The sequence below is a fragment of the Emys orbicularis genome, chromosome 1, assembly GCF_028017835.1.
Source record: "Emys orbicularis isolate rEmyOrb1 chromosome 1, rEmyOrb1.hap1, whole genome shotgun sequence".
In the NCBI taxonomy this organism is placed as follows: Eukaryota; Metazoa; Chordata; order Testudines; family Emydidae; genus Emys; species Emys orbicularis.
Window position 1 is genome coordinate 151,308,454 of NC_088683.1, and position 263,212 is coordinate 151,571,665.

General features: G+C 47.7%; 3 protein-coding genes across 4 annotated transcripts; 1 reads left to right on the forward strand and 2 right to left on the reverse strand.

Moving 5' to 3' along the window:
• The first annotated feature begins 51,415 nt into the window (after nucleotides 1-51,415).
• On the forward strand, nucleotides 51,416-66,339 carry FAM131B (family with sequence similarity 131 member B). 2 transcript variants are annotated; one of them, XM_065423611.1, is made up of 7 exons: nucleotides 51,416-51,517; nucleotides 52,836-52,871; nucleotides 63,617-63,710; nucleotides 64,529-64,726; nucleotides 65,016-65,159; nucleotides 65,795-65,966; nucleotides 66,057-66,339. In XM_065423611.1, the coding sequence occupies exons 1-7, from the start codon at nucleotides 51,464-51,466 to the stop codon at nucleotides 66,337-66,339; spliced, it is 981 nt and encodes a 326-aa protein (XP_065279683.1). In that variant the 5' UTR covers nucleotides 51,416-51,463. The 2 variants fall into 2 exon arrangements, with proteins under 2 accessions (XP_065279683.1, XP_065279682.1); XM_065423610.1 differs by having other exon boundaries at nucleotides 65,795-66,339.
• An 18,947-nt stretch (nucleotides 66,340-85,286) lies between these two features.
• Nucleotides 85,287-192,669, reverse strand: CLCN1 (chloride voltage-gated channel 1). Its single transcript, XM_065417202.1, has 25 exons — nucleotides 191,655-192,669; nucleotides 190,795-191,192; nucleotides 175,852-176,015; nucleotides 175,257-175,551; nucleotides 159,203-159,322; nucleotides 136,074-136,227; nucleotides 134,192-134,323; nucleotides 132,375-132,503; nucleotides 132,131-132,264; nucleotides 126,163-126,240; nucleotides 121,520-121,598; nucleotides 121,078-121,203; nucleotides 116,766-116,850; nucleotides 111,984-112,085; nucleotides 108,712-108,796; nucleotides 108,064-108,213; nucleotides 105,894-105,963; nucleotides 104,270-104,380; nucleotides 103,961-104,174; nucleotides 103,418-103,551; nucleotides 102,178-102,404; nucleotides 88,682-88,720; nucleotides 87,481-87,585; nucleotides 86,239-86,325; nucleotides 85,287-85,679 (listed from the first exon to the last, which is right to left on the reverse strand). Exons 1-25 carry the CDS (start codon nucleotides 192,667-192,669, stop codon nucleotides 85,287-85,289), a joined length of 4,626 nt encoding a protein of 1,541 aa, XP_065273274.1.
• Nucleotides 192,670-236,522: 43,853 nt separating this feature from the next.
• On the reverse strand, nucleotides 236,523-262,055 carry CASP2 (caspase 2). The gene is made up of 11 exons (XM_065401787.1): nucleotides 262,017-262,055; nucleotides 261,185-261,335; nucleotides 257,780-257,947; nucleotides 256,727-256,808; nucleotides 252,527-252,621; nucleotides 251,634-251,810; nucleotides 249,321-249,449; nucleotides 248,961-249,051; nucleotides 237,630-237,779; nucleotides 237,336-237,445; nucleotides 236,523-236,657 (listed from the first exon to the last, which is right to left on the reverse strand). Exons 2-11 carry the CDS (start codon nucleotides 261,332-261,334, stop codon nucleotides 236,523-236,525), a joined length of 1,287 nt encoding a protein of 428 aa, XP_065257859.1. The 5' UTR covers nucleotide 261,335; nucleotides 262,017-262,055.
• Nucleotides 262,056-263,212: the final 1,157 nt, after the last annotated feature.

Here is a 263,212-nt window from a genome sequence, read left to right on the forward strand (position 1 = left end):
GCCTCTTAGCCCCAGGTGAACTGAGCTTGTCAGGATGTTCTCAGTGTAACGGCTCGCTCCACATTTACTCCTGATGGGTGACGGCTTGGCCTCTCCGGCCAGCTGCCCTGCTCCCAGACGCACCTGTCCCCTCTCCCTCTTTCCCCCCTCCCTCGCTGCCTCGGTCCGTCTGTCTCTCTCAGCCTCAAAATGGCCCCGTCCCTGGGAGCTCTCCATTGCTCCCTTTGTCTTCTGTTGGGAACGCGAATTGCTCCTTCCAGCGCTCATCACCTCCTCGCCTGCTTCCCGCCCTCCCCGCGGTCCCAGGGCCAGGCAGCCTCTCCAGCCCGGCTGCCAGCGGGTGGGTGTGTGCGGACGGCGCGTTCAGCATCGTGCGGGCTCCTTGCTCTCTCTTCCCTGCCTCCTGCAGCCGCGGCGCGGGCTCAGCCAATGGCAGCCCCGCGCTCGGGACCTGAGCTGTTTACCCAATCTCAGCCCTCCTCCTCCTCCTCCTCCTCCTCCTCTGAAGATCCTTGTAGCATCCAAGCCTGGAATAGCGAGCGAGGGGGGAGAGCGGAGCGAGGGAAAGAGACAGGAACGCAGAGGGAGCAGAGGGAGAGGAGGCAGCCCTGTGGCAGGCGAGGTGTGGCTGGTTAGAGCATCTTGGCCGGAGGGCCTGGACCGGAGCATCTCCTGCCGCCCGCCCTGCCTCTCCTCCGGGCTGTCTCTCCGGGGCGGGTAAGGCGCGCTCACCCCGGACCATGCCCCTCCGCCGGCACAGGCTGGGCCACACTGGACATTCACCATAACTGGAGCTCCCCCACCCCACCCCCTCCTCCGACACCTTCTCCCACTTCCCTCCTCCTCACTGCTGCGGCTGCTGCCTCCTCCGCGGGGACCTGCTAGAGTGATGGGCTGCATAGGATCCAGGACTGTAGGTAAGGAGCCGGGGAGGGTGGGGGGAAGTAGGCTCCAGGGAGCTGCTGCTGCTGCTGCTCAGCTCTCCGGCTGCCTTTCCCTTTACATGTAGCCCCCCTTCAGGGGGCTGAAGGGGGGTGGACAGGTAAAGGACTTTTCTGCCCCGGTCTCTCTCTCCCTCTCTCCCTGCCCCCAGTGTCTCAACGCCATTGGGTGCGAACGGTGCTTTACAGCTCCCTGTTCTTTGCTGGGCACCGTGCTCTCCCTGCTGCGGGGCGAGCCCCCGCGGTGCGGCTCAGGGGATCCCGAGGTGCGGGCATGCTCCTGAGAGGGGGGAGGGCTCTGAGACCTGAATCAGGGGCCAGCCGCACCTTCTCCTCCTCCTAATGGGAGGGTTATTGTTATGATCGGACTATCCATATCACTGCAGTGAGAGCTGCACATCTCCCCCCACCCCGCCTCATCGGAGAATAACAACACCCAGAGAGTCCCTCCCACTGCACAGAGACATACCAAGGAAACCCCCTTCTGTTGTGCACCCACTTCGCAGCCTCTGTGACAAACCCCATCCTGCCAAGGGAGCCCCTCACTAAACGCACGCTTAGGCACATCGCCTCAGAATAACACATCTCACATGACCTGAAGAAAAGCTCTGTGTAGCTCAAACGCTGGTCTCTTTCACCAACAGAAGGGGGTCTATTAACAGATAGGATCTCACCCACCTTGTCTCTCACACATCCCCTGGGACACTGTCCACCCATCCACCTCTGCAGCCCACACTCTCACACACCACCCCCAAGGATATATGTCACACACACCTCATCCAGCTCACCAGTACCTCCCACCCTAAAACCTTTCCCAAACTACACAAACCCTGTACAACCCCCTGAGAGCAGAACCAATCACCACGGCTGTGGGAGGCATTGAACCACTTCCCCCAAAAAGCACACTGAGGGAAGACTTTTCAAAAGATGTGTTCCTCTCCCTGTGACACCTGTGCCTGATCGGAGGATAAGAAACCCAGCTTTCCCCTGCTGCTGAGCACCTCCCCCTCCCTCTACACATCAAGAGAACACTCCTGGGAACATCTTCTCACTATGTCACCAATGTACCCTCAGAGTAACAAGCATACACCCTTACCTAAAGATTTCTACCCCACATCCACCCTTCATCTCCCACCACATCCAGCAAGAAGGTACTGTCCTCTCTAATACCTCACTCCATCAGAGAACACCAAACACTTCCTCTAGGATACTTCTTTCCCAGCATGATGGCACCTGGACCCTTTCCCTGTAGCAAGTCAGCCACACTGCCCTCCCTCACACCTCATTCCCCCAGGCTGAGTGAGCACTGTGCCGAGGACATTATTTATCTATCCTGCCATGTTGCCTTATCAGTGTGGTCTCTGAACTAAACGTATCTGATCCCCTTCCCCCATCACACACACCCATCAGAAAATAACAAACAACTTCAGTGACACCCACTCCCAGTTGGCTAGAACTGTCTTGAGCTGCTCATCTTTACCCACACAGATTTTTTTTTTAAACATAGGACTACATTTTTATGACTGGAGGCCTGAATTCTGCATTGCAAAAAGTCTGTGTAACTGGTCACCTGCATTTGCAGGTAACAATGTGTGGACATGGTCGTTTAGGTGACTAAATGTCCATCTGTCCACCTGATGATGGTAACTAATTGCAACTGGCATGTGCAAGTGCACCTATACCATAACTTTTAAAAATAGGGTCCATAATATCCCAAGGTGTTGTTGGACCTGTTGTAATATATTGGCTTTGTATATGTATAAGGGGCATTGTCCTATAGTTGTTGGGCCCACAAAGAAAATAAGAGATCTACTAATAGTGTTAGCTGAAGGAATTTGCCTTTAGCTCATATGATAGAGACCTGTGTTTTGGGAGCTGTAGAACCAGGGTTCTAATGTGTATGTGTGTGTGAGAGAGAGAGAGAGAGATTTGCCTAGTAATTGTGTCTGATGCCTACCACCTGTGCCCACTGTTCCCAGCTCTGGCTCATCAGTGACCATAGCTCTCTGGAGTGCTGGGTCAGGGAGCTAGAGACTGCGCAGAGGTGGTGGGAAAAGTGGGGAAGTTTGTCTGGAGGAATTGTGCTGGGAGTGGAGAATCTGTGCTATACAATCTTATAGGCTCCCATTATGAGGCTTCCTCAGGACTGTGAATATGGCCTGTGTAGGAAATTAATGCGGTTAAATACCAGGTCAGAGAGGTATAGGCCTCTGAGCTGCAAGACATGGTTGTGATCTTAGCCCCTGACATGATGTGTCACTGAGACACTTTGATTAAAACACTAGAACTATATAAAATGAACATGGTATACATTAAATGGATTAAAAGCTGGCTAACTGATAGGACTCAAATGTGAACAAGGAATCATCATCAAGTGTGTGTGTGTGTGTGTGTTTCTAGTGAGGTCCCGCTGGGATTAGTTCTTAGTTCTACACTATTTAACATTTTTATCAATGACCTGGAAGAAAACATAAAAAACCGTCACAGAAAAAGTTTGCAGATGACACAAAAATTGGGGAAGTGGTAAATAATGAAGGGAAGAGGTCACTGGCTCACTTGGTACACTGCCTGCAAGCAAACAATATGCATTTTGATATGGCTAAATGTAAATGTATACATTGAGGAACAAAATATGTAGACCATAATTTCAGGACTCTAATTTGGGAAGCATTGACTCTGAAAATGATTTGTGGGTCCTGGTTGATAATCAGCTGAACATGCACTCTCAGTGCTACTCTATGGTCAAAAGGGCTAATGCAATCCTGGAGTGCATAAACAGGGGAATCTCGAGTAAGAGTAGAGAGGTTATATTTCCTCTGTATTTGGCATTGAAGTGACTGTTGCTGGACAACTGTGTCCAGTTCTGGTGTCCACAATTCAAGAAGAATGTTGATAAATTGTAGAGTGTTCAGAGAAGAGCCACAAGAATGATTAAAGGATTGGACAACATCCCTTCAAGTGACAGACTCAAGGAGCTCAATCTATTTAGCTTAACAAAGAGACGGTTAAGGGGTGAGTTGATTACCATCTATAAGTATGTATATGGGGAATAAATATTTGATAATGGGCTCTTCAATCTAGCATAGAAAGATATAACATTATCCAATGGTTGGAAGTTGAAACTAGAAATATTCAGACTAGAAATAAGGTGTACATTTTTAACAGTGAGAGCAATTATCCAGTGGAACAATTTAACAAGAGTTATGGTGGGTTCTCCATCACTTACAATTTTTAAATCAGGAGTGGATGTTCGTCTAAAAGATCTGCTCTAGGAATTTTTTCAGGGAAGTTCTATGGCCTGTGTTATACCAGAGGTCAGACTAGATGATCACAATGGTCCCTTCTGGCCTTGGAATCTATGAATCTTGCTGGCCTGTTTCTTGCAGAATTGATTTAATATGGGGTCTACATGTTCCATCACTCAAATCAAGTGGTTGTGGGGCTAGAAGAGAGGGCAATGATACTGTACTGGTTGTATCTCTGAATTTGAATGGTTTTCAACTCAGGACTTTGGATTATGGAAGTTAGTGATAGAAAAGACCTAGTAAATCACATTTAGTCCCTCATACACCACTGCTGGATTTTTCCCTAGGATTGCTCCAGGGCTTTGTCCATTCCATTTTTAAGCAATCCAAGTGGTTTCTCCCACATAATTATTTCTTATTTGTATTACCATAACACCTAGGAGCCTTAGTCATGGATCAGGAGCCCCATTGTACTAGGTGCTATACAAACCCCAAATTTAAAAAAAACAGTAGTTCCTGTCAGGGTGGAGTTGATTTAAATGGAATTGATTTAAATCATGATTTAAATCACTAGTCAGGAAGACTTGATTTAATCATGGATTTCTACATAAAAGTACAGTCTTGTTGGTTGTTATAACCTTAATACCTATTCTTCACAACTCAGAGATAGATGTAGGTTTCATTTTTAGAAGGTACACACTATACATTTTTAAGTGATTTATTTTGAAAAAAATTCAGATTAGTTTTACAGCTATATCAGAAAATGAATGATTGTTTGGTTATTTCATTTACCAAAGGTAATTGAAGCAGATATTTATGAAGTCATTGGGAGGTGAACTATCTCCAATTCAACAGGCTAATCATTAATATTTGGAGGATTTTCTTGCCATGCTGTATTAGGAGGAGAACATCACCAGACAGACATTTAAATTGTTTAATTTAACTAAAACAACAACGTTATGTATTCTGGATTTTTTTCTTCAACAGCAAACATAATATTTTAACAAAACAAGCATATGAATTTTTGAATTTAGTTATACATTCAAGTTTTTTAAAAGCAGGTTTGTTTTTGTTAAACTTGTTTTTAACTAAAATAGTTAAATGAAATATTTAAAAAACAAAACAAAAATTAAATCTACTATGTCAGCCAGGTCAACATGAGAAACTTAAACTATTGGCTTCTGAAGCTAACTCAGTGGTCTTCACCTTCATTTTCTTGATTGTTCATAATCTGGACAAGAAAAACAAGCTTTCCTGCTTTTTCAGGTCCCAAACGATTTCTCAATTTGAATGAATTAATCCAAAGGAAGAAAATATTCTTTCTACACTGGCAGAAGAAGTGAGATCATCACTTCAACAGTCTCTGAATCCAAATGCTTAAGTGACTTCCACCAATTCACTGGTGTGACTTTCTTTAAAACATCATCAGCAAACATGTATTTCTTGAATGGTACACCATTAGCTCTGAGTTTATTATAGTTGGCATTATGGAGGGATGATGGCTATGACATGGACATCTAGCAAACTCCTCTTCTTCAGCAGTTTAAGGTTTGACCCTGGGACTGAGTATTGAGAATATCTGCAAGAAAATGAGCTGGAGATAGTGCTTGTCCCATTTGTTTTTGTAATGCTTGTAATTTAACTCTGTCATTGCATATTTCTCTTTTTAAGATCTCTCAGTTCCTTTCAAATTTCAACAGTGTCAGCAATAAAACAGTTATTTCCCTGCATTTTGTTCAAGGCTGCAGAAATAGGCTTCAGGGTACTCGGCATGTGTTCAATATTTCTCTTAAGCCCAATGTTGAGAACTTTGGCTGTGACAGTGCCATCTATTTTTTCCACGATTTTGTTCACAAACTGTCATCAGATTAGGCCAGTTCTTGATATAGTGTTCAAAACAGTCCACTACTGAGTTCCATCGCACATCTTGTGGGAGAGTTAGCTTGGTTCCTCCCACTTTTTTTTTCAGAGCAGCTGCTGCAAAGTGGTTGTTACGGAAGTATTTTGCAATTTCAACAACATTAGCCTTTATTTCTGGAACACTGAAGTCTTTGGCTAGGAGGTGCATCAAATGAGCACTGCAACCATATGTTATTAGCTTGGGTCTCTCTTCACTCTCTTCTAAATTTCTTCTCATCTTGGATACATTTGCAGCATTGTCTGTGACCAAGCTGCGTACTAGACATTTGAATTTTTTTTCACAGTTTGTTATAGCTTTTACTGCTACTTCTTGTAAGTATTCTGCTGTGTGTGCATTTTCTGATGTATCAATTGTTTCTGTAAGGAAGACATTCCCTTCTTCTGTTGTCACACAAGCACATACAACAGGATCATTGTGGACTTTGCTCCACACATCAAGACTCAGGTTAACAATTTTACCCTCTAGACCTTTTGCACACTGCTCAATTTCTCTTTCATACACTTTATCCAGCAATTTGCCTGTGACATCTGCTCTGTTGGGTAGACTGTATCCTGGTCTTAATGACTTGTTAATGAAGTGTGGGTTCTTAATCATAGGGAAAGGAGAGTTTGTTGCATAAATAAACTGGGCAAATTTTTCATCAATTACCTCTTTTTGTAATCTGCTGGTTCTTATAACAAACTTATCTATGGTTGTTTCTGGATGATGGATTTTTTTTTCTTTTTGCTAACAGGTGATATATTGTGGCTATGTGACATACATGATGTGACTGAAACACTATCATTGGCAGATAACTCTGAAACTATAGAAAATGATGGTGATCTTGAAGGTGGATAGTCTTCAGAATCCTGTATGTTGAGGATGGATTCTCCTAAACAAAATAAGTCAACGCAGTTATTTAATTATTATTACCATACTGCTCATTTAGTATTACTCATTGCATTCACTGACACTCAGTACTACTTTAAAGGTGAAATTGTAAAAAGAAGATCTGCCTATTTCAGCTATTTATTTTTTATGACAACTGCATCTAAAATGATAGTACCATAGAGCAGGGGTTCCCAAACTTGGTTCGTGGCTTGTTCAGGGTAAGCCCTAGGCAGGCCAGGAGACATTTTGTTTACCTGAGCGTCCGCAGGCACAGCTGCTCACAGCTCCCTCCCATTGGCAACTATATTTTTTGCTCAAACATGAGAATTCAAGAATAGTCCAGAAGGAAGACAGGCAGTCCTTAAGAAAGAAGTATGAAATTAAAAAGTTTACTAACCTGAAGATCGTGCATGTTCAGACATGTTCCTTTCATCATCTTCAATGCAGCTTCTTCCTGAGAAGTGTTCCTTCTCAGGATGTTGTTTCATTCTTGCATTTCTTTGTTGCACTGTTTGCATTTTGCACACATGCCTGTCTTACCCAGAGGTAGAGGAACTTCATTAAAATATTCCCAAACTGGCTCTCTTTTACAGCCTGCTGCCATTATAAATTTTCCCTTCTAGTGAGAGAATGGTATGGTAGATTTCAAATCAATGAAAGCTACACTCAGAAAGACCTCAAGACTTCTGGAATATGCTGCTCAAACAGTTTCACTTTTGTTTCTACTGCCTGTCCCTCCCCTCTCACATTTATCTCCAGACCTCTTCTCCTTGTCCAGATCTATTCCACCCCCAACAATCTTCTATTCATTGAATTTTTTGAAACTTTGCACTTTTAGAGAAAGGTAAGGGATTGACACTGTGTACACAAATTTGCAGAGGGACAATGGGGTTGAGGTTTGTTATTTCTCACCTCTATATATTATTTATTTAAAAACATTTTTGCTGTTAACAAGCATGTTATCTCTGGAGACACAAATCCACAGTTTGAGTCTGCAAAACTAAGCATCTCTGATGGTATCTTCTAGACTGAGCACTGAGTCCCAGTGGGTAGATAGAAAGATTAACCTAAATAATCTATACAGAAGCCCCTGGAACCCCACAAGATTGTGTCCCTAATCCATGAACTTTTAGAACTCATTTACAAAACTTTTCTTAAACATTAGATGAATATATTGTCTCATACTATAGAACTAGAATTTATAATCCCTATTCCATGATGAGATATCTTTGAGCTATAATGTATCTTAATTAAAACTATCTTTAGATATTTTTTCCCCCCCAAAAAGCGTTTTATCATAAAAAATCCAATTTAAATTAAAAAAATCAGATTTTTTTTTTAAATCATTGATTTTTATCCACTCTGGTTCCTGTCCTAGGAGGTTTGCAATCTCCCTTGTGGAGACTATTCCACAGTCTATTAGATCCCAATTAGAAAATATTTGCTGATATGCAGCCTGAAATATTCCTTTCTTGAATTTCATTTCACGACTCCCCTTGCCCTAATTTATTACTCTCAGGAAAAACCTTCTTTGAAAATCCCCTTGGTGGGCCATCTGCCTCAGTATCCAGATGTCTCTGAGCTGACTAAGCTACCTCTCTTCACTGCTTTTTGAATTCCTTGGTGCTGTGAGGGTATCGGCCACCTACTGAGGACAACTTCTGTTTGTTTGTCAGAGATTTTGTAGATATAATGGCATCCACTATTTGGCCACTTAGAGTCTCTCTCTCTCTCTCTCTCACCCCCCTTCAGGCACGGTAGCCAAGTTGGCATAACGGTGGTAATATTTATTATGTGTACTGTGGTAGTGCCTAGGAGCCCCAGTCATGGAGCAAGTTCCCATTGTGCTAGGCACTGTATAGACACAGAACAAAAAGATTGTCCTATTGGAGCTCTTGCTTTTTATAATGAATCTGAATTTCGGCATCAGAGTGTCTTTGTCCAGACCATCTTAGTGCATTAGGATTTGTCTACATGGGGAAAAAGCTAACAGGAGCTGGTGCACAGCAGCTCCTCTACACTAACTGGACACACTTACTGCACATGGAGAGTAACCCTTGTGCACATTAGCTTAATACTCTTTGGAAGTTTAATCATAGAGGGTTTTAATCATAGATTATCAGGGTTGGAAGGGACCTCAAGTCCAACCCCCTGCTCAAAGCAGGACCAATCCCCAGACAGATTTTTGCCCCAGATCCCTAAATGGCCCCCTCAAGGATTGAATTTACAATCCTGGGTTTAGCAGGCCCATGCTCAAACCACTGAGCTACCCCACCCCCCAAATTGCCTGATGGCACACTTAGGGTACGTGTACACAGGGATAAAAAAGCCTTGGCTGGCCTGGGTCAGCTGACTCGAGCTCATGGGACTCATGCTTTGGGGCTGAAAATGCTTTGTAGACATTCGGGCCTGGGCTGGAGTCCAAGCTCTGGGCCCCTGTGAGGGAGAAGGTCCTAGAGCCTGGGCAATTTTTAGCCCCACACCCCAAGGCCCGCAAGCCCAAGTCAGCTGACCTGAGCCAGCTGCGGCCACGCTGCAGGTCTTTTATCCCTGTGTAGACACACCCTTAGTGCTCAGCAAGAATGTCCACATGGGGAGTTAGTGCGGAGTAGCTAGTGCACTTTAAATTCACACCCTAGCTTACTGCACACTAACTTGCTGTATGGAAAAGCCCTTAGTCTGGTAACACTGGCACATTGTTTTTAAACTTTGAACAAAAGATTAAATTGACTTATTGGCAGTGAAAGCTGCCACATTTACAGCATTGGGAACTGAAGATCTGTACTGATCTGGTACCTCATGGACAGTGGCTGTGCCGGTGTGACGGCCTCTATCGTGGCTGGCATCAGGGACCCAGAACAGAAAGCCAGCTTAAGCTAAAGTGCCGGGTTCCATAGGAGGGGCTGTAACAGACTCACATGCTGTATGGATTGGTTTTAATGGTAGGACACAACACACACAGACCACGGAGTGTCTCCCAGATTGCTGCCAGCCAGCTGTAAGAGCAAGAGATTTTGGTTTTGTAAATGAAAACATGGAGTCTGGAGCAGTTATGTGCCAACTTCCAGAAAAAAAGGTTATTATGCAGCTGCATAATCACATTGTACAAGGAACCCTATATTGAATTTATAGTACAGACAATAAAAGAAGTTAGTTGCCTTGATTATAGATGTGGCAGAGCATTACCCTGCAGAGCTGGTCAGTGTGGTGAAGAGCCAGGTTCATCCAGGCTCCCTGTCCTGTGACGCAGACTTGTTGGTGATCAGTTTTTACAGCATGTGGGTGGTCAGGTTTGCTGGTTGGAGTAGGAGTCAGTCACCAGGAATAGGAGCCCAAGGTCAGAGCAGAAGTCGGAAGCCAGGAATCAGAACCATGGGTCAGAACTGGGTTACCTGGAATAAGCCAAAGTGGAGCAGGGCTGGGAAGAAGGCAGGAGCTATCACAGCTGTGGGTGAATGCTTTGAGCAGCCACCAAACTTCAGCTGCTGGGCTTAACAGCTGGCCTGATGACTCTTCCCACCAATCTTGCAGTGTAGCCAATCAGGCAGCAAACAGGCCAGCTCTGCCCAGAGATTGGGTCTGCGGCAGGCCCGGACAGTTCACTAGGAAGTAAATTCAGTCATGTTAAATCCAATCTCTCTTGAGCCAGTTGGACCACTCTCCTTGTTGAAGGTGAAAATTTCTCAATAAGATCTTGGAAGTAGTTAATTACTCTGCATGATGTGTTTTGTAAAAACTAATGGCAATGCAATCTCCCATTGACTGAGGTGTATAACCAATCTCTTCTGGGTGGAAGGTGAGGTGCCATCCTGGGTGAAGCATGCTGAGTGGTTCTTTCCAGTTATTACACAGAGTGACACATTCCCTTTCCCTGGGGAGAGTGATTGAGCAGCTTCATGACTGAGCAGCTCAGTAGGCATATAAATGAAATGGGATTTTATGACACCTTGCAACCTTATATGAGGACATGGAATGGCTCAGAGATGACAGTGGCATGTACAATGATGGAAGGAAGACAGTTCTGTATATTACTAGGACTAGAGCTGGGCAAATAATGAACTTTTTGGTTTGCTGTCAATTCCTAACAATAAAATGTGTGTGTGTGTGTGGGGGGGGGGGGGGGTTGGTTTCAGGTTGAACTGAAAATGATTTTTAACCTTTTTTTAGGAAATTAAAGAATACAAGAAATTTCATTTTCAAAATAAAAAAAAAGACTAAAAAATTTCCAAAATAACTGAAATGTTTCATTTTGATTTCAAGCATAACACCTTTTAATTATGTTTTGATAAAATAAAAAAAAATCACATTTATTTTGAATAAAAAATTGGATTGTTTTGTTTCAAAAATGTCTAAACACCACATTTTGATTTTTTGATTGAAACAATTCAGTGAAATTGAAAGGAATTCATGATTTTTTTGGTGTTGCCTGAACTATAATTTTAACAGAAAAAAGTTTCAGTTGAAAAATTTTGTCTACCTCTGAGTAGGACTATAATTTCCTGAAAGATATGTAGTGCCCCCCATGATATAGAAGAGGCGGGACTCAGGTCTAGTCTACATTTAATATTTAAGTTGACATAGCTACAGTGCTTAGGGATGTAAAAACTCCAGATATGCTGACCTAACCTCCAGTGTAGACACAGCTAGGTCAACAGAAGAATGCTTCTGTTATTGTCACTCAGAGAGATGGAGTTCCTACAGTGATAGAAAACCCCCTTCCCATCACTGTAGGCAGCATCTGCATTATGGGGTTATCCTGGCAGAGCTGCAGTGATGTAGCTATGCTGCTATAGTCCCTATAGTGTAGACTGGCCTCAGTTGTAATGAGTATAAAGGGGAGTCTTAACTAATGACTTGTCTTCACTGGAACAGTTAACTCAAGTTACTGAACTCACACTAGCTTTGCTAGGGTGAGAGTGACCACACTGCAAAACAACACTGGAGTTATATGCAGTGTATTTATAGCCATGTTGGTCCCAGGATATTAGAGAGACAAGGTGGGTGAAATAATATATTTTATTAGACCCACTTCTGTTGGTGAGAGACACACGCTTTTGAGCTAGACAGAGTTCTTCTGAAGAAGAAGAGCTCTGTGTGGCTCAAAAGTTTGTACAGACTGATTCGATTAGCAGCATGGAATGACTGGATTAGCAGAGTGGTTGGATTAGCTACTGATGAATTATATCTCAAGCTGTTGCATTTCTACTGCATCACTAGCTTGAGCATCAGCATCTCTCAAGCTTCAGCTCACCACCATGATAGGCCAACTAGCTTGAGTTAAAAGCACTACTTAACTCAAGCTAGAGATTTTTTTGTGTGGACAAAGTTAGGGGTAACACTCAAGTTATCTGTGTTGTTGTAACCCTTCTGCCATTCAGAGTTGGCAGCAACAAGGGCCAGGTTCAGTATCTCGGGGTTCCTTTTCAACAATACAACACAAAACCAGCTAGAGCCCCCACCCAGTGACCTGGAACAATTACATACCACTCACTGGGTGCCTCGAAGAGGCAATACTTCCCCTCTTGCAAGCACAGAGTCTGAGTGCAGCAAAGAAACTTTTAATAAAAGGAGGGAAGTAACCTGGCATTAATTTGGGAAAATGCCACAAACAGGGTTCATAAACCATGAGAAAAAGACCTACCCTACCCCGCCTAAATAAGTTGGGCAGTATCCTTTTCCCTCAGGTTCTTAAGTCCAGCAACCAAAAGTCCCTTTAACATGCCCATCCCTTCTCCACCCCCCACTCACAGTTGTTGTCCTGTATCAGTGCATGCCCTGAGTTCAGAAGTACATCTGCAGAGTTCACCTTCTATCCTGGGTGGAGAGAGGTGGAGGAGAAGGCACCATGCTCGCTCCACTGTCCTGGTATTCACTCACCACTCATCGCCTGCCACCTTGCCGGCCACTTGCCAGGATATCTTCAGCTGCTACGACTTAACACAGCTCTCAGTGATCACAGCTCTCAGTGTTTTCAGCTGTTAGTGGGGGATCTTCACTGCTGGTGCACACTGGGTAGTCCCTTGCATCAGAGACACTGTCCCAAAGCAGGTCTAATGCTGAGACCTACGTATCAATGATTTCAGCTCTGCAGTGTGTAAGAAGACTCTCAATTGAGCCTAAATTAGCCCTTTTATTACACAGTGGAGACAGGAAGGGTCAAATGGTGCCTAAAGCCCTTAAGCAGCAGCACCCACCCCACCCCACCCCACCCTCTCTCTCCTTTCTGGCCTTTGGAACCCATGTCCCCTGCCTAGTGAATGCTGTTTAGTTGAGGGTGAGTCCCTCAATCAGGGTATGCCAAGCATAGTTCTGCTGCCTTTGATGCACATACCAAGGACAACAACCCCTTATTACTCCTGCCTCAATAACAAGGAGCCTGGGGATCCAACACCAGCCAAAAGTGATCATTTGGGCAAGCAATCCCATCCTGCTGAGCACCTAGGCGGAGTGGGTGTGTCCATGCAAACGAGGTCAGCTCCTAAAGTGTTCTTCCACAGCTCATCACTACTTGTCAGGGGAGAGCTCATTCAGATCCTGCTTACACGGTTTTCAGCCAGCCAGGATGACGGCAATTTAGTCTAGTGGTTGGAGCAGACATCAGGCCTAGCCATTGGAGAAGGCATCAGGAACCAAGGACTAGGATCAAGGCTGGAGTCAGTAGTCAGAAGCCAAAGTCAAGAGTCAAACCAGAGGTCAGGAACTGGATACCAGAGCCGAGGGTCAAGCCGGAGGCCAGGAACTGGAGCGCGCAGGGTAGCACGCAAGGAGAAGACAATACAGAGGCAAGGCTGGGTGCAAGGCAGGGGCAGCAGAAACAAGGTAACGCAGGAGCATGCACAGTGGTGAGCATGAGCATTGAGAATCCAGCAGGCTGCTTCTGCTGGCTTATGAGCCGGCCTGCTGCCCCTGCAGCCAATCAGGTGGCATGGTGAATCAGGCAACTTGCTGCAGGCCAGCTGTCCTGATGAGACTGCTTGGAGATTAGGTCTGCTGCAGGTCCTGATTCCAGACAATACTCTCTAGGCTCTGGGGCCTGGTTTCTAAGGGTAAGCATGGTGAAAGGCACGCAGGAGAGCCGGGGCATGGAAGTGTTCTGTACATTCCCATGAACATTGACTGGAATGGGTACACCCCAGACAAATTACATATTGTAGTTTCCCTTGGACCCAATGAGAGTCTAGAATCTGCTGAAGCACACGTTCTTCTTGGCTCTCTACCCCAAAGCCAGGTGTCAGCTGGCGGGATAGGTCAACATGCCATTTGTAAGTTGCCCTGGTGACTTCTAATTGCTTCTGGGGTTCTTGGAGTGCCTGCTGGATGTGGGTTGTGACTTTGGTAGCAGCGGGCATTGATGATTCAGAGGGGATCTCTGGATGAGCACAAAGATAGAAACCATAATTAGTGAGCAAAGAAGGGAGTCTGCTTGGTGGAGACCTCTATAGCATTGCTGTAAGCAAACTCAGCATGAGGGATCAGGGATAGTCAGTAATATTGATAAGTTTAGGAAGCCATGTAGTTCAAGGGCTTGACTGACTTGCTCTGCCTGCTCATTGGTCCTTGGGTGATAGGCCACTGAGGTTAGGGCATTGATATTCAGACGGCATAGAAATTCTCATCAGAAGTAGGAAATAAATTGGGATCCTCAGTCAGATATTATCCTGCAGGCATGCAGTGGAGACGAAAGATGTTGATCACAAACAAGCAGGCTGTCTCCTGAGCAGAGGGAGGAGGCACCTGCAATGGAACAAAATACACTATCTTGGTTATGTACCACTAGAAAGCGTGGCTTTGGGAGGGTAGTAATTCCATGATAATGTCCATGGAAATGATGGTCCACAGCCGAGGTGGAGTGGGTAAGGGCTGGAGGAGATCCAGTGGTCTTGAACGAATGGGGGTCTTGGTCTGGGTGCAAAGGTCACAGGACTCTACATAGGATGCCACAGAGGTACATACAGCAGGTCATCAAGTTCCTGTTAAGGTCTGGTCCTGGTCTAGGACTTGATAGGTTTGGATGGCAAGGTGATTGCTAGGTAACAGAGTGGACGGAGAATAACAGGTCAGAGGCTACAGTGCCAGAAATGATCTTGGAGGGCTTGAGAATCATGGACATTGTTTCCTCACCCAGTTTGTAGTACTCATCCTTTTGTGACAATGCATCCGCCTTCCCATTCCTTGTCCCCAGCTCGTAGGTGACCACAAACTTGAATCACATCAAGTAGAGGGACCAGGGTGCCTGTTGCTGGTTCAGGTGCCTGGCTGTTTTAATCATAGAGTCATAATCATAGAATATTAGGGTTGGAAGGGACCTCAGGGGGTCATCTAGTCCAACCCCCTGCTCAAAGCAGGACCAATCCCCAGACAGATTTTTACCCCAGTTCCCTAAATGGCCCCCTCAAGGATTGAGCTCACAACCCTGGGTTTAGCAGACCAATGCTCAAACCACTGAGCTATCCCTCCCCCCAGGTACTGCAAGTTTGTATGATCCATCAGAACTTGGACCAGGAACCTAGCACCATCTAGAAGATGCCAGTCCTTGAGGTAAGATGATATATACAAGAAATTCAAGGGTGTCCCAGTCAAACTCTCATTTCTCCAGCTTTGCATATAGATGATTCTGGTATAGCCTTTCAAGAACACTATGCAAATTCTGGTCACGAAGAGCTGGGTCTTTGGAGAAAATCAGAATGTCATCAATGTATATAATGACAAAGTGGTCCAGCATATCTTGGAATATATCATTCATAAAGTGTTGAAACGTTACTGAAGCACTGCATAGGCCAAATAGGAAGACTAGATATTCATAGTGGCTGTATTGAGCATTAAAGGTGGTCTTCCACTCATCCCCCGTCATGCATGCACACCAGATTATAGGCACCAAACATTTCTATCTTCATCAAAATACTGGCCACACATAGCCAATTTAAGATCTTGTTGATAAATGGGAGCAGGGACCAGTTTCATATGGTCACCTTGCTCAGGGCCCAGTGGTCAAAACACTCCTGCAAAGAGCTGTCCAAAAAGACTGGAGAACCCACTGGGGACGTGGATGGGCAGATGAAACTCTTCCGAGCTTTCTTCTGCAAGTTTGGGTTCAGAGAGAGCATATGTCTACCAAATGGGATCTTGGTTTTGGGCTAGAGATTGATCAGCCAGTTGTAAGTCCAATACGGAGGCAGGATGTCTGCCTTCACCTTGTCAAAAACATTGACAGAGTCACAGTATTTGTGGGAGATCTTGGCTGTGGCAGGTGGAGCTGCAGGGGCACTAAGGGTCCCGGTGGTTTTGCTGCCTGAGGGTCAGGGTCTTCCAGCACATGACATGAACCACAGAACATACCAGTCTGGTTCTCAGATCCTGGGAGGCAGGATAGCCAGAAATATCTGGAGTTAATGTGTAGGATCCCCTTCCGCCAGTGAATGTGGGGGTCATGGGTGGTAAGCCAGGGTATACCTAGGGTGATGGAGCATAAGGGGCCTGGATTAATCCAAATTGTAGGATTTCCTAGTGCCCCAGGAGGGTGATAACCATTACTGGCAAGGTCTGGTGGGTTACTGGTCCCAAGGAGAGAAGAGACCCAGCAACAGTCTCAACCAGATCTGGATAGTCCTTGCATATGGTGGGAACTGTATGGGTCTTAACAAAGTTCAAGACCATAAAGTTACCTGAGGCCCCCCGAGACAACTAGGACCTCTAAGTGAATCTTGGAGCTTACTGGTAGTAAAATCAATAGAAGTATTTGGATCTGCATCAGAAACTGGATTGGGGGTCCTGAAGTGCAATTGTGGCCCCATGGGTGCTGGGAATTACCAGAGGGGGGAGAAGACCATCTCTGTCTGGACCCACTCTTCCTGGCTGGGGACCTGGCATTTCCCAGCCCTGGTTCCATCTGAGTCTTCACTGGATATGTCAAGGCAAGATGGCCAGGTTCCCCACAATATAAGCACCAATGCCAGGCATTAGGCTTGTGCTTCTTGGAGTCAGAGAGGTGCGGGCGAACCTGGTTAGCTTTCAAGGACTCTAGTGCCAGGGAAGCTCTGCGTGCTTGGGGTGTCATGGGTGGGGTGAATGGCAGCCTCTGGAAAATGGAGGTACACTCACGCCGCAGCTCTGTGAGGCGATCATCGATTCTGATGCACAAGTCAAACAGATTATTCAAACTGGATGGAGGCTCCACCCACATAAACTCGTCCTTGATATCCTCGTTTAACCCCAGATGGAAGTGGTGGCTCCATGCTGTCTCATTCCACACAGTGCCAGAAGCCAAATGATGAAATTCAGCAGCGTACTTGGCAATGAGCCGGCATCCCTGACATAAGGCCTGAAGGGTTGGCTCAGTGGTCCGCACCTGGTTGCGGTCATCCACGATAAGGGACATGGTTTGAATGAATTCCTCTAATTGTCGCAAGAGGGGGGCTGGACTGTTCCAGAAAGTGGGAAGCCCAGGCAAGGACTCCCAGTCAACCACACGGGCCTGGTCCATGGGGAATGATCGGGAGTGTAGGAGGAACAGGAGCCAACACTGGTTCAGGAACCCACAAAACTTGTCCCAATCTCTGTCAAATTTGTCAGGCAGCAGAATCTTTGGCTCCAGGGAGGGTGGAGTAGGAGGAGCCTGCAGAGCAATCTGCTTCTGTAGGGCAGCATTCTCTGCTTGCAGGGCAGTCACTTGTACCTGAAAGTTCTGGACAGTGTCCACCAGTTCCACTAGGACCTAATAGGGTTCATGCTTGCGCTGAGGATCCCTGGCCCTAATTTTAGGGGCTGCTCAATCTGTCATCCAACTGGTATGAGAGTGACCTAGCCTAGTGGTTAGAGCGGGCATCAGAAACCAGGGACTAGGGTCAGACCTGGAGTCAGTAGTCAGAAGCTGGAGCCAACGGTCAAGCTGGAGTCTGTAATCAGGAGCCAAAGACAAGACGGAGGGCAGGAACTGGAGCGAGCAGGGCAGCACCATAAGGAGGGGTGCAAGGCAGGGGCAGCAGGAACAAGTTAACCCAGGAGCAGGCACAGTGGTGGGCATGAGCACAGAGTAGCCAAGGAGCTGCTGCAACTGCTGGCTGAAGAGCCGGCCTGCTGGCCCCTGCAGCTAATCAGGTTGCATGACCAATCAAGCAGCCTGCTGCTGGCCAGTTGTACTCATGAGACTGCCTGGAGACTAGCTCTGCTGCAGGCCCTGATTCCAGACAGCTGTGAAGACATTTCCTGAGACTGCTGGACAAGGACAGACCCTGTGTGTCTCTGCATTTGTCCAGCTCCCAGATTGACTAACACGTTTGTGCTGGCTAGTGTCACTTCACACAGTCTCCTTAAATCCTGGTTTGGATTGAAACAGAATAGACTGCTGATGACACTAGAGCATCATCTCCATTTCTCCAACAGCCACTCTGATTTCTATGGTGCCTCCATACTGAAATCTGCAGCAAACTTAAATTTTCCACAGCAACCTGAACTGGTTGGAAAAATATTCCCAAAAAATTAAAAACAAAGGAAATTTTCAATACAGAAGAAAAACCCAGGAAAACACAGGTGCTATAGAAACTGATGTTCGTGGCTTAGTATGTAAGTCTCTTCTATCAGTGAGAGGCAGTACTGACCCAGTGCCCCAGCATGGTGGGACAAGGTGGTGAGCTGCTGGAATGGCCACTTTTTGTATGAAATGTAAAACTGAGGTTCTGACAACTTGGGCCATTATTAAATTGGCATTTTGTTGTAAGAGTAGGATGATAACCCCAGAGACATGGCTAAATTCTAATTTGAGTAACTACATTTCACCTGCTTAAAATTTTCCCAGCAGCTTTAATTGCATATGGTATTAATCACTTTCTGTCCAAACTTATGTATGGTGTCCTGTTAAATGGCTGTTTTCTTTCACCCCAGAGATGGCTGTGTTTCAAAGATAGAGGAAGTGAGCCCTACATATTGTGACAAAGTTCCTCCTCTATCTTGGTGGGTCCTGCACTTATTGGCAGATTTTCTTGCCTCAGAGATTCACCATGTGGGTTGGGGAACAGCCCAGAGACCTTCCCCTCTGGAAGAACCCACAGTCCAGGTCAATTGGGAGGTTTGGGGGGAACCCGGGCCCACCCTCTACTCCGGGTTCCAGCCCAGGGCCCTGTGGACTGCAGCTGTCTATAGTGCCTCCTGTAACAGCTGCATGACAGCTACAACTCCCTGGGCTACTTCCCCATGGCCTCCTCCAAACACCTTCCTTATTCTCACCACAGGACCTTCCTCCTGGTGTCTGATAACGCTTGTGCTCCTCAGTCCTCCAGCAGCACACCCTCTCACTCTCAGCTCCTTGCGCCTCTTGCTCCCAGCCCCTCACACTCGCACCACAAACTGAAGTGAGCTCCTTTTAAAACCCAGGTGCCCTGATTAGCCTGCCTTAATTGATTCTAGCAGCTTCTTCTTAATTGGCTCCAGGTGTCCTAATTAGCCTGCCTGCCTTAACTGGTTCTAGCAGGTTCCTGATTACTCTAGTGCAGCCCCTGCTCTGGTCACTCAGGGAACAGAAAACTACTCATCCAGTGACCAGTATATTTGCCCTCTACCAGACTCCTGTACCCCACTGGTCTGGGTCTGTCACAATATAGAGTCTCCATTCCAGTGCTCTGGGAATCCTTTAGGCTGAAAAGGTGTTATAGAAATGTGAAATATTATAATGTTAGATCTGTTTGCTTTTGACACAGCTTACCATGATGTGGAGTGTATGAAATGATATCTTCATCAAAGATCATCTCCACGTCTGGCACAAATGGGCCACGTAGGGTGCGATTCCACTTCTATTGTAATCATTATTATTGTTTATTATTTGTATTGCAGCCCTAGTCAGGAAAGTAGACACCATTGTTCTAGGCCCTGTATATACATCATACAGATAGACCCTGTCCCCATGTGCTTATGATCTTAGCGTATAACAAACCAACAAAGGGAGGAGACAGGTAACAGTGGGAACGGTCATATTCAATATAGTAAGCAGTGGTCATTAGCCCACTAACTGCCTGGCCATTGTCAAGAGTTTTGTAGGCATCACACAGGAGGTGAATTTGAAGGTGAAATTTGAAGGGGCACCATGGACAAAGGAGGCTTTGTGGATGTTTATGGGCATGCCTCCCATGCATAAGGGGCAGAATGGGAGAACGTACAAAGGGGCCTGATAGAAAACTGGCATTATTGGCAGGGTGGAGGTGGGAGTCAATGGCTCAATAACATATTAAAGTTATGTGGGACTAAACCATGAAGGGCCTTAAAGGGAAAGTCAAATTGTGTCTGATACAGGGGAAAGGTAGGATCAGTGGTGGGATGCAAACAAAGATGATCTTAGCAGCAGTGTTTTGGATAGACTTGAGGGGTGAATTTGTTGAAGGCAAAAAGGAGAAAGTTGCAGTAGTCAAGATGGAAGATGATGAGGGCCTGAACTGGAGTTTAGCTGTGTGGACTGAAAGAAAAGGTCAGATATTAGCGATGTTGTGTAGAAAGTAGTGGCAAGATTTAGACACAGCCTGGATGACTGGTCTAGTCTACAGAGAGGGCTGAGTCAAAGGTAACACCTAGATTGTGGCCTGAATGTCTGGGAAGGAGGTGGTATTGGGGAGGCAGGATGGCTTCTGGGGAAAGATTAAATGGCAAAACTCCTACTAATTTAAGTGGAGAAGGATGAAGTCTGTAGTTGTAGTCTCATCAAAGTGTATGTCTACACTCCAGCTGGGATGGTGCCTCTCAGCACAGATGAACAGAAACATGCTAGCTCTGCTCAAGCTAACACACTAAAAATAGCAGTTTGGCCACTCTGGCCCAGGGATGGCTTGGACTAGCTGCCCGAATTTAAGACCGCCTGATTCTGTGGGTACACATTCAAGCGATTAGCCCGAGCCACTGAGGGGACAGCATGAGGATTAGCTCACTGCTGCTGTCTATGCTGAGCCTGTGGCCAATGGAGGACTTTAGTGTCTCGAACGGTCACCCTGGCACCTTTCATCCACATCAGATTAAAAGATTAAATTAAAAAAGTAATTGTGTCCACTAGACGTGTTTTGCTTTCCAATAAAGTGTGTGTCTGCACTCTGCTCTTGGGCTCTGACTGTGTTTATCCTCTCTTAGCGACAGCACATCAAATGTGCTCAGTTTTACAGCTGGTTGGAAGAATTTATTTTGGAGAAGTGTTATAGCCAGTGTTATGCAGCAAAGGTGGCGGAAGCTCGCTTTGAATGGGGAGCGGGTGGAGTCAGGCCAGCAGAGTTGAGGTGAGCAATCAGGATCTCAGAGATAGGAGAGGGAGCAGGGTGGGTGCTCTGCAAGGGGAGTGATGGGAGCTAGTGAGACCTGGCAGCAGGGAGTGTGTTTCTTACCTGCTCCTCAGCTAGGGTTGCCAACTTTCTAATTCCAGAAAACCGAACACCCTTGCCCTGCCCACTGCCCCACCCCTTCCCAAGACCCTGCCTCCATTCTCCTCTCCCTCCATCGCTTGCTCTTCCCGTCCTCTCTCACATACTCATTTTCACTGCAAGGCCCTAACAGGCATATTTATAGTTTTGACAGATGTATTATGCTAAGTTCAGGTTTTATTTGTTACAAGACACTAGAGCTGGCAGAAAAATAGTTTAAAAGGGTAATTTAAAAAAAAATAATTTCACAAAGGTTTTCATGATTCTTTCCCTCCCCTCTTCCCATTTTTTGTGACCAGCTCCATCTTTTTTGTTCACTAAAGTTATTGTAATTTTATGTGTGGAATTAGGACCACACATTATCACAGCTACAATGGGTCCATTAAAGGCCCACTCTTGAGCCCAAATACAAATCCATAGAGCACAACCACAGAAATGCATACCTGTCCAGATACCTATATAAATAAATCTGTAGAAACTGACTCCCACACCTACATGCAGATACACATGTGTATTCATGTGTACACATCTAGCATGCATTAACACATATATTTCCACATTATTAAATATTACAATTGTTGTTTAGTGTTTAGAGACCCCAACTAAGATCAGGGCTCCAGGTTGGTAAGTGCTGGACATACACATAAAAAGAGAGAGTCTGCAACAAAGAGTTCATAATGTAGCTAAACAAAGGTGGGGAGAAATGAACGATACATTGGCTCTTCTTCACTTACTAGTCAACAACATTCACTTTTTAAGAAATAATACATTTCTTTTAGAGTTCCCGTCTCTTTTTAAAACTTGTTATGAAATAAATACACACATATTTTATGCCATCAATTTTTTTGTGCGCAAGCCAGCAAAACAAATAGAAGTCAAAGAGTTAGGCTGCAAATTTTATTCACACAGGTATACACACATGCGGCAATACACACACCTCCCTACACAAAGACACACAGTCTCTTACACACATACAATGCATGCATGCACACACTTGCCTACACAGAGACACTTTTTCATACACTTTTTCAGGTCCTGCCTAAATCACCCAGCTGGAAAGGGAGGAGGGTGGGCTGGAGGGAAAAAGATGGGTGGGGTTGGGGGTGGGAGGAGAGAGGATGGGGAGGGAAAGAGGCCAAGGATGAGAGCAGGGTGGGGGTGAGAGGGGGCAGTTAAGGAGAGAGAAGGGGGTGTGGGGGGTATGTGGAGTGGATGGGGAGGCAGAAGGCTACAGGTGTTTGAGGATGTGGGGGGCACAGGGGTGTATAGGGACATAATGGGAGTGCAGCAGTGTATGGAAGTGAATGGGGTGCAGGGCTGTGGGGGGTGAGGGACATGGGGGTGGTGGCTCTGGGAGGTGGAGAGGATGGGTAGGAGAGCGCTGTAAGGGGTACAGGGCTGGGATGGGAAGGTGTGGGGTCAGGACAGGATGGGATGGGAAGGGATGGAGTGAGGGGGATGGGGGCCGGGGGGGGACAGGGAAGGATGCAGTGAGGGGGATGGGGGCTCAGCCCCATTCCCAGCACTCGGAGATGGGGATACACATACCTCGAACTCCTGGGTGCTGGCAATGGGGTGACAGACAGACCGCGGTTCGCCACAGGGCACACGCCACAGCTCAAGCCCAGCCACATGAAGAGCGTGAGGAGAAGAGGGCCAGGCAGCAGCGGGAGAGGCGTGCACCATGCGACCCTCAACAGCTGCCTGCTGAACACTTGCGAGTCTCGCTCACGCTGTGCGGTGCAGTGCCGCCGCAAACCGGACAGTCAACGGCCCGGTCAGCAGTGCTGACCAGAGCTGCCAGGATCCCATTTTGACAGGGTGTTCTGGTTCAAAACCAGACACCTGGTCACTGTATCCTCAGCCTGATCCTGAGCACTGCAGTGGCCTCTCCAGCCCCTGTGGATCCCACTCTTGCCTCCACTTCCTCCTCTGGCCCCTCCTCACAAATGCACAGTTTACACAGAATGATGTGCTGGGGACAAATACCTAGATCAGCCCCCCCACAATATTTCCATTGCATGGGCGCTAGCCCCCACTGCTCCCAGTTCCACTGCCCCTGTTATACAGGAGATCAGGTTAAATGATCTAACGGTCCCTTCTGGCCTTAGAATCTATTAACAGAATCTAGAATCTGTGAACAGAAAATGGTAAATTTTGTTGTTGGAATGGAAATGTATTGTTACTGTTAATTAATTATATTTTCCAACAAGCCCTATTCAGTTTACACAGATATACTCTCTAACCACCAGCCCAACAGACTCAGCCTGGGCTCTGAGTGGCAAGCTGGGCTCTTTCCTCCTCCCACATCATCACAAGTAAACAAGGTTATGCAGGCCAAATTAGGCCTGTGTTGACTCTTATGCAACCTCATTGCCTTCACTTGGTGCCTCTGTAGCTCCTGTTCAGTCTCTTTTCTTCTCAGGGGGTTTGCACAGGGGTCACTGATTGGCATTTGGTAAACAATTCTGTTGATGAGGCCCAAAATGGAAAAGTACCCAGCTTGCACTCTCAGAGCTGTGCTATCTCTGCAGGGCTAAAATGTAGAAAAGAGCAGTAAAAACTTATTTTTGTCATTAAAGACATGAGTTAGGACTCTAAATAGACACGGAGGTTGAAATTCATCTCTGTTAGGAACGTAAGCACAGTAGGCTGACCAGATAGCAAGTGTCAAAAATCAGGACAGGATGTGGGGGGTAATAGGTGCCTATGTGAGAAAAAGACCCCAAAATCGGGACTGTCCCTATAAAATCAGGACATCTGGTCACCCTAAGCACAAGGTGTTTATGTACTACTTCAGTTCCATTAAATCCCTCTTTTGAGGACAATAGTGCCTATGCTGATCCTCTGCAGAGGAGTGAATTACTACCAGGGAACAAACCTTTGGAGTCAAAAGGTGACATTTTTACACTCACAGGATTATAAGTGAATAGATAATGTCATTCAATCAATTTTATTTTATATATGTTTGAAATATCCAGGGCCCAAAACTAACCAAAGATTATAACATATGGGACCAAACCCCAGTAAACCTGCACCTGAAGATCTGCAAATAAATGCTATGGACCTGATATTTGATCAGGAATATTACCACTGAAATAAATGCAGTTCTACCAATATAAGTGAGAGGAAAATCAGGCCCATTTTTAATACACGAATGTTTCCAACAATGGCTGAAATGTAGCCCTGAGATGATTGTCTCCACTAGTTACTCTTCAAAAGAGAATATTCTGTTTCTGGTACCATTGCAGCCAAAGCAACATACATTTCCTCAGTCACTGAAAGAGTATCTCATCTTATACATTTAACTTTTTTCTATTCATGAATCACTCAAAGACTGATCTGAACTTCCACAACTGTATTTATTGTTTGCCTAGTAGTTTATGAGGAGAAATGAATGAATTTCATTATTCAGGGGGTGTGATTGGTCAGCTAAGTTACGTTATAGTGTTTTTGCTCCCTGATGGGATGATGGACACTTTAGAAACAGGAGATTATTTGTAAAAAATTAATAATATGATCCTACCAGTAGCAGTGGAGAGAAATCACTATGTTTATTTACAAATCACTTCTTGTATTATTTGACCAGCTTTAATCACAAAACACCTAAAAATGTGATAGGTACACACTCCATACCTGTATATAGTAGCATCACTTCCAGCTCCCAATGACATTTACAACCAGGACCAAGAGACAAAACAACATTTAAAAATTGTACTTTACCCTAAACCAAATAAGAAAAAAGACAGCAGCAGGCCTAATGTATGAGCAGGTGAAAGATTACAACAAACTAGATTGTTAGCGGGCCTGGTACAGAGTCAAATGAACAAAACACAGGCAGACTTACCAAATATAGTATCAGTGATTACAGACTGGAAATAGGAACTGAGAAAACATACGGCCCATTGGAAACCCAAGGAGAATGGACTTGTAAACATTATGACAGAAGAGAAATTTAAAACAAGGCACTCTTTGTATAAAATACAAAAGGTACAAGAAAGAGACAGAAATAGAAGAAAGTCACTAGAAAAATAAAAAAATGACCCACTAAGAAAATCCCTGTATGTGTCTGGGAGAACTGAAAGACATGGCAGGACATATGGGACAGAATGTGACAGCCTGAGCCACTGAAATAGAAATGGGCAGTAATATAAAATGACCACAGTGAGATAGATTCATCCAGCCTAGCCCTTGGATGTTCCATGATATTTGTCACAACGTGGGTGAGTTCACATTGCTTTGGGAACTTTAACTTTTACTTTAAAAGTGGGCTGAAAAGGGAAACAAGTGTTTGTGATGCCCAACCTCCATTTTTATTTTGTTTTATGTTTTGCTTTTTTATGGTGTCTGATTTTTTTTTTTAAATCTCTTTGATCTTTCCCTTAGAAATACTAGGATAACCACTTTGGCTTTTCCTGATTTGATGGAGGACCAGAGGACTTGAATTGAAGCTTTCCTGTCCTTTACTTGTTGAAGGGATGGTAGTGTTAAATTGTTAACAAAGAGATCTTTTTACCAAACTGTTTGTCAGATGTTTGAGTTAAATTTGTGTTAAACAGAAACAGAACCCACCCTTCCCTCCAAAAAAGAGCTTTAAATAAACATTCTGACTAAAATACTTTCCTATCTCAGTTGCTCAGGTTTCCTTTCCTTTCCTATGATGCTACATCCTACTAGTTTGCCAGTCATCTGTAGGGTCTTCCAGGAGAACATTGGAATTTCTAATGTAAAAAACTGCTGTAAAAAAAATCCCCAAAAGACTCTAGAAAGAACAACAGCTACAACAAAAAACAAATAACCCCAAAACCAAAAAGACAACCCCTTTCAGCTCTTCCTTATACATTATACAGAAACAAAAAAGGTCATAAACTCAATTTTCTTTTCATTTTCTGGTTGCTCATCATTTTAACAGGGCAATCAACTTCCTCACATTTGGAAAGTGATACCCTCAAATTAGCTATGTGACCCATTCACCCTTTAAAACGCACTCATCAACTTTATATGTAGTTTGAGCAAGACCTGTGCTCTGGGAGAGGATAGAAGACCAGTTATGGAAGTAGCAATGGGTGATAATGATTAGTAGAGATTGGGATAAAGGTGAGTAAGGAGGGCAGAGAGAGAACATCTGAAGGGGAAAAAAGGTAAAATCAGAAAAGAAAAACATCTTGAAGGAGAAGAATGTTTTAGAAGGAAAAGTTAAATCTTATACACTTAAAAAATTAACATTGAGGGTGGAAGAGATGAAAGAAAAGATACATGAAAATATAGAAGGAAATGTGAAGACTGAGGGGGAAAGGGAAAGAAGCTAGAAAAACACAACCATAAGGCAAACACTAATTTCTTTTTATAGAAAATTCGCTTTATCCAACATCATGTGATAAATGCACCTCCCATTTACCTTGGTGCAACCCCATTAAGTTCAATGATTGAGAGCAGAAGTTGGCTCTTTAAGTCTATGATTTAATGCTGTTTTGGCTGTTTCTCACAAAAGCAAATCTGAAACTATTCCTGACTTTGGACAGGAGGGGTACCCCCAGGCCTGACCCTATTTAGATGCAAAAGTTACCATCTCTTCTGCCTTAGCATTAACAGTTTAACACAGATTTTAGGGTTGCCAAGTCTCCAGGATTGTCCTGGAGTCTCCAGGAATTAAAGATTAAGCGTTAATTAAACGATTATATCATGTGATGAAACCTCCAGGAATGCGTCCAACCCAAATTGGCAACCCTATTTTTTGCATTTAATTTCTGTGCTTTAAATGTTCACAAACTGATTCTGATTTCCTTCCAATGTGTTCATTTTCCCCAAATGTTCATTGAATAATTTGGACAGATAATTTTCAGCTTGTGGGTCATTCATGAACTTTTCACTTTGACTATTCACTATTTCTAGTCTGCAATTGGTCACATATTATTGTTTCTGTTCCATCATTGGGTGACTGAAATATTTCATCAGGAGAATGATGAATGATAAATAAGGCACTTTTTAGTGTGAATTTGTAGATAAATAATTATGTTAAAATGCATGAAGCTTTTGGGATTTCCAAGGATTTTTGCAGATACCTAGCAATCTAACGTTAATAGTTTGTACAAATTGTTTGCGAAACAAAATTTTAATTCCTTGTAACTTGTGTGGTTTTTAAGGCAACAAGTTTTAAAGGAGCCTAAAGTAGGTAGGAGCCCAACTGTGATTGAAATTCAATTATTCACGATTATATATATATAAACTGATTTTAATGTGCCATTATCCTCCCCAAGGAGGACGACTCACCATCTTATGGTTTATCACTTATGAGTTTTTCTGCATGCAAAGTCATTTTTTTCCTAGTGAGGAAAGTTTGCTTGTTTCCTACATGTCTGGTCTGAAAATGAATTAAGCTCAAACCTAAAAAACCCCTCAATTAAAATGAACCTTTGGACTGAGACAAAACATAGGATGTTTCAGCCTTAGAGGAGCAGGGGGTTGGACTAGATGACCTCCTGAGGTCCCTTCCAACCCTAATATTCTATAATTTGAAGCCATCATGATGAAGTGAGAGCAGAGGCTTTACCTAGACTGATTGCACTCTTTCCCATTCACAGCTGCTGCCATCACAGGACCAGATTGTTCATGGCCATTGTATGAATGGAGGAAGGTCCATGGAGTAACAGACTTTCTAGATAAAGGAAATGCGGTGGATCTAATATAGCTCGATTTTAGTAAAGCGTTTGATACGGTACCGCATGAGGAATTATTGGTTAAATTGGAAAAGATGGGGATCGATATGAAAATCCAGAGGTGGATAAAGAACTGGTTAAAGAGTAGACTGCAGTGAGTAGTACTGAAAGGTGAACTGTCAGGTTGGAGGGAGGTCACCAGTGGGGTTCCTCAAGGTTCGGTTTTGGGTCCAATTTTATTTAATCTATTTATTACTGACCTCGGAACCGAATGTAGGAGTGGGCTGATAAAGTTTGCAGATGACACAAAGTTGAGAGGTATTGCCAATTCGGAGAAGGATCGGGATATCCTGCAGGGAGACTTGGATGACCTTGTAAATTGGAGTAATAGTAATAGGATGAAATTTAATAGTGAGAAGTGTAAGGTGATGCATTTAGGGATGACTAACAAGAATTTTAGTTATAAGCTGGGGACGCATCGGTTGGAAGTAACGGAGGAGGAGAAGGACCTCGGAGTCCTGGTTGACCACAGGATGACTATGAGTCGGCAATGTGACGTGGCCGTGAAAAAAGCTAATGCGATCTTGGGATGCATTAGGCGAGGTATTTCTAGTAGGGACAAGGAGGTGCTGCTTCCGTTATACAAGGCGCTGGTGAGACCTCATTTGGAGTACTGTGTGCAGTTCTGGTCTCCTATGTTTAAAAAGGATGAACTCAAACTGGAACGGGTACAGAGAAGGGCCACTAGGATGATCCGAGGAATGGAAAACCTTTCCTATGAAAGGAGACTCGAGGAGCTCGGTTTGTTTAGCCTAACCAAAAGAAGGCTGAGGGGAGATATGATTGCTCTCTTTAAATATATCAGAGGGATAAATACCAGGGAGGGAGAGGAATTATTTCAGCTCAGTACCAATGTGGACATGAGAACAAATGGATATAAACTGGCCGTGGGGAAGTTTAGGCTTGAGATTAGACGAAGGTTTCTAACCGTCAGAGGGGTGAAATTTTGGAACAGCCTTCTGTCAAGGCTGTATCCCCACTTTGAACTTTAGGGTACAAATGTAGGGGCCTGCATGAAAACTTCTAAGCTTATCTACCAGCTTAGCTCTGGTCCGCTGCCACCATCTTAAGAATTCCCTCCCTGGGAAGCCTTGAGAAACCCTTCACCAATTCCCTGGTGAATACAGATCCAAACTCCTTGGATCTTAAATAAGGAGAAATTGACCCTTCCCCCCTCCTTCCTTTCACCAACTCCTGGTGAATACAGATCCAAACCCCTTTTGGATCTTAAAACAAGGAGAAATTGACCCTTCCCCCCTCTTTCCTTTCACCAACTCCTGGTGAATACAGATCCAAACCCCCTTTGGATCTTAAAACAAGGAGAAATCAATCAGGTTCTTAAAAAGAAGGCTTTTAATTAAAGAAAAAGGTAAAAATCATTTCTGTAAAATCAGTATGGAAAATAACTTTACAGGGTAATCAAACTTAAAGAGCTCAGAGGACCCCCCTCTTCTGTCTTAGGTTCAAAGTACAGCAAACAAAAATAAACACTCTGGTAAAAGGTACATTTACAAGTTGAGAAAACAAAGTAAATCTAAGACGCCTTGCCTGGCTTTTACTTACAATTTTGAAATAAGAGAGACTTGTTTAGAAAGATGGGGAGAACCTGGATTGATGTCTGGTCCCTCTCAGTCCCAAGAGCGAACAACCCCTTAAACAAAGGACACACACAAAAGCCTTTCCCCCCCCCAAGATTTGAAAGTATCTTGTCCCCTTATTGGTCCTTGGGGTCAGGTGTCAGCCAGGTTACCCGAGCTTCTTAACCCTTTACAGGTAAAAGGATTTGGAGTCTCTGGCTAGGAGGGATTCCATAGCACTGTACACAGGAGAGCTGTCACCCTTCCCTTTATAGTTATGACACGCCCCCCAAATCACAGATAGTGTTGGACGTCCGGTTCCACACTGGCTGTGATTTCTTCCTGGAGCTCTAGGAGAAAACAGAGTTAATAAAACACATGTACCTTTAGACATCTACTGATTATACAAAAACGAACAATATGTTTTATTTCAAGAACAATTGTTAACCAGTTAACTCTGGGAAACTTTCCCGGGAGAGTGCATCAGCCACTTTGTTAGAAGCTCCCGAAATGTGTTGTATTTCAAAATCAAAATCTTGGAGAGCTAAACTCCACCGAAGAAGTTTTTTGTTATTTCCCTTGGCGGTATGAAGCCACTGTAGCGCAGCATGGTCTGTTTGTAGTTGGAAACGCCGTCCCCAAACATATGGGCGTAACTTTTCCAGCGCGTACACAATGGCGTAGCATTCCTTTTCGCTGATTGACCAGTGGCTTTCCCTCTCAGACAGTTTCTTGCTGAGAAACACGACAGGATGGAATTCTTGATTCGGTCCTTCCTGCATTAAAACTGCTCCCACGCCTCGCTCGGACGCATCTGTGGTTACTAGGAACGGTTTGTCAAAGTCTGGGGCCCTTAGCACAGGGTCAGACATGAGTGTTGCCTTAAGCTGGTTAAAGGCCTTTTGACACTTATCAGTTCACTGAACTGCATTTGGCTGTTTCTTTCTGGTTAGGTTTGTCAGCGGGGCGGCGATTTGGCTGTAGTGTGGTACAAATCGCCTATAATATTCGGCCAAGCTTAAGAAGGATTGGACCTGTTTCTTTGACTTTGGAACCGGCCTCTTTTGGATAGCATCCACTTTGGCCTGTAGGGGATTTATAGTTCCTTGACCCACCTGGTGTCCCAGGTACGCCACTCTGTTTTGGCCTATTTGACACTTTTTAGCCTTAACAGTTAGTCCTGCCTGCCGGATGCGCTTGAAGACTTTTTTCAGGTGCTCCAGGTGTTCTGTCCATGAATCAGAAAAAATGGCCACATCATCGAGATAGGCAACGGCAGATTCTCCCAATCCCGCTAAGAGACCATCTACAAGTCTTTGGAAGGTGGCGGGTGCATTTTGCAACCCGAAAGGGAGTACATTGAATTCATACACCCCTGCCTGGGTGACGAAGGCGGACCTTTCCTTAGCGGGTTCATCTAGTGGTACTTGCCAGTACCCCTTGGTTAAGTCTAAAGTAGAGATGAATTGGGCATGTCCCAATTTCTCCAATAGCTCATCTGTGCGTGGCATTGGATAGTTGTCAGGACGAGTTACAGCATTTAGCTTACGGTAGTCCACGCAAAAGCGTATTTCCCCATCTGGTTTGGGAACTAGAACCACTGGAGATGCCCATGCACTGGTAGAGGGGCGGATTATACCCATCTGTAGCATGTCCTGGATCTCCCTTTGTATAGCCGCTTGGGCATGAGGTGACTCCCGGTAGGGTGGGGTTTTAATTGGGTGAGCATTACCTGTGTCAATGGAGTGGTATGCCCATTCAGTCCGTCCTGGAGTGGCTGAGAAAATCGGTGCAAAGCTTGTGCACAGCTCCTTTATCTGCTGTCGCTGCAGACGTCCCAGGGTCGTGGAGAGGTTCACCTCTTCCACGCCACCATTCCTTTTTCCTTCATAGTAGACACCTGCAGGCCACTCCGCGTCATCAGTTTCCTGGGCTGTAAACTGGCAAACGTTTAATTCTCTAGAATAAAAGGGCTTAAGAGAATTAACATGGTATACCTTAGGCTTTATGTTGGAGGTGGGGGAGGCTATGAGATAGTTAACAGCTCCTAGGCGCTCCTGGACCGTGAATGGTCCTTCCCACGACGCTTCCATTTTATAGGCCTGGAGCGCCTTTAAGACCATGACTTGGTCTCCTACTTTGAAGGACCGTTCTCTGGAATGTTTATCATACCAGGCCTTTTGCTCTTCCTGAGCATCCTTTAGGTTTTCTTTAGCAAGGGCTAAAGAGTGTCGGAGGGTGTTTTGTAGGTTGCTTACAAAGTCTAGAATGTTAGTTCCTGGAGAAGGCGTAAACCCCTCCCATTGCTGCTTCACCAACTGTAATGGCCCCTTAACCTCGCGGCCATACACAAGTTCAAATGGTGAAAACCCTAAACTGGGATGTGGTACAGCCCTGTAGGCAAAAAGCAACTGCTGCAACACTAGGTCCCAATCATTGGAGTGTTCATTTACGAATTTACGTATCATGGCCCCCAAAGTTCCATTAAACCTCTCCACCAGACCATTGGTTTGATGGTGATGAGGGGTGGCAACCAAGTGATTCACCCCATGAGCTTCCCACAGGTTTTTCATGTTCCCTGCCAGGAAGTTAGTTTCCGAATCTGTAAGGATGTCGGAGGGCCAACCTACCCTGGCAAAAATGTCTGCTAATGCCTGGCACACACTTTTAGCCTTGGTGTTGCTTAAGGGTACAGCTTCCGGCCATCGGGTAGCAAAATCCATGAAAGTCAGTACGTACTGCTTTCCTCTGGGTGTCTTCTTTGGGAAAGGACCCAGAATATCCACAGCTACTCGCTGAAATGGGACCTCAATTATGGGTAGTGGCTGGAGAGGGGCTTTAACCTGGTCTTGGGGCTTTCCCACTCGTTGGCACACCTCACAAGACCGGACATAATTAGCAACATCCTTGCCCATTCCCTCCCAGTGGAAGGACTTCCCCAACCGGTCTTTGGTTCTGTTCACCCCAGAATGGCCACTGGGATGATCATGGGCTAAGCTCAAGAGTTTTACCCGATACTTAGTGGGAACTACCAGCTGTCTTTGAGGATGCCAGTCTTCCTGGTGCCCACCAGAAAGAGTCTCCTTTTATAAAAGTCCTTTTTCTACAACAAACCGGGATCGGTTAGAAGAGCTGAGAGGCGGTGGGGTGCTCCGTGCCGCCGCCCAAGCTTTCTGAAGGCTGTCATCTGCTTCCTGCTCGGCCTGGAACTGTTCCCTTGATGCTGGAGACATCAGTTCCTCCTTGGACTGTGGACTGGGGCTTGGTCCCTCTGGAAGCGATGCAGGTGCTGGGCCTGTTTCCATTGACTGTGAACCGCTGTCCGCTGGTGCACTATGTGGTATTTCAGGCTCTGGCTGAGCCTTTTGGGTAGGGTTATTTGCTGCTTCCACCAGTTCAGACTCGCTGGTGCCCTCTGGCATTGGAGTTGTAGACGGGTTTGCAAGCGCTGGACTCAGTGCTGACAATGGTTCTGGTGCTGGTTGCGTTGCCAGTTCCGGTTCTGGGACTGGCTTTGGCTGGGTCTTTGGGATTGGATCCACTACGGCTGTTGCAGTCGTTGGCAGGGGATCCGGTTCCACCACCTTTGTTTGGGTCTCTGGTAACACAGACGGGGTCCTGGTGGACGGCTCAGGAACAGGGATGGGGGTGGAAGCTTGCTTAGCCTGGCTGCGGGTGACTATTCCCACCCTCTTGGCTAGCTTCACATGGTTGGCCAAGTCTTCCCCCAGTAGCATGGGAATGGGATAATTGTCATAGACTGCAAAAGTCCACATTCCTGACCAGCCCTTGTACTGGACATGCAACTTGGCTGTAGGCAAGGTTACAGACTGTGACACGAAGGGTTGAATTGTCACTGTAGCCTCCGGGTTGATGAGTTTGGGGTCCACTAGGGATTGGTGAATAGTTGACACTTGTGCCCCAGTGTCCCTCCAAGCGATAACCTTCTTTCCGCCCACTCTCAAGGTTTCCCTTCGCTCCGAGGGTATGAGAGAGGCATCTGGGTCTGGGGTTCTTTGGTGTGATTGTGGTGTAATGAACTGTAATCGGTTGGGGTTCTTGGGGCAGTGAGCCTTTATATGCCCCAGTTCATTACATTTAAAACATCGCCCTGCTAAGGTATCACCGGGGCGATGTTGGTTGCTGGAGACTGGTGTGGTGGGGTGAGAAGGCGTCTGGGGTTTCCCTTGGGATGTGGGTGGGGCCTTGGGTTGTCCCCGGTGATAAGGTTTTGTTTCGGCTTGCCCCTTCTGATATTCGCTCCAACTGCTACTAGCTTTTTTCTTTTCTGTCACCTCCACCCATTTGGCTCCAATCTCCCCCGCCTCGGTTACAGTTTTGGGCTTCCCATCTAGGATGTACCTTTCTATTTCCTCAGGAACACCCTCTAAAAACTGCTCCATTTTTACTAGGGAAAGCAGATCTTCCAGAGATTTAACATTTGCTCCTGATACCCAGGCATCACAATTTTTGTCAATGTGGTAGGCATGCCGGGTAAATTACACATCAGGTTTCCACCTTAGGGCTCTGAACCGCCGACAGGCATGCTCGGGTGTTAGCCCCATTCTGAGTCTGGCCTTGTTTTTAAAAAGTTCATAACTGTTCATGTGTTCCTTAGGCATTTCAGCCGCCACTTCTGCTAAGGGTCCACTGAGCTGCGGCCTCAGCTCTACCATGTACTGGGTTGGAGGGATGTTGTATCCAAGGCAGGCCCTTTCAAAATTTTCTAAGAAGGCCTCAGTATCATCGCCTGCCTTGTAGGTGGGGAATTTCCTGGTACCTGGTAGTGGTACCTGGAGAGGAGTTGTTAGGATGGTCTGATGCACCCTGCCTAGTCCTTGCTGCTTCCAGTTCCATCTCTTTTTCTTTCAGCTCCATCTCTCTTTTATGGGCCTCCTGTTTGGCTTTTTCTTCTCTTTCATGGGCCTCCTGTTTGGCTTTTTCCTCGAGTTTTTTAATTTCAAGCAGTCTCTGATGTTTTCTCTCATTTTCTTCTGCTTCTAGTTTGGCCAGTTCTATTTTGTTAGCTGCGTCTTTGGTAGTCATTTTCCTGTTTTCTTGTGCTGGGTCACACCCTCTGCAGTTGACTGAAACTGGGATGTATTTAGCTTAGGCTCCTGCTGAGTGCTGCTGAGTTAACAGAGACTTTCTAACTAGCTACTTCCGAGGATGTAAAAAGAAAAAAAAACAATTCAGCTTGTAAATTACCTTTACCAGATCAAAGTTTGCTCACTTATTTGAACACTTCTCTTAACAAAGGACCTTGTTAAAAAAACTTAACACCTCTGCCTTCAGGCAAGGAGAGATAAGATATGCATCTACCTTCAGCTCTGCTCTCCAAGCAGCTAGAAGGAAAAAAAAATCTCTTACTGGCTTTTGGGTTTAAAACGATCCCACCGCTGTGCCACCATGTCAAGGCTGTATCCCCACTTTGAACTTTAGGGTACAAATGTAGGGGCCTGCATGAAAACTTCTAAGCTTATCTACCAGCTTAGCTCTAGTCCGCTGCCACCATTTTAAGAATTCCCTCCCTGGGAAGCCTTGAGAAACCTTTCACCAATTCCCTGGTGAATACAGATCCAAACTCCTTGGATCTTAAATAAGGAGAAATTGACCCTTCCCCCCTCCTTCCTTTCACCAACTCCTGGTGAATACAGATCCAAACCCCTTTTGGATCTTAAAACAAGGAGAAATTGACCCTTCCCCCCTCTTTCCTTTCACCAACTCCTGGTGAATACAGATCCAAACCCCCTTTGGATCTTAAAACAAGGAGAAATCAATCAGGTTCTTAAAAAGAAGGCTTTTAATTAAAGAAAAAGGTAAAAATCATTTCTGTAAAATCAGTATGGAAAATAACTTTACAGGGTAATCAAACTTAAAGAGCTCAGAGGACCCCCCTCTTCTGTCTTAGGTTCAAAGTACAGCAAACAAAAATAAACACTCTGGTAAAAGGTACATTTACAAGTTGAGAAAACAAAGTAAATCTAAGACGCCTTGCCTGGCTTTTACTTACAATTTTGAAATAAGAGAGACTTGTTTAGAAAGATGGGGAGAACCTGGATTGATGTCTGGTCCCTCTCAGTCCCAAGAGCGAACAACCCCTTAAACAAAGGACACACACAAAAGCCTTTCCCCCCCCCAAGATTTGAAAGTATCTTGTCCCCTTATTGGTCCTTGGGGTCAGGTGTCAGCCAGGTTACCCGAGCTTCTTAACCCTTTACAGGTAAAAGGATTTGGAGTCTCTGGCTAGGAGGGATTCCATAGCACTGTACACAGGAGAGCTGTCACCCTTCCCTTTATAGTTATGACACCTTCCGAGGGAAACGGTGGGGGCGAAAGACCTCTCTGGCTTCAAGATTAGGCTAGATAAGTTTATGGAGGGAATGGTTTGATGAGATAACGTGATTTTAGTCAATTAGGCAATAACGTGCCATCGCTGGTAAAATGAGGGTCCGGCTGCAGAATCTTGCCTGTATGCTCGGGGTTCTACTGATCGCCATATTTGGGGTCGGGAAGGAATTTTCCTCCAGGGTAGATTGGCAGAGGCCCTGGAGGTTTTTCGCCTTCCTCCGCAGCATGGGGCAGGGGTCGCAAGCTGGAGGATTCTCTGCGACTTGAAGTCTTTAAATCAAGATCTGGAGACTTCAACAGCTGAGTTAAGGGAAAGTGGGTGGGTCAGCTTTTGTGGCCTGCATCATGCGGGAGGTCAGACTAGATGACCATAATGGTCCCTTCTGACCTTAAACTCTATGAGTCTATGAGTCTTTCCCTCTTTTGCCCCCTTATGCAGGTGCCATGCATGTTTGCAGTTATTGCACTCTCTTGAGTTCAGCAACTGCTCCCTGATATTGCCCCCTAATGGAGAAAACAAGGCAACCACTGAAAAGGAGCACACCATTGCATCCAAAGAACTTTACAACAGGCATGTTTCCCCTGTGCTACACAACTGACCTCTGAGAGACATTGTGCCTCCTAGAGTTTCCTTTGAGCGTGGTAGAGTCTGTACCACCTTCAAAGAGAGCCAGAGCCTAATAGCAGTATTGTCAAATAAAGCATAAGTTAGGCTCCCAAGTGGCTTAAAAAATCATGAGGTTTAATAAATAAGAAATTTATTCTGATTCTTCGGGTGTTTGAGCCTTTCAGGTTCACATTTTCAAGCCCTTCTCTGCAACTATGAGAAATGAAAACTATTTTTTAAATGAAAGCTGAAATTTTTATGTGTTCTCAGGGCTCCAGGAGCTAAAGCTTTAAGGAAAACACCAAATTCATGAGACTTAAAATATAATTGCAAGAGATGGCAACACTTTAATGGACACAATCTACTCTGTAGTAAGCTGCAGCTTTCCCCACTCATAGGGAGATTTCCAACAGAACTCAAACTGCTCTGTTGCCCTGGTTAAATAATAGTGTCCTCAACCATAAAACTAGCCAGCTGGCAGTGTCTGGAGCATCCTTTTACAGATGTCCCAGAGCAGCTACCTCAAGATCCTGGGAAATCCTGGACAGGTCGCTGCCCTACTCCACACAGGGCTATAATAAAAGTACTTGCTTCAATTGATATGGGAGAAGCAAAGAATGGGAGGAAGCTGGAAAGGGGCCTAGGGTGACATGGCAGACTTTACATAGCAATAAAACAGTGGTTCTCAAACTTTTGTATTGGTGACCCTTTTCACACAGCAAGCCTCTGAGTGTGACAACCCCTCATAAATTGAAAACACATTTTTTATATTTAACACTATTATAAATACTGGAGGCAAAGTGGGGCTTGGCGGTGGCGACTGACAGCTCACGACCCCCACATACACCTCTACCCTGATATAACGCTGTCCTCGGGAGCCAAAAAAGCTTACCGCGTTACAGGTGAAACCGCGTTATATCGAACTCGCTTTGATCCGCTGGAGTGTGCAGCCCCGCCCACCCGGAGCGCTGCTTTACTGCGTTGTATCTGAATTCGTGTTATATTGGGTCGCGTTATATCGGGGTAGAGGTGTAATAAGCTTATGACCAGGGGCAGCTCTATGTTTTTTGCTGCCCCAAGCATGGCTGTCAGGCGGCTTTCGGCAGTGCGCCTGCGGGCAGTCCGCTGGTCACACGGATTCGGCGGCATGCCTGCGGGAGGTCCGCCAGTGCCACACCATCGGCGTCCCCACCACCGAATTGCCGCCGAAGCTGCGGCATGCCGCCGAAAGCCGCCTGCCTGCCGCCCTCACAGCGACCGGCAGGCCGCCCCCCGCGGCTTCCCACCCCAGGCATGCGCTTGCTGCGCTGGTGCCTGGAGCCGCCCCTGCTTATGACCCCCTGAGGGCTCACGACGCCCAGTTGGAGAACCCCTGCAATAAAGGGTTGTGTTTGCTTGGGGAGGTGCATTCTTGTTAGAGAATAACCCAGAGGAGTAGAGGGAGGGAGGGGAATCTGGGGTGTGGAGGGTTTGAATCTTTTCTTTGTGTATCTGTGATTTATCTCCTTCGGAACTGTGATTTTTGTTTTTTTGTTTTTTTGTTTTTATTTAATCAATATGTGCACTGAGAGATGTAGTGTAGTCAGCAGTCCCTTCCATGAACTGCGGTTTCCAGGCCAGGATTTAGGGAGACCCTGTGTTAACACTAAGCAATTCCCAGGTTCTGTTAGCAATTCTGGGCCAGAGAGGGCCACTGCTTCAAGAGAGACTCCTCCTTATGCTCATCATACTCTAGTCCTGACTCTTCTCTATTGAAATGTGTCTGTGTCTAAGCTCTAACGTGCCTGTCAGTGTTATCATACAATACTGAAACCTCACTTGTCTTTTAATCATGTCCCCCAATCTGCTTCTGCTCTATTCTATCCAAGGCAATAGCATGGTTTGGGGACACTGTTAAAATACTGGGTCCCAATTACGCTATTGGATGGAAGCATGTTTTGAATGTGAGATGGACTATCTGCAGGGTTAGTGGGTCTCTACCTCCCGCCCCCACATGGCTCTTATTGCATTACAGAGGGGCAGAGAGAGAGGGAGCACTGGTTTGCTGGATGACATGTGCCCTGCATCAGATGGCATTTGATTCCTTTTAGTTTTAGCTTAAGTAAAGTTTAGCTTTCTAAAAGGACTGAATTATTTTTCTCTACTATGAATGTCAACTGGTGAGTGCCCCCCGGTTCCCTTCATTGTCACGTATCTCCTCCTGGAGGCATAGGCGCCAACTTCCCCTCTTCCCGGTGGGTGCTTGGCCCCCGCACCCTGCCCCTGGCTCCACCCCCTTCCTATTCCCATTCCACCCCCTTTCCCCAAGTCTCCGCCCCTGCCCTGCCTCTTCTCCGCTTCCTCCCCTAAGCGCGCCGTGTCCCCGCTCCTCCCCCTCCCTCCCGGAAAGTCCTAAGCACCGCCAAACATCTGTTAGGTGGCAGAAAGCGCTGGGAGGGAGGGTGAGGAGCGGGGACGCGGTGCGCTGGGGGGGGCAGAAGGAGGCGAGGAGGGGGGAGCTTGGCTGCTGGTGGGTGCAGAGCACCCACTAATTTTCCCCTGTGGGTGCTCCAGACCCAGAGCACCCACGGGGTCGGCGCCTATGCCTGGAGGAGCTTCCTCAGGCTCCTCTATGTGTCACAGCCAGCCACTCCAGGCTCCCCACCAGTGCTAAGAGTCTGGGTAACAGGCCAGAGGAAATGCAAATTCTCATTGATTAGAAGAAATTTGATATAATTGGCATAGCTGAAACTGCTGGGATAATTCATGTGATTAAAGTATTAAAATCACTGCTTACAACTAGGGTTGCCAACTTTCTAATCGCACAAAACCAAACACCATAGCCCCGCCCCTTCCCCAAGGCCACGCCCCCTGCACCACCCCTTCCCCAAGGCCCTGCCCCCCACTCACTACATTCCCCCTCCCTCCGTGGCTCGCTCTCCCCCACCCTCACTCACTTTCACTGGCCTGGGGCAGGGGGTTAGGGTGCGTGAGGGCTCTAACTGGGGATGCGGCCTCCACGGTGGAGCCAGAAATGAGGGGTTCAGAGTGCGGGAGGGGACTCCAGGCTGGGGCAGGGAGTTCGGGTGCGGGAGGGCTCCATCTGGGGGTGCAGGCTCGGGGTGGGGCCGGAGATGAGGGGTTTGGGGTACAGGAGAGGGCTCCAGGCTGTGGGGTGGGGCAAAGGGGTTCAGGGTGTGGGAGGTGGCTCTGGACTGTGGCAAGGGGTTGGGGTGAAGCAGGGTGAGGGCTCTGTCTGGGGGTGCAGGCTCTGGGGTGAGGCCGGGGATGAGGGGTTTGGAGTGCAGGAGGGGGCCCTGGGTTTGGGGGGGGGGCTCAGGGCTGGGGCAGGGGGTTGGGGGCTCGGGATTGGGGTGCAGGCTTACCTCCGGCAGCTCCCGGTCAGCACACAGTGGGGGGACTAAGGCAGGCTTCCTGATTGTCCTGGCTCCGCGCTGCACCCCGGAAGTGGCCAGCAGGTCTGGCTCCTAGGCAGAGGCGCAGCAGGCTCTCGCCTGCAGGTTCCCAGCCAATGGGAGTGCAGAGCCAGTGCTCGGGTGGCCCCCCCACCTAGGAGCCGGACCTGCTGGCCCCTTCCGTGGCACAGCGTGGAGCCAGGACAGGTAGGGACTAGCCTGCCTTAGCTCCACAGCACTGCCAACCAGACTTTTAACAGCCTAGTCGGCGGTGCTGACCAGAGCCGCCAGGGTCCCTTTTCCACCAGGTGTTCTGGTCGAAAACTGGATACCTGGTCACCCTGGTTACAACTGTAGGGCACTGAAAACTGAATTGAAATTGTAAGCTATCACTTTAAATACTCAGGGTTTTTCCTGGTTCTGCTTGTGGGCTAGGGGGCCTGTAGGGAAGTGTGTTGCCAATTTAGCTACTTTGTCACTCGGTTTAGTGACTTTTTGGTTTCCCTAGTGAAAAAATAAGTGTCAAAGTGACCAGTGACAAATCTAGCGACTTTCACTGCCAATTACAGTGACATTCAGAGAAAGAAGTCACCAATATGTAGAATCACAAAATCATTCAGAAGCAGCTCAATAGTGTTAATAAAATCCATTCCATGCTCTTCTTACTACACCTCTACCCCGATATAACGCGACCCGATTTAACACGAATTTGGATATAACAGTAAAGCAGCACTCTGGGAGGCGGGGCTGCGCGCTCCGGCAGATCAGCGCATCAGCGTGTCTGGCTCCGACACGCTGCTCTGAGCGGCGTGTTAAGGGTGCCGGGCCGGGGCTGAGGGGTTGGATAAGGGGCCGAGGATCTCGGGGGTGGTCAGGGGACAGGGAGCGGGGGGGTTAGATGGTTTGGAGGTTCTGGGGGTAGGGCGGTCAGGGGACAGAGAACTGGGGCATTGGATAGGGCGTGGGAGTCCTGGGGGTGATTAGGGACGGGGGCATCTCTGGCTTTGGAGGGAGCGGTCAGGGGACAAGGAGCAGGGGGGCTTAGATGGGGGTGGGGTCTTGGGAGGGGTGGTTAGGGGCAGGGGGTCCCTGGAGGGGATAGTTAGGGGACAAGGAGCGGGGGGGTTGGATGGGTCGGGGGTTCTGAGGGGTTAGTTGGGGGAGGGAAGTATGTGGGGGTCGGATAGGGGGAGGGGCCAGGCATGTTTGCTGACTATTAATAACAGAAATGCTAGAGGCCAAAGCAAGTTCGATATAACGCGGTTTCACCTATGATGTGGTAAGATTTTTTGGCTCCTGAGGACAGCGTTATATCGGGGTAGAGATGTACATTCTTTTGCACACCAAGTCAATGTCATTACGTCTCAACTGAGCATGTCCTCGGAAGGAATCACATTCCAGGGCTTCTTGGGCTAGGATCACTATAATCTGCAGGTAAGGAAAAGTAGTTTGTGGAGGCTAATTAAATACTTTGCTAAAGCCAGACGCACTTTGGAGAGAGCAGCACATTAGCCAGGGCTTGTTTTTATCCAGATGTGTTCTTTGTGATGCAGGGAAAGATGGCTAATGAAGCAGGCAGGGCAGGAGAGGCAAGTTAGCCAGTGAGGAGAGCTGCACAGATGGAAGGTGGGTTGGGATGATACAGGGCCATGTGCCCTAATGGGGCAGGGGCACTGTGCCTCCAGGGATGAAGCCCTTACTACAGAATCAAAGGTGGAGCTAGCTTGATTTTGTCTCCCCTTTACTCCTTCCCCTGGCTTGGCCTGGGGTTAGCTGCTCACCTGTTTTCAGAAATCAATCCCTGGGGAGAAAGGGGTACTTTCTTGACTCTCTGCAGCACCAAGCTCAGGTGAGGCAAATGCCCTCTTCCCTCTGGCTCTGGGCTCTCCCTTTCACTAACCCGTTGGCTCAAATCCAGGCTGGCAAGAGCTGCAGTGTACAGAGCACCCTTCCCAATAAGCAGAGGGCTGCAGTTTCCTTCTCAATGAGCAGAGGGCATCCTCCTGATGATGACAGCGTACTGTTGTACACCTCTACCCCAATATAACGCAACCCGATATAAACACGAATTCTGATATAACGCGGTAACGCAGTGCTCCGGGGAGGGGGGAGGGCTGCGCACTGCGGCGGATCAAAGCAAGTTTGATATAACACAGTTCCACCTATAACCCGGTAAGATTTTTTGGCTCCCGAGGACAGCATTATATCGAGGTAGAGGTGTAGTTGCTTCTGGTGTGCAACAGAATGTAGTAAGAAAAGCATGGAATGGATTTTATTAACACTATTGAGCTGCTTGTGAGTAATTCTGTGACTATACTTGCCTGGGTACACGTGTGTGTGTGTGTGTGTGTGTATTAGGACTGCAGATTAATCGCAGTTAACTCACGTGATTAACTCAAAAAATTAATCGTGATTAATGAATCGCATTGTTAAACAATAGAATACCAATTGAAATTTATTAAATATTTTTGGATGTTTTCTTACATTTTCAAATATATCGATTTCAATTACAACACAGAATACAAAGTGTACAGTGCTCACTTTATATTATTATTTTTATTACAAATATTTGCACTGTAAAAAATGATAAACAAAAGAAATAGTATTTTTCAGTTCACCTCATACAAGGACAGTAGTGCAATCTCTTTGTTGTGAAAGGTTTCAGAGTGGTAGCCATGTTAGTCTGTATCAGCAAAAAGAACGAGGAGTACTCTGCATGCATCCGATGAAGTGGGTTTTAGCCCATGAAAGCTTATGTCCAAATAAATTTGTTAGTCTCTAAGGTGCCACAAGTACTCCTGTTCTTTTTGTCGTGAAAGTGCAACTTAAAAATGTAGATTTTTTTGTTATATAACTGCACTCAAAAACAAAACAATGTAAAACTTTAGAGCCTACAAGTTCACTCAGTCCTACTTCTTCTTTAGCCAATCGTTAAGACAAACAAGTTTGTTTACATTTATAGGAGATAATTCTGCCTGCTTCTTATGCCGACTACCAAAGTGCCATGCGAATGGCTGTTCTTGCTTTCAGGTGACATTGTAAACAAAAAGCGGGCAGCATTATCTCCTGCAAATGTAAACAAACTTGTTTGTCTGAGCAATTGGATGAACAAGAAGTAGGACTGAATGGACTTGTAGGCTTTAAAGTTTTACATTGTTTCATTTTTGAGTGCAAATATTTGCAATAAAATATAAGCATAAAGTGAACACTGTATGCTTTGTATTGTGCGCTGTAATTGAAATCAATATATTTGAAAATGTAGAAAACATCCAAAAATATGCAAATAAATGGTATTCTATTATTGTTTAACAGCATGATTAATCGCAATTAATTTTTTTAATCATTTGACAGCCCTAATATATATATAATTCTCTGTTGAATTCTCTGGAAATTTTTTAGTGACATTTTTGACTCCTTTTGAGTGCTTAAATAGCTACATCTAGTGACTTTTCAGGGTTTGTCTGGTGACTTCTTGGTATGTGAAGTTGGCAAAATGCGAAGAGCCAGTAAGGTGGGGTGAGTTGTGCCTCCCTGCCTTAGGGAGCAGCCTGCTTTGTCTCTCTCAGTTATGTGGTTCTTTTGTGTTATTGTTCTGAATGTTAAGCAATAAAGTAGTATTACTTTGCAACCCTCTGGCAAGAGTATTTTATGTTTCTATTTAACTTTGCTGTGTGCACGCCATGAACATAACAACAACCTGTTCAGGAAAGACAGAGTAGGTGAAAAAGGTGAAGAGACTCTACATTAAAGACACCGTTACCTGTTTTAGAGATACTGATAAGTCAGAGGCACAGTATCTCGAATGTACAGGGATCAATATGCTAACAAGCAGGGGGTACTTTTATAAATTATAGATAATTGTCTAACACAAAAGGTATTGCACCCAACATGAGGTAACTATTTTGGGCCTCATTATGATGGATAAAGATGAATTACTCACTGGACTGGAAGTTTTGTGGTTGCCATGGGGACCAGTGATCATGACCTGATTACATTCAAACTGGGCACTGGTGCAATCACTGCTGGAATACTGTGTCCAGTTCTGGTGTCCACAATTCAAAAAGAATGTTGGTAAATTGGAGAGGGTTCAGAGAAGAGCCACAAGAATGATTAAAGGAATAGAAAATCTGCCTTATAGTGATAGAGTCAAGGAACTCAATCTTTTTAGCTTAACAAAGAGAGACTGTCAAGGGGTGACTTGATTACAATCTATAACCTACGTGGGGAACAAATATTTAATAAAGGACTCTTCAATCAAACAGAGAAAGGTATAACCAGAGCCAATGGCTGGAAGTTGAAGCTAGACAAATTAAGACTGGAAATAAGATGTAAATTTTTAACAGTGAGTGTAATTAACCATTGAACAATTTACCAAGGGTTGTGGTGGATTCTCCATCACTGACAGTTTTTAAATCAGGATTAGATTTTTTTTAAAAGATCTGCTCTAGGAATTATTTTGGGGAAGTGTAAAGGAGTTCACTCACTGCAGGTGCACCTCCTTTCGGAGAGGTCTGGGAATGAGCACTCGCCCTGTCCGGCACCCACTTTTGCTGGTTGCTTGGGCTGTGGCCCTTCATGGTCTTGTAGTCATAGTCTATCAGGGTTGGAAGGGACCTCAGAAGGTCATCTAGTCCAACCCCCTGCTCAAAGCAGGACAAATCCCCAGACAGATATTTGCCCCAGATCCCTAAATGGCCCCCTCAAGGATTGAACTGACAACCCTGGGTTTAGCAGGCCAATGCTCAAACCACTGAACTATCCCTCCCCCCTGCCCTGTCTCTCTTTGTGATTCAGAATGCACCATCATCGTGACTCAGCCATCTGTCCAGGTCACTATATAGTCCTCCTCTTCTGGAGTAAAAAAGTCCACCATACACTGTCTTAGACAGTCTTCCATTCCAAATCTCTAGGTCCTGTGCCACTTTCCCAGTGGCTGACTGGGGAACCCAGGCCCTCCCTCTACACTGGGTTCCCACCCTGGAACCAGCAGCCTAGCTCTGCCAGTTCCATTCCATGCTGCTGTTTCCTTGGGCTTCTTTCTTCCCCGCAACTTCTCTGGGTTGACCCTTCTTTCAGGGCTAGGATCCCAGGACTTATCCTCTCCCCTGGGTATCCTCCTCACCACCTCTTTGTTCCCAGAGTTACTGCGGACTCCCCTCTCTGTAGCCCTCTGCTTCTGTCAACTTCCTGCCTTTATACTAACCAGGGCCGGCTCTAACTTTTTTGCCGCCCCAAGCAGCAAAAAAAAGCGCCACCCCGCCGTAACACCCCCCCACCGAGTGCCGCGCCACCGAAACCCCCCCCCCGCTGAGCGCCGCCGAACAACCGCCGCCCCCCGCCGCGCTGCTGAACTCCCCCGCACAGAGCGCCGCCGAACACCCCCTGCTGAGCGCTGCGCCGCAGAAACCCCCGCGAGCGCCGCGCCGCTGAACAGCCCCCGCCCCCGTGGAGCGCCGCGCCGCCGAAACCCCCGCCAAGCGCCGCGCTGCCGAACACCTCCGCCCCCCGCGGAGCGCTGCACTGCTGAAGCCCCCCCACCCCGCGCGGAGCACCGCCAAAAACCCCCCACTGAGCGCCGTGCCGCCGAACACCCCCCGCCCCCTGCGGAGCACCGCACCGCCAACCCCCCCCCCCGCTGAGCGCCGCGCTGCCGGAACCCCTCCCCCTGCTGAGCGCCGCGCTGCCCCCTGCCACCCCAAGATTGGCCGCCCCTTACCAGGTGCCGCCCCAAGCACGTGCTTGGTTGCCTGGTGCCTGGAGCCAGCCCTGATACTAACCAGCCTGCTCCGGCTTAGTTGGGCTCCATTAAGCCTGGCTCCCCTTCCAGGTGCACCCAGGTACCATTACTGGCCTCTTAGGCCCACATTAACCCTGTCAGCACCTGTGTGGGCTACACACCTCATCACAGGAAGTCCTATGACCTGTGTAACACAGGAGGTCAGACTAAATGATCACAATGATCCCTTCCAGCCTTAGAATCTATGAATCTATGAAAAATAGAGGACAGTCCCAACCAGTATATATATCTTTCTTGATTGTGATATATATAATTACATATATAATTACACTTGCTGCCTTCATGAACAAAACTGATTGTGAGGAAAAATTTAGACAGAAAAATATGACTGAAAATTGGGAACTTTTAAGAAGAGTTTTTTTAGCTGGCCAAAAAGACATGATTCCACAATCAAGGAAGAGGACAACTTTGGCTAAAAGCCTAGATGGGTTCAGTGGTGAAGTGATAGCAGCATTTAGAAATAAAAGAACAATATATAACAAATGGAAAAAAGGGGAATTAGAAAGCAATCAGTATAAATTAGAAGCTATAAAGTGGAGAAAATGTGTAAGGAAAGATAAAGACATCAGGGAAAAATCCATGGCTGGCAGGGCTAAGGATAACAAGAAGGAGTTTTTAAAGTACATTAGGAACCAAAGAACTCCTAGAAACCTTAGAAATCAATCCATTACTATACGGAGATGGTAAAAATGTTAATAAAGATGCAGAAATGGCAGAAGTGTTCAATAAATATTTCTATTTTGTATTTGAAAAGAAGCAAGTTGATGAACTCGTATCACATGGGAATGATGAAGTACTTTCCAGGCCATTATTAATTAAGGAGGATGTTAAACATTTTTAAATCAACAGGCCCAGATAACTTGCACCCAAAAATCCAAAAAGAGTTGGCTGACGAGACCTCTGGCCTACTAATGTTCATTTTTAATACAGTTTGGAATATGGGGGAAATTTCAGAAGACTGGTTATGCCAATATTCAAAGAGGGCAAGCAAGATGACCCAAATAACTGCAGGTTGGGGAAAATAGTGGGAAAAACGGATACAAAATTCAACTGATAAAGAATTAAAGGACAGGAATATAATTAAGGCCAGTCAACATGGTATGATGGAAAATAAGTATTGTCAAACAAACCTCATTTCATTTTTTGATGAGATTGCAAGTTGCATTGATAAAGGTAACTGCACAGTAACTGCAAGGTAACTGTAATATACTTAGGGCTTGTCTACACAGGGAAAAACCCAGAATAGATATTGCACAATAGGTATTGCTGAATAGCTATTCCTCAATAGTTTGCTGTGTGAACACTCTTACTCTGCCTTTGTGTGGTTTAGCTTAATCCACTTTGGCAGTGGATAAACCTAAACCATAAATAGACACTCTTAGTGTGTAATAAGAAGGTCCACACAGGAACTTACTGTGGAATAGCTATTGCACTTCAAATTCACACCTTTCTTTATTCTGCACTTAGACAAGCCCTTAGACTTTTGTAAGGCATTTGATTTAATACCACAGTACATTTTGATTAAAAAATCAGCACTATACAATATCAACAAAGCACACGTTAAATGGATTAAGAACTGGCTAACTGACAGATCTCAAAAAGTAGTAGTCAATGGGGAATCATCATCAAATTGGCATGTGTTTTTAGTGGGGTTTCACAGACATTGGTACTAGGCCCGATACTTTTCAAAATTTTCATCGATGATCTGGAAGTAAATATAAAATCATTGCTGATAAAATTTGCAGATGACACAATGATTAGCAGAGTGGTAAATAATGATGAGGGCAGGGCAGTTATACAGAGCAATCTGGATCACTTGGTAAACTGGGCCAATTCAAGCAATATGTGTTTTAATACAGCCAAATGCAAAATTATGCATCTAGGAACAAGGAATGCTGGCCATACCTGCAGAATGGGAGACCATATCCTCAAAAGCAGTGACTCTGAAAGGATTTAGGGATCACAGTGGACAAGCAACTGAACATGAACTCTCAGTAATGCTGTGGGGAAAAAAGACTAATGCAATTCTTGGATGTATAAACAGGGAAGTAGTGAGTAGGAGTAGGGAGCAGAGATGGCATGGTATTTACCAGAAGTGGGTTTTACCTGGTAAAATCATGGGGGAAACTAGTTAGTCCCAGTTTAAGGCATTTTCTATTTTAAAAACAGTTTCATTAATGCACACTACATTCCACTTAGTTTTAGTTACATATTCAAGTTATGGTGACATAAGGCAGTAGATTTGTAGATTTAGAGTTGTACAAATAAAATGTAAACCTGCAGTGAGTGTAATACTAATATAAATAATTGTAATACTGAACATTGGAATGTCTGTATACATTCTGGTTCGGTATTTTCTCAAGAAAGTTGTACATGTCATGACTCATTTCAGTTTTCAATATTATATAAACAGAAGTCAAAAACATTTGATTATATGAAAATGACAATAATGCAGAGTTGCAGGCTTGAAGCATTAAGCAATCAGAAGCATGCAGAGTTGCAAACTACTAGTCCAGGTCCACTTGGCCATGCAGCATCCTATAGCAGAAGACCAACTTTGTAGTGGATAGACGCACCTATTCCTCAGTTTTGAATGGATGTATTCAAAGTTTGAAAAGATTCATTCTACGCTTGCTGAACTTGCTGGCCACTGATGCCATTATTTTTCGCAGTTTAACCTAGGTTTAAGCTAATATTTACCCTGTCCTAAACTAGTTTTTCCCTGGAAATTGTCAACCCTGGTAGAGAAGTGGTTTTACTTCTGTCCATGGCATTGGTGAGATAAGTACTGGAATACCATATCCAGTTCTGGTGGCCACATTTTTTTAAATGATGTTGGAAAATTGGAGAGGCTGCAGAGAAGAGCCACAAATTTGAGAGCTGGAGAAAATGCCTCACAGTGATAGATTTAGCAGTGAGAGAGCTTATAAAAAAGAAGACTGAGTGGTGACTTGATTATGGTTGATAACTACCTTCACATGGAAAAAATGCTGGGTACTGAAGGGCTCTTTAATCTAGAGACAGACAGAACAAGAACCAATGGCTGGAAGTTGAAGCCAGACAAACTCAAATTAGAAATAAGGCACAAAATTGTAATAGTGAGGGTGATTAACCACTGGAATAAACTACCAGTCGTGGATTCTCCATCCCATATCAGTGCTGGATACCTGTCTAAAAGATATGCTTTAACCAAACACAAGTTATTGGGCTCAATATAGGGATCAGTGGATGAAACTGAATGGTCTGTTATATACAGAGGTCAGTCTAGATAGGGGTCGGCAACCTTACAGAAGTGGTGTGCCGAGTTTTCATTTATTCACTCTAATTTAAGGTTTCGCGTACCGGTAATAAATTTTAACGTTTTTAGAAGGTGTCTCTCTATAAGTCTATAAACTATTGTTGTATGTAAAGTAAACAAGTTTTTTAAAATGTTTAAGAAGTTTCATTTAAAATTAAATTAAAATGCAGATCTTATCAGTTTAGTGCAGTGGTTCTTAACCTGGGGTGTACGCACCCCCTGGGGCAGGGCCGGTGCAAGGATATTTTGCGCCCTAGGTGAAACTTCCACCTTGCTCCCCTCCCCCCCTTGCACATCGGTTCATTGAGGGGCAAATCCCAACAAGCCTTTATAGACCCCGGGGCCAGCATGCCCAGGGGCCAGCCGTGCCCAGGGGCTATTCCCCAGACCAGGTTCCCCCCTCCCCACCCCCTGAACTCCCCTGGAGGGTGCACAGCCCCCCCGCGAGCCCTCCCCACCCCAGTGGCCCCCGCCCCCGAGTCCACTCACTGGCTTTGCCGGGCTTGGGCCGCTGCAGCAGCTCGGCAGGGAGGAGCCGCCTTCCGGAGGCACCGGAGAGCCAGAGCGTCCCGCTTATGGCGGCAGCAAGCCCCAGCCATGGAGGAGCCGGCGCGGTGCAGGGGGGCAGCAGCCCTGCAAAGGCGGCGGTGACGCTAGTGGGGAGCAGCCATGCCCCTCCGCCCCTCCTGCCCAGGCTGCGGCCCGGTGCCCCCCTCTCTGGGGGGCTCCTGTAGGCTGCAGCAGATGCATGCAGGCGCCAGCCCCCATGCGCCCCCGGCTCCCCCCTCGCCTAGGGTTACCATATTTCAACAATCAAAAAAGAGGACGGGGGAGAGCCCCACCCCCATCCACTCCCTCCCACTTCCCACCCCCTGACTGCCCCCTTCACAACCCCCAACCCCCCCCGCTCCTTGTCCCCTGACTGCCCCCTCCTGGGACCCTGCTCCTAACTGCCCCCCAGAACCCCACCCCCTACCTAAGCCTCCCTGTTCCTTGTCCCCTGACTGCCCCCTCCTGAGACCCCCCCCACCCTAGCACCCTACCCCCTACCTGTCCCCTGACTGCCCCAACCCTTATCCACACCCCCGCCCCCAGACACACCCCCAGGACTCCCACGCCCCATCCAACCACTCCCTGCCCCCTGACAGGACCCCCAGAACTCCCGACCCATCCAACCCTCCCCCTGCTCCCTGACTGCCCCCCCGGGACTCCCCTTACCATGCCCATGCCGGTCAGACGCTGGCTCCACGTGGAGGCAAAACATGGTGCTGGGCTGCTGCGGGCACAGCCAGGGGCGGCTCTAGCTTTTTTGCCGCCACAAGCACGGCAGGCAGGCTGCCTTCGGCGGCATGCCTGCGGGAGGTCCCCGATCCCGCGGATTCAGCGGCATGCCTGCGGGAGGTCCGCCGGTCCCGCGGATTCGGCGTACCCACCACCGAATTGCCGCCAAATCCGCGGGACCGGCGGACCTCCCACAGGCATGCCACCAAAGGCTGCCTGACTGCCGACCTGACAGGGACCGGCAGGACGCCCCCTGTGGCTTGCTGCCCCAGGCACGCGCTTGGAGCGCTGGTGCCTGGAGCTGCCGCTGGGCACAGCCCCTGTCCTGCAGAGTGCTGAGGCAGCGGGGCGGGGGGGGAGGGGGAGGGAGCTCAAGAAGGGGCAGCGGCAGCTCACACTCCCAGGAGCCGCAGAACCCGAGAGCGGTGAGGGGGAGCCAGGGGGCGTGCCTGCCCGGGCTGCAGCCCGGTGCCCCCCCCGGGGGGCTCCTGCAGCGGATGCATGCGGGCGGCAGTCCCCATGTGCCCCCCGGCTCCTCCCTCGCCGCGCTCGGGCTCTGCGGCTCCCGGGAGTGTGAGCCGCTGCCGCCCTTCCCGGAGCAGGCTCAGGGCCCTGCGCCCCGGCGGCTCACACTTCCGGGAGCCGCAGAACCCGAGTGCGGTGAGGGGGGAGCCGGGGGGCGCGCCTGCCGCCGATCTGGGGTCCCGGCCGCCAGCCCCGCTCAGCCTCCTTCCAGCCTGGGGTTCAGTTCACTCAGCCGGCAGCGGGCCGAGCGGGGCTGGCGGCCGGAACCCTGGCTGGCAGCTGCGTGCTAGGCAAAATCGGCTCGCGTGCCACCTTTGGCACGCGTGCCATAGGTTGCTGACCCCTGGTCTAGATGATCTAATGGCCTGTTATGGCTTTAAGCTTTATGAATCTATGACACACACTCCTGCCTTTGCTGAACTCTGAAGTAAAACCCCTTATAGCATTTTTTAAAGCGATGGAAACAAGAAATCCTGACTGGATGTTTTGTCCCTTGCAGGGAATGAGGTGATTGCAGTGGACTGGAAGGGACTGAAAGATGTGGACCAGATCAATATGGACAGCACCAGCTCATTGCATGGCAGTAGCATCCACCGACCCTCCACTGAGGTGAGTGCCCATCCTATGCCCAAGGGGAGAAGACTGGAAAGTCTCAACCCCACTGAATACATATAAAGGGTCTGGGGTCACCAACCTCAGCTGGGAAAGGCACAAAAGTCTTACTTGCACTAGAGACTTTGGGGCATCGATTTTCAGAAATGAAAGCTTTGATTTTCAGTTCCTAGAGTAGAACATGAAAAGTAGCTCAGGGTGAGTCTGAAAACCATTTCAGTCTGAATTGCTTGAGTGCTGGCTTAGATGGAAGGCCCTGGCATAAAACAGATCTACACTGTTGTGGGGAAACAAAGAGCATTTTAGTCTCTCATTACATTTTTTTAGGGGGTATTCACGGTTAAATGCTGTTAAATTATTGGGCAGTATCTCCTGTGCTGATTCATTTCTTGTTTTGAATGATGCAGCTTCTGTAATTTAACACATATGAATTTTCTGTTTTGTAATGTCCAGTGCATGCAATCACAAGACCTTTCACATTAAACAAAAAGATCAAGGTTCTTTTTATTCAATAGCCATGCCACGTTAATTTACAAAGCACATACAATTTTACACATTACAAAATAACAATATATAAGAATTGCATCTTGATTCAGCATTTCTTCAACTGTGGAGTGTAAGTGCCAGAAACTCCTGTTTTAGGGAGTTGTCCTACAAACAGGAGATAAGTAACTCAAGGAGATCCTCAATGAACTAGCACTATAGTGGCAGAAGGGGACACTTGGAACTCGTTTGCAGAAGGAAGATTGGCTTTGTGTGGATGCATTTAACCATTTCAAGAGTGAATGGCTTTGTAGCCTGTTATAGAACCATTTTCGTCTGAAATATTCCAGTTTTCTAGCTCGCCTCTGAGTGAGTCCAAGGGCGGTGTGGCTCCCACAGAGGGTTATGCACTTGTTACTGCCCTGAAATAAGGACCTGACAAATTAATCTTCTTTGAAAATATCTGACATTGCCAGTGTACAATGTTCAGCGAAAGAAGGCAGTGTGAATGCAGGGGGTTCCTATCAGAGGGTTATATATTGTCTGTCTCTCTCTCTTTTTCCCTCTCTTTTTTTTGTATATTCCCAATCCCTTATGTCATTAACCATGGCCGCATACATACAGACACCACAGTGATCAGGAGGGAATGAAGCTGGGACCTTCAGAACCAAAAGCACAAGACCATACCACTTGAGCTAAAGGAGTAACTCTTTTATCTGTGAGTAAGTAGCAGGCTGTTATAATCATTAGGACCAGCCACTAGAGAAATACATGGTCGCACACACTACACCCATGTGTTATATTAACATGTTCTCTTTCTTCTCTTCCATAGCAAACCCGGACAGATTTCTCCTGGGATGGTATTAATGTGAGTATAAACCCTGAAGCCCTCCTCCTTTCATGAGAGGCAGCAAAGGAGCATTTGCACAGCTGATGAGGATGTTCAAGTTTCCACCTAGTGGAAGCCCAGGATTAACAGAATGTGTCTAACTCTGTCACTGTGAATAGTGAACACAATTATGGAGATATCTCTGGGGGCCCAGAGTGCCACTGGAATTCTGGGCATCATTATGGGGTGTCTGGCTGTTGATAGACCTTGCAGTAATATTTGGGGGAGTATCTGTGTGCTGGTGGATTTGGGTTGTCTTCAGGTCCCCTGTTGTTTTGCTAGTGAAGATAGCTGTGGGATCTGTAGGTGCCATTGGATCTTGAGCTGTCTCTAGCCATTTTTGGGTGCCTATGTGTGATCTCTGAGGCTGCTAGATTATTCTGGGTGCTTTCCTGGGGTTTCTGGGTATGGCTGGATTATTGAGGTATATCTGTAGCATATCTGGCTATTAATACTCTTGGTCAGGGCATAATATCACCTTCAGAGGTTAGGAAGAAATTTATCCTTACAGGACAGTGTTATACAAGGAGGTGTTTAGGGGTTTTATGCTTCTTTCTGGAGTATCCAGCACTGACCACTGTTGTCAACAGGGAGGGAAAAAAACAACAAGCAAAGGCATAGATTAAAAACAAGGGTTTTTCCATACACTGTAAGAAAAGAGAAAGGATACAAACCATTGCTCCCACTTCTCCCCCTTTTTGCAGGTCATCTTTAAGCTGCAGTGACCATATTTGTGTTCGTTTTCTCTGCTCGCTAGTGCAATATCAGTGCAGGGGAAAGTTTCCTGGTGCTGAAGCCATTTGTATTGGTTCCCCCAAAAGTATTTCTAGCACTTGCAGCTCCCGAGATGTGGGCTCTGAAGTTCATGTCATGTGATTATTGGGACTGCTCAGGAATGGAGCAACCCACACCCCAAAAGTGCAAGCAGTGCAGTAGGGTTGCCAACTTTCTAATGGCACAAAACCAAACACTCTTGCCCCGTCCCCTACCCCACCCCTTCCCCAAGGCTCCGTCCCTTCTCCAAGGCCCCACCCCCATTCACTCCATCCCCCCTCCCTCTGTTGCTCGTTTGCCCCTACCATCACTCACTTTCACTGGGCTGGGGCATGGGATTGGGGTGCAGGGGGGGTTACGACTCTGGCTGGGGGTGCAGATGAGGGGCTTGGGGTGCGGAAGGGGGCTCTGGGCTGGAGCCAAGGGGTTCTGAGTGCGGGAGTGGGCTCAGGACTGGGGCAGGGGATTGGGGTGCAAGGGGGAGTGCGGGCTTCAGGAGGGAGTTTGCATGCGGGAGGGGGCTCAGGGCTGGGACAGGGGGTTGGGGTGCGGGAAGAGGTGTGGGGTGTGGGATCTGGGAGGGGGCTCAGGGCTGGGGCAGGGGGTTGGGATGCAGGCTCTGGGAGGGAGTTAGGGTGTGGGAGGGGGTTCCGACCTGAGGGAGGGGGCAGGAGTTTGGGGTGTGGTATCTGGGAGGGGGTTAGGGTGTGGGAGGGGGTTCTGACCTGGGGCAGAGGGTTCGGGGTACGGGCTCCAGCCAGGTAGTGCTTACCTCAGTTAGCTCCCAGGCAGCAGCGCAGCGTGGCTAATGCAGGCTCCCTGCCTGCCCTGGCTCCGCGCTGCTCCCAGAAGCAGCTGGCATGTCCGGCCCAGCTCCTAGGTGAAGGGGCAGCCAGGTAGCTCCATGCCAGCAGGTGCCACCCCCCGGGATCCCATTGGTTGCAGTTCCTGGCCAATGGGAGATGCGGAGGCAGAGCTCAGGGCAGGGGCAGTGCGCAGAGCTTCCCTAATTGCCCCTGAGCCTAGGAGCCGCAGGTTCATGCCGCATGGAGCCAGAGCAGGCAGGGAGCCGGCAAGGGCCATCCTTAGGATTTATGGGGTCCTATGCAGTATAATTAAACTGGTGCACCTATGCCCAATGGCAGCCTGGGCTCACATGTGTATTTTAGATAAGGGTGGTCTTTTGAAAGATTTATTTAAAAAACTCTGTTTGAAGATCCAAGCATTTAAAGCTAAAGATGAATACTTAGATTGTGCATCTAAAAATCTATGCAAGGATTTTTTAGAGATGTGATTTTATCATCTTCAGCAACACACTAATGAAATATTTTTAAAGCAAATTTTAAACTAAGGTCCTGTAGACTAACATGTTCTGAGTAAATATACAGTAATGCACAACTGTTTTTGTCAGTTAATTCAGAAACTGACAGTATATACATGGAGGTTGGCAAATGCCTGTTAAATGGCTTCATTACCACTTGAATGGCTCTTTAACAGTTTCAATGTTGTGCTAATAGGTCTGGCAGGCTGGAGGCTTTTTCACTTTTAAGTACTAGATCCCCTCTAAGGTCTTGGCTACACTCGGGACTTCACAGCGCTGCCGCAGCAGTGCTGTGAAGCACGAGTGTAGTCGCGCCGCCAGCGCTGCGAGAGAGCTCTCATAGCGCTGTATGTACTCCACCTCTCCGAGGGGAATAGCTTGCAGCGCTGCGAGCGAGCGTGCAGTGCTGCAGGCACTGATAACACTGATGCTTTACAGCGCTGTACTCGCTGCGCTCAGGGGGGTGTTTTTTCACACCCCTGAGCGCAGCAAGTTGCAGTGCTGTACAGCGTCAGTGTAGCCAAGGCCTGAAGGAAGACTCACCAGGCTGCAGCAGCCAGCTGTGGTGGGAGCCTGCAGAAAGGGTCAGAACGGGGATAGGAAGAGGCAGGAGGGTGGACACTAAGCCCCAAATTTTCGGGTGCCCTACACAGCCACGTATGCTGCTATTGCCTAAGGACAGCCCTGGAGCCTGCCTTAGCCCCACTGCACCACCGACTGGACTTTTAATGGCCCAGTCAGTGGTGGTGACCGGAGCTGCAAGAGTCCCTTTTCGACTGGGCGTTCCAGTTGAAAACTGGATGCCTGGCAATCCTAGCGCCAGGTACACTGTGACTCCAAGGCAAGCACTAGAAGTACTTCAGCAACTAGGCCTTGTAGGCTTAGCCCTGATGGGTCCCACTAACCGCTCAGACACATGGCTAAGGGAAAAGATATTTTCCTAGGGCTGGCAGGAAGGGGAAAGATTACAGATACCCTAGTTACAGAAGATTAAACAGTTACAGTTCAAAGGAAGCAACAATAGTTCCTGTTTGGGTCCACGGGGCAGTCCTATAGAGAGTCAGGACTCTTCAGGCCTAGTGCCTGGGATGTCCTCTCCAGCCCAGTCTCTATTCACGCAAATAGGAGTTTGCATGTTTCCAGGACAGGCTCAGTTAGTGTCTCACTGGGGCCCCTCGGTACTGGCTCCCTGTCCAGCCGCTGCTGCTCCCCCATAAACTCTGCACAGCCCTGCCCCCAGCTGTGATGCCTGGCAGTCACAGCCCTATCCACACACAGCTCTGCAACTGTTCCTGCCTCCAGCTTCTCTCCAGCTCCCCGCTGCCGCCATGTGGCCACTGCTTCAGCTCCCCTTCCCACAACCTCCACTCCTCCTCAACTGAGCCCAGCCTCTTCCTGGTTCAGGGCCTTTCCCCATACATGGCCACTAGCCAGGGAAAAGGGAATGTACAATGTGGAGAGAGCTGATGGGAGTTGTAGTTTCCTGCTTTGCAGATCCATCACATAATTTTATTCTCTGCCCTTCACAGGTCTGTTCATACTTATATGATTGTCCACAGCTGGGGTGGGGGAGGGGAAGGGGGAGGGTTATGCAAAAGAAAGTACATGTTTTCTTGTTGGTCAGCTGAAATAAATCGATACCCAAGGGGGAAAATATACAAGTGAAGCCAGGTACTAGATGTAGGTTTTGCCACAACTGTCAGGGGATAAGGAACACTCTCCCTCTCTCTCTCTTATACACACACACACACCTTGAATCCCTACATTGGCTTTTCATTGTCCACCACACTTTTTATCAACACCCTACACAGCTCTACTCTGGCCTAAATCTTTGACCTTGAGTCTTATCACATTGCCCTCTATTCCACCAGTGACAATCAGCCTTGAAATCATATTCACCTCCTTTGTCCACTTCCATCTTTGCCCTTTCCCACTCCACCCCATGCGTGGAATGCTTTCCTTGACCTTATCCCTGTTCTTCAGGCCACCTCCTCTACACATTCAGGTCCTTAATGAAGACTCATCTCTATCACAAGCCCCAAAAGAACTGTACCAACAATAACTCTGTGTGTCTCACCATGTACAGTACATGGAGCTGGTCTCCAGGGAATAAATACATGTATCAGATGGCTCATACTTTTTTGTGCTTCCCTATCTTTCAGCCCTCATTGTGCCCACTCACTTGGGACTCCTTCCAGCACTCTGTACTCACTCAATCACCATTTTTCAAAATCAGCCAGCCACAGAGATGTTTCCTTCCCACAAGTATGAATTTCTCCCCCTAATTGCACCTGCCTGAGATCCAGGATAGATGAGACTCAATCCCATGCCACTGACAGATTTACAGTTCAAATCTCGTGACACTGCTATGTTAGAAATAGGGACTTCATATCACTTGAAAGGGAATTCCCAGCTTCCAATGGGACAACTGGAAGTGCCTGAATTATCAGATCTTAAAATCATTATTTGTTCATATATCAAAATGCTATTTAATAAAGACATAATTTGGGGTTTCCATGGCTTCATATGAGCCTTGTACAGTAGGTAACTCGAGCAACTGGATACAAGGATAGAAATATACTAGTTAGAGTCCCAATACAATTTGTAAAAATTCTTTAAAATGTTCCTAAAATAGTATTCCTGTAAAATCTGCGGCATGTACAGAATCCATGGTGGTGTGGTAGAGGAAAAGGTTTTATTGGCACTTGGATGATTTGTGGCTTTGTCACTAGTGAGTATTGGAACCATCCCAAATTCATGCTGATAAAATCCTTGCACTAAACAATACCTGCATGCATTCCCTGTATATACAATTATTTACACTCCAAGGACCATTGTTTCAAAAATTCCTGTTGACCGCTTTCTTGAGCGGTTAGCCAATATTTGGGGCCTTGCTGGATTATTTCTGTTAGATGGAGAAATTGATGATACAGTCAGGTATTTCTTTGGTGCAAACCTGTTTATTTACAAAGAATGTACAAAGTCCTGTTTCCCTGATTGCAGTAGAAACAAATAGCAACAGTCAGTTTCCTTGCTCACAGTTCCAAAGCCTGCCTTTTCCGCCAATCCTGTGTCCCAAGGAGCTCTGTCCCTCTGCTTCCTTTCATGGCCATGCTCATAACTGCTCTCTGGCTTTCTTGTTGCTTTCTCCCTTTGACACAGGCAGACACATATAGAACTCCAACTAATCAGTGGCCCAGATCAATCTCCAGGGAAATACCTTGGCCATAGTACTTAGCTTCTGATTGGCCTTCCATGTGGCTTAGTGCCCTGGATGGTGGCTTCCACTGTCTCCAGAAATCTTATTCCATAGAGGCACTTAATTGCTTCTTCCATTTAGCCTGAATGAAGGGTAGCTGGCATACTCATCAGCCTTAGCAAGTTCTGTGATTGCCCCTAGATCAAACAGTTGCTTGATAGCAGCTATTAACACCTTCCAGCAAAACAGTGCCATTAATTTTGAGTGCCTTCATTTTTGGGTGCCCAGCTTGAAACACTGTGGGCCTGATTATAGGATGTATTAGAAATGGAAACAAAAGGGCAACAAAAAATATCAGGGATATGGAACAGATTCCATATGAGGAGGGATTAAAAAAGACTGGAACTTTTCAGCTTGGAGAAGAGATGATAAAATCATGAATGCTGTGGAGAAAGAGTATAAGGAAGTGTTATTTACCCCTTCACATAACACAAGAATGAGGGGTCACCCAATGAAATTAATAGGCATCAGGCTTAAGAAAAACAAAAAGGAAGTACTTCACACAACGCAGTCAACCTGTGGAACTCATTGCCAGGGGGTGTTGTGAAGGCAAAAACTATAACTCTAAGCCTCTGACTGTCAAATGTTGGAAGTGGACGACAGAGATCACTTGATGATTGTCCTGTTCTGTTCATTCCCTCTGAAACATCTGGCATCAGCCACTGTCAGAGCCAGGATACTGTGCTAGATGGACTATTAGTCTGACCCAGTATCATTCTTATGCTCTTATGATTTTCAGAAGGGCTGTTCACCTATATCTTCACCTGTAATTGGTGGGAGTGGGTAGGGCTACCATATGTCCGGCTTTCTCCGGACATGTCCGGCTTTTCGGTCTATAAATAGCCGTCTGGGGGGGATTTTTAAAAATCTAAAAATGTCCGGGATTTCCCCCGGGTCGGCTATTTATAGACAGAAAAGCGGCGGCCAAGCGCCACTGGGCACCCAAAGCCCCTTCCCGGCTCCCCCCATCCCCTGCAGCCTTACCACGCTGTCTGGCCCCACAGCTGTCTTCCCCCTCCTCCACTCCCCTGAACGCTCCGCCCACCTGCTCCTCCCCCTCCCCTGCTTCCCGCGAATCAGATCTTCGCGGGAAGTCTGAAAAGAAGCAGGGGCAAGCGGAAGGCAGCAGCAGGTAAGCTGGGGCGGGGGGGCGCGAGGAGGAGAGCTCCGGGGAGGCACGGCCCTGGCCGAGCGGCTCCCTCTGGCCTGGGCCGAGCGGCGCCCGGCGGCCCCAGCGTCTCCGGCCCAGCTCGGGCCCCAGCGGCTCCAGCCCCGGTTCCGGCCCCGGTTCCGGCCCCAGGGCGGCGGCCCCGGATCCGGCCGAGCGTGCCAGCCCAGCGCCGGCCGAGCACCCCCAGCCCGGCCCGGCTCGGGCCCCAGCAGCGCCGGCCCCGGCTCCGGCGGCTCCGGCCCGGCTCGGGCCCCAGCAGCACCAGCCCTGGCTCCGGCGGCTCCGGCCCGGTTCAGGCCCCAGCAGCACTGGCCCTGGTTCCGGCCGAGCGCGCCGGCACAGCCCCGGCCGAGCACCTCCGTCCCGGCCCCAAGCCCCGCAACCCCGGCTGGAGCTCCGGCCGGAGTGCAGCCCGATTCCTGGGCTCTTTAAAGCCGGCCCTGGTCAGGGGACAGGGAGGGGGGGATTGGATGGGTCAGGAGTTTGGGGGGTGCTGTCAGGGGAGCAGGGGTGTGGAGAGGGGTTGGGACAGTCAGGGACAGGGAGCAGGGGGGGTTAGATGGGTCTGGGGTTCTGGGGGCGCTGTCAGGGGGGCAGGGGTGTGGAGAGGGGTTGGGACAGTCAGGGACAGGGAGCAGGGGGGGTTAGATGGGTCTGGGGTTCTGGGGGGGCTGTCAGGGGGCAGGGGTGTGGAGAGGAGTCGAGGCAGGCAGGTAGCAGAGGGGGTTGGATGGGTCAGGAGTTCTGGGGGTCCTGTCAGGGGGCGGGGAGCAGTTGGATAGGGCATGGGAGTCCCCGAGGGTCTGTCTGGGGGCAGGGGTGTGAATATGGGGTGGGGGTGTGGATAAGGGTCAGGGCAGTCAGGGGACAGGTAGGGTCGTAGGGGGTTCTCAGGAGGGGGCAGTCAGGGAACAAGGAGCGGGGGGGGTTGGGGGTTCTGAGGGGGGCAATCAGGGGGTGGGAAGTGGGAGGGAGTGGATGGGGTGGGCAGGGGCGGGGCTAGAGCGGGGCTCCTCCCCCCCCCCCAGTGTCCTCTTTTTTGCTTGTGGAAATATGGTAACCCTAGGAGTGGGAGCAGTGGTTGCTCAGCCCCTGTGAAAATCAGCCCATAGGTGCTCAATTTTATAAGCAACCCCAAAGTCTGATGATTTTGGCTGGAATGTATGAGGGAACCTGATGGATTTAGCTGGAACAACTAGCTCTTGTGGCGGAGCATGTGGAGTTCAAAACCCTGTCATTCTCAAGGAAGAAGGATTAATCAAGGATTAATGCACTCCTAGGAGAAGCAAACACCAATTAACCCCTGGCTCATGTGGTGGTTTTGTGTCCCCCTCTCTCTAGAGCTGAGGCTGAGCATAGGCAGGGGAATGGCTGGGAGTCACAAGGATGAGGCCATTATTATTGTTTGTTTGTGTGTTTATATATATATATATATATATATATATATATATATATATATATTTTTGTAGCTGTGAATGGACAGAATAAAGAGGGAATCATCGCTGACACATGCTTCTTCATTCTGTTTTTTTCAATACAGATTATTTAAAATGTGAGAGAAAACAATGGTCAAAAGCATATTCTTCTCCTGTTATTACTGCTTCTTGCTTCCTGACCTGTTGTGCTGTGTCACCTCCTGTAACGATGAGGCCTCTGGCAGGACACAACTGAGAGTATCAATTCAGGACAAATTGCTTAGAGCAGGGCAGTCACAGCCCCCAGGCTGGTTGTTCTCCACCTCTAAGGCAAACCAAACCAGCCAAACAGAGAAGACTTCGGTCTCACCACACTGACTTATAAATCATATAAGCAATTCCATTAGACACTCCAGTTTCCCAGTATCACCACCAGTGCCACTCATTATGGGGACGAATGGTTAAGAAAACCAATGCCCCACTAAAAGAAAAAAGGTCCTCCCAATCCCAAAGGACCAAGCCCCAGACCCAGGTTAATATACAAGTCATATCTAACCAACAAATCACGCTGTTGCTAATCCTTTAGAATCTAAAATCTAAAGGTTTATTCATAAAAAGAAAGAAATATAGATGAGAGTTAAAACTGGTTAAATTACATAGAGTAATGGCAAAGTTCTTGGTTCCGGCTTGTAGCAGTGATGGAATAAACTGCAGGCTCAAATCAAGTCTCTGGAGTACATCTACAGCTGGGATGGGTCGTTCAGTCCTTGGTTCAGAGCTTCAGTTTCAAGCACAGTTCCTCCAGAGGTCAGAAGCAGGATTGAAGACAAAATGGAGATGATGATGATGATGCCTTTTATAGTCCTTTTGCCATGTGGCTTGTGCTTTCTTTGTTCTAAGCACAAGCCACCCCGCACATGGCATGGAAAAACCTTAGAGTTCTGTCCATAGGCATATCCCTGCATGCCTTGCTGAGTCACAAGGTGTATCTGCCTTCTCTCAATGGGTCAGTTGTATAGCTGATGGACCTTAATGGGCCATCAAGCAGGCTAGGCAGTGCTAATGCCAAATTGTCTGGGGTGTCACCCAGAAGCATAACATAAATTTGAATTACAGACAGTATAGAGCCAATACACCTCTACCCTGATATAACGCAGTCCTCGGGAGACAAAAAATCTCACCGTGTTATAGGTGAGACCACGTTATATCGAACTTGCTTTGGCCTTCCTTGTTCCCTGACTGCCCCCTTCAGAGACCCCTGTCCCTAATCACTCCCAGGACCCCACCCCCTACCCAACCCCCCTGCTCCCTGACCCCTATCCACCCCCACCCCCTGACAGGCATTCAGCAGCGGCCAGCCCCAGCCCGCTCCACTCTGCCACCACCCAGCCGCGGCGTTCCGCTTCCCACCGTCGGTGAGTGCGGGGAGGTTGGGGAAAGGACGCCCCCCGCACTCACCTGCGGCAGGAAGCGGAGTGACGCGGCCCCAGCCTGCTCCATTTTCCTTGCCCCGGCCCCAGCCGTGTCGCGGTGGGAGGGGGGCTGGGGAAAGGTCCTGCACTCACCTGCAGCGGGAAGTGGAGCGCCGTGGCTGGGAGCTGGCAGAGTGGAGCTGGCTGGGGCCGGGCTGCTCTGCTTCCCGCCGCTGGTGAGTGCGGGGAAAGGACGCCCCCCCACACTCACCTGCAGCAGGAAGCGGAGTGATGCAGTCCCAGCCTATTCCACTCTGCCAGCTCCCAGCCACGGCGCTCCGCTTCCCACCGCAGGTGAGCGTAGGGAGGTTGGGGAAAGGACTCACCTGCGGTGGGAAGCAGAGCGCCGTGGCTGGGAGGTGGCAGAGTGGAGCGGGCTGGGGCCGGGCTGCTCTGCTTCCGCTGCTGCCAGTGAGTGTGGGGGGGATCCCTTCCCCCAAACCCCCTCCCTCGAGCGACACGGCTGGGGCTGGGGTGAGGGAAATGGAGCGGGCTGCTCCCGGCCCCCCGCTAATCCCCAGGGCCACTCTGGGACTGCGGGCCCCCCAAAAGTGTCCCCCCACAGCTCCTACCTCCCAGACACTGGGGGGGGAGATCCTGACCACCCCCGAGACCCTCTGCCCCTTATCCAACCCCTCGGCCCCGGCCTGGCCCAGCACCCTTAACACACTGCTCAGAGCAGCGTGTCAGAGCTTTACCACCTTGTATGCGAACCCGTGTTATATCGGGTCATGTTATATTGGGGTAGTGGTGTACCTATAACTCTAAATACAAAAATGAATCATGCATACAGATAGCATAATCATAACTAGCAAATCATAACCTTTTCATGGACACCTTATATGACCTCCTTTGTACAAGATTTGGTGCCACTATAGGACCTTGGTTGCAATAATGGTCTATATGGTCACAATTCATGTCAATAACGTCACACCTCCTCACCCTCAACCCCCACTCCTTGCACCCCAAACCCGCAGTCACTATACAGAAAAACTCACCACAGTCATCAAAAGAGAGATGGGGGGAGGGCAACATGCCCACAGAGAGGGGCCTCCCCCCCAACCGTGCTCTTACCTCATGCGGCCCTGCAAAGGGAGTCATGCAGATTCTTTGTCCAGATTATATTGCATCCCCTTTTTCCCTTCCCTTTGTATTCCTTCTCTTGTCATTTTCTTCTGCTTCCCATCTTTCCTCTGCCTTCCTGAACTCTTCAACTGATCTCTCATTTCCATCCCCTTCTTCTCCTTCTCTCGTTTTCTTTTTCCTTCATCTTTCCCTCTCTTTCACACCTTCATGCTCTCTCTCTTTTCAGCTGTCCATGGAAGACACAACCTCCATTCTCCCCAAGCTGAAGCGGAACTCCAATGCTTATGGAATTGGGGCTCTGGCTAAGTCATCTTTCTCTGGTGAGAACCTCAAACCTGGGTTTATTTGCCACTGCTCCTCTCCCTTTGACCTTGGGCCTCTCCCCATTGTTTTCCCTGCTGCTGCCTCACAAACCCAGGTGTCTCCCCACTCTCTGTTCAACCTGAGACCTCTCCTTACCATTGCCCCATAACCCGAGGCCTCTTCTACTTGCTGCTCTCCCAACTGCTGCCCCCTAATCTGAGGCCTCTCCTCACTGTTCTTCTAATTGCTGCCCCTTAACCCTTGTCCTCTCCTCACTGCTCTGCCCAACTCGAGACCTCTCTGATCCGCAACTGCCTAGCCTCAGGCCTATCTCAGTTGTTGCCTCTTAAAACTTCAAGTTTGTCTCATACCCCTCCGGCTCTTCTCACTGTGCCCCCATGCTCAGACCGCTTCAATTTCTTTCCCTCAAGACTGCCCTGGGAGGAGACCCTTTTTCAGTCTCCTAGATCATCCAGTTCTGGGATTTGCCCCTTGTACCCACTGTTCCCCTAACACCGAACTCTGTGCTGGGCAAAAAAGAGAATTCTTTCTCTGGGCTCTTTCACTTCTGGGTTTCTCTTCCTTTCCTTACTGCGCCCCCAATGGGACCCCATCCATGAAATATCAGGGAGGGGTATGGAAAGCAATTACAACTCCTGGAGTTGCTTAATAGGCCTTTTGAGCCCCACAGCAAGGGAGGGAGGGGGCACCATCTAAGGGAAGGAGTCCAGGGGACGATGGGGGAGCCCCTTTCCAGGGAAGGGTGAATAGAGTGACAAATAACCTTGGAGCTGTGTAATAGCCCCTCCTTGTTTTCTGATGTCTGGCCCCTTAGGGATATCCCGCAGCATGAAGGATCACGTCACGAAGCCAACGGCTATGGGACAGGGTCGTGTAGCTCACATGATTGAGTGGCAAGGGTGGGACAAAGGTAACAGCCAGCAACAGCAGCATACACATGAAGCGGTGCGCAAGGATGCTGATGCCTACTCAGACCTGAGTGACGGCGAGAAGGAGGCCCGATTCCTTGCAGGTAGTCCTGACTTCCCCCACACTGGGGTGCCTGAGAGCAGAGAGAGAAAGGGGAGCCTGAGAGAGCCGGAGAAGGGAATTGCTGGGGAATGCACACAGATGGAGGGGGGAGGTGCAGCTCAGATGAAGGCAGGGGGGACTCACTGGGGGATATGCATGGCGAGGAGGGGCAGGTCAGAGCAGGGGATATAATTGAGGCAGGAATAGGTAGAATCAGTGTTTCAGGGGTGTCAGTGAGGTGGGGGTACGTGGGGAGCTCCTCATGTCTCCACTGTCTCTCTTTGGCGCAGGGGTGATGGAGCAGTTTGCCATCTCTGAGGCCACTCTCATGGCCTGGTCCTCCATGGATGGTGAGGATGTGAGTGTCAACTCCAACCAGGAGAACCCAGCAAGCAACTACAGTGAGAACTACCAGGAGCTGATGGAGAACCAGGGTGAGCCCTACCCCCTCCCGCTGGTCCTGGGACATCCCTGCCTTCCCCCATCCTTGCTGCCAGGTTCCTTTCCATCCCTACTAGTTTCTTTATCCTCTGTGGGGGTCACCATTGCCCTTTCTCATGAGTTGAGATCTGGCAGAGAGAGGAATATTCCCCACTCATGGAGCTTCCTATAGAGTCAGGGCCCAGCAGACAAGCTCCAGACCCCATTCTCCTGGGCCTCTGGGCACAGCAGGGGAGGCCAGCATCTTAGATTCATAGATTCTAGGACTGGAAGGGACCTCGAGAGGTCATCGAGTCCAGTCCCCTGCCCGCATGGCTGGACCAAATACTGTCTAGACCATCCCTGATAGACATTTATCTAACCTTGATTTTGCTGGAATCAATCACCTGTTATACACAGGTTCTGCAGATTTGTCTGTCTGCCATTTCCAATGGCTCCCATCTTGCCCTCCCTCTCTTTTCCTGTCCTCCCCGACACCTCTCTCTGTTCTCCACTGCCCCCTCTGTCTCTCCCTGTTTCTGTTGTCCTGTCTCACTCTCTTTCTCATTCTCTCTCTCCAATTCCTCCCTTTGCACTCTTTCTTTTCTCCCTTCACTCTCCCCCTTTCTCTCCCCTTCTCTTTCTGCAGATCACATGGCCCAGACACAGTATGACAGCTGGCCTCACTCCTATGTCTCTCAGGGCATGTATTGCCTGGGCTCCTCTGATGCGTGGGAGACCAGCGACCAGTCCCTCATTGCTTCCCCGGCTACCGGCTCCTACCTAGGCCAGAACTTTGAGGAGACCCAGTCCAACCTGCAGGAGAGCACATTGATTCAGAGTAGCCTCATCCAGCAGCATCAGATGCAGCAGCAGCAACCACAGGCCCTGCTCCAGAACCCAGGGCTCGTTGACATGTGGCCCCCTCAGACTACCGCAGGGGGTGGCGGTGGGGCTGAATCCAGCACATACATGGGGGTGCATACAGAGGAGGAAGGGAACCCACTACTGGAGAAGGCCCCGCTGCTAAACAAGAAGACCTCTCCAGAGGAGGACGATGCTGTATGCCGGGACCTGGAGTCACTGTCACCTCGGGAGGAGCTGGAACATGCCGCACTCAGCCGCAAGGTCTCGGATGTCACCTCGTCCGGGGTGCAGTCCTTTGATGAGGAGGAGGGGGAAGCAAACAATTGATGCTGCCAGTGAGGAATCCGTCACTACTACCAAATGGGAGAGGGGAGGGGAGAATGAAATGACAGGAAAACCTCTCCCCAGGTTTCCAGGCGGACACACCTGTCATTCTGACATTTAATTTTTAACAAAAGGGAAGTAAAGGACTGGAGGTGTTTGACAGGGGCAGAGCCCTCCTTGCCCACCATCATGGACTGATCCCGTGGCCCCCTGTTCTGGACAGCATGCTGGGGACTCAGGGAACTCTGGACTTTAAATCTTTTTGATACAAGGGTTTGGCTCTGGTTTCAAACTGCTCAGATGCTGGGATGTGGCTCCCAAGATACAAACAATGGCTTGATACAGGGATATGGCTGTATGGATAGGATCTATCTTGGCAGAATGGGTGTTGTTTTGGGGCTACAATCTGCTTTGATCCATGGGATATGTGGATACAGAGTTTGTTTTGAACAGGGCACAAGACTGTGCGGATATAGGTTGCACTGATACAGGGATTATGGCTGATATACAGGATAAGGCTTATGGATATAGCCACTGCACTAATAGGATGGATGAGCTATATGGATAAATACTGTACAGTTCTTTGATATGAGAACCAAGGCTCTGTGGATACAGACTGTACTGTGGTACGGATGGTGAGGCTCTGTGGACACGGGATGTGCTCTGGTACAGATGGCATACCTCTGTGGACAAGGGCTGTGCTCTAGTACGGATGGTGTAGCTCTGTGGACACGGGCTGGGCTCTGGTATGCATGGCATAGCTCTGTGGACATGGGCTGTGCTCTGGTATGGATGGTGTGGCTCTGTGGACACGGGCTGTGCTGTGGTACAGATGGTGAGGCTCTGTGGATACAGACCTAAACCCATATGGCAACAGCTGTGCTTCAGTCTCTTTGAAACATTTTTCTTTTGCTCCCTCTGACATGTCTGTCTGCCTGGGAGCTGCAGGGGGAGGGGGAGGAAAGATATTTCCACATGGTGTTGGGCACTACATGCATGGGGAGGGGTCACCTGCCATTTTCTACTATATAGACACGGTAACATAAAGCTGACTTTCCTGGAGGATTTGGGAGTTTGTCCACCTCTTTGCTGCTGCCTGAATCCTTCCCTCTTTTCCTCTTCATGGAGGCCAGGAACAGCAGGAACAAACAGTATCACCATTTTCCAGTTTATATTGGAGTTTTGTTGCTGTTTCTTTTTCTACAGTTTTATATTGCCGGGTAATGGTTCTAAACACAGTGGTTAACAGAGGGAAAGGCCTGTGGGCTGGCCACCACTGACCATAACTACCATACCATTCTCAGTGTCCCCGGTCCCTCTGTGGTGCCAAATGTGGATGGAGGAAAGGGGGTGGGAGGGGAATTTTTCTCCTCCCTCCTGTTCATTTCTCTTTCCTGCTTTACATTTTCTGTTTTTTCTTGACAATGTAAATATTCCTTGGAACTGTTTTCTTTTTTTCTCATTCCTCCCATCTCTCTTTCAGGGGTGGGGAAGGCTGGGTTTTGGGGGGTTTTCCCCATTTGTACGGGTTCTATATTTTTGTTAACAAAATTTATGATTCATGGACTGAAGGGGTTTTGATCCCATGTGATTCCCCTTCTTGTTGCTGCAGACATACTGCAGGAGAAGGGACTTTAAATAAGTATTTAACCAATTGTTTCCTCTCTGCTCTTGCTAGGGAATAAACAGGAGACAAAAATTGTGTGGGGGCAATCATTGTTCAGACAGCAGAACATGACCAGCAGGGGATAGTAGAAGTGTTGGGTGTTCACTGAAATATGGGCAGTGTATGAGCAAAGAAATGCCCACAAAGGGCAAGTTAAGGGTGGGGGACTGGATAAATGAACCAAGCTGGAGATTGCCCTCTTTCTGCACTACCCCGGAGGCATCTCTGCCCCACTTGCTCCAAGCCAGAGCCACTCTGTTCAACTGGAATACAGATGTTTGTCTCCTCTCTGTCTTCTCCTCCCTGATGGTAGAATTGGTATTGCTGCTTGCAGGATGGGAGAGTGAGGTATGTTCCTCTTCTGATCCAGGTTTGGAACCCAACCCATGTAGCAGGGAAGGAGTACATATCAGGAGAGGAGAATGTAGCAGGAATATTATCCAGGAGGCTAGGAGCTGAGACAGCCACAGGAAAACAGAAGTGGATCATGTCCAGGAGTCAAGAGGAGGGTGAATTAGACATGGAGCCTTGAAGATGGTATTTCTGCCCACACACCTTTCCTACTGGCAATTGGAATTATAGGGAACTCCACAGTGAACTTCTGAGTCTCTCTGGCAAGCTCCATTTCAAGAGGACCTGTCTTCCCTCTCCACTGCACCTCTAATGGAAACGCCACTGGGAGGAGTGTTTGGGAGGATTACGTGAGGCTGACGCTTGGAGGTGGATATGAGACAAAAGCATTTGTTACCACCTCTTTGTCCCCATTTCTTTGGAGCTTCCCTGTCTCTCCCAGGGGAGGTTGCTCCTTTCCTGGGTGATTAGGTTTCTATATCTACTTAAATATGTTTACACATTCTGGTGCCACCCTCCCAAGGTTGAGAAGGTTGGATAAAGCACCTCCCAAAATCCTGGGAGGACTCATTATCCTGAGTTTATCTGAACTGCTTTGGTCTGGCTGCTGCATGGATTGGGGAAGTCTCACTAGCAAGAACAGAGAAACTGGGAAAGTGCATGGGCACTGCCGCAGATGATATACAAATGAAAGTTAACCCAATTTTTTTTTTGAACCTTCAGGGAAAATGAAGTTGTGTTTCTTTGGGGTGTTTCTTTTGGGGTGAGGAAGGTTCGATAAGCCTGCTTCTTATTTTTCCGAACCATTCTACCCTGAGGGCCTAACCAGGACCAACCTGGATGTTTACGGTAACTATATTTCAGTGTATCTTCAAATGTATCCTGCTCCCACCTTGTTATTCACAGGACCAGGACAAGGGGGTAATCTTGGTTAGGTCTATTTTTTTCTAATGAAGACAAGTTGTGCATTTGGTAAGCTGTGTGACAAATGTATGAGGTGCATTTTCTCCATAGGAGAGAAGTCACAGAGGGACACACATTACATGGAAAACGAAGACTAAAAAAGAAAAAGAAAAGAAATGTACCTTATGAAAATCCCACAGAATGTAATAGCAAGTGGAAACCTTCCCACAGAGTTTTCTGACCGCTAGAGAATTATACTTCTGCTACAGAATTCTATAGCCCAGTTTCAAAAAGCTTATAGATGGGATCTCATTGTCTATTAAATCCTACAGGTGTTTAGAGTAATTTCTACAGAAACCTATTATTTTCAAGTTATTAAATTCTATAAGATTTTTCCATAAAGATCTTACCTTTTTTGCACACACACAAAAAAACTTCCCCTGATGTCCCCACCATCCAAGAACACACATGCTTTTCTCATTGCCAGGAACCTGACTGGACACCGCATTCCCATGGCCTCCAACCATTGCCTAAGTGAGGCCCAAATGGACAATATTAATCACAAACTGATAGGTCACTTTGAGTCTCCTGCAAAATGTGATTCTACCTTAAAAAGTGACTGTATAACAATGGGCCTTTCTTATGCAACAGACTTGCACCCTGCCTGTATCCAGAATCAGATCTTCTCACATTGCTAAGGTTTTCAGAAGCGACACATGGTTTTAGATTCATCAGTTTTGGGGGGCCCAATTTCAGATGCGTTAAGGCTCCCTGATTTTTGGCACTTTCTGAAAATCAGGTCTACTGAAAGTATCCAAAAACTGAGGAATGCAAAGTTACTAGTCCCTTTTGAAAATCTTGGCCCTAGATTTTGACTTGGTTTTTACTCAAGTTATCCCTGCAGAGCCAGCCTAGCTCAGAAAGAGGGTAATGGAACCTATTCCTTCTTGTGCAGCATCTGCAGAATTGTTTTCTATGTTCTAATTAGTCACACCTGTGCAAACCTCCTGAGGGCCATGGGGTTACCACAGGTGTCATTGGGGGCACAATTTGACTTGCAGATTCTTTATTCTAGGGGATGATCTGGAAAGAGTCCAGCTTGACTCTCAGACCCCAGGCTGAGTTTGCAGGGCTGACAGTCAGAAACAAACATCTTTTTATTTGTCAAGTAAGCAAGTTTGATCTGGAGTCGTCACTTGTGAGCAGAGCTGCACTCATGAAATATTTCTGAAATTGCTTGAAGCAGTGTAGCTAGAGGGTTCCCTGCCTTTGTTTGCCATAAAGCCATTAAGACTTTAGTAGGAGCCATGACTTCTGTTCTTTGCTGAACAGAGAAGTGTCTCTTTAAACATGGGTGACTCTAGTAGTTGAATCAGCTCTCAGACAGACAGAGCTTGTTCTCACTCCTGTGCCCTCTACTGCCACCATCTGGCCAGTTCACATTACTGTTGTTAAACCTACAAGTTGTTCATGGGTTGGGCTAAGTTGAGTGTGGGGGGACAGGGTAGCAGGGCCGGCTCCAGGGTTTTTGCCGCCCCAAGCGGCGCAAAAAAAAAAAAAAGCTGCGATCGCAATTGCGATCGCGATCTGCGGCGGCAATTCGGCGGGAGGTCCTTCGCTCCGAGCGGGAGTGAGGGACCGTCCGCCGAATTGCTGCCGAATAGCTGGACGTGCCGCCCCTCTCCGGAGTGCCCGCCCCAAGCACCTGCTTGGCAAGCTGGTGCCTGGAGCCGGCCCTGCAGGGTAGGTAAGAACTGGCTAGTCCAGAGTAATGGGATATGGAGTCTTTGCCTCTAGGGCACCAGTTCCAGTGTGTCCCTGTGAGTGGCTGGCTCAGGGGAATCATGAAGTGGGATATAGGGTCTTTCATCTCTAAAGCACAATTTTCAATTTGGCTCCAGGTTGGGGGAACTGGCTGGACGAATGGGACAAGGGGAAGGTGCCTTTCATCTGTAGGGTATCAGTTCCGATACATCCTTAGGTCTGGGGAAATGGCTCAGGGAGTTGAGGAAGGGGACACAGATCTTATCACTTCTAGATGACTGGTTCCAATCTGTTCCTACTTTGTAGTGACTGACAGTCATTCCCATCTGGCAGCTCTTCGGTTTCCATGTGAATTGGCAGATCTCAGGCAGTGGCTAGTCACCCTTGCCAATTCCACCCTTTTTCTTTGACTACGCTGGGACTTCAGAGCTGACAGGGAAAGGTAAGCACCACTGATAAGTCCTGTCCTGTGATTGTAGGGCAGGGGCAAGTCTGTGGGAAGTATTGGGCACTGTGGTGGGTTCCTGGGGTGATACAGCTTCTGCAGCCAGGGTACATGCCTATTTTCATGCCAGTTCCAAGGTAACTTGAGTTTTGGAATAGCCCTGAGATGTATAGGCTGGCCACGTGCATGGCTAAAGCCTGGACCATCCTTACTGTGTCCAGCAAATGGAAATTGTCTGTGGAGCCGGCAGGACAGCCAGGGAAAAGGACACTATTTTCTAAATCTGAAAAGGTGTGTGTGTTGGAGAGGGGAGGGAGGCAGCAGGGAAAAGGAGAGAGTAGAAGAAATATGTCAGCAAAAAAGATGAGAAAAGCTTTAAAAAAAATAACACCCCTGCAAAGGAGCTGGAGGAGTTAATCACAGAATAAGAAAGAGACTCTCCCAACCTGGTGTATGTAGCTCAAGTGCTGTTACAGAGCTTGGTACTGCATAAGTAGGCTTGGCAGAATTCGATTTTTAATATATAATTTTGATGGATAATATCAATATTATTTTAAATCATTTTTTCTAGTTTTATCTATTTCAGTTTTCACAGTTGCATGAAATTATGGGGGGTGAAAATGAGGGAGGTCAGACAATGATTATTTAATGACAGATGTTGAGATTCAAAAAGTTATATAGCTTCATAAGTGTTAAAACACAAATTGTCAACATGTCATGTCAAAATATACAAAGTAAATATCTTTAGATCAAACTCAAAGTTCTCAAGCAGCATTTTTCTTACTTTGCCTAGCTGTAAATTTCATTTGTCAATGGAAATATTTTTTCATTAGTTTGTGTGTGTACAGTGAAATCAGCATTTACTGACCATTACCAATAAAAATCTAATCCTTCCAAGCCTATGCATAGGCCATCTAGCTCGCGCTTCTGGAAGACAAGGAGGGGGGGGGGGGGAGATTTCTCCACACTCAAGAAGTTACCTACTTCTTTCCTTGTCTCCCCTGAACAGCCAGAATACTGCAACTGCCCCAAGTAAGAGCCCAGTCCTGCTCCAACTGAAGTCAGCTGAGACTTTGCCTTTGTGGGAGCAGGGTGAGGCCCTGAATCACCGGACTCAGTCCCATTTAGCTTAAATGTCAGATTAATTGTCCTGATAGAGGAAAAGATAAGTAAAAAGTAAACACCCCTCAATACTCTGGAGAGTAGCACAGGCTGGCATTAAGCTTAGCTGCACAATCCAGAAAGGTGTCACCTCAGCCTTCCCATGTAAGGAGAAGGTCCTTGCTCTCTCACAGCCTAGAACTGTTCCTTCCTGCCAACTCAGACTATCTCACACTAGCTGGTATGAGGGAAAGTTTCTCCATCTCACCCCACTTTGGATTTTCCTCATGGCTTGGTTCAGACATTTCTAAACAATGGGAAATGTCATTTTAAGCTGCTGTTACCAAAAGAGCCTTTCAAATACAGCGATCGCCAGTGATCTGCAATCAGCATATTTAATGTTGTCTTGAGAGAAGTGGAGAGGAATTAACATTCGCTGTTTAGCTGGAGCACAGAAGAGGGAGTCTGACAGGGATGTGCTGTGCCTTAACTCAGGGAAGGGAAGGATAAACAGAGTGATATGTAGAATATGGATCTCATGTGCACGCATTAGATAGCACAGCAGAGGCAATGTCAGTTATGAATGGAAGCCAGATGGGGCCCTCTTTCATTTCAGTCACTCCCCAGGTGAGATAGATAGGGCTGGATCTGTAGGAGAGTGATAGACATCTGTGCCAGATCAGTATCTTTCTGTCTCTCTCCCCAGCACAGTGTTTCTCACTATGCAGAATGTCTGGCCCCTTGCCGGAGATCACAGGCCCCTGCAAGCACAGACAGCTCTGTAGGTTTGTTGGGAAGTGATACAGACCAGATGTTCACTGTGTTACCAGCACAGATATGGCAGCGTCTGCATTGGAGCATAGAGACCATCTGGGTCTTTGTTATATATATGGCTCTTCCTAGCACAGACAGTGCAAGATATGTACAGGTGTGCGTGATGTGTACCAGTTAGGCCTTTTTGGGACATTTTTGTCCTTCCCTTGTATGGATATGAACAGGCCTGTACAAGAGTAATATGGACCAACTGGGGTTGTGCATTGTATTTCCCCAGCACAGACAGATCTGGATTGGAATTGAAGCAATGTAACCAGACCAGGCCCCTGTTTTGGACAATATTTCCACCCAGACCCTAGGATTTCTCCTGGAAATGTAGGGACTGACAGGTTATCTGTTCAGTCATGAATGTTGCTCCCCAGGGCAGTCAACAAGGCACCTGCCTGTTCTAGAATGATGGTAAGGGCTTCTGGTTAAGCTAAGTGGTACACTTAAGAAGGGAGGGTTGCTATCTTTCTATCACTGGTTGGGTGGGAACTCAGCCTCCACTTCCACCTTGCACTGAGTCAATGCTCGGTGTCTTCAGAAATCCAGTCTTGGTTCTGCTCCTCCCAAGGGTACAACTAGTGTCCATCCTGTCAGGCAAAGTTCTTCTCCACCCAGGAGAAAGGTCATGCACTGACAGTTAATTCCAGGATAACACAGCCATCCAGTCCAGGTTTACCTGAACCCCAGAGACCTTTGCAGGAGGGATAGAAAACCAGTAAAAGCATTCCCCCTTGTTGCCCTGCTCCCTTTCTAGAGGTCACAAATCCCATTTAGGTTCTTGACCTAAATGCTGTGCACAGTCCATTCCAGGCAAGCATAGGCATCCACTCCACTTCCATCCACTGTTTCCGTGTAGTGCGCAGATGAGCAGTGTGAAAAGCAGAAGCAGCTTTGCAGGTGTATTTTGTTTGATGGTTTCTGTTTATCTTCTCTGGTTTTGTGGGTGTCTTGCATGATAGGGGGAGTTACCAATGGGTCCCCAGGATCCTCCAAACTACAGAATGAGCCTCAAAAATCATTTTACAATGAGCAGGGCTTTTTTTAAAAGCTCTTTTCGGGGTTGGGTGGGTAAGGGCTGGGGAGTGGGAGGTACAGTGATCTGTGGGTGTTATGGGTGGGTGGGAGAATGGGGAGTGGTGTCTTGAAGCACGTTTAAAAGCAACCAAAGGTTTGGGACTTAAGATTTTGTATTCTCAACATATGAAACTGCTTTTGCATAAGGGGACAGGACAAAGAGGGGTTGTAGCAGGGCAATGTAAAGACCCTCTTCCCCAGCTGTGTGTGATTTTGTGGGGGACTGAATGGAGATTCTTTTCATCCCTCAAGGATGCATTTTGTGGAGGGCCATGGCTCTTCATGGGGAAAGAAAGAGCAGGAAGAGAAGGGGGTCTGTCATTATAACCCTCCTACCCCTGCCTTGTCCCATGCCACCCCCAAATAAACAAAAACAAAACTGATTTGCCTTTGGTCTTCCAGCTCCAAAACTTCTTTGTGTGAAATCTTTTCGCTGGTTATTCTTCGCATGTTTTGATAATATGACTTATGAAAAAAAATCTCTATAAATATATATATATATATACCCTATCTATAAATATCTATCTATCTATATATATATAATATATATTATATATATATATAAATTATACATACGGACATAGGAAACTATATGGCACTACACACCTCCATACCTATGTGTGGCAGCAGCCACTGAAAAAGGAGAGGATGTAGGCCAAAATGGCATGTACAGTCCTTATGGCGTTATTATTAAACAGAATGTGGTCTTGCCATTCTGGCTGGTGGAAGTGTTTTATTTCTGGGGGGAGGATCCAAGGGACTTGCGTCTGAGGAAACAGTATCCTAGCAGGAGTGGAGGTACAAAATCATTGATAGGAGTAAAGCCAGAGCATGCTGGAGACATATACAAGGATAGGGGCAGTATCTCATTCTGGGCAGGTGAGAGAGCTTTTTGCACTCCACTATAAAAAGATGACACTTCATCTGCAGCCATTGTGTCACAGAACAGAGGTCATTGTGCGAGCCCAACAATGTCTGTCCTGACACTGCTGCCCTCTTCCCTTATCTTTTCATTTAGCTGAGAATTCATTTTCATGCTGATATTTCTCCAGAGTCTTTCATCTCAAAGCATGTTACAGACTGTACATATAAGAGTCATTCAATTACCAATGAAATGCTGCCATTTTTGAGATGGTTCACAACATGCTAGACAGCAGGTTAAGACAGAACATGCAGAAAAATCCAGCAGTCAGATGAAACCACAGGGAAGGTTTAAGCAGGATGAGATCTATAATGACCTTGAGTAATCCAGACATTGGCTTTACATCTAATCCAAAAAACTGCACTTCTAGCTGCATGATGCCCCTACCAGTGTATTGGGGTAGTGGTTTAATGTTGACTCAGAGGGGAGATACCCCTATGGAGTCGCCAACATTGCTGCCATCTCCTTGCAGCTTTTCCAATCTGGTTTACATCTGACAACCAATGTAGCTTCCAACACTTGAAAAACTAATGGCCTAATACATCTCACTGTCAGGAAGGGTTTGCTGCTATTCATTCTAAATGATTTTTACCTTAGTTTCATCCCAATACTTCTAGTTGTACCCCCTTTGCCACCTAATATAATTTCTCTCTTCCTTGGTGTGAACACCCTGCAGATATGTTCGTACTATTGTGCCCCTTTACCTTAGATGTTGCTTTCACAAAACATATATCGTTAACGTATCTAGTCTTTCCTTGTCAGTGAGTCCCTCCAGCCACCTAACCATTTCTGGTACTTTTCTCTGAACTACCTCCAGTTTGCCAGTAGTTATTCTTGAAATGTGGTGCTCAGAGTTGAAATACTCCAAGTGTGCTTGCACCAGAGGCACAGAAGAGGGCTATCACTTTCCTGACTCATGAAGTGATGCCTCTGCATATACCAAAACTATATTGGCCTTTTTACTGCCTGTTACACTACACACAGATGTTTAATTTGCTGTCTGCTGTAGCTTTTCAAGGTCTTTTTAAGCATCTCTCTGTCCTAGGATTCTCCTCCCACTGAGTGTATTTTGGATTCTTTTCCCCAGACAAGTTAGCTGTGTTTTCCTGCTATTTTCTTATCCTGTTATTTTCTGTCCCAGTCTCAGCTCTCTGTAGGTCTCTTTCTTATTATTTCTCTGTCCCATCTGGTATTCACTGCTCTTCCCTAGTTATCGTCTGTGAGTTTCATTAGCCATGCCATTTACTTCCTCTTCCAGATTATTCATGAAGATTTTAAATAAGATTGGACCTGGAACAGTCCTGCTCGACATCTCCCCACCTTCTACTTTGCCATTTGCCAGCATGATTTCTTTACAGTTCTTCAGACAGTTCTTAGCTGCACATAGCAGTTCTCATATCCCAGTCACTTTGAATTATGACTGAGAGTGAGGGCAGGTCTACACTTATAAAGCTGCAGCACTTTAGTGAAGCTGCTACTATGCTGACAGGAGAGCTTCTCCCGTTGGTGTAGTTAATTCACCTCCGCAAGAGGTGGTAGCTATGTTGATGGGAGAAGCCCTTCCCTCAACATAGCACTGTTTACACTGGGGGTTAGGTTGGTGAATCACACAAACACCTCATAAAATATTGGATCAAAATCCAAGTATGATACAACTCCTGTTTTCTCTGTAACCATTTATATTGTATATCACAGGAGCAAAAGACAGCCAAGTTTGTTGGCAACTTATTCTTCATAAATCTTCAGTGCTGCCTTTTGCTCACGGTTCTGTTGCACTTGGGATTAGATGTTAGGTTTTGAGGAATTGTAGCTTCAGCTTGTGTGGCTGAAATGCTGACCTTATGTTAGTTATTTTCCTTTTTCTACCTAGATTTTTTCTTTCATTTTCCTTCATTATTCAGAGTCACAGATGACTTTGCCATTTATTACTGGGCAGCTTTAAGACATTTATTTATATACAAATAAATAGTTTACATTTTAAAATCTGTCTTCATTATGGTTGTTTTAAAAAATTTTATTGATTGGAAAATAAAGTCAGTAATAGCTCTCTCATGCCCTCTCTCTCCAAGTTTGTCTCTTTCTAGGTATTTATACTGATTAGTCATCTCAGTAGTAGCCAAGTTCTTCCTTTAGCATCTTCCAGCTCGGGAACTTTGAGGCCTTAACATTAATGAACTGAGCCTCACAATGCCTCTGTGAAGGTACCATTGGTAACTATAATTCTCCCCACTGTATAGGTGGGGAACACTGAGGAATGGAGTGGAGACTGGTTCTGTTATGGCTGCTCTGTGTGAATCCACTGAGTTGTGTGTGGGAAGGAGAAGGAGGCCCCAGGAGCACTGTCTACCCCTTAGCACACCTTGGCAGGAGGCGGCTGCCAAAATGCTACTGCTGCCTGTGTTCTCAGAGTGCACTGGGGTGGGATGTGTCTGGGCATAGAGGGAAGTGGGGAGACGTGGAGAAGGCCTGGCTTCCCTTCCGCCCCATATACCAGCCATTGTGGAAGTGCAGGCCTGTGGGGAACACGTGCTATATCTGTCTTTCAGCTGCAGCAAGTACCGCTGCTCAGCTCCCTCCCTCCCTCAGTGCCTCCCTCCACACTGCCTTGTTACTGACAATATCCCCTCCCAGGACACGTAGTCCACTAGCAGGAGCCAGAAGTCTGGGTGGGGTTGTCTGTCTGCTCTGGAGAGAAAAGGGCTGAGGAAATCGCCCAGATTCAGTTTCTCTCACCCTCCCCTTACTGCAGTGCTCCCTGGCTAAGCACTGGGCTGGCAACATCCAGTGACAACAGGCCACTCCGAGCATGTGGAGTATTGCATCCTTCAAGTGAGGAAACGGGAAAGCACAGAGATATAGAAAGGCTAGGGGAGTTGGGCAGGGCAAGGTGGTGCTAGGGAGAGATACAATCTGTTTTCAATTCCATATGCTCCAGGGCTTCTTGGCTTTGAAGGGTTCAGTTTTGTAGATGAAGTTTGGGCATATAGACCTAGATTTGAATTTGTAGAGAAAGTTCAAGGCTTTGGTGATGGTTCAATTGTGGGATGAAGTTTACAGGTTTTGGGAAAAAATTTTGGTTTTAAAGTAAAGCTCCCTGTGTGTGTTTTATGGGGTAGAAGCTGGAGATTCAGGTTCTGGGGTGAAGGTTTGGGATTCATGTTGTGGAGCAAAGGTTTCCAGGTAAAACTTTGAGGTTTCCTGCAGAGGCATCAACTTTCTAATGTACCAGGGGGTGTTCGACCCTGTAGCTCTGCCCCAGACCCCACCCCACCTCTTCCTGCAAGCCCCACCCCCACTCTGCCTCTTCCCACCACCGCTCCACTCCCGCCCCCACTCTACCTCTTCCTCCAAACCCCCACCTCCGCCTCACCTCCTCCTGCCCCACACCACATTCCACCCCCTCCCCCAAGCTGCCCAGTCCTCGCTCCTCCCTCCCCCCAGTGCCTCCTGCATGCCGTGGAACAGCTGATTGCGATGGGTGGGAGGCACTAGGAGGGAGTGGGAAGCTGGCTGCTGCAGCACCCACCATTTTTTCCCCATGGGTGCTCCAGCCCTAGAGCACCCACGGAGTCGGCGCCTATGGCTTCCTGTACAGCACACAGGACCACTTCAATGGAGAAAGGTATCCAGAAAAAAAAAACAGGTCTAAGAAGGGAGTGTGGTGCCTTTACTGCCCAGAATATTTACAGCATGTAACGGGAAGCCTGGGCAGAGTCAGAGACTAGCACTTGGGGGAATCCTTCACTGCTCCACAGCACCTGTGTGCTGGCTACATGGTGCAAAGGGGCTGTAGAGTAGCCTTTAGGATTCCTGAGGAATACCCGGGTACATGGGACCCCATAAGAGCTCTGCAGATGCCCTGCAGGATTCACCAGTGCTGGGGGCATTCTGGGCCAAGAGCAGGAGGAGTCATGGACCAAGGATTCCTACGCCTGATTATTCCCCAGCTTCAACAAGGCCCTTAGGGACTACAGCAGCTGAGGTGCATATTGAGGTAGATCTGGGGTCTGATCTTACTAGTTCAAGGACTGAACTGGCCCCCAGGATCAAGCAGACACAAGCTTCCTCCCCTTGTTCTATTTGCTGGTCTCAGTACTGCCAGAGGATGAATCCCCTTCTCAGCAGGGCATAGAAATGGTTTCTTATACTTTTAAGGCCAGAAGGAGCCATTATGATAATCTAGACTGAACTCCTCCATAACACAGTCCAGAGAACCCACCCAATAGTTTCTGCATTGAGCCCATAACTTCTGGATGAGCTAGAATGTACCTTTTAGAAAGTCATCAAGTCTTCATTTAAAAATGCCAAGTGATGGAAAACTCACCGAATCCCTTGGTAAGTTACCTTCAGAGTTAAAAATGTGCGCCTGAGTTCTAGCCTGAATTTGTCTAGCTTCAGGTTCCAACCACTGGATCTTTTTATGCTTTATGCTAGATCAAAAATATCTTCCCGTGAACCAACCAAGTGACCTCTTAGCGTTCTCTTGGATAAACTCAATAGTTAGCTTCTTATGGTTCTTACTGTAAGGCAGGTTTTCCAGACCTCTAATTATTCTTGTAGGTCTTTTCTGAGTCCTTTCCAATTCTTCAACATCATTTTCAAAGTGGATAACAGAACTGGAGCCAGTATTCCAGTAATGGGCTCACCAATGCTGTATCCTGGGGTATACAAATCTGCAACCAGTTCTACTTTTTTGCCCAAGGGTTGCAGTGAAAGACTATTCCAGGTGTTCAAATGCATCTTAGGCTACTGTATTGGTACAGCTATACCAGCAAACCATTGATAGAGATGCAGCTTATACCTGCAAAATCACTTTTTGCTGATATATCTGCATGTACACTAGGGCTTTTGTAGCATAGCTATCATAGAAATGTAGGGCTGTAAGGGTCCTCAGTAGGTCAACTAGTCCAGTCCCCTGCACTGAGACAGGGCCAAGTATACTTAGACCACCCCTGACAGGTGTTTGTCCAGCCTATTCTTAAAACCTCCAGTGTGGGGGATTCCACAACCTCCCTTGGAAGCCTGTTTGAGCTTAAACTATCCAACATAGTTAGAAAGTTTATCCTAACATCAAATTTAAATCTCCCTTGCTGCAGATTAAGACCATTACTACTTGTCCTACCTTCAGTGGACATGGAGAACAACTGATCACCATCCTCTTTATAACAGCCCTTACCACATTTGAAGACAGTTAGCATATTCTCCCTCGTGCTTCTTTTCTAAGACAGAACATGGCCAGTTTTTCTAATCTTTCCTCAGAGGTCAGGTTTTCTAAAGCTTTTATCATTTTTGTTGTTCTCCTCTGGGTTCTCTCTCATTTGTCCACATTTTTCCTAAAGTGTGGTGCCTAGAAATGGACACAAGACTCCAGTTGAGGCCTCTTGTGTCTAACATACAACACTCCTGTAAATACATCCCAGAATGCTATTAGCCTTTTTCACAACTGCATCACATTGTTGACTTGTATTCAATTTGTGATCCAATATAACCTCCAGACCTTTCCAGCGGTACTACCATCTAGACAGTTAGCTATTTCAGGGTGTGAGTTTTTCACACTCCTAACCCACAGACAAAAATTCTTTAAGTGTAGATGAGGCCTTATTTTGAGCTGCCCAGCCCCTTGTGTGTATCATCCCAAGATTCCCCCTCCTTGTATTACTTGGTCCCCATCTTAAGACCATAAGAACAGCCATACTGGGTCAGACCAAAGGTCCATCTAGCCCAGTATCTGTTTTCCAACAGTGGGCAATGCCAGATGCCCCAGAGGGAATGAAAAGAACAGGTAACCATCAAGTGATCCATTCCCTGTCGCTCATTCCCAACTTCTGGCAAACAGAGGCTAGGGACACCATTCCTGCCCATCCTGGCTAATAGCCATTGATGGACCTATCTTCCATGAATTTATCTAGTTCTTTTTTGAACCCTGTTATAGTCTTGGCCTTCACAGCATCCTCTGGCAAGCAGTTCCACAGGTTGACTGTGCATTGTGTGAAAAAATACTTCCTTTTGTATTAAACCTGCTGCCTGTTAATTTCATTTGATGACCCCTAGTTGTGTTATGAGTAAATAACACTTCCTTATTTACTTTCTCCACACCATTCATGATTTTATAGACCTCAATCATATCTCCCTTTAGTTGTCTCTTTTCCAAGCTGAAAAGTCCAAGTCTTATTAATCGCTTTTCATATGGAAGCCGTTTCATACCCCTTTTCTGAACCTTTTCCAATTCCACTATATATTTTTTGAGATGGGGCGATCACATCTGCACGCAGTATTCAAGATGTGGGTGTACTATGGATTTATATAGAGGCAATATAATATTTTCTGTCTTATTATCTATCTCTTTCTAAATGATTCCCAACTTTTTGTTCACTTTTTTGACTGCTGCTGCACATTGAGTGGCTGTTTTCAGAGAACTATCCACAATGACTCCAAGATCTCTTTCTTGAGTGGTAACAGCTAATTTAGATCCTTTCATTTTATATGTATAGTTGGGATTATGTTTTCCAATGTGCATTACTTAGTATTTATCAACACTGAATTTCATCTGCCATTTTGTTGTCCAGTCACCCAATTTTGAGAGATCCTTTTGTAGCTCTTCACAGTCTGCCTGGGACTTAACTCTCTCTTCTCTGTCTGTATCTGTCTCTGTCTTGCTCTCATGCACACAACTCTCTCCCTTTCTCCGATTTTTTTATTTAAAAAGCCAGCTTCAACATCAGCTCAAGCCACAAACCTTGCCCTCCTAGAGAGGTAGGGACTCAGGCTTGGTGGCAGCTCACAGAGCCCTAGTGCTGATGGGGCATGACACGCCAGATAGTTGCAGGTACTTTACGAGAAGATAAGCCTTTATTGTTTTCTTTCTTTCCCCCTTCCCCATGCTTTAAAATATACCATTACTGCCCCCAGCTGAACACAGGGCAGGCCAGATCACAATGGAAACCCCCAGCTTCAGAAAGGGTTCTTGTTTACATGTACAAGCCTAATTGCTAGAATTGAGGCCAAGGAGAAATTCTCACTAGTATATTGGCAGGTGCCCCAGGATTTTTACCTGCCTCTGGAGCACTGCAGGGGAACCATCTGCTTAAATAAGCTTGGCAAACCCAACATAGTTGGTGTCTCCCAGTTGCACGAACAGGGCAGGAACTGGGAACCATGCTGCCTCTGGCTTTGTCATAGCCTCCAGGCAGCCAGCTCGTGGAGGTGCACCTGGCCAGGCATCAGGACATATCATAAAGTGCCTGGGATCTCCTCTCCTCACAGCCTGATGAGTGGGATTGTGTCTGGCAGAGCCCCAGGGACTGCTACCTGGTTTCTTTGATGAAAATTTTACAGTAGAAAGCTGCACAATGGCTGGGGAAATCTGCAGACTCTACAACACTGAATTTTGCTATCATACTGAGAAAACCTGGCAGGAATAGTGAGTTAGCCTGGCAGTCTCTCATCTCTGAATGTCAGGGTATCACATGCATGCACCAAGCTGCTGCAGCATCTCTCCTCCGGACACAGGTGAAGATGGAATAGCAAAGGGTGCTCCGAGTTACAATTGAGATGTATTGGCAGAGCTGTGTGGAGGGTACCCAGTCCTGAAGTAGCAGGAAAGCAGTGTTTAAAGAGAGGGGCCTTCTTGTGCTAGCAAAGGGGAAGGCAGGGGAGCAGCTTCTCTCTGCCGTTTCTCATTTCTCTCTCATCAGCCTGCTCTCAGCCCACAATCTCCCTCCATGGGGGATTGTAAAGTAATGCACATTGGAAAAAATAACCCCAAGTATACATACAATATGATGGGGGCTAATTTAGCTACAACTAATCAGGAAAGATATCTTGGAGTCATCGTGAATAGTTCTCTGAAGACGTCCACGCAGTGTGCAGCAGCAGTCAAAAAAGCAAACAGGATGTTACGAATCATTAAAAAAGGGATAGAGAATAAGACGGAAAATATCTTATTGCCCTTATATAAATCCACGGTACGCACACATCTTGAATACTGCGTACAGATGTCGTCTCTTCATCTCAAAAAAGATATACTGGCATTAGAAAAAGTTCAGAAAAGGGCAACTAAAATGATTAGGGGTTTGGAACGGGTCCCATATGAGGAGAGATTAAAGAGGCTAGGACTTTTCAGCTTGGAAAAGAGGGGGAATATGATAGAGGTATATAAAACCATGAGTGGTGTGGAGAAAGTGAATAAGGAAAAGTTATTTACTTGTTCCCATAATATAAGAACTAGGGGGCACCAATTGAAATTAATGGGCAGCAGGTTTAAAACAAAGGAAGTTCTTCACACAGCGCACAGTCAACCTGTGGAACTCCTTGCCTGAGGACGTTGTGAAGGCTAGGACTATAACAGGGTTTAAAAGAGAACTAGATAAATTCATGGAGGTTAAGTCCATTAATGGCTATTAGTCAGGATGGGTAAGGAATGGTGTCCCTAGCCTCTGTTTGTCAGAGGGTGGAGATGGATGGCAGGAGAGAGATCACTTGATCTTTACCTGTTAGGTTCACTCCCTCTGGGGCACCTGGCATTGGCCACTGTCGGTAGACAGGATACTGGGCTGGATGGACCTTTGGTCTGACCCAGTATAGCCATTCTTATGTGGGCATTCTTATATTTTAAGACTATAACTTCATAGAAATTGCCGATAGTGGTTCAGAGACAAACACATAAATATCTGAAAGATAGAAACATATATACAGTCTTACTGCTCATTCGTCCATGCCTTTGTGACCTCTGACCAACCCACTCCAATCTTGGCCATTCTGCTTAAAGACTTCAGTGAGCCAACCGGAAAACAAGAAGTCTTTCCTCCCGTCCAATTCTTTTTTAAAGTCCTGAGTATATTAAAGAACCGTGACAAAGATCAGGCAGCCTTTCCTCCCTCCCAACCATGCTTGTGGGAGCAGTAAGAAACCTCCCTCTTCGTGGCAGCGCTGGCAGGCCCAGGACAAGCCCCCAGCATTCCTCCCACCAACGAAAATACCAGAGGGAGAATCCAGAACAAGACCCAGTGTTTCTGGACAAGAATGTTCTTGGTGCGCAGGATGGGAGAGGGGCTTGAAGGGGCTACAGGGGCATGGGGTGGTGGGATTCTGAGATGGAAAGTTGCTTCTAGATACAAGTGTGGGAAGCGTGTGTGTTTGTGAGGTGTTTGGGAAGATGGCGACCACCCTTAGGAACTGCAGGGAGGGGTCTTGTGCTAATGAATGAGCCACTGTATATAAAGCTATTATTACCCCAGGGATGCTGGGTGTCTCTAGGTGCCAGGCTGGCTCAACCCAGAATCTTCAGGGATACAGCTGTGGCTGGGTGGATTGTACAGGAGGGTGTTCGGGGGGCTTGCCCTCTCCCCTCTCATTGCCTGCACAATCCCCCTGCCCCTGAGAATTTTCACTAGTCAGAAATCCTGGGTTGTGGGAAGGTTCCTGCAGGAACTGTTGTGGGGCAGGGGAAGCAGAGAAAGTCACGCTGTTCTTCAGGGTGTTCTGAGAATGGAAAAGAGGCAGGGCTGTGGCCCCCATCCACTCCCCACCACTCTCTCACAATGGCACAATCTGTTCAGAGCATCTGTCCCTGCAGCCAGTGGGGTCCATGCCTCATTATGGTTCCTGCTGCCTCCCTCCGCCATATGCTCACCATAAGTGCTGGGAGAGAAAGAGTAGGGCCCTTAATCCCAGCAGCCCCCTTGCCACCTGGGGGAGTCCATCTCCCCCCTCACACATGCACCCCCATCTGTCCCAGGTAGCACAACACTCCAGGCAGTGAGGGCAGCAGAAGGGCAGTCCTGTGATCCCTCCCCCAACTAAGCTACTGCGGATGCTGGAGCATTGGCGAGAGAGTCCTCAGGCTTCTCTCCGAGGAGCATGTGTAGCAGGGCTGGCTCACTGACATCCCCTCCTCCCACCGGTTATAGGGGCACATCCTCTTCATCGTCCTCCTCCAGGTCCGTGGAGCGCAGGCTCAGGTCCTTGAGGATGTCTGAGATGTTCTCAGCAGCAGGGCCAGACAGCTCCATTTCCTCCAGCTCAGCGTCAGCAGCTGAGACAGAGTGCAGCCCCTTCCCCTCCTCAGGGAAGGGCGGGGGCTGTGGGGAGGGGGAGCTGGAGGGCAGTGGGCTCCCCATCCCTGAGTCTGCAGCTCCTCTCACAGGCACCACACAGCTGTCCTGCCGGCTCCACACCGGTGAAACCTGGCTACTCTGCTCATTGCTGACCGAGGTCCGATTGGTGTCTCGGAAGCTGGCGAGGGGTGGACGGAGGCGGACACCAGAGCGCGTGGAGCCCTCAATTGCCTTCTGGAGCTATTGGAGGGGCAGAAGGTCAGAAGAACAGAGAGGGAATTAAAGGGCAGCTGATAAACCACAGCACAACAGTTCAGCTACTCTCCAAAATAACGGGGCAGGAGACTAGCCCCTGGAGAGATCAGATTTTGCATTGCTATAGTGCCTTTCATCTCACAGCCCTTGGCAAACTCCAAACCTCAGTGTAGCCACTTCTGGGAGGGACACTGGCTAAACGGATCCAGCACGGGCCATACAGGTAAGAGCCCGTCTCTCACAAAAAGGACTGTCACTAGGGGATCTTTAATATCCATGTAAAGCAGACAGGACCTTGGTTTGTTAAGGCTCCTTCTGAAAAACTCACATCCAGGAACACAATTTCTCCCCTCAGAAGGGAAAAGGACTAAGTCAGTGCTGCCAGGACTTGAAACTGGAATGCCTGGAAATGTACTGACTGCAGAGCTGAAACTTCCATCCCAAAGCTGGTTCTCATCTGCTGTGGGATATTGCGATAACACACAGAATGTCTGGGGCTGAGCAGGAGGTGGGAGTGTCTGCATGAAAACTTGACTGTATTTACCTCTTCCAATGCCAGCACTCCCTTCAGCTTCCCCTTACTGGTCACATAGGCATGGCTGAGGCCCAGCAAGGAGAACAAGGTGTGTGTCTGTGGGAGAAAACACAAGAGAATCTCCATTACCAGTCACCTAGGGCTTGATGTCCTCAAAGGCTGGGAATGAGAGTCTTGGCGCTAAGCCTAGGCCTGAGATCCTCTCTGGGCTCCAAAGCTAGGAGTGGGAATCCCAACTCAAATTCCTTTGGGTTTGGCGCCACCCTGGTAAGAAGCTGCCCTAGGAGTGGGAAATTTAATGCTAATCCTCAGTGAGTAGCCTCATTGCACTTGCAGGGTGGTTAGTGGGACTCCGGGGGACCTGGAACTCCTGGTATATACCTGTAGTTAGCCCAGAGCAGCAGTCCCATACAGCTTAAATATTCCTTTTATTCCTGGGACTTCTAATCAGCCAGGACTCCCCTCAGGTCACACTGGTGCAAGCTTGGAGTGCTTTAGGGACACCCAGAACATTCTCACACCAACTCACATCCCCACACCTGGCATATGGCTACGAGAGTGCAGATCCCAGTCCACTCAGGGACCAATGCACAGTGGGGTAGATCCTGCTGTGCTTTGGAGCTGATAGTGGATCCCAGCAATGATATAATCAGTGACAGACCCCTAATAAATACAGTGATAAAGGCATGCAGATCCCATTGCACTCCGAGGCAGGGAGTGTGAATCCCAGTATTCATGTGCTGGGATGGAGGTCCCTGGTCCCAGAGGGGCCAGGAGTGTGAATCCCACCCCCACTGCTGCATATGGATCTTGCAGCACGCAGATGGGCTAATGTATGAAACCCATCATTATTGTATCATTGCTTTTACAAACATCTGAGGTGCTGCACTCAGTGCCTAGGAGTGGGAATCCCAGTGCTAATGTGTGTGTATCTAAACAGCCCCCAGAGGCTGGGAGAGGGAATCCCAACACTAATGCAATGGCTGGTGGATCCTAGTGTGGTTCTCTGAAGCTCTTTTATTAAACTAATCTGCTCATGTTCCAGGAGACTGCAGTCAGACACTGTGCTGATGGGAGTTCAGTGAGCTTCTCAGATAGAGACGGCGACAGAGAGAGAGCAAAAGAGAGAAAAATGCAAAGCGAGGGGAGGGAGACGGGGAGAGGGAAGGGGATGAGCCCTAGGGTGGGCTAGCACAGAGACAGACAAGTTGGAGAAGGATGGACAGTAGCTGGGAGGGAAGTCAGACCCACCTTGTGCAGGGAAGTCCTCTCCACTAGCTGAAAAGGGGAGGGGTCTATGCGGCAGCTGTCAAAGCACACCTCCTTATTCAGCTCGTCCTGCTTCCATGCATCTATCTGACACAGGGAAGAGGGGATCACACTCACAGTGACCAACACTGCTCCCAGCCCATACTCCAAGCCGCTCCGGTCTCCTACTGCTGTTTCCCCCTCCTCCTCATCTGCCGCCCCCAATATATTATTCCTCTGAGGTTTCCCATCCCTCCAGCATGAGCTGGGGCCTCCCCTTGGAAACGTGGTGGTGCTGCAGCACTAGAGGTGCCATTGATTGACATGCCCCCAGCAAGGGTGACACAGTGAGAAAAGCAATAGAGGGTCCTGTGGCACCTTTAAGACTAACAGAAGTATTGGGAGCATAAGCTTTCGTGGGTAAGAACCTCACTTCTTCAGATGCAAGTAAAGAAGAAGTGAGGTTCTTACCCACGAAAGCTTATGCTCCCAATACTTCTGTTAGTCTTAAAGGTGCCACAGGACCCTCTATTGCTTTTTACAGATTCAGACTGCTGTTTCCCCCTCCTCCTCATCTGCCACCCCCAATATATTATTCCTCTGAGGTTTCCCATCCCTCCAGCATGAGCTGGGGCCTCCCCTTGGAAACGTGGTGGTGCTGCAGCACTAGAGGTGCCATTGATTGACATGCCCCCAGCAAGGGTGACACAGTGAGAAAAGCAATAGAGGGTCCTGTGGCACCTTTAAGACTAACAGAAGTATTGGGAGCATAAGCTTTCGTGGGTAAGAACCTCACTTCTTCAGATGCAAGTAAAGAAGAAGTGAGGTTCTTACCCACGAAAGCTTATGCTCCCAATACTTCTGTTAGTCTTAAAGGTGCCACAGGACCCTCTATTGCTTTTTACAGATTCAGACTAACACGGCTACCCCTCTGATACAGTGAGAAAAGTAGCCAGGAAGGTGAGGGCTTCCCCAGGCCTGCTTAGAGGGGATGAGAGCTCCCTGTCTCTCCTTCCTGAGCTCTCCCTGCCCCAGTCACTTCAGGATAGGCTGCCCCATTTCCATGGGTTGAGGGGATAGTTTCTCTCAGGATGGCCTCTCCTTGTAGCATATGAGCATATCCTGGCCACTGGACCTTCCCAGGAAGGAGACAGCTTCCAGGGGTGAGAGGAGAACCAGCCCCCCAGTCCTCATCCCGACTTACCTCCTCTGGCTTCATTGTATCTATAACCTCTACATACTCCTGGGGAGAACAGAAAACACAGCCACGGTCAGCGAAGGAGTACAACAGCCCTAACTCCACAGCAAAACCCTGGAGTGCAAGACCCCCTTATTCCTAATCTCAGCTGTATCGCCCACTTTCCAGCAACTAATCCTCCCTTCCCCCCCCCCCCACCCACTCATCCCTAAGCCCAGAAAGTCGCCATTATACTCAGGGTCCCTCTCTTCCTGCTAGGGTGACCAGACAGCAAATGTGAAAAATCGGGATGGGGGTGGTAATAGGAGCCTATATAAGAAAAAGACCCAAAAATCGGGACTGTCCCTATAAAATCGGGACATCTGGTCACCCTACTTCCCGCTCACTCCTAATCCCACTGTGCACCCCCCAGATACTCAGGGACCCCCATCTTTCCCTGGGTGTCATTGTCATGGAGGGTGGAATCTGTGCACTGGGATGCTACTGACCTGAACACGGGTGCAGGTCCTGGTTTGGTGTGGGGTTTTGCTTAGTCTGCTCTTGATGCCTTTTGGACAGCCCCCTTGGCCTATACTTTCTTAGGCTACGTCCTCACTACGTACGGGGGGGGGGGGGGGGGGTCGATTTAAGATATGCAAATTCAGCTACACGAATAGCGTAGCTGAATTCGACGTATCGGAGCCGACTTACCCCGCTGTGAGGACGGCAGCAAATCGACCTCTGCGGCTCCCCCGTCGACGGCGCTTACTCCTACCTCCCCTGGTGGAGTACAAGCGTCGATTCGGAAATCGAATGTCGCGTCCCGACGAGACGCGATAATTCAATCCCCGAGAGATCGATTTCTACCCGCCGATTCAGGCGGGTAGTGTAGACGTAGCCTTAGATCTGAACAGATCATCATGAAGCCTGCCTCAGTACCTGCAGTTTTCAGTCTGCTTCCTTCCCCAGAGCTGGTGAAGAGCTCTGTGTAGCTTGAAAGCTTGTACCTTCCACCAACAGAAGTTGGTCCAGTAAAAGATATGACCTCACCCACCTTGTCTCTCTCAGTACTAGCAGCACAGACAGCGCCTAGCCAGCAGGATCCTCACTTCCCCATGCATGCCATGGCCATCCTCTTCTGCGGAAATCCCTAATCCTTTACCAGGAGCTCAGTGTAACAAAGTGAGGATTTTTCCTTGTTATGTTGTATGTGAGTGTATGTGAGTCTTACTGTTGAGCCTATGTGAGTCTTACTGTGTGTGCCTCAGTTTCCCTCTGTGCTGCACCAATGCCTAGGTGGTGGGAATAAGGGTGTGTGACTTTGGCTGAGACCCTCAGGGGCAAGTGAGGCTGCTTCAGTTGCCTGCATGTAGGCTATGGCCGGTGCCCTTCGTAACCTGAGACCCAGGAGGGGAATGCAACCAGGTGACACATTGCCTGGGAAGCAAGACAAAGACCAGAAGGAGGAGCAACGGGGGTGTCTGAGATCGGGTCGCTGGTAGCTGGGCAGTCTGCTTGGGGGGCTGCAGGGGGGAGTCCAGGGCATCTGACCCAGGATTCCCCCAAGATGGACTTGGCTGAAAGTCACTGATTTCCGTGCTAACAAGTTCTGTTCTACACTGTGTTCCTGTCGACTAATAAACCTTCCGTTTTATGCTGGTTGAGAGTCACCGCTGACTGCGGAGTTGGGGTACAGGGCCCTCTCGCTTCCCCAGGAGCCACGCACGGGCGGACTCACTACAGGAAGCGCACGGTGTGGAAGGGGATGTTGAATGCTCCAAGGTCAGGAAGGTCGAAGCTGTGTAAGCTTCTTGCCCTGGCGACAGTATGCTCAGAGAGAGGAGGCATGCTCCCCCAGAGTCCTGGCTGGCTTCATATGGAGTAGTTCCAGAGCATTGGCCCAGTGACTCTTTAACAACTGGTGGGAGCGGTGGGATAAACTGCACCCGGTGGACAGTGCATCCTGCAGTAAGTGACTGGGGAGCAGTAAAATTAAGGTGGGATTCACGGGAGATAGGCGTGCAAAAGGCTCAGTGAGGTGCGGTTCCAGGAGGTAGAGGAGCCTACAGCTTAACCCCCGAGAGAGATTGTGACCCCTAAGAAGTGCTGTCGCACTGAAGGGGTTCCTCCCAGGGACCATGGGGAGCTGAGAGAGCACAGGTCTGTGAGTCCCTGACAACTTGGGAACAGCGAAGAGATGGCCTATAACCATCTCCTTCAGAAGAACATTGTACAGCTTTGCAGAGAAAGAGAGGGCTGCGCATTGGAAAGTTCACCAAGGCACAGCTAATGGCTCAGCTGGAAAAGGATGATCGCTCTAAGGAACCGGTTCTTGACCCAACTGGGGCCACGAGAGAGGCTGGGAGCAGTCAGGCAGCCCGAGGGCCCACATCGGTTCCTGATCCAGCTGTGGCCGCAAGAGAGGTTGGGAGCAGCTGGGTGCCCCTGAGACCCGTGTCCCCGATCAGCAAGGGGTCTCCACCAGATTCCCTGCTGGTGGATCTGAGAGAGATGGAATTGGAGCTGATATCAAAGGAGTCAGAGGACTGTGAGAGACAGGGAAGGCATGAGGCAGAACAGCAGGAGAGACAGTGGCAGCAGGAACTGGCGATGGCTGAGCTGAGAGGTAGAGGGACCTGTCCAGGGGATCCAGGCCCTGCTCCTGTAACGGTCGAGGATTTAATTTGAATCCAGGGAACCAATCAGCTGAGACTGAAGTGGTCAGTGTAAATGCAAATGGCAGAGAGGAGGAGTTGCTAAGCTCAGGTGCCCTGCCTGTCTGTAACCAGACCCCTGGAGCTGAGTGGGACAGAGAGATGCTCCCTGCCCCTTTGCACGGAGTGGCGGGGGCGGGGGGGGAGGTGGCTCATGCTGGCTCTGATACTGTGAACAAAGCAGCAGGATCACTGCCTGCCCTCTCTGGGACAGCAGGGGCGAAGCTGAGCCCAGGGGGATCAGAGACCCCAGCTGAGTGTGGGGAACCACAGCCAGGGCGGGACAGCTGCCAACCAGGGCTGCCTTGTCTATAGGTGCAGGAGGCCCCAGGGAAGGGGGAAGCAGCTAAAAGGGCACTACTGGTGACAGAGACGCCTGGTCAGAGGGTGGCCAAGATCAAGATGGGGGCTCTTTACCAAGAGAGCCCGAATCCCAGCACTCCCATCTGGAGGGCTGTGACTGCAGGCAGCGAGAGGGAACTGGTTTCACTCCCCTCTACAGCCGTTGAATTCCAGGCCGAGCTGTGGAAGGACCACTCCTTAGAGAAGCTGAAGGAACTTTCTGGCCACAGCCCAGTGCAAACCCTGGGGGAAGACTGCCAGGAAAGATTCCAGTGGGAGAAGGGATTCCTGTACCAGGAATGGGCTCTGCCAGGGGAAGTGGAACTGTGGGGGATCTGGAGGCAGCTGGTGGTCCCCCAGAAGTACCGCCACAGGCTGCTGTACCTGGTCCACGATGTCCCTCTCTCGGGACACCAGGGGAACCAGTGCACCAGGCAGAGGCTGCTACAGAACTTTTACTGGCCCGGAGTCTGCGACGCCATCCAGCAGTACTGCAGGTCCTGCAACCCCTGCCAGAGGGTGGGGAAGGCCCGAGACAAGAGTAAAGCAGCCTTGAGACACCTGCCTGTTATAGAGAAGCCTTTTCAGAAGGTGGCCATGGACATAGTGGGGCCCCTCAGCAAGGCGACTCTGGCAGGGAAGAAATACATTCTGGTGAGGGTAGATTTCGGTACCTGTTACTCAGAGGCGGTGGCTCTATCCTCTATTGAGGCAGACACTGTAGCAGATGTGCTGCTGACAGTTTTCAGCAGAGTGGTGTTCCCCAAGGAGATCCTTACAGACCAGGGATCCAACTTCATGTCAGCCCGGCTCCAGTGCTTGTGGGAGAAGTGTGGGGTCCAACACACCTGGGCCTTGGCGTATCACCCTCAGTCCAACCAGCTGGAGGAGAGATTTAATGGGACCCTGAAGATGATGCTGAAAACGTTCCTGGACCAGCATCTGGGACAAGTATTTACCCCACCTGCTGTTCGCGTACAGGGAAGTACCCCAGGAACCCATGGGGTTCTCTCCTTTGCAGTTTCTGTATGGGAGGAGAGTGAGGGGACCCCTGGACTTGGTGAGGGACGAATGGGAGGGGAAGGCCTCTCCTGATGAAAAATCAGTGGTGGAGAATGTACTGACTTTCCAGGGAAAGCTTGCTGAGCTCATGGGTCTGGCCCAGGAGAACCTAGCCAAGGGAGGCAAAAGGTCTGGTATGACTCCTCACTTGCTCCTATGGCACCGGGGACCAGGTGAGGGGTCTCATCCCAGTGAGGAAGAATAAGCTGCAAGCTGCCTGGGATGGGCCCTTTAAGGTCATCACCCAGCTGAATGAGATGAACGATGTGGTGGAACTGCCCAACTGGGCTCACAGCCACCGAGTGTACCATGTCAACATGAGTGCCTAGTATTAAATGAGGATATTGATATAATAGGCATCACAGAAACCTGGTGGAATGAGGATAATCAATGGGACACAGTAATACCAGGATACAAAATATATTGGAAGGACAGAACAGGTCGTGCAGGGGGCGGAGTGGCACTATATGTGAAAGAAAGTGTAGAATCAAATGAAATAAAAATCTTAAATGAACTACATTGTACTACAGAATCTCTATGGATAGTAATTCCATGCTTGAAAAATAAGAATATAGCAGTAGGGCTATATTACAGACCACCTGACCAGGATGGTGTTAGTGACTCTGAAATGCTCAGGGAGATTAGAGAGGCTGTTAAAATAAAAAACTCAAAATAATAATGGGGGATTTCACCTATCCGCATATTGACTGGGTATATGTCACCTCAGGAAGGGATGCTGAGATAAAGTTTCTTGACACCTTAAATGACAACTTCTTGGAGCAGCTGGTCCTGGAACCCACAAATGGAGAGGCAATTCTTGATTTAGTCCTAAGTGGAACACAGGATCAGGTCCAAGAGGTGTATAAGCTGGACTGCTTGGTAATAGTGACCATAATATAATTAAATTTAATATCCCTGTGGCGGGAAAAACTCCACAGCGGCCCAACGCTGTAGCATTTAATTTCAGAAAAGGGAACTACACAAAAATGAGGAGGTTAGTGAAACAGAAATTAAAAGGTACAGCGCCAAAAGTAAAATCCCTGCAAGCTGCGTGGAAACTTTTTAAAGACACCATAATAGAGGCTTAACTTAAATGTATACCCCAATTTAAAAAGCATAGTAAGAGAACCAAAAAAGAGCCACCATGGTTAAACAACAAAGTAAAAGAAGCAGTGAGAGGCAAAAAGGCATCCTTTAAGAAGTGGAAGATAAATCCTAATGAGGAAAATAGAAAAGAGCATAAACTCTGGCAAATGAAATGTAAAAATATAATTAGAAAGACCAAAAAAGAATTTGAAGAACAGCTAGCCAAAGACTCCAAAAGTAATAGCAATTTTTTTTTTAAATACATCAGAAGCAGAAAGCCTGCTAAACAACCAGTGGGGCCACTGGAAGATCGAGATGCTAAAGGAGCACTCAAAGACGATAAGGCCATTGCAGAGAAACTAAATGAATTCTTTGCATCGGTCTTCACTGTTGATGATATGAGGGAGATTCCCAAACCTGAGCCATTCTTTTTGGGTGACAGATCTGAGGAACTGATCCAAATTGAGGTGTCATTAGAGGAGGTTTTAGAACAAATTGATAAACTAAACAGTAATAAGTCTCCAGGACCTGATGGTATTCACCCAAGAGTTCTGAAGGAACTCAAATGTGAAATTGCAGGACTACTAACTGTCATCTGTAACCTAACATTTAAATCAGCTTCTATACCAAATGACTGGAGGATAGCTAATGTGACGCCAATTTTTAAAAAGGGCTCCAAAGGTGACCCTGGCAACTACAGGCCAGTAAGCCTCACTTCAGTACCGGGCAAATTGGTTGAAACTATCCTATAGAACATAATTGTCAGACACATAGATGAACATAATTTGTTGGGAAATAATCAACATGGTTTTTGTAAAGGGAAATCATGCCTCAGCAATCTACTAGAATTCTTTGGAGGGGTCAACAAGCATGCCGACAAAGGAGATCCAATGGATATAGTGTATTTAGATTTTCAGAAAGCCTTTGACAAGGTCCCTCACCAAAGGCTCTTAAGCAAAATAAGCAGTCATGGGCTAAGAGGGAAGGTTCTCTCATGGATTAGTAACTGGTTAAAAGATAGGAAACAAAGGGTAGGAATAAATGGTCAGTTTTCAGAATGGAGAGAGGTAAATAGTGGTGTCCCCCAGGGATCTGTACTGGGCCCAGTCCTTTTTAACATATTCATAAACGATCTGGAAAAAGGGGTAAACAGTGAGGTGGCAAAATTTGCAGATGATACAAAACTACTCAAGATAATTAAGTCCCAGGCAGACTGTGAAGAGCTACAAAACATCTCACAAAACTGGGTGACTGGGCAACAAAATGGCAGATGAAATTTAATGTTGATAAATGCAAAGTAATGCACATTGGAAAACATAATCCTAAGTATACATATAAAATGATGGTGTCTAAATTAGCTGTTACCACTCAAGAAAGAGATCTTGGAGTCATTGTGGATAGTTCTCTGAAATCATCCACTCAATGTGCAGTGGCAGTCAAAAAAGCAAACAGAATGTTGGGAATCATCAAGAAAGGGATAGATAATAAGACAGAAAATATCATATTGCCTCTGTATAAATCCATGGTATGCCCACACCTTGAATACTGCGTGCAGATGTGGTCGCCCCATCTCAAAAAAGATATATTGGAATTGTAAAAGCTTCAGAAAAGAGCAACAAAAATTATTAGGGGTATAGAACGGCTTCCATATGAGGAGAGAGTAATAAGACTGGGACTTTTCAGCTTGGAAAAGAGGTGACTAAGGGGGGATATGATAGAGGGCTATAAAATCATGAGTGGTATAGAGAAAGTAAATAAGGAAGTGTTATTTACTCCTTCTCATAATACAAGAACAAGGGGCCACCAAATGAAATTAATAGGTAGCAGGTTTAAAACAAACACAAGAAAGTATTTTTTCATGCAACGCACTGTCAACCTCTGGAACTCCTTGCCAGAGGGTGTTGTGAAGGCCAATACTATAACAGGGTTCAAAAGGGAGCTACATAGATTCATGGAAGATAGGTCCATCAATGGCTATTAGCCAGGATGGGCAGGAATGGTGTCCCTAGCCTCTGTTTGCCAGAAGCTGGGATTGGGTGACAGGGCATGGATCACTTGATGATAACCTGTCTGTTCATTCCCTTTGGGGCACCTGCCATTGGCTACTGTCAGAGGACAGGATACTGGGCTTGATGGACCTTTGGTCTGACCCAGTATGGCCGTTCTTATGTTCTTATGGAGCCGTACTGTGACAGGGAGAGGCTGGTACTGGCCATGTGTGGTCAGTGGGAGAAGGGGGAAGATCCCCTGGTGGGTCTGTTCTCTGAGACAGGAGCCGGCCCCTTGCTGGAATCAATTCCCTTCTCTGACCAGGTAACCCCCTGCCCAGCAGGCAGAGATCAGAGAGGTGCTGCGTTCCTACTTGCAGCTGTTTTCCAACCGGCCTGGGCTCACTAACTGCACTGTCCATTGGGTGGAGACTGGAGCCAGCCCTCCCATCAGGTGTTCCCCATTTAGAGTCACTGGGAGCACAGCCCAGGCCCTGGAAAGTGATGTCAGAGACATGATGGCTTTAGGGGTAATCCAGCCATCCACCAGCCCCGGGGCCTCTCCCATGGTGCTGGTCCCCAGTAAAAATGGGTCAATCCCATTCTGTGTGGCCTATCGGAAGCTCAATGCCATCACCATGTCTGGTGCCTGCCCCATAACTATGCCTGATGAGATCCTAGACACCTTGGGGGGGATTCAGTACCCCACTACCAGGGATCTCACCAAAGGCTACTGGCAGGTGCCTTTGGAGCCAGATGCCAGGTTGAAACCTGTTTTTGTCACCCCTTTGGGGCTGTACAAATCCCTGGTCCTACCTTTCGGCCTCAAGGAGGCACTGGTCACCTGCCCGCGCCAGATGGATCAGTTACTGAGGGGGATGGAGAATTTTACCCAAGCATACATTGATATTTGTGTCGTTAGCCAGACCGGGGAGGACCATGTGTCCCAGGTGAAGAGGGGCCTGGAACGCCTCCAGGATGCAGGGCTGACTGAAAAGATGGGATGTGCAAGGTGGGGATGGCAGAGGTGTCGTACCTGGGCCACAAGGTGGGGAGCGGCTGCCTAAAGCCAGAGCCAACCAAGATGGAGGCGATCAGAGATTGCCCTGCACCCCAAAAACAATCCCAGGCCTTTATAGGGATGGCAGAGTACTACCGGAGGTTTGTTCCCCACTTTAGCTCTGGGTCAGCTCCCATAATGGAGTTATGCAAGAAGGGTAAGCCAGACAAGGTGGTCTGGACTGAGCAGTGCCAGAGGGCTCTCTGCACGCTGAAGGAGGATCTGGTCAAGGGCCCGGTGCTGGTAAACCCAGACTTTGATAAGCTCTATATGGTGTTCACAGATGCCTCAGACAAAGGGCTGGGCATGGTGCCAATGCACACTGGTGCAAACACCCCATCATGTACCTGAGCCGGAAGCTGCTGCCCCAGGAGCAGAGCTATGCGGCCATAGAAAAGGAATGCCTCACCATGGTGTGGACTCAAAGGGCTGCAGCCGGATCTATTTGGGCATCACTTCATTGTGTACACTGACCACTTGCCCATGCCATGGCTCACCAGATGAAAGGAGCCAATGCCAAGCTCCTGAGGTGGAGTCTATCTCTCCAGGATTATGACATGGAGGTGGTCCATGTTAAAAGGAGTGCAAATGTTATAGCCGATGCTTTGTCCCGTAGAGGGAGGCCTGAGCTTCCCCAGGTCACTGGCTAAAGTGACCCCACTCAGTTCGGTCTCAAAGAGGGAAGAGATGTGACGAAGTGGGGATTTTCCCTTGTTATGTTGTATGTGAGCATATGTGAGTCTTACTGTTTTGCATTAATACTGTGTGTGCCTCAGTTTCCCTCTGTGCTGCACCAATGCCTAGGTGGTGGGAATAAGGATGTGTGACTTTGGCTGAGACCCTCAGGGGCAGGTGAGGCTGCTCCAGCTGTCTGCGTGTAGGCTATGGCCGGTGCCCTTCGTAACCTGAGACCCAGGAGGGGAATGCAACCAGGTGACATATTGCCTGGGAAGTGAGACACTCACCAGGGGGAGGAGCGACGGGGGTGTCTGAGGTCGGGTCGCTGGTAGCTGTGCAGTCTGCTTGTGGGGAATGGAGGGGGGAGTCCAGGGCATCTGGCCTGGGATTCCCCCAAGATGGACTTGTCTGAAAGTCACTGATTTCCGTGCTAATAAGTTCTGTTCTACACTGTGTTCCTGTCGACTAATAAACCTTCCGTTTTATGCTGGTTGAGAGTTACTGCTGACTGCGGAGTTGGGGTGCAGAGCCCTCCGGCTTCTCGAGGAGCCTTGCACAGGCGGACTCACTACGGGAAGTGCACGGTGTGGAAGGGGATGCTGAATGCTCTGAGGTCAAATCCAGGAAGGTCAAAGCTGTGTAAGCTTCTTGCCCTGGCGACAGTATGCTCAGAGAGAGGAGGCATGCTACTCCAGAGTCCTGACTGGCTTCATATGGAGTAGTTCCCGAGCACTGTCCCAGTGACTCCGTGACACTCAGCATCATTCATGCATCTCCCTGTCTGACACCACTGCCCCCACCCTATGGCCAAGATCTCTCAGAGGGAGCCTTCTTTCCTTCACCTTTCCTCCCTCATCATAGGCGCCGACTTCTACTGGCGCCGGTGGGTGCTCGACCCCCCCGTCTGCCTCCGGCCCCGTCCTGACTCCACCCCTGCCCCGCCCCCTCCCGTCCCCATTCCAACCCCTTCCCCAAAGTCCCCGCCCCAACTCCACCCCCTCCCTGCCCCTATTCCGACTCCTTCCCCAAACCCCGTCCCCACCTCCTCCCCTGAACGCGCCACCTCCCTCCCAGAGCTTGCTACAGCTGTGTGGTGGCGGCAAGCGCTGGGAGGTAGGCAGAGGAGCGGGGACAGGGCACGCTCCGGGGAGGAGGCGGAGGTGAGGTGGGGCGGGGCGGGGACCTTGGCTGCCAGTGGGTGCAGAGCACCCACTAATTTTTCCCCGTGGGTGCTCCAGCCCCGGAACACCCATGGAGTTGGCACCTATGTCTCTCATTACTGCGCAGCTGAGCTCTCTGGGCCCCTAACCTGGGCAACGCTCTCCATCTCTGGTGGCCGGTTGTAATGGCACAAAAGCTGCTGGATCAGTTGCCTCAAGCTCCAGAAATTCCTGGCTGCAGGAAGAGAATGAACAAAGAGGAGAAAAAATGAGGACAAGTGAGAGACTAAACACAAGGCACCAGGCCTATCCCCTCGCCCAAGGCAGGCTGGGGAGAATTTGGTGTTAGTATGAAAGGGCCCAGCCAGTCAGAACACACCATTCCATTGCTGACTGGGCAAGATCTGGGACAGGCAGAAATCAATCACACTAATCCATGCAATATCCCCTACCTATGGAGGGGAACTAAACCTGCACAGAGAGAGCCTTGGAGGGTGGCTATCCAGAGAGCAATGATTCCAAGGAGGAGCCAGAAGCAGTAGGCCACTCACATGCAAGGTCCCAGTGCAATGCTGTTCACACAGAAAGGGTTGTGGAAACCCTGAGAGGACTTGTAAAGAGGGGTGATGATGTCCAGGGCTTTGGAGCTGTGCTCCGGCTCCGCTCCAGCTCCAGGCAAAAACCTGCAGCTCCACTGCTCCGGAGCTGCTCCATGCTCCACCTCCGGGCTCCACTCCAAAGCCCTGATTTGATGTCAGAGGGTGAGGGTGAGGAACATGAGTCTGGCAGCATTTTGGTTAAATTACAGGGGACCAAAATGGATGCGTCAGGGACAGGAATTTGGTTTGGGCAGCAGGGACAGAAAGGGCAGGATGGGATCTAGAGATGCTGTCATAGACAAAGCAGCAGCTGAATTTGTCAACAGTCTGAAAGTGAGGGGTGAAGGAGAGGGGGTCAAGGATGACACCATGGGCCTGAGGCTGGGAATGGAAAGGACCATGGATTATTCATCCTGATGGGAAGTAGAAGAAAGGAGAGATGATATTGCTACGCAGAGTTTAAGCTGATGGGGGAACACCCAGGAATAAAAATGAGAGAGGGGAAAGCCCTGTTAGGGCACATCGGCTCCGTCCCCTGTTCCTCACGCCACCTCAGGATGGCTCCCTGCAGTCTATTCTGCAGGGCTTTGTCTAGTCTTGTTTAAAATGGCTCAAGCGATGCCCCCCCCCCCCATTTCTCTTGGGGTGACTATTCCCCAGACAAATAGACCTTTGCCATCTGGTAAGTACGGGGATTAGCTGGTATACTGCTCTGCAACCACACTTAGCATATAAGGGACCCTATTGTGCCTTAAAGGCACTGGCCCACATTGGTGGTGCTGCAGAAAGGGGAGTGTGCCCAATGCTACACCCCCAAAGGGGTGCAGCGAGGAAGTGCTCTCATCCCTGGCCAGCCAACTCTACTGGCCAGGGTGGGCTGGAGAGTGAGACTATGGTCCCACCTCCCCTCTTCCCTTTTGGGCGGCTACAAGCACTAGCCAAGAGCCCTGTCTTCCTTGCTCACCCTCGGGGGCTGTCCACCATCAGGCTCTCTCTGTGCAGTTCAGGAGGCACAGAGAGAAATTACATCATGGAGCAACAAAAGTGATTCAGGGATCAGAGGAGAGACATGACTAGAGTCAGGAGAGCTCAGCTTATATGGTTCCAAACAGGGGAAGACAATATGTCACTGTACATACACCCCACGGACGGAGCTGGATCAGTAAAGATGTGTGTATATTCAGCCTCAGGAGATGCACTAAGGAGATAGTCTAAGCTATTAAGGATGAAAATGTAGGGTAAGATGTCAGGACAAGAGTCTCCACATGCAGGACAATGTGGAGCGGGTGGGCAAGTGGTGGTGGCGGCAACTTCACGACAGATTCTCTAGAGCTGGCTAGAAGAGATATTAGTGAGAAAGACGGTGTGATGAGTCCTGCAATGTGAGGGAGCCAGACTTGCGAGCCTGATCTGCTCACACCATCACAAGTCTACGAAAGGCTACAGAGGAAGCCACATGCTTTTTGTATATGGTAACAAGGCACATTGCAGAGAGTAATTTCAACACAATCCCCTTAACATGAGGAGAGCAGATGAGCTCACAGCAGCCAGCACCTCCCCCACATCACTCATACACCCAGATACAGGGTCTCAGATACAGCTGGTCAAACCTCACAATTTTCATTTTGCAAGAAATTTCCACATTTTTAAATTTGTTTTCATTCTGAATTGGAACAAAACAAATATATTCAAAATCTGTGTGCTTTTCCCATGAAACAAATGTCTATACAATGTCCATTTTGGAAAATCTGCATTTCAGAAAGTTTTGGACTTTTGTTTTGGAACTGTGAATCTTTATTTCAAATGTCAAACTTTCATTTTGAATTTTATTTTATTTTTCATTTGTATGCATTTTTTACCTTACTTCCTGACATGTCAGTAGTAGTTGTGCATAATATTGTTAAAATCATTAAGTGCAGCTGCTACTTTAAAAAATAAAATAGTTCCTCTATTATATTATGTCATATTATGACATGTCAATAACAGTAGTGCATTATATGTACTATTCATATGGACATGTCAGAACACACTATAAAAACAGTAAAAATAATATAAAAATGAAAAAAAATAACATTTGAAACAAAAATTCAAAATGAAACAAAAACATTTTTTTGAAAAAAATTTCTGTAGTAAATTTTGTCAAAACTGACACAATTTGGTAAAAAAAAAAAAAACAAACACAGTTTTGTTGAAATAGTTTTTCCTGTGAAAATCTTCTAGCCTCAGCCCCTCACACTCACACAAGCAATAGGCAGTGTGGCTTTCCCAGTGCTGACTGGGATGTGGCAAGCTGGGGCACTCTGGAGGTCACCATACCTGGGGTTTCCTGGGGCCCCGGTGTTTCTGGCATTGGTTTATGAGGAGCCACTGGGCCATTGGGTTCTTCAGGGTGACTGGGAGCAGGAGAGAGTTGCTGAGGTGGCTACCGAAGGAAAGGAAATAAAACAAGAATCACCCTGAATAGCTCCTTTCCCTCCCTTTCCCAGTGCCTCTCTGCTTCAGGGCTCGTGTACGCGTACAAGTGCTGCTGTAGCGCATAGTGACGACGCTGCATATGCTGTCGGGAGAAGCTCTCCCCTCAGTGTAGGTACTCCATCTCCCTGAGAGCAGTAGCTATGCCAGCGATGGGAGAATCCCTCCCAGGGACATAGCACTGTCTACATTGGGAGTTCAGTCAGTATAACTGAGTCACCCGGGGTGTGGATTTTCCATACCCCTGAGTGACGGAGTTATACAGACATAAGTTTCTAGTATAGACCAGGGCTCACTCTCTCTCTCTCCCCCGCATCTCCCCACCTCAGTCTCTCTCCCTCCTCCCCCACCCCCTCGCTTACCTCAGCCTTCTCCTCTTCATCCTCATCCTCATCCACGAAAGCAAAAGATTCGCGCTTCCAACTGGGCATGGCTGCCCACTGGCCTTTGCTGTGCCCATCGTAGGGCGCCTCAGCCAGCTTCTGCTCCATCTCTTTGATGATGCGCAGGCGCCGCTCCTGGCCAATATGCCTCTGGAGAAGGGCCTGCAGCTCCGACCGCTCTACTGAGCCCAGCAGGATCATGGACTCTGCAGGAGGAGATAACATGGGGAGCCAGTCGAAGGACGTGTGTGAGCCAACACTCCCTGCCCAAACTGGCCACGTTAGCCCTGAGGATCCCAAAGATGGTGTGGCGAGAGGTCCTCCCCTGGATGCATAGCCCACACTCATCCCAGCTCGAGGCCTCTGCAAAACACTCCTGACTCCTTCTCCCTCCTGCTACCCAACAGATAGCCCTGACATGACACCCCAGCCAACTGACCTCCCACAAGTCCGAATTGCTGCTGAGCCCTGTCTCTGCCTGACAACAAATCAGATCAGCCGCCTTCTTAAATACAACACCCATCCCTGCAGCCAAACCTTCCTACCATTGTCTCCTTGCCCCCTCCTGCTGCCCTCACCACTCACTCCCCAGTGCCCCACCCTGCCAAGCTGCCCTCACAATCCCCACAACAAATGCCTATCCCACTCCCAGCTGCCAAACCCTCCTTGCAACCCCCTCCTCTCAAAAGTGGTCAGGCCTGAGTTTTTTCCGTCCCAGACAACTAGAGATATTATAGTCACCAGTCTCTTCCGTGACAGGGGAATCCCTGTGTGGTGACACAAGGCAGCACAGGTGGTGTTTGTCAATCTGGGAGCTACAGAGCCAGAGAGAACAACAGGATCTATCTGTCCAACAGCCTCAGCAGAGAATCCCCTGTATGGCATTACAGCCAAATCCTGTCTCTCTACCACAATGGACAATTGACATCCATTCCAACCAAAGCAGGAAACTAATCATGCTCTTCACCGAAAGATCTCAAAACACTTTATCCATGTGGATAAGGAGCATGATCACTCCCATTTTACAGATAGGGAAACTGAGGAATGGAGAGGGTGGTGGTTTTTTGGACAAGGCCATACAACAAATCAGCAGCAGAGCTAGGGTCACATCTCTGGTTTCCCAGGCTGGTTCCCTATCTTCCAAACTACATACCTCTGGAGACAGACTCTTTCAACCAAGGCCAGCTTCAGAAAAGGTCAGATTCCCCATACTGCTTACCTGGTGAATCCACTAGAGGCAAGGTCTTGACAGTTGTGCTCTGAAGCAGGGTCTGCAGGTCCTGGTATGTACAAGTAGAGGAGATGAATTTCACATCACAGACCATAATATCCTCAACAAAGATATTGTATTTGCTAGAGGAACAAAGAAAATAAAGAGTGGGGTTAACATATCATTCAAATAGGTCTAAAAGAAAAACTTCCCAAAGAGGAAAAAACAAAACAAGAGCTCTTTCAGATGTGTGCTTTATACAGCCAAATACATACTCGCAAGTGGGAGTAACTACAGGGGAAGTGAGACCATCCACAAACCAACTGGGTTTCCACTCAGGCAAGGTTCTGCTCCCTCCCATCATGGATGAGCCCCTCCTTCTCCACTGCCCTCCTGCTGTTTCACAGCCTCCTCCCACTCTATTTATGTGTCTGCCACCCCCCATCCCTGCTCCATTTCTTTGTGGCCTAGCCTATACCCCTTGGTTTCCCATTGCCATTTCTTCTGCTGTGTTTCCCCTCCTCTCCCCAATCCCCACTGGTGGTACCACACCTTATGTAATTCCAGCCCAGGTCAGGCAGGTAAGGCAGCTTCTTCACCTGGATGATGCTGTCATAGAGACTGGGCTGCAAACTCTGAGCCACCATGTTGGCAAGGATGACAGCGACCATCATGGGCAGGATGTGGGAGATCTGACCCGTCAACTCAAAGCAGATCACTGCTGTGGAGACGGTGTGGCTCACTGCTCCTGTCAGGGCTGCTGCACCTTTCCCAGTTGTGGGGGAAGAGGAAAGACAGTGTCAGGTGGACCAGGAGATTCGTGCAGGTCGGGATAGAAAAAAGAAAGACATGGAGACTCACCAATGACGGCGTATCCTCCAGGTAAGATTTTGTAAACAATGCCATCAAAGAGGATCCCATCAGGGAAGAGTGATGCCATGATTTCACCAACGAGACGGCCAAATGCAGCCCCTGGAAAGCATCACATGAAGTCACGGGTTAACACCCATCCACCCAAAATGGCTGTGCGCTTCAGGGCAGGGAATATGTGTGATCTCTGCTGATAAAAGCCATTGGTAATTTACTAGTGCTTATATGTTAAAACAAAAACTACATTATGATTAAGTTAAGATAGAGATTTTGTATCAGTAATAAAAGGGCAAAAACCACTCCAGGAAGGGTGTATTTATCCCAAAACACAGAAATACAAATCCTGGAAATTCAGAGTTAAGTTTACACTTAAAATAAATCCAAATATGTTCAAGTCTGAAAATGCACAGTTAAGCCACCCCAATAACCTTAACTCTGCCCTGTAGTGACACCATGCAATGACCATACAATTATGATTACTGTGAGTCTGTGGTCCCAGACTGGACGAAACTGATTTTTGGATCATATTTTAAATGGTGTCCATATAGTGCAAAGTTAAGGGTGTCCAAACTGTGCGTGTCCAGACACGTTTGGATATCTTTTAAGTGCAACCATAACTGAATTTCCTGGCATTGCAATGCTTGGTTTTGGGATAATTACAACATGTTACTCTAAATTACAGTAGAACCTCAGAGTTATGAACACCTCAGGAATGGAAGTTATTCATAACTCTGAAATGTTCGTAACTCTGAATAAAACATTATTGTTCTTCTAAAAATTTACAACTGAATTGACTCAATACAGCTTTAAACTTTAATAAGCAGAAGAAAAATGCTGCTTTCCCTTTTTAAACATTTTTTTTAGTAGTTTACATTTAACACAGTACTGTATTGTATTTGCTTTTTTTGTTTGTTTTTGTATTGTTTCTGCTGCTGCCTTATTGTGTACTTCCAGTTCTAAATGAGGGGTGTGGTTGATTGATCAGTTTGTAACTCTGGTGTTCGTAACTCTGAGGTTCTACTGGACTAATATGTACTCTCAATACTAATGACATTTTAATATATTTTTTTCTGTTTTAGGATTAACAATCATTAATCAGTCATCAACCACTTGTCATGAGTCACTTAATAATCCATGGCTGAGGTTGTAACGTACTGGTTCTGAGTGAAGGCTTGATGTTGCTGTCTTATAGCTGGGGCCACAGAGACGACAGGGGGCCTACTATTGGTACCAGTGAGGGGAGCTTTTCTTCAGCTCAAGAGGCAGGGACATGAGATTTTGGAACTGAAGTGTCAGGGTTCAAGTCCTGACCCTGTGTCTGGTTTATCTAGTAACTATGTCTGTTGTTTGCAGTGCGTAGTCCATTATGTGGAGAAACTGCAGGAATTTCCAGATCAGCATTTGTGAGTTTGGGAAGAAAGGGGGAGGAGCAGAAGGTCAGAGGCTGGGCAACTGGACTGTTAATGAAGCTCCTCATAGACAGCTTGTGGGTGCCATAATCTGAATTCCCTCTTAGAAACACCATTGTGATCTTGCTCTCTCTGTCTCCCTGTCAATGATAATTTCTCTCTCTCTCTCTCTCTCTCAGAAGCCCAAGAAAGAGGTTAAAACTCACCCAGTACAAAAACAGGCATGAAGCCTCCACAAGGTATCGGCATGGTAGTGGCGACGACAGACATCCAGAACTAGGACAGAGGGATATGGGGTGATAGTTAGTCTGTGGTAACAGCATCTCCTGCAGCTGCACCACACCCTCCAGCCTGCCTTCTTATGAGGAAATGCCTTTTGGGGAATCTGACAGACTCAGCAAGGAAGCCAAGGGCAGCTGGGAATGTGGGGAGCAAAGGAGAGTGGGAGAAATTCATGCAAACCATCAACATCTCCCAGAGACTGTCTACTGCACAGAGCTTCCCAGGGACTGTTGTGCTGGTGGAGAAGCTAATCCATAAGGGATGGGATGAACATGGAGAATTACCTTCCCTTTGATCCACAAAGATGGGGTCCCCCCTTGCCGCAGGAAGTTTTACTTATTTATAAAATGGTGCAGGCCACAACCTCTGGCAGAGCCACAACAAACTATCATGCTGGAACTGGGAACCCCTAAACCTCTCCCTAGCTGATCTCACAGTCACCTTCCTCAGGAAACATACCAGCCTTGTCCCATGCCCTGACGGCCAGCACACTTGGCCTTCATCAAATTAAAAGGGTGAGTGGATTCTACCATTGAGGGCTCCACAGAGAACCCTGCCACCCGTCCCCAGAGAGCTCACATCAAGGGATTCTCTGCAGGTGTGGCCCAGCAGATCTCAGCTGCTGAAGTACTGTTACTAGGGAGAGAGGCGATCTCTATGGTATCCAGAGAGCAACACCTTGAATTTCCTCTAGGAGAGCTGAAAGTCAGTAAGTGCTTCAGAGAGTGGGTGTGACACACTCTGCATCATGTAGTTGCTGAGTGCCTTTCAAGGGTAGCTTTGTGCAGGGTAGTTGATGTAAAAAGGCCATAAAGCCAGTAGATCCAGCCACACCCCCAGCAGACGGAGAACCTCCAAGTGGTATAGAACCAGCAGAACAGCTCTACAGCTTCTAGTGTAGCGACATGCTAGGGGAGAGTAGCCATGGCCTGAGCACCTCCACACTCTGGCTATTCTTGGCTGCTGCAATGGGCAGCAGCCCTGTGGCTACTCTAACACAGAGTCTTGGCTGGTCCCAGAATCTGGGGAGCTGCAACAGAGGAGTACAACCAGCTCTGCTCCCTTTCCACTGAGTAGTGCCAAACTCAGCCCATATGCAGCTGAGTATTGGGGCCAAGATGCAATGCAGTGGAGAATCAGGCCCATGGGCGGCAGGTTGCATAGACTGGGAGAGGCTTTGCCTCCCCAAACAGCCAGGTGTGACCCCACCCCCTGCTTACCACTGCTCCCTGTGTGTGGCTCCAGTCCTTCAACCCCCAGTGCTCCAGCTGGGGAGGCTGGGGCCGCACCACCTGCCCTCCCGGCACTCCTTTGGGCCTGGGGCGGGTGGCTGCGGTGGAGGGGGGCGGAAGGGGCGGGGCCTCGGGCGGAAGGGGTGGGGCTGGGGCTAGCCTCCCCCAGCTGGTGGTTCACGTGCCACCCATGATCAGGCCCAACCTTTGGCCAGAGCCACAGAGGCAGGGCTTCTTTGCGTAGCCTGCTCCTCTCTAACACAACCAACAGCAAAATAAGCAGCCTGAAACAGCTACTCTAGCAGTTTGTCACAGCAGCAAAGAATCTAGAGGCAGGAATGACCTATCAGACTATATGGGAACATTCACATGACTCTAGAAGGATACGTTTCTTGCATTGCAGATCAGATGTACACTGCACCGCTACTCCCCATGGCCCACCGTCTCTCAGTTCAAATAAAAAAACCTTTATCTGCATGACAAGCAATCCCAGCATTACCAAAAAAGCAAAACCTGTTAGCGTCCGTTGGAAGTACATAGAGTCTGCCCAGGATAGTGTATTGGGACCCCTGTGTCCACTGGCCATTATTGTCCAGTCCTGATCTGGGGGATGCTGTCTCTCTTCCTTCCCCCAGGATAACACACAGTTTGCCCTCATCACTATTTTTATGTAAGAAAATCTCATTCTTGCTAGTTCCTATTTTGGAGATTTTTTCTCTTTCAGTCTCAATCTCTTCTCTCAGGTAGAACTTTGTCATCAGCAGATCTCAAAGCACTTTACAAACAGCAGGGTGGTGTCAAGAGCTCTGACCCCCACAAGAGGGGAGACACACTGACAGTCCAGGATGGGTGGGCTTCCTACCTTCATGACGAAGAAGAGCAGGATGATGACAAAGACACTGACTTTGGGGTGGATCCAGATGGCAGATTTCCCTAGGATTTGTGGGTCCCCCATGTGCTTTGCCCAGGTGTAATTATCAAACAGGGAGCTGATGGCTTCCCTGGGCATCAACTACAAAGAAAGAAGGCACAAAAAGTGTCAGTGATTCTCAAAAGATTAAATGGGGTCAATGTTATACACAGGTTCCCCACCAGAGAGGATCCCCACATTTGATTCTCTTTGGATATTTCCTTCTAGAATATGAAGAGTTAAACCTTAACCTGCTCAGAAAAGAGAGAGGGCTTTGGATGGAGGAGAATCTAGTTAATCTCCTCTAGTGTTCAAGGGGTTACATTTCCCTGCCTAAACCCCCTAGGTGGGAGTGGAGGGACCTTCCCCAGATCTGCCTGAAGGGGCGCTTGGAGATTATTACTCTCAGAGAAATCTCTCCTTCCAGCCCAGGAGAGGTCAAACTCTTCCCGAGCAGGAAGCAGGGAGAGATTTAGGAAGGGGACACCTCAGAGTCCTTCTCACTCACCATGGTGTGTGTTTGTTGATCTGGGGATTGGGGAGACGGTTACATGTGTTTCTTTCAGAATTACACATTTACTCCTTTATAACTTCTCTCACCTCTCCAGCCATGAACTGCCCGAACCCCGGCGGGAAGGTCACCGTTGCTATCAGGAAGGTTATTACTCCTGGGTATACAAGGCGGCTGAAACAGGAAAGAATGAAAGAAGTTGAACACAATATTACAGTTTATTTTCCTGCAGTCCTATTTCCTTGGCTGTGACTGTGTCAGATCATACAAGCATGAGTGGGCCTGGGAAATCACTCAATAATTTGCACTGTTCTGTTCACTCCCTCTGAAGCATCTGGCACAGGCCATTGTCGGAAGACAGGATACTGGGCTAGATGGACCATTGTTCTGCCCCAGTATGGCTGTTCTTATGTTCATAATGCTTGCAGAAGAGTCAACAACTAAGGTGCTAGACAGACTACAGAGGATAACTCACTAGGGAATGCTCTCCCCTCTGAGTCAGCACTGACCCCAAGGTGCCAGTGGGTGCTGTGCTGCAGGGAGTGGGGTGGGTGCTCTCCCCGCTGAATCAGTACTAATCCCAATGCCCTAGTATGGTACTAAAGGGAAGTATGTTGCTTAGCTGAGATGTAAAGTTGAGGCAATGGAATCCTTTGGGGCAAAAATATTATTTCAGTGCAAGATATTGTTATTCATCACACTTTTCTGAATTCCTCCCATGCAGCTTTTAGTATTAAACAGAGGTTACTGGGCTCAATACAGGAGTAACTGGGTGAAATTCTATGGCCTGTGATATACAGGAGATCAAACTAGATGATGTAATGGTCCCTTCTGGCCTTAAACTCTATGAATCTATGTAAAAGTTGTTCACAAATATAAATTAAACTACGTGCTTCTCAGGCTCTGCTCACCTTTTACGCTTACTTTGTCATACTGTCGATTATTCTGATGGTAACCCAGCAAAAGTTGCCATAATGAATCAGCGAGAGAAGATTCTGCCTCCACATCATTAATAGGCTAGCTCATGGGGGGAGGGATAGCTCAGTGGTTTGAGCATTAGCCTGTTAAACCCAGGGGTTGTGAGTTCAATCCTTGAGGGGGCCATTTAGAGATCTGGGCCAAAAAACTGTCAGGGGGTTGGACTAGATGACATCCTGAGGTCCCTTCCAACCCTGATATTCTATGAATCTGGTTCTTTTGACACTTAAAGGGAAATGTCACTATTTTCCTTTAGCTAGGAGCTCCTCACTACTCAGACCTGCAAATTGCTAGCTGTTGAGACCACTCAGCAACTCACAGGGTAAGGCCCTTAAAAATTTTAGGAGGCAATACAATATTTTATTTATTCTTTAAAGGAACAATGCTCACTTAAAACCCACATGTTGCAAACAGACATGTTTCTTTCTCTGTGTTGGTAATAATAATTTAGGATTTATTAGAGGTGAAAGATATTTCAAAATGTCCTACACAAATGTCATTATTTTAAAGCGACAAAGTGTCCTGTGGCACCTTATAGACTAACAGAAGTATTGGAGCATAAGCTTTCGTGGGTGAATACCCACTTCATCAGACGCATGTGGTGGAAATTTAATCCTGAGCTGATGGCGTCAAATTTGCAAATGAACTGAAGTTCAGCAGTTTCTCTTTGGAGTCTGGTCCTGAAGTTTTTTTGCTGCAGGATGGCTACCTTTAAATCTGCTATTGTGTGTCCAGGGAGGTTGAAGTGTTCTCCTACAGGTTTTTGTATATTCCCATTCCTAATATCTGACTTGTGTCCATTTATCCTTTCACAGGACACTTTGTCGCTTTTTACATATTCCCTACGTAAAAGGAAACTGCTGAACTTCAGTTCATTTGAAATTTGACACCATCAGCTCAGGATTAAACAAAGACTGTGAATGGCTAGCCAACTACAAAAGCAGTTTCTCCTCCCTTGGTGTTCACACCTCAACTGCTAGAAGAGGGCCTCATCCTCCCTGACTGAACCAACCTCGTTACCTCTAGACTGATTCTTGCCTGCATATTTATACCTGCCTCTGGAAATTTCCACCACATGCATCTGACGAAGTGGGTATTCACCCACGAAAGCTTATGCTGTAATACTTCTGTTAGTCTATAAGGTGCCACAGGACACTTTGTCGCTTTTTACAGATCCAGACTAACACGGCTACCCCTCTGATTATTTTAAAGCTCTTTGTTATCTTTCCTTTAAATATGTCTTTCAGCTGGGACCAAGAACGTGGAAATATTTCTGTCAGCCCTAATTTTATAAATGTTTGTTTTACAAAACTGAAATACTGGGTCAGATTTCAACTGGCATTTTCTCTTTGATATATTCAAAAAATAAACTGTGGCTCTTATGAAGAAATTATTGATTTTCTACTTTAAGAACATTTCCTGTCTAACCAGTTATATTTTCTCCTCCTAATAAAAATTGCAGGGAGATGTTAGACTGTCTCTCCTGGACCAAGAAGCTGTTTATGGCTTGTAAAGACAAAAGTTCAGCCCAGAAGAGATTTTCTTCCCTGCAGATAAAAATAGCTTAACATGAATTAGATCAGACGTGGGCAAACTACGGTCCGTGGGCCACGTCCAGCCCGCGGGACCGTCCTGTCCGGCCCCTGAGCTCCCGGCTGGGGAGCCTAGTTCCTGGCCCCTCCCCCGCTATCTCCCCTCCCCCGCAGCCATGCCACTGCACGGGCCGTGCTCTGGCCCGCCGCTCCCGCTGGGCAGCATAGGTAGAGCAGCTAGCTCTGGCAGGGTGTCGCGGCTGCGAGCTCCTGCTGCTGGTAAGGGGGCCGGGAGCGGGGGGGGGGGGGGGGTTGGGTAAGGGAGCAGGGGATCCTGGGGGGCAGTCAGGGAGGAGGGGATGGTTGGATGGGGCGGAGGTTCTGGGGGGGCAGTCAGGGGATAGGGAACAGGGAGGGTTGGGAGTGGGAGTCCCAGGGGGCCTGTCAGGGGGCGGGGATGTGGATGGGGTCGGGAGGGCAGTCAGGGGACAGGGAGCAGGGGGGTTGGATAGGGGGTGGGTGTCCCGGGAGGGGGCAGTCAGGGGACAAGGAGCAAGGGGAGTTGGATGGGTGGGAGTTCTGAGGGGGGCAGTCAGGGGGCAGAAAGTGGGAGGGGGCGGATAGGGGGCGGGGGCCAGGCTGTTTGGGGAGGCACAGCCTTCCCTACCTGGCCCTCCATACAGTTGCGCAACCCCGATGTGGCCCTCGGGCCAAAAAGTTTGCCCACCCCTGAATTAGACTCTTGGAGCCAGATTCTGATAATTGAGTAGCACCTAACTCCACAGGTATTATCCAGTGTCAGGAAGGGTAATGGCCTCTAAGGCAGAATACTGCTGCTCAAGCACACTCACTATTTGGTGAGAAATTGGCTCAGAGCCATATGCCGTCGGACACACAGAACCACCTGGCGATTGAGGTAAACGAAAAAGGCTCCAAGGAACCCACAACAGATCCTAAAGTGGAGGAAATGAAATAAAAAGACATGAAGCACAATCCACAAAATGCCATTTATCCACCAGGGAATAAAGCCTAAGTATTTTTCACATATGGATATTCACCTGGCCTTTTAAATGGCAACAAATGGGCAGAATCAAAGTTTGCACCTAAGGCTGCGTCTCTCAGTCAGAGCAGCCACTTACTGATGTCACTGGGGTTTCTGGTAAAGGGAGAAAAAATGTATTTGAACCCCCTTCTCCCCCACTTTATATCTTAAACATTCCCATGTCCAAAAGGGGATCCAGAATATGTGTTAGAAGGGGATGTCCAGCCCTGTGTGGCACAGGAACCTCCCAAGGGTGTTCCAGTCTTTTGTCTGCTGCTTTCCAGCTTTTTATTTATTTTTTTGGAGGGTGCCATCTGTTACAGAGGCCTCCAAAGATGCTTTCTGGAGGCACACACACCCCACTGCCCCATGGAAAAACCCCACAGTTAGTCTGTGTTACGTTGGTTGCAGGGATCCAATGCAATGAAGAGGATACCGCTTTTGCTCAACAGTGGAATATAAGACTTGTCAGAGGTTCCACTTGGCATTTACCAAGATGGAGACCAACCACACTGCACATCACTGTAGCTATGTGTACAAGCAACCAACTAGTTGCTCAGAGACCAGGGTGATGGGAGAGGTGTAAGAAACTATGAGAGTTTGACAGATCTAACTGGGGGATGAAAGAGGGGATCCGGGCCAAGGTGGAGGACCATTCTGGCCAGAAGATTGGACCAGGAAATACAATCATACTGAGTATACAGGGACTCTGGCCCTGATTCAGCAAAGTAATGGTACCACTCATGTGCTTAAAGGTAAGCACATGCTTACGTGCTTTGCTGAACTGAAGCCTATGTTCCTAATTATTCATTATTTAACCAAAAAGTGTGATGGACTCTCTGTGCTAGCATTGGCCTCTGTACTTCCTGCTGTAATCAGGACCAGGGAATGTAACCTGATAGACAGGGTTGCATCTCATTCACCCAATGAAGTTAAAAGGCAACACACTGGAAACTGGTAAAAGGAAATACTGTTTTCACAGCACATAATTAAGCTGGGGAATTCATTGCCAAAAGATATTGTCGAGAACTCACTTTTCATTGCATGCATTTTTAAAATTGATGAATTTTTCATTTTATGAAATTTTCTATAGAATTTTTTGTCTTTTTAATTTCCAACTCAGTCATTCCAAATATTATTTTTTATTTCAAAATTGAAAAATGACAAAAAGATACATGTCATTTTGAAAAATTCCAGCTATGTGACTGGCCCCACCAATCAAAACTTGCAATGGGAACAAAAACCACCCACAACCAACCACTGGGCCTCACAGGCCACAAAGAACCTCTGACCAAGCTGCACGGGCCACACCTGCCACACCACAAACACCAACAGCCCTACACAAAATAAAGACAAAAACACCAGCAACTGAGTGTTTCACATACAGCGTCTGTCCATATTTTTCAAAAGAAGAAAAACCCTAATCAGGAAACTGTCACCAAAATGTTCATTTTTAAAATAAGACCATTTTTCAATTAAAAAGTGTTTTGTTCTGAAAATGTTGACCAGCTGCCTTTACTCAAGAGAGAAATATTTTTACAACCAGCCCTTTAACCAAGCTCTAAAATATTTTCTGGGTATAGCCACAAGGAAAATGTAATCTTACTGCCAACCCCAAGCACTCAAAACTCATGAGTCAGGCCCCAAAAAATCTTGAGATTGGCTTAAAAATCATGAGATTTTAAAACAATAAACAGGGGAGCTGTATTTCTTGGCCTTCCAGTTTTGGAGCCTTCAATGTGCACTCAGGTGCCTTTTCAAGCTTTTCTTTGAAATCACAATGGCTAGAAACTTATTGTATTTCAATAAAAGCAGAAATTCTTGTGAAATCATATAACTCCAGGACCTGATGTTTTAACAGAAGTGCCAAACAGCATGAGACATAATAAAATCACGTGTTGTCTACACTATGTATGTAACATTTGTTTATTTTCTGGTTTTAATAGAAAATAAATTCCCTGTGGTGGACTCAAGCGGTGCTCTCTCTAATCTGAAGTGGATTTCTGTGCTCTCCTCCCCACCACCCCAGCACCGAGGGGAGGTGTTGCTCCTCTTAGAACGGTCTTGTACATTTACAAGCCCAGGAAAACAAAATCTGTTCACCCATGTTGCCTGGACTTGTGTCTTTTTTGTGCTGCCTGAAAGTGAGGAAAGATGCTGGCTGGAAAGGAAGAGCGAGGGGGAGGCGGGAATTTGCTAGGGTGGGGAGAATGCATTTCTAAATGGGTGGGGGATTAAAGTTATGCTGCAATGAGCTTTGTGAGTGCTTGTGAGTTCCAAGGTGGCACCTGGCTTCCTCCAGGGGAGGTTGTTGTCTCCCTTTATACCACACCCATCGCTGTGATTTCTGACACTCCTTTTCAACCTCCGAAGTTTTTTTTTAGTGTCCCATCAGTACACCCCTTTCCCAGTAGGGGGGTGGTGCTGGAGAAGAACAGAACTACAGTCTGAAGCACTCAAAAGGCAGCTGCAGGAGCTGTCACAGTCCTACAGTTTCAAAGTTAAAGAGCCAATTTCCCCTTGCCCACCCAAACAAATGGACTCACCTACAGTCAGTAAGTGAGTGAACCTTTGCAAGGCAGCCTTAGAAGCAGGAGAACGAACTGGATGAGTGGGATTTTCAAAAGTGCCTAAGTGACTTTCAGTGGGACTTGTGTTCCTAGCTCACTATGGGTATGTCCACACTGTGAGCTGGAGGTGTAAATTCGAGCTTGGGTAGACATATCAGAGCTAGTGCACTACAAATAGAGTGTTGCCACAGTGGCACAGCCAGAGGTGCTGGAACAATTTGTGTAGTGTGGGTGCTGAGAGCCATTGAACCCAACTGTAAACCCTGTATATGATGGAAACCACTTCAGCACCCCTAGTTCCAGCACGGATGGGCATGAGCAGTAGGAGAGGCTAGCTGCCCCCAGTATGTGCCTAGTATCTCAGATGGGTACATACGTACTCAAGCAGCTAGCCCCTCCCATCGCTTGTGTCTGCAGCTACACTCTATTTTTAGTGTGCTAGCTCAGTCAGAGCTCGTGTAAGCGGGGGAATGGTTCCCCTATTGTGGGGAACTTTCCCGGCTTATCCACTACCCCAGCGAAATTGGCTAGTGGAAGGATCTGAGTCCTCGCTCCAATTCCCTTTACCCAGGGGCCTGCCTGCCCTCGAGGACTCCCCTTCCACTCCCCTGTCTGGCAGAGTCCTTGTAACCCCAACAAGGCTGGGCCCAGGATTCCAAGGCTCGACCCCCAACCTTGCTGTGGACACCTAGGACAGGGGCGAGGGTGTTCCCACTTCTGGGTACTCTTTTTGCACTGGACATTTCCCTGACCCACTGATCATTACATACAATTTAAAGCAAATACAATTCATTTAATCAGCAATTAATTTAAAAAGGAATAAGGAAAAATGGTAAAGGTTAAAGGAAAACACATTACCCCGCTCTGTGGCAGGGAACATTACAAACAGTGCCTCTGGAATGTCAGTTTACAGTCTGTTTCTTGTAGGTCCCAGGCCTCCTTCTCAGACCCTGGTTGTGCTGCAGGGATGCTGGGGGTTGGACACTTGCTTTGGTGGTGGCCACACACCTCCGGGCTTTGGGTGGTGGGACCCTTCTTCCCTGCGTCGGCCCCCCTCGGGTTAAGATCCGCCTCCCAGTCTGGCCTGCAAGTACCCTTGGTTGGGGGTGTTTATCTGCGCTGGGCCCTTTGCCCAGGGTCCCCCCTTGGCTGGCCCCAGTTGCTCACCACACCCAGCTTCAGACTGCTCCAGCTCCAGCCCCAGCTCCACTGTTTTAGCTCTGGCTCCACTCTGCCTCAGCACTGATGCAGCTGCTCTGCCTCCAGCCCCCTGGGCTGCTTCTCTGGCCCCTCTGGCTCTGTGGCTGCAGCCCTGCTCCCAGCACAGGATCTGCTCTCCCTGGGCTGTGTCTCTGGTTCTGTGGCTGCAGCCCTGCTCCCAGCACAGGGTCTGCTCTTTCCTTAGCTCCGCCCCACTCTGTCTGACCCAGGCAATTCCAGCTCACACAAAGGACGGGACCCCCCTGGCATCCTGACTCCCTGATTAGCTTGCCCGCCCTATCAATCAGGCTGACCTGGAGAACTGGCCTCTCCTCATTGTTCCTGGGGACTGTCAGTCTCAGGGGCCTGATTTCCCATTGACCCTTCCCCTTTTGGTACTGGGAGCTAGCCAACCAAAACACCCCCACTGAATGTTAATAAAACAGTCCCCTTACACTAGCAGGAGGTACACCTCCGGCTTGAAGTGCAGACATTAGGTGCTTTTGAAAATCCCACTGCAGTTCTGTAATCCCCTAGAATGGATTTTGGTGCAGCCTCCCAAAAGAAGGTGAAGAACGTGAACTGGATTTCTGCATTCTTCGAATGGGCTCTGGGTTCAGACCCTGCGAACAGTCAAAGAACTGGGACTGGGTTTCCATGATCACTCAAAAGTGGTTGTGTTGCAATATCTCTAAGGGCAAGCCTCCAGAAAGAGTTCTATGGTCTAAACAGACTGTCACTCCATTTTAAGTGAAGATTTGCAATGGAGTCCGCTTGATATCAGTTTAGTACTGCAATTTGTTGAGTCCCTTTGGACTTACCCTATCACAGCAAAGGCTGGCAGCTCCTGCAGATCAAAGGGGAAATCCATTCGAAAGTTAGTTCTGAACAGGGCCGTGATGGTGACTGTGTGAGAGAAGAGAGAGCAAGAGATGGGAAGGGGGAAAAAAGGGTGAGAAAGTCCAGTCTGCATTACTGAATGAGAATATGAGATAGGATCTGTGGGGAAATAGCAGCATGGGCTTGGGTAATTAAAGACTGCATGGCAATGCACATGCCAAATTAAGTGTGTGCAGACAGCTTTAACTTGGGCATTTCCTGCATTTTGAGTGCTTCAGTTTGCACCCTTAATGTTCTTTTAATTTGTGTGGAGAGGGAGGGTAGCGGGTTAATGGAAGAGATGTACTTTCAATCTAACTTCAGTTTGTCAAAGTTTTCTGCTTGGGAATAGTTTCTTATCCTCAGAAGATAAATGAGAATTTTCCTTTCTATTCACTGTATCTCAGTCAGCCCCTGATAAGATCATCCCTGTCACAAACTGACAAGATCACCTCATGGGGACAAAGCTGGGCTCCTCTCTGGGAACTGCATTTACCCAGTTCTCATAAGAGGTACAGAAGGAATTATCACAGTCATTGAAATCAGAGAGGGAAGAGACCAATTAGGTCCCATCGTATCCACCAGCCCCTTCCTACCCTTCTGCTCCCCAACCCTCACTGTGTTCCACTTTAGTTTTAAATGACTCAAGTGATGGGGTTTCCACCTCTTCCCTTGGAGCCACCTTCCCAAGAGTTAAAACTATAGATATCTATATACCGGTACTAATGCAAAACGTTCAAAAGCTAGAATCAGTGAACTAAGAAGGTCTTGCAGCCGATGAGGATTTTGATACAATAGGCTTTATGGAAACATGTTGGAATGACAAAAATTCATGTGATACTGCAATATCTGATTATAAACTATACAGGAAAGGCAAACTAGGCTGAAGAGGTGGGGGAGTAGCTTTATGTCTAAAGGTTTCCATAGAATCTGGAGAGATACAAATGTAGAGTGGACAGAACCACACAGCTAAATCTCTAGGGATACAAATCCCAAAATGTAAGAATGTACTACTGGCCTCCTGATCAAGCAAAGGAAATTGAGTGCACAATGTGGAGAGAGATCAGAGGCAGGAAAACCTAATAAATGGTGATAATGGGGGGACTTTAGCTACCTACATATAAACTGGTCAAACAGCACAACATGACCAAATTTAGAGAAACAATTTCTTGACACTGGGGTGATTGCTTCTTGAAACAGTTAGTTCTAGACCACAAGTGAAGAGAGGTTATTCCCAGCTTACTCTTATGAAACAGAGTTGCTAATTCAAGAAGTGACAGTAGCTGAGTCACTAAGTAACAGTGACCACAGTATAAGGCTCAACATCCCAGGGGCAAGTAAGGTACCAAAAAGTGACACTAAACTTTAAAAAGGGAGACTTCAATCAATGAGATGGTTAGTCAAAAGGCCCTAAAGTTGAAAGTAAAGGAAGTAAAAGCCCTCCAGGTGGAATGGATGCAATTTAAAGAAACAATAGTACTCTCAGAAGACATGTGCACCACTGAACAAAAAGACAACCAGGAAGGCAAGGAGTAAACAAATATAGCTTCAGGCAAGGCTTGAGAGCCTATTCAAGCCAAACAAAAATCCTTCAAAATTTGAAAATCTGACCCTAGTGAAGCCAGTAAACAGGAAAACAAACTATAGCAGGCATTAAGTGGGAGGGAAATTAGAAGGGCCAAAATGGAGTTCGAAGAGCGAATAGCTGAAGGTGTAAAAACCAGTATATGGGAAGCAGAAAACTGGAGAAAGAATTGGTGGGTCCCATGGCTCACCCCCAGGAGTTAAAGGAAGAAATTAAGGAAGACTTGGCTGAGAAGGTAAGATGCATCTGTCTTTGCTACTGAGAATGTTGGGGAGATTTTGACCCTGACCTGCTCTTTCCTAGCATTAGAGATGAGGTCTCAGAAATTGAGGTGTCAGAGAAGAGGTGCTGGAACAAACTGATAATTTCAAAGGCAATAAGTCACCAGGCTTAGATGATTACATGCAAGAGTTCTGAAATAGTTTAAAGATGAAGTGGATGAGTTGTTAATAAAAAATACACTCTCCCTCGTTAACAACAGCCACTGCTTCCAAAGATTGGAGGGTAGCAAATGTACCTATATTTTAAAAAAGCTCTAAGGGTGCTCTGGGGAATTAGCCTTAGCTCCATGCCTGATAAACTTGTTGAAATTATCATTAAAAACAATAACAAAGTTTATGATCTGACAGGTTGTAACCTGCATGGATTCTACAAAGGCAAGTCATGTCTCATTGATCTCTTAGAATTCTTTGAACATGTCAGTAAAGTAGGGGCCGGTTGAAATTTATTTAGACTTTCAGAAGGCCCTTGACAAGGTCCTGCACAAGATGGTAAGAGGCGAAGTGTTCTCATGGAGCAAAAACTGTTTACAAGACTGATAGCAAAGAGTAGGAGTAAATGGTCAATTTTCATCATGGCTAAAGATTAACAGTGGGGGCCACAAGGTTCTGTAATAGGTTCTGTGCAATTTAATATATTAATGATCTGGAAAAGAGGGTGAGTAATGAAGTAGCAGAATCTGAAGATGACAGAATTATTTGAGTTAGTCAGGACCAAAGAGGACTGGGAGGAACTTCAGAGAGACCTAAACACACTAGGGGAATGAGCAACATGGTGGCAAATGAAATTCAGTGTTGATTAATGCAAAGTAACACACAGTGGAGGGGAAAATTTTAACTTATACACCGTGTAGGGTTCTAAATTAACTGTATCAACTCAGGAAGGGACCCAGGTCTCATAGACAGCAGTGGCGAGCTTTTCTCAATGTGCAGCTGCAATCAAAAAAGCAAACAAGATGCTAGAATGCATAAGGAATGGGATGGAGAATGATATGGAGAACATTATAATGCCTTGATATAAATCATGGTGCGGCTTCATCTGGATTGTGTGTGCAGCACTGGTCACCTCATCTCCAAAGGATATTGAAGAGCTAGAGGGGGCTCAGAGAAGAGCAATGAGAACGATTGCGGTCCTGGAAAAATTCTTGTATGAAGAGAGATTGAAAAGATTGGGACTGTTATCTTAGAAAGGAGACAAATAACAGGGGACATGATAAAAGTCTATGCAATAATGACTGGTCTAGAGACGGTAGAGCAAGAACTTCTATGCTCCTTGCCACTTAACACAACAACAAGGCGATATTCAATGACACTGAAAGGTGGGAAATTCAGAACTAAAAGAGGAAATACTTTCCCGCCCAACGTGGGATTACACTGTGGAAATCACTGCCCCAGGAAGTAGTTGCGGCCAAGCACTTAGCAAGATTCAGAAAGAGACTGGACAAGATTAACAAGAATATCCAGGGTTTTAATAGTTAATGACAGTAGGTATTGGAAGGGATGTTAAACCCCATGCTTCAGGCCCTAATTTAGTCTCTAACTACTAGGGACTAGGATGAGGCCTAATGTGGGGGGGCAGATCTGCATACTGCAGTGTTCTTATACCATCCTCTGAAGCAGTTGGTCCTGGCTACTGTCAGAGATGGGACACTGGGCTAGATGGACCATACACAGTTTAACAGCCCCTAAACATTAGGAGATATTTTCCTCATATCCAGCTACTTAATCTCTCTCTCTGTCTCCATTACTGCAGTATCTGAAACATTCCCCTTTACCTCCCTGCACCATCCTGAACAAGCCTCACCCTCTGTGGTGTTAAGGTCTGCATGAAAATGCATTTACCCTCTTCTGCTACCTGTAGAGTTATTTTGTCCTTTTTCATCATCATTAGCCAGTATATTTTGCTCTTTCAATCTTTCCCCATAAATCAGTCCTTCCAGCCTCCTAATCAGTTGGTTATTGCACTTGTCTGAATTCCCTCCAAATTGTTACCTTTCTGCTTGACAGCCCAGTGTGAGGCTGTAAATACTGTCACCTCCCTGCTCTGGGATGGCAAGTCTCTGTGTATGCAGCCCTACATTACATTGACCAACTGTGAATTCTCACCTCAAGAATCCTCCCAGTTCTTGGGGATTCATGTATCCTCATGGTGAATTTTTTGGGCAACCCCAGACACACCTAGGACTGGGAGGAATCGGGGAGTTAGCTAATTTTTGACATAAGTTTGCCACTCTCCCCCTTCTTTCCCTCTCTCTGCCTGTCATGTATGCAAGGAAGATGGTGGAGGAAATGTCACATCCCCACTGTATTTCTGGACTGAGGCGAAATTGGAGATGAAGTAGACAATAGAGGTCTGGGCACCAGACACAGAGGTCTTGGTTCTAGCCTTACCTGCATCCTTGTTCCACACGGCGAGCACTCGGAAGATGAAGGCACTGAACGTGGCTGCGAAGAAACCACGCCAGTAATTGCGCACAGCAAAGTAGGTGGAAGTGACCTCAATGCTGAAGAGCACCCCTAGAGAAAACAGAGATGTTATCAACTGGACATATACCTGGAAATCTCCCCAGAACTTCTAGTATCCTGTCCAGCCATCATTGCCCACTGCTCCCATCAAGTTTGGGTCAAAAAGGTTTTGCAAAGGAGGCAGAGTTAAAGGGATGGCAAAAGTGAGAGGGCAGAGACTCTTGCTGCTGGAGGTTGTCTCTCTGTGGGGAGGACATACCAGGGAATGAGTGTGGTTGAGGCTGAAACTATAGGGAATGGTCATTGAATTGGGGGTTGGGGACGAAGATATCCTGAGGAAAAGCAGAGGAAGGGAGCAGCCACTTGCCTCCAAGTGGTGTCCCAAAGCAGCAGCCAACCCCCACAGCACAGCCCACAGTCAGGACATCAGTGTAATAATACGGCTGCTACTGGTGGAAGAGACAGAAGAGAGACAGACAGAGAGAAGACAATAGGAAAGAAAAGGGAGAGTGAGTCACAAAATTAGACCAAGTGTCACAGCTTGTCACCAACCCGCTATCACTAATGCTTGTGGGGTGTATGTCCATAATCTCTCTCTCAGTCCTCCCTCCTAGACACCTCCAAAATATCCAAAGGGACTGAAGTAAAATTGGGTCTGGAATAAGGCATAGGCACTAGTCAAGGGATGAAGGCACAGTCTCAGCTTTCATTGAAGTACATGTATTCCTAGCCCTTGTGATTGTGAAAAAATGCCCCAGCCAGGAATTCTGTGTTGTGGGGACTCTCACAGCAGCCACTTCATCATGACTGCTGGTGTGGTGTCAGCAGAGGCCCCATATGCAGACTAGTGGGAGCTAAGTCCTTCCTCCTCCAGTGCAGAGGCAACGCGTGGGGGAGTATGGAGGGGTCAAATGCAGGGCAGGGAGTGAGAGGGGCTCTATCCTCCTCTCCCTGTGCCTCACCCCTCCCCCCTGCCTGGCATGTTCGGCCTCTCTCCCTGGCAGCCATGCCGGGAGTGGGACGGAGCTGCAGCTACCAGGGAGAGCAGCAGAAGCAGCAGAACATGCAGGGGGAGGCGCAGAGAGCCCACCCCCTCACAGGTAATGTGGAGTGGGGAGAGTGCTGTGGCCCTGGGCTGGGCTCAGGGTGGGAGGGGTCACTGGGCAGGGGAAACATGTGGAGCGGTCACGTGTCCTCACATTTACCTTGTGCTCCTCCAGTATGGGTAGGCACCAGTTGTCTATTGCCTGTCTGAAGAGAGGGGGTGATGGTCTAGAGATAGGGGAGGCCCCAGTTTGCCCAAAGAGGAGCGCTGGTGGGTCAAACACCAGCTCAGCAGACCACTCCTGTGCGGATGGTCCCTGACACCCCAAGGAGTGTAGAGGCCATAGTGCAGGAGCAAGGCCCGGGGTACACCCAAGTGGGGAAGTGCCTAGGGACCCATCTTGATTTAATCTTGCCCCATGTGAACCCCTGAAATCCACTGCTTAAAAATGAGGAGAGAGGAACACACCATTCCTTGGGAAAATATATATCAAAAAGGAAATTACCTCAGAACAAATCCATCCAAACAGGAAATGACATTAAACATATATCTGAACAGGAAATTACCTCAAAAGGAGCTAGCTAGCACAAGAAATGACCTCTACTTGCTACCGTGGCAGAAACAGGAAGCTAAATCATGGTTACGGACAGAAAAGCCATTATGAAAACATGACATCTGGGTATCTCTGCATTTATTTGCCCCACCTTCAAGGCTGGTGGGCCCATCAGTTTGTGAGTCTGGAAGGAGGTTTCTCTCACTGCTGCTAGCACCCCCAGCTCATTCCAGCAGTGTTTGCTTTGTGCATGCACATCTCTGATAAGCAGTGAGGGTCCCACAATCAGAGCAGACTCAATGAGGTTGGCAAAAGCCAAATGCAATGACTTTTGCTCCTTCTGTGAGTCTATCAGCTCCACATATGGAGTTTGGGGGGCAAGGAGACCATGGGAAGGGATTCTCCTGTGGTGTATCTATCTTTGTAATTGCTATGTGCAACTCCTGTTTCCTCTGTGCTGCACTTCTGCATGTCCAGGAATCTGCTATTTGCTGGGGTGGCTGCCATTTTTGTAAGGCAGAGTTTCTGCAGCCTGTTGCAAAGGACAGACACACATTGGACTGTCCCATGGAGAGGCCACTTTCATTTGTTTCTGTTCTGCTTTCTTTTACCACTTCCCCACAAAAATATTCCTATGGGAAGTACTGGATCCCCTCCCAGGTATTGTCACTGTGGGGTTGTGATACCCGAGCCCCTTCTAGAGATCGGACAGCATGCTCAGTGGCCAGCACTAGAGGTGCTCCATGCACCATGCTCACATTGTGCGTGAGCAATGGAGGATTCTTTACTAGGGTTTGGAGACAAGAAAGGGTGCATGTACACTAGGTACAAGGCTTAAACATGTATATTAACTGATGTCACAGTCCAGTAGAGAGGTAATGGGCTGCCCGCAGGGGTTAAAGTGGAGTGGGGTGGGGGCATTTCTCCCCTTCCTCTGCTAAATGCAGAGGGAGCTCCCCCTCTTCCCCCTGGCTTGGGTAAGCAGTGCCCCTCCACAGCTCACCCTGCTCCTTGGCTGGTGCTGTAAGAGAGCCCTCTGCTGTTTTAATCTCCTTTAACCCCTAGTTGCTCCTCTAGTCCATCCCTCTTTTGGAGTAATTAAGTGTTGGCCTGCAGACCCCACTGGCCCATCGTCTGGTGGGATCCCCTTTGCACTGTCCTCTTGTCATCCAGATAGTGAGAGTCTCACGCCTCCTGTTTGTACAGGGCTCCTCCTGTGTGGTGCTGCTGGCGTTCAGCCAGTCACAGCCTGCTTCTCCGCTAGACACCTAGCTCTCATCCAGCCTCCTTGTTGCAGCTCTCAGGCTGCCTGCTATCTAGCCTTCCCTCTGAAGCCAACTTCAAGCTGCCTCCGGCCTGCTGCTCCATTCTCACACACCTACCTCTGTCTCTCTCCCTGAGAAGGATCCCCTGCCCTCTGGATGTCAGGTCTGTTACCAGTCTGCTAAGCATTCAGGAGCCCTCTATTTGCCAGATACTAGACTGTCTGGTTTTTGTTTATGGCAAACAGTAATGGAATGATCTCTTTCGGCTGGCCTGAGCCAAGACTGGGCTACAGTTTATTACTCCCCTCACTCACTCCATCTAAAGACAGGAAGTGAAGTATTTGCCTCAAGGAAATAACACAGTATTTGAACAACCATCAAACTTTGAATACCCTCAAAATTACCCTGGGCACAGTGTCCAGGTGATTGGAGTAGGGCCTTGAGGTGGGGTGGGCACACTCAGACACACACTCAGGACTAATCAAAAGGGAAACATTCTATGACAAATGATCTATGTATCAGTTTTCTCCCTCTTGACTGGAGGCTGTTGCACCTTGTATACTGTTGCCCTGGGCCTTGCTCATCTAGCCGAAGGATAAATATATCTCTGTCATACGTGTTATTTAAGAGAGTGGCTCTGATTCAGAAGCAAAGATGTGAGTGATTAACAGTCACATTTTTCTCCACAGCCATATTATTCTCTAGCTTACTGATAAAGAGTTTATTTTGCGCACTAAAAATATAACTTCCTGTTCATGAGTATTATCACTTGCTGTCCATGAGTGATGTCACTCCCCACCATTATGTTTTTTGGTCCTTCCTCTCTATTGTGGAAGGTGGTCTTTACTGATTGTGTAGGCGGACCCACCTTTGGACTTTCGGCCTGATACATGGGGACTAAATAGGCTCAGCCATTAGTGATGACACTTCCTGCCCAAATGTCACTTCCTCTGTGGCATTTTTCCCATAATCCACCTCACCTTTCCCCCCTCCCTTGCCTTTCATCCTCCATGATTACATGAAAATAGAAATAACATTTCACCACAGAACTGGAAAGAAGGTACGTCTGTGCAGAACTTGTTTTCATGCAGGAGATTCACAGTGAGAGAGCTGAGGTGATGTATACAAAATGTCATATATAAGAATACACTTGCCTCCAAGAGGAGCCCCGAAGCAACATCCAACTCCAACCGCGCAAGCCGCCACCAGGAGTTCGAGCTGCCTGTACACATTCTGGAACAGAGAGCCCAGCCAGAGAAGGGCATGCCAGGGTTAGAGGGAGCACAGCCACAGGGTTAGTCCCCACATCCTCTGAAATGAAGCAACAGCCAGCAGCAAATGCAGCCGTCTCTGCTATCGTGAGCCGGGCTCTACACACTGCCAGTCTTTAGTACAGTAAGCTTGTCTCTAATATGGAGATCTGGTCACTAAGTACAGCCAAGGTCAACTGTACTAAAGTGATGTGGTGCCTGCATGCCACCAATCTACTCCTTTGCACCAGTCTCTATACAGATCTGGTCTATATAAACAACTGCTGTAGTTATCTTATATTACACAGCCAGTCTCTGCAGGGAGCCAGTCTGCACAAGCTGTTTCTATTACAGTGAGTCAGTCTCTCTATATAGCATATAGTTAGCCTCTAGGGACACTGCCAGTCTTAATAAACAGCTCATCACTACAATGATCTTTTTACTGCAAAGGCTGTTTCTACAGCAGACATATAGACCACTCCTATGATTAGCAGTGCTCTGTGCATGCACATTCTAAGACAAACTGGTCTTTATGCAAAGCTACTTGGCAAGTCTTTATGCATCGAGGGTGACTACAATGAGGTAGCTTATGGCTTTAGCACTATCAGAATCCAGACTTGCCAGACCATATTCCTAGCCAGTCTGTTCTGTAACTTAGTAGGCCACATACCTGGCCAGTCCTTATAACTTACTGGACTGTATACCTGGCCACTCTCCATAATCCTGGCCAATACATGTAATGTACTGGTCTGTAACACCTTGGTGAACTCACTGCATTCCCTGTACCAATATCCTGCCCCCTCCCCTGCTATGCCCTCCTCTGGAGAAGAAATCATGTTGCCTCTCCCAGGAGATGGAGAGCTTCAGGATAAGTGCACGCAGAAACCTGTGCCTTACCTCATACACACCACAGAAGATTGACATGAACTTGCTGAGCACAGCAGCACAGATGCTGGCAATGTGCACGAAGGGACCCTGTTAGAGAAGAGAAGGGGAAAGACGATGAGGAAAGAGGGTCAGTGACATTATGCCACTGACATGGATTTAATAAAAACAGATGTTGGCGCACGCTCTCCTCTCTCTCTCTCTCTCTCTCTCTCTCTGGTCATCTCTGCCTCTCTCCCCCCATCTCTCCCCTCTGTCTCTCAGGTAGGAAATCAGTGATTTGAAGGTATCTCAGCATCTTCCTGTGACGGGTTCAGTCACAGAGACACCCTTGTGAACTGTCACCTGACATGCTGGAATTACCTCTGAGCCCGTTTTCCTTGTCAGTTTGGGACTCCAGAACCCTACCTTGTTGAGCCAGACATGCTAGCCTGCTGCAACACAGACCTAGGTCTGGTCCTCGCCCCCAAAGGTGCAGACTTTAACCAAAAACTGCTCAGCAAGTACTCCTGGCTCCAGAACCCAGACATCCAGTTCCCAATGGGATCCAAACCCCAAATAAATCTGTTTTACTCTGCATAAAGCTTATACAGGGTAAATTCATAAATTGTCCGCCCTCTATAACACCTATAGAGAGATATGCAGCTGTTTGCTCCCCCAGGTTTTAATCACTTACTCTGGGTTAATTAATAAACAAAAGTGATTTTATTATATATAAAAAGTAGGATTTAAGTGGATTCAAATAATAACAGACAGAACAAAGTAAGTTACCAAGTAAAATAAAGCAAAAACACACGAGTATCGACTCTGCGTTGCATAAGGGAAAATGAAGATTTCCTGGACAGACGTCAGGAGATGCTTCTACGGCCACAATGTTCTGAAGATTCAGAGCAGGCGCAGCAGGGACAGACGGATGATGAAGAAGTTTGGCAGCATGTGACCTCCAGAAGGAGAAAGAGGAGCGTCCATGTACCAGCAATGGAGATACAGGTGAGCAATCGTTTCCATGTTCTCTCTACAGGTACTAATGCGGAGAGTGGAGTAGATGACCCATCTGAGGGAAGGGAGCAGAAGGAGACTCCACCGATTGGAAGGCAAAAGATGCACTGTCCTAGGAATGGGGGTTCCACGACCACCACTCCCAAGAGGAGGAGGAGGGTGGTGGTGGTCGGGGACTCCCTCCTCAGGGGGACTGAGTCATCTATCTGCCGCCCCGACCGGGAAAACCGAGAAGTCTGCTGCTTGCCAGGAGCTAGTATACACGATGTGACGGAGAGACTGCCGAGACTCATCAAGCCCTCGGATCGCTACCCCTTCCTGCTTCTCCACGTGGGCACCAATGATACTGCCAAGAATGACCTTGAGCGGATCACTGCAGACTACGTGGCTCTGGGAAGAAGGATAAAGGAGTTTGAGGCGCAAGTGGTGTTCTCGTCCATCCTCCCTGTGCAAGGAAAAGGCCTGGGTAGAGACCGTCGAATCGTGGAAGTCAACGAATGGCTACGCAGGTGGTGTCGGAGAGAAGGCTTTGGATTCTTCGACCATGGGATGGTGTTCCAAGAAGGAGGAGTGCTGGGCAGGGACAGGCTCCACCTAACGAAGAGAGGGAAGAGCATCTTTGCCAGCAGGCTGGCTAACCTAGTGAGGAGGGCTTTAAACTAGGTTCACCGGGGGAAGGAGACCAAAGCCCTGAGGTAAGTGGGGAAATGGGATCCTGGGAGGAAGCACAAGCAGGAGAGTGCAAGAGGGGAGGACTCCTGTCTCATACTGAGAAAGAGGGACGATCAGTGAGTTATCTTAAGTGCCTATACACAAATGCAAGAAGCCTGGGAAACAAGCAGGGAGAACTGGAAGTCCTGGCACAGTCAGGGAACTATGATGCGATTGGAATAACAGAGACTTGGTGGGATAACTCACATGACTGGAGTACTATCATGGATGGATATAAACTGTTCAGGAAGGACAGGCAGGGCAGAAAAGGTGGGGGAGTTGCATTGTATGTAAGAGAGGAGTATGACTGCTCAGAGCTCCGGTATGAAACTGCAGAAAAACTTGAGTGTCTCTGGATAAAGTTGAGAAGTGCGAGCAACAAGGGTGATGTCGTGGTCGGAGTCTGCTATAGACCACCAGACCAGGGGGATGAGGTGGACGAGGCTTTCTTCTGGCAACTAGCAGAAGTTGCTAGATCACAGGCCCTGGTTCTCATGGGAGACTTTAATCACCCTGATATCTGCTGGGAGAGCAATACAGCGGTGCACAGACAATCCAGGAAGTTTTTGGAAAGTGTAGGGGACAATTTCCTGGTGCAAGTGCTGGAGGAACCAACTAGGGGCAGAGCTTTTCTTGACCTGCTGCTCACAAACAGGGAAGAATTAGTAGGGGAAGCAAAAGTGGTTGGGAACCTGGGAGGCAGTGACCATGAGATGGTCGAGTTCAGGATCCTGACACAAGGAAGAAAGGAGAGCAGCAGAATACGGACCCTGGACTTCAGAAAAGCAGACTTTGACTCCCTCAGGGAACAGATGGGCAGGATCCCCTGGGAGAATAACATGAAGGGCAAAGGGGTCCAGGAGAGCTGGCTGTATTTTAAAGAATCCTTATTGCGGTTGCAGGAACAAACCATCCTGATGTGTAGAAAGAATAGTAAATATGGCAGGCAACCAGCTTGGCTAAACAGTGAAATCCTTGCTGATCTTAAACGCAAAAAAGAAGCTTACAAGAAGTGGAAGATTGGACAAATGACCAGGGAGGAGTATAAAAATATTGCTCAGGCATGCAGGAGTGAAATCAGGAAGGCCAAATCACACTTGGAGTTGCAGCTAGCAAGAGATGTTAAGAGTAACAAGAAGGGTTTCTTCAGGTATGTTAGCAACAAGAAGAAAGTCAAGGAAAGTGTGGGCCCCTTCCTGAATGAGGGAGGCAACCTAGTGACCGAGGATGTGGAAAAAGCTAATGTACTCAATGATTTTTTTGCCCCTGTCTTCACAAACAAGGTCAGCTCCCAGACTGCTGCACTGGGCAGCACAATATGGGGAGAAGGTGACCAGCCCTCTGTGGAGAAAGAAGTGGTTTGGGACTATTTAGAAAAACTGGACGTGCACAAGTCCATGGGGCCGGATGCGCTGCATCCGAGGGTGCTAAAGGAGTTGGCGGATGAGATTGCAGAGCCATTAGCCATTATTTTTGAAAACTCATGGCGATCGGGGGAGGTCCCGGATGACTGGAAAAAGGCTAATGTAGTGCCCATCTTTAAAAAAGGGAAGAAGGAGGATCCGGGGAACTACAGGCCAGTCAGCCTCACCTCAGTCCCTGGAAAAATCATGGAGCAGGTCCTCAAGGAATCAATTATGAAACACTTAGAGGAGAGGAAAGTGATCAGGAACAGTCAGCATGGATTCACCAAGGGGAAGTCGTGCCTGACTAACCTAATTGCCTTCTATGATGAGATAACTGGCTCTGTGGATGAGGGGAAAGCAGTGGATGTGTTATTCCTTGACTTTAGCAAAGCTTTTGATACGGTCTCCCACAGTATTCTTGCTGCCAAGTTAAAGAAGTATGGGCTGGATGAATGAACTGTAAGGTGGATAGAAAGCTGGCTAGATCGTCGGGTTCAATGGGTAGTGATCAATGGCTCCATGTCTAGTTGGCAGCCAGTTTCAAGCGGAGTGCCCCAAGGGTCGGTCGTGGGGCCGGTTTTGTTTAATATCTTTATTAATGATCTGGAGGATGGTGTGGACTGCACTCTCAGCAAGTTTGCAGATGACACTAAACTGGGAGGCGTGGTAGATACACTAGAGGGTAGGGATCGGATACAGAGGGACCTAGACAAATTAGAGGATTGGGCCAAAAGAAACCTGATGAGGTTCAACAAGGACAAATGCAGAGTCCTGCACTTAGGACGGAAGAATCCCATGCACAGCTACAGACTAGGGACCGAATGGCTAGGTAGCAGTTCTGCAGAAAAGGACCTAGGGGTCACAGTGGACGAGAAGCTGGATATGAGTCAACAGTGTGCTCTTGTTGCCAAGAAGGCTAACGGCATTTTGGGCTGTATAAGTAGGGGCATTGCCAGCAGATCGAGGAACGTGATCGTTCCCCTTTATTCGACATTGGTGAGGCCTCATCTGGAGTACTGTGTCCAGTTTTGGGCCCCACACTACAAGAAGGATGTGAAAAAATTGGAAAGAGTCCAGCAGAGGGCAACAAAAATGATTAGCGGTCTGGAGCGCATGACTTATGAGGAGAGGCTGAGGGAACTGGGATTGTTTAGTCTCCAGAAGAGAAGAATGAGGGGGGATTTGATAGCAACCTTCAACTACCTGAAGGGGGGTTCCAAAGAGGATGGAACTCGGCTGTTCTCAATGGTGGCAGATGACAGAACAAGGAGCAATGGTCTCAAGTTGCAGTGGGGGAGGTCTAGGTTGGATATTAGGAAACACTATTTCACTAGGAGGGTGGTGAAGCACTGGAATGCGTTACCTAGGGAGGTGGTGGAGTCTCCTTCCTTGGAGGTTTTTAAGGCCCGGCTTGACAAAGCCCTGGCTGGGATGATTTAGTTGGGAATTGGTCCTGCTTTGAGCAGGGGGTTGGACTAGATGACCTCCTGAGGTCCCTTCCAACCCTGATATTCTATGATTCTATGAGTCTAAGCCTAATACATTAAGAAACTGATTACAGATAATATCTCACCCTCAGAGATGTTCCAATAAGCTTCTTTCAAAGACTAGACTCCTTCCTAGTCTGGGCCCAATCCTTTACCCTGGTACAATCCTTGTTAGTTCTAGCTCAGGTTGTAACTAGGGTTTACTCATAGACTTTAAGGTCAGAACGGACCATTATGATCTTCTAGTCTGACCTCCTGCACAATGCAGGCCACAGAATCTCACCCACCCACTCCTCTGACCTATGTCTGAGCTATTGAAGTCCTCAACTTGTGGTTTAAAGACTTCAAGGTGCAGAGAATCCTCCAGCAAGTGACCCATGCCCCATGCTGCAGAGGAAGGCGAAAAACCCCCAGGGCCTCTGCCAATCTGCCCTGGAGGAAAATTCCTTCCCGACCCCAAATATGGCGATCAGCTAAACCCTGAGCATGTGGGCAAGATTCACCAGACAGACACCCAGGAAAGAATTCTCTGTAGTAGCTCAGATCCCACCCTATCTAGTGTCCCATCACAACCCATTGGGCATATTTACTGCTAATAGTCAAAGATCAATTAATTGCCAAAATTAGGCTATCCCATGAGACCATCCCTTCCATGGTTTTCTCATGACTGCAGCCTTCTTTGTTCTCTTCCACACCCTTTTATAGCTTTGGCACAAGGCGGGAATCTTTTGTCTCTCTGGATCCCCACCCCTCCTTCTAAATGGAAAAGCACCAGGTTTAAGATGGATTCCACCATTCTTCCTGGGCTGGCTTACATGAACACAGGAAGGCTTACAAGTAAACAGAGACATTTACAATCAATTATCCTAGTCAATGGGAGCCATCAAGATTCTAAACCATCATCAATGGCCCACACTTCGCATAATTACGATAGGACTTCAGAGTTATACTTTATATTTCTAGCTTCAGTTACAAGAATGATACATACATACAAATAGGATGAACACACTCAGTAGATTTGTAATGATACCTTACAATAGATCTTTTGCATAAAGCATATTCCAGTTACATCATATTTACACTCATAAGCATATTTCCATAAAACATTATGGAGTGCAACTTCACACTTCCTTTAATCCTTTCTCTATCGAACCTTTTACAGAGTCAGGAAAATGACCAATGGGAGGTCAATGCTGTAGGGAAATTCAGAAACAAAAGCAGAGCAGTGGTGGTGGAGTGAAATGGCCCCTTGTCCAAAAAGATAAGATAGTTATAGCCCCTTCCTCCCCAGGGCTTCACAGTGCCCAAAGAGACACCTATACCTGCCTCCCCCTCCCTGGCCATCACTGCACACACACACACAATAGCAACACTCACCTCTTTCCCTATAGGCATGCCACTCCCCAGCCCAGCTGTCAGGCCTACAACTTTGGCCACAAAAGCTTTGAGTGTGAGGTATTCCTTGAGGACCACTCCCCGCATGATTGTCTTCAGCTCAGGAATCCCAGACCCTGAAAAAAACCAGAACAGACAATGAATAAATAAGCCATAGAAACAAGGAACATGCCATACAGAAAAAGAGACAGACAAAAGCAGATCTTCCCTTGCCCCCTGCTCTCACCAACAGCCTGTGGGGAGACGAGGTGGCAGAAGACAGCAGCAAAGAGGATGAGGATGAGGGGGTAGGTGACCCAGGCCAGGTACTGCATAGGGACACTCGGGTGCAGCTCCTTGTACATCCACTTGTAAGCTGTGGACAGACAGAACAGGAGTCAGCGAGAGCAGCACGCCCCCAAAGGGGTTGATGAGCATCAAACAAACCCAGCTCAAAAGCATGGGTTGCCCCAACCGAGAACAATCCAACCACGTCCAGGACTGAACCCCTCAGCAGAAAGGGGTCCTGCCAGCAGAGGGCAGGTGTCACAGGGAGCAGTGTGTATTAGGGGGATGTGAAACACAAGGGTGAATGAACCTGAAAACTGAATTCACCCCAGTAGAAAGAGGGTCTCCCAAAATAGGATGTGGGGTCTGGATTAGAGGAGCTGTGTGTATGTATGTATCTTGAGGGGAGAAATATAATATTAAATTAACAGGACTTCATGGTCAAGCCTTACTGTTCTACCTTGGCCTGTAACTGTTAAATATCCTAAGCTAAGCAGGGGATGTCTGGCCTATGTTTTGAGGAGAAACTTCCAAATAAAATGAATGTTCTGCAACAACTGTGTGACTTTTAGAGCAGGGGTCTCAAACTCAAATGACCATGAGGGCCACATGAGGGCTAGTTCATTAGCCTGAGGGCCGCCACTGACACACACCCCCTCCCTGCTCCCAGCCCTGCCCCCACTCCACCCCTTCCATGAGGCCCCGCCTCTTCCCACCCCTTCCCTGCCCCCATTCCAACCCCTTCCCCGAAGTCCGCACCCCAACTCCGCCCCCTCCCTGCCCCCAGAGGGTGCATGAGGGGTGTGGCAGGTGCTCAGGGCAGGGAGTTGAGGTGCAGCAGAGGGTTGGGGTGCAGGCAGAGGGCTCAGGGTGCAGAAGGGGTGTGGGATGCAGCAGGGGGCTCAGGGCAGGGGGTTGGGGTGTGGGGTGCAGCAGGGGGCTCAGGGCAGGGGACTGGGGTGCAGGCAGAGGGCTCAAGGCAGGGAGTTGGGGTGCAGAAGGAGTGTGGGATGCAGCAGGGGGTTGGGGTGTGGGGTGCAGCGGGGGCTCAGGGCAGGGAGTTGGGGGGGTGGGGTGCAGGAGGGCTTCGGGCTCCGGGGTGGCAGCGGCGCACACCGGGGCCGGGGCCAGGGCAGGCTGCCAGCCCCGGCCCCGCTCTGCTCCACTCCGGGAAGTAGCTGGAACCATGTCCCTGCGGCCCCTGGGAGAGGGGGATGCAGGGCTCCTCACGCTGCTTGCCGCTCCTCCAGGTACCTCCCCCGAAGCTCCCATTGGCCGTGGTTCCCCGTTCCCGGCCAATGGGAGCTGCGGGGGGGCGTGCCTGGAAGCCAGAGCAACACTCTGCTTCTCCCCCCGGCTGCAGGGACGTGATGCCAGCCGGCGCGGGCCTCGAGGGGGGCAATCCCGCGGGTGTAGTTTGCCCACCCCTGGCCTGGAGGTAGGCGGGGGGGGGGGGCGGGCGCGGGCCGCTCGGCGGGCCGCAGGAAATAGCCCAGCAGGCCGCGTGTTTGAGACCCCTGCTTTAGAGGATACTCTCCCCTCTGTGTCAGTACTGATCCCAGTGCCCCAGCGAGAAGAGCTGTGCTCAGGGAGTGGTGTGGGTGACAAACTAGGGGATATTCTGCCCTGGGAGTTAGTACTGACCCTAATGTCCCAGCATGGCACTATGGGGCAATGTGCTGCAGGGAGTTGGTGCTGAACATGGGATATTAGGCATAGAAGTGAATTGTTCATGTGATTTATGAGTCAGTTTCATAACACCTGAATGGGACCCACCCTGCAGGCTCTTGGCGCTGGCATAATCCATTCCCCAGCTCACCAGCGCCATGACCAGACCCAACAGAACCAGGAATATCCAGTCTTCTCCAAGCTTCTTGGTAACATATTTCTGAATGTGTCTAGCACAGTCTGTGGATGAGAAAGAGGCTTGAGGCAAGAGGTTAAGCCAGGGAGGGTCAAGAAATATTGAGGAAGCCCCCTGTCTGTCTCTTCTTTCCCTTATTGAGTATGGCAAGATAGCAGTGTGACATTCTATACCTTGGGGGAGCACCCTGTAACCCCCATATTCCTCATTTATATATAATTGTGATCTTGCATATAAAGCAAGCCATGTGAGGTATCAGGGGAAAGGTTATAATCTGCTGAAAGTCATTTTTTCTATCCATATATGTATATCATTAATGCCTATGAAGTTGTGAGATTGTGTTGTATGGTTGTCACTAAAACATGCTGTAAGTTGGGGAATCAGCCAGATATTGGCTCCCCAGAGGCAACAGCAAGGAAAGTAACCAATTTCCGGGTGAGATGTCAAACAACGCATCAACAACCATTGTCCAGCAAGGGAGCTACAATGCAATGACTCACCTGCATGAGGCCACACCAGGGGAATTGCTCAACCTTGCCTGGAGACTCAGCAATGCCCCCAGACATGCCTGGACTTGTGCTCCCCAAGCACATGGGACTGAGAGTATAAAACAGAACTCAGTGGCCACATGCTGGGCCTTTCCCCTGCCCCCACCTATCCTGCAAGCAACAAGGACACCAACTGCGGGGACTGGCCCAGATTTCAAGGGTGAAATCTGTATACTAGGGACTGCAATATCCAGTGGGGTGAGAAAAACTGCTTAATCTATATGTTGCCCAGTCTAATAGGGTTGAAAGTTTAGACTGCGTGCTTATATTTTATTTCTTTTAGTAACTAACTGTGACTTTCTGCCTATCACTTAATAGCACTTAAAATGTATCTTTTGTAGTCAATAAATTTGTTTAATTGTTTATCTTTACCAGCGAGTTTGTATGAAGTGTGTGGTAAATCTGCTCAGGTTTCACAAAGGCTGGTGTATATCCACTTTCCATTGATGAAGTGGTGAACCAATTAATAAATCAGCATTGCTCGTCTTGAGCAGTGCAAGACAGTATATTCCTGGGGTATAGTGCTGGGAGCTGGGGGGATTTGGCTCTGGTGCCTTTCTCTGTGTGATTCATGAGTGGCTCTGGGAGCATTCATGCAATATAGCTGGGTGTGGGGCTCCACATGCTGTTGTGCTGAGTGATCACAGCGCCTGGCAGGACTTGCTGTTGGTTGCTAGCAAGGCATTGTGAGAGATAGCCCAGGCTGGAGAGAGTTCAGGGGGCACAGTGGTCCCACAGTTCCCAGGCTGCACCCTGGGGATCCCATCACAAGCAGCTCCTCTGGAAACATCATGTTTGAGTGCTGAAGGACTTGGCACCTATCTCTCGCTATACAGTACTGCAAAGTCCTCTGCAGTATGGGCAGGATGGGGAGTTTAACCTCTTGTGCACTGGAAGGAGAGATCTCCTCAAATGAACCCACAAGTGTGAGAAAGGCCTCTCCATCCTGGACAGGAGATCTGTAACCTACTGTGTGATGGAATGAGAGACTGCTTTGAGAAAAACTATCCCTTGCTGTCACACATATTCCTGGGGGGAAAGTGGGAAAGGAAATTTAGCCTCTGCTAGGTTCTCCTCTTCCACCCAGTGGGACTTCTTCCTCCTTCTTCTGGAACAAGGCTCACTTGTCCCCCTTTTGCCCCACTTGAATTCCATCCCTCTGCACTTCCAGCTTGAACAGTGGCAGTCTGTCCATCTTTTGGTAATAAAGTGAGCCTGTCTGTCCAGTGGGGCTGAGTGGTCCTACCTTGGTATTTGGAGTACCGCTCCTCTTTGACCTCTGTCTGGCTGTCCCGTTTCTGGGGGCTCTGGCTGTTCCCTCGGGTCTCTTTCTCACTCAGTAGTTTTGCCGCTTCCTTCTGTGCAAAGTCAGAGAGCTGGTCTGTGTACTGCCCATAGAGCTAGAGGAGCCGGCAGAGGGAAAGATGAGAGGGGAAAAGCAGGGTTAATATCCCAATTCACAGACAGACAAAGAGACAGCTCCACAGATGGACAGAGAGTTCCACAGACAGTCAGATGCACAGAGCCAAGCAAACCCAAACAGAGAAGACAGAAACACAGGAAGACCCAGACAGACAGAATTTGTCTCACTGTCCTTCTCCTCTGCTGGTCCCTAACTATTGGGAGGAAACGAGTTCACACCCACAGTAACTGATCCATTGTTCCCTGCCTACAATCTCTCCCCATCATCTCCAGCCACTTATGACTGGGCGTGATCTCTGTGAGCAGCTCCCCTCCACACCAAACGTGGTCTGGGATTGTGGGTGGCATGAATACTACATACTCCATGTGACTGATCTTCCCTCAAACATGTCTGTCTCTTCTCACCATATTGCTGGGGCCAGGCCACAATCCAGTGCCTACTCCGGGGCTACAGACTCCCAACAACTTCCATTCCTAGCAAGGACCAGCAGGCTCATGTAGAGCAGAATGGGGCTTTTGCTGACTGTCCCATCCTCCCTCCAAATTGTGCAAGAATTGATTTTGTGATCGTTAAACCACCAGTGATAGTTCAAGCTCAGCTTGAATCTCTCAATTGTGACAAACCATCATTCTCCATTGCCTGGACTTAACTATAGTATCAAAGCTGCATTTTCCCTACTGTGGTTTAAAATGTGGCCTTGCTTTAAAAAGCATCTCCATATAAATGCCATGAGAGGGCTACGTGTTTATCATTTCTCAGATCAAACATATGCAGTTTACTAGTAAAAAACCATTTTCACCTGCTGCCAACTTTGCACATTCAGCCTGGTATTTGAGAGTCAAGCTGGGCTCCTTCCCTCTTCATAAACCATAATAAAGGTTCTGCTACACAAATTATGTCCTCACTGACACCTGTGCAACCGCATTGTCTTCAAAGTGTAGTCTTATTTGTGCCTGTAAACTGCCCCCCACCATCCCCCGAAAGGTACAGGTGTCACAGAGATCCTAATTTGACCTTTATTATGTTGATGTTGTGCATAGAATCTCTATGGATAGTAATTTCATGATCTAATAAGAATATAAACGTAGGGATCTATTATCGACCACCTGACCAGGACAGTGATAGTGACAATGAAATGCTAAGGGAGATTAGAGAGGCTATCAAAATAAAGAACTCAATAATAGTGGGGGATTTCAATTATCCCCATATTGACTGGGTACATGTCACCTCAGGATGAAATGCAGAGACAAAATTTCTTGATACTTGAAATGACTGCTTCTTGGAGCAGCTGGTACAGGAACCCACAAGGGGAGAGGCAATTCTCAATTTAGTCCAGAGTGGAGCGCAGGATCTTGTCCAAGAGGTAACTATAACAGGACTGCTTGGAAATAGTCAGGGCCGCCCAGAGGATTCAGGGGGCCTGGGGCAAAGCAATTTCAGGGGCCCCTTCCATAAAAAAAAGTTGCAATACTATAGAATACTATATTCTCATGGGGGCCCCTGTGGGGCCCGAGGCCTGGGGCAAATTGCCCCACTTGCGCCCCCCCCCCCCCCGGGCGGCCCTGGAAATAGTGACCATAATATAATAACATTTAACATTCCTGTGGTGGGAAGAACACCTCAACAGCCCAACACTGTGGCATTTAATTTCAGAAAGGGGAACTATGCAAAAATGAGGGGGTTAGTTAAACAGGAATTAAAAGGTACAGTGACTAGAGTGAAATCCCTGTAAGCTGCATGGACACTTTTCAAAGACACCATAATAGAGGCCCAACTTAAATGTATACCCCAAATTAAAAAACACAGTAAAACAACTAAAAAAGAGCCACCGTGGCTTAACAACCATGTAAAAGAAGCAGTGAGAGATAAAAAGGCATCTTTTAAAAAGTGGAAGTCTAATCCTAGTGAGGTAAATAGAAAGGAGCATAAACACTGCCAAATTAAGTGTAAAAATGTAATAAGAAATGCCAAAAAGGAGTTTGAAGAACAGCTAGCCAAAAACTCAAAAGGTAATAACAAAATGTTTTTTAAGTACATCAGAAGCAGGAAGCCTGCTAAACAACCAGTGGGGCCCCTGGACGATCGAGATACAAAAGGAGCACTTAAAGACGATAAAGTTATTGCGGAGAAACTAAATGAATTCTTTGCTTGAGTCTTTACGGCTGAGGATGTTAGGGAGATTCCCAAACTTAACCTAGGTGACAAATCTGAGGAATTGTCACAGATTGAAGTGTCACTAGAGGAGGTTTTGGAATTAATTGATAAACTTAACATTAACAAGTCACCAGGACCAGATGGCATTCACCCAAGAGTTCTGAAAGAACTCAAATGTGAAATTGTGGAACTATTAACTATGGTTTGTAACCTGTCCTTTAAATCGACTTCTGTACCCAATGATTGGAAGATAGCTAATGTAACGCCAATATTTAAAAAGGGCTCTAGAGGTGATCACGGCAATTACAGACCAGTAAGTCTAACATCAGTGCCAGGCAAATTAGTTGAAACAATAGTAAAGAATAAAATTGTCAGACACATAGAAGAACATAACTTGTTGGGCAAAAGTCAACATGGTTTCTGTAAAAGGAAATCATGTCTTACTAATCTATTAGAGTTCTTTGAAGGGATCAACAAACATGTGGACAAGGGGGATCCAGTGGACATAGTGTACTTAGATTTCCAGAAAGCCTTTGACAAGGTCCCTCACCAAAGGCTCTTACGTAAATTAAGTTGTCATGGGATAAGAGGGAAGATCCTTTCATGGATTGAGAACTTGTTAAAAGACAGGGAACAAGGGTAGGAATAAATGGTAAATTTTCAGAATGGAGAGTGGTGTTCCCCAAGGGTCAATCCTAGGACCAATCCTATTCAACTTATTCATAAATGATCTGGAGAAAGAGGTAAACAGTGAGGTGGCAAAGTTTGCAGATGATACTAAACTGCTCAAGATAGTTAAGACCAAAGCAGACTGTGAAGAACTTCAAAAAGATCTCACAAAACTAAGTTATTGGGCAACAAAATGGCAAATGAAATTTAATGTGGATAAATGTAAAGTAATGCACATTGGAAAAAATAACCCCAACTATACATACAATATGATGGGGGCTAATTTAGCTACAACTAATCAGGAAAGAGATCTTGGAGTCATGGTGGATAGTTCTCTGAAGACGTTCACGCAGTGTGCAGTGGCAGAGAATATCTTATTGCCTTTATATAAATCCATGGTATGCCCATATCTTGAATACTGCATAAAGATGTGGTCTCCTCATCTCAAAAAAGATATACTGGCATTAGAAAAAGTTCAGAAAAGGGCAACTAAAATGATTAGGGGTTTGGAACGGGTCCCATATGAGGAGAGATTAAAGAGGCTAGGACTTTTCAGCTTGGAAAAGAGGAGACTAAGGGGGAATATGAGAGATGTATATAAAATCATGAGTGGTGTGGAGAAAGTGAATAAGGAAAAGTTATTTACTTGTTCCCATAATATAAGAACTAGGGGCCACCAAATGAAATTAATGGGCAGCAGGTTTAAAACAAATAATAGGAAGTTCTTCTTCACACAGCACACAGTCAACCTGTGGAACTCCTTGCCTGAGGAGGTTGTGAAGGCTAGGACTATAACAGGGTTTAAAAGAGAACTAGATAAATTCATGGAGGTTAAGTCCATTAATGGCTATGAGCCAGGATGGGTAAGGAATGGTGTCCCTAGCCTCTGTTTGTCAGAGGGTGGAGATGGATGGCAGGAGAGAGATCACTTGATCTTTACCTGTTAGGTTCACTCCCTCTGGGGCACCTGGCATTGGCCACTGTCGGTAGACAGGATACTGGGCTGGATGGACCTTTGGTCTGACCCAGTATGGCCATTCTTATGTTCTTATGCAGCATGAAAAGACCCCATTTTGACCCTCACATCTCAGAAGGATTTTGTGATGCTGCTTTTAAAAAGAAAACTCTTTTACTTGTAAATGGAGTACAGTTGATCTGGAATCACTGAGATGGTAAATACTAAGGATATGTTTACACTTTGAGCTTGAAGGTGTAATTAGCAGCTTAAGTAGACATACCTGCACTAGCTCTGACTGAGCTAGGGTGCTAAAAATAGAAGTGCAGATTCAGTGGTGGGAGGGGCTAGCTGCCCAGAGTATGTGCCTTGCATTTTGGACGGGATCATACTTGTGGCAGCTTGCCATTTGCACCACCCTGACTACTTCTATTCTCAACGCACTAGCTCAATCAGAGCCATTGCAGGAATGTCTACTCAAGCTGGGAATCACTAGGGTGACCAGATGTCCCGTATTTAAGCCCTCCTGCAGGTGTCCTGACTTTTTCTTTAAAATGGGCAAATTGACCCATATTTTCTGTCTCCCCCCCTCATCGGTACTGGCGGGTCCTGCTGCTGGCTGGATCCCTGCTCGCCAGCCACCAGCCCACCAGCAGTGAGTGGGAAGGGGGTCCAGTGGCTGACAATGGGGGTGGGTGTGTAAGGCTGGTGACAGAGCAAAGATGCAGTGTGCGGGGCCAGCTGCTCCCCCTGCTGATCCGTCAGAACCCCCTGCTGCGTGCTGGCTTTCAGCCAGCAGGGCCCGCCCTGCATCCCATTTCTGGCCAGCACTTGCTGTGCATTGCGAGCTGTGGTGGTTGGTGAGTGCGGGCAAGCACCAGGCGGCGGCCGGTTACGTGTCGCCTCTGCTGCCCACCCATTGGCCCTTTATGTGCTCCCACTCTCACTGTCCTCTCCCTGCTTTGCCCCTTCGCCCCCTAAGCTCCCGGCAGGGCACGTCTGCTCCCAGCACTGTGCGGAGAACCAGCCCCTGGTCGGAGCGCTCAGCTCACCACAGCCTGGCCGTCAGGCTCCTTCCTTCTCCCACTACCCATACGCAAAGTACGCAGCTGCATAGGGCACCAAAAAATTTGGGGCACCATATTTCCTGGTGCCCTGCGCAGCTGCATGCTGCTTCAACCCCTGCTCCGCTTCTTCCCTGGCCCCCGCCCCTGCTCTGCCCCAGCCCCGCCTCTTCCCACCCCTGCTCCGCCCCAGCGCTGCCCCCACTCCCCTGAGGACTGCAGTAGGGGTCGGGCCTGCACTCACTGGCAGCGGTCAGTGGAGCAACCTCCACTGCCAAAGCCCCGCATAGCACTAGCACTCTCTGCCCCTCAGCTAAGCTCTGGACAGCGGCGTATTATCTCCTAGGCCAACAAGGCCTAGGCCTAGGGCAGCAAATTTGCAGGGGCGGCAAATTTAAAATAGCAGCCCAGCATTTTTATAATCGCGGCATCGCACGCCACGATTCTACCAATCATGATAGCGCGTATTGAAACCACCAATGACGGCGCGACAGAGACGCCATTTAGTAAACAACATACCCAGGACTGGAGTCGCGACAATCCTAAGTGTTAATTAACAATATGACCGGAAGGAAGAAATTAAGCGGTGCTCAGTTTAAAAAAAATGCTATACAGAAGAAAGAAAGGGAAAATGAAATGATAGCAAAAATGCGCAAAATTGATTCCTTTGTTGTATCAGTTAGTGCCGACAGTGAGACAGAAAAAAAAGTTGAAAGAAGTAGTGAAGTAAAAAGTGAAAATATTGGTGTTGATATTGAAAATATTGATGTGTATAAAGTACATATTAAAACTAATGAAGAAATTCCGGCTGCGGTTAGTGTTGAAGAAAATGTTACAAATACTATCGTATCAGAGACTACCCGGGAATCATGTTGCTCTGGATATCTTTGACAATACTGCAGAGATTTACGAATCACATCAATCAGAAATTCAATCTGACATTGGAATATCTACCATAAGTGACGACCCGGCCCAATGGATATTGAATGATCCTACAATTGAGTATTTATCAACGCATGGTATTAAACAAAATATCGATAGTGATTTTACTAACTCAAAAAGACAATATACTGATAAAATGCGTGTTCTAACAAAAAATGTGTTTGAACGACATCTTTTAAACGGTGAAGTAAAGCCACGGCAATATCTTGTATATTCGGAGAGCAAAGGAGCCGTGTTTTGTGCCCCATGTCGATTATTCGGAGGGATCTCTAGTCTGGCGACGAGTGGATACCATGACTGGAAAAACATATCAGCTCGACTACGTGAACATGAAAATTCGACTGAACATAAAACGTGTGTACTGACAATGGTGAAGAGAGGCGAGATATCCGGAAGAATTGATATGAATTTAAAATTTCAAATGGAAGAAGCCATTATGTATTGGAGAAATGTGTTGAAGAGGATTGTAGCAGTGGTAAAGAAACTTTCAAGCAGAGGACTTGCATTTAGAGGTAAGGTGGAAAAATTTGGATCACCTTATAATGGCAATTACATGATGGCCCTTGAGCTTGTCACAGAATTCGACCTATTTTTAGCAAGTCACATTGCACGTTATGGAAATGAAGGTCGAGGTAACGTACTTATCTTTCATCCTATACATGTAATGAATTTATAACATTGATGGCTTCAAATGTGATCTCAAATATTATTAAAGAAGTAAAAGAAGCCAAATATTTCTCGATAAGCGTTGACTCAACTCCCGACATATATCATGTTGATCAATTGGCTTTTATACTGAGATATGTAAACGATGATGGCATACCAGTAGAGAGGTTTCTTTGTTTTTTACCAAATACTGGCCACAAATCAGAACAGTTAGCTGATGCTGTACTTTCAACTTTGAATTGTTATGGATTAGATATCGCAAACTGCCGTGGCCAATCGTACAACAATGCCACTAACATGTCTGGTGTATATAGCGGGTTGCAAGCAAGAATTAAGAATATAAACCCTTATGCTCTGTATGTGCCTTGCTCTGCGCATTCTTTAAATCTGGTTGGAGTATGTACAGCAGAAAGTTGTCAAGAAGCATGTTCATTTTTCTCAAATGTCCAACATCTTTATTCATTTTTTTCTGCCTCTACTCACCGGTGGGAGATTTTACTATCTAATTTGAAGCCAGGCAGTAAAGTAATAAAAAGCTTTCTGAGACTTGCTGGTCATCTCGAGTGGAAGCTTGTCATAATTTGAGTGAAAACTGGAATGCTATAATTAAAGCCCTAAATACAATAAAGGAAGATGCTACTGAGAAACCTGTTACACGTAATGAACTGCAGGCCTGCAGCAAAAACTCAATCAACTTGAGGCAGCTTTTTTGGCTGTATTTTGGAGCTCACTCGTGGAAAGATTTCATATAACTAGCCAAAAACTGCAAAATGTTTATATTGATATACGGACAGTTGTAGAACTCTACAACTCACTAATAGGATACATTAACTCTATACGGGACTTGTTTGATATGTATGAAGAGAAAGCCAAAGAAAAATCTGAAATTGAAGACTACGATTTTGACACAAAGCGAAAAAGAAAGCGTAAACTGCAAGCTGAGGAGACACGCAAAGTTGAAGTGGAAATGTGTGGTAGAGATAAATTTAAAGTAGATACCTTTTTAACAATACTAGACCTTGTATGTTCCGAATTGAAACGCAGAAGTAATGCGTATCAAGAAATGTATGGAACATTTCAGTTTCTCTCTAACATTACCAATACTTCAACAGCAGATATAACAGTTCATGCTAAAAAATTACAGCTATGCTACCAAGGAGATTTAGAAGAATCATTCGTGAATGAGTGTCTACATTTTCGATTGTATTTGGAAGGTGTCGAAATTCCTGAAAATGAAAAGAAGTCAATTATAAGATATTGCAGCCTTCTTCGAAATCGAAACATTCATTCAGTATATCCAAATCTTGATATTGCCTTCCGAATGTTCATTTGCACACCTGCTACAAACTGTTCAGTGGAATGATCATTTTCGGCATTAAAAAGGGTGAAAAACTATTTGAGGGCTAATCTCAGTGAAGAAAAATTAAACTCCCTTTCTCTCCTGACAATTGAAAAGGATCTAACAACTTCTCTGGATTATACAGAATTAATTAATAAGTTTGCCGCTCAAAGGTGTAGGCGTAAACAAATGTAATTACTTACTACTCAAATACTTTTATTTCTTTCATTGTATCTACATAAAATAAAAAATAAATATTTGATATAAAACCGGACCCCTGCTTGAACGCGGCGTTTTGGATCCATGCGCGGTCCCACGCTATAACCGAAACCGCGCTATACAGACTAAAACTAAAAAAACTAAAACAAGTTCATATGGGGCCAGCCACCGGGGGCGGCAATTATTTCAGGGCCTAGGGGCGGCAAAATCATTAATCCACCACTGGCTCTGGAGTTGTGGTGTTGGGGGAAACGATTTCCAGCCTGTTCCTGCCCTGAACCTGCAGGCTCCACAGCACCCCCCGGGGCAGGGGCTTAGCACCCTCTTCACCTGCCTCCCCCCACCCTGGGTCCTGCCCCCCGGCAGCGCGGGGCTGCTCTGACCCCTAGGTACCCTCCCCTGCTGAGCCACCTCTCTGGCTGGTTCGTTGAAGCCCCTGCAGTCAGGTTCCCTGGGCCCTGGGTAGGGTGACCAGATGAGAGGAAGAAAATATCGGGACGCCGGCGGAGCAAAAAAAAAAATTTTTCTTTAAAGCGGAGTGCCGCCGGCGGAGCAAAAAAAAAACCCAGAGTGCGAAATATCGGGCCAAAACTTGGGTTGGGACATGGGACAAACGCCTAAATATCAGGACAGTCCCGATTATATCAGGACTTCTGGTCACCCTAGCCCTGGTGCACAATATGTCCTTAGGGCTTACCCCCTTCCTACCCGCGCGGGAGCTGGGGGACAGGAGGTGGCTGGGTTATGTCGGTGCCCAGCAGCAGCCTGGAGGTATTAGCTGCCTTTCAACACTGTGCAGGCAGGAAGGGACAAGCTGCTTCCAGCTGGGGGCTGGGGGGGAGAAGAAGAAGAGATGAGCTCTGCAAAGACATAGCCAGGTCATCCCTTCCTCCCCTCCTCCTCCGCTGCAGCTGGAAGCAGCTGCTGTCCCTTCCCTCCTGCACAGTGCCAAAAGCAGCAGAGTCCTGTGGCACCTTATAGACTAACAGACGTATTGGAGCATGAGCTTTCGTGGGTGAATACCCACTTTGTCGGATGCATGTCTGCCAAAAGGTGCCAAAAGGTTGCTGCTGGCCACATTGTGGTGTGAACCCTGGCAGAAATCTTGGGGGGTGGGGGTGGGCCTGTGACCCTGCATGCCCCCCGCCCCCATGTGTTGCCTTGGCAAGACGTGGCACCACGTACCGGGAAAGCATTGTCTCATTCTGTAAAGCCCATGGGGGTATTGTTGTGAGCTTAATAATAGTAATAATACAGTGTAAAGGTGTATACATCCTCAGATCCCTCTCCAGGGCGGCCTGACTCCCCCGTCAAAAGTCTTTAGTGTTCCCACTCCTGCTCACATCACACTCCTTGTCCCTATGCCCCAGCTGTGGATCCACTGCACCTCATGGGGCTGACTAGTGTGACCCTGCTTCCTCTATTAGAAGAGATGGGCCAAATTCAGATCTCGTGCAAAGCAGTTGGTTTCACTGAAAGAGCACACACTTACACCAGGACTGAATTTAGCCCTCTGTATTTAGTCTGCACACATACCCCTTTCAGGTGCTATTACTTCTGCAAATCCCATAAGCTAAACTGGGCTATGCCTGGTAATAGTTGGAGGAGAGACCTTCTGAAAAGGCCAGGTGCTGCATAGAGTGGTGTGGGTAACTCAAATAAGCCAGCGGATATAGAGAGACGTACAGTATGGTATAATCAAATGTGAAATTTCTTCTGGTTACAGACACTCCCTGGAATTGGTGCAGATGTAAGGGGACTGTTTTCCCCTTACTAAAACTCAGTGGGGGTGTTTTGGTTGGCTAGCTCCCAGTACCAAAAGGAAGGGGAAGGGTCGATGGGAAATCAGGACCCTGAGACTGACAGTCCCCAGAATCAATGGGGAGAGGCCAGTGCTCCAGGTCAGCCTGATTGACAGGGCGGACAGGCTAATTAGGGAGTCAGGAGGCCAGGGGGGTCCCGTCCTCTGTGTGAGCTGGAATTGCCTGGGTCAGACAGAGTGGGGCTGAGCTAAGTAGAAAGCAGGGGCCCGAGCTAAGCCGGGGAGCAGAGCTGTGCCAGAGCCAGAGGAGTCAGAAAAGCAGCCCAGGAAGCAGGTCAGTGCTGGGAGCAGAGTGACAGAAGCAGCCCAGAGAGCAGACCTGTCCTGGGAGCAGAGCTGTAGCAACCAGAGCCAGAGGGGCCAGAGAAGCAGCCCAGGGAGCTGGAGGCAGGGCAGCAGCAGCCGTGCTGAGACAGAGTGGTGGAGCTGGAGCTGAGGCAGAGTGGTGGAGCTAAAGCTGGAGCTAGAGCTGGAGCAGTCGGAGCCAGGTGCGGTGAGCAGCTGGGGAGAGCGAGGGCCCAGTGCAGGAAGATGCCCCCAGCCAAGACGCCTTGCGGGCCAGACTTGGAGGGTGATCGTAACCTGACAGGGCGGGGGCAATGCTGGGAAGAAGGGTCCTGCCACCTACAGCCTGAGAGTGTGTGGCCACCGCCAGAGCAAGTGTCTGACCTGCAGCATCCCTGCAGCACAGCCAGGGCCTGAGAAGGAGGTCTGGGACTTGTAAGGAACAAACTGTGAACTTCCCTTACATTCCAGAGACGCTGGTTGTGATGTTCCCGTGCCATAGAGCAGGGTGGCATGTTTTCCTTTAACCTTTCCCATTTTTTCCTTATTTTTTTTAATTGATTGCTGTTTAATAAATTTTATTTGCTTTGAACTGTATGAAATGATCAGTGGGTCAGAGAAGCATCCAGTGCAGAGAGAGCACCCCGGAATGGGAACATCCCAGCCCCTGCCCTAAGTGACCACAACAAGGTTGGGGGTCGAGCCCCCCAGGAATCCTGGACCCAGCCTTGTTGAGGTTACAAGGACTCTGCCCCACAGGAGAGTGGAAGGGGAGCCCTTGAGGTCAAGCAGGCCTCTGGGTAAAGGAAGTGGGAGCGATAACTCAGATCCTTTAGCTAGCCCACTTCACTCGGGTAGTGGATAAGCAAGGAAAGTTCCCCACAATAGCGGGACCATTCCCCCGCTTACATAGATGCCCTCAGGTATTGACATGAAATCCCATGAGTTGCAATGGGGCTTTCATTCACTGTTGCATTGTGATGCCATGAGGACACAGCATTCTCCCCAGGGAGTGGAGGCTGCAGCAGCTGTGGGTGTGCATGGGACTCTTGAAATTATCTTACGACTTTAGTTATCCCACAGGGGACTCATAAACCCTGCGGGTGTCCTGGGAATTTGGGGATAGGTGAAAGCTCCACGCTTCGGTGTAGACATTGCAGGTGCCTAAAGCCAACTCTGCCTGCTTGAATGTGCATTTTTTAAATGGCATTTTAAAAAATGTGTCTGAAGGTGGCAGGGATAGGGGTTTGCTCAGTATTTCAGTCTTTTTTCCACCGCCTGCCAGCCAGCCCTCAATCTCCTCTGAGACCCCCTTCTGTGGGTACCAGATGCAACCACAAGTATCTCCAGCTCTCTTCAGCCGAAGAGAAAGATGTGCTGAGAGATACCATTTGGGGAATCTCTAGGGAATACATACAGGGGGCTGGTGCAGCTCACAGCAGGGTGCTGCCCTCAGGGCTGCCTCATGCATTAGGCAGCCCCGTCACACCTCCTTGCAGCCAGCTGAGATCTCACACATCCAGATGGCTGCAAGTATTGCCTCCAACTGCTCTTCCTGCCAGGGTGGGTGGCTGTGGGACTGCCCTGCAGGCAGCGTGGCAGCCACTCTGCCTTCCCTCTCACAGCTACCCCTGCTGGATTCCAGTGGGGAGGGATACAACAGGCAGAATCAGCAGAGACATGTGAGGCAGACATAGTGCTGTCCTCAGCCACTCCCTCAAACCGCCCTGTCTGAGCACAGGCCTCAGAAACTGAGCACCCACCCAACCTACCACTCTCCAGCACCCAGACCGCTACGCAGCACCCACACACCTCCACACCTCCTCCACCAGAGATGCCTACTTCTGTGTGGCTCCACACCCTATCCCCATCACTGCTTGAAAGTATAAGACTATGTGCAAATTAATTACAAATATGCAAATTAAATAATTTATATAAAATGTCCCACATGGAGCTGCACCAAACTTGGCAGCCATGCCACCTCACAGAGAGAAAGAGCGAGAGCAGGAGGGAGATGGAGAGATCTCTAGGCAGGGACACACCTGAGCTGAGGGAGACGGACCAGCTCAGAACAGCATGACTTCCCCACCCTTTAATGTCCTCAGAGACCAGCTACTCTTAGAAAGTCAGGGGTTACATGGAAACTCCAGAGATCCTGGCTGTGCTCTCTTGTAGGGTATCGGGCTCCAGAGGGAGTAGCTGCCCTCCCTCCTTCTGGGCTCAGCAAGTAGGGTGTGGAGCGATTTGTTTGAGAAGCTGAGAATAGGCGGCTCCTCGTCACATGCCCTTCAATGACCCGATTTTGGCCTGAGGGCTTATTGGAGCTCGTGTTCCCCTGCTGGTGGCATGTCCTGAGGTCTTGGCACTTCACACCTCCCAGAATGTAGCCCTCCTCCCCCTCTCCAGCCCACACACACAAGAGTCCTTTAAGATTTTCTGAGTGCCAGGAGGGGGATGGGCCCTGCTTGGAACAACAGAACCAGACACTTCAGCGGGAGAATCACAGGATATAAAAGAGAGAGACATAAAGCATCATGAGTTACCCTGAGCCCCATACATGACAGTTTGTCCAGCCTCATTTGTAAGTGCCCCAGGAGATGGGGCTTCCATCACGTCCCTTGGGGACTCTCACCAGCCCCAAATGTCCCCCATTTGCTGAAGTTCAGCCATCTCCACTTGTACCAGCCTGAACAATCCCTCTCTAGAGTCTTTGGTGTTTACACTCTGGAGACACTTGTAAGCAGTTATCACGCTCCCCTCACTCAGTCACTGCTTTTCCAAGGTGTTTTCCTGGCTGTCAGAGACTGCCCAGTTCCCCCTGCACACTGTATGGTCCCACACCACCTGCTGGGCATGCTCCTCAGCTAACTACCCTGCTGTTGGAAATGCTCCTTATCCCTCCTCCACCCCAGAAATGCACCTTGTCTGCTGCAACTCTACTGTAGGCCATTCAGGGACAAGAAGGGAACTAGTGGGCGAGGAGTAGAAGCTGAAAGGGCTAAGGAGTGGGGAGGAAGGGTTAGTATGTATCTTGAGTACTTGGAGGGTTTTAGATCATTTCTGTAGTGGGGATGTTGTGTAACTGGAGGACTCAGCATTGTGGGAAGGGGGTTGGGAACTGAGGGAAGGAAACCTGCAGTGGGGCCAGGTTGGGCACTTTTGGGAGGCAGAGGCAGTCTGTACGCTGAGATAGAGCCAAGTCTCTGGACAAGGGAAGAAAGGGACAAGGAGTTAGAACAAGGGATTTCATTCTTACTGCCAGTCTTTTAGGATAAATCCATCTCCCCAGCCATTAACACGAGCAGGAATAATCCACACGAAGCCCTGGTCTACACTACAAGTTTAGGTCGAATTTAGCTGTGTTAGATCGATTTAACCCTGCACCCGTCCACATGACGAAGCCATTTTTGTTGACTTAAAGGGCTCCTAAAATCGATTTCTGTACTCCTCCCCGACGAGGGTATTAGCGCTGAAATCGACCCTGCTGGGTCGAATTTGGGGTAGTGTGGATGCAATTTGACGGTATTGGCTTCCGGGAGCTATCCCAGAGTGCTCCATTGTGACCGCTCTGGACAGCACTCTCAACTCAGATGCACTGGCCAGGTAGACAGGAAAAGCCCCGTGAACTTTTGAATTTCATTTCCTGTTTGGCCACTGTGGCGAGCTGATCAGCACAGGTGACCATGGAGTCCCAGAATCGCAAAAGAGCTCCAGCATGGACCGAACGGGAGGTACTGTGTCTGATCGCTGTATGGGGAGACGAATCCGTGCTATCAGAACTCCGTTCCAAAAGACGAAATGCCGGAATATTTGAAAAAATCTCCAAGGGCATGAAGGACAGAGGCTATAACAGGGACCCGCAGCAGTGCCGCGTGAAACTTAAGGAGCTCAGGCAAGCCTACCAAAGAACCAGAGATGCAAACGGCCGCTCCAGGTCAGAGCCCCAGACATGCCCCTTCTATGATGAGCTGCATGCCATTCTAGGGAGTGCCCCTACAACTACCCCAGCCCTGTGTGTGGACTCCGTCAATGGATTGTCACACAACAGGGATGCAGATTTTGGGGATGAGGAAGATGATGAGGAGGAGGAGGTTGAAGATAGTGCACAGCAAGCAAGCGGAGAAACCGTTTTCCCCGAAGTCCAGGAACTGTTTTTCATCCTGGATCTAGTACCCGCCCAACCCACCCAAGGCGGGCTCCCAGACTTGAAGGCGGAGAAGGGTCCTCTGGTGAGTGTACCTTTGTAAATATAATACATGGTTTAAAAGCAAGCGTGTTTAATGATTAATTTGCCCTGAAGACTTGGGATGCATTGGCGGCCAGTACAGCTACTGGAAAAGTCTGTTAACGTGTATGCGGATGGAGTGGAAATCCTCCAAGAACATCTCAGTGAAGCTCTCCTGGATGTACTCCCAGGGTCACCTGGTTGAACTAGGGGAATTTTATTAAGGGGACATTCAGAGGTGGCCGTTCCTGCTGGGCTGTTTGCATGTGGCTGAACAGAAATCATCCCCGCTGTTAGCCACGCGGTGGGGGGAGGGGTGAAGTGATCATCCCAGAGAATTGTGGGGGGGGGGGGATTAGTTGGGTTTGTGCTGCACATTAACCCGAAAACCGCAGCCCCTCCTTTTAAATGGCCAGCCCATTTTAAATGGCCAACCCAACGGGCGCTTGGTATGGGAAATGAGGGCACTGGTGTTTGAAACCATCCCCACATGTTATGAAGGTTAAAGAAGCCAAAAGACTGTGGCTTACCATGTCTGCCTGCAAGCCAAATTCTGTTGCCCGCCGACCCTGCGTGTGTGATCTCTCACACCAAACTGGCAGGCCCTCAATATAAGAGGCAAAATGCGACCTTGTAAAGAAAGCACATGTGCTGTGTAATGTTAACAGCTTGGTTCACCATGAAAGAGTCTACCCATTGTTCTCTAAAATGTGTCTTTTTAAATACTACTCTCCCGTTTTTTCCTCCTGCAGCTGCAAATGTTTCAACGCTCCCCATATCATCTCCGTCCCAGCGGATAGTGAAGATTAGAAGGCGAAAAAAACGCACTCATGACGAAATGTTCTCTGAGCTCATGCAGTCCTCCCACACTGAAAGAGCCCAGCAGAATGAGTGGAGGCAGACACTGTCAGAGTGCAGGAAAGCACAAAATGAACATGAGGACAGGTGGCAGGAGCAAGAGGAGAGATGTCGGGATCAAGATGATCGGTGGCGTCTGCATGATGAGAGGCGGCAGGAAGTAATGCTTAGGCTACTGGAGGATCAAACTGATAGTCTCCGTCGTATTGTTGAGGTGCAGGAAAGGCCGCAGGAGCACAGCACTGCCCTGTGTAACCAACCGCCCTCCTCCCCAAGTTCCATAGCCTCCTCACTCAGACACCCAAGAACACGCTGGCGGGGCCTCCGCCCACCCAACCACTCCACCCCAGAGGACTGCCCAAGCAACAGAAAGCTGGCAGTCAATAAGTTTTGAAGTGCAGTGTGGCCTTGTCCTTTCCTCCTCCCCTCCTCCCCCACCCCTCCCGGTGCTTCCCTCTTCCCCCACCCCTCCCGGGCTACCTTGGTAGTTATACCCCCATTTGTGTGATGAATTAATAAAGAATGCATGAATTTGAAACATCAATGACTTTATTGCCTCTGCAAGTGGAGATCAAAGGGGGGAGGGGAGGGCGTTTGGCTTACAGGGAAGTAGAGTGAACCAAGGGGGCAGGTTTTCATCAAGGAGAAACAAACAGAACTTTCACACCGTAGCCTGGCCAGTCATGAAACTGGTTTTCAATGCTTCTTTGATGTGCAGCGCGCCCTGCTGTGCTTTTCTAATCTAATCGCAAACAGCCTAGTCAGCAAAAAGCACCAGCGGGCTTTTAAACGTCCAGAGGCACATTCTACCACCATTCTACACTTGCTCAGCCTATAGTTGAACTGCTCCTTACTACTGTCCAGGCTTCATGAGCCATGGGAACAAGAGGTAGGCTGGGGTAGGTGCAACCGCACGGTGCTGCCGGCTGGGAGAGCAGCCTGAGGCAGAAGCCTCCAGCTGGCATGCAGGAGCGCCGCCAGCTTTTTTGCTGCCCTAGGCGGCGGAAGGTCCCGCCCCCGAAATACTGTCCCCAACAGAGGCGGCGGAAGGTCCCGCCCCCGAAATACCGACGACGACCGGGGCGGCCGAAGATCCGGCCACCACCCCCAAATGTTAGTGCCCTAGGCGGCCGCCTAGGTCACCTAATGGGTTGCGCCGGCCCTGCTGGCATGATATTCCAGGCAGGACTGAATCTCCATTAGACGAAACTTAAAGAAGAGAATGATCTGGAGTCATTCCCATTTTTGTCCAGGCGCCCCTGACCGACCTCACCGAGGTCGGCCAGGAGCACCCACGAGACGACGACAACGGTTTACAGTCGTATTGCACTGTCTGCCGCCAGCAAGGCAGGGCAAGGCAAGGAGATGCTGCTGTGTAGCACTACAGTACCGTGTCTGCCAGCAGCACCCAGGAGACATACGGTGACAGTGAGCTGAGCGGGCTCCATGCTTGCCTTGGTATGTCGTCTGCACGGGTAACCCAGGAAAAAAGGTGAGAAACGATTGTTTGCTGTTGCTTTCACAGAGAGAGGGGGGCCTGACGACATGTACTCAGAAGCACCCGCAACAATGTTTTTGCCCCATCAGGCATTGGGAGCTCAACCCAGAATTCCAATGGGCGGCGGAGACTGCGGGAACTGTGGGATAGCTATCCACAGTGCAATGCTCCGAAAGTTGACGCTAGCCTCGGTACTGTGGACGCACACCGCTGACTTAATGCGCTTAGTGGGGACACACACAATCGACTGTATCAAATTGATTTCTAAAAAATCGACTTCTATCAAATCAACCTAATTTCGTAGTGTAGACATACCCTGAGTTACAGAAGATCTCTTCCTCCTTTTTCTTCTTCCAGACCCCAGCTGGTTGTCACAAGGACAACTGCCCATACCATGAAACATAAATGTGCTGGGCAGAATTGCTCAGAGCTCACTGCAGGCAGGTCTGGGAAAGAGAGGGTCAGTTTCATTTAATTACTAACTGCTTCCCTGGTCAGACATTTCCATCCAAGGATCTCAAAGCACGGTAGAAACCTGAAGACATTATGCCTCACAGCCTCCTGAGGCAAGGTAGATCAATATTATTAAGCCCATGTTACGGAGAGAGACACCGAGGCATCAGGTAGGAAAGGGACTTGCTCACATGGCAAATAAGTATCAGCTTCACAAATACAACCCAGGAGTTCTGACTCCCAGTTATCTGCTCTGGCCACCAGACCATGCACCTTCTTTCATTCGTGATGTGGATTTTCACCCGGCCACTGGATTTGAGTGTATCTGGATCACCTCACCTAATGTTTGCTCCATTATCACACATGGACCATGGATGGACTGTCATTGGTTCAGGTCAAATAAACAGCATTCAAGCTGTGAACTGGAATCTGAGCCATGTATGATGCTCAAACCAGACTGCTTAGAGTTCACTTACAAGTACCTTTCCACCAGGGTCCAGCCAGGATTCTTGGGTCTAAAGAGGTCTGAAAGCAGAAGCCCCAGGGGACCACCCAGCTGAGTGCTGCTGCCAGCTAGTCAGGCTCCTGCTGCACTTGCCCGGGCAGCCTCATTTGACAGGAGGATGAAAGAGGCAGGACTTGCAGGAAAATAAGTTAGTCCCAGGGGGCAGGGAAAGGATTCAGAAGAAAGGTCTGTCCAGTGAGGATGGGTTAAAGTCTGTCTGGAGCTTGTGTGTGAGTGTGTGTTTGTTGGGGAAGAGTCTTGCAAGAAGGAGGAATCTGAACTAGAAGAGGCCAGGTGAAAAAGCCTACCTGTAGTGGCTAGAAAAATTAGTTGATTCAGGCTGGTTAGACTGGATGCTCCGGAAAGGTTGCAATAGCCCAAGTGAAAGGCCATTCATACAACAGTTCCTGCCCAGTTGGAAGCAGGAGATACCAAAAATCACATTAAATGTCCACTCCTGACTGCAGGCCAAATATCCAGGCTTCTAGGTGCTTCTACAGACCTCTGGAATTGTCTGAGATCATAAGGAGGAAGGGGTAGGAGTAAAGAGTAGGACAGAGCCTTGAAAATTAGAGCATCTGGCATTCCTAGTACTTAGAAAACTGGGATATGCCAGGAACTCCCCATTCTGTCAGGGGAGAAGAGATGTATAAGTAAAAAAATAGCACAACAGGTCTCCTGCCATTGACTGGGGGTGGGGGTGTGAGAGAGAGACAGTCCCTCTCTGGATGGGACTAGTTCAGTGACTGCACTTTTTCAGCACAGGGAGCAACCTCAGTACCAGAAAACCCCAGAAAAATTGCAGAGGATCCTGAGAAGCAGCTGGAGGGATGGACTTGAAAGGAAAGATTAAAAGGGTTAAGTATGTCTAGCTCGGCTAAATGATGACTAAGAGGGAACATGATAACAGTCTGCAAATATCTGAAGGGTGTAAACACCGAGGAGGGAGAAGAAGCTAAGAGTAAATGAAATGAAATTGGGCAATGGTAAATTTCAAGCTGGATATAAGAAAACATTTTTTAATGCTGAAATCTCATAATCTAGTAGAGCATAGAATAGATTCCCAAAGGAAGTGGGGGAAGCCTCATGGCTTGAATTATTCTAAGGGAGGCTGGAGAGAGCACCAGGGAAAATGTATGTACATAGTGATGATCTCACAAGACTTATTGATTTGCTATTCTTGTCCTGGGCAACTGCACGCAGTTGCCAGTATAACTCAGTCCAAAACACGAACTGATTCCCATTCACCTTAGCCTTAACAGCAGCCTCCTCATCCCCTGCTATCCCAGTGCTGGGCTCCCCTCACAGCTCTGCCAATGCCCCTCAGTCCCACCCTGCAGCCCCCTGCTATTGCAGTGCTGGGCTCCTTGCACAGTCCTCCCAATGCCCCTCAGTCCTGCCCTTCTTGCAGTCCTACTTCAACTAGCAGTGTGATGTGGCCACAGTTCCTCTTGGGCTTGATGTTTGAGACCTCACCATATTCATTTCATGTGTAATTTTAAATGTCAAGATAAGTCTCTAGACTTAACAGATGGGACATAAAGTCATTGCCTCATTCACCATATCTCCCACAGCAATCTCCTGGTAATCATTGTACCTCCCAATTCCCCTTATGCTTGCCCACCACTGCTCAGAGAACTCCCTGCTGCGAGTGGGGGACTCAGAGTGGGAGACTGCTCTAGTGTGACTCACAACCTGCTCGTTGCACTCCCTGCCGCACCTGGAACTTCCTTGGGAAAGCATCTTATTTCGGATGTAGAGAGAGAATGATCCAAAATTCCACTGTGCAGCAGTGTTCATGTATAGATGATTCTTTGTGGGCATGCATCAGACAGTGCGTGTGCATGAGGGTCTGTGTGTGTGTATGTGGCAGAGAGCAAGAGAGAGAGAGAGACTCTGTGAGTGGGAGGGTGGGAGGCTGTGTGCATGCACATATATGCACAAGAGGTTATGTGCATGCATGTGTGTCTGTGCAAGGTATGTGTGTGAGGCTGTGAGTATCCACCTATGTATTTATGCTGGGGCAATGTGCACATGGAATATATGTATATGAGAGTTGTGTGTGCAAGGCATGTTTGTGCATGAATGTATCTTCTTGTGAAGCTGTGTGTGCATGTGCATATGTTTGTATGTTTAAGACCTATGTACATAATGCTGTGTATCTGAGTGTGTGCATGTGTTCAGTGACCGTGCAAACATCTGTGTGGCTGCATGTGTATGGATGTTGAAGGAGAATGTGTGAGATCATGTACACATATATATGTGAGGGGTATGTATGTGTATGTGCATGCACACATGTGACTTCATACTGTTTTTTTGCATGAGGGTGTGTTTATGTATGTGCACTCAGGTAGAGGAGATTGAGGGGAAAACATGTGTTTGACTACTTGAGGTATGTGTCTGCTTATAACTCCATGCAGTGTCTGGGAACGAGGGCATTGGTAGGGTGTGTGGTGTCATTGTTTGTGGTGTCTGTGACCCTGTGTGCTTGTTCGTGTGTGAGAGCGGGTGGGCATGGGGGTGGCATGTGGCTTTGTGTGTGTCTAAGTAGCTCTGCTTGTGCGTGAGGTTGTGTGTGTTAGTGCACCTGTGTTTGTATGGATGTGCTTTGATGATGGAGCATGCATATATTATATAGCATCTGGGTATGTGTGTGTGTATGTGTTTATCCATCTGTCTCTCATTCTGTGTGTTTATTATAACTGGGCAATCTTTAGAAGAGAACAATTTATATATCACAAATTTAGACCACTTTTCTGTTTGCAGACACCTTCCAATTTTTCCATTTTGGTTGGTTCTTCCAAATTATTCAGGAAATAGTTCTTGTGAATATATTTCAGTCTAGGGGCCACACGTAACTCTTTGCTGTGGCTGCTATTGCTGATGAAAGTTTGTTATTTTTGTCCATGTGATTGGTCACCTAAGCCACATGATCTGGCATCTTGTTCCCCGATTGGATGGCTGACACCTTTCTATCCAGGAGGGAAATCAAAGCATTCTCAAGATGGGAAGCTATGCATGAATATTCACCAGATTGTCACTTTCTGCTACCGACAAAAATCACTCATCCAAATATTTATGAAAAACAACTAGAAAGAGGCTGTGACAGGTTCGGTCACAGAGACTCCCTTGGGACTGTCACCTGATGTGCTGAGATTACCTCTGAGCCCATTTTCCCTGCCAGCGTGGGACTCCAGAACCCTGCCCTGTTGAGCCATACACACTAGCCTGCTGCAACACAGACCCAGGTCTGGTCCACGCCCCCAAAGCTGCAGACTTTAACCAAAAACTGCTCAGAAGGTCACCTATCTCCAGCACCCAGACACCCAGTTCCCAATGGGATCCAAACCCCAAATAAATCCATTTTACTCTGTATAAAGTTTATACAGGGTAAATTCATAAATTGTCCGCCCTCTATAACACTGATCGAGAGATATGCCCAGCTGTTTGCTCCCCCGGGTATTAATCACTTACTCTGGGCTAATTAATAAACAAAAGTGATTTTATTAAGTATAAAAAGTAGGATTTAAGTGGTTTCAAATAATAACAGACAGAACAAAGTAAGTTACCAAGCAAAATAAAACAAAACACGCAAGTCTAAGCCTAATACATTAAGAACTGTTTACAGGTAAATCTCACCCTCAGAGATGTTCCAATAAGCTTCTTTCACAGACTAGACTCCTTCCTAGTGTGGACCCAATCCTTTCCCCTGGTACAGTCCTTGTTAGTTCCAGCTCAGGTGGTAACTAGGGGATTTCTCATGACTGGCAGCCCCCTTTGTTCAGTTCCATCCCCTTTTATAGCTTTGGCCCAAGGCAGGAACTCTTTGCCTCTCTGGATCCCCACCCCTCCTTCTAAATGGAAAAGCAGCAGATTTAAGATGGATTTCAGCATCATGTGAGACCTCATTCTTCCAGGGCTGGCCTGAACATACCCAGGGAGGTTTTCAAGTAAACAGAGCCATTTATAACCAATTGTCCTAGTCAATGGGAGCCATCAAACTTCCAAACCACCATTAATGGCCCACACTTTGCATAATTACAATAGGACTTCAGAATTATACTTCATATTTCTGGCTTCAGATACAAGAATGATACATACATACAAATAGGATGAATGCACTCAGTAGATTATAAGCTTTGTAATGATACCCTACAAGAGACCTTTTGCATAAAGCATATTCCAGTTACATCATATTTACACTCATAAGCATATTTCCATAAAACATATGGAGTGCAACGTCACAGAGGCCAGAAAAAACATCTAAAAAAACCAGCAGCATTTTATTCAAACAAATGTTTGCAAATACTTTCCAGCTGTGCACTCTCTCACTCTGTCTTTCACTCTCTCACTCTTTCTGTCTATAATCACTGGACTAAATTCACTGTCATTGTAAAGCCCCTTTGCCGCCAGCTAAACCTGAGCAAAGTGGCTGCAAAGCAGACATAAGGGCCTCCCCAAGGAATACCAGTGGAGGGGGCCTTTCTGTCAGGTACAGAGCTAGCATAATCAGCTCCTCATCTGCCCCCACTGGAGTCTCTGGTGCAGGGGACATGCCAGGGGCAGGTCATGAGTATGGCAAGGGGAGGGAGGTTGGCATGGCCAGGACACATTTATGCCCTGGCTATCTCCTGTTGCCACTATATGCATAGTGGCTACAGCAGCTAGGGTGCAAATCAGAGCAGGGTTAGGGGTTGAATAAACCTTTATCTGCACGAGGAATCAGACCAGCCCCCAGAAGCCCCAGGATCAGAGAGGGGAGGTGGTGAAAGCTGTTTCTTGTTGGTCCCTGTGCTGGGCTCAGCACTAGTGTAGGGATAAATCATGGCATCGGTGTGTGTGTCTTTGTCTATACATCTGTATGTGTTCTTTCTCTTTTTCTCTCTCTCCAGATCTCTCTAAATATTATCACGGTGGTGTCTCAGTGCTATGCTATTGTGGTAGACTAAATTTCTCTTATCACACTGTACATGTGTTATGGGGGAAGTTTTCTTTTCCCCACCCCACTTTCCCCATCTCCACTAAGTACTCAGTGTCCCCTGAAGGTGGTAGTGACACTGGACAGCACTATTCAGCATTCCTGAATGTAAGTGCCACCACAGAAGCCTGGTGGAAGGGCCAGTTCCAGCTCTGCAGGCCAAGGAGCAAGGGGAGGGAGAGGTTTGGAAGGGCACTCTGATAGGGCTGCATGCTCCACATCACCTCCAGCAGGACTCCCCAGAACCATTTCAGCCTCATCCACCCATGTCACCCCACAGAGATCTATGTTGCCCCAATGTCCCTATTGCCCAGCCCTACCTGTGGATGGCTGAGGGAGTTCTCCAGGTAGTGCAGGTCATCCCCCGTCCCCCTGGCCTCACACCCTGCCTCCGACGGGATCCCGTAACTGGTGCACTTCTCAAAGTGGACATAGATGTACTGGGGAGCACCACCCCACAGGGTTGAGTCCAATCTGGGCTCCTCCATCTTATGTTCGGAACTCTCCATGACGCTACTTCCCCCCACAAACACACACTCTCAGCTGTGACGATGGTGCTGGTCTAGGTCCAACCCTGAATCACCTAGCCGGCTGGCCCAGAGTATGGTCTCTGCCTGTCTTGCACTCCTACTCCTTCTCTCTCTCTCTCTCTTTCCCCCTCACCCTCCTCCTTCTGTCTCTCTTACTTTCTCCTCTTCCTGCCCAAAGGCATCTGGGGCACTGATTGCAGAGTTTAACTATATTTATAGCAACCTTCCTCTGTCACATGACCCCCCCAGTGCCACATCTGATCTGAGCGAGAGACATTAACTCTGCCAGGATTGAGTATCAGGTGTGTGTGAGGGGGGAATCCTGAAGGAGAGGGAAGAGGGGAAAAGAAGGCACTGAGGGAGAAAGAGAGCTACACAGTGAGAAAAAGACCCAGTGGTACAGAGAGACAGAAGGAGGAAGTGTGAGAAGGAAGGAGTGCCCGTCCAAATGCTCCCCTGTCCCTGCTCATCTCTCCTGTCGTGAGTGTGCCACATTTACAGTACCCCGTTAGTAGGTTGTCTCTCTCCTATGTTTCTCCAGCTCCCAAGAGAGCCTGGGGCATCAAAATGAAAAGGTAAAGGAATCATGTGTGGAATCATGCAGCTAGGACAAACTGGGAATGTGCACAAAGCCCCATAGGTGTTCAAGGCCCTAGTGGCTGTGAGAGTAGCAGCACATGGAAGAGGGGTCCTGGAGCACCTCCTGAAGGTACTTATAACTAGTCTTTAACCACATCCCTGCTGACTGCCCCGAGGATTAACTCTCTGTAAGAATGTAACTGAACTGAGTTTTGTGGATGCTCAGCCTTGGCTCCCTTCAGAAATGTATTTGTCCTGGTGCTAAGGTTCCCATGGACGGGAGCAGCTAGGACCTTCACTCCCCCCCCCCCCCCGCCTCCCATTTCACAGCTCTGCTTGCAGTCAGGCTGGGGAACTGGGCCTCTGAGCCAGTGATAAGAATAGGGAGCACGTTCCTCCACATGGCCCAGCGGCGGGTCTTCATGCTGTTATTGGCCTGTCAATGACTTTATGACTTTTAATGGGCTATTAATTAATGAGGCGAGGAACCCAGGAATATTTCTTTGGCAGGAATCGCATGCAGGGAAAGAGGAAATCACATGCCTGTTATCAGCCCCTTCCTTCCTCCTGTGGAAGCTAGAGAGGGTCAGCCTCTCTGAACGGCCCCAGTCTCTTGTGTGTATCTCCTGGGGTTTGATTGCTCTCTCCATGATAAAGGGGCTGCCCCAGTCCCCACACAATCCCCCTGAGAACAGGATTACCCAGCTTTTCACTCTGGGGACCACTTTTCGGGGAAGACAGCCCTTTCATCGGCTCAACACAACAGTCCCGCAGTGCTTGTGGTCTCCAAATGTTCCATTCCACAGCCCCAGCTTGAGACCCCCCACTGCAGATTTCCAACCCTTCCCTCTCTCGTTCTGCTCTATTCAGAGCTGCCCAAAATCCTCTGGTGAGGATCCCCTAGAAGAGATTCCCGCTCTGCATCTCTCAGCCCCTCTCTCCCTATGTGACTCTTATAGATGGTCACCTGGCTCGGAACTGCCCAGACTCATGTCTGCATCCCCTGTCTGTGTCTCTTGCCATCAACCTCTCACCTCTGCTGTGAATCACCCCAGTTCATCCTCCATGTATTCCCTGAAGTGGTTTCCCTCTGTCTCTCTCCCTCCCCCCATCTCTCTTACTGCCCTCAGCCCAGGGGCGGCTCCAGGCACCAGCGCAGCAAGAGCGTGCCTGGGGTGGGAAACCGCGGGGGGCAGCCTGCCGGTCGCTGTGAGGGCAGTAGGCAGGCGGCTTTTGGCGGCATGCCTGCGGGAGGTCCGCCGGTCCCGCGACTTCGGCGGCAATTCGGCGGCAGGGACGCCGATGGTGCGGCACCGGCGGACCTCCCGCAGGCATGCTGCCGAATCCGCATGACCAGCGGACCGCCCGCAGGCAGGCTGCCGAAAGCCGCCTGCCTGCCGTGCTTGGGGCGGCAAAAAACATAGAGCCGCCCCTGCCTCAGCCCTCCCAGTCCTCCTTGCTATCTGGTTTCGTCATTGCTTGGCATATCACTCCCCTTCCCTCAGGACACCGCAGCATTGTACTGGTGGTGCTTGGCAAGTGGCGCATGTGACCCCACCCCAGGACCAGTAAATATTTCTCATTTTGGGTAAGTTTGCAAAGCAGGGGACGGTGCAAGGAGCCTTCACTATCAGCACAAACTCAAGGGTGGCTCCTCATTCTGCTCCAGAATCTACCCAAGATAGCTGACTGTGCAGGAGGGCTTATGCTGTAGAACTGAGCAAATAATGGATTTTGGGGTTCAGGGGCCAAACTAAAAAATCTGGGGGAAAATCCAGTTTGATTTGAACTGAAATCATTTTTTTCAACATTTTCCATCAAATTGAAAAACTAGGAAAAAATTGGTTTTGAATCAACCAAAACATTTCAGTTCATTTGACATTTTGTGATTGGGCCATTTTGGTTCTTCACCCTCTTTTGTGTTTTTTTTTTTAATTGGCCAAATTTAAAAACAAAATGCCATTTTGAAATGAAAAAATCAAAATGAAATGTCTCAAAATGGTTGAAAAGAAACATTTTGTTTTTTGGAAAAAATCAGGGGTTTTGTCCAGTTTGATCCAATTTATGAAACGTTTCAGAGCCCTGAAAAAATGCATTTTTGGTGAAATTTCTATTCTCTGAAAAAATGTCACCCTGTTCTAGTATGCCTCAACCCCGCACAGGCATGGCCCCTCTGCATGCCTGGCAGCACTGGGAGGACAGCTCTGGATTCCCCCAAAGCACAGTGCTCCTGGCATTCCCCATCTCAGCATGGCCTCGTACTCTATTTTTATTTAAAACAGCATGAAACAGAAAGGAAGAGAAATGGAGGGAACACTCACGTGAGATGGGAATCTCCTCCTGTCAGCCATCTCTCTCTCTCTCCTTCCCTCGCCAGCTCTCTCTCAAGCCCCACGTTCTTGCCTGATCCCCAGTCTCTCACTCCAGTCCAACACTCCCTTCTTCTGTCTCTCAGGATGCTGCAGTCACCTGTTTAGACCTGCTGTAATATAGTTCCTAGTCTCCCACCCACTCACCCACCCAAACCCTCCCCACCTGCCACCTTTATGATGAAAACAGTGAGACTTCCCCTCCCAGGTTCTCACTCAAGGGGAGTGAGAGGAGGGGGCGCTATCTGAACCGACCTTGGGTGCTAGCACCTCTCTCACAGCCCTGTCCTGGAGGAGATTTATTACCTCAAATACCAGTGCTATCAATCACCAGGGGCAGGACTAATACTACCCACTGTGCCCTGCCCATACAGTTATCAGACACCAGATTCTGAGCCGTCTGTTCAAACCAGGGATTAGAGGAATAACAACCTCACACATTTCTCTAGCACTTTCATTCTAAAAGACCCTAGAGCGTTTTACAATCTCTGTGTATAAGAATCTCAGGACCCTCCATTAGAATGCAGCCACCTCCCAGATGAAACATGGCAGCTGTTTAGTGGGTCATTCAGCAATGCTACACAACAGCTTAGAGCAAAGGGTGATGAAGAATCCTATATTGAGTTAAAACTTCAGGGAGATGAGGGAAGAATTTGAGGAGGCAGAGTTACTATTATGCAAAACAACTTGTACAGAGTGCCAGCAAGGTAGACAGAGCTTTACACACACACAGAGCAAGGCACTTTCCTTGCTCCATTCAGATCCTAAAACATGCAATACAAAGACAAGATATGTGAAGAAAGAGAAGCTGTGGAGATTATCGGAGAGAGGGAAGGAAGCGGTGGGATTTGAAGGAGAGAGAGAGACTGGTAGACAACAAAGGGGAGACTATCCCACAATTACAGGCAACATGACAGAAGGCACAAAGCTGAGAGTAGGCAGAGTCAAATAAGGAGAGAGGACTAGAAGGAGTGGAGGAAGTGAGAGGAAGAATACGAAGAAATTAAAGTGGACTGTACTACAGGAAGAAAGATAGATATAAACACAGAAAGCAAGGGAGATGTAGGCGATAGACACTGGTGGATGTAAGATTATGAAGGTGAGGATGAGGTGCTTGAATTTGATGCATTATGAGACAGGAAGTCAAGGAAGGGTTCAAGGAGGTGGGTGATGAGATCAGAGCTTTGGATCAGACAATGTTAGTACCACTTTGGACAGAGTCGAGCAGAGGAAGGGGAAAAGTGAGAAGAGAGTTACCGTAATGAAAGAAAGGCATGGTCAGAGTATAGACAAGGGTTTCAGCAGGGCATAGCAAGGAAAGGCTGTGTGATATTACATACATATGAAATGATATTAAAGAGGGATGACTGGACATAGTGAGAGAGACTGGAGGTGGAGAGATGAAGGATGAGTCAAAGATGAGGCTGAAAAGACAGTGGAGTTATCAGAGATGGGAGACAAGGCAGGAGGTGGAAAGATAAGGCATTCTGTTATGGAGAGCCTAGGATGGCAGCAAGGTGTCCAGGAGGAAAGGTCAGAGAGGACACCAGACTGAACAGAGCAAAAGAGGGGGTAGTGGAGCAGATTTGAAGAATCATATACCTAGAGATGGTAGCTATATAGCTAGATAAGCGCTATGGGAGTAGATGGGGTCAGCAGGAGAGAGGATGTTAAGGGAGAAAAAAAGATCTGAGGACTGAAACCAAAAGTGACGAAAGGATGAGAAGAAACATCCAAAAAGGTACCACCACTCGCATGTACTAATTCAAACTGGATTCTCCAGAGATCAATAGGCAAAGAAAGGACTTTTGGATAAATACCCTGAGTTTGAACTGACTCAGGGCCTTCTTTCTGATCCAGCAAATGTGCAGGATCGTCAGATCAAGGGGGATCCAATCCTTGCGGAAGGGTTGGAAGGACTTGTCCTACTGGGGCCCCATAAGACTGAGGGGTGACCCCTTCTGAGCTTTTTAGCATGTGTGTATGTTCCTTTATTGTTTTACTATGTTTTCTCTGTAATGCTTTTACATTCAGAGTAAATGTGCTTGCTTAGAAGGAGCGGTGTGATAATTTATAACTGCCGGCAATACACTGGTCATAGCCCTTGGGGAGAAGGCAAAGTACAGGTGTTGGCCTGTTTAGGCAATCTGGCTTGCTGGTGACATTACTGTGTAGTCCAGGGAGCTGTGCAGCCTTAAAACCCCAGTCAGGAGGGAGTGAGATGCGAATTTTCACCCAAGAGAGGTGACAGCTGGGAGCCAGGAGGTGCATTTGGTGAACCATGGAGGGGGAATACAGATGCAGTTATGCTGAAATTGTCAAAAAAAAGGGAGTCTGGGGACCAAAACTAGGGAAATACCAGTAGGGAAGAAATGATGAGGAGAAAGGAGATACTGAAGGAGGGGTCAGTAAATCAGGGGGAGAACCAGGAGCATAGAGAACCACATAAACCCAGAGGAAACAGCATGGGAGGAGAGAGCTTGACAAAGGCAGCAGGCAGATCCAGAGGGATAAGCATGGCAAAAAGCCCTTTGCTTTAGTCAGGAAGGGGACATTAGTGATGCTGGTGAGGGAGAGGAGAATGGAATTGGAGGTTAAAAGGGGAGCGAAATAAGGGGAGTAGGAGAATGCAATGAACACGTGGCATCTGGCTGGGAGAGGACATGGCTCGGGATCATGTGATAGGCTAGAAAGCCTTTCAACTCTAGGTTACTAGTCCAAATCCAGCCTAACTCGGTAGTGAATGAAAATTGTTTCCATCTGACAACTGCTCAGTGAGCTGTTTGAAATGAGTTTGGTGGGTCTTTGTCCATTTCCTAGTAGGACAGGTATCCACATTCCAAACAGCAGTATCTCAATTGCTTCCCTTACAGGTATTCTCAGCAATGGCTCATAGACTGACTGGGGCATGCAGACTCATCCCTAGAGACTGGTTTCCTTAGAGACACATGTGCAAACTTGTGATACTGCCAGCTGTGTACCTGTTGTGGGGATACTTAAGTCTCCAGGGCCATCAATGCAGCACCTTTCGCAGTTGGGTAATGCTGCCATCCCAGACCCATGCTGATCAAATCTTTATAACACAACATTCCACCATGAATCCTATATACACATTAGAGTTGGGTTACACAAGTAGAGCAATGGAGTCAGTACTAACTCAGACTGAAAGAGCACTCCTACTGGGTCACTACCCAATGCTCTCTGCTTCAAAGGAGACACGATTCAGAAAAAATCCTTTTTACAGTGCAGTAGATCTGACGTACATGCCAGACTCTGGAATTGCTAATTGTCCAGCTTCAACAGGGTGAACCTGAAGATGTGTAGGTTTTGAACCACATCTGGTGGGGCTGCAGGGGTGTGTGATTGGTTTGATTTCAGTTTTCAGAAGTGTGGAAGACAATTCTTTAGGGCAGGGGTGGGCAAACTACAGAGCCATTTTAAACCAGTCCCCGCTCCAGCGCTCCAGCCGGGGCACTGGGTCAGGGCCACACCACGCGGCTCAGTCCCGCTCCAGCTGAGGCGCTGTGTCGGGGCCGCACCATGTGGCTCAGCCCCACTCCGGCGCTCCAGATGGGGCGCAGGGTCAGGGCCACACCACGCGGCTCCCGGAAGCCGTGGCATGGCCCTGCTCCAGCTCCTACGTGCTCCATTGGGAGCTGCAGGGGCAGTGCCTGCATATGGGGCAGCATGCAGAGCCGCCTGGCCGCGCATCCGCATAGGAGCCAGAAAAGGGACATGCCACTGCTTCCGGGAGCTGCTTGAGGTAAGTGCTGCTCAGAGCCTGCACTCCCTGAGCCTCTCCCCATGCCCCAACCCCCTGCCCCAGCCCTGATCCCCCTCCCCCTCTCCAAACCCCTCAATCCCAGCCTGGAGCACCCTCCTGCACCCCAAACCTCTCATCCCCAGCCCCACCCCAGAGCCCGCACCCCCAGCCAGAACCTTCACCCCTTCCCACACCCCTGCCACAGCTCTGATCCTCCTCCCGCCCTCCGAACTCCTCGGTCCCAGCCCAGAGCACCCTCCTACACTCCAAACTCCTCATCCCCAGCCCCACCCCAGAGCCCGCACCCCCTCCCACACCCCAACCCCAATTTTGTGACCATTCATGGCCCGCCATAGTTTCTATTCCCCGATGTGGCCCTCGGGCCAAAAAGTTTGCCCACCCCTGCTCTATCTCTCACTCTTTCTTACATGCATTTAGGGCTAGTGTAAACTACACAAGCTTTGCAGATACAGCTATATTGGCAGAGCCCCCTTGTGTAGACACTGCATATGTCAACACATAGTCACACCACCTCCCTGAACGATGGTAGGTATGCTGGAAGAAGCACTTTGTTGACATAGCTGCATCTACACTGAGGGTTTTTGTAATCATAGCTATGTTGGGTAGGAGATGTGGTTTTTTAGAGAGACAAGGTAAGCTCTGTCACAGAATCATAGAATCATAGAATATGAGGGTTGGAAGAGACCTCAGGAGGTCATCTAGTCCAATCCCCTGCTCAAAGCAGGACCAACACCAATTAAATCATCCCAGCCAGGGCTTTGTCAAGCCGGGCCTTAAAAACCTCTAAGGAAGGAGATTCCACCACCAACTTAGGTAACTGATTCCAGTGCTTCACCACCCTCCTAGTGAAATAGTGTTTCCTAATATCCAACCTAGACCTCCCCCACTGCAACTTGAGACCATTGCTTCTTGTTCTGTCTTGTAAACTCAAAAGCTTCTGTTGGTCCAATATAAGATATTACCCACCCACCTGTGGACACATTTATACTGGTATAAAAATGCTTATTCCAGTTCAGCAGGACAAAATAAACTATACTGGAATTACTGCATCTACGCTAGGGCTTGGCTGGTCTAGTTACGTTGGTTAAAAAAATCACACCACTTACCACACTTATGTCAGTAAAACTTTTTAAAAGTGCTGACCAGGCCTCACACACACAGATACACACCTCACTGCAGCAAATGTATCACAGACTTAGGGGGCTGGAGTCTCTCTCCTGCTTCCCACAATATGATCCACAGTGATGATGTGACAAGAAATGAGAAACAAGGGAAAGAGAGAAGAGCAAGCAGCCAGTGTAATAAATCCATTATGGGTGAGGCCAAAGCAATTCTCTCGTGGTGATAACCTTTTCTCCTGCGAAAGCTGTCACTGGCCACAGATAAGGGGATGACTGTGAGACAGAGCATGACGTTGGTGGGACCCTCTCCCAGCTTTGGGGCTTTCAGGGAGGAGTGGGAATCTCAGAGGAGTTGGGGCAGGGCAGGGGAAGGGGAAGGATGTGGGCAGACAGACAGAATTGAGGCTGCAGCATTGGATGAAGCTTTGTCACCACATTACCAGCTAAGGCTGTAAAAAAAGCTTTCTCTGCAGAGCTCATAAAACTGAAGCTGCTAAAGATTAACTAGCATGAGCTGAGAGACTGCGGCTGCTGCAAAGGGGAGGAGGATGTTGAGAATATCTCAAACCCAAGATGGAGAGCCACCTGCTGGATAATGTGGACAGCCTTCTGTCAGGTCCAGATTGAGATGCATTGGTAGAGCTTTGAGGGCTAGCACTGGAATAACAAGGCGTCAGGATTGAGGGGCATTGGCAGAGCTGTGTGTGGGCAGGGGTGAAGGAACGGGGATGAACTACAGAAATGGAAATGCAGAGAGCAAATAACGGTGATAGGAACTGTCTCTGTCTCATTTATCTTGGCAATTGAGAGCTTGGACTTATTAAACTCAGTTCAGACATGAGAACAGACTGAATTTGGAAGTCCTGTTGGAGTGTTTACCTCAAGTGACATTGCTTATAGCTCACAAATCAACTTGGTCTTAGGGGTAAGCAAAATCAGTCAGGGTGCTTTTAACCTGGTGTTTGGGAGCCAGCCATGTGTTCCTGGCTTCAATTCAGCGTCTTCCCATCCACCTCAGAGACATATGCCAGGGGCAGTCACCACGCTGTCAGTCTGTGGCACATTTCAACAGGAACCAGTCAGAAAAGGATTAGAGCAGACATGCTCCTGAAGAAATTCTCTCAAATCCACCAAGTGTATCCCTGGCCTGGTCTACACTACCCGCGTGAATCGGCGGGTAGAAATCGACCTCTCGGGGATCGATTTATCGCGTCCCGTCAGGACGCGACAATCGATCCCCGAATCGACGCTCTTACTCCACCAGCGAAGGTGGTAGTAAGAGCCGTCGACGGGAAGCCGCGGCAGTCGATTTTGCCGCGGTCCTCACAGCGGGGTAAGTCGGCTGCGATACGTCGAATTCAGCTACGCTATTTGCGTAGCTGAATTTGCGTATCTTAAATCGACCCCCCCCTGTAGTGAGGATGTAGCCCCTGAGGGAGCCAATCCTTTGAGGAGATGCAGGGAAAATAAAGAAACAAGTATGTGTGTGGTGGGTGGGAGAGAACAAAGAGAAAAAGGATGGGGCAGCAGAGACAGTTAGACCTCTTCTACCCACTGCTCCCCAATCTTCTAATGGGTTCCCAATCTTATTCTAGAAGGATCTTTATGTTCTTTCAGTCCAGGGGTTCATACCCTTCCATGCATAAAGAATAGATTTGAATTCATATTCTAAGCAGGAAGTTTTCCCTGTGAGCCATTACCATAGTTGTGAGCAACCCCCCACGTCTCTCTTTTGTGTAACCTTCCCCCTAGTGAGGGAAAACAGACAAATAAAAGCATAAATCCTTCTTTTTTTTTTTAAGAAGGGGAAGCAAAACCATAATGTTCTGGAACCCACGGTATGTGTGGAGTGAGCTGTAACCTTGGAACTAATCCACACAGTTATCAAAGGGCTTGATAAGGCTAGATAAAAACTTCTGGGCAAGGGCTGTAGCTGGCAGAAGAGCTGATATCTGATACAAATGAGGGGCTGAGGTAAGGGGGTGTTTAATCACCATTTCAGTGTGACTCATACACCCTATATTCAAGGACAGCTGATGAATAGAAGCCTACAGGTTGGGATGGGCATCTTGCTTTTTCACTTCTCAAGATTCAGAGAATGTGGGCATGTCTACACTGGCAGAGTTACAGCGCCGGGAGTTGCAGTGCTGCTCAGAGAACGTTGAAGGGAAATCGCTGTTGTGTGTTCACACTGTCAGCTGCCTGCGCAATAGCATGTTCACACTTGCGGCACTTGCAGTGGTATTCGAAGCAGTGCACTCTGGGCAGCTAGCCCAAAGAGCATCTCTTCCTCTTCTGCCGCTAAGAGTGGTGGGAAGGAGGAGGGGGTCATGGGGCATCCTGGGTCCTGTCCCAATGCCCCATGATGCATTGCTTCACATCCCAGCAACCCCTGTCCTTCTGTCTGCATTTGGCGCCATCTTTCAATGGTTTGTGTACTGCGCACTCTGCCTCTTCGGTCCTCAGGAATAGATCCCGAACTGTTGACCAGTATGCTGCTCGCTCTAACACGTCACGAGTGGCAGTGGAGTTATTCCTTAAACTACAAAGGCAAGAGGAGTATGACATATCTCACCACGCGTAATAGCTACAACACGAGATTGTTTGTGGCAATAACAGAGACTTGGCCCTGGTCTAAACTACAAGTTTAGGTCGAATTTAGCAGCGTTAGATCGATTTATCCCTGCACCCGTCCACACGACGAAGCCATTTTTGTCGACTTAAAGGGCTCTTAAAATCGATTTCTGTACTCCTCCCCGACGAGGGGATTAGCGCTGAAATCGACCCTGCTGGGTCGAATTTGGGGTAGTGTGGACGCAATTCAACAGTACTGGCCTCCGGGAGCTATCCCAGAGTGCTCCATTGTGACCACTCTGGACAGCACTCTCAACTCAGATGCACTGGCCAGGTAGACAGGAAAAGCCCCGTGAACTTTTGAATTTCATTTCCTGTTTGGCCACCGTGGCGAGCTGATCAGCACAGGTGACCATGGAGTCCCAGAATCGCAAAAGAGCTCCAGCATGGACCGAACGGGAGGTACTGTGTCTGATCGCTGTATGGGGAGACGAATCCGTGCTATCAGAACTCCGTTCCAAAAGACGAAATGCCGGAATATTTGAAAAAATCTCCAAGGGCATGAAGGACAGAGGCTATAACAGGGACCCACAGCAGTGCCACGTGAAACTTAAGGAGCTCAGGCAAGCCTACCAAAGAACCAGAGAGGCAAACGGCCGCTCCGGGTCACAGCCCCAGACATGCCCCTTCTATGATGAGCTGCATGCCATTCTAGGGGGTGCTCCTACAACTACCCCAGCCCTGTGTGTGGACTCCGTCAATGGATTGTCACACAACAGGGATGAGGATTTTGGGGACGAGGAAGATGATGATGAGGAGGAGGTTGAAGATAGCGCACAGCAAGCAAGCGGAGAAACCGTTTTCCCCGACAGCCAGGAACTGTTTATCACCCTGGAGCCAGTATCCTCCCAACCCACCCAAGGCGGGCTCCCAGACCTAGAAGGCGGAGAAGGGACCTCTGGTGAGTGTACCTTTGTAAATATAATACATGGTTTAAAAGCAAGTGTGTTTAATGATTAATTTGCCCTGAAGACTTGGGATGCACTCGCGGCCAGTACAGCTACTGGAAAAGTCTGTTAACATGTATGGGGATGGAGCGTAAATCCTCCAGGGACATCTCAATGAAGCTCTCCTGGATGTACTCCCAAAGCCTTTGCAAACGGTTTCTGGGGAGGGCAGCCTTATTACATCCTCCACTACCACGCCAGGCCAGTAGCACGTAGTCTGGAATCATTGCATAACAAAGCATGGCAGCGTATGGTCCCGGTGTTTGCTGGCATTCAAGCAACATCCGTTCTTTATCTCTCTGTGTTATCCTCAGGAGAGTGATATCATTCATGGTCACCTGGTTGAAATAGGGGAATTTTATTAAGGGGACATTCAGAGGTGGCCGTTCCTGCTGGGCTGTTTGCCTGTGGTTGAACAGAAATCATCCCCGCTGTGTGCCACGCAGTGCGGGGAGCGGTGAAGCGATCATCCCAGAGAATAGGGTGGGGTGGAGGGGTTTAATTGGGTTTGTGCTGCATGTTAACCAGAAAACCCCAGCCTCTCCTTTTAAATGGCCAACCCAACGAGTGCTTGGTATGGGACATGACGGTGCTGCTGTTTGAAACCATTCTCACATGTTATGAAGGTTAAAGAAGCCAAAAGACTGGGGCTTACCATGTCTGCCTGTAAGCCGAATTCTGCTGCCCGCCGGCCCTGCGTGTGTGATCTCTCACACCAAACCGGCAGGCCCTTAATATAAGAGGCAAAATGCGACCTTGTAAAGAAAGCACACATGCTATGTAATGTTAACAGCTTGGTTCATAGAATCATAGAATCATAGAATATCAGGGTTGGAAGGGACCTAAGGAGGTCATCTAGTCCAATCCCCTGCTCAAAGCAGGACCAATTCTCAACTAAATCATCCCAGCCAGGGCTTTGTCAAGCCTGACCTTAAAAACCTCTAAGGAAGGAGATTCCACCACCTCCCTAGGTAACACATTCCAGTGCTTCACCACCCTCCTAGTGAAAAAGTTTTTCCTAATATCCAACCTAAACCTCCCCCACTGCAACTTGAGACTATTACTCCTTGTTCTGTCATCTGCTACCACTGAGAACAGTCTAGATCCATCCTCTTTGGAACCCCCTTTCAGGTAGTTGAAAGCAGCTATCAAATCCCCCCTCATTCTTCTCTTCTGCAGACTAAACAATCCCAGTTCCCTCAGCCTCTCCTCATAAGTCATGTGCTCCAGCCCCCTAATCATTTTTGTTGCCCTCCGCTGGACTCTTTCCAATTTGTCCACATCCTTCTTGTAGTGTGGAGTCCAAAACTGGACACAGTACTCCAGATGAGGCCTCACCAATGCTGAATAGAGGGGAATGATCACATCCCTCGATCTGCTGGCAATGCCCCTACTTATACAGCACCAAATGCCGTTAGCCTTCTTGGCAACAAGGGCACACTGTTGACTCATATCCAGCTTCTCGTCCACTGTAACCCCTAGGTCCTTTTCTGCAGAACTGCTGCCTAGCCATCCGGTCCCTAGTCTGTAGCAGTGCATGGGATTCTTCCGTCCTAAGTGCAGGACTCTGCACTTGTCCTTGTTGAACCTCATCAGGTTCTTTTGGCCCAATCCTCTAATTTGTCTAGGTCCCTCTGTATCCTATCACTACCCTCCAGCGTATCTACCACTCCTCCCAGTTTAGTGTCATCAGCAAACTTGCTGAGGGAGCAGTCCACGCCATCCTCCAGATCATTAATGAAGATATTGAACAAAACCGGCCCCAGGTCCGACCTTTGGGGCACTCCGCTTGATACCGGCTGCCAACTAGACATGGGGCCATTGATCGCTACCCGTTGAGCCTGACAATCTAGTCAGCTTTCTAGCCACCTTATAGTCCATTCATCCAGCCCATACTTCTTTAAGTTGCCGGCAAGAATACTGTGGGAGACCGTATCAAAAGCTTTGCTTAAGTCAAGGAATAACACATCCACTGCTTTCCCCTCATCCACAGACCCAGTTATCTCCTCATAGAAGGCAATTAGGTTAGTCAGGCATGACTTGCCCTTGGTGAATCCATGCTGACTGTTCCTGATCACTTTCCTCTCCTCTAAGTGCTTCAGAATTGATTCCTTCAGGACCTGCTCCATGATTTTTCCAGGGACTGAGGTGAGGCTGACTGGTCTGTAGTTCCCCAGATCCTCCTTCTTCCCTTTTTTAAAGATGGGCACTACATTAGCCTTTTTCCAGTCATCCGGGACCTCCCCCGATCGCCATGAGTTTTCAAAGATAATGGCCAATGGCTCTGCAATCACATCCGCCAACTCTTTTAGCACCCTCAGATGCAGCGCATCCAGCCCCATGGACTTGTGCTTGTCCAGTTTTTCTAAATAGTCCCGAACCACTTCTTTCTCCATAGAGAGCTGGTCACCTCCTCCCCCTACAGTGCTGCCCAGTGCAGCAGTCTGGGAGCCGACCTTGTTTGTGAAGACAGAGGCAAAAAAAACATTGAGTACATTAGCTTTTTCCACAGCCTCTGTCACTAAGTTGCCTCCCTCATTCAGTAAGGGGCCCACACTTTCCTTGACTTTCTTCTTGTTGCTAACATACCGTGAAAGAGTCTACCCATTGTTTTCTAAAATGTGTATTTTTAAATACGACTCTCCCTTTTTTTTCCTCCCACAACTGCAAATGTTTCAACGCTCCCCGTATCATCTCCATCCCAGAGGCTAGCAAAGATTAGAAGGCGAAAAAAATGCACTCGCGATGAAATGTTCTCTGAGCTCATGCAGTCCTCGCACACTGAAAGAGCCCAGCAGAGTGCATGGAGGCAGACAATGTCAGAGTGCAGGAAAGCACAAAATGAGCACGAGGAGAGGTGGCGTCAGCGTGATGAAAGGAGGCAGGAAGCAATGCTCAGACTACTGGAGGATCAAACTGATATTCTCCGGCGTATTGCTGAGGTGCAGGACAGGCAGCAGGAGCACAGACCACCGCTGCAGCCCCTGTGTAACCAACCGCCCTCCTCCCCAAGTTCCATAGCCTCTTCACCCAGATGCCCAAGAACGCGGTGGGGGGGGGCCTCTGGGCACCCAACCACTCCACCACAGAGGACTGCCCAAGCAACAGAAAGCTGGCATTCAATAAATAAGTTTTGAAGTGCAGTGTGGCCTTGTCCTCCCCTCCTCCCCACCTCCACCACCCCACCCGGTGCTTCCCTCCTCCACCACCCCTCCCGGGCTACCTTGGCAGTTATTCCCCCATTTGTGTGACGAATTAATAAAGAATGCATGAATTTGAAACAGCAGTGACTTTATTGCCTCTGCAAACAGTGATCAAAGGGGGGAGGGGAGGGCATTTGGCTTACAGGGAAGTAGAGTGAACCAAGGGGGTGGGTTTTCATCAAGGAGAAACAAACAGAACTTTCACACCGTAGCCTGGCCAGTCATGAAACTGGTTTTCAAGCTTCTCTGATGCGCAGCGCGCCCTGCTGTGCTCTTCTAACCGCCCTGGTGTCTGGCTGCGCATAATCAGCGGCCAGGCGATTTGCCTCAACCTCCCACCCTACCATAAATGTCTCCCCCTTACTCTCACAGGTATTGTGGAGCACACAGCAAGCGGCAATAACAATTGGAATATTGGTTTCGCTGAGGTCTAACCAAGTTAGTAAACTGCACCAGCGCACTTTTAAATGTTCAAAGGCACATTCTACCACCATTCTGCACTTGCTCAGCCTATAGTTGAACAGCTCTGACTACTGTCCAGGGTGCCTGTGTATGGCTTCATGAGCCATGGCATTAAGGGGTAGGCTGGGTCCCCAAGGATAACTATAGGCATTTCAACATCCCCAGTGGTTATTTTCTGGTCTGGAAAGTAAGTCCCTTTCTCCAGCTGTTCAAACAGACCAGAGTTCCTGAAGATGCGAGCGTCATGTACCTTTCCCGGCCATCCCACTTTGCTGTTGGTGAAACGTCCCTTGTGATCCACCAGTGCTTGGAGCACCATTGAAAAGTACCCCTTTCGGTTTATGTACTAGCTGCCTTGGTGGTCCGGTGCCAAGATAGGGATATACGTTCCGTCTATCGCCCCACCACAGTTAGGGAATCCCATTGCAGCAAAGCCATCCAATATGACCTGCATATTTCCCGGAGTCACTACCCTTGATAGCAGCAGCTCAGAGATTGTGTTGGCTACTTGGATCACAGCAGCCCCCACAGTAGATTTGCCCACTCCAAATTGATTCCCGACTGACCTGTAGCTGTCTGGCGTTGCAAGCTTCCAGAGGGCTATCATCACTCGCTTGTAAACTGTGAGGGCTGCTCTCATCTTGGTATTCTTGCTCTTCAGGGCAGGGGAAAGCAAGTCACAAAGTTCCATGAAAGTGCCCTTACGTATGCGAAAGTTTTGCAGCCACTGGGCATCATCCCAGACCTGCAACACTATGTGGTCCCACCAGTCTGTGCTTGTTTCCCGGGCCCAGAATCGGCATTCCATGGCATGAGCCTGCCTCATTGCCACCAGGATGGCCAAATTGCCGAGTCCCGTGCTTTGAGAGAAGTCTGTGTCCATGTCCTCATCACTCTCGTCACCACGCTGCTGTCGCCTCCTCGCCTTCTTTTGCAGTTTCTGGTGCTGCATACACTGCAGGATAATGCGTGTGGTGTTTACAGTGCTCATAACTGCTGCGGCGATCTGAGCGGGCTCCATGCTTGCCGTGGTATGGCGTCTGCGCAGAAAAAAGGCACGAAACGATTCTCAGCCGTTGCTCTCACTGAGGGAGGGGCGACTGATGACATGGCTTACAGGTTTGGCTTACTGTACTCTTCCCACAGTCTCTGCCACCTATTGGAATTCTGGGTTGCGCTCCCAATGCCTGATGGGGCAAAAACATTGTCGCGGGTGGTTCAGGCCCCCCCCCCCCCTCCGTGAAAGCAACGGCAAAAAATCCTTTCTCGCCTTTTTTCCTGGGTTACCCGTGCAGACGACATACCATGGCAAGCATGGAGCCCGCTCAGGTCACTATCACCGTATGTCTCCTGGGTGCTGCTGGCAGATGCGGTACTGCAGTGCTACACAGCAGCATCCCCTTGCCTTGCCCTGCGGACGGCAGACAGTACAATATGACTGCTGGCCGTCGTCGTCATCCCGCGGGTGCTCCTGACCGACCTCGGTTAGGTTGGTCGGGGGCGCCTGGACAAAAATGGGAATGACTCCAGGTCATTCTCTTCTTTAAGTTTCATCTAATGGAGATTCAGTCCTGCCTGGAATATCATGCCAGCTGGAGGCTTCTGCCTCAGGCTGCTCTCCCAGATCATTGGGCTCAACGGGTGATCAATGGCTCCATGTCTAGTTGGCAGCCGGTATCAAGCAGAGTGCCGCAAGTGTCAGTCGTGGGGCCGGTTTTGTTCAATATCTTCATTAATGATCTGAAGGATGGCATGGATTGCACCCTCAGCAAATTTGCAGATGACACTAAACTGGGAGGAGTGGTAGATACACTAGAGGGTAGGGATAGGATACAGAGGGACCTAGACAAATTAGAGGATTGGGCCAAAATAAATCTGATGAGGTTCAACAAGGACAAGTGCAGAGTCCTGCACTTAGGACGGAAGAATCCCATGCACTGCTACAGACTAGGGACCGGATGGCTAGGCAGCAGTTCTGCAGAAAAGGACCTAGGGGTTACAGTGGACGAGAAGCTGGATATGAGTCAACAGTGTGCCCTTGTTCCCAAGAAGGCTAATGGCATTTTGGACTGTATCCGTAGGAGCATTGCCAACAGATCAAGGGACGTGATCATTCCCCTCTATTCAGCATTGGTGAGGCCTCATCTGGAGTACTGTGTCCAGTTTTGGACCCCACACTACAAGAAGGATGTGGACAAATTGGAAAGAGTGCAGCAGAGGACAACAAAAATGATTAGGGGGCTGCAGCACATGACTTATGAGGAGAGGCTGAGGGAACTGGGATTGTTTAGTCTGCAGAAGAGAAGAATGAGGGGGGATTTGATAGTTGCTTTCAACTACCTGAAAGGGGGGTTCCAAAGATGATGGATCTAGACTGTTCTCAGTTGTAGCAGATGACAGAACAAGGAGTAATGGTCTCAAGTTGCAGTGGGGGAGGTTTAGGTTAGATATTAGGAAAAACTTTTTCACTGGGAGGGTGGTGAAGCAATGGAATGCGTTACCTAGGGAGGTGGTGGAATCTCCTTCCTTAGAGATTTTTAAGGTCAGGCTTGACAAAGCTCTGGCTGGGATGATTTAGTTGGGAATTAGGTCCTGCTTTGAGCAGGGGGTTGGACTAGATGACCTCCTGAGGTCCCTTCCAACCCTGATATTCTATGATTCTATGATTCATGGAGGTGCTGATCATAGTGGAACGCTGCTTTTGGGCTCGGGAAACAAGCACTGAGTGTTGGGATCACATCATTATGCATGTCTGGGATGACGAGCAGTGGCTGCAGAACTTTGGATGAGGAAAGTCGCATTCATGGGACTGTGTGATGAGTTTGCCCCAGCCCTGCGGCACAAGGACATGAGAATGAGAGCTGCCCTGCCATTGGGGAAGCGCGAGGCAATTGCACTGTGGAAGCTGGCTACTCCAGACTGCTACCGATCGGTCGCTAACCAGTTCAGAGTGGGAAAGTCTACCCTTGGACTCATGTTGACAGAAGTCTGCAGGGCCATTAATCACATCCTGCTCTGAAAGACCGTGACTCTGGGCAACATGCATGACATTGTAGATGGCTTTGCACAAATGAGCTTCCCTAACTGCGGAGGGGTGATAGATGGCACGCATATTCCAATTCTGGCACCAGACCACCTAGCCACCGAGTACATTAAAAAAACCTGATGAGGTTCAACAAGGACAAGTGCAGAATCCTGCACTTAGGACGGAAGAATCCCATGCACAGCTACAGACTAGGTACCGAATGGCTAGGTAGCCGTTCTGCAGAAAAGGACCTAGGGGTCACAGTGGACGAGAAGCTGGATATGAGTCAACAGTGTGCTCTTGTTGCCAAGAAGGCTAAAGGCATTTTGGGCTGTATAAGTAGGGGCATTGCCAGCAGATCGAGGAACGTGATCGTTCCCCTTTATTCGACATTGGTGAGGCCTCATCTGGAGTACTGTGTCCAGTTTTGGGCCCCACACTACAAGAAGGATGTGGAAAAATTGGAAAGATTCCAGCGGAGGGCAACAAAAATGATTAGGGGGCTGGAGAACATGACTTATGAGGAGAGGCTGAGGAAACTGGGATTGTTTAGTCTGCAGAAGAGAAGAATGAGGGGGGATTTGATAGCTGCTTTCAACTACCTGAGGGGGGGTTCCAAAGAGGATGGAGCTCGGCTGTTCTCAGTGGTGGCAGATGACAGAACAAGGAGCAATGGTCTCAAGTTGCAGTGGGGGAGGTCTAGGTTAGATATTAGGAAACACTATTTCACTAGGAGGGTGGTGAAGCACTGGAATGCGTTACCTAGGGAGGTGGTGGAATCTCCTTCCTTAGAGGTTTTTAAGGCCCGGCTTGACAAAGCCCTGGCTGGGATGATTTAGTTGGGAATTGGTCCTGCTTTGAGCAGGGGGTTGGACTAGATGACCTCCTGAGGTCCCTACCAACCCTGATATTCTATGATTCTATTCTATGATTCATTAATCACAAGAGGTATTTCTCAATGGTTCTCCAGGCGCTTGTGGATCACCAGGGGCGTTTCACAGATATGAACGCGGGCCAGTCTGGAAAGGTGAATGATGCACACATCTTTCGGAACATCACTTGTTCAGGAAGCTGCAAGCCGGGACTTTCTTCCCGGACCAGAAGATCACTGTAGGGGAAGTCAAAATGCTCATTGTGATCCTGGGAGACACCACCTACCCCTTAATGCCGTGGATCATGACAGCAGCAAGGAGCGGTTCAACAACAAGCTGAGCAAGTGCAGAATGACTGTTGAGTGTGCTTTTGGTCATTTAAAAGCCCGCTGGTGCTGCCTATATGGGAAGCTGGACCTGGCCGATGACAATATTCCTATGCTTATAGCCGCATGATGTACGCTCCATAATATTTGTGAAGTGAAGGATGAAAGCTTCACTCAGGGCTGGACCGCAGAGGCACAGCGCCTGGAGGCTGAGTTTGAACAGCCAGAGACCAGGGCCATTAGAGGGGCCATAAGGATCAGGGATGCCTTGAGGCAGCGATTTGAAGCTGAAAGCCACTAATATTTCTTGCTATGCTCGGGAGTGCAGTGCTTGTAATGCTAGGAGGTGATTGGTGCAGATGATGCAATATGAAGGTTTAACATAATTGTATGTTGCTTTGCAGGGCTCTTTTTGCTTTCAATTAATAGAATAAAGATTGCTTTCAAACCAACACAATTCTTTTATTAAAAAACACCAACCGGAGGAGATAGTCAAACCAAAAAAAATATCAGCAGTGAGGGGGATGGGGGATGGGGGAAGGGACAGTCCCAGGAGGAGGAGTAGTCCCGGGACAGCTAAAGATTTGTGTATGTCCAGGGATCATATCCAACCTTCTCCTTTGGAGTACAATGCAGCTGGTACTGTACTTCAGCAGGGCCAAATTTCAGAGGGATGGGTGTTGAGTGCGGTGGGTAGTGGAAGTCCACAGTGCTGGACTGTGAGTGGGGAGGAGTAGAATGCCATGGGTATAGACTGGAGCCAGGAGGTTAATAAGAGTGTGTTGGTGGTGTCTGGGGGGAGCATGGGAAAGAGTTTTGAGACAGCAGCTGCAGGGGAGGGCGGGCGTGGAGCTGCTCAGTTTGAAGAGCTAGTATCGCCTGGAGCATGTCTGCTTGGCGCTCCATAACCTTTAAGAGCTGCTCCTTGGCTTCATTCTGGCATGCCACGTTCCCCTTTTGGTCCCTCTTCTCACTGTCCCGCCACTCCTTCAATTCCTGTTTTTCAATGGTGGAGTGCATCATAACATCATGCAGAAAGTCCTCCTTAGCCGCTTTCTAATTCTGCGCAGCCGTTCAGCTGCCGATAACAAAGAGGGAGGCTGGGCTCCCAATGTCATCTCTGTGAAGTTTAAACGCAACATTTTACAGAAGCAGTATTGTTTGCAACACAGAGAACACTGATTCAGTGATTTAAAACACAGCCAGTTCTCACACACCTGTCACTAACTGGCTGACCCCAGGCAAGCAAACATGAGCCACAAGACCCCCAAAATGGTGAGTAGCCACAGGATCAGGGTAAATCAGTCTTCCTGGACTCTGCTGTACACTGGGCACGTGGCTCTTGGGGAAAGTCAGCACTGTAAGGGGGCCTGATAATCATTCCTCTCCCCACACTTTCCACAGGCTGTGTTCATTATGGAAGATATCTTGCTGCTACAGGTGAGCAGAGAATCAAGGGAGAGTCTTCTCCAAGCCTGCGGCTTCCACCCTGGCCCTTATGCAGCTCGCCTGTGTGCTGCAATGGTGTCCCCCCCTCCCTCTCTGTGACGGCACATTGGCACGGGAAAGTTACCGTTAATGGAACAAGAAAAAAAGCAGCTCTGCCAAAGAACCTGCGGCAGTGGATTGCCCAGTATCTCCATGAGAGTTTCCTGGAGATCTGTGAGGGAGATTACCATGAAGTGAGGGAGTCAATCAACAGCCTGTTCCACCGCTCAGACTAGGCATGCGGTGAGACAAGCCTGCTTTCTCAAACCCTTCTGTCCCCAACAACTTGCTTCAGTGATTCCCAAAATCAAATCCACTTACCAGGGGTGTCTCCTCTCTTGTTTGCGCTTTGCCAACATCCGGCATCTGTGACTGGCTAACCTCCTCCGGGGTAGAAAGGAGTTCCTGGCTGCATGCATCTCTGACCTCCGAGTCATCCTCTGCCTCTGGGTCCCCCTCCCCCTCCACATCCTCATCCAAGATTTCCTCCTCCTGGCTTGGTCCACTCTCGACTGGCACACAAGCCACCGAAGTATCCACAGTGGTCTTGGCAGTGGAGGTGGGGTCACCGCCGAGTATCATGTCCAGCTCTTTGTAGAACCAGCAGCTCACCTCCCGTGCCTTGTGGTAGGCATACCACAGCTCCTTCACTTTGACCCTGCACTGCAATGTGTCCCGGTCATGGCCCCCTTCTGTCATGCATTGTGAAATCTGTCCATAGGTATCATAATTCCTACGGCTGAAGTGTAACTGGGACTTGACAGCCTCCTCTTCCCAAATGCTGATGAGGTCCGGCAGCTCGGCATTGCTTCAAGCAGGGGACTACCTGGTGCGTGGAGCAGGCATGGCCACCTGGAAAGATGTGCTGAGAACACTGCACGCATCACTGAGCAAACAGGAAGGGGACTTTCAAAATTCCAAAGGAATTTACGGGGTGGGGATGACAGTTGGTCACCTGAGGGCAGAGCAGTAGAGGTCAAATCAATGACCAGAGAGGCGAGAACAGGCATTGTGGGACACCTCCCGGAGGCCAACTGCAGCACTGTAATTGACCATGGTGTCTACACGGGCACCGCAGCACTGTAGCCCCGGCACAGAAAGCTGTACGCCTCTTGTTGGGGTGGGTTTTTTAAAGCACTACAACTGTGCAGTTTCTGCGCACTAAGCGGCTTGGCAGTGTGTACACCTCAGGAGTTACAGCGCAGAAAGCTGCTTTACTGCGCAGAAACTTGCCAGTGTAGACAGGGCCTGTGTCTTGAGAGTTTCTACCTTAGGCACTGAAGCTACAGCTAGGCAGTCAGCCAGCCACACCACCTTAAGCTGGGCAATGAACCTGCCGAGCAGCAGATTCAATAATGTACTCCTCACCATAGAATGACTATGAGGGTATTCAGTTGATAGGGGAGTGGAAACGAGAGGAGAAGAAACTGCACACCACACCCCTCAGCCAATGAGTCCTGGTAGATTAGAGGCCCTTTAAACGGGTCTTTCCAAGGAGGAAGGGCTTCTCTTGGGATCCAGGTAGCAATTACATAAGACAGGTTTCAGAGTAGCAGCTGTGTTAGTCTGTTAGTCTGTATCCGCAAAAAGAACAGGAGTATTTGTGGCACCTTAGAGAGGTTTTTTTCTCTTACTTAATTGGCCTCTCAGAGTTGGTAAGACAACTCCCACCTTTTCATGCTCTCTGTATGTGTATATATATCTCTCAATATATGTTCCATTCTATGCTTCTGAAGAAGTGGACTGTAGCCCATGAAAGCTTATGCTCAAATAAATGTGTTAGTCTCTAAGGTGCCACAAGTACTCCTGTTCTAATTACATAAGAATCACTTCTGTGATTTAGTGGCTGACTTCCCCAGTCTGCTGACTTGGACTCGCGAGGCTCAGGCTGTGGAGCTAAAAATTGCTGTGTAGATGTTTGGGCTCATGGCCAATATTAGACTTGCTTGGGCCCAGGGCAGAAAGCTGAAGCCCCACTGCATAGGGCTGAAGCCTGGGACCCTGAGCCCCACCACCTGGGGCTGAAGCTGAAGCCTGAACAACTTAGCTTCGCAGGGGACTTCTGTGGCATGGGGCCATAGGCAATTGCCCTGTGTGCTACCCCCTAACACTGGCCCTGGCTTTTATATGCAGAAAACCAGTTGTTGTGGCACAGCAGGGCCATGGAGTTTTTATAGCATGTTGGGGGGGCCTCAGAAAGATAAAGGTTGAGAATCCCTGCTCTAGCCTAAGCCCAAATGTCTACATAGCAATTTTTCAGCCACAGAGCCCAGCCCCCACGGGCCTGAGTCAGCTGACCAGGGACAACCACAGTTTTTTTTATCCCTGTGTAGACATACCCATAGAGGGTGTAAGCAGGGTCTGAATGAGCTCACCCTGACATCTAATGACAAACTGGGGGGAAAGACTTCATGAGTAGATTGTATTTACATAGATACACCTACTCTGCTTAGGTGCACAGCAGATAGAGCTGCCTTTTCAAAGTGATTGATTTTGGCTGGTTTTGGGTTACAATTCACTTTAGTATTGAATGCAGGGTAATGAAATGTTATCCTTATTGTATGAGTAAGGGGTACAGCAGAACTGAACTTAGTATGTCCTGATTGACAGGGTCACCCTAAAAGTGACCTCACTTGCTAAGCAGGGATAGGGATGTCAAATCCCAGTGAAAGAGAAAGAGGGGATAGGTGTTCATATTTGAGGGTGTGGGTTTTGACTGAAGAGTCCTAAATACCATTTGACTCTTTTCTTTCCAGCGTTTAATGACACAGTGCATTAGGTTGCACTGAGAGTTCTCATTTCTGTTCTGTGATTGCCAGAGCTGAATCGCTGATGAGCTAGGTCTAGGCGCTGAGCTTTAGATCTGGAGTGGTGACAGCGCAGAGACTGCAATAGCAGTGAGGTTCGCTGATATCCAGTGAAATGACTAAAAACTGAAATCACTAAGAGCTGGACTAATGTGGCAACACAGAAGTGGCAGTGAGCAGCAAGCTACAGCAGAGGTAACAGTGGCAGAGGTGGCAGTGAGTGGCAGGCGATGGCCAAAGGCAGCAGAGAAAACAGCGGCAGCAGCAGAGATATTGCCCAATCCCCCCCGCCCCCGTTCAGGGCTAGGAAGTGAACCCACATGAACACATCTCTGAACTCTAGGTCTTTGCTGACCAAAGACAGCCAACTGTGAGTGGGATGTAGTAGAGGAAAAGGGGAGTGATATGTGTGACGTTGCAGTCTATATGGTTTTATAAATATATGCTAATGAGTGAATATAATGTAACTGGAATATGCTTCATGCAAAAGGTCTCTTGTAAGATATCATTACAAAGCTTATAATCTACTGAGTGTGATCATACTATTTGTATAACTGTACCACTCTTGTATCTGAAACTAGAAATATGAAATATAATTCTGAGGGCCTATTGTAATTATGCAAAGTGTGGGACATTAATGGTGGTTTGGAATCTTGATGACTCCCATTAACCCGGACAAGTGACTGCAGATGGCTATTTTACCTGTAAGGCCTTGGCTACACTGGCGCTGTACAGCGCTGCAACTTGCTGCGCTCAGGGGTGTGAAACCCCCCCTCCCCCCGAGCGCAGCGAGTGCAGCACTGTAAAGCGCCAGTGTGATCAGAGCCTGCAGTGCTGCACGTTCCCTCGCAGCGCTGCAAGCTACTCCCCTCGGAGAGGTGGAGTACATACAGCGCTGCGAGACCTCTCTCGCAGCGCTGGCGGCGCTACTACACTCGCGCTTCACAGTGCTGTGAATTCCCGAGTGTAGCCAAGGCCTAAGTCTTCCTGTATTCGTGTGTGCTGGCAAATGGGCAATGAAGTCTTGCAGTGACATGTGATCATGTCACCTGAACTGGAATCCATCTTTAACCTAGTATCTTTCCATTGAGAAGAAGGGGGTGGGAACCCAGAGAGGGACAAAGGATTCCCGCCTTATCCAAAAGATATATAAAGGGGTAGAACAGAACAAAGGGGAAGGAGCTATCATGAAGAATCCCCTAGCTACCACCTGAGCTGGAACAAGAGCTGTACCAGGGGAAAGAATTGTGCCCAGGCCTGAAAGGTGTCCAGTCTGAGGAAAAAACTTGCTGAAGCATCTCTGAGGCTTAACTGAAAACAGCTTAAGAAGTGTTCCTGTCTCCAACTCTCAGATGCCCAGCTCCCAATGGGGTCCAAACCCCAAATAAATCTGTTTTACCCCGGATAAAGCTTATACAGGATAAACTCATAAATTGTTCGCCCTCTATAACACTGATAGAGAGATATGCACAGCTGTTTGCCCCCCCCCCCAGGTATTAATACATGCTCTGGGTTAATTAATAAGTAAAAAGTGATTTTATTAAATACAAAAAGTAGGATTTAAGTGGTTCCAAGTAATAACAGACAGAACAAAGTGAATTACCTAGCAAAATAAAATAAAAACACGCAGATCTAAGCCTAATACAGTAAGAAAGTGATTACAGATGAAATCTCACCCTCAGAGATGTTCCAGAAAGCTTCTTTTACAGACTGGCCTCCTTCTAGTCTGGGTCCAGCAATCACTCACACCCCTTTGGTTACTGTCCTTTGTTCCAGTTTCTTTCAGGTATCCTTTGGGGATGGATAGGCTATATCTTGAGCCAGCTGAAGACAAAATGAAGGGATCTCCTAGGACTTTATATAGTTTCTCTCTCGTGGGTAGACCCCCTCCCTCCCCCTGTGTAGAATCCCAGCTACAAGATGGAGGTTTGCAGTCACATGGGCAGGTCACATGTCCATGCACGACTCAGAACTTTACAGATGGCAGCCATTGCTCACATGCTACCTTGAACACCCCCAGGTAGACTTCTTATGTGGATTGGAGTCTTTCAAGGTCCATTGTCCATTAAGTGTTTCGTGATTGGCCACTTAACTTGCAAATTTCTTTCTTAAGAAGCTGACCAAATGCCTTACTAAGGCTACTTAACATCAACAAGTACACAGCCAATATTCATAACTTCAAATACAAAAATGATACATGCATACAAATAGGATGAATATATTCAGTAGATCATAACCTTTGCAGAGATATGTTACATGGCATATGTAGCATAAAACATATTCCAGTTATGTCATATTTACATTCATAAGCATATTTCTATAAAGCATTATGGGGTGCAACGTCACAAAAGGGATATCCATTCCTTGGACTTTCACACCACATGGTGGGAAACTGAAGCAAGGGACACTGTCCAATGTACTGTGAGGTGGGTGTTTGCTGAGGATTACATGCTTTTGAATTGTGATTGTGGTGGTTTCACAAATTAATGCTGCGTTTAATAGAAGTTTTATTTTGTTGTACACAGGCTCAGTGCTTGCAAGAGGGGAAGTATTGCCTTGAAGATGCTCAGGGCGGGTGGTTAGTTTTCCCAGATTTCTGGATGGGGCCTAGAGCCAGTTCTGTTTTGTGCTGTTAAGAGGAGTCCTTGTTGCTGCTGACACCACCTAGCAGAAGGGGTACACAAGATTTGGGGTGGGGAAAAAGTTCTTAAACTTTACTTTCAGGTGGGTGTTGTGTGCCCAAAGCTAATTTATCACTGAATACCCCTGCTCTTTGTTCTGTGCCCCTATAAATATATGCATATTTCAACAGCTTAACAGTCTTTGCGGGATTGTGTAGGTGAGATATCCTATCCCATCTCCTAGAACTAGAAGGGACCTTGAAAGGTCATTGAGTCCAGCCCCCTGCCTTCACTAGCAGGACCAAGTACTGATTTTGCCCCAGATCCCTAAGTGGCCCCCTTAAGGATTGAACTCACAACCCTAGGTTTAGCAGGCCAATGCTCAAACCACTGAGCTATCCCCTCCTCCCTGACAGTAGGAACAACAAATTTTTTTAGCAAGTTATTAGCCTCATTTGGTTTGGACAGGGTGATGTGCAAATGTTAAAAGGGTCCATTATTTTATATGATCCCTTACTAGGGTCACTGAACTTTATAGATGATCTCTACGGCCAAGGTTGGGAGTGGGGCAGGCAAAGTCTGCCCCTGGAACATCTGTTATTTGTTTGAGTGAACGCCAGAAAAAGATCTGAGAGTAAGAACGGAAAATAACTTTCATTAGAAGGGGGAAAGGAGGAATGCCCCCTATGTGGAGATCAACAATACAACTACCCTAGGCAGAGGGACTGAAGTATGGCAGTTATTTGAGATTCTGTGTGGCAGGGCTTGTGAACATACATAGAAAACTTCGTCCCTGCACTGGTGCAGACATGGTCACAGGAACAGAGGAGAAGCAATCTGTGCATTTCCTGTTCAGCATCTGCAAGGGGTGGGCTAGATTTGTCTCCTATCCTGAATTTTGCAGGACAGTCCTAAATTCAGGATGCCATCCCACCTTCCTAAGTCAGCCTAGATCCTGACTGCTGAGAGAAAGAGAGAGAGATCTTCTCCCTCCCCCAACAATATACCCTCTGGCAGATGTGCTCTGAGCTGGGACAGAGACTATGAGTTCAAGCCTCAGTTAATATTTCTGTGCACTTCACAAACCTGATTACTAAGCAAGGCCTCATATCCCTGTCTTAGCTGGCAGCTATCATTCTCCCCATTTTTCAGATAAGCTCATGTCAGGCAGAGTTTAGAATGGAATCCAGGATCCTCACATGGCAGATCCAAGTCTCTTCCACTCAGCCATATTGCATTTCAGAAAGAATATGATAGATCTGTGTGCTTGGCTGTTCTGTTTGTAACCACTGCTCTAACCACTAGACTACATTTGCCTCCCAGAGCCAGGAATCCTGATTCTACTGCATTCTACTGCAACCTAGCAAATACTTATCTAACTACTGGCAAAGTGTGTATCACACCACCCTACCAGTAGCTATCCCACAAATAAGGTAATAGCTTACTTCTGCTACCAGTCACTTCTTTAGTTCAAGTAATAAATGTCAGTGCTGTGGATTTGACAATAGAAATGCTGATGATGATCCATGTGGGAAAAAACAGTATGTGATCATGTAATTAAATACTATATCATAATGCATATGCACAAAAGGACCGAATTAAGGTTACATAGGTAGTATTAATTTTGGAATTTCCTAAATGTTAAGTGTTGGAATTTTCAAAGGTATTGAGGCATCTAAAGCTGTAGATAGGTGCCTAGTGAGATTTTCAAGATCCTAGGTGCCTAAATCCCATTGAGTTAGGTGCCAAGATGCATCTGAAAATCTGACTTGGGTGCCCAGATACCTAAATACCTTTGAAAATCTATTGCTAAGTGCTTGACTTTGAAATCTTAATGTTATATTTTTTGCATGTTTGATATCCGTGGGATTCCCTCTGTGTAAGTAGTTATCTTTATAAAAAGCCAGCTTAGGTTTAAAAACATGGAGTCCTCTGGTGTTATTACCCAGCATGTGGTGCATGAAACAGGCCATAGCTGTGGGTTGAGGGTAGCAAGGCTGGTTTATGTTTGCGAAGACTTAAAGCGAAATCAATTAAGACAATTAATGCAAAGGGCAAAAAGAGGTTGTGCCCTTTTTTGCTCCTTTCTTATGTAAAAATGACACCACAATTCAGACATCAAAAAATACAAAGGGCCAAATTCTGCTCACAGTTATGGGGATGCAAAACGCATTGAAAAGGGTTGTGCCTGAATAAATGTGTGCAGAATTAGGCCCAAGGAGTTTTAAATGTTATCTGAATGCAAATCCCTTCTTCTCTCACTCAGTTGTGTTTTACCTGCTTGGTGTCTCTGGTGCTATAATGTGATATAGTTCTCGCTAGAGTCTTTCAGGAAAAAATGGATTTTTAGAACCTCAATTTCTTCCAATGTAAAAAACAACTGGGGGGGGGGGGGGCGCGGGGAGTAGGACAGACTTTCAGGCCTTCTCTGAACTAGAGCTGGGCAAAAAAAAAATTAAATAGATATTTTTAATAAAAAAATGTGGGTTTTAGTGCTCTGAAACTATTTGTGAATTCTGGTGGAATTTGATTAATAGTTTCAGCCAGGAAAAAATCTGAAAAACTGTTTTTAAAAAAGTCAAAACATTTCATTTTGACTTTTTTGTTTCAAAATGTTTCATTTTAAATATAAGAAAACATTTGGTTTTGACTTTGCTTTCCAAAACAGTGTTTCAAATTCAGATTTGGCCAAAAAAAAACCAACCCAACAACGAGGGAAAACACCTAAAAACAAGTGAATTGAAAAACTAAAAAAAAATTGTTTCAAGTCAACTGAAACATTTTGGTCAACAAATTGAAACAAAACAAATTGAAAAAACAAACCCTTTCATTTCAAATCAACCCAAACCGCTTCAGCTGATTTGAAATAATTTTTATTTTTTGAGTATTTTGATTCAACAAAATTTAAAAAAAAATCATTTTAGGTTGAATTGAATTTCCCTTTTAAGTGCTGGTTTGGTCCTTGAACCAGAAAATCCATTATTTGCTCAGCTCTCCTCCAAACATCAACGCCTAGTAAAAAAAGTCACAGACCAATAGGTTGGGGTTTTTTTTGCTGGTCACCTGTAACTGCATATGAATTGATCTGTTCCTCCCACCTGCCTGGCAATCCTATGCTCAGGTTTGCTGAGCCCAGCAGAGTTAAAAGCGATTATTTTCTTTAAAAGGAATTTAAAGCCTTGCCTGCCCTCTCTGGTGGACAGTTGGAGAACTATCAGACTATTTAAAATGCTTTTTTTTTCATTTATTATTGTTAAACAACCTTTTTAAAAAAGGTTTTATTTTTAGATATTCAGGATCCAAAGTACATGTGCAATTATTGCCCTGCAATAGCTGTGTGTGTTGGGTGTCTCCACCATCCACTCCATGGAGCTTCAAGCAGCGACTCCCATGGCAGGGGACTGAAATCAGCCATGCTCCCACCAAAAATACCACTTGGGAGGCTACTGCTGGCCGGCCCCCCTCTTTCTGTAGCAGAGAGGAGTTATGCTAGTCTACACTAGAAGCACTACAGCGGTGCACCTCCATGAGAAGTGCACATCCATTCCAATTAGGTGTGCGCGCACCGCGTGCATGGACGTCGGAAACTTTTTCCCTTAGCAGCTCCCGTCGGGACGGCAGGGGAGCCCCCTAGAGTGGCACCCTTATGGCGGTGTATATAGTACCCTGCCGGCCCAACCCCCCTTCAGTTCCTTCTTGCCGTTGACTCTGACAGAGGGGAAGGGGGGGGGGTATTGTAATGGATGTGAACAACACATCTCGAAGAACAACAGTTACGAGAAGTAAGTAACCGTCTTTTCTTCTTCAAGTGATTGTTCACGTCCATTCCAATTAGGTGACTTCCAAGCTTACCATTGGAGGAGGGTAGGAGTCATGGAACAATTGATTGAAGAACAGCTCTGCTGACCGCCGCATCATCTCTGGCCTGTTGGTTGACAGCATAGTGGGCTGTAAACATGTGCACTGAAGACCAGGTGGCTGCTTTGCCATGGAGTTTCCAAGCCATGAGATGTAGAGGCTGCATGTTTGGGTGGAGGAGGCACCCATGGTCCTGCGTGATCAGACCAGAAGAGGGGCAGGGCTATTGGGGCGTCTACGAACAGCTCTAGAAGGGTCGTGTACCAATGCTGCCGCGGCCAAGACGGGGCAATCATGATTACCATCACCCTGTCCCTGCGAATTTTGAGGAGGACCCAGTGGATCAGTGGGATAGGAGGGAAGGCATACTTCAGCCCCTCGCCCCATGGTATTAGGAACGCGTTGGCAATGGAGCCCGGACTGTGGTTTTGGAATGAGCAGAACTGAGGGCACTGCCTGTTGCTCTTGGTGGCGAAGAGGTCTACTTGGGGATAACCCCACTTTTGGAAGACTGACTGTATGATGTCCGATCTGATTGACCACTCATGCATGTGGTATGACCTGCTGAGGCGATCTGCCAGCTCGTTCCGTACCTCTGGAAGGTAGGATGCTTCCAGCTGAATGGATCGGGCTATACAGAAGTTCCAGAGGAAAAGAGCCTTGTGGCAGAGGGGTGAGGAGCGGGCTCCGCCCTGTTTATGTAGAACATGGCGGTGATGTTGTCTGTCAGGACTGTCACGCTGTGACCTTGCAAAGTGGCGTGAAAGGTTTGGCAGGCCAGATGAACTGCCCATAGCTCCTTCAGGTTGATATGGAGAGGTAATTCGTCCCTCAACTACAAGCCTTATGTCCTCAGATCCCCTAAGTGTGTGCCCCAGCCCAGATCTGACACGTCTGTTACTAACGTCAGAGAAGGTTGGGGCTTGGCAAAGGGGACTCCTGCACAGACCACTGGTCGGTCCAGCCACCAACACAGGAATTCTAGTACCTGTCCCAGGATCATCACCACAAGGTCCAGGGGGTCTCGGTACAGATGCTGCAAGCCATGCTTGTATGCGCCCGAGTCTCAGTCGGGCATGATTGACCACATATGTGCATCCTGCCATACGCCCTATTAGCTGCAGGCAACACCTAACTGTTGTGGTGGGATATTGAAGCATTGTTTTGACAACCTGCTCTATGGCTTGGAACCTGGGCTCTGGAAGGTTCACTTTTGCCTGTACCGAGTCTAGGACTGCTCCTATAAACTCTATCCTTTGGGAAGGTATGAGTGACGATTTGGGTACATTGAGGAGGAGTCCCAGTCTGTGAAAGGTGTTCATGACCATTGTCACGTGGGACTGGACCTTGTCCTTGGAACAACCTGTCAGTAGCCAGTCATCGAGGTATGGGTACACTCGAACTTGCCTTTTCGGCAGGAAGGCCGCCACCACAGCCATGCATTTCGTGAACACTCGGGGGGCTGTGGACAGGCTGAACGGGAGAACCGTGAACTGGTAGTGATGTTGGTTTATGACAAACCGGAGGAAGTGTCGGTGCACCAGATGAATGGCAATATGGAAGTAGGCATCTTTCAAGTCGAGGGCAGCATACCAATCTCCCGGATCCAGCGATGGAATGACTGTGCTTAGTGAGACCATGCAGAACCGGAGTTTGACCATAAATTTGTTGAGTCCGCGAAGGTCTAAAATGGGTCGAAGGTCTAAAATGGGTCAAAGACCCCCCTTTGCCTTGGGGATTAGGAAGTAATGGGAGTAAAACCCCCTTCCCCTTAGCTCCTGTGGAACCTCCTCCACCGCCCCATCTCAAGGAGCGAACAAACCTCCTGCATAAGGAGTTGCTCGCGAGAGGGGTCCCTGAATAGGGACAGGAAAGGTGGATGGGAGGGAAGGAAAGAAGGAGGAAAACTGGAGGGAGTATCCCACCTGTACCGTACATAGGACCCAGCGGTCCGATGTTATACGGGACCACGCACGGTAGAAGTGGGATAGCCAGTTTAAAAACTGAGGGGATGGATCCGTGTACTGGGTTGGTACACTGTCCTCGAGCACACCTTCAAAACTCTTGCTTGTTTCTGGGCTGGGGTTTATTCTGACCTTGGTTAGGCACGTTATTCTGCTGTCTACGCCTGTTATTTCTGCCCCGCCTGCGATACGGCTCCTGTCTGGGGTGGGGTTGATACTGCCTCTGCTGTGGAGGTTGAGGCCTGAAGGGCTTTCTCTGGGTTGCATCCCTAGCGACTTCTGGGTGGCCCTAAAATCCTTAAGGCCATGCAGCCTGGAGTCTGTTTGCGCCGAGAAAAGGCCCAAGCCCTTGAAGGGGAGGTCTTGGAGGGTGTTCTGGACCTCTGGAGGGAGGCCCAATGCCTGGAGCCACGCTGAGCGTTGCATGACTACTCCCGAGGCAATGGTTCTGGCTGCAGAGTCAGCTGAATCGAGGGAGGCTTGTAGTGAAGTCTTAGCCACCGCCTTTCCTTCTTCGATTAACGCAGCACACTCAGAGTGCGAGTCCTGGGGCAGGCGATCCTTAAACTTGGACATGGCCGTCCAAGAGTTGAAGTTATGTCTATTAAGGATCGCCTGCTGGTTGGCTATGCGTAGCTGGAGGCCCCCGGAGGAGTAGACCTTCCTACCGAAGAGGTCCAAACGCTTGGCCTCCTTGGCCTTTGGGGTCGAGGCTTGTTGGCCCTGTCGTTCCTTCTCATTGACTGCTGAAACGACCAGGGAACAGGGAGTCAGATGGCAGAACAGGAACTCATAGCCCTTGGAACGGGTGAAGTATTTCCTTTCTACCCCCAGGCCGTTGGCGTGATGGAGGCTGGGGTTTGCCATATAGTGTTGTAATTTGTCTGTATGGTCTTTATGAGAGGAAGTGCAACTCTGGAGGGACTCTTGGGAGCCAGGATGTCCACCATTTCTCGACTGTTTCTTCCGCCTGGAGGCCCATGTTGAGGGTGATCCTGTGGAGCAGCTCCTGGTGAGCCCTTTGGTCGATTGGTGGCGGTCCTGAGACTGATGTACCCACCCCGCCTCGTCTGGGGAAGAGGAGGAAGTGAGTTGCTGCTGATTGCCTTCATCTAGAACCTCCTCTATGTCCCCATAGGCCTGGGTCACTTCAGGGCCCGACGGGGCTGTCACAGTGCTTGGCACCGCCTCAGGCATTGGGCCTGGCATTGCTGGTTGCTCTTGGGGATCGGGGGGCGGCCTGGAGAGAGCGGCCTCCCTTGTCATTGATGCGTGTCTGTGTGGCGACCTGGAATGGTGTTGCATGGACTGCCTGGACCTGGAGGCTCTGGAGATGGTGCCCTGCTGTTGATGGTAGGCCCATTGGGTCCAGAAGGGCCACTGACCCAGGAGGCGGCCACTGTGGCTGCCATGCTGAGTGGGATTCTCTGCTGGCCACTGTCCGATGCCTGCTATAGCTGGAGCGACGGGAGTTGGCCTCGGAACCGGAGGATGCCGATGGAGAGGACCAGGGTGGTGCCGAACGTTGAGCGTCCGTAGGGTGCCGTGAGGTGCGGGCCGGGGAGCAATGCCTGGCTGACCAGGTCTGCGAACTGTACCAGGAGTCTCGGGACATTGCCTCTCACTTGTTGCCAGTGAGGTTGTTGGTGCTGTGCTCCGGTGCCAGGCGACCAGTGGCATTATGGACCGGTGTGTAGTCGCCGCAGGTACCGGTGGTAGGTTCGCCTCCAGTGCCATAACCTCGTGCTGGGTCACGGGTGCCGGGGAGTAGCGGGACACCGAGCTCAAATGGGAACAGTGCCGTGAGCGGTGCCAGGACAGTCACCTCAAGCAGCGCACCATTGCCGGCTTCCCTCTGGATGGCACCCTCTTGGGCGGTGCCGGAGGCTCCTCCCTGCATGGGAGGGGGTTTGGCACTGACAGCTCAATGAGGTCTTTCGCTGCTTCGAAAGTGTTGGGCATGAAGGGGTGTTACAGGACCTCCTCCAGACATTCGTTGGCACTGAATTTGCTGAGTACTGGACTCAACGGGGCATGTGGCACCGGAGTTGATGGTGCCAGTTCTTGGCTTGGGCCTGCAATCTATCTTTGTATGCCGGGAGCTTCTTTGAACTGCTTAGCAGCTCTTTGGGGAGAGCGCCCTCTTTCCCCTTTCTTGGGACGCTTAGTCGGTGCCGGAGAGGTCGACCGGTGCCGAGGTTGGTCGTCCAGTCTCGGTGCCTGCGATTTACTGTGCCTGGGTGGTGCCAGTTTGCACACGGATGCCGGGGCACTTCGCACCGAGGAAGCTAGTGCCAGTGCCAGTGCCGATGCCAGTGCCGGTCAGTCTGAGGCCGGTGGTTGTAACGTGGCCTCCATGAGCAACTGCTTAAGGCGAAAGTTTCTTTCTTTCTTAGTGCGCAGCTTGAAGGCCTTGCAGATTTTGCAGAGCTCTGCCTGATGAGCCTCTCCCAGACACTAGAGACTGGAGTCGTGGGGGTCACTGTTAGGCATAGACTTGCGGCACGTGGCACAAGCTTTGAAACCCTTGGCTTGCGGCATGCCCCGCAGCCCATGGCTGGTGCTGGAATTAGCTTCCAGACACCTGAATACAATGGTATTTAACTATCTGATAACTATCTAAGAACAACTCTAACTAGAAGACTGGAAGGCTAAGGGATCACTCACAAGCGCGCGAGAGAGAACGTTCCAACGCCGCCACGAACGGAAAGAAGGAACTGAAGGGGGGTTGGGCCGGCAAGGTACTCTATACACCACCATAAGGGCACCACTCTAGGGGGCTCCCCTGCCATCCTGATGGGAGCTGCTAAGGGAAAAAGTTTCCGACATCTGTGCACACGGCACATGCACACCTAATTGGAATGGACGTGAACAATCACTCAAAGAAGAACTTACCTTGCTCAGGAGGGTGGCTTATTCTCAGCCCTGAGTCACATAAGTTATACTGATACAACCTGTAGTGTAGACAAGCCCTTAAGCACTTCTCTCCCTCTTGCTCCAGGCTGTGAGATGAGAGCAACAAATGAGCCTTGTGAAATGCTGCATTTGACTTTCCACACCTGTGAATGTTATAATAATTGTAGCAACTGAACATCAAATTAGAACATCAACATCATCCCCTTAAATCTGAGAACATTCAGAGTCAGACCCAGACACCACAACACAGGCTTACTGCTAAATGCTGTATGGTAACCAGGCTTGGAGCTCCTTAGCTCTTACAGCCTTCCCTGTGCCCCCGGTGACTGTAATAATCTTCTTCACAGTATTTTCTGGGGTGGGGAGCAAGGTGATCTTGCCTTTTACCAAGTCGTTAGTCTGCCTAATTTTGCTTCCTTAAGATAAAATTTTCCCTACAGCGCCCACCAGTGTTTGTCCCTGGTACAGTCACTCAGCCCAATTCTGGGATCTCAAATAAAGCCAAGTTTATAAAAGAGGGAATCATCAAAGGAAGGAAGTTGAACCTAAACATGCCTCAGCTTGATATGGCTGAGAATTTCACTAGATATTCAAAAAGAACAGGAGTACTTGTGGCACCTTAGAGACTTACAAATTTATTAGAGCATAAGCTTTCATGGGCTAAAACCCACTTCATCGGATGCATGCAGTGGAAAATACAGTAGGAAGATATATATACACAGAGAACATGAAACAATGGGTGTTGCCATACCAACTCTAATTAGACTATTCAATTAAGGTGGGCTATTATCAGCAGGAGAAAAAGAAAACTTTTGTAGTGATAATCAGGATGGCCCATTTCAAACAGTTGACAAGAAGGTGTGAGTAACAGTAGGGGAAAAATTAGCTTGGGGAAATAGTTTTTACTTCATGTAATGACCTATCCACTCCCAGTCTTTATTCAAGCCTAATTTAATGGTGTCCAGTTTGCAAATTCCAGTTCTGCAGTTTCTTGTTGGAGTCTGTTTTTGAAGTTTTTTTGTTGAAGAATTGTGACTTTTAGGTCTGTAATTGAGTGATGAGGGAGGTTGAAGTGTTCTCCAACTGGTTTTTGAATGTTATAATTCTTGACATCTGATTTGTGTCCATTTATTCTTTTGTGTAGAGACTGTGTTTTCATGGCCATATAATCCTTCACCATTCACGGTCACCCCTCACAACTTACAACACTGATCCAAACCTGATTTTTCAAAAATACGTACACAGGCCAAAGTATTTTCCACTGCATGCATCCGATGAAGTGGGTTTTAGCCCATGAAAGCTTATGCTCTAATAAATTTGTTAGTCTCTAAGGTGCCACAAGTACTCCTGTTCTTTTTGCGGATACAGACTAACACGGCTGCTACTCTGAAACTAGATATTCAATACACTTAACAACAGGACCACCATTTTCAACTTAGGGTATGTAAAAAGTGAGAAAGAGTCCTGTGGCACCTTATAGACTAACAGACGTATTGGAGCATAAGCTTTCGTGGGTGAATACCCAGTTCGTCAGACGCATGGGGTGGAAATTTTCAGGGGCAGGTATAAATATGCAGGCAAGAATCAGTCTAGAGATAACGAGGTTAGTTCAATTAGGGTATGTCTACACTACAAAATTATGTTAACCTAAGTTACGGCGACATACAGCCACTGCAGTAATTAAATCACTTTTGCATGTCCACACTATGCTTCTTGTGTCAGCGATGCATGTCCTCACCAGGAGCGCTTGCACCGATTTAACTGTCAGTGGGGGACATTGTGGGATGGCATCTGAAAGGCAGCAACAGTCGATCAGCCTAACACAGCATCAGCCTAACTACATCGACACTAACTTTTAGGACTCTCGCGGAGGTGAAGTTTTTAAGTCAGTGGACTGGGCGAGTTACATCGGTGGGAGCAACATTTTAGTGTAGACACTTACAGAGTTCGGTTAAAGTAAGCTGCCTTATGTCGATCTAATTCTGTAGCATAGACTAGGCCATAGGTTCTTAAAGTTTATATCCACATTTAGGCACCTAAATCGGTAACTTTGTTTTCAGAGATGCTGAGCTTCTGCAGCTCACACGGACTTCTCTAGGCATTGCACTTGTGAGGTTAAAGGCAGAACTGGGCTGCATGTATGGAATGATATAGTATGACTGAAAAGTCCTTTATTTGGCTCACAGCCGAATCATTTTGGCCCAGATCCACACAGGGACTTAGGCGTTGCAATGCTCAGTATCCTAGGCACCTAGAAAATCACTGGAATGCCACTGTGTTCCACAAAGCCTGAGTTAGACTCCCTGTACAATGAATGGGAAGAGAAAGGCGGCTTAGAATGCGCAAAAGCCAGCACTCTAGATGACTTCCTGCCTAGGTTAGCCAATAGGAAATGGCAATGAGAGTGTCCTAAGCACCACCCCTTTCTTGGAGATAGGTGCCTAAGTCCAGGCTGCAGGGAGATGTCTATCATAGAATATCACAGTTGGAAGGGACTTCAGGAGGTCATCTAGTCCAACCCCCTGCTCAAAGCAGGACCAATCCCCAGACAGATTTTTGACCCAGATCCCTAAATGGCCCTCTCAAGGATTAAACTCACAACCCTGGGTTTAGCAGGCCAATGCTCAAACCACTAAGCTATCCCTCCCCACTGTCTTGACTTCTGATCCACAACTGGGAACTCCTCTGCTGAAGTCAGGCAGCTTAGGTACCTAAGGCATTTCTTGTAAGAATGAGTGAGGCACAATACAAAATGGTGGGGGTGCTGCCTACTTTATACAGTAACTCCTCGCTTAATGTTGTAGTTATGTTCCTGAAAAATGTGACTTTAAGCAAAACAATGTTAAGCGAATCCAATTTCCCCATAAGAATTAATGTAAATGGGGGGGTTAAGTTCCAGGGAATTTTTTTTTAACAGACAAAAAAGGATATATTATATAGATATACACACAGTATACATTTTAAACAATTTAATACTGTTCACAGCTATGATGGTTGGAAGAGGGTGGAAGAGGGAGGGATATTTCCCAGGGAATGCCTTGCTGCTAAATGATGAACTAGAACTCGGCTGAGCCCTCAAGAGTTAATACATTGTTGTTAATGTAGCCTCTCACACAAGGCAGCACGAACAGGAGGGAGGGGAGACAGCATAGCAGACAGAGACAGACACACACCTTGGGTGTGGGAGAGAGAGAGAGAGAGATGCACAATGCCCCTCTAAGTAAGCTGACCTACTCTTAAGTGCATTGTCTTTTTAAGTGGATCAGGAAGTTGAGACAGCAGCTGCTGCCCCAAGCGCTCTCTGTCTCTCTCCCTCCGTGTCCCCTCCCTGCTCTATATGGAGAAGGGGTAAGTGGGGTGCAGGAGCAGGGGGACACCCTGACATTAGCCCTCCTCTTACCCCCCCCTGCACAGCAAGCAGGAGTCTCTGGGAGCAGCTCCAAGGCAGAGGGCAGAAGCAGCATATGGCAGTGGGGGGAGGGATGGCTGAACTGCCTTGATAGCCTGCTGGGCGGCTGCAGCACAGGGAACTTAAAGGAGCGGGGAGCTGATGGGGGCCTGCCAGTCCACCCTGGTTCCAAGCCCCCACCAGCTAGCTGCAACTGGCTGCTCTTCCTGCAAGCAGTGGACAAAGCAGGCGGCTGCCAAATGACGTTAGAAGGGAGCATTGCACAACTTTAAACGAGCATGTTCCCTAATTGATCAGCAACGTAACAATGAAACAACGTTAACCAGGACGACTTTAAGTGAGGAGTTAATGCTTTGAGCCCAGTGATTAGAGCACAGGCATCAATCTCCCCCTCTGCCTGAGGAAAGTAGAGGGATCTCCTACTTCTCAGGAGAATGCTCTAACCACTGAACTATCAGATATTCTGATGTCAGTCTTCCCTGTTGAATCTGTTCCACTGTTTATAGATAATTAAAGTGTAATGGGAGAAAGAGGACTGGAGCCTGAGCCCTGGTCTACATTACAAACTCATGTCAGTATAACTACGTCGCTCAGGGATGTGGGGCACTCTCCCATCAGCATACTGTGGAGCCGCTGCATCGGTACAGTTGTGCTGCTGTAAGGTTTCTAGTGTAGACACAGGCCTTGTCTACACTACACTGTTTTGCCAGCAAATGGCAGGTTTTTTTTCCAACAAAACAGTGGAGGTGTACACACTACAATGCAACTTTTGGCGACAAAACTCTCCTGTTTTGGCAACAAAATAAAACCACCTCGACAAGAGACATTGGGCTTTTTTTCAGCAAAGCTTTATTGACAAAGTGTCAGTGTAGACACCATGCTTGGTTTTGTCACTGTAAATGGTCTCCAGGAGGTGTCCCACAATGCCCATATGACTGCTCTGGTCAGCAGTTCAAACTCCACTGCCCTGCAGCCAGGTAAACAAGCATCTGCCCCTCCCCCTTTAAAGGCCCAGGAATTTTTGAAATTCCACTTCCCGTTTGCTCGGTGTGGAGAGCTCACATCGGATCTTCCCAGCTGACCATGGCGGCGCCATGCAACAAACATTCTCCCACTTGGACCTCTGCGGAGCTGTTGGATCTGCGAGTATATGGGGAGAGGAGGCTGTGCAGTCCCAGCTGTGCTCCAGCCATAGGAATTTCGATACTTTCAGACAGATTTCACGTGTCTTGTGTGAAAAGGGCTACGAATGAGACGGTGCAGAGCAGAGCGAAGATAAAGGAGCTGAGGCAGGCATACCAGAAGGCAAGGTAGGCAAACCATCACTCCGAAGCTGCACCAAAGACTTGCCACTTCTATAAGGAGCTGGACGCTATCCTCGGCAGCAACCCCCACCAAGAGCCCCGTACATACTTTGGCTACAGGTGGCAGAAAGTTGGCTTAACCCAGAGGACGAAGTCATGGATGAGGAGGTGGAGTTGGAGGATGATGTGCAACCCATGGCAGGGTTGCCTGGTGGGGCAGCTAGTCAGGAGGTGTCTAGTCAGTTCCAGCAGTACGTCTCTGGTGAGCAAGAAGCCAGAGAGGAGCCCCCGGTAAGTGATCTTTTTGAGTTGATGCTGCTCAGTTATATGACGTTTAAGTTTCCTTTGTTTTGTGTAATGTGGAAGTGGATGAAGGGCAAGAAGTTTACATGACTGGCTGTGTTTCATTGTGCTACAAAGTCCCCTGTGCAGTTGAGCAGTGCGGTGGAACAGTTTGTTGATGCACACCAAGATTTCACGGAATCCTCCAGAGAGATCTCTAGGAAACTTTCCTGGAGGTACTTAGTGTGACGGTGTTCCCCATAAGACTTTATGGAAATATGCTTATGAATGTATATATGACATAACTAGAATATGTTTTATGCTACATTTGCCATGTAACATATCTCTGTAAAGGTTATGATCTACTGAATCTATTAATCCTATTTGTATGCATGTATCATTTTTGTATTCGAAGTTATGAATATTGGCTGTGTACTTGCTTGATTTTTAAGTAGCCTTTGTAAAGCATTTGGTCAGCTTCTTGAGAAAGCAATGTGCAAATTAAGTGCCCATTCAAGAAGCACTTAAGGGACAATGGATCTTGGAAGGCTCCAATCCACATAAGAAGTCTACATGAGGACGTTCAAGATAGCAGGTGAGCAATGGCTGCTTCCTGTAAAAACTGAGTCATGCATGGACATGTGACTTGCCCAGGTGACTCCAAAACTCCATCTTGGAGCTGGACTTTGCATAGGAGAGAGGAGGGGGTCTCCACCCACAAGAGAAAGTCTACTTAAACTCCATTTTGTCTTCAGCTGGCTAAAGAGATAGCCTCTCCACCCCCACGGATACCTGACAGAAACTGGAACAAAGGACAGTAACTACAGGGGGTGTGAGTGATTGCTGGACCCAGACGAGAAGGAGACTAGTCTGTAAAAGGAAGCTTACTGGAACTGGTGAGGTTTTTTCTGTATTCAGTTTTCTTACTGTATTAGACTCAGACTTGTGTGTTTTATTTTATTTTACTTGGTAATTCACTTTGTTCTGTCTGCTATTACTTGGAACCACTCAAATCCTACTTTCTGTATTTAATAAAATCACTTTTTACTTATTAATTAACCCAGAGTATGTATTAATACCTGGGGGGGCAAACAGCTGTGCATATCTCTCTATCAGTGTTATAGAGGGCGAACAATTTATGAATTTACCCTGTATAAGCTTTATACAGGGTAAAACGGATTTATTTGGGGTTTGGATCCCATTGGGAGTTAAGCATCTGAGTGTTAAAGACAGGAACACTTCTTAAGTCTGCAGCTTTGGGGCACGTGGTTCAGACCCTGGGTCTGTGTTGGAGCAGACTGGCGTGTCTGGTTCAACAAGACAGAGTGCTAGAGTCCCAAGCTGGCAGGGAAAGCAGGGGCAGAAGTAGTCTTGGCACATCAGTTGGCAGCCCCAAGGGGGTTTCTGTGATCCAACCCATCACACTTAGTAATTCTCTGCCGAAGCTTTCTTGGCAGAGCTGCTTTCCCATGCTACTCGGCAATCACTTGTGCAGGGACCAAAGCAGCACACAGGCAAGCAGCATAGGGACTGGGTCTTAAGCCAGATGCATGCAGTAGATGCACCCTTGCATCCCTGCTTACCCTCAGCAGTGAGGCATCTACTTCAATGACCCTGCCTGTGGAAAATGGCATCAGAATTTACAATTTTGTCCCTAGTCACCTATACTGCTACCCTTGAATCATCATCATTGCTGTTTACCTCAGCTTAAATGTCCCCTACCCACTTGGGCAGAACTCATCATGTTTAGGGTGTTAGCCAAGATGTGTGCTTCTAAGGGTCAGTGACAAAGTGATTGATATGTTACAAGAGGTGTATTTTACTGTAATGATTCAATGCTGTTCATGAACTAACAATCATGCTTCTGTGCATTGTTTCTTGTGCTTCTGCAGGTGTGGCCTTCAGGGGAACCCCCTACACACTAGCAGAGTACCTCCACCAGATAAGAAAGCGACCAAGGCGGAGCAAGGAGGACATGTTCCAGGAAGTGCTGCAATCCTCTGAATCAGAAAAAAGGAAATGCAGGGAGTGGAGAGAAATAGAAAGGTGGGACAGAAAAGAAAATCAAGAGATTGTTCAAAAGGTCATGGAGCCAGGGCCAGCTCCAGGCACCAGCCGACCAAGCACGTGCTTGGGGCGGCACCTTATAAGGGGCGGCCAATGTTGGGGTGGCGGGGGGCACTCGCGGTGTTTTTGTTTTTGTTCGCAGGGCGGCGCTCGAGGGTTGTTTTTTTTTGTTTCGGTGGCGCGGCGCTGGTGGGGCGGGGGTTTGGGTGGCACGGCGCTCAGGGCGGGGGTTTGGGCGGCGCGGCGTTCCGGGGGGGCGGGGGGTTGGGCGGCCAGGTACGGCGCTCGGGGGGTTGGGCGGCCCGGCCCGGCCCGGCGCTCGGGGGGGCAGGGGTTTGGCTGGCCCGGCCCGGCGCTCCAGGGGTTTGGGCGGCCCGGCCCGGCGCTCGGGGTTGGGTTGGCCGGCCCAGCCCGGCGCTCGGGGGGGGTTGGCCGGCCCGGTGCGGTGCTCGGGTGGGGGCACAGGGGTTTGGGCGGCCTGGCGAGGCACTCGGGGGGGTTCGGCGGCCCAGCGCTCCGGGGGTTTTGGGTGACCCGGCGCTTTGGGGGGGGCGGGGGTTTGGGCAGCCCGGCGCAGCAAATGGGGGGGTCGGTGGCACGGCACTCGGGGGGGGGTGTTACGACGGGGCGGCGCTCTTCTTTTTTGCCTGGGGCGGCAAAAAAGTTAGAGCCGGCCCTGCATGGAGCGGATGATTAAAGTAATTGAGGAACAAACAGAAATGCTGAAGTCCCTAATCACACTGCAGTCAGAACAGATGCATGCTCACCTTCCCCCCCCCCGCCCCCCATACAGAACTGTTTTCCATGCCCTCCCGAAACTCCCCACTCACAGTCCTTTCAACTTTCTGGAACGTCTCGGTTTCCTGTTCACTCCACCCCTTCGGACAGCTTCCAAAATGATATTTGGACTTACTCACAGCTATGAGAGCCTGCCCTTCACTGGTACCTCCCTTCCCCCAAAGCCTGTGTGTGCGTGTGTTAATTGGTGTTTATTAAAAACTAAGTCTCTTAAAAATAACAAATATTTATTGTCTCCTACAAATTGTGACTTACTGAAAATACAGCTCAGGAATTGTCACAAGTGCTAACAAACAAAACTCTATTTAATGATTGCTGTGTAGAAATATACATCACTGGTTCTCAAAGCCTCCCTGATTCAAATTCCCCCCTGTTGTGCCCCTCTGATAGCCCTGGTATCAGGCTGCTCAAAATCAGCAGCCAGGCAATCTGCCTCAGCACCCCACCCCTGAGCAAAACTTTCACCCTTAGCTTCACAAAGATTATGCAGCATGCACCAGGCAGCAATGACCATTGGAATGTTTTCCTCACATAGATCTAACCTGCCATAAAAGCATCTCCACTGAGCTTTTAATCTGCCAAACACACATTCCACTGTCATTCTGCACCTACTCAGTCTACTGTTGAAGCACTCTTTGCTGCTGTCCACGTTTCCCATGTAAGGCTTCATGAGCCATTGAAATAAGGGGTATGCTGGGTCTCCCTGGATCACTATAAGCATTTCAACATCCCCCACTGTAATCTTCTGGTCTGGAAAGAAAGTCCGTGCTTGGAGCTTTCTGTACAGGCCAGTGTTTCTGAAGATGCCTGTGTCAGGCACCTTCGCTGACCACCCCGTGTTGATGTCAGTGAAACGCCTGCGGTGATCAACAAGTGCCTGGAATACCATGGAGAAGTACCCCCCTTCTATTGATGTACTCTGTTGCAAGGTTTTCCGGTGCCAAAATTGGAATTTGCGTGCCATCTATTGCCCTTCCACAGTTAGGGAAGCCCATTTCCGCAAAGCCACCCACTATTTCACACACATTGCCAAGAGTCATAGCAGGATGCAATTAATGGCCCTGCACACTTGTGTTAATGCACCCAACGGTGGACTTCTTGACACCAAACTGATTCACGACTGACAGGTAGGAATAGACGACTCGTGCCTCCCCATACTGGGGGAACACAATCTAAAGGGGAGGACACATGACCATCCCACGTGTCTCTTCTGCCCAGTGACCTCCCTACCTGAGCCCAGCCAAGGCCACCGCGCTCTCCCTGCCCCATGTTACCTACAGGAGGGGAGGACTCTGTCCCACTCCCACTGTATCTGCCCCCTGGCATGTTTGGCCCCTGTCCCTGGCAGCCGGGCCTGGGCAGGGAGCAGTACAGAGAAGTACCACTTTCTATTGATGTACTCTGTTGCAAGGTTGTCTGGTGCCAAAATTGGAATATGCATGCCACCTATTGCCCTTCTCACACGGCTGAAGCAGGCCACTCTGGGTCGTTGCTCTGTGCAGTGCAGCACCTTCCTGAGAGACAACATAAGAACGGCCATACTGGGTCAGACCAAAGGTCCTTCAAGCCCAGTATCCTGTCCTCTGACAGTGGACAATGGCAGGTGCCCCAAAGGGAATGAACATCAAGTGATCCATGCCCTGTCACCCAATCCCAGCTTCTGGCAAACAGAGGCTAGGGACACCATTCCTGCCCATCCTGGCTAATAGCCATTGATGGACCTATCTTCCATAAATCTATGTAGCTCCCTTTTGAACCCTGTTATAGTATTGGCCTTCACAACACCCTCTGGCAAGAAGTTCTAGAGATTGACAGTGCGTTGTGTGAAAAAATACTTTCTTGTGTTTGTTTTAAACCTGCTACCTATTAATTTCATTTGGTGGCCCCTTGTTCTTATATTATGAGGAGTAAATAACACTTCCTTATTTACTTTCTCTATACCACTCATGATTTTATAGACATCTATCATATCCCCCCTTAGTCACCTCTTTTCCAAGCTGAAAAGTCCCAGTCTTATTAATCTCTCCTGATATGGAAGCCGTTCTATACCCCTAATCATTTTTGTTTCCCTTTTCTGAACCTTTTACAATTCCAATATATCTTTTTTGAGATGGGGCGACCACATCTACATTCAGTATTCAAGGTGTGGGCATACCATGGATTTATACAGAGGCAATATGATATTTTCTGTCTTTTTATCTATCCCTTTCTTGATGATTCCCAACATTCTGTTTGCTTTTTTGACTGCCACTGCATATTGAGTGGATGATTTCAGAGAACTATCCATAATGACTCCAAAATCTCTTTCTTGAGTGGTAACAGCTAATTTAGACCCCATCATTGTATATGTATAGTTAGGATTATGTTTTCCAATGTGCATTACTTTGCATTTATCAACATTAAATTTCATCTGCCGTTTTGTTGCCCAGTCACCTAGTTTTGTGAAATCCTTTTGTAGCTCTTCGCAGTCTGCCTGGGACTTAACTATCTTGAGTAGTTTTGTATCATCTGCAAATTGTGCCCCCTCACTATTTACCCCTTTTTCCAGATCATTTATGAATATGTTAAAAAGGACTGAGCCCAGTACAGATCCCTGGGGGACACCACTATTTACCTCTCTCCATTCTGAAAACAGACCATTTATTCCTACCCTTTGTTTCCTATCTTTTAACCAGTTACTAATCCATGAGAGAACCTTCCCTCTTAGCCCATGACTGCTTATTTTGCTTAAGAGCCTTTGGTGAGGGACCTTGTCAAAGGCTTTCTGAAAATCTAAATACACTATATCCATTGGATCTCCTTTGTCCGCATGCTTGTTGACCCTCTCAAAGAATTCTAGTAGATTAGTGAGGCATGATTTCCCTTTACAAAAACCATGTTGACTATTTCCCAACAAATTATGTTCATCTATATGTCTGACAATTTTGTTCTTTAGGATAGTTTCAACCAATTTGCACGGTACTGAAGTGAGGCTTATTGGCCTGTAGTTGCCAGGGTCACCTCTGGAGCCCTTTTTAAAAATGGGTGTCACATTAGCTATCCTCCAGTCATTTGGTACAGAAGCTGATTTAAATGATAGGTTACAGATGACAGTTAGTAGTCCTACAATTTCACATTTGAGTTCCTTCAGAACTCTTGGGTGAATACCATCAGGTCCTGGAGACTTATTACTGTTTAGTTTATCAACTTGTTCTAAAACCTCCTCTAATGACACCTCAATTTGGGACAGTTCCTCAGATCTGTCACCCAAAAAGAATGGCTCAGGTTTGGGAATCTCCCTCACATCCTCAACAGTGAAGACCAATGCAAAGAATTCATTTAGTTTCTCCGCAATAGCCTTATCATCTTTGCGTGCTCCTTTAGCATCTCGATCGTCCAGTGGCCCCACTGGTTGTTTAGCAGGCTTTCTGCTTCTGATGTATTTTAAAAAAAATTTGCTATTACTTTTGGAGTCTTTGGCTAGCTGTTCTTCAAATTTTTTTTTTGGTCTTTCTAATTATATTTTTACACTTCATTTGCTAGAGTTTATGCTCTTTTCTATTTTTCTCTTTAGGATTTATCTTCCACTTTTTAAAGGATGCCTTTTTGCCTCTCACTGCTTCTTTTACTTTGTTTTTTAACCATGGTGGCTCTTTTTTGGTTCTCTTACTATGTTTTTTAAATTGGGGTATACATTTATGTTGAGCCTCTATTATGGTGTCTTTAAAAAGTTTCCATGCAGCTTGCAGGGATTTTACTTTTGGTACTCTACCTTTTAATTTCTGTTTCACTAACCTCCTCATTTTTGTGTAGTTCCGCTTTCTGAAATTAAATGCTACAGTGTTGGGCCGCCATCCCTACCCAGGCCTGGCTACCGGGGATAAGGGCCAAGTGAGTCGGAAACATGCAGGTGGGGAGGAAGAGGGGATTCCAGCTCGTTCAGCCCCTGTCCCCAGCAGCCAGGCCCAGGCAGGGGGCAGCCCGCCGCCACCTCCCCAGTCAGGCTTTCTCAGGCAGCTGTGGCACTGCACAGAGTAGTGACCCCAAGTGGACAGAGTGAAAAGTGGCTGGTCCTGCCCCTTACACTCCCTGCCTGGGCCTAGCTCCCAGGGACTGAGGCTGAGTGTGCCAGGAGGGGCAGGCACAACAGGAGGACAGAGTGGCTCTTCCTCCCTCCCCTCCCCCTGGCAGGCCAAGCAGCAATCTGGGGGTGGAGGGGGCATTTGATCCCACATGCCCCCCCATGTGTCGCCAATGGGTAGCAGTCTGGAGTCACCAGCTTCCACACTACAATTGCTACGTGTTTCTCCACAGAGATGGCAGCTCTCATTTTGGTGTCCTTGCGCCACAAGGCTGGAGCAAGCTCCGCACACAGTTGCAGGCAGGTGGCTTTCCACATTCAAAAGTTCTGCAGCCACTGCTCATCATACCAGACCTGCATAACGATGCGATCCCACCAGTCAATGCTTGTTTCCCGAGCCTAAAAGCAATGGGCCACTGTGCGCAGCTGCTCTGTGAATGCCAAAAGCAATCTGGTGTTGCTTCTTTCCATGGCACACAGCTGGTCAGGAAACTCTGATTCCTGTTCACATAGGTACCTCATGATTAACTCCATTACCAGCTGTGACGAGTTAATGACAGTCTCCACAACAGTAGAGAGCAGTGCAGGATACATCCTCTCACAGAGATGGCAGGCGCACAATTAAACGGGATGTTGAAAAATGCTGCAAAACGTAGTCAGAAGCCCATAGAATGCTGGGACCGAAAACAATGCATCATGGGACATTGAACTCACACCTATGAAGCGCTGTGATCCACTCAACTTCTCACAAGTCCTAGCAGCAGAAGGTGGCGAGTAGCACTGTGGGTTAGTTACCCACAGTGCACTGCTCTTACTGTTGACGCCAGAGCACCAACTGTGGACGTGCTCTGATGACAAAGGGAGCGTAGTGTGAACATGCAATAAAGATGTTATTATAGCGCTTTTTTATCGTTGATGTGACTTTTGTTGACAAAACTCTGTAGTTTAGACAAGACCATAGTCTTAGTACCTTTCCCAGACCTGAAGGAGAGCTCTGTGTTGCTTGAAAACTTGTCTCTCTTACCACCAGAGGCCACTAAAAGATATTACCTCACCCACTTTGTCTCTCTAATATCCTGGGACCCACATGGCTACAGCAACACTGCATAATACTACAAATCAGTCAGCTGTCACACAGACCTCTTATCTTCTCAGCTGATAACCACCAAAGGTTACAGTTTTGGCTTATCTAGTGAGCAGATTCAAGCGAAATGATTGATAACATTCATGTTTCTAGAGCCTTTCACCTGAGAATCTCAAAGCACTTTGCAAACATTGGCTAATTAAGCCTCACACAATGCCCATGGGAATTAGTTTACATCTCAATCCTCCAAGCTAATATATGTGGGTAGAGTTGTGTGCCTACATAGAGCTCCACTGATTTTAGTGAGTTGCTGCACAAACATAAGGGTTTCACCCACACACCTTTAAAATCTCTGGGGCTCACCATGCAGAGATATATTCATGTGGATCAGTTTATTGGGCCTTAATGGCAAGTCAATAAAAGAACCAGGATTGAATCCAGGATTCCTGATTCTCACACTCCTGCTCTAACCACTAACCTTCCCATCTAAATCCAGTGCAGTAATTATTCCAGAATAAAGTCACTTTATTCCAGAATTTGAAGTCCACATGGGGCATTATATGACCATTGTTATGGTGGAATAATTATTCTGGGCACTTTTCCCTGTGTAGACAAGCACAGAGTAGCAAGCAGAGACTGCAAACCATGGCGGAGAGGGTTGCCAACTTTCTACTCACACAAAACCGAACACCCTTGCCCCACCCCTCCTCCGAGGCCCACTCACTCCAACCCCCCCATCGCTCGCTCTCCCCACCCTCACTCACTCGCTCATTTTCACCAGGCTGGCTCAGGGAGTTGGGGTGTGGGAGGGGGTGATTGCTCCAGCTGGGGGTGTGGGCTCTGGGTTGGGGCCAGGGATGAGGAGTTTGGGGTGCAGGAGCGGGCTCCAGGCTATGGCAGGGGATTGGGGCACGATATGGGTGCGGGTGAGGGCTACGGCTGGGGGTGTGGGCTCTGGGGTGGGGCTGGAGATGAGGGGGTTGGGGTGCAGGAGGGTGCTCCAGGCTGGGATCGAGGGGTTTGGAGGGCATGAGGGGGATCAGGGCTGGGGCAGGGGGTTGGGAGGGGGTCAAGGGTGCAGGCTTACACTTACCTCAAGGAGCTCCCAGAAGCAGTGGCATGTCCCCCCTCCAGCTCCTACGCGGAGGCGCGGCCAGGCGGCTCTGTGTACTGCCCTATACACAGGTGCTGCCCCTGCAGCTCCCATTGGCTGCCATTCCCAGCCAATGGGATCTGCAGAACCAGTGCTTGGGGCGGCAGCAGCGGGCGGAGTCCCTTGGCTGTCCCTCTGTCTAGGAGCTGGAGGGGGGACATGCCACTGCTTCTGAGAGCCGCGCGGAGCCATGGGAGGCAGGGAGCCTGCCTTAGCCCTGCTGCACTGCTGCTGAGATTTTTAATGGCCCGGTCAGTGGTGCTGACCGGAGCTGCCAAGGTCCCTTTTCGGCTGGGCATTCTGGTCGAAAACTGGACACCTGTCAACCCTAATGGTGGATGACCAGACACAAGAGAAAATCCCAATCTCATTTCACAACAGAGGGAGTGAGATTGAGGGGCTCAAGAGTGTGAAGAGAGAGAACTGGCAGCTGCTATCTCCTGGGAAAGGGAAGGCAAGACAAATTTCCTCTTATTTTATCCCTGTCTGATGGAGATATGGGAGCAAGGACATGAAATTCTAGGGCCTCAGGGAAGGGAGTGGTTTAGGGGCAAACACTCTTTCTTACGCCATAACTACTGTCACTTGCTAATTGACAGGGAAGGCCCAAGATGTTGGCTCAGGTACGGAAATGCTGCAGCCTGTCACTGTCATACACACACACACACACACACACACACACACACACACACACACACACACACACACACACACACACAAAAGGTATTTAGGCTCCTAATTTCCACTTTAATCAATGGACAAATAAGGTATGGGGGAAAACTAGTTTGGCATCAGCACTGCTGAAAAGGATCTTGGAGTTGTGATGGATCACAACCTCAACATGAGTCAGCAATGTGATGCTGTTGCAAATAAAGAAAATGCAATTTTACCTTGCATTAACAGAGGCATAGCATGCAAGTCATGGGAGATGATAGTACCACTCTACTCAGCGCTGGTTAGGCCTCAGATGGAGTACTGTGTTCAGGGCCGTCCTTACCCATACGCAAAGTACGCAGCGGCGTAGGGCACCAGGGAATTTGGGGCACCAAATTTCCTGGTGCCCTGCGCAGCTGCGTGCTGCTCCAGCCCCTGCTCCGATTCTTCCCCAGGGCCCCCGCCCCTGCTCCGCCCCAGTCCCGCCTCTTCCCCGCCCCAGCCCTGCCTCTTCCCGCTCCCACCCCACCCCCACCCCCACTCCCCTGAAGACTCCAGAAGCTGTCGGGCCTGCACTCACTGGTAAGTAGAGCGACCTGGCCCCAGCCTACTCCACTCCCCTAGCTCCGAGCTGCGCTGTCAGAGAGCCAGGGGAACAGAGCAGGCTGGGGCCGGGTCATTCCACTTCCCGCAGGACGTGGCCAGCCCCCCTCCCCCACGGAGGCCTGGGGCCAGCCCCCCCGCTCCTCCCTGCGGAGGCCTGGGGCGGGGCCCCACACAGCCCCCCCGCAGAGGCCTGGGGCCAGCCCCCCCCCCCCCGGCTTCCCCCTGCGGAGGCCTGGGGCCCCACACAGCCCCCCCATGAGGGGGCTGCGTAGGACACCAAAATAGCTAGGGACGGCCCTGACTGTGTCCAGTTATGGTAACCAATGTATAGAAAGGATGCAGAGAACCTGGAAAGGATCCAGAGGCGAGCGACAAAGATGATCAAAGGGATGGAATGCAAACCATACGAGCAAAGGCTGAAGGAACTGGGTATGTTTAGTTTGGAAAAGAGGAGATTAATGGGGGGACATGATAGTGGTCTTCAAATACTTGAAAGGCTGCCATAAAAAAGATGGAGAAAAGTTGCCATAGAGTACAGGACAAGAGGCAATGGGTTCAAACTACAGCATAGCAGATTTGGATTAAATCTCAGGAAAGACTTCCTAACTATAAGAACAGTAGGACAATGGAACAGACTGCCTAGGGAGGTTGTGGAAGCTCCTTCACTGGAGGTTTTCAAAAGGAGTCTGGATAGTCATCTGTCTTGGATGGTCTAGACGCAATAAATCCTGCATCTTGGCAGGGGGTTAGACTAGATGACCCTTGGTCTAACCTTATCTATAGCCTGGGTTTAGGTGCCTAATTCCAGGAGGGGGTGAGTCTAGGCACACCCCGGTCATTGGCATTTCCCACTGGCTATCTTAGACACCTCTCCACCTAACATGCTGGCTTTTTTTTATGGGCCTCTCTCTCCCCATTCACTGGCTAAGGAACCTAGACACCTGACTCAGGCTTTGGGGATCCCATTTTTGTTCCTGTGTTTTTCTAGATACCTAATAGGTATTGCAATGTCTAGTTCTCTTTGTGGATCTGAGGCTCACGCACTGGGTCCTGGCCTGATGGTTTTTACTTTCCCATATAACCCCCTTCAGGTCACTGACAGAACAAGAGAGCAGGGAATCCTTAGGGGACATGATGATGTTTGTGGCAGCTCAGACGGGGTTCTTCCAAGAGAGAGGGAGGGAAGGGGGCTGAATGATGCAGACAAGGAACCACACATGGGCTCAGGGCAGTTCAGATGAGGCTGACCCCTATTTAACATCCTCTTAGAGAGAGGGGGGAATCACTGAGGGATTGCAGCTAACTCAGGTCATGGCAACCCCTCTATCTTGTCCCTGTTTAACCTTCTCAGAGACAGGAAGATGGAGAGCAGTGTAAGTATCCCCCTTTCTGGAGTAATGGCAGAGGTCAATACGGCATGTTTCTCTGTGGCTTGGACCCAGGAGAAGCGCTGGGCATGACACCCTGAAGCCTGAACAATCCCATGGAGCAAGGCTAAAACACTTGCAGGCAAACCATCCACATGGGAATAACTCCCTCTGCTGGTGAATGTTTACACCTGCAGCATGTGGAACAGAGACCCCAGCTGGGGAGAGTTTAGAGAAGTGGTTCTCAACTTTTTTGGGCTCAGAACCCATTTGTAAATGATTATGGCTTGTCATTACCCAGTAAATGTGCAAATGGGTCTTTGATGCCCTTCTGAGGGACAAGGGTGAGTTATGAGCTCCCAGAGCCTCTATCTCAGGGAGGGAAAATATGGACTTGAAGTTCTGCTATCATGGATATAGTCCTGCTGGTGAAGCAGGAATGAGGCCCTGGCATTTCTCACTCATGGAAGACCACAATCCCCTAAAAAGGTACACTGAGACTATCGAGGGAGCTCTAGTGGCAGGTGAGAACTGTTCAGGGCCGCCCAGAGGATTCAGGGGGCCTAGGGCAAAGCGGGGGAGCTGTGGCGCTTGCATTCACCCGGTGGCGGTCCGGGTCTTTGGCGGCATTTCGGCGGCGGGGGGCCCTTCAGTCGCTCTGCGTCTTCAGCAGCACTGAAGGACCCGTCCCCGAAATGCCGCCAAAGACCCGGAGCGACTGAAGGGCCCCCCGCCGCCAAAATGCCGCCGAAGACCCGGACCGCCGCCGGGCTAGGGCTCGCGGGGCCTGGGGCCTGGGGCAAATTGCCCCACTTGTCCCCCCCCCCCCCCGGGCAGCCCTGGAACTGTTGTGGGGCTTAAGGCAAGAGGTACAGACACAGATAGATGGAGCGAGCCTATGGGAATCTCCTATCCCCATCTGGCTCTGGGACCTGCAGCAGTCCCTAAAAGATTGAGGGGGAAGCTCTTGTGGAACAGCCAGGGGCTCATATGTGTCTTGGTAGTGTTTAAACTGGGGAGTGGGGGGGAAAGGAGGGTCGCAAAGGGTTTCAGACCCAGTAATAAATAAATAAATGAGCTGGGGTGCTAAGGCATACACTTTAAGCACTCTTTTACTAAAGTTGCTGCTTGCAGTTTGGGATAGACCCAAGATCATTTTAAGCATTGCAATTCTGTTGTCCCGGTTGCTGTCAGCCATCCTCTTAGCAACCAAAAATGACTCCACCGGGTCTCCCTCCCTGGCTTGGTGCTGCCCAGGGCAGGAACTCAATACCCATGCCACCTTCTGACCTGCCCCCAATTTGGAGCCAGGCAATGTCAAGCACTTCCTGGCTTAGCCTAAAATTAATCAAATTGAAATCCATTTTGGGAGGTGGAGGGAAAGAGGAGAGTCAGCTGCTACTAACTCCAGTCATCTGTACCCCCTTCTCTACTCTCCTACCCTCCTCTGTGAGCACCCAGTAGCACCAAACACATTCTGCTCCCAGAAGGGGTTTGGAAGTGACAAAACATACTATTCCCTCAGTAATCCTGTGACACAGTCCCCCAGGCTGTGAGGAGCCAGAGGCGCTCAGCGCAAGGTAGGGTGACCAGACAGCAAATGTGAAAAATCGGGACGGGGGTGGGGGGTAATAGGCACCTATATAAGAAAAAGACCCAAAAATCGGGACTGTCCCTATAAAATTGGGACATCTGGTCACCCTAGCACAAGGCAAGGCATTCTCACTGTCGGGGAGTTGGGATTAACAGCTGGGAGAGGAGATCCCAGGACTGTGTGAGAAAGTGACGGTAATGTCTCCCTGGCCCCAGCAATACAGAGCACTTACAGTGCACAGTGCCTCAGAGAAGAAACCCCAGGGCTGAGTCTGCAGGGAAGGAAGGCCAGATCCTCAAAGTTATTTAGGTACCCAAATTCCACTCCTTTGAGGGTCTGGGCCTTCTTGTTTCCTTTGTAGCAGGGTGAGGGCTGCTATCAGTTCATGGATCCCAGGAATGAGAGTGTGGGGGATGAGACTTTAGCCTGGGACATGCTGACAATGCAGAGGGAGAGGAGACCGTTGGACAGTGTGTGCGGGGGGCAGGGGGGAGATATTTTTCCTTAGCATCTGCAGGGGATGCTCTCCCCAGGTGAGAGAGTATGAACAGTGCCCCAAAGAAGAGACCCCAGGACTGAGTGTGAGGAACTGCAAATGTCTCCCTCATATCAGCAGGGGATGCTCTGGCATTCAAAAGGGATTAACTCCTGCATTTTTTATGAGAAAGCCTGAGTCCCTTTCAAATCTCACCAGGAAGAGGCACTAGCGAGTCCCTCTCCCCCTCCCCTTCTCCCAGCAGTGCCAACAGCCCACCTGCCCCTTTGTTTGTTTCCCTTTATGAAATGTTGGCCCTAGGTCCATCCGGCTGTTCTATTCTCTCCAGCCCTGGAATTAGCTATGGAATCCCCTGCCAGGACTCTCACCCATGATCTCGCTTCCCTTGGGTCTCTCACCTTCCCTCTGATGTTACTTTTTGGGGGTTTCAGGTCCTGAGATGTCAGGAGCAGAGATAAAGTAGCTTCCCACAGACCCCCCTGCACCTCTTTGGGACAGCTCAGGGGCAAAGTCATGTGGGATATTTATAGAACAGAATTCTATGGCAGTGACCTAGGGAAGGGCAGAGAGAACCACAGCTGTGAAACCTAATGCCTGGCCTCCTCTCTGCTGAGGGCAGGAGCCACTGAGAGAGGGACAGGAGGAGGAGGTGGGGTGAGAAACTGAGGCGGCAGAAAGAGAGAGAGGTGGTGGGAAGAAAGTGAAGGGTCAGGGAAAGAGAGAGACTGAGGAAAGAAAACGTACTAGGACAGGGGAAAGAAAGAGCTGAAAAGGAGAGAGAGAATACGTGGGGAAGAGAGAGGGGTTGAACTGAATCGACTGTGTTGTGTATTCTGTACATAATCAGAAACTGTCTCTTTAAGGGCTGAAGGAATTGCAGGACAGGAAAAGGCCAGTTGGCTCATCAGGGCTCTTCCCACTTAGCTTATCCTTGGCACAGGCAGCTGGTGAGAAACTACACATGCTACCCCTCCTCTGCACCGATAAAGGCCTTTTAGGTGTCTCTTTCTGTCCCCTCCCCCGTGATATTGTTTTTAAAAAGCCATCCCACCTGGTGCATCCCAAAGGCAAAATATTTGCTCTTCCCAAGTTTCTCTTGGAGGCAGGGGGATGAATCACCCTCCTTGAGAGTACTCAGAAAGAGGTAGGAAGGGGAATTCCTCCTCTCCTTTCAGAGACAAACGCTCCTTTAGATCACTTTCCTAATTAGGCTTTTGGGGGAAATCCTACTGTGATTGCTCCTGCCTGGAAAACCCTCTGTTACCATTATGCTGGAGATAGAGAACGAGGAAGCAGAGGAATGTAACAGTGGCACTTGGAAAAGGGAAGAGAGAGAGTAGGACCCACTGAGAAAAGGGGAGAGAAGGATGTGGTGAGGCAGGAGAACTGGGAGAGCTGGAAAGGGAAAGTGAGTTTTGGGGCAAGGAAGGCATAAGGGTCGGACACAGGTTTGAGCTGTTTTTCAGTCTCATGCAAATCATTAACACTGAGATTTTTTTCTAAATCTTCTTTTCAGCTGATGATAAATTTTAGCAACAAGGAAAATTTTTCAGCTGGTGAAATGCAACTGAAAATGAAGTTAGACCTGAAACTGGTTTGCTCAGTACAGTATTCGCTTCCCAAGAAATGGTGTAATATTTGTTGACTACTGAAGCCCAATCTGAATGGTTAACATTCTCTGGGACTTCAGGAGAGGATACTTCAGCAGCAAAGTTTGGAATCAACATGTATCCATCATGGCCATGGGCTGCAACAGCTATTTGCATGTGTGTCTGCAATGTGCAGGATAAACGGTGCTTAGCACATGCAATCATGTCTCCCTCTCAGGATAAAAGACTTGAACGTACACCGAAGTGATTAACGCTTTGTCTACACTTCACTTTCATTGGTAATTTTTTTGTCGGGCAGGGGTGTCAAAAAAAAAAAAAAAAAAAGAACCCTGACCGACAAAAAGCACCGCTGTGGACAGGGCTATGTCGGTGGGAGACAATCTCCCGCCGACAAAGCTACCACCCCTAGTTGGGGTGGTTTTATTTTGTCAGTGGGAGAGCTCTCTCCTGCTGACAAAGAGGGGCTACACTGCGTACCATACAACGGCATGGCTGTAGTGGCACAGCTGTGCCGATTAAGGTGCGCTGTGTAGACATAGCCTTAGGGCCAGATTTTCAAGTCCTTAGGCACTTAGAGATACAGATAGGTGCCTAGCAGGGATTTCAAAAATGTCTAAGAGTATGTCTACACTGGCAGAGTTACAGCGCCAGTAATTACAGCGCCGCTCAGAGAGCACTAAAGGGAAATCGCTGTTGTGTGTTCACACTGTCAGCTGCCTGCGCAATAGCGTGTTCACACTTGCGGCACTTGCAGTGGTATTTGGAGTGGTGCACTCTGGGCAGCTATCCCAAAGAGCATCTCTTCCTCTTCTGCCGCTAAGAGTGGTGGGAAGGAGGAGGGGGTCATGGGGCACCCTGGGTCCTGTCCCAATGCCCCATGATGCATTGCTTCACATCCCAGCAACCCCTGTGCTTCTGTCTGCATTTGGCGCCATCTTTCAATGGTTTGTGTACTGCGCACTCTGCCTCTTCGGTCCTCAGGAATGGATCCCGAACTGTTGACCAGTATGCTGCTCGCTCTAACACGTCACGAGTGGCAGTGGAGTTATTCCTTAAACTACAAAGGCAAGAGGAGTATGACATATCTCACCACGCGTAATAGCTACAACACGAGATTGCGTGTGGCTTTCACGGAGGTGCTGACCACAGTAGAACGCTGCTTTTGGTCTCGGGAAACAAGCACTGAGTGGTGGGATCACATCGTCATCCACGTCTGAGATGACAAGCAGTGGCTGCAGAATTTTCGGATGAGGAAAGCCACATTCCTGGGACTGTGTGATGAGCTCGCCCCAGCCCTGCGGCACAAGGACATAAGAATGAGAGCTGCCCTGCCTTTGGAGAAGCACGTGGCGATTGTACTGTGGAAGCTGGCTACTCCAGACTGCTACCGATCGGGCACTAACTAATTCAGAGTGGGAAAGTTGGACTCGTGTTGATGGAAGTGTGCAGGGCCATTAATCACATCCTACTCCAAAAGACCGTGACTTTGGGGGAGGTTTAGGTTGGATATTAGGAAAAACTTTTTCACTAGGAGGGTGGTGAAGCACTGGAATGGGTTACCTAGGGAGGTGGTGGAATTGCCTTCCTTAGAGGTTTTTAAGGTCAAAGCCCTTGCTGGAATGATTTAGTTGGGGCTGGTCCTGCTTTGAGCAGGGGGTTGGATTAGATGACCTCCTGAGGTCCCTTCCAACCCTGATATTCTATGATTCTATGACTCTGGGCAATGTGCGTGACATTGTGGATGGCTTTGCACAAATGGGCTTCCCTAACTGTGGAGGGGCGATAGATGACACGTATATTCCAATTCTGGCACCAGACCACCTAGCCACCGAGTACATTAATCAGAAGGGGTATTTCACTATGATTCTCCAGGTGCTTGTGGATCACTGTGGGCGTTTCACAGACATTAATGCAGGCTGGTCTGGAAAGGTGCATGACACATGCATCTTTCGGAACACTGGGCTGTTCAGGAAGCTGCAAGCAGGGACTTTCTTCCCAGACCAGAAGATCACCATAGGGGAAGTAGAAATGCCCAGTGTAATCCTGGGAGACCCCGCTTATCCCTTAATGCCGTGGCTTATGAAGCCATACATGGGCACCTTGACTGCTGCAAGGAGCGATTCAACAGGCTGAGCAAGTATAGAATGACTGTTGAGTGTGCTTTTGGCCATTTAAAGGCCCACTGGCGCTGCCTATATGGGAAGCTGGACCTGGCCGATGACAATATTCCTATTCTTATTAGCCACATGCTGTACGCTCCATAATATTTGTGAAGGGAAGGGTGAAAGCTTCACTCAGGGCTGGACTGCTGAGGCTCAGTGCCTGGAGGCTGAATTTGAACAGCCACAGACCAGGGCTATTAGAGGGGCATAGAGCGGGGCCATAAGGATCAAGGATGCCTTGAGGCAGCAATTTGAAACTGAAAGCCACTGACTTTGATACAGTCTCCCAAAGAATTCTTGCCAGCAAGTTAAAAAGTATGGATTGGATGAATGGACTATAAGGTGGATAAAAAGTTGGCTAGATTGTCGCGCTCAACATGTAGTGCTCAATGTCTAGTTGGCAGCCAGTATCAAGCGGAGTGCCCCAGGGGTCAGTCTTCAACATCTTGATCTGGATGATGGGATAGATTGCATCCTCAGCTAATTCACAGATGACACTAAGATGAGGGGAGAGGTAGATACGCTGGAGGGTAGGGATAGGGTCCAGAGTGACCTAGATAAATTGGAGGATTGGGCCGAAAGAAATCTGATGAGGTTCAACAAGGACAAGTGCAGAGCCCTGCACTTAGGACAGAAGAATCCCATGCATCGCTACTGGCTAAGCAGCAGTACTGCAGAAAATGACCTGGGGATTACAGTGGATGAGAAGCTGGATATGAATCAGCAATGTGCCCTTGTTGCCAAGAAGGCTAACAGCATATTGGGCTGCATTAGTAGGAGCATTGCCAGCAGATCAAGGGAAGTGATTATTCCCCTCTATTCAGCACTGGTAAGGTCACATCTGGAGTACTGCGTCCAGTTTTGGGGCCCCCACTATAGAAAGGATGTGGACAAATTGGAGAGAGTCCAGCGGAGGGCAACGAAAATGATCAGGGGGCTGGGGCATATGACTAACTAGGAGAGGCTGAGGGAACTGGGCTTGTTTAGTCTGCAGAAGAGAAGAGTGAGGGGGGATTTGATAGCAGCCTTTAACTACCTGAAGGGAGGTTCCAAAGAGGATGGAGCTTAGCTGTTCTCAGTGGTGGCAGATGACAGAACAAGGAGCAATGGTCTCAAGTTGCAGTCGGGGAGGTCTAGGTTGGATATTAGGAAACACTATTTCACTAGGAGGGTGGTTAAGCACTGGAATGGGTTACCTAGGGAGGTGGTGGAATCTCCATCCTTCGAGGTTTTTAAGGCCTGGCTTGACAAAGCCCTGGCTGGGATGATTTAGTTGGTGTTGGTCCTGCTTTGAGCAGGGGGTTGGACTAGATGACCTCCTGAGGTCTCTTCCAACCCTAATCTTCTATGATTCTATAATATTTGTTGCTATGCTCAGGAGTGCAGTGCTTGTAATGCTAGGAGGTGATTGTGATTGGTGCAGACGAAGCAATATGAAGGTTTAAGATAATTGTTGCTTTGCAGGGCTCTGTTTGCTTTCAATTAATAGAATAAAGATTGCTTTCAAACCAACACAGTTCTTTTATTAAAAAACAACAACTGGAGGAGACAGATAAACAAAAAAACACATCAGCAGTGAGGGGGATGGGGGAAGGGAAGGTCCCAGGAGCAGGTAGGGTCCTGGGATGGTTAAAGATTTGTGTATGTCCAGGGATTATATCTAACCTTCTCCTTTGGAGTACAGTGCAGCGGGTACTGTACTTCAACAGGGCTAAACTGCAGAGGGATGGGTGTTGAGTGCAGTGGGTAGTGGGAGTCCGCAGTGCTGGACTGTGATGGGGGAGGATTGGAATGCGGCAGGTATAGACTGGAGCCAGGAGGTTGATAAGAGTGTGTTGGCGATGTCTGGGGGGGACACATGGGAAAGTTTTTTGCGACAGTGGCTGCAGGGGAGGGCGAGCACAGAGCTGCTCGGTTTGCAGTGTTAGTATCGCCTGGAGCATGTCCGCTTGGCGCACCATAACGTTTAATAGCTGCTCCATGGCTTCATTCTGGCACACCGCATTTTCCTTTTGGTCCCTCTTCTTGCTGTCCCGCCACTCCTTCAATTCCGGTTTTTCGGCTGCGGAGTGTCATCATAACCTCATGCAGAAAGTCCTCCTTATTTCTTCGTGGCTGCTTTCTAATTATGCTCAGCCATTCAGCCACCGATAACAAAGAGGGAGGCTGGGCTCCCAAGATCATCTCTGTGACGCCAAAACGCAACATTTTACAGAAGCAATTTTGTTTGCAACACACAAAACACTGCTTCAGTGATTTAAAACACAGCCACTATTCACATACCTGTCACTAACTGGCTGACCCCAGGCAAGCACACATGAGCCACAAGACCCCCAAAATGGTGAGTAGCCACAGAGGCAGGGTAAATCAGTCTTCCTGAATCCTGCTGTACACTGGGCACGTGGCTCTTGGGGAGAGCCAGCACTGGGGGGGGGTGGGGGGGCTTATAATCATTCCTGTCCCCACATTTTCCACAGGCTGTGTTCATATGGAAGATACCTTGCTGCTGAGGGTGAGCAGGGAATCAAGGGAGGGTCTCCTCCAAAACTGCAGCTTCCGCCCTGGCCCTTATGCGGCTTGCCTGTGTGCAGCAATGGTTCCCCCCACAGTGATGGCAGAGTGGTGCGGGAAAGTTACTGTTAATGGGGCAAGAAACAAAGCAGCTCTGCCGAAGAACCTGCAGCAGCGGATTGCCTAGTATCTCCATGAGAGTTTCCTGGAGATCTCTGAGGCAGATTCTCGTGAAATGAGGGAGTCAATCAACAGCCTGTTCCACCACTCAGACTAGCATCATACAGACACAAACCTGCTTTTTGCAACCCTCCTGCCCCCAACAACTCACTTCAGCGATTCCCAAAATCAAATCCACTTACCAGGGGCCTCCTCTCCTGTTTGTGCTTCGCCAACATCTGACAGCTGTGATAGACTAGCCTCCTCCAGAGCAGAAAAGAGTTCCTGGCTGCATACATCTCTGACCTCCAAGTCGTCCTCAACTTCTGAGTCCCACTCCTGCTCCACATCCTCGTCCAAGCTTTCCTCCTCCTGGCTTGGTTGACTCTTGACTGGCACACGAGCCACCAAAGTATCCGCAGTGGCTTTCGCCGTGGACGTGGGGTCGCCACCGAGTATCGCGTCCAGCTATTTGTAGAACCGGCAGCTCGTGGGCGCAGCACAAGAGCAGCGGTTTGCCTCCCACGCCTTGTGGTAGGCGTTCCGCAGCTCCTTCACTTTGAACCTGCACTACAATGTGTCCGGGTCATGGGCCATTTCTGTCATGCATTGTGAAGTCTGTCCATAGGTATCATAATTCCTACGGCTGAAGTGTAACTGGGACTTGACAGCCTCCTCTTCCCAAATGCTGATGAGGTCCGGCAGCTTGGCATTGCTTCAAGCAGGGGATTACCTGGTGCGTGGAGCAGGCATGGCCACCTGGAAAGATGTGCTGAGAACACTGCACGCATCACTGAGCAAACAGGAAGGGGACTTTCAAAATTCCAAAGGAATTTACGGGGTGGGGATGACAGTTGGTCACCTGAGGGCAGAGCAGTAGAGTTCAAACTGATGACCAGAGAGGCGAGAACAGGCATGTGGGACACCTCCCGGAGGCCAACTGCAGCGCTGTAATCGACCACAGTGCCTACACGGGCACCGCAGCACTGTAGCCCTGGTGCAGATAGCTGTATGCCTCTCATCAGGGTGCTTTTTTTTAACAGCGCTGCAACGGTGCAGTTTCTGTGCACTACGTGGCTTGGCAGTGTGTACACCTCAGGAGTTACAGCACAGAAAGCTGCTTTACTGCGCAGAAACTTGCCAGTGTAGACAAGGCCTAAGCAGGCTAGGTGCTGTATGCCCATTGATTTCAATGGGAGTTAGGTAGCTAACCTGCTTAGGTTCTTGTGACAATCCCAGCAGGCATCTTCAGGTGGCTACGTACCTCTGAAAATCTGTCCCTTATTCTTTTATTACAAGTGGCATGATCTTATGTTTTTGGTGCTAAATGTCCTGGGTTTGATCCCTCAGTGTTTGTAGGAGTGTGCAGCCATCATTTGCTACAAAATGATAATATAACCCACATGGGACAGAACCTCCTATAGACTTCAGACATTGGGATAAACTTGTCTAACGGGGAGTATGGAATACATTGGCTTAGTGTCTCCCTCGAGTAGCTGCCTGAGTATTTCTAACCATTTGCTATTTACAGCTAAAGAAGTTCTCCCTTAGCTCAAGTGGCAGAGGCTAGACTTTGGAGCTCTAGGTCTAGTCTTAGCTCTCCATGGGTGTGTTGAGCAATTTATAGAATAGCTGTGTCTGCTGTCTACAGTGCATGTATTCATTACACTGGCAGTTGAAGAAAATTAATACTGCTATTGCTTGGAATCACAAGAGGTGGTGAAATGCTCCCTGTAAAAAATATAGTTTAACACATGGACAGCCACATTCTGCATCAGCTACAGTTTCCAAATGGTTTTAAGACACAGCAGCCTTGAGATGACAAGGGCAGGGATTGCTGGGGTAAGGTGCAGATCCAAAAGAAAAGACAGCAAACTTTCCAGCCAAGCTCAGATGGAAAAAAAAAAGCCCCTGCCTCTTGCTTCTTTGGACGTCCAGAATGGCTGAGGAGCTCCTGGGTTGCCAACCTGAGTAAACTCCCTTAACTCCAGAGGATTGATGTAATCTCTACCATTTCTCCCCTTTGTACCTCAATCAAATCTACAAGCATCATCTCAGTCTGATCTGGGTTAGGTCTCCTCCATTTAACAAGCCCAGTCACAGACAGCTGCTGGGTCCTGAGTCAAAATTACAAATTCCTTGGGATAGTAGCATCATTTTCTATTTGTCTGTAAACATGTTTATAGTACTATAGAAATAAATAACGGCACCAGCTGATGCTGCTAAAACAGAGATGTTCAGGCAGGTGTTAGCTGCATAGCAGAGGCACCACAGCTCACAAAGCCTCAATATCTCCCGAAGGGTTCTGTGACAATTTTTGAGACACCCAGGACCTTGAGTCACCTTGTTGCCTCCCTGCTTCCAGTCAGAGGGAGACTTATTTGTGCTTAACTGGCTCCTGGCACCTCCAGTGTGTGAACCACCCAAACAATCTTCTCTGGGACATGCCAGCCCTTACTTTCCTTTGCAGGTTAACAAATAGGTGCATCCCAGTCCCTGAGTCCCTTTGAAGGGATCCCCTGTAGTGTCCAGTCCCTTAACCACTGAACACTCACGGACTTCCCAGGTCTGCTGTCCCAAGGGAACAGTGTTCACTCCACCTTGTATGATTGTACTCAGGGTCAACACCTAGCTTAACAGCACACTCGTGAGTTATATGTATTGTGAAAACACTCATAAGTTTATTTTCAAATATCAAGATTTAAGAGATAGTGAGTAAGGCTAATGGAAACAACAGGTTATATATAAAACAAAGTTATAATCACACTTTATAACTTAACAGGCTAACCTCCAGTCTAAATCAGTTTATCTCACCCCAAATGTCCTCTGCAGTGTTTTCAACCGAGTCTGGTTGAGATCCCATTTTCATGAATGTAAACATGCTGTCTATTTACTTCCTAGGTGCAGGATCAAGGGGTATCTTCCTTGCCTTCTTCTTACATCCCCCAAAGTTCATTGTTTGTCCCCAGAGTCAGAATACCACCTCCCACCCTGTGGCTTATTCTCCAGTGCCCTGCCTCCTGCTAACTTCACATCCCTCCCTTGACTTCATATGTAAATAGGCCTTCCATTGTGCTAGCACATGCACATATTGAATAATAATGAGACCCTATTGAACCAGCCATAAGAAAGCCCTAGGAGCAGGTAAGGAGTCACCCAATACTACGCTCTGGGAGATCTCAGAAAGGAAAGAATAGAGTCACTCAAGAGCAACTTGGTCTAATCCTACTGTGAGCTATCACCAATACCTTGTAGTTAATGGTAACAAAGCAGCTGATAGATCTATGAAAGGATGTGGTGGATTCGCCACCATCTTAAGCATTTAAACCAGGATTAAATGGCTTTCTAAAAAGGTATGCTCTTGTACAATCAGAAATTTGGGGGAGGGATAGCTCAGTAGTTTGAGCATTGGCCTGCTAAACCCAGGGTTGTGAGTTCAATCCTTGAGGGGGCCATTTGGGGATTGGTCCTGCTTTGAGCAGGGAGTTGGACTAGATGACCTCCTGAGGTCCCTTCCAACCCTAATAGTCTATGAAATTATGGGCTTGATGCAGGAACTACTGGAAGAAATTATATGACCTGTATTATGCAAGAGGTCAGACTAGATGATCAGCCTAGACCTTCTGACCTTAAAATCTTTGAATTTAAACATTTCACCATGGACATTTGTTCTTCACTCCTAGGCGATCACTTACCACTGAAACCAGCACACAGCCTGCAACCATGGTCAAAAAAGTATGAGGAGACTCCAGGTGTCACCAAAGCTGTCTTCAGGAAAAGAAGACTGGGTGATAATTGGCAAGTCCATTACAAGAACTGGTTTCTTGAACAAGAGCCAAACACCCATTTATTTAAGAAATGCTCAGTCCTTGCATTTCCATAGAAAGGCATTGACAGCCTCCTCTGATAACATACACAGTACCTCCTGGCAGAACTTCACCTGCTGAGAGGGGTGAAAGTCCAGTTTACATGTCATTGCCCAAAGCTCCCTCAGCATATCCAGAAGCAAATCAAGCATCTCTAAAAAGATGAAGAAAAGTTGTTCTCTCTTGCCACAGAGGGCAGGACAAGAGGCAATGGGTTCAGACTACAGCATGGCAGATTTCAATTAAATCTCAGGAAAAAGTTACTAACTGTAGGAACAGTAGGAAAATGGAACAGACTGTCTAGGGAGGTTGTGGAAGCTCCTTCACTGGAGGTTTTCAAAAGGAGGCTGGATAGCCATCTGTCTTGGATGGTTTAGACACAACAAATCCTACATCTTGGCAGGTGGTTAGACTGGATGATCCCTGCAGTCCCTTCTAACCCTATAGTTCTATGATTCTAATTAAAATTCAAGTGGCAGCTGTGACAGAATTGGGAATATCTGAATCAAACTGTGAACTCCATTTTGTATTGTAAGCTCAATTTTGTATTACAACCTCCTTTCTGTGTCATATGCTGAATAGACAAAACAAGATACTTTATTGTAATCAACCAAACTTGTAATCTCACTAAAAAAAGATATCAAGTTAGTTTGACAGGATCTATTTTCTATAAACTATACTGATTGGCAATAATTATATTACTCTCCTTTAATTCTTTATTGAGTCTCATTATCAGTCACCCCATTATCTTGCTCAGCTAAAGAAGCTAGACAAATTCAAACTGGAAATAAGGTGTACATTTTTAACAGTGAGAGCAATTAATCATTGGAACAATTTACCAAGGATTGTAGTGGATTTTAGATCACTGACAATTTTTAAATCAAGATTAGATGTTTTTCTAAAAGATATGCTCTAGGAATTATTTTTGGGAAGTTCTTTGGCCTGTGCTATATAAGAGGTCAGACTAGATGATCACAACCGTTCTTTTTTGGCCTTGGAATCTATTAATCTATTTCTTGGCCCAGACCCAGCTGGTTTATAAGCAGGTGGGTCCCAATGATTGGGTCCACTTGCAACAGACTGATATCTCTCCACTGCTGTAGTGGACCAAACTGTGACAGAGACAATGAAGAGTAATGATGAAATTTCAGAGAAACAATTCTGGGAGTGGAGATATGGTTCTAGAATGCTATATTTTATTTATTATTACCACCGTAGTGTCTAGGAACCCTAGTCTTAGGGTTCTAGAATCTGAACTGTGTGGGGAAAAAACAAGCACCTGTGTTCAAATGTAAAGATCAGCTTTGGGGAGTGGTTTGTTTGGTTACAATCTACATTTGAGACTATTTTAATGAGTTGTTAATGCTTGGGAGGGTTGTGATTGTTTTATACATCTTTTATAGGCAGGATTATAGTTTTGAAAATAATTGGTCTGGACTTTCATTATTGTTATTTATTAAGTGCCAGCAGCACTCTTGGCATAGTTGAGCTGGATCACATGCATAGTTTAAGTATATGAACATTGCATCATTCTTGTTCACATAGCTATTAATTAGTTGTGCTTCTCCTCAGAGCATCATCTGACATATACAGGCAATTGTCATTCCATCTCTTACTTCCAGCACCCCTTGCAATTCCAGTTTTGGGACAACATGCAGCTCCTGACAATATACCTTGACTGAAACATGCAGCACCCCCTTATAGTCAAGCCTTGTCCTCTTACACAGCTCTGCTAGTGCTACTGTCATGATCTGGAGCCCCTTTATACGTCCAGTTTTGGGATTCATCTGAGCTCTAACAGTGCACGTCAGTCTTGATTTGCAGCCCCCACTGCTGTTCAAGTCCTGAGGTAAATACATACAGTGATGAGCTGCCAAAAGCTTAACAACCGGTTTCCTCCTCACCCCACGAGGGGGTCGTGGCCGTCCCCACCCCCCGGGACTCCTGCCCCATTCAACCCCCCGCATTCCTTGATGCCCCCCCGGGACCTCTGCCCCATCCACCCCCTTCCCTGTCCTCTGACTGCCCCTCACCACCCCATCCAACCCCTCCTCTCATTCCTGTTGGCCCCCCGGGACCCCTGCCCCATCCAACAACCCCTTCTCTCTGTCCCCTGACTGCCCCTGGAATCCCTGCCCATGACTGCCTCCTACCGCCCCATCCAACCCCTGCTCCTTCCTGACTGCCCCCCCCGGGACCCTTGCCCCCATTCAATCCCCCTGTTCCCCCACCCTCTGACCGCCCCAACCCCTATCCACCCCTCACCACCCCCCCAAACTCCCCCGCCCTCTATCCAACACCCCCTCCCTGCTCCCTACCCCCTTACCGAGCTGCCTGGAGGTGGCTGGTGGCGCTACAGCCGCGCCGCTCGACTGGAGCCGGGCCACGCCTCCCGGCTGGAGCCGGGCCATGCCACCACTGTGCAGCATCTGGAGCACCAGGTCAGGCCGAGCTCGCAGCCCGCCGCCCAGAGCATGTGCCGGCGGCGGGGCGAGCTGAAGCTGTGGGGGAGGGGGAACAGCCGGGGACTAGCCTCCCCGGCCGGGAGCTCAAGGGCTGGGCAGGAGGGTCTCGTGGGCCACCATAGTGGGTGCCCACCCTGCCCCGCCCCTAAGAGCCAGAGGGACCTGCCAGGGGGCGAGGTGGGGAGTCAAAGTCCCGGCAGTGCTTACCTGGGGCAGCTCCTGGGAAGCATCCGGCAAGTCCCTCTGGCTCCTTGGGGTGGGGTAGCGTAGCTGGGGAGGAAAAGGGGGTTACCTGCCACGGCACGGGCGGCCCTCCTCACGCCCCCCTGCCCCAGCTCACCTCCGCTCCATCTCCGCCTCCCTGGGCCTGAGCGCGAAGCCGCCACTTGCTTCTCAGCCCTCCCAGGCTTCCCACGCGAACAGCTGATTCGCGGGAAGCAGGGGGTAGGAGAAGCGGGGCGGAGCGTTCAGGGGAGGAGGCGGAGGCGAGCTGGGGCCGGGAGCTGCCGGAGCACCCACAGAGTCGGCGCCTAAGGTGCCACTTTAAATTTAAAAGCTCTTGGACAACCTGTTCTAAAAGGGCTTCTAAATTTAACAACCGGTTCCCACAAACCGGTGCGAACCGGCTCCAGCTCACCTCTGCATACATACACTCAGTACTGCTGATGCACTTCAGTTGTGACCCGCAGCACTCCCAGCTATTTCAATCCCACCCACCAGTTGTGCGACATGAAAAGAATAAGGTATGTTAGTACATTTTTCTCCAGCTCTGCCATTGCCACTCAATTCTGCAATACCTGCTATAACCCATTGAGCTCCTCCAATGCAGCCAGAAGACTGGAAGAAAGCTAATGTGCCAATATATAAAACGAGTAAATGGATGTCCTGGGTAATTATAGGCTTGTCAGCCTGATATTGATCCCAGGCAAAACAATTGAATGGCTGATATGGGACTGGTTTAATGAAGAATTAAAGGAGGGTAATATAATTAATGCCAGTCAACATGGATTTATGAAAAATAAATCTTGACTAACTTCTTATTTGTTTTTGATGAGATTACAAGTTTGGTTGATAAGGGTAACAGTGTTGATGTAATATACTTAAACTTCTGTAAGACATTTGATTTGGTATTTCTTGACATTTTAATTAAAAAACTAAAATGATACAAAATTAACATGGCACACATTAAATAGATTAAAAATTGTCTAACTGATAGGTTTCAAAATGTCATTGTAAATGGGGAATCATCATCGAGCGGGTGTGTTTCTCATGGGGTCTCACAGGGATTGGCTCTTGTCCCTGTGCTATTCAACATGTTTGTCAATGACCTGGAAGAAAAAAAGTTTGCAGGTGACACAAAGATTGGGTAAGTGGTAAAAACTAAAGAGGACAGATCATTGATACGGAGCAATCTGGATCGCTTGGTAAATCAGGCACAAGAAAACAATATGCATTTTAATATAGCCAAATGCAAAGTTATACATGTAGGAACAAAGAACATAATCCATACATACAGAATGGGGGACCCTATCCTGGGAAACAGTGACTCTGAAAAAGATTTGGAGGTTATGTTGAATAACCAGCTGCAATGCTGTGACCAAAAGGATTAATGTGATCCTTGTACAGGTAAGCAAGGGAATCTTGAGTAGTAGTATGGAGGATATTGTATATGGCACTGATGTGATTGCTACTCAAATACTGTGCCCTGTTCCGGTGTCCACAGTTTAAGAAGAATATTGATAAATTGGAGAGGGTTCAGAGAAGAGCCATGAGAATAATTAAAAGTTTGGAAAACACACCTTATAGTGATAGACTCAAGGAGCTCAGTCTGTTTAGTTTAACAAAGAGAAGGTTAAGGGATGACTTGATAACAGTTTATAAGTACCTGCATTGGGAACAAAATTATGATAACAGGCTCTTCAATCTAGCAGAGAAGGTACAACAAGGTCCAATGGTTGGAAGCTGAAGGTAAACAAATTCAGATCGGAAATAATGTGTAAATTTTTTAACAGTGAGGTAATTAACGATTGGAACAGCATAAGGGTTGTAGTGAATTTTCATCACCGGCAATTTTAAAATCAAGATTGGCTGTTTTTCTAAGGCATATGCTCTAGTTCAAACAGGAATTAATTCAGTCCTGTGTTACACAGGAGGTCTGACTAGATGATCTCAGTAGTCCATTCTGATTTTATAATCTATAAATCTATTAATCTTAATTGCAGTTTTCCCAGATATCGTCCTCAAACCTAGAGATTTTCATCACCATAACTTGATGCTAATGCTCAGCGCCCCCTGCTATTCCAATCCTGGGCTCCTCCCGACCACTCCACCAAGAAACCTCAGTTCTGACCTGTTATTTTAGTCCTACACTCTCCACCCAACTCTGCTAATAATTCAGTCCTCCTGACCCACTCAGTACGTCTTGTTCTTCTAGACTTGGCCCCCTGAAAGTTTAACCAATGCACACAACCTGCTATAGCAATCATGGGCTCCCTCCAGCTCTGCCGATGCCCTCAGTACTGACATGCAGCACTCTCACCATTCCAGCCCTTGAGTGTTTGAGCAGAATGGTGTGAATTTATTCCATACATTTGTAAATTGCATAAATAGGAACCAAAGCCTTAAGTCACTTAAATCAGGATTTGAAATCAAGTTTTCAGAGGAGAAAGTGGTGTGGCTGACCCTAGAATTAAAACAGCTTCTCATTGACCTGGATGGAACTGGGCCTCAGGACAGGGCAGTGCTCGCTTGCAGCACTCAGGTGAAAAGTATTAGATATTGCTTTCCCATCAAATCGGATGCAGTTCAGCCTGACAGCCTCCGCCCAGCACCTCTTCTATTGCTGTACTGTATAACACATACCCAGTGGGTCTGAGTGCCACTCAGCCACCACCATCCAGAGGAGGGCTAGGATTCCATCTGCATTATTCCCTAGTCAGTCTGGATGGGAGGACACTCCTCTTCCTCCAATAGTCAAAGACAGGGTTTCTCCACTGCTGTGCAGATGAATACCTCTTCCTCTGACAGCCCTGGGGAGTGAGAGACCGGGGAGCACAAGGGACCCCAGTTTTCCTACTAAACACTGACCCTTAGAGTCTAACACACAGCACTGCAGAGGACTGACCCCTCAGACCCCACAACACACAGCACTGCAAGGGACCGATCCCTCAGGCCCCATAACATACAGCACTGCAGGACACTGACCCCTGCAGCACCCATAACACTAGACAATGTAGGTCACTGACCTCCAAGGTGCCCACAACACACAGTAGTTCATATGACTGACCCAAGGGCACCTGTATCACAAGGCAGAGCACTAACCCTCTAAGGTGTCCATAACAAAGGACTATGCAGGGCAGTTGCCCCCTAGGACACCCATTATGAAGGATAGGGAAGGGCACTAACTCCTTAGGATGAGTATTACGGGGCAGGGCAGGACACTGACCTCTATGGCTGTCTGTAACTCTCCCAGGGGAGCAAAAGCTCAGTTTGGGGACTGGCAGCTGGGTTTCCCATGCAGCAGTGCAGAGCACTCACCCCTATAGGCACTGGTCCAACCTCCCAGGCATTCCCTTCCTGTCCTTCGCCAACTTCAGTAGTGCCAGTTCACAGCACATTGGGAAATACCATTTCCCTCTCCCTCATCCTGAGGGGATATGCTTCTGGGGTAACTGGCTCAGGCAAACCCCCTCCAAGTTCCTCCTTGGGGGAATAAGGAAAGAGGGCTGGGGATAAATGAGCGATTTACCCCTTGTATGCAGGAGGGAGCAATTGTCCTAAAAAGCACAATCCTCTCCCCTCCTAGAAAGAGCTTGGGCAGTGCTCTCCTTCAGGGGGATTTGGGGAGAGGAAAGAACTGGAGAAACTATTCTAGAAGAACTGGTGTTTGGAGGCAGCAAGCTTGAAGATTCCCTGTGGCTCCCATGCATGGCCTTGTGAAATGTTATCCAGCTAACCAGGAGAGAAGGGAACCAGAGATTGCCTCCTGCAGGGCTGTTCTGCTGGATATCTGGGGGCCCAGGTAGGAGACAGAGAAATGGAAGGAGACTAGAGGAGTCGCACAGGTGTCATACTCACCAGAGTCTGCTGGTACTGAAATGCCTTTTTCGGAGGGGTGTCTCCAGTCATATCCAGAATGAAAAAATATTGGGGAGGGGAAGGTATGCGGGGAGGCGTCTTCCCTTCTGCCTCCCCGCTGCAGGATTACGGAATGGGAAAAAACAGAGGAGGGAGTCGGAGTGCTCCAGCTAAGAGTCCAGAGAACCTGAGAGTGAAGGTTAGGGGCGGGGAGGGGAGAGAGAGGGAGAGTGTAACCAGAGACCCCCCACTCTGTCCATACTCTGACACAGCAGCCGCTTCTCTGCTCTAATATCTGTCCCTGCTGCACTGGCACTGGGACAGCTCAGTAAATTAAAAGGTGATAAGATTTCTGTCTCCCTGCTCAGACAGCGTTGCTTCTCCATCCAAGGCCGGAGACAGGGAGGGGTGATTGAACGGCAGGTTCTTGGGGCAGAAGGGGCTTGATGGCACTTGGAGGCTGGCGGAGAGGAAGATTAAAATTGGAGGGGATGGAAGTTAAGAATCATCCAAACTAGATATAGGGAAACTGTCATCTAGGCCGATGCTTGAAGGTATTTATGCACCCAACTCCCAATGATATAAATGGAAGTTAGGCACCTATATACCTTTGAGGATCTGAACCCTCGTCTATTGGGGCCTGTGCAGGATTATTCCCTACAGCACAGTCCCTAGTACAGTTTTGTGCATTTCAAATGTCCCAGATGATAAAACTGCTACAGCAACCCGTGGGAGACTATTCTACGTTCAAATCTCACTGTGCACATAGATGCCCTCACATTCAGTGTAGGTTTTTTTTTTTCTTTAATTATTTCCTATTACTCCTGGTTCTATCCCTTAGCCCACCCACCCCCGAGCATTTGTTCTCCCTCCTTGATGTTTACACTCTTGTAGCCAGTAATCATTCCACACTATCACCTTCATACCCATCATTTAGTCAACCTAGGTTTACTACAGCTCTTGTATTTCTCATTTCCTTCTTTCTTCTGAAAACCAATTTTTTCATCATGTCCACAAGAAGAAACTTTTATAACTCATTGTAGATAAACTAATTTAATGAAACCATCTGGAAACATAAATGCCTAACTAGGCCACCTTACTATTGTCACCCACGTGCCTTCCTCTCTGCCATTTGTCTGTTGGGAGGCCTGTGGGAGGCCCATGCTTGTTTCATGTCAAATTTAGATTGCAGGCTCCTCTGGGTCCTTTGTTTTATTGAGGCACCTCCCAGTTTTGGGTGCACAGAAACAATAATGAATAGTCACATCTTCCACCTCCCCAATCACTTTTGTGGTTCTGAAAACCCTGCACTTTGGTAAGTAGGTGCCCAGAATGGGATGCATGCTCTAGATCTGATCTCACCACTGCTATCTTTTGAAAAACTCAAGTTCCCTGCTCTTCATGTATGGCCCCAAACCACAGTGGCCATTATGTCCTACCATATCCCATTTTGAAGATGTCTAATCAAGTTGCTGTTCTCTATCACATCGAATGCTCCACAGGCTCAGTGGTTCCCAGGTTTCTCCCTACTGTTAAATAATTGTATTTTTGCCTGGACTGAATTTTTCCAAGTTAAAACATTTTTATCCTGCCTATTTTTCTAATCTCTACAGGTTGCTTTGATTATTTCCATGTCCTCAGTGCTGATTGTAACTCCTTCCACTTTAGCCTCATCTGTGAGTATCATTAACATACTGCTTGTCTTCTCTTCCAGATTATTACCAAAGATCATAAATAAGAACAGACGAGACCCCACCCCTAGATACTTTCCCAGTGCAGCATGTCTTTGGTCTTCTGCCAGATTTCAATCCATGCAAATGTTGCTATCCAAGCTGAATTTAATTCATTTTCCAAATTAAGATCAGAGTTTCTGGGAGAAACAGAAGAAAATGGTAAATATTTTCCTTAACAGCGCCCCCCATTATCCCATTCACTACCTGCTGTGCTGCAGTGGAGAAGTAAGCATGCAATATATATGTTGACCCCTGGGCAGATGATAATCATAGAATATCAGGATTGGAAGGGACCTCAGGGGGTCACCTAGTCCAACCGCCTGCTCAAAGCAGGACCAATCCCCAACTAAATCCCCAAATGGCCCCCTCAAGGATTGAACTCACAACCCTGGGTTTAGCAGACCAATGCTCAAACCACTGAGCTATCCCTCCCCCTGCATACATTGCAGTATCCCCCTAAAGCCCTGTGCATTCAGGCACCAGCAGTAGTTCGCAAAAAAGTGCAGCTCAAAGTTGCTTTAAAGGACAGTCAGCAGCACAGATGGACAACAGAAGATGTACAGATGGACGGAAACTACCCAACTGATAGATTTGTAAAAGGCTTATTTATAGGAACCCCTTTGTCTAGCATTAACTTTTTCTTGTGTGTCTTCTTTTCCCTGAAAGCCTTAAGTGATCCTTTTAGGGTTTTTTTTGTTTTTTAAATCAAATCTTAATAGTTGTTTATTAAGGCACTTTGAAAATGAAGAATGCAAGCAACAGGAACAGCCAGAGGAATATAGCATTGGGTGCTTACTACTGCATCTTCATCTGCATCAAGTACTCCTGTTCTTTTTACAATTCTCCAGTTACCTTCTACACTGCTGGATTTTAATAATTCTTCCATTGTACTTCACTCACAGATTTCTTCACAAATTCTGGAAAATGAGGCAGGGAAGTACAATGAGGGGCACAGACAGCAGAGGAGACAGTGATGGGTGTTTTTGAGGGAGATGGGAGGAAATGGCTCCTTGACTTATCTACAGTTAATTTTTAAACTCTTTGGGGCTTAGTCACAGAAATGACTCTCTATAGAAGATTGTATTCTCTTTCACTGGTAATGGGACTGGGTTTTATCCCCTTCATCCTTCTCTGCATGCATCTCTGAAGCCACTATGTGGCTTCCCATTGGTACTGCACTTTTGCCCCCATACACAGGTTGCAAAAACACTAAAAGCATGGGACAGGGAGATGTCATTCAGGGGAACCTTTATGATGCCCATTTCTGTGAAATTCGGTGGAGTGGGTGGCCTCGGGGAAAGAGATGATTAAAAAATCCTCTGCGTATATTTTTCCTCAGTGTGGCTAATTCTTATAAACAGACTCACAGTTTTAATGGCAGGTGCTCTGAACAAAGGATACTACCCTCACCCTTGTGGGAGATTTTCCAGGACCTGATTCCATTCACACCTTACCAGACATACCCACACTCAGGCTGATCACTGCTGTAAGGAAGTCTGCATCATACCGCAGTCCCACTGTTCCTCAGTTGGGCACACTCCCTACACCAGAATGCCTGGGCAATAGCACAAGAACACAACCCCCCAAGCAGAGTCCCTGGGCACATCTGAACAAAAGCTCATTCATAATTCTCTCCATACACAAAGTTCCATTATGGGGGTAAAAAACAGAGGGAGCAGTGTTCCAGACAGGAAACGAGGCACAGATATAACCAAACATGAACTCTGTATTTTGGCATCCAGAGGCAGTACATACAGGCATACAAAAAAAGTATATATGAAAGTGGCAGTGACATTGAGACCTGGTGCAGCTCTACTGGAGTTCCCTTCACCAAACAGAGAGGAGATGCCGCATTGACACGCATCCATTGCGAAACACTGCATTACTTCTGAGGAAGGAGCACCCAGAGGAAAACTTCTCATCCAGAGAGGAAATACCCTTTGAGTTGCTATCTTGAGCTCCAAGGTAAGGTGCCAACTGGCAGACATGGTCACTAGTATTCTGCTCCTCAGCTGCTGTGTGTAGGATGTATATCCGTGCAGCACACCTTTTAACTGGAAGAATATGACCTTCATATCTGCTAGGCAGAGCAAGGATGAAGCAGACAAACAGCCTTCTGGCCTCCCTCCAGAAATATTTTAAAATAATTATTGTAGGAGGGGTGTGTGTGTGTGTGGGGGGGGAGTTTAGAAGAAAGATCCTGGGGAAAGGAAAAACAGAGTAATCCAGATGAGAGGACTGCTAACACACTGCCATGGAGTAGGGAAAAAGTAGGCTCAGAAATTCAGACCTTAATCCAGCACTCCTGGGATTTGCTTGCCATGAAACACACAAGAGGACAACAAAGGGAGAGTGCAGAATGGCCCTCTATCTCCCTGATCACACTCCAGGGCAGGTCCTGAAGTGGGAGACAATTACAGTACTGTAACTCCTCGCTTAACGTTGTAGTTATGTTCCTGGAAAACGTGACTTTAAGCGAAATGATGTTAAGTGAAGCCAATTTCCCCATAAGAATTAATGTAAATAAATTATATACACACACTATAAGTTTTAAATAACAATTTAATATTGTTAAATCATCAGCAATGATGATTGCGAAGCTTGGTTGAGGTGCTGGAGTCAGAGGGAGGGATATTTCCCAGGGAATGCCTTGCTGCTGAATGATGAACTAGCACTTGGCTGAGCCCTCAAGGGTTAACACATTGTTGTTAATGTAGCCTCACACTCTACAAGGCAGCACAAATGGAGGGCAGGGAGACAGCATGGCAGACAGAGAGAGAGAGAGAGAGAGAGAGTGTGTGTGTGTTGCACATTGCTCCTTTAAGTACGCTGACCCCACTCTAAGTACATTGCCTTTTTAAGTAGATCAGCAAGTTGAAACAGCAGCTGCTGCTAGCAAGCTCCCTCCATCCTGAGCCCTGTCATGTTCACCCCCTCCACCCCCCGCCCCTACGGAGATGGGGTAAGCGGAGCAGGGGGGAAGGGGACACCCTGACATTAGCACCCCTCTTCTCCCCTACCTCTCCCCCCACACAGCAAGCAGGAGGCTCCCGGGAGCAGCTCCAAGGCAGAGGGCAGGAGCAGCACATGGCAGTGGGGGGAGGGACAGCTGAACTGCCAGCAATTGATAGCCCGCTGGGCAGCTGCCACACAGGGAACTTAGGGGAGTGGAGAGCTGATAGGGGGGCTGCTGGTCCATCCTGGTTCCAAACCCCCACCAGTGAGCTGCAAAGGTCTGCTCTTTCTGCAAGCGGAGGACAAAGCAGGCGGCTGCCAAACAACATTATAAGGGAGCATTGCGCAACTTTAAACGAGCATGTTCTCTAATTGATCAGCAATGTAACAAGGAAACAACGTTAACCAGGACGACTTTAAGTGAGGAGTTACTGTACTGGAAAAGAGAATGCATAGATAGATTCCAACAGATGGAGTGTCCTACTCCATCTCTTCTCTCTGACTGGCCCTGTGGACTGAACAGTGGACAAGCAAAGATCTCTAGCTGCCCATAGTTGGGGAAGCAAAAGTTAATGGGGGGGAGTGAAGCTGAATTCTGCAACTCCCCCCGTTTTTTAAAGAAACTTTAAACGGAAAGAAAATCACTGTGATGAAGAAACGAAGTGACAGGCTCTTTGCAAAGAAAAAGATTTATACATTTCTTAAACAAAAGACAAGGAATCCACAAGCCTGGCACAGTTTATAGACTCATCAGAAGCCTGCTGAAGTATTTGAATGGTCAGAAAACCATAGGAATTAGATGTGGGTATTACAAAAACTGTGCACTAACTCACATTTGGAACTCATGAGGGAAACAAGCCTGGAGTTCCCAGATTCAAAATATTTCCAAGACAGAATTAGACTTCTAAAATAGAAACATACCTTTGCTTTCAGAGCTAGATCTCAACAATGTCTTTTCCAGCTAATCTGAAATTCTCTCCTATGGCTATAGAAAACACATGCAAAATATCAGGACTTAAACAAAACAACAACAACAAAAACACCAAACCAAAGTAGATGAGTGTGTCAAACTCGGGTGTATACTGGAAATGAAGAGAAAACCTTCACCATGGGACTTTCAGTAGTGAGAGATTCTGTTTTACTGGGAGGAAGGTCTCTCCTGACTTCAGGGAGGGGCAACCCTTCCTGTCCTTCACAGCTGTAGACCCTGCTGCTTGGGAAACCAGGCAGAGAACTTTTTAAAAAGTCATAACAAGTTAAACGGTATAAAAAAAATTAAGCAGCAATTTATAAAAACGATGTAGAACTTAATTTTCTTTAGAAACAGACCCAAGTTTTCCAAAATTTAAAAAGGAAAGGCTGATTCTGATTTCATATTCTTGGCTACCAATGCCCACAGGTTTCCTTTCATTCAGAAGGTGCTGCAATCACTGCCCTGATTCCCCCATTGATTCCCCCTGGCCCAGCAGCTAAAAGTGAGACAAGCCAGTGGAACATTAAGATTTTAAACCTTGAACTGAGTTGGGGGTCACCAACAGTTGTAAGATTCTCCCAGACAGAGAGGAGTTAGCGAGATTCACACAAGCAGGAAGAGCACCCAATCTTGAAGGGACACTTCCTGTTGTGGGCTGCGCTGTCAGATGCCCAGACTGACAGCAGTAAAAGTATGGCTGTCCACATTAAAGCTTTGTCAGAACATCCGTCAGAACAAGAACAGCAGGGTTAGTTCCTAGGAACATAGCCAGGGAATAGGTAAAGGTCTTTGCAGAGTGTGCTACAGTACTCTGACATCTCCTTACATCGGTGGAACTCTGTGCCAGGGGCATAGCCTTCTCGCTGCTTGATTAGTCTATTCACCTGAAAGATGAAAGAAACAGGAGGCGGTTTGAGAAACAAAGGAAACAGAGCTAAGGAAAACTTCATTCCTGGGGTATAAGTGATACAAGCCCCAACAAACAGATCAACCAGTTAATCCAATCCAAGGCTCTCTCAGGTAAAGGCACCATAGAGAATTAGTTCAAGGGAACTGCCTCAGTTCCTCCTAGCAGGAGGCTCTATAGATAATGGTGCAGGAGCAATGGATGTAGGGGGCTCTGCCATGGCCATTCACAGCAGGAGGTACCATAGAGCAGTTTTTCCTCCAACTTATTTGATTGCAGCCCCCCTTCTGTGTGTTTGTAGTTGTTTATGCCCTCCACGCCACCACCATACAAGTATATACCGCTGCCCAGCTCTGAAGGCAGAGTGGAGAACGGCAGCTGCTGGCCAGGCATTGCCACCCTCCGCTGCTGCTGGCGATGGCGCTGTCTTCAGAGCTGGGTGCCTGGCCAGCAGCTACTGCTCTCCTAAAGCTTCTCACGTCCCCTCAGAATACATTCTGCACCTCTCCCAGGTGTGCACGCCCCCTAGTTTGAGAACCTCTGCTGTAGCGTGTGAAGCAGGAGCACTCTTCTGCGGGCAACTCAGGCCTAAGAACTTGAAGCATAAGACACTGCAAGAATCAGGCAAATGTAGGAGAGGGGTGTCTCAGCTTACCTTCACCAACATGTCAGCCACATGCATGTTTTGAGAATCCTCGGCAAACACAGAAGTGAGAGCCTCAATATACCAGGATCCACGCTTGGTATTTCGCATGGCAGCAGTGCCTGAAAACATAAAAAATGCATCAGCCCATGGTGAAAATAGAGAGGGACAAACACAGGGAGATCCAGAGAAGGAAGTCTCTAGGGGACACACACAGGGGAACTGCTGAAGCTCAGAGGAGGGCTACCACCTTTAATACCCTCACAGACAGGGAGACAGACACCTCCATGGGACCCTCCCTGATACCTTTCAGAGAGGCATAGCCACAGATCATGTCAGAACGTGTGGGCAAACGCAGCCTGGGATTCTCCTCTTTGTTGGCATCACTCTCCTCGCAGCCTGGAGAGTCAGAGCGCTCTTTCCCATCCCTCTGATCCACTCCCCGGTCTGTCTCATCTGAGGGGGGGGGGGGGGGAGAGACACAAAAAAACAAAAACAGGGAAACAAGTTACTCCCAAACCTGTTGTGCAGTCTTCTCATATTCCCCCCGTCACTGAGCTCTATCTGCTTGTATAATGCTGGCTTCCTTTGTCCAGGACCCAACGCCACAGCTGTTAGTGCAAGAACACTTCTCTACAGCTCCTGCATTTCTGTATCTGTGTTTTCTCAAATTTCAACAGAAAATCTCTTTCCTTGCCTATAACATTTAAACTCCTCTTTCCTTCTACATTTGGTCTTCTGTGATTACTGGAAGCAATAGTAACTCTGTTAATATAGTGCTGACTAAGCCCACACTACTATTGTAGTTAATTTAGTATCACTGCCTCTTATTCAATGTCTATATATTACGGTAGCATAGCTTTATAATCACTGAGAATTTGAGTGTGTTGGGAAGTGGCAGCATTCTCTTTAAACCTTGGACACAACTCCAAATCCCAACTAAAATCCCAAATCTTCCCCTCAATCCCAGGATGTTTCAGCTAAAATAGCAGTTCACAATGTCAACAGTTCCAACAGAACCCATTTAAAACTATTAGTTTTCTCTATCTGTAGATGAAATCAGGAATCCCTGCACTGGTTGTACGTTTGGACAGATTCTCTATACAGCCATGAAGACTAGAAACACTATTTAAAAATTAGAGCCTTGAAACTGCATGAATAGCTGGGGATACCAAAAAATGCTAGCGTACAGCTCGCTGCAATGAACTGACTCAGTCTGACCAGACCAAGGAATGACCTGAGTTCTGCATTCCCCTCTACCCCATACATCTAAAGGGGACCTGCAAAGAAAAAAAAAAATAGTGGTTCTTTTTTAGTTCTTTATAACGTATGAAGACTGAAGGGATTTTGGTTTTCTTTTTAACATGTTTTCCCCTCCTGCGTGTTTTCTACCTTAGACATTTCAAGGATATAAAGCCTGGTGTCTTCAGTGCTTTTTGCCAAGTGCTCTTTGGAAGACTCAGATCTGAACTGCAAGCTCTCTCAATCCTTAAATGAAAAGACCTGAAGGGGAGCATGGGAACAGAGATTGCCATACTGAATCAAACTCAAGATCCATTTAGTCCAGTGTCCTGTCTCCGACAGTAGCCAACTCCAGCTACTTCAAAGGAAAGTGTAAGAACATCACAGCAGGCTGATGGGAGATAAAGTCCCCCCTACATTAGGTCTCATGCAGGTCTTTAACTATCTTAAGTATGCTTAACATCCCTTCCAGAATTTGTTAGCATTAGTTGAGAACTCTGAACATTTTTATGGATAATCCTGAAATGGTAGAGTTCATGATTCTAAGGAATGGTAGGAGGGAGAACAGCACAATAAAGACAATGGATTTCAAGAAGGCAGACTTTAGCAAACTCAGGGAGCTGGTAGGTAAAATCCCATGTCTAAGGGATTGAAGACAGTTGGCATTTTTTCAAAGAGACATTATTAAGGGCACAAGAGAAAACTATCCCACTGCGTAAGAAAGATAGTAAGTATGGCAAGAGACCATCCTGGCTTAACCAGGAGATCTTCAATGATCTAAAACTCAAAAGAGAGTCCTACAAAAAGTGGAAACTTGGTCAAATTACAAAGGATGAATACAAACTAATAACTCAAGTATGTAGGGACAAAATTAGAAAAGCCAAGGCACAAAATGAGATCAAACAGGCTAGGGACATAAAAGGAAATAAGACAACATTCTACAAATACATTAGAAGCAAGAGGAAGAACAAGGACAGAGTAGGCCCATTACTCAACGAGGGGGGAAAAACAACAACAGAAAATGTGGAAATGGCAGAGGTGCTTTGTTTCGGTTTTCACCAAGAAGGTTAGTGGCAATTGGACATCGAATATAGTCAATGTCAGTGAAAATGAGGTAGGATCAGAATCTAAAATAGGGAAAGAACAAGTCAAAAATTACTTAGACAAGTTCGATGTCTTGAAATCACCAGGGCCTGATGAAATGCATCCTAGAATACTCAAGGAGCTGACTGAGGACACATCTGAGCCATTAGCAATTATCTTTGAAAAGTCATGGAACACAGGAGACATTCCAAAAGACTGGAAAAGGGCAAATATAGTGCCCATCTATTAAAAGGGAAATAAGGTCAACCCGGGGAATTACAGATCAGTCAGCTTAACTTCTGTAGCCGGAAAGATAATGGAGCAAATAATTAAGCAATCAACTTGCAAACACCTAGAAGATAATAAGGTGATAGCAGTTAACATGGATTTGTCAAAAACAAAATCGTGTCAAACCAACCTGATAGGGTAACAACTCTTGGGGGAGGGGGGGGGGGGGAGGGAAAAAAACAGTAGATGTGGTATATCTTGACTTTAGTAAGGCTTTTGATACTGTCTCGCATGACCTTCTCATAAACAAACTAGGGAAATACAACCTAGATAGAGCTTACCATACGGTGGGTGCATAACTGGTTGGAAAATCGTTCCCAGGGAGTAGTTATCAGTGGTTCACAGTCATGCTGGAAAGGTATAACGAGTGGGGTCCCGCAGGGATTGGTTCTGGATCCAGTTCTGTTCAATATCAGTGATTTAGATAAAGGCATAGAAAGTACACTTATAAAGTTTGCGGATGATACCAAGCTGGGAGGGGTTGCAAGTGCTTTGGAGGACAGGATTAAAATTCAAAATGATCTGGACAAACTGGAGAAATGGTCTGAAGTAAACAGGATGAAATTCAATAAGGACAAATGCAAAGTACTCCACTTAGGAAGGAACAATCAGTTGCACTCATACAAAATGGGAAATGACTGCCTAGGAAGGAGTACTGCAGAAAGGGATCTGGGGGTCATAGTGGATCACAAGCTAAATATGAGTCAACAGTAATTCTGTTGCAAAAAAAAAAGCAAACATTCTGGGATGTATTAGCAGGAGTATTGTAAGCAAGACACAAGAAGTAATTCTTCCACTCTACTCCGTGCTGATTAGGCCTCAACTGGAGTAGTGTGTCCAGTTCTGGGCACCATATTTCAGGAAAGATGTGGACACATTGGAGAAAGTCCAGAGAAGAGCAACAAAAACGATTTAAGGTCTAGAAAACATGACCTGTGAGGGAAGGTTGAAAAAATTGGGTTTGTTTAGTCTGGAGAAGAGAAGACTGAGAGGGGACATAACAGTTTTCAAGTACATAAAAGGTTGTTACAAGGAGGAGGGAGAAAAATTGTTCTCATTAACCTCTGAGGATAGGACAAAAAGCAATGGGCTTAAATTGCAGCAAGGACGGTTTAGGTTTGACATTAGGAAAAACTTCCTAACTGTCAGAGTGGTTAAGCACTGGAATAAATTGCTTAGGGAGGTTGTAGAATCTCCATCATTGGGGATTTTTAAGAGCAGGTTGGACAAACACCTGTCAGGGATGGTCTAGATAATATTTAGTCCTGCCATGAGTGCAGGGGACTGGACTAGATGACCTCTTGAGGTCCCTTCCAGTTCTATGATATCCAGTCTCCTTTTGGATCTTGGGCACAATGACTGCCAGTGACAGAATTCCACAATCCAAAAAAGTATTTCTTTATTGTGTGACATTTCACACCTTTTAATGTAATTGACTTTCCCTTTGTCCTTTTGTTAGGAGACAGGAGAACAGAATTACTCGCTCTACCTTCTGCAGACCCGTCACTGCAGACTTTTATCATGTGCCCCATTGTCTCATTTTTAAGAAAGCAATCCCAATCTTTTCAGTCTCTTCATACAAGAGTTTTTCCAGGCCCTTAATCATTCTCCTCTCTTTTCTGAACCCCTCTAATGCTGCAATATCCGTTTGGAGATGGGATGACCAATGCTGAACACAGACATTATACATATGAGGCTGCATCCCATTCAGGGTGGATAAAAATCAATGATTTTTTTTATATATTTTTTTTTAATCAAAAATGAGATTTTTTTTTATTTAAATAGGTTTTTCCCTCAAAAAGCATTTTATAAAAAAAATCCAATCTAAAGATAGTTTTAATTAAGATACATAATAGCTCAAAGGTATCTCATCATGGAATAGGGATTATAAATTTTAATTCTATAGTATAAGACAATAAGACAATATTCATGTAATGTTTAAGAAAAGGTTTGTAAATGAGTTCCAATAGTTCATCTTATGGGGTTCCAGGGGCTTCTGTATAGATTATTTAGGTTAATCTTTCTATCTACCCACTGGGACTCAGTGCTCAGTCTAGACGATACCATCAGAGATGCTTAGTTTTGCAGTTCTCAAACTGTGGATTTGTGTTTCCAGAGATAACATGCTTGTTAACAGCAAAAATGTTTTAAAATAAATAATATATAGAGGTGAGAAATAACAGCCCTCAACCCTACTGTCCCTCTGCAAATTTGTATACAGAGTCAATCCCTTACCTCTCTCTAAAAGTGCAAAGTTTCAAAAAGTTCAATGGATAGAAGATTGTTGGGGGCAGAATAGACGTGGACAAGGAGAATAAGTTTGGAGATAAATGTGAGAAGGGAGGGACAGGCAGTAGAAACAAAAGTGAAACTGTTTGAGCAGCATATTCCAGAAGTCTGAGGTCTTTCTGAGTGTAGCCTTCATTGATTTGAGATCTACCATACCGTTCTCTCACTAGAAGGGAAAATCTATAATGGCAGCAGGCCATAAGAGAGCGCCAGTTTGGGAATATTTTAATGAAGTTCCTCTACCTGTGGGTAAGACAGGCATGTGTGCAAAATGCAAGCAGTGCAACAGAGAAATGCAAGGCCTGGTTGCCCAAATGAAACATCATGAGAAGTGTTCCTTCTCAGGAGGAAGCTGCGTTGAAGAGGATGAAAGGAACATGTTTGAACATGCAGGATCTTCAGGTTGGTAGACTTTTTTATTTCATACTTCTTTCTTAAGGACTGCCTGCCTTCCTTCTGAACTATTCTTGAATTCCCATGTTTGAACAAAAAAAATATATAGTTGTTACTCTATGGTACTATCATTTTAGATGCAGTTGTGATAAAAAATAAGTAGCTGAAATAGGCAGATCTTCCTTTTACAATTTCACCTTTAAAGTAGTACTGAGTGTCAGTGAATGCAATGAATAATACTAAATGAGCAGTATGGTAATAATAATTAAATAACTGCATTAACTTATTTTGTTTAGGAGAATCCATCCTCAACATACAGGATTCTGAAGACTATCCACCTTCAAGATCACCATCATTTTCTATAGTTTCAGAGTTATCTGCCAATGATAGTGTTTCAGTCACATCATGTATGTACAGTATATCACCTATAGCAAAAAGGAAAAAACAAAATCTCCATCATCCAGAAACAACCATAGATAAGTTTGTGATAAGAACCAGCAGATTACAAAAAGAGGTAATTGATGAAAAAATTGCCCGGTTTGTTTATGCAACGAACTCTTCTTTCCACATAATTGAGAACCCACACTTCATTAATATGGTTCAGTCACTAAGACCAGGATACAGTCCACCCAACAGAGCAGATGTCACAGGCAAATTGCTGGATAAAGTGTACGAAAGAGAAATTGAGCAGTGCACAAAAGGTCTAGAGGGTAAAATTGTTAACCTGAGTTTTGATGGGTGGAGCAATGTCCATAATGATCCTGTTGTATGTGCTTGTGTGACAACAGAAGAAGGGAATGTCTTCCTTACAGAAACAATTGATACATCAGGAAATGTACACACAGCAGAATACTTACAAGTAGCAGTAAAAGCTATAAGAAACTGTGGGGAAAAAAATTCAAATGTCTAGTATGCAGCTTGGTCACAGACAATGCTGCAAATGTATCCAAGATGATAAGAGATTTAGAAGAGAGTGAAGAGAGACCCAAGCTAATAACATATGGTTGCAGTGCTCATTTGATGCACCTCCTAGCCAAAGACTTCAGTGTTCCAGAAATAAAGGCTAATGTTGTTGAAATTGCAAAATACTTCCGTAACAACCACTTTGCAGCAGCTGCTCTGAAAAAAAAAGTGGGAGGAACCAAGCTAACTCTCCCACAAGACGCGTGATGGAACTCAGTAGTGGACTGTTTTGAGCACTATATCAAGAACTGGCCTAATCTGATGACAGTTTGTGAACAAAATCGTGGAAAAAAATAGATGGCACTGTCACAGCCAAAGTTCTCAACATGGGGCTTAAGAGAAATGTTGAACACAAGCCTATTTCTGCAGCCTTGAACAAAATGCAGGGAAATAGCTGTTTTATTGCCGACACTGTTGAAATTTGGAAGGAACTGAGAGATCTTAAAGAGAAATATGCAACGACAGAGTTAAATTACAAGCATTAAAAAACAAATGGGACAAGCACTATCTCCAGCTCATTTTCTTGCAAATATTCTCAACATTTGGTCCCAGTGTCAAACCTTAACTGCTGAAGAAGAGGAGTTGGCTATGACATGGACATCCAGCAATCATCCCTCCATAATGCCAACTATAAAACTTCAGAGCTAAGGGTGAACCTTTCAAGAAATATATGTTTGCTGATGATGTTTTAAAGAAAGTCACACCAGTGAACTGGTGGAAGTCACTTAAGCAGTTGGATTCAGAGACTGTTGAAGTGATAATCTCACTTTTAACAGCACTTTTCTGCCGGCGTAGAAAGAAGATTTTCTTCCTTTGGACTAATTCATTCCAAATTGAGAAATCGTTTGGGACCTGAAAAAGCAGGAAAGCTTGTTTTTCTTTTCCAGATTATGAACAAACAGGAAAATGAAGGTGAAGACGACTGAGTTAGCTGCAGAAGCCAATATTTTAAGTTTCTCATGTTGACCTGGCTGACATAGTCAATTAAATAAAATATTTAAAAAAAAAAATTAAACTATTTTAGTTAAAAACAATTTTAACAAAAACAAACCTGATTTTAAAAAACCCGAATGTTTAACTAAATTCAAATTTCATATGCTTGTTTTGTTAAAATATTATATGTTTGCTGTTGAAGAGAAAGAATCCAGAATACATAACGTTGTTTTAGTTAAATAAAAATTTAAATGTTTGTCTGGTGATGTTCGCCTCCTAGTGCAAGATGGCAAGAAAATCCTCCAAATATTAATGATTAGCCTGTTGAATTGGAGATAGTTCACCTCCCAGTGACTTCATAAATATCTGCTTCAATTACCTTTGGTAAATGAAATAACTAAACCATCATTCATTTTCTCATATGGCTGTAAAACTAATCTGAAAAGTTTTCAAAATAAATCACTTAAAAAATGTATAGTGTGTACTTTCTAAAAATGAAACCTACATCTATATCTGAGTTGTGAAGAATATGTATTAAGGTTATAACAATCAACAAGAATGCACTTTTATGTAGAAATCCATGATTAAATAGAGTCTTCTTGACTAGTGTTTTAAATCATGATTTAAATCAATTTGATTTAAATCAAATCCACCCTGATCCCATTCTTTATGCATCAAAGCATCTTGTTTGTTTTTTAAAACCACAGCTGCACATTGAACAGAGGTCATCACTGAGCTGTCTATAATGCTGCCTAGGTCCCTTTCCTGAATTGACACAGTTAATTTAGAACCCTACAAGGCATATAAGTAGTTTAAATTTTTCCCTCTAATGTGCATTAGTTAGCATGCATCAACACTGAATTTCATTTGTCATTATGTTACCCATTCCCCCAGCTTGTTTTCTCCCAATTATTAGTCAGGCATTTACATTAAGCAGATGTTAACAAAAACCAGAAAAATTAAGAATTTTAAATTGACTAATAAATAAATAAATAAAGCTGTCTTCTCAATTGCTCAGGTTTCAGTCTTTGTATGGTCATACCCTAAATACTCTCTAGTCATCTTTAAAGACCAAAGACCTCCTGCAAGAACAGGGTAGATGAGAGTAGATATTTCTAATGGAAAAATAAGTGGAGGAGGAGAGGGGCTGGAGGAGATGCTTTAAAACAAAAAGAACCTTTCAGACCTTCTTTACATCAGAAAGAATTAAAAAAGGGTACAAGCTCCTTTAAAAAAAAAAAAAAAAAAAAAAACCATTTGCAGGTAACTCAGATGCATTTTCACTTCTGTACAAGAGAGCATCTGCTGGCACAACACAGGAAAATGTTATAATCACACAAAAATCTTACTGTATGTAGTTTCTACATGTACTACAGCATAACTTCAAGTCTTTATGATACTTTAAAAAAAGATCATCTGAACACCTTTTTGCCCAAACATTCGTATTGAGGTCCAGTTACAAAAATCTATTTCAGAGATTTTCCAAGTCTGAATTAAATTCACCAAACTCAAATGGTGGACTTAATTTTGCTTAAACACTCCCACCTCCAGACATGAACTTTCAGCCCAAAAGGAAAATTTGTAAGGAAGTTACAAGCAACAATGAAGAGGGATAGAGACTTCAACAGGCATCTTCAGACTTCATTGCCACTGACAGACAGAAAGACAGCGAGGCTGTGTTGGATTGTATCATAGCAACAGGGCCAAAAGGAGGATATCACTTGGGAAGGGTCCGCATGCTGTAGGGCCATGTTGGAGTTATGAAGGGACCAAGAAGTGAGAAGCATGGAGAAGAGGTAAGTGTGATGGCGACAGCACAGTAGAGAAAAAGGAGACAGCTACAAGATTAAGAGGATACTGGAAAAGGGGCAATGAGGCCAGTAGGAGACTGTGGTTTTGTCGACACTGGTGGCAGCATGTGGGGTACATGTAATATTATTACTGGGGGATTTCCAAGCCAAAAAATTAAAAATTCTACGCACAATATTTTAAAATACTGTATATTTTATTTGTCAAAACACCACAATATAATCATGCCAGTTTCAATTATTTTGGTAATTTATTTCAAAATATCTGTCAGCAAGTATGTCTGTAACAATACAGACCAAAAAAGAGATTCTGGTAATTTTTTTTTTTATTACACAAATAGATTCCTTACTAGGCATATTAATACAGAACTTTGAGTAATCCATTTAAATTACAATACCAAATTGTATTTCCTGCACCTGTCAGAAGCAGTGAAAAAGCTTGTGGGAGTCAGAGGTAACGGAGGAGCTGAGGGAGAGGGAAGGAGCCTGGAGTGAACCTGGAGGGTTGTTGGGTGTGGGTGTGAAGTATAGTTTTTTTTTTGGTTTTTGGTTTTTTTTGGGGGGGGGGGGGGGAGAGGGAGGGATTGTTAGGGAGTTGGGGAGCCTCCCCCATGTAGACCCCAAGCCTCTCCCATTCAGTCAGGCACATCTGTCCCTGTCCTGGCACCCGCCGTCCATTCCCATGGGTGTCTGCAGCCTCCTCCCCGCATCCCCATGTGTCCCTGCAGCCCCCCTCCCGCCCTCCTTATGTGACCTTGCACCCCCACTCCCATTCAGCCCCTGGTTCAAGGCTGTCACCCCACTAGCTCCTGAGCCTATGCCTCAGTCTGTTCCCACCCCACACTAGCCATTCTGAACCCCCCCAGTGACACTCCCCCAGAAGCCCCATGTGCCCCACTCTGTCCTAACCTGACTCCATGGGCAGGGTGCTGTGATGAACTCCTCCTCTGGGAGTAATGACATGCAGCTACACACAGCTGTGAAATGCAGGCTGTGGTGTGGAGTTACATCTGGCAATGAAAGGCAGCAGGGAAAGGCTCCGTCAGCTCCACCTGCCAGAGCCTTTCCCAGCTGCCTCCCCACTGCACAAGCCTTTCCCTGCTGCTTCAGCCTTTCACTGTTGTGGGGAAAAGGCTCCAGCAGTGGGACACTACACTGCTAAAACTGGAAGGCATTGCTTGGGCATGTAGAGAGCCGCACAGGGTATACATCCTAAGGTTCAGGCAGGTATCTACTCACCTAAACAGTACCATATCAACTACTCTATTTATAAGCGTGCTAGGGGTGTGTGCAGTGTATATACTCTACATGCTGCCGTAAGAGTAGACATAGCGCATGGATGGAGAAAGGAAAGCACTTCAGGAACAGAAGGAGACAAAGAGGTGGGAAGAGACACGGATGAGGGTTTAGGGCTAAGTTCCTGTAAGATGCGCAGCGGGCTATCAAAGCAGGCCCCTCTGCCAGCCGGCCCCAGCCCAGACCCGCCAGAGCTGCCGGGGAGAGGAGCCCCTCCCCCAGCCCAGCCCAGGCCTACCAGAGCTACCACATCCCAGAAAAGGAGCCCCTCCCCCAGCCCCAGCCCAGGCCCGCCAGAGCTACCACATCCCAGAAGAGGAGCCCGTCCCCCAGCCCGGTACAGCACAGGCCCACCAGAGCTGCCGCAGCCGGGGAGAGGAGCCTCTCCCCTGGCCCAGCCCAGGCCTACCAGAGCTGCCGGGGAGAGGAGCTACTCCCCCGGCACAGTCCAGCCCAGCCCTGCCGGAGCTGCCATGGCCCAGGAGAGGCGCCCCTCCCCCACCCCCGAGCTGCTGCAGCGAGAGAGAGCTGGGGGGAATCCTCTCTCCCCACCGCAGCCCAGAGGCAGCCTGCACCCCAAACCCCTCATCCCCAGAGCCTGCACCCCAACCCTCTGCCTCAGTCCCCTCCTGCACCCTGAACCCCTCATCCCTGCCCCCCTAGATTCCACACCCCCAGCCAGAATCCTCATCCCCCCTGCATCCCAACCCTCTGCTCCCTCCCACACTCCAAACCCCTCGACCCCACCCCACATCACCTCCATATTGGTGCACATAAATTCATTCCGTAATGGACATAAAAAAATTAGAGGGAACACTGGTTTGGGGACCAGAAGGGAGGTAAGAGGAAAGGGCTCCGACATTAGAAGAAGCCAGTTCTGGGAGCTCAGGATAGGGAAAGAGCAGATAACAGCTCCAGGACACGGGGGGGAGGGGGGGGAAGAGGGGAGAGGAGGAGCAGGATTTCAGACAAGACTCCAGAGTACAGATGCATCACTCCATACTGCACAGGGATTTATGATATCATTATATGCCCCTATTCCCCCATGCAGGCACAGCAAGAGAAAGCCCCAAGTAGAAATGCCATGATGGAACTTGCCATTCCCAGGGTGCTGTGATTCAATGCACACACCCCATGCAGAGTGAGAGGCACTTACAGAGCAACAGAGGCAGCGGCAGGGCAGAGGGAGGTGAATGTGGGTTCCGCTTACACCTGAGAGAAGCAAAGAGGAGAGTTGACAGCAAATTGGATGGGAAGGTGTGTGTGTGTGTGTGTATAACCCAGAGTCCAGCTTTAATGCTGTGCCAAGTATCTGGCCCTCATGATCCCTGGCATCACTCACCTCCACGACAGGCCTGAATGAAGAACATTTTGGGCTTGTTCTGGAGACTTGGGCAGTTTGCATTATCAAAGAGCCTGAAAATCTCCTGCAACTGTGAGAAGAAAGAAGAGAACTAAGCACATCCCCATGGTACTTCCCCCTTCCTTCCATATGTGCCTCCTCATTACCACCCAATTTCCCATAGTTTCCCTTTATGCTTCTTACGTGCGATTCTTCTCAGTATTACATTGAGTTCCCCACCAATTCCCAACCACTCCACATGTGCTTCCAGCCTCCCATTACCTGCTTGCCCTGCCAATATCCCTCCCCCCCAGTACTGCTTCCTAAAGCTATGGAAGGGATTAATATGTAGGAAGGTACCTGCAGTAACTTGCCATCAACTCCATAGATCCCACCCTCGATGCCATGTGAGAGTAGAGCCACAATGCAGGAATCCACATCTCGGTGAGCTGGCAGCTGAGAAAACATCTGCAATGCCTCCTGCATCTCCTGGAGGGAGAGAAACAAACTCAGTGGTCCCTTCAGAAAGGGAAACGAGTGGAAGGAGCCAAGTGATACTCCTGGGGGAATTCTGTGCCACTGTGCATGCAGAATTTGCACAGAAATTAATGCTTTTTGTGCAGAATTTTCTTTTCCTCCACAGAAATGAGCTGCTGGCTGCCACTAGGGGCCGCTGGACCTGGCAGAGCACAGCTTGAAAGTAAAAGACACTGTCGGGGGGGAAGAGGGAGGGAGCACACCCTGAAAAGATGCAGCATGCAGGAAACTCCACACAGGCCCGGGATCCAGCATCAGGCTTGTTCTCCGTCTCGATCCCTGGGCTCTGAGGGGGAGGGTGTGCAAGTGTCTGGGCGGGGGGGGGGGGGGGGGGGGGGGCGCGCGGGCCTGCAGGTAGGGTCTGGGGATTAGAGGGTGCGTACAAGTGTCTGGACTGGGGGACACACCCCACAGCTGGGCTCTGGGGGCGGAGGGAGTGTGGGTGTCTAGCTCCCCTACTGGGCTCTGGGGGGGAGGGAGAAGAGAAACAGGAACTGGGTTGTCGTAGGGGTTTCTTTAAGTCTCTACTCCTGGAGGAATTTGTGTCTGTACTGTTACAGACACAGCTGCTGATAGGTATTTTGAAATAAATTACCAAAATAATTGAAACTGGCATGATTATATAGTGTTGTTTTCACAAATAAAATATGCAGAATTTTAAAATTATTGTGCACAGAATTTGAATTTTTTGGCACAGAATTCCCCCAGGAGTAGTGAACCACAAACCTAATTTAAGGGGGAGGATAGGGAGGAAGGAATATTCTAATGCTTTTAAACAGCAGCAAAATGCCCTTATTTCTTTAGTATCTTTCGTTCCTAAGGATCCAAAAACACTTTGTAGGCTCTACATAAGAATCACTCAACCACTTCTGAAATTCAGGTGCCTTAAGTGTGAGACACAGACACTTAAGAGATAAGAAATTCCATAGACAATTACCACTGCACAGGGAGTTTAGGTTGACAGAATATAATTTGCCAGAACCTGGTCAGGATACTGGGGCAGCTTTTGGGATAAGTGCCCGTGGTAACTCAGGTACTTAGATACTAACAGTGATGAACATGGTAGAACTGCCAAGTATCAGAGGGGTAGCCATGTTTGTCTGTATCCACCAAAACAACGAGGAGTCCAGTGGCACCTTAAAGACTAACAGATTTATTTGGGCATAAACTTTTGTGGGTAAAAAACCCCACTTCTTCAGATGCATGGAGTGAAAATTACAGATACAGGCTGTATCTGTAATTTTCACTCCATGCATCTTAAGAATAAATCTGTTAGTCTTTAAGGTGCCACTGTACTCCTTGTTGTTTCTATGGTAGAACTATTTACAATGGATGGATCTTTAATAACCATGAGTAGACAGGTCCTTGGATTTGATCTGTTATCCAGAAAATGGCTTCTGGAGCAGCACAGCACCCCTTAGTGGGCATCATTTGGTTCAGTACCAACTCAGAGGGAAGAACACTCCTACTGAACTAGCAAATGAGGAACAAGTTTGCTGAGGAGACAGAAGTCTACTGGCAAGACCATAGGCCCGGAAGTCAAAAGACCTGGGTTTTAAGAGAGCCTCTAACCTTAATTTCCACAAGACTTTGTGAAGTACTAACCCATTTTGTGAACTGAAGTGACTTGCACACTCTCACTGTGAGGTTTAATCAGTGAATATTTGTGAGGTTCTACAAGATCCTCAGAATGGAATAGAGAAATGCTGATTATTTAACCAGAACAAAACAAAACAAAACAACCACGTCCTTTGTTAACATTAAGTTAAGCTTGTTGGAGTAACAAATGTTAAGAAGAAAAAAAATACTACAGCTGCAGTTAAACCCCCAGCTTTACTACTGAAGAGTATGACAGTGATAAGGTAACATCCCTAAAGATCTGAATCCTTCACAGACCATATATTCTCCAACACAAATATTTATATGGAAACAATCTTAGACCTTCCATTCAGGGGCTCTCAAACACTATCATATTGTCAACCATATCCTAATGGAGAGAGTGTCTCATTGACACTGCCCCTTATCATTACCCAGCCCCATCCTTCCCTTCCATTGACTCTCAGCTTGTCCTCAAGACACCAATGCAATAGTTACAAGCCCCCAACCCCTCTCTAGGCAGCAAAGGAACCTCCTCACCTGCACAGTTTGATCATGCAGGACAGTCACCCTGTAGCCAAGGTGCTTGAAGAGCATCTCCAGAGCAGTGTAATCCACATCTCCACCCGAACGGAACTCCAGGTCCTTCTCACTGCTGAAATGCATGTTGCTGAGCACGAGTGCCAGGCCTCGGGGCTGTGATATCAACTTATAAGCCTGTTAACAACAGAGAAGGGCAGAAAATAAGTAAATCCAGCCATGTGGGAAAAGAAATAAAGTTACAGAGTACTACACACCCATTCCATTATTGTGATGAGATGTGCATGACCTTTGGGGCACAAGAGATGCAAAGGTACAGATAGAGAAACCATCTTGGGCTAGAAACACTCTATTTGGCTTCCTACATGGGGTGAAGGCTCCATCATTCATAACAGGTACTAAGACATACAGACCACCGTGGAGGATTAGGTGCTTCTCCCATAGGATTTGTACGGAATAGCTCCCCAGGCTCACAGGAACTGGATGACAACTCCTCCCTTTCCAGCTGAGACAAAACGAAAGCAGCAGAGTTTGTCAGCCCCAACACAGATGAAACACATGTGCATGGACTGACAGGCACATGTAGTTGTGAATGTTGGCATAAAGAGTGAGACTGGAACAGCTGTCTCAAGAAGTTCCAGGGGCATGTGTTTGTAGCACAGGATTATGACACTGATCCAGGGTTTTCTTTGACTCTTGCTGGTGGGAGCCACATGAGGTGGACTATGGCAAGTAACACCTTTGAGTTACATGTGCGTCAATATGTATCTACAGCCCAAAATGCATTTTTTCTTCACCCAGTCTGCTTGTGGTGTGCTCTTTCTTCAGCTCATCCAACCATCCCACCTGTAGGGGTGAGTACTCCCTCAGTTCCTGCCCCACCAAGTACTCACCAAGCGCTGGTGAGCATGATAGAATTCTGGGGTGCATGGCTTCACCGGAATGCAAGGAGGACCATCTCCATTATCCAAGGAATGCTCCATCAGCTCTATTTGAGAGATACAGAAATCAGCAATGAACAAACGAAAGTTCTGGCTGCAAAACATATTTAACATGGAATAGCTACTTAGACATAGTATACAGTGCTTCGCATATTGAAAGCGCTGCACAAATGTTAACTACCTAATGTTAAAGTGTGGTTCTACTGTAAGATGTTTCCACTCATCTTTCATCCAGTAGGCCAGCACTGTGACATGAATGAGAAGTTATTACTGCTTTTACTGCTGTTTGCCCTGCACAGACAATACTTCTCAGAGAAAGGAACTGGAGCCTATTGCTTCTTGTGCATCAACAGAATTGTTTACCAAGTTCCAATCAGTTACATCCATGCAAACCCATTAAAGGTAACTGGGTTGTGGACAAGTGACACAGTTTAATTTATCAAGCTGGGCTTTCTCCTCCTCATCCATCACCACCAATTATGCTTCAGTGACACTCATGCAATCCCATTGTTTTTAATGGCTTTTGTATCAGAGGAATTAATTGGAACTGCACAACAGGGAAGGGAACCTAGATCACGCCTTCTGAGCTATGCTGTTTCTGCAGCAGGAGAAAAAAAAAAAAGCAGTAGAATCTTTGTAGTTATTAAAATGAGTATATATGACTGAATAATACATATAGGAAGCAGTCTCCCAAGAGATCATTTTTAGTCACTTTTCAGTCACCTGCAGCGGGACTGGGATCCCATAATATGGCAGAACCAGCTGCCATAATAGTGGGAACAGGTAAAATGTATTTTGTTGCAGGCGTATTTTGTTGGGTGGGCAAAAAAAAATAATAATAAAAACAGACTGTGGTAATTTTCAGGAAAACACTAAATCTCTCGTCAGTTTACTAAAAGTAGCCTATTCAGGAAATTGCTAAATATTTTGACTGAGCCTCTCTCTTCTATATGTTTATCTCCCTTGCCCGAATCCGATGTAGTACACCGGCTCAAGTCTGGTCAGAGAATCACACTCACAGGTTTTGTTGTTCTGTGATGTCACATACTGTCACTCACAGGCGCCAGCTTCTAATTTTCCCCAAGGGTGCTCAATCCCCACTCAGCCCCAGGCCCCACCCCACTCCACTCCTTCCCCCAAGGCTCCACCTCTTCCCACTCCAGCTCCACCCCTGCCCTGCCTCTTTCCGCCCCCTCCCCTGCTCCTCCCTCCCAGCACCTCTTGCACCGCATGCCACTGAACAGCTGCTCTGCTGCATACAGGAGAGAGGGGAAGGAGTTGATAAGCGGGGATGGGGGGGGGTGAGCAGGAGTGGGGGGGAAGGGAGGGGAGCTTGGCTGCTGGTGGGTGCTAAGCACCCGCTAATTTTTCTCCATGGGTGCTTGGCACCTATGCTGTCACTGTTGTATCAGCTTACTGTCAGTTCTGTGAGCAGTTTTTCTGTGAATTTTTTTTCAAAAAGCAACAATAATCCTGATATATAAATAACTTGAATGGTACGTATGAAAGTTCTAAAAACGGTGCTTAAGCGGTTTAAACAATTCCAGTTTTGGGGTTTTTTAAACTTACTTTTTATAATCATTAAAAAAATCTGCACCTTTTAAGGCAAAACAGTGGTGCAATTTGTTTTGACATTCCGTGTGATATATACAGATTGGCAGTGTGTCAATTAGAATTTCAGCAATGTAAAGGAAGTTTTTATTTTTTTAATTAAAAGTTTTTAATTCTTACTTTTAAGCAAGGGATAAAAAGAGATATGATGTGCTAAGTTCCCTGTAAGCTGTGCGGCTATGCAGCAGCCTATTTAGCGCCACGCAGGTGCCCAGGGAACCCGCCCAGCCAGGACTTGCTGCAGCCAGGGGAGAGGCGCCCATAGGCACTGAAATTCCTCGCTAGCCGAGGAGTGCTCGACCCCCCACCCCAACCCCTTCCCCAAGTCCCTGCCCCCGCTCCGCCTTCCCCGTCCCACCTCTTCCCCAGAGCATGCCCCGTTCCCCTCTTCTACCTCCCAGAGCTTCCTACACACTGCAAAACAGCTGTTTGCAGCAGCGGGAGGCGCTGGGAGGGAGGGAGAGGAGTTGGTCAACGGAGCCACCGGCAGGTGAGAGGCGCTGGGGGAGGAGGGAGCTTGGCTGCCGGTGGATGCTGCTGAGCAGCATCAGCTAATTCTTCTCTGTGGGTGCTCCAGCCCTGGAACACCCATGGAGTCGGCACCTATGGGGGCACCCACTCAGCCCCAGACCTGCCCATGATGTTTCATTCCATATTCTTTATGACAATATGCTTAGGATATGAATATGACATAATTGAGATATACTTTATGCAAGATGGCTCATAGGACATATCATTGGAAAGGTTATGATTTACTGAATGTGATTATCCAATTTGTATGCCTGTATCATTTCTGTATCTGAAATTAGGAATATTAACTATGTTTCTGTATTTCAAATCTGTTCCTTTGGGTGTCAGCCCCAACCAGCTCTTCAGGTACAACAATGGAAAAGCCAGACAGGGCTAATGGGCCATTAGCAGAGGCAATGGACTGTGAAAGCACTTAGTCTTCTTGTGGACGCTGGAGACAGCCTACGGTCAATGGCTACCAGAGCCATGCAGAGTCATGGGTCCGAGTCACCTGGTACTAGATACCCCTCCTTCCCCTTTTGGAATGGCAGTGTTTTTCCACTAGAAGACAAAGAGTTCCCGCCTTACACAAGAGCTATATAAGGCAGGGGAGTGACATCATTAGGAGTCTCCTCTGCCTCTCCACCCTAACTGAACTGGGGGAGAAGGATTGAGCCCAAGCTGGAAGGGCGTCTAGCTTGTGAGTAATACTGAGGCTTCAAGCTGGAGACCACTGCATCTGCCTTTCAAAACTTTCTATAATCTGCCTGCAACAATATCTCCGGTGAGAAATTACTATTTGTAACCAATTTCTTTAGTGAAACAAGCTTAGTTTGCGTGTTTGGTTTTATTTCCTTAGGAATTTGCTTTGTTCTGTTTGCTACCCCTTTAACCACTTAAAATCTGCCTTTTATAGTTAATAAAATTTGTTTTGTTTCTTATTAAACCCAGTTTCTGTAATTTCAGGGGGGGGGGGGGAGAAGAGAAGTTGTGCATACTTTCCTCCACATTGAAAGAGGAGGTAGATTTCATAATATACCTTTGTGTCTGTACTCCAAGGGAGGTGGACACATGAGTGCTTGGGCAAGTCCCTTAAGCTGAGCCTTCCCATATCTGATCTCAGTGTCTGTTTCGTTCTGCAGTTGGGTGTGGCCCTGCCTGTGTGTTTGCTGGAGGAGGCTTAATGGCCTGGCTCAGCAAGACAGGTAAAAAGGGCCTCAGGTTGGCATAACAGGCGGGCTCAGTGGTATCTCAGCACATCAGGTGGCATCCTAAGGGGTCCAACCTGTCACACTGCATGGCCAGGGCAGGGGCAGCCCAGACCTGCCACTGGTCCATGCTAAGGTGGAGCTGGGCACCAGAAGTGAAAGCAGGGAACCTGTCTGTTGGGGTACCATTAAAAGCAACTACATATCCAGGCCCTAAAATTGCACTCACAGAAAAATTTCTAATGAAGTTTCTTTGCAATGATTCACAGACAAAACTGGACTTTAAATTAAAAAAGTATTTAGGGCAGGGGTGGCCAACCTGTGGCTCCAGAGCTACAAGCAGCTCTTCAGAAGTTAATATACAGCTGCTTGTATAGGCACCGACTCCGGGGCTGGAGCTATAGGCACCAACTTTCCAATGTGCTAGGGGGGTGCTCACTGCTCAACCCCTGGCTCTGCCACAGGCCCTGTCCCCACTCCACCCCTTCTCGCCCCCTCCCCTGAGCCTGCCGTGCCCTCGCTCCTCCCCCCCCCAGAACCTCCTGCACACCACAGAACAGCTGATCGGGAGGTTGGGGAGGAAGAGGGAGGCACTGATAAGTGGGGCTGCCGGTGAGTGGGAGGTGCTGGGAGCAGGGGGAGCTGATGGGAGGCGCTGCTGGCGTATTACTGTGTCTCTTTGGCAATGTACATTGGTAAATTCTGGTTCCTTCTTAGACTCAGGTTGGCCCCCCCGATTTAGGGGAAGGAGAGCAAGAAGTAGTCTATTTTGCCCCTTGAAGAAATGGCCAATTCAACCTTCACTATGCCATGGATTACTCACCACCAATCTGGCGTGGTCTCTTTGGTGAGAGGCAGGATTCACGAACTGGGAACGGGTCACTTGACTCATAATCTTGGCCCAGCTGCAAGAGATCATACAAATCCATGAAGTCACCAGTCAAAGATTCCTGTTAATCTGTCCAGTACAGAACTGTAGGGATTGAGGAATTGAATATAAAGCTTTAAACCTTTAGATCACCAACTCTGATCCAGATCTCAGTCACAAGGAATTCATGGTGCAAGAAAATTAGGCTATGTTTTCTTTAAACTCAAGATCTCGTCCTCTCCATGCTCACCTAATCCCATCTGAATCCCCCTGTAGAGTTCCCCCTCCTCACATTCAGGATACCTTCTCTGGATTCATCTTTAATCTCAGCTATATGCCCCACTCAACCTCCCTCTCCCCATATTCCCCTCTTTTAGGCTACTTTCAAAGGGTTTTTTTTAAATTGTGCTGGTGCTTCCCCCTGCCCTTGCCTCTTTATGACATATAAAGAATGCCTGGGAAGTGTTGTATTTTGACCAAAAGGATTTTTCTGCTTGTTTTTAACAATCAGGATTGTAAAATCTGGTCTTTCCCCAGTATAAAGTGCTTATTGAGAGATCTTATCACCTTAGTTAATATGGTAATGGTATTGGTATTGAATCTTTAACAAAGGCTTCCTTTATTCAAACATTAGCCACTGTAAATAAAAAAAGCAAAAACAAAATCCCTTCCCCTCATAACAACTCACTTTCACCAGCTCTCTAGTCAGAGAATCTTCCAGCCTAGACAGGACCTAAATTTTAATGTAAAAAAAAAAAAAAAAAAACCCTTAAAAAAACCCTTAAAAAAAACCCACCACAACAAACCTTTTCAGGCCTTTATGCTTCTTCACAGTATATGAGTCCAATTCACATTATCCCCACAACCCTTTTCTTATCACTTATTACACTCAGGTTCTCTCCGAAAGCCAAAAATTTCTTTTGTTTACATTCAAGGTACACCTGCCCTTCATGATCACATCTATTCCCAAATGAGTTCCATTTTCCTGATTTTGTAGTCCTCTCTTACCCTTGCAATCCCATTGCTCAGGCTGGGTCTGGCGTTCAAGAGCATTTCCTCTAGGTGCTGCTGTTTGGTTTCTCGCAGAGCTTCACAGAAGGCTGAGAAGGCTGTGGGGCCCCTCTTGGGCAGCAGATTCAGTAACTCTACATTTTGGCTAAAGCTCCCAGCCTTGGCCTGGATCCACAGATAAGAAAATTAAGAAACCAGAACAAAAAAACCCTCCAGAATTCATTAATTACATCTCAAAATGAGTTTCAAATCCTCTTCCCTCATCTGAAATGCTCCATCATCATGCCCTCTAGGCTGTGTATCTTCCATATTTTTCCTCTACACGATTCTTACCCCACCACTTCCCTGTACAGTATCTATCCTGTTCCTCCTTTATTCCACACTCTACGTTCAAACACAATTTCCATCATATCCCAACCACCCAGTTCCAGGTCCCATACATCTATATACAAATCCATCAGAAAATGAGTTAAGGAAACATTATGCTTATACTGTTAATTTGAAAAATGTTACAAGATGCTATACACAAGTATCTAAACTGGTAAGAAAAAAGAACTATGATATAGTATTTGAGAAATAGTATATGCTTGCATAATTAAAGACAAATGTAATAAGGAATATTAACACTTGTAGGAGCATTAACAGTTTTTTGGATGAAATTTCTTAGGGTTTAAAAAAGAAAAACGGTAGGAATTAGAACCTCCATGTCATGGAAATTTATAACTGGAGTTCATCAGAATGGTCTATCCCACATACCTTATGAATGATGTCCAAAGGACTCTGTGCACTTCACTACATTTTTTACACTGTGCAGGTAAATTAGCTATACACATATGTGCACGTCAGCCTTCTGTAAGGTGAACCTACTATGAGCTGCAAACTACATAGTGAGATTTACTAGCACTTGACCTAATCAAAACCAATTTTGAGCAGGATACTCAGATTTCTTCTCCTTGCTAAATGTCAGCTATTGTTTTATCACTAATGCTGTTTTTTAAAATAGGTCCACAGGAATATTTCTATAGCGGGGAATTTCTTTTCCTTTTCTCTCTTTGTAGTTCAAAACAGTGGAGCTCTTTTTGATCTACCTTTCAATTTGTTCCCCTTTAAACCAGAGATGAAGCCCCAAAAACTCCAGCCTGAAAAGTGAAAAATTTGCAAAGTTATAGCAACTTTAGTTGCTTTAGCTTATAAGTAGGGCTGTTGATTAATCACAGTTAGCGCACGCAATTAACTCAAAAAAAGTTAATCGCAATTCCAGTTTTAATCGCATTGTTGAACAATAGAATTCCAATTGAAATTTATTAAATATTTTTGGATGTTTTTCTACATTTTCAAATATATTGATTTCAATTACAACACAGAATACAAAGTGTACACTGCTCACTTTATTATTTTTACAGTGCAAATATTTGTAATAAAAATAATATAAACCAAAGAAATAGTATTTTTCAATTCACCTCATACAAGTATTGTAGTGCTATCTCTTTATCGTGAAAGCACAACTTAGAAATGTAAATCTGTTTGTTACATAACTGCACTCAAAAACAAAACTTTAGAGCCTACAAGTCCACTCAGTCCTACTTCATGTTCAGCCAATTGATAAGACTAACAAGTTTGTTTACATTTATGGGAGATAATGCTGCCCTCTTCTTATTTAAAATGTCACCAGAAAGTGAGAACAGGCGTTCGCATGGGACTTTTGTAGCCGGCATTGCAAGGTATTTACGTGCCAGATATGTTAAACATTCATATGCCCCTTCATGCTTCGGCCACCATTCCAGAGAACATGCTTCCATGCTGATGATGCTCGTTAAAAAAAATAATGCGTTAATTACATTTGCGATTGACCTCCTTTGGGAAGAATTGTATGTCTCCGGCTCTATTTTACCTGCATTCTGCCATATATTTCATGTTACAGTAGTCTCGGATGATAAAATGAATAACATGTGCTGAGTTAAGAATACTTTCACTGCAGATTTGACAAAATGCAAAGAAGGTACGGATGTAAGATTTCTAAAGATAGCTACAGTACTCGACCAAAGGTTTAAGAATTTGAAGTACCTTTCAAAAATCTGAGAGGGATGAGGTGAGGAGTTTCAGAAGTCTTAAAAGAGCAACACTCTGATGTGGAAACTACCAGTGCGATCAATCGCATGATTAATCGCTTGACAGCCCTACTTATAAGAGATGACTGTCCCAACTGATCAGTCTACTGCTCTAGCTAAGATAGGTACTAAGAAGAGCAAAGTGCTGTTACTATCTGTAATCATTAGACCACTTGCTATCCAACCTTTTTAAAGCAGTTTACACAACATTAGTTTTTTTAACAATTTTATTGGAGAAGCAATTAATGGCCATAATCAGGATTGGCCCCATATACAAGCACATAAAGTATTTCAGCATTATAGCACCCTTTTGAAGGCAGGTGTTATTCTAGGGAAACTGAGTTGAGGTGAAGTCAGGGACGGCTCCAGCAAGCAGGTGCTTAGGGCGGCCAACAGAGAGGGGCGGCACTCCGGCCGCTATTGGGGTGGCACGTCCGGGTCTTCGGTGGCAATTCGGCGGTGGTCCCTCACTCCCTCTCGGAGCAAAGGACCAGCCGCCGAATTGCCGCCGAAGACTGAAGTGGCGGCGGTAGAGCTGATCGCGGTTTTGTTTTTGTTTTTTTGTTTTTTTGCTGCTTGGGGCAGCAAAAACCCTGGAGCCAGCCCTGGGTGAAGTTACTTGCAAAGATCACACTGCACATCTATAGCAGAGATATGATTACAATGATATCACACCGATGACAATCAGATCTGTGTTTTAAAAATAACCTCCAAACCTTTCTTGAGTTTGTTCACCTTTTCAACTTATGAGATTCATGCTCCATGAAGATCCACTTTTGTTTTACTTATTTGTCAAAACCACTGCTTTCATCACGACCTATTAAAAATAGAGGCTCTGACCCCACCCCCTCACAGAAAAACCTGAGAGGATTTATGCTCTGCCCACTGCTGACATTAGTGCTATTTACATGGCAAGTGGATGCAAATAGCATTCTGTTCTCTCTTCTTATATACATTTGTTTGGTTAAGCTTCTACACAGCTGCCTCATCATTGACACGGTGTCCTACAGTTGACCTCAACCAACTAACTCCTATTTAAATATGACTTGTTCTTGCCTATGATATGTGCCAAATCAAGTTTAACATATTAGTTAAACTATTTTAGAACACAATGCTTTTCCTTAACAGAGAAGGCATAGCCAGAGTTTTCAAAGTACTGGGGGGGAAGGAGGACACAGACCAGCTCAGACTGCAAACCTGAAATTAATATGAACACGGGGTTTGGTAATGTCACTATTTCACAGAAGACAAAATTATACAAACTGCTGAGGCCAAACAGGAGTGTGAGGAATACCTGTATAGTTTCCATCATTTCTATGGTGATAATGTCCTTCTCTATCAGATGCTCCAGCAACTCCTTCAACACCAGCTGCTTTGCCAGTAACACACGGTTCTTCTTTAGCACCTCTTGGTGACGTTGTTGCATGCCACATGTACCCAGCATCCTGAGAGAGGAAAAAAGGGGAAAGAAAACACACAAGCCCCAGCATAAGGGTCACCAGTTCTCCCCACACAGCACGGGGGGGGGGGGGGGAGGAGGACAGCATTAACAAACCTAGAAAGAACACCCTCATCCACCCAGCTGGCAGCCAGCAGTCCCACCCCACCATAGTCCATCACTGGGCTGGGTGCAATTTCACCTCCTGACACGTTACCACCCAGGCACTGGTATATCCCAGATAACTCTTGGCATCCTGCCTCGATGTCCCCAGGATGCCTCCTCCCTACCCCATAGGGTGCTATAGGCTGCCACTCACCTCCCCCGCCCCTAGCCATCCCCAGGGGGCTCTGCTCCCCTACGTGGGCTGGCATCACTCTCCCTAAGCAGGGCAGGGCTATGGGGCACTGGCTGCCAGGGTGGGGCATGGCCCCTGCTCTCCCAGGGCACATTTGCCCTGACGCGCCAGGCTACCTCTGCGCCCAGCACAGGGATCACGGGCTGCTCCCCCGCCCAGGCCTGCTGCACGGGTGACCCAGGCCCTGTCCCCCGCGCTCCTAGGCCCCCAGCTGCTGCTGTTCCCGCCGGGGGTGACTTACTGACTGTTCTCTCCCCCCCCCCCGTAAGGGGCGCTGAGGCTGTTCCACTTCCGTCCCCTCTTGCTGGGTCTCTTGCACGGATCACTCACCTGCTCTGCCCGCGCGCTGCGGCGTGCGCTCCCTCCCAGCACCCGGCGCGCGCCCGCTTCTCTGCGCCGCGGATTCAAACAAGGCACCCGCTCCTCTGCATCACGTGGGCCAGGCTCGTGTACGGGAACCCCTCCCTCCGAGATAGCCTCAACGGCCCCTAGCATCTAAACAAAGTTGGGCACCGCCTACATGCGCATGCGTAGTCCCCTCACCTTCATCCTGCTCCTCCTCCTCCCGTGGATGCCATGGGTCCTGCAATCGAGGGATTTTCAGCCGTGTGGAGTTTACGCGCATGCGCTTAGGTTCCTTCAGGGAAGGAGAGGGGTGTGGTCTGGGCGGGCAGGGACGCTGTGCGCGTGTGCTGGGCTCGGCAGAGTTGGGGGCAGAGGGGGGTCGCTGGGGATTTGTGGGGGCAGCTTTGCCGTGGCGGCCGGGCGAGGGGGACCCGCGAGGCCCCTTAGTGTTTAGTGCCACGTGGCAGGGCAGCCCGACCCCTATTCTGGGCAGTCCTAGGTTTACAGTGCCGCCATGGGGCCGGGCCCACGCTCAAAAGGGGCCCCGGCCGGCTTGACTTGCGCTGCGCCCTTCAGCCGCTGGCTTCTCTCCACCCCTTGACCTGGCTCGCCGGCTCTTCCCCACCCCCTGGTCGCTCCTCTCGGACAGGGGTCGCACCACCATGTTGTGCACTGGACACTTGACAAAATTACCGTATGTAGTGACACCGGGGGGTTATGTCATTCAATTTTTTGAAAAATTACCACAGACCTCAACCTTTTTATCTTGGACGCTTGTATCCACCTACAGACATGTTGCCGACTCCGGGTCTTGGGCCAGCCCACCGGCTGGCTGAGGGCTCCTCTCCATCCGCCCACTCACAGGCAGGCCGCTGGGGGGTGGGGTGCTTCCTAAATTTCTAATTGGATCCCCTGGGGCCCTGCCTCCCACCCTATCTCTTCTCTCAAGGTCCCTTCACCTGCTCACTCCTCTCTCCTCCCATGCCCTGTGGCTCCTTGCTTACTGCTCTTCTGTCCTTCCCCCTTCCGGGTTACTGGATCTTCTCTATCTCCCCCCCTCCACCACCAGTTGGGGGCCCTCTGCTCTGGGGCTGGGATGTGAGCTTCAGCCCCTGATGTGGAGCCTTTCAGCCCATGAGATGCTCCCCCTCCTCTCCCATTTGTGGTAACCGGACACAGTA

Excerpts from the sequence above, each read along its gene's own strand:
- FAM131B (XM_065423610.1), top strand. The coding sequence starts at position 51,464 with ATGGACAGCACCAGCTCATTGCATGGCAGTAGCATCCACCGACCCTCC. Across the intron at positions 52,872-63,616 it reads TCTCCTGGGATGGTATTAAT|CTGTCCATGGAAGACACAAC; the intron begins GTGAGTATAAAC and ends CTCTCTTTTCAG. Across the intron at positions 63,711-64,528 it reads GGCTAAGTCATCTTTCTCTG|GGATATCCCGCAGCATGAAG; the intron begins GTGAGAACCTCA and ends CTGGCCCCTTAG.
- CLCN1 (XM_065417202.1), bottom strand. The coding sequence starts at position 192,669 with ATGCCTGAGGCGGTGCCAAGCACTGTGACAGCCCCGTCGGGCCCTGAA. Across the intron at positions 112,086-116,765 it reads CCAGCCTTTGCTGTGATAGG|GATCTGTTGTGGGTTCCTTG; the intron begins GTAAGTCCAAAG and ends CCTCCACTTTAG. Across the intron at positions 86,326-87,480 it reads AGAGGACTTCCCTGCACAAG|ACACACACCTTGTTCTCCTT; the intron begins GTGGGTCTGACT and ends TTTCTCCCACAG.
- CASP2 (XM_065401787.1), bottom strand. The coding sequence starts at position 261,334 with ATGCTGGGTACATGTGGCATGCAACAACGTCACCAAGAGGTGCTAAAG. Across the intron at positions 256,809-257,779 it reads TGAGCAATGGGATTGCAAGG|CTGGGCCAAGATTATGAGTC; the intron begins GTAAGAGAGGAC and ends GATCTCTTGCAG. Across the intron at positions 249,450-251,633 it reads TGCATGATCAAACTGTGCAG|GAGATGCAGGAGGCATTGCA; the intron begins GTGAGGAGGTTC and ends CTCTCCCTCCAG.